General features: G+C 38.4%; 3 protein-coding genes across 4 annotated transcripts in view; 1 reads left to right on the plus strand and 2 right to left on the minus strand.

Moving 5' to 3' along the window:
• The first annotated feature begins 21,214 nt into the window (after nt 1-21,214).
• On the plus strand, nt 21,215-153,280 carry tet2 (tet methylcytosine dioxygenase 2). Of its 2 annotated transcripts, none has more exons than XM_039759189.1 (10): nt 21,215-21,787; nt 79,251-82,428; nt 112,213-112,303; nt 124,885-124,978; nt 127,260-127,468; nt 131,897-132,047; nt 132,465-132,554; nt 136,093-136,230; nt 140,685-141,036; nt 149,972-153,280. In XM_039759189.1, exons 2-10 carry the CDS (start codon nt 79,296-79,298, stop codon nt 151,393-151,395), a joined length of 5,682 nt encoding a protein of 1,893 aa, XP_039615123.1. In that variant the 5' UTR covers nt 21,215-21,787; nt 79,251-79,295; the 3' UTR covers nt 151,396-153,280. The 2 variants fall into 2 exon arrangements, with proteins under 2 accessions (XP_039615123.1, XP_039615124.1); XM_039759190.1 differs by having other exon boundaries at nt 140,685-141,030.
• A 16,389-nt stretch (nt 153,281-169,669) lies between these two features.
• Nucleotides 169,670-171,259, minus strand: LOC120532064 (general transcription factor II-I repeat domain-containing protein 2A-like). Its single transcript, XM_039757972.1, has one exon. It carries the CDS (start codon nt 171,257-171,259, stop codon nt 169,670-169,672), a length of 1,590 nt encoding a protein of 529 aa, XP_039613906.1.
• A 31,446-nt stretch (nt 171,260-202,705) lies between these two features.
• The window catches only part of ppa2 (inorganic pyrophosphatase 2), a 176,919-nt gene continuing 91,266 nt past the window's right edge, over nt 202,706-288,358 (minus strand). The window contains exons 3-11 of the mRNA XM_039759191.1: nt 248,976-249,029; nt 237,302-237,421; nt 229,949-230,035; nt 225,214-225,340; nt 224,963-225,090; nt 219,071-219,156; nt 213,052-213,121; nt 208,691-208,730; nt 202,706-202,980 (exon numbers count right to left, since the gene is read on the minus strand). Coding sequence (XP_039615125.1) covers nt 202,952-202,980; nt 208,691-208,730; nt 213,052-213,121; nt 219,071-219,156; nt 224,963-225,090; nt 225,214-225,340; nt 229,949-230,035; nt 237,302-237,421; nt 248,976-249,029 — 741 coding nt within the window. The 3' untranslated portion in view covers nt 202,706-202,951. The remainder of the gene's footprint in view (nt 202,981-208,690; nt 208,731-213,051; nt 213,122-219,070; nt 219,157-224,962; nt 225,091-225,213; nt 225,341-229,948; nt 230,036-237,301; nt 237,422-248,975; nt 249,030-288,358) is intronic.

Consider the following 288,358-nt stretch of genomic DNA (forward strand, 5'->3'; position numbering starts at 1 on the left):
AAACAATTAAGAATGGCCAGAACCAGTACAGTTATGACTCATTTCTAGCCTAATGCATGTTTTCTATTTCAGAACTCAAATTCCTTCTTTTATGAAAAGGATATAAATTGATGGCTGTCAAAATAAATAAGATAGAATGCAGCAACAGGAAAACCAATATTTTAAAAAACTGAGCCTTCTGCTTGAAAGCACTTTGAGCTACATTATTTGTATGAAAATGTGCTATATAAACAAATGTTGTTGTTGTTGTTGAAAGAGTTGGAGGAAGTTCAGGAAAAAGTTAGCTACAAGACAATGAAGCATGGAGCTCAACTCTTCTGTAAAATGTCAGCACTGATGAGTGCATGGAAAGTTTACAGTACTGGTCAAACTGCATGCGTAAAAATGAGTCATGTTCTGTGGTTTATTAAATATGGAATCAACAATAGCAGAAATGTATATCTGATTACAGTGTTAGTAGAGTTCAATAATGATTGTTCCTCACTAAATCATTGTCATCTCTGTGTCCCAAAGGGATTTAATGCATAACCTTAAAAAAATTAGTTGGGGTGACTGGACTAGAAATAACATACAGATTTTTTTTTGACGCTTTAATAATTGGTCGAAAGGTAAGGTTAATTTTTGCACTAAATTATCTTTATTACCCTTACAGAGTGCTCATTTAAGGGCTACAACAGGGCATTTAAGAGTGGACACTACAGAAATGGTGGATGGATTGTGTTTTCTGTTGGATATTAAATCCTCACTTGATGAATGCAACAAAATGTATTTTTTTGTGCTTTCTTTGAGGGACCTGTGAGACACACAACTACTGGGAAACAGCAACCCATACAAATATGAAATTTAGTGCAAAATACCTAAAATATGGGACATACAGTATCTTTCAATATAGCATATATGCAGTTCAAACATATTTAACTTTTAAAATATATTGTGATAGTTTTGACCGCACCTTATCGTGGTGGAGGGGTTTGCGTGTCCCAATGATCCTAGGAGCTATGTTGTCCGGGGCTTTATGCCCCTGGTAGGGCCACCCAAGGCAAACTGGTCCTAGGTGAGGGATGAGACAAAGAGCGTTCAACAAACCTCCAATGAAGAATAAAACTTGGACGACGCTTTCCCTTGCCCGACGCTGGTCACCGGGCCCCTCTGGAGCCAGGCCTGGAGGTGGGGCTCGATGGCGAGCCTGGTGGCCGGGCCTGCACCCATGGGCTCGCCGGGCACAGCCCAAGAGGTAACGTGGGTCCTCCTCCCCATGGGCTCACCACCTATGGGAGGGGCCAAGGAGGTTGGGTGCAGTGTGAGTTGGGTGGTGGCCGGCGGGACCTTGGCGGTCTGATCCTCGCTACAGAAACTGGCTCTTGGGACGGAATGTCACCTCTGAAGGGGAAGGAGCCTGAGCTAGTGCGCGAGGTCGAGAGGTTCCGCTAGATATAGTCGGACTCACCTCGACGCACAGCTTGGACTCTGGAACCAATCTCCTTGAGAGGGGCTGGACTCTCTACCACTCTGGAGTTGCCCCGTGAGAGGCCGAGCAGGTGTGGGCATACTTATTGCCCCCACTGAGCCTGTGCATTGGGGTTTACCCCGTGGACGAGAGGGTGGCCTCCTCCGCCTTCGGGTGGGGAAGGGTCCTGACTGTTGTTTGTGCGTATGCCCAACAGCAGTTTGGAGTATCCACCCTTTTGGAGTCTCTGAGGGGTTGCTAGAGGGCATACCTTCTGGGATTCCCTCGCTTTGCTGGGAGACTTCAATGCTCACGGGCAATGACAGTGAGACCTGGAAGGGCGTGATTGGGAGGAATGGCCCCGATCTGAACCCGAGCGTGTTTTGTTATTGACTTCTGTGCTCGCCATGGATTGTCCATAACAACACCATGTTCAAGCATAAGGGTGTTCATATGTGCACTTGGCACCAGGACACCCTAGGCCTCAGGTCGATGATCGACTTTGTGGTCGTGTCGCCGGACTTGCGCCATATGTCTTGGACACTCGGGTGAAGAGAGGGGCGGAGCTGTCAACTGATCACCACCTGGTGGTGAGTTGGCTTCATGGTGGGGAAGATGCCGGTCAGACCTGGTAGGCCCAAACGTGTTGTGAGGGTCTGCTGGGAACGGCTGGCAGAGTCCCCTGTCAGAAGTAGCTTCAACTCCCACCTCCGCAGAACTTCAACCACGCCCCGAGGGAGGTGGGGACATTGAGTCCAATGGGCCATGTTCCGCGCCTCTATTGTTGAGGCGGCTGACCGGAGCTGTGGCCGCAAGGTGGTCGGTGCCTGTCGTGGCGGCAATCCCCAACCCGCTGGTGGACACCGCGTGAGGGATGCCGCAAGCTGAAGAAGGAGTCCTATAGGACTTTTTGTCCTGTGGGTCTCTGGAGGCAGCTGATAGGTACCGCAGGCCAAGCGAACGCTGCTTCGTTGTTGCTGAGGCAAAACTCGGGCATGGGAGGAGTTTGGAGAGGCCATGGAGAACACTTCGGACGGCTTCGAGGAGATTCTGGTCCACCGTCCGCGCCTCAGGAGGGGAAGCAGTGCAGTGTCAACACCGTATATGGTGGGATGGTGCGCTGCTGACCTCACTGACGCTAGGGTCGGTGGGAGGAGTACTTCAAGACCTCCTCAATCCCACTAACATGCCTTCCACGAGGAAGCAGAGCCTGGGGACTCTGAGGTGGGCTCTCCCATCTCTGGGACTGAAGTCACCGAGGTGGTCAAAACTCCTTGGTGGCAGGGCCCCGGGTGGATGAGATACCGAGTTCCTTAAGGCTCTGGATGTTGTAGGACTGTCTTGGTTGACACGCCTCTGCAACATCGCATGGACATCGGGACAGTGCCTCTGGATTGGCAGACGGGTGGTGGTCCCCTCTTAAAAGGGGACCGGAGGGTGTGTTCCAACTATAGAGGGATCACACCTCAGCCTCCCTGGAAAAGTCTATTCGGGGTTCTGGAGAGGAGGGTCCGCCGGATAGTCAACCTCGGATTCAGGAGGAACAGTGTGGTTTTCGCCCTGGTCGCGAACAGTGGACCAGCTCTTCACCCTTAGCAGAGTCCTGAGGGTGCATGGGAGTTTGCCCGACCGGTCTACATGTGTTTTGTGGACTTGGAAAAGGCATTCGACCGTCCCTCGGGAATCCTGTGGGGTGCTCCGGGAGTATGGGGTACCGGACCCCTGATAAGAGCTGTTCGGTCTCTGTACAACCGTGTCAGAGCTTGGTCCGCATTGCCGCAGTAAGTCGAGCCCGCTTCCAGTGAGAGTTGGACTCGCCAGGGCTGCCCTTTGTCACCATTCTGTTCATAACTTTATGGACAGAATTTCTAGGCGCAGCCAGGGTGTTGAAGGGGTCCGTTTGGTGGACTCAGGATTGGGTCACTGCTTTTGCAGATGATGTTGTCCTGTTTGCTTCATCAGGCCGTGATCTTCAGCTCTCTGGATCGGTTCGCAGCTGAGTGTGAAGCGGCTGGGATGAGAATCAGCACCTCCAAATCCGAGAGCATGGTCCTCAGCCGAAAAGGGTGGAGTGCCCTCTCAGGGTTGGGGAGAGATCCTGCCCCAAGTGGAGGAGTTCAAGTATCTCGGGTCTTGTTCACGAAAGTGAGGGAAGAATGGAGCGTGAGATCGACAGGCGGATCGGTGCGGCATCCGCAGTGATGCGGCTCTGCATCGGTCTGTCGTGGTGAAAAGGAGCTGAGCCGTAAGGCAAAGCTCTCAATTTACCAGTCGATCTACGCTCCTACCCTCACCTATGGTCATGAGCTATGGGTAGTGACCAAAGAACGAGATCGCTAATACAAGCGCTGAAATGAGTTTCCTCCGCAGGGTGTCTGGGCTTTCCCTTAAAGATAGGGTGAGAAGCTCAGTCATCCGGGAGGGGCTCAGAGTAGAGCCGCTGCTCCTCCGCATCGAGAGGAGTCAGATGAGGTGGCTCGGCATCTGATCAGGATGCCTCCTGGACGCCTCCCTGGTGAGGTGTTCCGGCACGCCCAACCGGGAGGAGGCCCCGGGAAGACCCAGGACACGCTGGAGGGACTATGTCTCCGGCTGGCCTGGGAACGCCTTTGGGATTCTCCCGAAGAGCTGGAAGAAGTGGCCGGGAGAGGGAAGTCTGGGCCTCTGCTTGCTGCTGCCCCGCGACCACCTCGGATAAGCGGAAGAGGATGGATGGATGGATGGATGTAATTTTGAGGTTTAATATTTCCTTAAAGCTGCTTAATAAATTCAAACAATGACAGGCAATGGGGCTCTGTAGAGGCACTGATTAATGTAATATCTGTGTTTTCAGAAGGAGGGGAGACCAGAATACCCAGGGGGTAAGCCCAAGTGGACACAATGAAGAATTATAATCTCCACACAGGCAATAACAGTGGTTAATGTTACTGACTCCATAGTAACATTAACTACTATTAATGCCTGCAATGCCTCTGTGGAGATTACAGTGTTACTAGGGAGTCAGTAACGTTAACCACTGTGCCAACATGCTGCCATGACAATTTTTTTGGGATCAAATTTTTATTGAAAACACATAAAAATAGTAGATGGGAAAAGAAAACTGACACTAAAATATTACCACCTAGATATCTACAAATCGTAACCCAGACCTGTATATTTACTATCTACAAGGCACTGTCTTTACAGAATAATTTGTTATCTCTGATATGCGTACTGGACCAAGAACAGCAGTGTATTACTGTGTGATGTGATTCACAGTTGTGAATTCATCAAGTCATCCAAATATGACAGCCTTTTTTTAAAAGGTCAATTCTAGAAATTGACGCCTTAGGGAAATTTACAGTACATATTCTGGCACCATAAAAATTAACATGCTGGAAGAATGAAAAACATGTATATGAACACTTTGAATTAACGAATGAGTCAAAAAAAGCCAAATCTTGGCAACTGTAGCTGTGTTTATCCAAAATTACCCAAGTTCTACCACTTTTAGTTTGCTTCATATGATGATCCAGGCAATAGTGCGACGCATGTTCAAATAATTCCACAGACCGTATAGCTTTGTTTTAAAAGTTTTAGACAGATTTCAAAGCAAAACAGTTCACACAAAAATAGAGAAACAATTGATATTAAAGAAAAGAAAAGTTTCTGTTTAAGACTTATATATATATTGTTTAATTTCTTTAAGTTTGGTCATACAGTCATATTAGGCGCATTAAGCACGTTAGCCCGTTACACGCGGTCACGGTCCTATTTACAAACGTATCTAACAGTCCATACTAGCAGTAAGACAACTTCCTAACTGGCTTAATTAACACTCTGTTCTACAGATATACTGTAGCTAAGAAAGTTCTATCTCATGTTTACTTACAGAGGGTGAAAGGATAGACCATATTCTAGGTAGCTATAAGAAACTGATATTTTATAGAAATTAAGCAAACACTATATGAATTTAATATCAAACATTAACTTTCTAAGATTGGTTGTTACAGCAACGTTGAACAAAAGCCGCATTGGCACAGGCTGCTGCTTCTCTAGCTTCTGGGATGCCAGACTTGATTCTGTGACATTTGCTAACTGCAGACAACTTGAATTAGTCTGACCAAGGGTGCGTGGGTTTTATCCAAAGAAGGCTGGATTCCTGTGGCACCCAAAAGAGAAGCCCATTAGGTTAGTTGCGGACTAAACTGGCCCACAAATTAAATAAAGAATCATGGGGGGAGTAAGAGACTAAATTAGCCAACCCAGATGTTAGAAATTAAACCCAGATCTCTAAAGTTGTGATGCTGCAAAGCTAAGTACGTCTTATGCACAGCATCATCCCACACATTTTTGTTAATTATGCAAAGTTTTCAAAAGTGGTGAAGTCTTGGGCTGGGCTGAGGTTAGAAGATCAAGTTATCTTTCCCCATGTAGCTTCAAACATTTAGGTAGAGCCTTGTTGGCATTAACTCCAGAATTGCTTATTTGAAAGGCCTACAAGTCTTTTCCAATTTGAAAGATTTTTGAGTATCCCTTAAGTGACATACACTGCAATATCAAAAATGAAAAAAGGCAAATGCGGAAAATATCTGACTTAGCCTAATTCATTTTATAACTATTACTACTGGCACTGTCATATCACAAATTAAGTTGTTATATATCTGGGGCTTTTATGGAGTCATAATTTTACTACCATTCCTAAGAGTGTGCCAGAAAAATAGTCTGGAATTGATAAAACTATTATAACCTTCTGATTTTAATAATTGTGTGGATAGTGTATGCATTTTATTATTATTATTTACTTTTATTACTCTCTAACATGCACTGCCTGCAGGGTTTTCTTACATTTAAAAGGATGCCAACTTTTTAATTGCCACTGTAATATTTACTTTCTATTTGTTCTGTACTTCACAGACATAAAGAAACCTTTAAAAATTAATCAAACAGAGTTGCACCACAGGTTTTTCAGGTTAACCTAATCTGATCTAAAGTCTGTCAGTTTCCAAAACAATCAAACCTTGCAGGTTTTCAACCACAATACGAAATATATTTACTAAGCCACTTTACCACAAAACATAAAACACGAATGTGGAGATTGGCCTGCTTTCATGCATGCAGAAGGCTCCTACTCTTTGCAGTTGTGTGGTTACAAATGTATCCAAACCATATTTTGCAATAACAAACAGACACTAAGAACCCCTTGCAGTGGGCTAAGGGGGCTGGGCATAGATAGAATGTAAAGCTAAAAAATGCCACAAAATGGAGAAGGCATTTTTATGAGGAAGAAAATCTTGCTTAAAGCTGATTCCGTACCATAGGTCCTTTTTCATTTTTTTTATTGTAAACAGACCAATGCCACCTGTTGAACCAGAATAGACAAGATTTATGATAAGATGGAAAGTAAAAACGCCTTCAAGAAGAGAAAGGTTAAAAATTACAACTAGTGGAAAACTTGCATTGCAGTTAATTCTAATTTACTGTGTACAGAAAGGTCCCAAAAACATACCAGATAAAAAAAAATAATAATTACTTAATTCTCTCTAAAACTTTGTAAAGGTGAACTAGTCCATCACAGACCACTCACTCACATATCCACATTCACTTACATTAGCCTTTAGTTTTGAGGTGTGGGAGAAGATTGAAGTATCCAAAGAAAACCCACATGAAGCGGGGAAGATGTGCAAACTGTGTATAGCGAGTGCCTGGTCTGTGGAGCTTATAGCAACGCTACACTGCACTATGCTGAGCCTAATCATCATTTAGAGATGCCTTGAAAGATTTCTCGATATCTCAGATGCTTTCCAGGTAAGTTTAAATCTCATCAAAACATCCCTATACAGTATAATGTGGCTTGCTGTACTGTTGCTCTGACGTAATTAGTGCAACCTCATTAACTTTTAGCAATAGGGTATTGATACTGGCTTCTGTTTTCAAAACCAACCTTTTCCATTTTAGGCTCCACATGTAGAAGCCTCTCCTAGCAGCATTTTGTGCAAGCAGCCAGCCTTTGATTAGATGCAAGCAGAAAATGTATTAACCTAACATACACTTTGGAATATGGAATGACAGCTGAGTACAAAGAGAATTAGCACATGTTCCATTAGTTTATCTGCTTTCATTTCTCTCTCATACTATACCAGCACTGTTCTGCTTTTGCTTTATGCAAAATCAAATAAAGTATACAAGTGCTATAAATGCAAACAAGAACCTCACCACAATTAAATGTTTCCATGGAACACCATAATTCTATTTAACATCTACATTCTGAATAGACGGCTGCTGCCTTTGGTCTTATATTAAATAAATGGTATGATAGTCTTTAAAAATACAGGCACCACCCTGTAATCAACATCTATTTAGTTTGAAATTTCCAATGAAAAACAAGCAGTGACTTGTATCTTTGCCTACTGTCTAAATGTGAAAAAGTAACAATGTTGAATAGTTCTGTGATACAACCACTCATATACTGTATGTAAAAATAGCCATTTCTTTATAATCTTTTCATTAATAAGAAATTTTCAGTGCAGAATTGGATACACATACGCCACAGGACACACAAAAAGTTGTCGGTCACACCAGCCCTAATTTAAAGATGCTAACAGACCTCCCTGGAATACAAAAGATATTGTGGGCTTGGTAATAACACTAATAATTTCTTTGAAAGTTTATTCAATTAGGAAATTGCTTTAGGCCCAGAACTTGTGCATGCCACAGAAAGAGTTATCCTATATCAGCTTCTAATCACTTATCCTACCATTTAAGAATACTTCTGATGAGATTACAATAGGCAGTTCCAGAAAGTCAGAATACTGACTTACACTTATAGTGCATTTTTTGCTACCTTGAACTTTTATCTATCTACAATGCCCATTTGTACTCCTTCAAAAGGTTTATATGTAGAACCCCATAACACCGAACATACAATACAATACAATACAATTTATTTTTGTATAGCCCAAAATCACACAAGAAGTGCCGCAATGGGCTTTAACAGGTCCTGCCTCTTGACAGCCCCCCAGCCTTGACTCTCTAAGAAGACAAGGAAAAACTCCAAAAAAAAAAATGGAAGAAACCTTGGGAAAGGTAGTTCAAAGAGAGTCCCCTTTCCCCTTTCCAGGTAGGTAGGGCGTGCAGTGGGTGTCAAAAAGAAGGGGGTCAATACAATACAAAACAATACACAGAACAGATCAAATCATCAACACAGTATAAAAATAAAAATTTTAGTAAGTAGCAGAATTTAACAGTAGATGATATCACAAACGTCCCAGAACACGTACAAATTGGTTTCCAAACTTTTGCATCTGTTCACGACCACACACTCGGTATACAAACAAGCAAGTTTCCCTTTCGGTTTGTGCGTGCCGATGATTTCTGCACGTGTTCAGTCTCTCCCTGTGCATTCCCTATGCAGCTAGTGAGTGAGAGAGAGACACACAGGCGCACGCGAGAGAGAGACACACACACACTTGCGCGCAAGAGAGACACACACACACACACACACACAAAGGCGTGCGAGAGAGACACACACACATAGGCGCACGAGAGACACACACATACACACACAAAGGCGTGCGAGAGAGACACACACACATAGGCGTGCACGTTCATTGTTGCAATGTTACTTTTCTTGGTTGTTTATTAAATTACGGATTTTTTAAATGTTCATTTTATTCCCTGTGCATAAAACACTTTTTTAATGAGCGGATCATAGCGCTATAGTGTGAACTCTTGCAGTGTTAGTTTTCTCTGTTGTTCAAGGTTTTCTCAGTGTTATTCAATGTTTTTACATTTAGTTTACTATTACGCTGTGCATTCTATGGTATAATTAACTATATTTATGCTTAAAAACTTAAAAAAATATATATTTACATACAGTTCGTATGGTCTGGAATGGATTCATTGTATTTACATACAATCCTATGGGGGAAGTTACTTCGGTTCACGACCAAATCGGGTTACGACCAGAGTTTTGGAACGAATTATGGTTGTGAACTGAGGTTCCACTGTAATATGATTTGGATTTGTTTATAGTCCTGGAGACCTCATCCATCAAGCTGCCGCTCCCATTTGGCCATTCCACGGCTGGAATAATGCTGGGCCAGCCAATCCGATGAATTGACCCCTCTTTCCCACGATTCCTGCAATCCGCCATCAGGGATAACTTTACCTTAGGCAGGCAAAACAACTTGGTAGGTGGGCTGAGGCAACAAGTGCCACATTTGAGTACCGAGAAGAGAAACAGAATAGGTGAGGGTTAGTATCCAATTATAACTATCATGTTACTTATGTTTTAGTGGTAATGACTAACAACAGAGATGCAGTCTGTACAGTTAATCAGCAGCTCTAGTCAGGATATGCTAAACTGAAGTAGTGAGTCTTCAACCAGGATTTAAAAGCTGAGACCGAAGGGGCACCTCTTATAGTAGCAGGCAGACCATTCCACAGTTTAGGGGCAAGCTCTACCTCCCGCTGTTATTTTATTAATCCTTGGAATCATAAGCAGACCGGCATCTTGAGATCGTAATGTGCGCTATGGTTTGTAAGTCATGATAAGTTCAGACAAGTAAGCCAGACCTTGGCCATTTAATGCTTTATATGTTAAAAGGAGGATTTTGAAATCTGCCCTAAACTTAACCACTTAAGCCAGTGTAAGGATTTAAGAACTAGAGTTATGTGTTCATATTTTCTTGTTCTTATAATAATTCTTGCAGAAGCATTTTGGATTAACTGGAGGCTGTATATAGAACAGTTTGAACATCCAGTGAACACCGCATTGCAGTAGTCAATCCAACTAGAAATAAATGCATGAATTAATTTCTCACAATCCTGTTTATTTAGAAAGCGCCTTAATTTCCTAACATTATTAAGATGGAAGAAACATGGTTTGGACAACTTTGTAATATACGCTTTAAATGACATGCTAGAGTCAAAGATAACTCCTAGATTACGGGGTGATTCAGTGAAATTAATGGGGACTCCAACTGGGTTAAATGATGACAAAATATTGCTGTGATTAGAGTCATTCCCTCCAACAATTAACATCTCTGTTTTATCTGTGTTTAAAGACAAGTAGTTCACATTCATCCACTCCTTTAATTTACTAACACAAGTAATTAAAGACAACATTATAGAAACTTCATTTGATCTCAATGAAAGGTATAACTGAGTGTCATCGGCATACGAGCGAAAATGAACATTATGTTTCCTAATAAGAGATCCCAGTGGAAGCATGTAAAACGAAAACAGTAAAGGTCCTAATACTGAGCCCTGTGGGACACCATATCTCACTTCTGTGTATAATGATGGAGTACTGTCAGCACATTTCTGTACATATTGGAATCGATTTGATAAATAAGAACTAAACCAAGTGAGCACGGTGCCTGTAAACCCAACATCGTTTTCTAGCCTGTGCAGTAAAATAGAATGGTCAATGGTGTCAAATGCTGCACTTATACATATACAATGTTAAAAAAACATCAGGGAACACTTAAATCACACATCGGATCTCGTTGAAGAAAATATCCAAGAGAAACGGGGTGCCAATTCTAATGGTGTATTGTCTAGCAAATGCCAATTGAGCTGCACGGTGATGGGCTGTGAATACAGATCTCACTAGATCACATCAGGCCACCCTCATGGAGTCTGTTTCTGACAGGTTGATCAGATACATGCACACCAGTAGCTAGCTAGAGGTCATTTTGTAGAGCTCTGGTGGTTCTCCTCCTGTTCCTCCTTGAAAAAGGAGCAGATTCTGGTTCTGATTTCTGGTTTGATGCCCTTCTATGGCCCTGTTCAGCTCTCCTCGTATAACAGCCCATCTCCTAGTATCTCCTCCATGCTCTTAAAACAGTGCTGGAAGACACAGAAAAACTTCTTGCAATGGCACATATGGATTGTGTCATCCAAGAGGAGCTGGACTACCTGTACAACCTGAATCGGCTGCAGGTACTACCTCCGTAGTGATGAGAGAGGGGTTGGGAGCATGCACTGATACAGCACGTTGCCGCACCCACTACACAATGAACATTAAGATCCCAAATTAGGACCTGAACACAGTCATGCAATGGGAGACACCTCAGCACTACACTAGTTTGAATGTAATGGAACAGTGTGAGGGTTTTTTAAAGTGGCTGGAGTACCAATCCTGCCACCAACCCCCTAGATTTCCCTGCAAGTTGGATGCAGGTTAATGTCGTACCCAGACCGGAGCAATTGAAGGTTAAGGGTCTTGCTCAAGGGCCCAACAGAGTAGAATAACTACTGGCATTACGGGATTCAAACAGGCAACCTTCCAATTGCTGCCGCAGATCCCTAGCCTCACAGCCACCACTCCACCCTGCTAGTTGTGACAAGGACACTACCAAAACGCAAAACTAGAGAACAATCAGTCAGGAAGGATAAGGAGAGATTGTCTGTGGTCACCACCTGCAAAACCATTCCCTTTTCAGGGTTGTCTTGCTGTTGCCTCTCCAGTGCACCTGTTGTCACTTTCATTGGCACCAAAGCAGATGAAGTTGACTCACAATCACTTATGCTCCCTAAGTGAAGAGAATGATATCCCTGAAGCAAAACTGACTTTGTGTTAGATTGTGAGTATTAAGAGTTTCCTTAATTTTTTGACTTTTTTTTTAATTAAATGTTAAAAATGACTTCATAATTAAAAAAAAAAATGTTTTTGTGGCACAAGTATAAATCAAAAATAAATAAGTAAATAAGTTGTTAGCATTTAAATTTGAACAGTTGAATCAACACCTGCTTAGTACCTCACAATCACAAGAAAAGAGAAATAGTAAATGTACTTTTCACTTACGAAATATAAGCCATTTATTAGCTAGCTAACAAAACATAAAAGGAATAAACCTTACTGTTAACTTCCCATGCAGTGTCATAGTTTTTCAGAAACAAAATGCTACTTAATGGAAGCAATTTAACACTTTTGTTGGCAAACAAGTCATGAGTTATTCTCTCTACCTGGTTTACATACCTTCCACAGGTCTGGTTTTCTGTTAAGACGTAGGAGGGTGCACAAGTATTGGTTAACCTCCACTATTAAACAAAGTCTTAAGAAATCCTTTTATTTGAATTAAAATTAAAATTAATATTTTTGAAGACTATGGTTAGACATTTGAATAATGTTTTAAATGTATTTAAATATAAAGGAAAATGTATTATTGTTTTCTTGCCAGTGGCTTCTACCTTTCGAAAGTGGTAGACTCTTTAACTGTGGATCGAACAACCTGTTCAGCCAAGATACAGTGTAAAGCCTTGCATAGGCATCCCTTTGAAGAGAATATTTACCCGGGAGGAAGGATGTGTTAAACAAACAAATAAAAAATAAATATTTAATTTTGGTCATCTTTTATCAGTTTTGTTATATTTAATTTTTAAATAGCGAATCATTTTTCTTTAGTGGTTGACAAGTTTTTATTTCTGCACTATGATGTTGTTGTCGATGCTGCTGCAAGTCAATGTAATCAATGTAAAGTCAATTCTCTTTTGAACATTATATTATTTTTTTATTTTAGAATGGTTTACTTGTTTTGCTTCTTCACAGTATTTGCTTCTTTACTTATTTTGGTAATATTTTGGTTTTTTATCTAATGGTTTTAATGTTACTGCTTATTGTAATTTTGATTTACTTCCAAGATTGTTTTTTATAAGGGAAGACTGTATGCTTTTTCTGTACCTCAAACAATGAAAATGTATATCCATTAAAATTTAATGAAAGGTTTTGTTAGAGTCTTGATATTGTCCGTAATTATGGCCTGGTGCCTTGGGATCTTGAGAAACCTCTTAAAAAAATTACACATAAGAAAATCATCTCCATTTTTTATTGGTAAGATGGTCTATTTTCTGTAAATGAGATTTGTAAAGTGTGTGGTTTAAGATGCATTTGTGAAGGTGCTGACAGAAAGATTACATTTAATTCATCCATCCGTCCATTATCCAAACCGCTATATCCTAACTACAGGGTCACGGGGGTCTGCTGGAGCCAATCCTAGCCAACACAGGGTGCAAGGCAGGAAACAAACCCCGGACAGGGCGCCAGCCCAGCGCAGTATTGGTAATTTTGGAAACTTTATATGGTTGTAAGGATTAAACTACTCTATTCCAAATTTTCAGTCTTTATGAATATTATTTTTGATTACACTTTGAATTTTCTTTTCTTTTTCAGAAGGCTCGATCACCTAAGTAAGTTAGAATAGTACTTCTGCAACTAAGATATGACAGAATGAATTCCATGGGGATTTAATCAATTCCATGTAACAAAGAAGGTGTGTTTATGGACTTTGCCAAAACTGAATTGGTACCCAGTTAGCTAATTGATCTATTTATGTATACTAATTTTTCTAATTGTATCTCAAATTCAAAAATCAAATCACTTTTAATAGAATCAAAGAGTAAATACGTCTTGAAAATATTTGTGTGGTGCCTTAAGTGAGAATGTCACTGGATAGACAGGGGAACACACTTTTTTTTTCTTTTGATCATTAAAATCTTTCATATGTTTTAAATGCTAAGCAGGCCTGACTCTGGGCCTCTTTGTTCATTTTTGCAATATACCATAGACACATTTCTAAAAATATTAAATTTGATGCCATCTTTTCTCTCAGCTGTCTTTTATTTTGAGTGTAATATGTTTGTAAACGTATGTATTCCTAACATGGTAGAGCAATCACTCCCTTTCCTACCTATTTGTAAGATTCATGTAAAGCAAATTAAGCAAAGCTATCTTTACTAAATAGAATTCAACATTTGTTGTTAACTCTTCAGCCAGGCTGGGGGAATAAAAAAACATAGCATAGTATAATTTAAAGTTGTTTGTATTCAACTTTTGTTGTTTATGGTACAAATGTAAATAAATTAAAGTAAATCAACAAGTAAACATTCTTCTGAAAAAGTATACTGTATGTCTGTACAATTACTACTTAGAAGGGTCCATGATCCTAAATTATTAAATTAACAACATACTATATATATATATATCAGCCCCACCATCTTACAGACTTAACACTCAAATGTGAGTTAAAGCTTTAAAAGGTCCCTTTAGCCCCATCAATTTATGCACTCAGCAATTTATTCAAATCATATGTTTATCTTTTAAAAATAATTAAAATAAGAAGCTCTGTCTGCAAAATATACATGCAGTTATTAATTTTAAGGAAAAACTCCAAGAAAAGTAAATTGCAGGTGAAAGCAATGTTAAGCAAACTTGTCAAATTAATAAGACAGGCAGATTTTTTTTAAATTCTGAGGTAAAGGTCTAAATAAGGTTGGTTTACTGTGTATTGAGCCAGGCTGGCTGCAACCAATCCTGGCTGTGTTTATTTAGCTAACTAATTATTGTTTTAATTGAGTTGATTTAATGGAGAGTAGAAACTTTTTAACACATCCCTGCAGAGGTGGAGGTGTGCTCTAGATACGTGAGGAATGACGGTCAGTAGGACTAAGTCAGAATACATGTGTGTAAATGTGAGGGAGGTCAGAAAAATGACAAGAATACTGGGAGTGGAGTTGACAAATGTTGGGTGAGTTTAAATACTTGGGATCAACAGTACAGAGTAATGGAAACTGTTGAAGTGACTTGAAAAAGAGAGTGCAGGCAGGGTGGAATGGGCGGAGAAGAGTGTCAGGAGTGATTTGTGACAGACGGGTATCAGCAAGAGTGAAAGGGAAGGTCTACAAGATGGTAGTGAGACCAGCTATGTTATATGGGTTGGAGACGGTGGCACTGACCACAAAGCAGGAGACAGAGCTGGAGGTAACAGAGTTAAAGATGCTGAGATTTGCATTGGGTTTGGCGAGAATGAACAGGATTAGAAAAGAGAACATTAGAGGGTCAGCTCAAGTTAGACGGTTTGGGGATAAAATCAGAGAGGCAAGATTGTGTTAGTTTATACATGTGCAGAGCAGAGGAGAGATGCTGAATATGTTGGAAAAAGGATGCTAGGGATGGAGCTGCCAGGCAAGAGGAAAAAAGGGACGTCTGAGAGGAGATTTATGGATGTGGTAAGAATGGACATGCAGGTGGTGGGGATGACGGAGCAAGATGCAGAGGGCAGGAAGATATGGAAGAAGATGATCCGGTGTGGAAACCTCAAACAGAAGCAGCCGAAAGACGAAGAACAAGAAAAATGTTTTTTTTTAACACAGTGGCAGTTAGTGTTGGAGAACTTTGTTTATTAGATAATGAATAAGTATGCATTGTTTATTTATTCAGGTCCACTTTATCTAATATAAGATTTTAGTTGAAGACCTACAAACATTCAATGCCAAAAAGTGCCATAATATAGGAAATCCTTTGGAGGCTGCTAAAGTGGACTCTCTCATTTGACTGTGTTGCAAGTTCAAATCTAAGCCAGCCTTGGACATACAGTATGTGCTGATAAAATTGTATGAAGTGCATTCACAGTCTGATTAGATGTATGGCATAATTATTACTAAAAACTCTTTAAATAAAATGTTTTACAAGTACTATAATTCATATATATGTTTTATTATTTGTTATTATGCAATAATTGCTCAGGTTATTTGCCTCTTCATCTTTTTTATGTTTCTTTGCTAAAGCAGGTGTTTTTCCACTTTTTTGTATCCTATTTCTTCAGATCCATTTCTAAGTAATATGAATAGACCAAAAAAGCATTTACTGCAGTAAAATATTGTTTCCCAAACGTTAGGAGGATTAGTTCAGTATATAAAGTAGTTTACTGGTACAGTTAGGATACTGAGGAATGTATTTTGGGTTTCAGGTGGTGATCAACAAGATTCAAACTTGTTTGATGCCTTAATATTGGATACACATATTTGAGGTAAGGAAGATTGAAGTGTTTAGGTAAGTTTGGTATACTCACCAATCATGGTGTCTTATAGCGACGATGTGTTGCGTGTTGATTAACACTGTGTTGTGTGTTGAATTTTACTGTACACTGTAAAAGTGACAAAACTGACACCATAAAGTTATGAATTCAAAATTACATTTTACACCTGATGGACATCATATAATGTGATGTTTTATTGCAGCTTATCATATATGCTCAGTTTATTGTTTTTTTATCTTTTCATCTCTAATACTATTCTATAACTTTAAACCATTCTTTTCAAAGGAAGTTCATCAGCCGCATTAGTATTTTATCTTGCTATTGCATGGCGCTTGTCCTTATTGATTTTCACTCTTTCAGGGTTTCTGCAATTCATTTTCAACTTGACAGCAGGATTTATTAGTTTGTTAATCTTCACCATTACTATGCCTAACCCTATTGTCCATCCGGAAAATATTCTTTGGTGTGGTCCACATCCCCCACATATGGTGTAAACCAAGGGGATAATACAGGAATGTGTACTTTTGATAAAAAAGTTTACACAGTCTAACATCCAGTTTTTCAGTACTGGAAAACAGTAAGTGTAGAAAATAATAATTATAAACATTTGGCAAAGTGGTCATATTTATGGAGCTGGGGAAAGGGGAGAGGGGCAAATTCAAAAATACAAAAATATTTGAGAAACTGTAGAGTAGAGAAAGGAAACTAAGCTTAGTAATAATAATTTAAAACTCCCACCCACTAACAGTACTCCTCTATATTTCTGGAACCACCTTGTCTACTTCAAATTCACAAATTTCTGACAGTAATTTCTTTCCTTTGTTTTCTTTCTTTGTCTCATTTTTTTGTCATTGGTGCTGCTTGATGTAGAGCAATCCTATCCACAGTTAAAATGTAAGTTGTTATTACATGGTAAATATGTTGTGTACAAAAACATCCTGTTTAGTAGTGTTTGGAATCTACAAAGTGACATACATGAATATGATGAAATTTATGTTAATCCAGGATCAATTGTTTGCAAGTTTTTAGAAGTAGAAATATAAAAATATCAAGAGATGTTTGAAAAGTGAGGCACAGGAGAATTTCCTGCTTGTTTCAAGATATCTCAAACATCACTTCCCGTAAGCATCTTATCAAGGATATTCTGGCAATTTTGAAGTACAAGTACAACATTGTATTACGTTTTCACGTTATCTTTGTACCTTTTAAGGTTTTTATATAAAATAAGATTACACATTTTAACAGTACAATGTTTTTACAAGTGATTGGTTTTAAAAGTTGTAATTGTTACTAAGTATTTTTCATATATTTCTCAACTCTGCCTCCTGCATTATAATTTGGTGTCACTGCCATCTTTGCCAAGTTATATATCTGATGCCCTTGGAACAGGGATTTAAGATGCCTAAGTCATCACCAATGGCAAATCCTATGTTTGTTCAGTAAACATTACAGATTGCTCAGCAGATGCCATCTTTTTTGCCCTTCTTTTTCTAATGACCATGGCACTGATGTGTATTTATTAATATTAGTAATTCAAGTTTTCTAGGTGTTGTTAGAATGAAAGGAAAGACAGAGGAACAAACGCCTTGCTATCATGTTTGTATTTTTTTCTGAATTCATTCATTGTTTTAGTTTTCTAATGTTGCTTACTTCTATTCAGAATCTTAGTAAATTGAGGTCTATGCTGTAATATCAGGCATAAGGCTTGAACCATCTGTGAAAGGAATGCCAGCTCATACTAGATACTCTTATGGTAGGCCATTACACATTAATGAATTAACTTTTTCCTGATGTATTTGGAATGTAGGAAGAATCAAACGTGATAGACAAAACAAAAAAACGTGGACATTGGGAAGGCACAAATTCCATATTAAGAATGATGGTTTTGAGATTTGAAGCCCAGAACACCGTAGATGTGGTGCCATGATGAATGAAGATGAGTATGTTGCTTTTGATGAAATTTCTGATTTGTGAATAGAAAACAATGTGCATCTTAGGGAGATTAAATTTAAAGAAGATTTGTTAAAAGCACACATATATGATCAATATAGAGAATTCCAAAAATCATGACACCTAGTGACTGCCATAAATCAGAAAATCATAAAGGTTAAAGAAAAAAAGAATGTATAGGGAGCAACAGATAACAGCTGCTCTGCCTTTAAAAATGTCCTAAGTTGGTTCTATATCTTTACTAAATAGTAAACCTTTCGATTGCTGGAAAATTAACAGTCATTAGTGTTGACTGGAACACACAACAAAACACACAGAGAGGATGTTAAACAAGATTTTATTTCCATGGCTAACCAAACCAATAATTTAATGAAATTCTGCAACTTTCCAAAGTTTTATTGTAAAAATATTTGTAATTAAAGAAAGAAAAGTTAGGTAGTGCCATGCCACCGTCCATTTAAGCTCTCTTAAGAGTCCCGTTTTTGATATGAAGTCTTTTAAATTTAAGAAGAATAAATTTACATGTAACAGGTAAGTCATGATATTAATTCTCCTAGGTAAAATGTAATAAACAGAGGATCATCCATTTGCCTCTTGTTTAATATTTTCTTTCATGTAGTGAAATTATGATTCAATTACGTTTGCAAGCAATACTAGCAATTCCTAGGTAACTGTTCTGAAACAATCAGTGAAACTGATCCAGCTTTATCTGGCAGGAAAAGAATTCACTTGTAAAAGCAAACTGTTATTTAGCTTAATTTTAAATCCATAAATCATATTAAGATATTATTCAATATTAAATGGGATGACAGTGTGTTAGAATATCCCATACCACACTACTTGCACAAAGTTTGATGCTGCTGAACTGCAGGAATCCCAACATACCCTCTATAACTAAGTTGCAAAGTGATATTTTATACCATGTTAAATCGGAAAGAAAGTAGGTTTCCTGTTAGGTTGCTGTTTTACTCTACTTGAAGAATTTTTAGATGTGGATGTCTTGTTGTATAGCTATCTAAATCTGCACTGGGTTTAACCACTTAGTTCTGGATTGTCCGTGGGACATATTGCATTTGCTTTCTTTACTGGATTGTGTTTTCTTAATTTGTTTTGCTCTTTAAATAAAAATAAAATAATCGATGTAGGAGTTTCTTACTCTTAGGTACCACATGTATAAGTTGTCAGGAGGCTTGTGCATGGTTTTACATTTGTTTTTAATTGTCTGTTCCTAACACAAACTGGTGCCATCCTGCATCAAAGCATTTTGACCTCATTTTGTGCATAGTGTTCTCAATATCTGGAGTACTTAATGAGGCAAATGGCTGTTCACATAAATAAAAGAGTACAAGTCACATCCTACATGTAAATTTTGATGATAACTTTGCATATCTCATTTTTTTAACATTTCGTGCAGAATTAGAGCTGACTGATAAACAGAATGAAGGACCACCTTTTCTCGATATATTCTTGTTGTCTTATTTTTAACATTTTATCAGTTACTCCAATTCATTATAATTCAAACACTATTACTCTACTATACTAACTTGGATTGCTGAAAATATCTAAGTTTTATTTTCTTAAATGGCTTCATTAATTAAACTACTGCCTGGTGATTAAAAAGATGAACAGTCCTAATTTTCAGAACCGTCAAGTCATTGGGAAGGGCTTCCAGCATTTTTTCTTTAATGAACCAAGCATTCAAGGACACAAGGACAAATTAGATTTAGATGTAAATCAAATAGAAAAAAGCTAAAATTTCATAAAGTAGTGTTATAACTATCTGGGTGAAGTTAAATGATGTTTTTGAAAAAAACACCCTATGAACTTTAAGGCAAATCAGATGATTTTATTAATTACAGTAATCACTGGCAACTTAGGAAAGAAGGAATTGATCATATGACCTTGTTGAAGTGGAGCATGAGTAGATTAAGCGCTCATATCAGAATTTATGTTGATTTCTTATCAGCAACACCAGTCTGCACACAAACCTCTTCCTTCTACCCACTGTCCCTTCCCTGTACCCCACTTAATCCAATATAGGGATGTGCTGGACTGGAGCCTATCCTAGTAGAAGCAAGCAAGATAAGGCAGAAACCATCCCTAGAAGGAGTGCCAAAAAATTGTGTAGCAAAATCATTAATGTGTTTAAACTTACTGATTCTCAATTTTTAACTTACTATTCACATTTGTGGGATGAAAATCAGAGTGTATGTGGAAAATCCCCACACGAACATACAAACTCCACGCAGTAAATGAATAGGCCAAGAACTGAACACAGGTCTTTAGAGCTGGAAGTCAGCAGTGATGACAACTGCACCCTTGAGCCATTTTTCTATTAGAAACTATATTAGCCAGAAACAGGCATATGTAGTTATCTATTTATTAAATATCTTCTAACAAAATGAGTTTCATAAAGCAATTTATTGTGCTAATATGACCTTAATTTAGGATCATAAATTATTAAGTATTATCCTGTTGAAAGGAAATAGAAACGAACCGGCTTCTCTTGAGGTAGGAATTGACGGGGAGCAGTCAGTGTTTGACAGGTCTGTAGTTCGCTGTCTGCCATTGGCTTTGGCCACTGTTGTGGTGCCTTCTAGGCACACATCCTTACATAAAATAAAATACAAAAAAAGAGTACTTTCCATTGACATGTTACAGGAGGGGTGCTGCTTAAGTGAGCACGAAGTAGCATGGCAGAGAAAGGAAAGGGGAGCTAAAAATATAAAAGATTTAGTAGAAATAGCCTTCCATCTGTCTATGGATTCTGAGAAAGGCAGCATCGTTTAAATACCCTAAAGCCCACGTGGGCAATGTAAACAGTAGGAGGGCCTTGGCAAGTGGGGAAAGCAACTCTGAGAGAAACATGCTGACTCTTGGAAAGAGTTTCAAAGGTTAGAGGGAAATTTTACTCTACTGTTTGGAGTAAGCTGACAGCCAATGGCTGCAAAGAGAAGTGCCGGGTATGAAAATGAAGGGAGGGCACTGGCAGGCAGGCAGACAGGCGGCAAAGAAAGTACAGGAGTAAAGGAGGGAACTGAAAAGCAAATGAAAAGAGAACAAGGGAGGAGGAACAGGAGCAGAAGATTGCAAATCTTTGTTTCTTGCCCCCAGGGGGCTGGAATATAAGACAGTTAATGAGCACAGCTGAGCTGTTCAGTAAGAAGGGAAGCCATGCCTTGTATAGTCCACTCCAGTGCTTCAAGGCAGCCATCCTAGCAGTGTGCACTATTGTGTCAGGCAGAAAAAAAAATGAGAGGCCTTTTGTGTCAGAAGGCCTCAGTAGGGAAGTGATTTGCAACTTCCTGGGTCTGCCTGCACTGTGCAGTCAGACAGAGAACACACCACTCTGTATGTCATTGCCTATGTGTGTCACATCTGCATTTTCTGTGGCCAACAGCGACACCGGGCTTCTCTTCACTCGTGATGAAGACAGACGTCAGCCTGGCCAATGAGTACTGATATGGAGGCTTGTCTGCTTTCGTAGACGAACAGAAGGAAGCAAGATGGCTGCCCTTTAGGATTTGTTAAAGAGAGGATCCAGAGTGCTTTTTCTGGAATTCTGCAAGGTGGAGGGACGCAAAAAAAGGTCAGTTGACTTGTTTAATGCCATTTTGTGGTGTTTTCCTTTCCTTTATTTTTTTTTTAAGGCTGAATGGTAGCTTCTGTGCTGCTGTGTGTGTTTGTTTGTGTGTGCATATGAGTGTGCAGTATGTGTGTGTGTGTGTGTGTGTTTGCAGTGTGTGTGTGCCGGGGGATAGGGGGGATCTTTAGTAAGCCTGTGCTCGCCTTGCATGTAAATCTCCTATAAAAGAGCCCTGGGTAAAAAAAAAATATAAGAAAAGGATGGCAGACAGTTTCTCTCATTACTGTAAAATGAAAAGGGAAGCTCATCTATTTTAAAGGGTGATGTGAGTTGTGACCAGCATGAGCCCACATTTGTAAAATTCCATGTAGTACCAGGAGTTGTCCTCTGGAACAAATCATTTCACTATTAAGTACAAGTACTGTTCTTTTACATTATCCTGTTTTCAAGTGTGGGTTATTTCATGCTGAAAGAATATCCTGAGGATTACAATTATCACAAACACAGTAATGATAATCATATCTTTGAATTTTGCCTGCTTTTCTTAATTATGATTTAGTTTCAGATACTTTTGAATTATTTGCTATGTTGCTTTCCAAACATAGACAGAGTATAATTTCAAAGAGAACTCAGTGTCCTGCAGTGCACTTCAAGGCTCATAGAGCCATGTGAGCAGAGGACAGAGCTGGTTGTGAGCTTGTGATTTCCATGGAGTGGCTTTCATTTACTTTACCAGTGAGTGACAGGCAGACACAAAGAGCACTGCAGTTGAAGAAAAAAAAAAAAAAAAAGAAGTCAGGGGCTCTAAAGGAAATGTAATTCAATCCCAACGCACCATTAGCTGTGGAGAGGGAATCTGGAGCAGCTTAAAAAACACCGGACAGAGGCTTATGTCACTGGGGGCTCAGCTAAAGTAAGCATTTACTTCATTAAAATAGAAAAAAAAAATCAATAGCAGGAAAGACACACAGAGCTAAAAGAAAAGGAACACAGAATTTAATGTTGTACTACATTTCCTGTAAATAACAACCGTGATTTGTTCATAATTAACATGCTTCTGTTTGTTTAGCTGTAGCAATTCAGAAGGGTTTCAAAAGTGCTATAAAACAGCTTTAAAGAGACGACAATGCATGCTGATATGAACTGATAATAAACTTAGGTAAACACATTCAATTATACTTTTATAATTAACAAATTGTCTCAATATCATTTCAAGCCTGGAATCCGTGCACTTTTGTCTCCATTGTTTGCTACTGTTGATGCCACTTCCATTTACAGAAACATAAGAGAAATAGAGAACACAGGTTACTTTGTAAGGAAAAATAAAATCCATTGATCACTCAAAGTTCACTGTGTGGCTATTGGAAACGCATTATCATCCTAAAGTAGAGTTTGCAAAGACTGTGTCATAAAGAGTCATGAAAGAATTAACAGAACTTTGGAAATTATGGGAAGTATTTATTCAAAAGTATAAGCAGCCACTCCTAATCATCATGATCCAATACAGAAATTCTCTAGGTGTCCCATAAGCAAACTGCCCTTCATAGTATTGTCCACACTATAGGACACTGTAAATCAGCAAAAATTATTTTCTTTTTCCATTTACAATATCCAGGCCATTTCATGAGAGCTAAAAGTATTTTCTAATGGATTCATGCAAATTTCCTTCATTTAAATACCACAATATGTTTTAATTGAATCCACCATTTTGCACAATAAGGCTAATTCTTTTCTTCAGTGTAAATGAAGTAATATCCAATTAGTCTTCCACAAAGATCTTTGAAATCCAAGTTTCTTTTTTTATTATTATTCTTAAAAAACGTTTCAAAGTTTAAAATCCCTTCTCTGCAATCTGTCCCAAGGAAGGCAAATTGTTTTGCTGGCTTTTGTTACCACAAGAATTACAAAAGGTCTCTATGCATTTTTCACCCTGCTGAATTTTCCACCATAGGCATAAGGATTAGCATAATAATTGAAGCCAAGGAGACCACAGATAAAAAAAGCTTTGCTCCTGTGTGTATTGCATTTGTGTATTCGGCATCATTACTTTCACCAGTAAAGGTTTTGTGTGAAACACAAATAGATAAATACAGAGACAAGCTTCTGTAGGAACCCCATCAGGCTACAGTCATTAAAGGTGTCATGAATAAACACTTCAGAGAATGAAAGTAAATTAAGGAGTGATAACCTACTGCTGCTCAACACTTCTTCTAATATTCATCCGTAATAGAATTAAATGGTCAGTTTTTCTGTGCAAATATTTTTGTATAGATAGATAGATAGATAGATAGATAGATAGATAGATAGATAGATAGATAGATAGGCATGTATGCTGAAAATATAGGTAAATGTGGGATAACAAAATAAACTGTAATCCAATCTACACCATGCAAGTTACATAAAAGTTGATGCGATATGGGAAAAGTCCAAAACTATCATGCTACCAGTTTCACAATAATGATTCTTCAGGGTATTGTAAAACACAAGAAAATGATTTTATGGAAAGGATTCAATGTGTAATGACGATACATTGCACTTTCTACTGTAGCATTAGTTTTGACTAATTTCATGCCATATTTTTTTATTTCAGTTGATTGATTAATTTTTTTCGATTGAATTATGAAAGTGGAAAAAATGTCCCTCAGCTCCCCTCAATAACGGTGTACCAGCTGCGGAATGGAATTTATTGGTGGCCACTAGGGCTCGAGAGATTAGCTATGGCTGTGTTTACTCGCTGGCGTCTAGCCAATAAAAGGGTTTGTTTTGATACAGGGCACATGGTGACTGACTGTACGATGTCAACAGCATTTGGCAAACTGAAAAAAAAACTTGCCTGGTCAGGGAATGAGGTGACAGCGAATCTGATACTGCACAGCAAAACACGGCTTACTCTATTGCTAGAAAACTTTTTGAGACGCTTCTTGAATGGTGCTCTGGTTATCGCTCCGTTAATGTGATTGGTCTGTAGTACTCTGACTGACGTATTATAACATCAGTAAAGTTCTGAAGACGCTACTTTCTTAGCAGCTGCATTTGTGTTATTTGTTTTGTCAAATAACAGTAGTTTCAAACAGATTTATTCAGGAAGTTGAAGAATTAGGATAAGGTTTGGTGCTTATTGTGTTTTTGTGTATGACTGAGTGCTATTTTTGAATCAAAATGATCAAATTCAGATATAAAAAATTCCAACTCATCTAGAATGTTATTTCTGAAACTTCAGTATCTACAATAGAAGCTACAGCACATGTTGGCTAATTCTTTCTACAAAGGCAATCACATTTCACAATCTTTGACTTTGCAGTGACTTCACCATCCTTCCCACCTCTTTTCTGAAACTTGTGATGCAAACATTTCCCTGTTGGGCAATCTCTGATCACAACCATTTGTATTGCCATTTCAGCCAGTCAAGTATTGGAATCCATAAGTATATGGGGTTTCTGAAATTAGGCTGAGATATTTTTTTCCAAGAAGAATGAACAAGATTGACTTACATTATATTGGTCCTTATATCCCATGATCTACATTTGCATCAGAGGAATAATATCATTTAAGCATTTGTTAATAAAATTCCAATGAATTACTGTTTCTATTGCCATGATATGGAGTGGACAAAATAGGCCGTAATTTATGTCTGAAAGCTTACTAAACATATAGCAATAAGGATGAAAGCCATTACTAAAAAAAAGGCTTAGCATGGAGTCTGCCAGATGCACTTCTGTTTTTCTGTGCCTTTAATTACCACAGTCAGTAAACTGATAAATTAGCAACATGAAAATATGATCATTTTCTGAATCTCAAACTGTAAAGCACATAATAAAAAACTTCACAACAGAAGATGTCTAAAGCAAATACATCTTTTTTTCTAGAAGTAATCTTAATGACTTCGAACTTTTGAAATTAAAAAGAGAACACAACTCAGTTCAATTTACAGAATTGTTGTAACTCTGGATTTCAAAATATTTCCGTCATTTTGTTGAAACAAATTACAATGATTATTATAAAACAGATTGTTTTAGCTGTTTTAAGTCAAAAACTGACATGTGGAGTATCGACCTGCAAATCTTCACCTCAGCTAATCCCCAGCACATAATGTAAAGAGTCGCAAATGAATGTCATGTGACCATGTCACATGGTAAAAATGACAATATTAATTTCTTTTCTAATAAAGAGGCCTTGTAACATCTGAGACAATTGGCAATATTTTTGTCAGTATATGCATTCATAGTTTAGCTGTTTGTTGATTCATTTTCTCTTGTGATTTACGGCAATTAACAAGTAAATGAAAAGCTAATCTTGGGTGTCTATTTTTGAATACCCCCAGCCGAAAAATAAATAAATTATAAAAAAAAGACTAGTGAACATAGCCAAGGCACATGATGAAATTTAAAAGTACCATTTGTCTAAGGCATGCCTAAGCGGACATTTTAAATGTTCTTTTGCAATGACAGAAAGCATAAGGTTTCAGCCTAATTTATTATGTCTCTGACATGCCTTCATGCCCTGAAATTGCCAAAAGGCAGAAAAGAAGAAGCTTTGATATGTTATCACTTGTTGACAATGTGACTACAATGTGTTTGGAGGCCTGTTCTGGAGGTGTGGATAGTAAAGGTTATAAAACAGGCCAAACCACATTGCAAAACTACAACAAATCTATTTTTTATATCCCAATATAATTTAAAGCCCTCTTTCCCATATAAATATCAAGCAGATTACATATAAATTGTTAGTCTGTAATAACTTTCTCAATAAATCACAAAGTAAATGATGAGTAAATTTCTCCCACCCTTAAAATGCCGTATATGAAGCATTTGAAACTGCTGTTGGCCCATCTCAGGCTGATACTTCAACAAGAATACAGTCACTTGGCTGGCTTCATTCTTATCAATGCCAGGAGTTACCTCTGGGTAAAATTTCCAGGTCACTGCAAAAGAGGCCGCACGTGGCAAGGCTCACATGGCTACACTGTTTACAAACAGTAGTATCCCAGCATTCCAAAGCACTTTTGGTTACATAAGAAAGATTTCCTGGAGTTGCGTACCTGATCTAATTGGAATATTGCAGCTCAGGCCACATGCTGCAGTTTAAACGGACTTTGCATGACTGAAATACAAGACCGGAGAGGTGAAAATTAATGAAGATTTTTTAGTTCTTTCTTCTGTTATCTTTTAGTTGGTAGTGAAATGTGTAGACTACATCATTTACTGCAGCTGTATGCATATTAAGTAATATCTATCCTGAAGTTTTCACAAATAAAATAAAAATGGGGTAACATTCAAATTGTATCTCTTTATTTTTATGAAACACCTCCACCCCCTACAACAAACAAAATAATTCTCAGAAATCAGATTACTTTTAAGGGAAATGCTGTATCTGGAAAAGGAAATTAGCAAGCTTATGTTCCTGTATTTCAGACATACAAGAAATAAATCAGTAAATACATATGTTGTGTGTTTTAACATACTTACAAATATGCATATTTATGTACTTAATCCATCCATCCATCCATTATTCAACCCGCTATATCCTAACTACAGGGTCACGGAGTAAATAAATAAATAATGCATATTTGTATTGCTGTCACTACCAAATATTTCCAGTAGAATCTTCAGTATTCAGAGGATTCTTTCAATAGTCAAAGATACTTTTCCTAACTTATATTTTTGCTGCAGTAGTTATAATTTAACCGTTTTAAGAGCAGTGTGCATCACAAAGTATGGAAATCCTCGCAATTCTGTATGTGTAAGCTGAAACGTTTTCTTAAAGTTTGTGTCTACAATAACAGGACATGGACACACCATGCAAAAAGATGGTAGCTGGTGACAGAATGAACAACAATGCAGATAAATTCAAGAATAATGAATATCTTACACTATAAAAGCCAAAAAATGCAATACTTATGGAGTGTCAAAATATGAGTTTTTTTTTCAATTTTAAAAGCTTGGCACCAGGCCCCAAAAGTTCCACAAAAGAACTTCCCAAACAGCATAATACTTTTTCTCCTGTGTCTACTAGATCTCTGTTTCTGTAACTAATCCTGGACAGAGCACAAGCACATCACAGCATATTCTTGCTTGTTGCATATGTGTTGTATAATGTACTGTCTCTTGCATGTTACTATTCTTGCTTCTTAATGTTTGTTGTTACTGTATGGCTGCAATAGTTCCTAGGAAGTACTGTATGTTGCCTCACCAAATCAGTTCACACTCATGCAAACGCTAGGATACTTTAGTTTGTCCCGTTGCTATATCACACATGTGAAAAATGGCAACATGGCACAAGAGTGTTTGGATCTGGTATGACATTCCACGGGCCTGTGTGCAGTACATGGGTGGCTAGGTGGAGTTCTGCCTGTGTTTCCTTCAACTTTAAATTGACTATGCACACAAAAATGTTCAGTTAGAAAATGAATGAATGGTTGGTTTTAGAAAGGTTGGCACAGTGACTCAGTATGCCCTTCAGTGGATTGACACTTTGTCTCATGGATGGTTCCAGCTGTGAATTTGCTGTTGCCAGCAGAAGCACGTGCCCACCATGACCATGGATTGGGTTAAGTGGTTTTCACAATGATATATGTTAATGAAAATCCCATTAACTCAAAAAAACATTTGGACCAATGAGTCCATTCGTAAATTAAAAAAATAATGTTACAAACTTGTTTTCAACACCATTACTTTCTAATCTAAACATAAAAAAATTATTGCAACACAATGCAAATGAATCCAAAACTGTATGCATTTCCTGTGACTACTGCCCAATTTGCTTTTGTAGCAATAGGCCAAACTGGAATTTCCTTGGATTGAATTCCGGGTAATCATTGTACTACATGGTGTGAAGTACTCCACACATATTAAACATCAATTTAGCAATGCTAACAAACCTTCCAACTGGCATCCCATCCAGCGCTGCCTTCAGTCTTGTACTTGACACTGCTGGGATAAGTGGTGACTCCCTGATTTAGAATAAGTGGGCTTGAAAATGGGTAAATGAATTGAAGGATAATCACCATAATAGTGTGTTTTTGGAATAGGGCAGGAAGCATTCAATAAGGACATAAAATACAGTAGGTCAACTCATCCATGAATCAACACAACAATAACACCCAACCAAGCCACAAATGTATAAAATTTGCAAACTGATTATGTACACTTTTGTTTCAAAATCTGCTGTGAATGACAGGGGACATCAGAGAGCCCCAAACCCCCGAACACAACCAAACAGACACAAGTCATCAGTGAAAATGTAAGATTTATTATTCACAATTACCTTACAAAAGGCTTCTTTCTCCATTTTAACTACCACAATTATAAATTCTTCTTCATGTCTCTCTCTTGCTTCTCCTCCATTCTTCACAGGGGAGTGTTGCCTCTCTCTCCTCTCCCGACTCTGACTCGCCTGGATGTGGCAGAACAGCTCCTTTTACCTTGGACCTGTGAATACTTCTTGTGCCTGGGCATAGTGCGATGGAAGTACAGTACTTCAAATCGATCAGAATAGGGATTACCAATCCCATCAGCTCCCTCTGGCAGTCCCCACAGAACCCAACCAAGCTACCCATGACACTATAATTCCCATTATGCCTTAGGGGTATCCATGTGGGTGTCCTGATCGGGGAAGCCACTGCTCCGAATACAATGTCTCTCCCATTACATTAGCCTTTCAGCTGGGTAATGACCCAGGCCCCTTCACCGTTGGGACGCCAGCTCATGCCTGTCATCCCTTACACTGTCCATCCATCTATGAGTCCCATTTTAAACCAGCTATAGGTTCACAAGAAGCTAGTGGTATTATTTTGTATGTGAATTTTTTGTAAACATTTTTTCCTGGGATTTATTCATTCCATCCTTATAATTCTGAAAAGTGTAGAATTAAGAATAATTGTCACTTTTTACTTTTATTTTGATTTTAGATTGGTTATTTTATATATTCTTTATGTTTTGGAAAACCTGATATAGCATCTAATTTTTTTAGAGGGCACTGGCATTTTGAGTTTTGGCTGAAATGATACAGGAACCACTGCTCAGAGGTGTGTCCCAGAAGTCTCATCACTTGACATCATTGTCACGGTGTTATTTAAGCCAGCTTCGCTTGTCACTCCTTAACTTCTCTAAAGATATCTCTTGCATTCCAATTAGTTTTATATTGGCATAGTTATGAACTTGCTTTGCTTATTCAACAGTGATGTTTGGTTTACATATTGGACATTGCCATTTTCATTCCTTAAAAGAATTTACAGTTTTGATCTTGACTAGTCTTCAGGCAAACATTTTGCTCTTCTTCTCCTTAAACTGCACTTGCTTTCTACCAGTTTTATCCTATTGCAGAACAATGACAACCTAAATTGAACAGAACAGAGCCAATTAAAAACTTTTATGCACAATAAAATTCTCAACTAAATAGTAAGTTCTTGCTTCAGAACAACAATATTACTGCAATCAAACCTTGCTGTTTTTATTAAAATTCAAATAGGAACATATGAGCATATTTGAGAAGCAGCATATTGTCCTAAGATTACAATTCACTTACATAAGGTATGAAACCTTCCTATGAACTACACAAGATGATAAAATACAAATATAGCCCAAAATATTGTGTGCCTGAAACATCATTCATTAAATGAATTACATAACATATCATTCTAAGGTCCTAAATCCAATTCAGGGTCACAGGAGGTCCAAGCCTATCCAGACAGCAATGTGTGCAGGGCCAGTCCATTGCAGGACTCATTTATGCACAAACTCATACTCACATTCACACAGGACCAATTTAGAATCACTAAACTATGTAACATGAACATCTGTGGGATTTGGAGGATATGCCCATACAGACACAGGAAAAACAACCAACGTGCCTGCAGGTCTTGGCCAGATGGATGATACAAACTGGATCTGTGAGATGGCTAGGTAACCGACATACCACCATGCCACTAATGATGTTAAAATGAGTTTTCTTGTACCAATAACTTTCCCATGTTTTAAGTTTTTTTCTGTGTTATATATTACCTAGTGTTAATTTTTCTAAGGAAAACAAAGTGCTAATGAAGCCCAGTTTAGATATTTACTGCAATAGATGAGCCATTGTAAATCTTACATGGTAAATAAATTATAGCTGGAGACTCTCAACCTAAGCTCAATGCATTTTAAACTCTTGGAAGAGTATTACTTTAGCAAAATATTTGTTGAAGATTAAAAATAAACTAACTTTCATTGATTAGTAAACAAAGACAGCTGGAACTTGTACTCATTCCAGCATACTAAACGTTGGAAAAATACATAGTAATCCGTGGAGGACTTTGCTTCCAGTTCACTGGATGAAACAGGTAGAACACAAATCCACATCTCTGCACCCTACCAAACCTGCTGAATAGGTGAAGGCCTTGGTCATTCTACTATACATTTAGACAGTGTGCCTGTTTTGTTTGGAGCCAAACCTTGACTTCCTCTAACTTTCAGTCTCTTGTGTTCAACTGTTCCTTCTATCAGAAAGTTATTTTGCTAGTACCCACCTACAGTAAGAGATAACACTTGCAACAGGTAGGGGCTATCCTAGGATTTTGTCCAGACTCCCAGGGACTGTTCAAATGCCTATTGCCTTTGTGAGCCACAACTGCGCTAGGATAAAAGCCATGTTTTTAAGGATTGTTCTTGCATTATGATACCTCATTATTTGAGCAGCAGGATAATAAATTAACACTGCAATATTTGTTTACAGCACCTCACAAGTAAAACAGCACAGGGTTAGAACCTAAAAAGATGTGGAGACCTGCACAATAAGGCTAAGTAATCCTTTTGGGGTTCACCTAACAGACAATAATTATGAGGGTTCCCCAGTTATTCAGTTCAATTCTTTAATTCTTAGATCTCTGTTAACACTCTTCTAAAACACATTATGGGATTGTCCTCCCCTAACAGCATTCTGTTTTTACTTTAGACACCATATATTACACTTCCCTCACCTGCAGCACTTCATTGACACACACTGTTTCCTCTAGCACTACTTAGTGTCCCAAACCAAACATTTTGGATCATTTTCTTAACATCTTATTGATTTTATTAAAATCAAATAACATTCCATACAAGCAAGTCAAGGGGTGGCACGGTGGCGCAGTGGTAGCGATGCTGCCTCGCAGTTAGGAGACCCGGGTTCGCTTCCCGGGTCCTCCCTGCGTGGAGTTTGCATGTTCTCCCCGTGTCTGCGTGGGTTTCCTCCCACAATCCAAAGACATGCAGGTTAGGTGGATTGGCGATTCTAAATTGGCCCTAGTGTGTGCTTGGTGTGTTTGTGTGTGGGTTGGCACCCTGCCCAGGATTGGTTCCTGCCTTGTGCCCTGTGTTGGCTGGGATTGGCTCCAGCAGACCCCTGTGACCCTGTATTCAGATTCAGCAGGTTAGAAAATGGATGGATGGATACAAGCAAGTCAAGTTTAGCAAAAGGTTGAAACACATCAACCTTTTCCCATAAGAAAGAGAGCCAGACCAGCAGAGTAAAACTTTAATAATAGTAAAAATATGTAAGTAAATCAATGAATAAAAATAAACAATAAAAAAGAGGGGAGAGAATCCACTTCCTCGATTTAAATACTTATTCTAAAATGTTATTGATTAGATCCTGCCATGTTTTGAAAAAGTTTTGTATTGATCCTCTAAGTGAGCATTAGATTTTTTCCAATATCAAATAGTATATAACATCAGATACCCACTGACTTAAACGAGGAGGGGTTAGAATTCTTCCAGTTGAGCAAGAAAAGTCTACATGCCAATAGTGTAGTAAAGGCAATCACAGTTTGTTTGTCCTTCTCCAATTTGGATCATTTTCATCGATCTTCCTTTTTCTTTTGGTAGGATCTTTTATGAGATCAGAAATCAAATTCCAAATCCTTGTGTACTGTGAACTTGGCTTGTTTGGTAACTCTGAATTGACCCTGTGTGAGTGAGAGTGTGTGTCTGCGTGTGCACGAACAGTCACCTTGGTGGACCACTGGCAACCCAGGACTGGTTTATAGGGTCATTATCGACTTGGATGTCTTCTCTTGTATCCAATGCATTGGCCCTGTGAGTCTGACCTGGATTTTGTGGTTTGTAATAACTTCAGGAAATTAAGAGTTTCTTTGTATTTATGTAGATTAATACTATAATACCAAAATTATACAGTAGGTATATAATAAGAATTTGTACAGCCTATGTAGTTGTGGGGAAACACTGATGTCTTGAAGATGTTTTATTCTTCCATTTTGCTGAACTCTCTGCACATAAGAACGCAAAATTCTGACATTAGACCTTCGAAAGAACATTTAAGGTCATTTGCCCACCAGTTAATAATAAGGAAAGAAATAAAAAATCGAACAGATTAGGAGAAAGGCAAAGATTATGCTATAGGAAAAGAGACTAGCAATGTGTACGCCTTTCTAGGGACAAAAATGCATGACTTACTAAGTTTTGGGTTTTCACATCTTTTATGGCTTTCTAATTTTATGTTGTTAGAACTATACCCAGTAGGTGCTGTATGTTGGGGCGTGCCTGAATAATGATAAACCATTTCTTTTTCAACAAATTGTAGTTGCTACAAAGATTAAGTGGGAAACAATTTAGGTATTAAATAATATACACATGCATATCATAGTAATATTCATCTAAAAACACTTAAAATGGCACTATGTTGACTTGTTTTCCTTGATTCTTTAAAGAACATGACTGGACCTGTGATACTTTCTTTCTGTTTGTTTTAGCTGTGATTGCATTCCAGGGCCTTTGCTTAGTTAATATAAAACTTGAGACCTTTGACCAGTCACACACTGTAGCGGTAGTTGGGGGTCTGTCCAAGGTCTCTAACATAATTAAGTAGGGCTTTTTGCTTCTTGTTCTTTAATGTATTGCAAATATTCTCTTATTGGGGGTATTAATGGTAAACAAGATGAGAATAGACCTATCTAATTTCTTAAAGTGCTTCTTCCAATAGAGACTCAGTGGGTGGAAGGAAGCAGCTTCTCCAGAAAGGTCTGTAAACTCCAGTTTTCTCAGGTATACACTTTTATGCATTACAAGAGCTTCTTCTTATAAGTATACAGCAGTTAATAAAAATAAGAAAAACTACAATTAAAAAACTTTGAAGACAAAACTTTACAAAAGAGGCTATGACGTGGGTTTCTTATACTGGTCACTTGTTTCCGAAAGATATCCCATTATACTATAAAAAGGTAGTAAATTAACATGTTTGAGCTAGAAAATGAATGAATTTGTTCTTCTTTCCTCGTCCATTGTGGCATTACTCCAGAGTTGTGGCTTAGCCTCTGTCATCTGAGCCATTCAAATAAAATTATATTTGAGCATGTCATCTTACTATATTTAACAAAGAGCTTAGCCGCATGTGATCTGAATGTTTGCTTAGGCAGTTCACTTGTTTTCATACTGGGATAACTGCCAGGTTACAAACATTTGAACTTTCACAAAATAATGCATTTAAGGGAATGTTTCTTGACGTATGGTTTATCAATAAATGGTAAAGTATGACCTTATGTTGCATCTCCCATACAGTCTTCTAGAAATGCAAATTCTTGACCTCTGCAATACTCTGAAAAACATAACACCAAACATGGAGCGAATCCCAACTGCTGCTTCATTCTTCTCATTCTTCCTTGTTTTAACATCAAATGTTAAGCCATCATGAATTCTGGTTTTTGGCTGAACTGTGTATTTTTAAATGTGGTCACCCTCTGTTACAACCGAAAACAAAAAATAAACTGGTTCAATGCTTAAAAATAGAAAGAAGCATGTGGGTTGAACACGCTGCTGCCAAACCTGAAAAACCAGCTGAAATAAAGTTGTAAAATCCATGGAGTCTCACTGAAGTCGTACAATAGGGGATCTTTAAGAAGTTATATTCAGTTTACATGTTCATCGGATCTGAAATAAGTTAGATATTGATCTTAACTTAAAATTTCTTCCAGACACTTCAAATTATCTTTGTGTTGATCTGAATTATTTTCTCTTGATACTTTTAAAAGCTCCCCGGCAACCTACAGAACTTTTTTTTTTTTTTTTAATATAGTACACTTAAAATTTTTCAGTCTTTGAATAATTGCAAAAAAAAAATATACACGGACTATTCCTTGTTTAATTCTTTGATTATGCAACAGCAGTGGAAATACATTTATATTGTCTCACCTAATTTTAATTTGTCAAGTAGTTAAACAGACGGCAAGAAATTACTAAGCGTGGTATTTCTAGACAAAGTACAGTATTATCTGTTTCAAATTCCATGAAATAAATGGATATAAAATACAAAGAATTAACTGTTAGCTGCTGTAATTTAGTTTTTACTTTTTATTAGTATGAAAAGTAGATGCATGAGAGATGGATGAGCAAGTATATTTTATTGGGAAATTTGTTCTTCTAGTAGCAACTTTAATGTCATATTAATTACAACCCATAACCATAGGAAACTGGAAAATTTAACAGACAAATGGTTACTCAGCTGATATACATTTTACTACTGTAAGTTATGGCTGGAAAATGTTATAATCAGCTTATCATCCATCCATCCATCCATTATCCAACCCACTATATCCTATCTATAGGGTCACGGGGGTCTGCTGGAGCCAATCCCAGCCAACACAGCACGCAAGGCAGGAAACAAACCCCTGCAACAATAATGCAGATAATAAATAAACAAACTTAAGAATCCCTGACCAATAGAGTAGACTACTATATGCTGGCAAGTCAATACAGAAATTTGAGTGTGAATCAGTTCGGCCTCCAATACTGGCCCAGGTAAAAAGTTTGAGATTGCCTGTACAAGCAAATTATAATTAGAAATCCTTAAAAAAAAGCCCATGTTCCATTAAGTGCACCACCTCTTTTCTATTTTTTAATTGCATAGGGGCAAATAAATAAAAAAAAACCACAGACATAAAGCTGGAATTCACAGTGTCCACCTTGGTAGAGCTGTGCTATATACAATGCTTTTGCATTTCAGATAGCAGCAAGTGACCACATTAAGTGTTCTTTTAAAAATAAGTAATATTTAAAAAAGCATATGGACATTTACTTACTCTTGTACTTGGTTCTGTGGTACGCTAATTTACTTAAACTTTCTGATTGCAACATACTAAGCATAAAGAAGTGGTACCTGCTGTTGGGAAACATGCCGCTCTCGTTTGTGCCATATTGCTTATAGTTTCCTATCATATGGGAGTCAAGGTTGGTACTTTCTTATTGAGAGCCAAATAGAACTCTGATGGCCACTTGACTTGTGACGTTTTAACAATTGACAAAAAAATCAAAAGCTGCTAAGCTATCAATCATGAAAATAAAAATGATTTTCTGTTTCTTAAAAGGATACAAAGTGAATTAGAAAGGATTTCATATGTAATTCATAACAGATAAAAAATAATAAAAATTTCATGAACAAGTATGCCATGATCAGTGCAGAGTTCAAAGGAGCAAAATATTGATTATTACAATGTTTTGGATAAATGCAAATATGACATTGTAGAGACCTCCAGAGAGACACAATATTATTTTTTTTTTTTGTAAACTGTTCAATCTCTAGTGCATTAGTAAGAGTCTGGGTCAGGTTTTAATTCCCACTCGTGCTTCAGACAAGGAGATGAAAAGCCCTAGGGCAGTGTTCAATTGGCCATGCAGTGCCTAAAGAGGAAGGAGGGGGAAGACAGCTGCTATTCTTTTCATTGACTTTGCAAAAAAAAAACAACTGGGACTGGTATGACAATAGAAAAAAAACACACGAGGGTGCGCTAGCCAGGTTTAACACAATTGTCATAGAGGTTTTCTTTATATATGTTTCATTTTTACATGTTGTTATGATGACACACAACTTGGATTTATGTTAACATATTGTATGTATATATTATCCTGAAACCTTCAACTGAGGGAAGGATAAATATATAATATAAAGAGAATATAAAATTATCTATATGCATGGACTCATTGTTTCTGTACCTGGGTATGATAAATGGCAGTCTAGTCACCATTTTAACATGACTGCAAAAGAGTTTTATGGGAATTCTTAATCCTGTGATCAACACAAATAATAAAATATAACTGGTTTTAAAATTAAATGTTCTTAGATTCAAAAACATAAGTTTTCTGTTTCTAATTGTCAAATAAATGATTTATGCATGAGTACCCTGAATAAGTAAAATTTACTCCAGTGAAACTTTAATAAGAGCAAGGCTTAATATATGTTAATTATGACATTTTGAGTCAATATACCTAACTGCCATTTATCTTTTGTTACACTTCTATGATAGTCATCTGTGAGACTGCAGAATTATGGGGAAATGTACGTTTATACACTGAAACCATGAATAAATATTAGTTTTAAAAGTGATTTATTGAATTCTAAATAGGATCATTTATGTCATACATTCAACATTTCAAGTGACCTGTGAATGCATATATATTCATTACTATGCTGAATGCATAATTTTATTGCTTGTAACTTTTTAAATATTTGGATGTTCATTAGAAAATTCTTAGTTAGCAGTTGAATAAGAGAAGAGTCAAAAATTGGTATCTAGCTTTAAGCAAGGCTTTTCTTTTCATATTAGTAGTTCATGGTTTAAAATCCTATCACAAACAGAATGGTCTACAGTGATAGTGCTGCAGACCCACAGATCCAGGGACAGAGTTACTGTTGGCACAGTACCTTTTTTTCTACTTGCACCCCAGTTTCCCTCTGTAACCTGAAGAAATAAATGTTTTGGTACTTTGTGACTTAAATTAATTAAGAATAAATGAGTTGTATGGTGTTTACATACCCTGATATCCTATCCAGAACTGATTTCTGCCTTTGTCAGATGTTATTGGGACAATGTCTCGGAAAAACTGGGTCCAGGAGGTAGATAATGAAAAAAAAAATATATTATATAAAAAATATATATACAGTATATACTGTTTACTGTGGTGGGCTGGTGCCCTGCCCAGGGTTTGTGTCCTGCTGTGTGCCCTGTGTTGGCTGGGATTGGCTCCAGCAGACCCCTCCGTGACCCTGTAGTTAGGATATAGCAGGTTGGATAATGGATCATACACATCACACTGGACCTGGAAGTGCTAGAAGCTTCAAGTAGCTTTAGATGTCCATACTGAGTTGCTAGTTCTGTCAGCTAAGGAAAGTAAAATGGGGCAATGGTGTGCATATGATCACCAAAACTGAATGACTGAAGACTAGAAAAATAGAACCTTTTTGAACGCAATAACAGAAAAAAAAAATTTGTTAAGATTCCACCACTTCAAAAATATGCATAGTCTGTTTAGAATAGCATGAGGGTGTTCGAGTCTATTTCAGCAGCTTCAAACACAAGGTGGGGGCTAACCCTGGATGGGACAGTCCATAACTGGTCATATTCACAAAACTCAGTCACACTCTGCCCATTTAGAGACCCTAATTAACTTAATGTATCTATCTTGGGTGAATAAGACCCCAAACAGAGTGTCTGGGCTGTATCTGAATTCAGCTCTTTGAGTACGGAAGCAGCAGCACTAACTCTACTCAACCAAGCTGCCGGTGTTAATGGTGGTTTTCTTATACTGATATACTGTTACACATTTTTAGTGCTGTTTCCCTGTCCTCTTGATTTTGTATAGTTGGTTTACAAATTATGTATTATTAGATTAAATGAAAAAAAACAACATATTGAATGTACAGACAATATAATTGGTAAAGGTCTAGCAAACAGCAAAGCAGAGTTTTAGGTTGTTTTTCTCTTTAATGGTCACACCAAAGAACTTTTATCTTGGTTGTCACAGGAGAAAAGCAGAAAGTGGTTGTGATGGACCGGAATGATGGCTCAGTGATAAAAATACAGTGAGGCTGTGTGATGGGAAAAGGGCTGACAACAGCAGCGGAATCAGGCACCCTGGGGTGTTTGGTTGCAGAACTTTCTATAAGATTTTTAAGGCCTTTAACATGAAATGAAGGAATATCTCAGGCATTCTGTTTTGTTTTGTTTTCAGTGCCCTGTCAGTTTTTAACAATGAATTTCTTCCATTTATTGCATACTGAGAGATGTGGTGAAGCAGCCTTTTTAAACGCAGTGTACTATAGTAAAGTTAACCATGTGTTCCCTTTAAATTGTCTAATGCTTTTAACACAAGTGGAGTTCAGATAACGGAAAAGAATAACAGGATTAAACTGATTAATTATACATAAACAGTCATATTAAAAGGAAATGTAAAGATAAACTTACTTACTCTGAAGTAACTGAATCACTGAAAGGTATTGTTTTCACATCCTTGTTGCCTGTTTAACAGTAGGTTTTAGATTTAAAATTAATTCCAGCCTTCCTGCCACAAACTACAGATAAAAGCATAAAGTCATTAGATGTGTTTTTCTTCCTCTCTTTCAAATGAAATGCCAACATGTATTTAGAAACGAAGATGAAAAAGAAAGCTTAAGTGAAGCTAAAAATCTTAACTTGTATATTATTTTAAATCCTTGGGACTTCAACAGTTACAGTGGAATATACCATGGTATAAACAAGTACTCTGATTTATGTGAACTGATTCATAATGTGAGAGAAGGAGAGCAGTGGTGACTCATGGCTCAAAGGTCAAACATTTGTTTTTAGACCCCTTCATCTTAGAGTACAAAATATATGCACCATAAAGGTCAAATGTAGCTAATTTAAATTAAACTAGCTGTTTATGCACAGCAAACAAAGTGCTGGAAGTAAGTAGAAAGTTTACTTTGCTTTAAAGAAAAGTTCCAACTTTTCCTTTGACGTTTACAGCGTGTATAGCTAATTTAAATGGCACTGAGAACCCCACTGTATTAAAATATAGACTTTAAAAATAATGACTGGGTTTCATTTCTCATGCCCAGTTAGAATAATTTGAAATTGTTCTCTTATTCTTACAATAGTATAAGAATCTAATAGCATTCAGAATTAATCAATGATTAATTATATATTTCCAATTAATAAAATTTAACAAGGTAAAAACATATGTATATTGTGGAGGACAGAGAGGGTCCATGCCTGCATGCCCGAGAGGACCAGGGGAGCAACTATAGTCAGAACATTACCTCTCCCGGAACACTAGATGGCAGCCCCCCTGGGTTGCAGCGGTGCCTCGGACTCTTGCAGGGCTTCATGGGAGTGGCAGTTATCTACAGGCCTGTTGGGATCCGGGGGTGCCACCAGGGGGTGCTGCAACAGCTAATGATCCCCCTTGGGCTCCGAGGGCATTATAAAAGGATCCGGCAGTCACTACTCTAAGAGATAGAGTCGGGAGGAGGAGGACGAAGCTTGCTGAGGAGGAGTAGAGGCGAAAAGAAAAGGACTGAGAGATAAAGAGAAAGGAAAATAAAGAAAAGAAAGTGTGTGATTGAGCTATTGGGGACACTGTATTTAAATAATTCACGTGTGCTTTTGGACTTGTGCCTCTAGCATCTGTCTGTGTCGGGTTAGCGCGTTATAGCGCCATCTATCTTCCACAATATACAGATCTATTGATTAAAAAGTACATTTTCAGTGAGTTCAACTTTAATATTTTCTTTTTTACTTGCAAAGCTGGAAAGCAAAGTAAGATATATATGAAGTGGAAACAAAACAGTACTCCGGGTGGTGTTACAGATGGTAATGGTTAAAAGCAGCTGGCTCTGGTTGTCTCTGCTCTATATAAAATAAACAACAAAACTAACAAAATATGAAAGAGATGGCTGATGATATCCCACCAGATTTATTTCTCAGTTCAAACACATCATAGCACCAAGAGGGTTTAAAATTAAGTGTTCTTTCGTGACAAATTTCCGTAAGGTTACGGGATTCATATTCTCTTGAATTGTTTTTGAGCCAGAATGACCATATAATAAGTAACTCCTCCAAAAAGGTTTAACCTTTTAGTTGTGCTAACGTAGATATCACATGCTAAATGACTTAAAGTTAATCTTCTACAGTAGACAAAAAGAACTTCCATTTGGTAAAGGTTATGCCTGGGGTGAAATGACAGCACAGTGCTGTAGTGTTTCAGCATAGTGGGTCAGAATCCTGCACATGGTCATTATTTGTGAGGGTCTGCACGTTCCACCAGTGTTTGTATGAGTTTTTTTCCCTAAAGATTGTAAAAAGCCAACTGTTCAAAGTTGGTTCCTGACTTGTCTCCCAAAGTTGTTAGAATTCACTCAGGTCTCCTACAACCCTATGAAGACCATGTAATGTTATGTGGTTTTATGTTATATTATGTATAGTTGAGGCCAAAGTCCTAGGCTTCAAGATCTTGTTTCATCCCCCACCTTAGACAGGTGAATGGTTTTTTTTTTAATGTTAGCATGTTACTTTTTAATGAACTGAGTTTAATAAATTAAATTAATTCTAACAGTAAACAGATTATGGCTGTATCTTTATATGGATATATTTTACTGTTAAGACTTGAATTTATGTTATGTATATCTGACCACTGTTAATAAACTGTTGTAACACATCTGTCTAAAACACAACAGATGCAGCTCAACTCTTACAGATGTCCACACATGGATTTATTTAGACACAGTAGAACTTTTTTTTCCAACACTGCTGTGTCTGGTTTCATGGTTTACACATTTTATTGATATTATAAATATTTATTTTTGTGAGCCAGTTGTACTTCCCTTATGATCTATGGGGGCTCCACAAGGAGGGGCAGGATGGCCAAACCAATACTGCCTTCCGATACAACTAGAGACCAACTGGTAAACTGACTTTGATTAATGGAATGAAAATTATAATTTTCCATTGAAATATACACCCCATGCAAGACACTCAGTACATCTCTATACTGACCTTACTGCAAGGTTCACTGTATTTGTTATCTCCACATATACAGTATGCATTTCCATTTTCCATTCTTCATAGTTTTTCTTCTTGTAGTTCTCTGAGGTATATTCTCTCTTTTTCATTGCGTAGCAAATCATTACTTCAGTCACACAGTGCCATATTTATAAAAAATATTTAATGTTTTAGAAGTCAGTGTGGACCACCAGGGTGTTCACAACCGCTCGAGCCCGACACAAACAGGCAGGGGCCATGAGTTGCCACACAACACAAGTTTTATTTACAGTGTGGAGCCCTTCTACCTCACTCCATACAGCAATAAGCACCAGAAACAGTCCTTTCCTTTCTTCTTCTCTCCTTTCGTTGCCACTTCCACTCCTCTCCCAGCAAGCTTTCTCCACTTCCTCCCGACTTTAGTGCTCCAGATGCTGCCAAACTTTCTTCCGGCAGCACTTCCAGGTGTGGCAGAAGTGCTGCAGCCCAAAGCTCAGGACATGTCCAAGTGCCCCCTTGTGTTCTGGGGGAGGAATTGCCCTGAATATGTCTTCTACCCTGGTACTTCCATCACAGGGGAGTCCCTTTCCACCACACCTAATTAGCTATGAATCTATGAATTCATTTACTAAGTACCTGATGCAGTTGTCAAAATGAATGTTTCTTAAAAAATCATCTATACTTTAGTTCTTAATAGTACCAAAGATTTGGCCATACACTTTTACAACTGAAATATTATTAGAAATATTTCTCGCAACGGCAAACATATTTCTATTAAATGTTTTAACAAATAAAATAAAATATGCGTTATTTGGAGTATGAATATTCCAGGCAATAAGTGGAGTGAAAGAAATTCGTTTCTACCAAAAATGAAACAGAAAAAATGTAATGTTATATTGCCATCATAACAGATGTTACAGTTATTACTACTGTTATCCACATAATTATTATTGCAGTGGGATTACACCTTGTCCATCATTTCAGGACTGAAACCCATTCCCAAATGATTTCTATTCCTACATGAGCAGAATCAGTTGCACCTTAATATACGTATGAATTTTCATTGATTAAAGTATGTAATAAAATGTACTGTAGCTAACTTAATAGGTAGTTATTCTTGATAGGCGAGCCAGCAGCATTCTGCAGTTGATTGTGCCTTTTTAAATGCCAATAAAGACATGGAGAACACCATATTTTTTCTGCACAATCTATTAACAATGCTGTGCACTTAATATTGGGGAAATTATATTTTAATGTAAATTATTCATGGTCTATCACACTTCATCAGTCTTGGTCAAAATTGTTTGTATTCAGGATTTGCTCATGGCTTTAGCAGTTAAAGGAAATTGTCTAGGGTGTGTATCCATGTTGGAATATACTAATGCAAAACCAGGCACAACTTGCTACTTACAGTATGTGGTATGTGGTTACCAAACTTAGAAAAAAATTTGAAATGTTGACAAGGAAACATTTGGAGCCTTTAATTCTTTATCTGTACTCAGAAAAACACAACCAGAAATAGAAAAGCTGCTTTGCTTGAAAGCTCAGTTTTTTATGTGTTATTTGAATGCATTTTCTGAAGAAAAATTGTCTTGAATACTGTATATGTTGCTTAAATAAAACATCTGAAATAATAAACTAGTCTTTACATGTATAGCTGGCTCAGAATAGTATCACCTATTTGACATGGTAACCTATGATTTATATGTAGGCTCTCTGAGCTGTCACTAGCCTTCTTACATGCTTTTGTCGTTATGTACAAATACTATTTACAACCTTATTCTGATACTTCTGTCCTCTTACACTTGCACTAGGATTTTCTTACTTGGTCAAGATGATTTTTGCAAGTGTGACCTGTTAAAAACAAACTGTATTTTCTACAGGGAGTTTTAGTCATGTCCTATCTAAATTGTATGCTTTGTGCTATAATCTCCCTCAGCTTAGGCCTTCATGATCGTCAAGAGTCCAAATGAAGGTTTCATGAAAAGTCAGAGAATGCTTGCACATCAGGGCAGTCATGCCATGACATTCAGTCGGGTAGCTTAACATCACCAGAGACTTAGTGTGACCAGTCTGAAACCCGCCCTGACAAAATCAGACATGTTTGACTAGGTGTTCTGCATTTGGCAAACAAAAGAAACGCTTGTCTGTCTGATGTCTTGTGTTTTATGTATCACAACAGAGTAGATTAAAGAAAAAAAAGGTCAGAAATCTAGGCTGAACTTACCATACCTGTAAAGCATTTGTGAGGGTAAATGTTATTGGCTGTTAAAAAAAGAGTTGAGCTTGCAATACTATGGAAATATGATCTTTTACAGGAAAGTCATGCTGCAGTCATATAGGTTGTCATACCTTGTAATATATGATTGTGTAATCTGACATGTTCAGGCCACAAAATTACAAATGCAGTCATGAAGTGTGACATCCCCTTTGACTAAAGTTAGATCAAACTATCTTTTTTGACAGATTTTTGGCATTTTTAAAAATGAAAAGGTTTATTTTAGTTGCTTTATACTTGTAGTCATACCACAAATTCTTCACAAGGAAGTACTTGTTTGTCAAGGACTGGATGTTTTTCTTCTACCATTTTGTGTTGAGAAGCTAAATGTGATGATACAGTATAATGATCAAACAGGGCACAATAGCAATACAACTAAAATGGATTACTCAAGCATAACTACAACATATATAGCGTGTGTCAGATATAGTCTACTGTGTAACTCAGGACAGCATGATGGTGTTTCTGTCTCAAAGATCCAAGAAAGTGCAATTTAGTGTAACGGTGGCATGTCGATTCAGTGTATTCAGAAAGGGTTCGTCTGTGGGTACTTTCAGTTTTTACACAATATAATGGGTTAGGGCCCTTTAACTTTACCAAGTATGAATGAAAATGGATGAGTGTGCCTCGTGAACTGCCATCCTGTCCAAAGATAGTTTTTTCTTGAACTCAGTGCTGCTAGGTCAAGCTCAGTCTTTTAAAGAGAATTTAGAAGATGGCATGTATTTTCAGTAGGAGCCAACCTCCAGTGATCCAAGTGCTCATAATAGTTCCCAGTTTTTCACTTAAAGTTACAGCAAGGTAAACTTTCTGTCTGAAGAGCCCAACTTTTGAAAAAAGAAAGAGAGCAAGTAACTTCATATCTATCCTTTTTACCTAAACAATTGCTAATGCCAACATAGCAGGCTGAAATCAAGGTTAAAGCTATTGTATTAAATACTGTACTACCTTTATTTAAGATTACACATGTCCTCAAGTGTTTGGAAGCTCTGTCTGTCTGATTTTATTAGCTGGAATGTTAAAGGTCTCAATCACTATCTAAAGTAGAAAAAAGTATTTTCTCACCTAACAGGTCCAAATGCCAAAACAGTATTTTTACAGGAGACTCACTTAATAAGTAAGGACCCATTTTAATTGCAAACAGACTGGACTGTCCAAATCTTTCACCCCAGCTATACAAAGAAAACTAGAGGTATGGGAATCTTAATACATAAAGCAATCTCATTTGTAGCATCAAATATATTATCTGATCCTGAAGGTTGATATGTCATGGTGATGGGTAATTTATTCAAATCTAAGATAATTATGAGAAATATCTATACACTTAAGTTCTAGCTAGAAGGATTGCTTACTTCTGTAATATCACAAGACCAAACCAGATTTATTAAAGGCAGACACTTAGCTTTTAATCTTCAACATTTGTTTAATATAACATACTCACTTATAAAATCTAACACACCAGGGATCTTATTATGTTTGGATGCAGAAAAAGCCTTTGACAGTTGAGAGGGACTACCGAGTCACCAAGTTGCACAAATTTGAGTTTGGTCAAACTTATGTGCATGTATTAAACTACTTTACACCAGTCTGAAGCCTCTGTTTGCAGTTATTTACATTATTTCAAACTACTTCAAAATAGAACATGGTACTCAACAAGGATACCCTCATCACCATTGCTTTTTGCATTCTTCATCAAGCCATTGGCCGTTTACTTTCAAAAAGCGTCAGAGATAAAGGGGATTGCCAGAGAAAGATTTGAACAGAAATTTCCACTATATGCAGATGATATGGTACTATATATATTAGACCCACAAATGTATGTACTATCAGTCCTTAATGTACTTGCAGAATTCCAAAAGATATTGGGACTCAAAATTAATTTGAATAAAGGTGGACTTTCTAGCACACAATATAAGGCTGGACACCTTCTCATTTATTTTAGCAGATCAGTTTAGCAAATACCCAGGAGAAAATGTCACAAGAAAATCTTTTTCAACAAAAGTTTTCTATCCGCATGGAAAGAATTAAACAAGATGTGAACAGATGGTCTCCCCTCCATCTTACATTAGCAGGTAGAATCAACACTGTCAAGATGAACATCCTTTCTAAGCTTCTTTTTCTATTTCTATTTCAGAACATCCCTATATACATTAACAAGTCGTTCTTTAAGAAATTAGATTCAATTATAACCTCATTTATCTGGAATGTCAAACATCCACACATCCAAAGGATGACTCTACAATGACCTAAAGGAGCAGGGGGCATGGCACTACCTACTGCAACTTCCAATTTTGTTACTGGGTGGCAAATATACAAGCTATAAAGACCAGGACATTTACACAGATTTAGGAATATTAACAAGCCAGGTCTCCTCCTTGAACCGTCACCTTATCGTGGTGAAGGGGTTAGCGTGTCCCAATGATCCTAGGAGCTATGTTGTCCGGGGCTTTATGCCCCTGGTAAGGCCACCCAAGGCAAACTGGTCCTGGGTGAGGGATGAGACAAAGAGCGGTTCAATAAACCTCCAATGAAAATAAAACTTGGACAACGTTTTCCCTTGCCGGACGCTGGTCACCGGGCCCCCTCTGGAGCCAGGCCTGGAGGTGGGGCTCGATGGCGAGCGCCTGGTGGCCGGGCCTGCACCCATGGGGCTCGGCCGGGCACAGCCCGAAGAGGTAACGTGGGTCCTCCTCCCCATGGGCTCACCACCTATTGGAAGGGCCAAGGAGGTTGGGTGCAATGTGAGTTGGGTGGTGGCGAGGCGGGACCTTGGCGGTCTGATCCTCGGCTACAGAAACTGGCTCTTGGGGCGTGGAATGTCACCTCTCTGAAGGGAAGGAGCCTGAGCTAGTGCGCGAGGTCGAGAGGTTCGGCTAGATATAGTCGGACTCACCTCGGCGCACAGCTTGGACTCTGGAACCAATCTCCTTGAGAGGGGCTGGACTCTCTACCACTCTGGAGTTGCCCCCGGTGAGAGGTGCCGAGCAGGTGTGGGCATACTTATTGCCCCCACTGGAGCCTGTGCATTGGGGTTTACCCGGTGGGCGAGAGGGTGGCCTCCCTCCGCCGGGTGGGGAAGGGTCCTGACTGTTGTTTGTGCGTATGCGCGAACAGCAGTTTGGAGTATCCACCCTTTTGGAGTCTCTGGAGGGTTGCTAGAGGGCATACCTTCTGGGGATTCCCTCGTTTTGCTGGGAGACTTCAATGCTCACGTGGGCAATGACAGTGAGACCTGTAAGGTGTGATTGGGAGGAATGGCCCCCCCGATCTGAACCCGGCGGTGTTTTGTTATTGGACTTCTGTGCTCGTCACGGATTGTCCATAACGAACACCATGTTCAAGCATAAGGGTGTTCATATGTGCACTTGGCACCAGGACACCCTAGGCCTCAGGTCGATGATCGACTTTGTGGTCGTGTCGTGGACTTGCGGCCATATGTCTTGGACACTCGGGTGAAGAGAGGGGCGAGCTGTCAACTGATCACCACCTGGTGGTGAGTTGGCTTCGATGGTGGGGAAGATGCGGTCAGACCTGGTAGGCCCAAACGTGTTGTGAGGGTCTGCTGGGAACGGCTGGCAGAGTCCCCTGTCAGAAGTAGCTTCAACTCCCACCTCCGGCAGAACTTCAACCACGTCCCGAGGGAGGTGGGGACATTGAGTCGAATGGGCCATGTTCCGTGCCTCTATTGTTGAGGCGGCTGACCGGAGCTGTGGCCGCAAGGTGGTGGTGCCTGTCGTGGCGGCAATCCCGAACCCGTTGGTGGACACGGCGGTGAGGGATGCCGTCAAGCTGAAGAAGGAGTCCTATAGGACTTTTTGTCCTGTGGGTCTCTGGAGGCAGCTGATAGGTACCGCAGGCCAAGCGAAGCTGCTTCGGTTGTTGCTGAGGCAAAACTCGGGCATGGGAGGAGTTTGGAGAGCCATGGAGAACGACTTTGGACGGCTTCGAGGAGATTCTGGTCCACCGTCCGGCGTCTCAGGAGGGGAAGCAGTGCAGTGTCAACACCGTATATGTGGGGATGGTGCGCTGCTGACCTCACTTCGGGGCGTTAGGGTCGGTGGGAGGAGTACTTCAAGACCTCCTCAATCCCACTAACATGCCTTCCAATGAGGAAGCAGAGCCTGGGGACTCTGAGGTGGGCTCTCCCATCTCTGGGACTGAAGTCACCGAGGTGGTCAAAAACTCCTTGGTGGCAGGGCCCGGGGTGGATGAGATCGCCGAGTTCCTTAAGGCTCTGGATGTTGTAGGACTGTCTTGGTTGACACGTCTCTGCAACATCGCATGGACATCGGGACAGTGCCTCTGGATTGGCAGACCGGGTGGTGGTCCCCTCTTTAAAAGGGGACCGGAGGGTGTGTTCCAACTATAGAGGGATCACACTCCTCAGCCTCCCTGGAAAAGTCTATTCGGGGTTCTGGAGAGGAGGGTCCGTGGATAGTCGAACCTCGGATTCAGGAGGAACAGTGTGGTTTTCGTCCTGGTCGCGAACAGTGGACCAGCTCTTCACCCTTAGCAGAGTCCTGGAGGGTGCATGGGAGTTTGCCCGACCGGTCTACATGTGTTTTGTGGACTTGGAAAAGGCATTCGACCGTGTCCCTCGGGAATCCTGTGGGGGTGCTCGGGAGTATGGGGTACGGACCCCTGATAAGAGCTGTTCGGTCTCTGTACAACCGGTGTCAGAGCTTGGTCCGCATTGCCGCAGTAAGTCGAGCCCGTTTCCAGTGAGAGTTGGACTCCGCCAGGGCTGCCCTTTGTCACCGATTCTGTTCATAACTTTTATGGACAGAATTTCTAAGCGCAGCCAGGGTGTTGAAGGGGTCGGTTTGGTGGACTCAGGATTGGGTCACTGCTTTTGCAGATGATGTTGTCCTGTTTGCTTCATCAGGCCGTGATCTTCAGCTCTCTCTGGATCGGTTCGCAGCTGAGTGTGAAGCGGCTGGGATGAGAATCAGCACCTCCAAATCCGAGCATGGTCCTCAGCCGGAAAAGGGTGGAGTGCCCTCTCAGGGCTGGGGGAGAGATCCTGCCCCAAGTGGAGGAGTTCAAGTATCTCGGGGTCTTGTTCACGAGTGAGGGAAGAATGGAGCGTGAGATCGACAGGCGGATCGGTGCGGCATCCGCAGTGATGCGGGCTCTGCATCGGTCTGTCGTGGTGAAAAGGAGCTGAGCCGTAAGGCAAAGCTCTCAATTTACCAGTCGATCTACCTTCCTACCCTCACCTATGGTCATGAGCTATGGGTAGTGACCGAAAGAACGAGATCGCGAATACAAGCGGCTGAAATGAGTTTCCTCCGCAGGGTGTCTGGGCTTTCCCTTAAAGATAGGGTGAGAAGCTCAGTCATCCGGGAGGGGCTCAGAGTAGAGCCGCTGCTCCTCCGCATCGAGAGGAGTCAGATGAGGTGGCTCGGGCATCTGATCAGGATGCCTCCTGGGCGCCTCCCTGGTGAGGTGTTCCGGCACGCCCAACGGGAGGAGGCCCGGGGAAGACCCAGGACACGCTGGAGGGACTATGTCTCCCGGCTGGCCTGGGAACGCCTTTGGGATTCTCCCGGAAGAGCTGGAAGAAGTGGCGGGGAGAGGGAAGTCTGGGCCTCTCTGCTTAAGCTGCTGCCCCCGCGACCCGACCTCGGATAAGCGGAAGAGAATGGATGGATGGATGAACAAGCCAGGTTTACAGTAGAAATAACATCTTGCTGTACTGCTTTATATGTTCTGCTCTGTTCCCCAGTAAATAAAAATTGTTGCCAATATAATAATAATTCAATTGTCCATCAATCACTCAGAATATGGAACCAATGCAGGAAGCACTTTAAGGCAGAGCGTTTATCTGTTGCACCTCTGCATGACAATCACCTTTTTCTACCCTTTTAAACATACACAGCATTTAACCTTTGGAAAACGTTTGGGCTTAAAACAATGAGATTTGTATATAGAAAATTTGCATCTTATGAACAATTATGCTTCAAATGTAACTTCTCATCAACACAATTTTCCATGACTTTCAAATCAGAAACTTTCCTAAAAGGAACCTACCCAGTTTTTCTCATTTCCCACTTAATTCTATTCCAGAGATATATTTATCAGTCTTGAAGACTCAGAAAACGTCTCAATAATTTATAAAAATATTTTAAGGTAAGATCTCAGGGTACAGTGGGGAAAAGATCTTTCACTTAAAATCTCAAAAAAGGAATGGGAGGCAGCCATGCATAGAATACACTCTAGTTTCCTATGTGCAAAACATTCAATCATTCAACTTAAAATCTTTCATTAAGCACATTATCTCATTAGGCCAAGATTCTACCTGTGAATGCGTTGCAATCTAGCTTCAGCCTCACTGGCCCATGTTTTGGGCGTGTACCAAATTAGCATCATTCTGGAACAAAATCTATGAATGTCTGTCTGACAGCATTGGTTTCACATTCAATAGCTGTGATCGGTGTACTCCCAGATGGGCTTAACATGGAGGAGAAGAAATTGATTGTAGTTGCTTATACCATACTATTAGCACATAGACGTATCTAGCTCAACTGGAAGAATTCCAGTTAGTGGGTAACTAATGTTCTATACTATCAGAAATTGGAAAAGATTAAATTCTCACTCACAGGATCTGTTCAAAACTTCTAAAAAATATGGCAAGATCTAATGAATACAATTTTAGAATAAACTTTTATATCAGAGGGAAAGACTATTCTCCCTTCTTTGTTGTTTTTAAACATTTGCTCCTGCTGTTGGCTTGCCTCTTTCTATTCGGCGGGGTTTCAATTCAGGTTTGTTAAGTTTGACTCGATTGTATGTAATGTGATTTTCTTTGTTGTAAAAGTAAGTTTTGTTTGGTTTCTTCAAATAAAATTTTAAAAAGCAAGCCCTAAAGGCCAACCAGCCCTTTGTTAACTAGAATATTTGGTACTTGTGTTTTCTTTGATGCATATAATTCATCCAACACCAATAAGATAATGAAGCGTCCATTACATGACCTCATATTTGATCAACTGCATCACATGTCTCAATTAATTGCTCAATTACTGCTAATATTTAAGTGAATTAGGCCTGAGAACACTGTTAGCAATGTTTATATTCATTACGTCTGGTCGCATGTTGGACTCAGGTATGAATCTAAATATAAATGGGACAGTGAAATTAAAAAAAGCAAAACAAATTAAGAGGTTTAAAAGTACAGTACATGGCTGTCAAGTTTGTTTTTAATGACTTAAAATCCATCCTTGACATACTGAGCTGCAACGTTTAGTCTTGCCTGTCAAGTTTCCAGATAGATGCTTTGTGTAATATTCTTCACTGGTTGCACGCAGATTGAAATCTTTCTTTAAGGTTGCAACAACCTTGTCAAGTCAGGAAGTTAAGTTACCTAGATATTCTTGTCAACATCACTTCAGGTAAAGCATCCGATAGCACAACAATCACAGGCTATAAAGTTATTTAGCAGCCATTCATACTGACAACTGCATGAGTGTATATATATATATTGTGACGGATGGCCGCGGCTCAAGCCTGGCCGGGAGGCCCCTTCACCACATCTCCCAGGGGGACAAGGATGGGAAGCCCAGTATCTCTCCCTGGATGCTAGATTGCAGCCTCCCTGGGTTGCAGCGGCACCTCAGACTCCCCCAGGGCTTCATGGGAGTTGGAGTTTTTTGCGGGGTTTTGCAGGTGCCGCCAGGAAGCGCTGCAACAGGAGCGGCTGGCCCCATTTGGGCACTGGTTTCGCCTTACCTGGAAGTGCACCTGGATGTTGGCAATCAACCACCTGGAGCACTTCTGGGTGCCTGATAAAAGGGCACCAGTGACCACCACTCAGCGGCCAGAGTCGGGAGGTGGAGGACAAAGCTTGCTGAGGAGGAGTGGTGGAGGAAGAGAAAGTGCTTGGTGTACTTGGGACTGTGTTGTGGCTGGAGAGATTACGGGGAAGAAGTGCCCTCCAGCTGAAGAAAAAGAAATACTTGTTTTATTTTACCCGTGTCTCCAGTGTGAATCTGTGTTGGGTCGGGCTCTATATAGCGCCTTTCTTACAATATATATATTATAAATATTGTAATTGTAAAAATATTGTATTGTAAAATTGTATATATATACAGTATATATATATATATATATATAGATATACATGTACATACAAAAAACAATGTCACTTGGCATACCTTTTGGGAAACGTCATCTAGCAATCTGTGACTGTGTCCCTAACCACCATCTGCAAACAAAAAATGAAAGCAATTATTCATTCCTATGATACCAAAACATATTTCATAATGAAAATAATCAAATAATTAGAATCTTGATATCCCGAAACATATAAAACATTCTATAAAATTGCTAAGAAAAAGTCTTCATAAGTGGAAAAAAATACTGTTCTTACATTACTGTTGGAGAAAATGTGTATGAAATTTAAATTAATGGATCAAAGAGAATTAGGCCATTGTTTCACAATCCTGGCAGCATTTGTGGGTAATGTAGCACATTATTTGCTTTCAAATGTCTGATTTTTAGTTTTATATCAAAATCTCTCTTCCTGAGTAAAAATAATTGATTTGAAATTAGTACTTTCCACATGTAATGCCTGTGCACAAATCAGGCTTGATTGCCATTCCACACATTTAAATGCACTACCTGCTTCCTACTTTGAGAAGTAAAGCACATTATCCTGCTTCAGTTTGTTTTCAATGCAGAGGTATTTTGGCAAAACAGATGTCTTGATGAAGCATGTAAACTGGGTCAGCAAGTCATGCAAGAGAACCAACCCTTCAGCGTGCTTAGACTTGAGTCTTCTTTCAGGTGTTTTTACCAGAGCCTGTTGAACAAGCCGTTTCCTGAACGCGGTACATGCAATTCACTAGGCAACACACATCTTAACTAGCCACTACAAGGTGACAGAATGCCATAATAAGTGCTGACCATGTAAACGAAATACAAATGTTCTTAAAACACTTTAATTTCAATATTTTGAAATTGTGAAGCTTAATATCTGTAATGTTTATAGGTAAAGTCAAACAAAAAAATGAACACTTAAGTAATTTAAATGAAAACTTGGTTTAATAGGAATACGTTAACCAAGGAAAGCAAAGGCCTGTAAGAGTCTCAAGCTCAATTTCTGTACATTTTGCACACTTCTCTCAACACTATTCTTGCTATTAAAGAATAGAAACAAATGTCTTGCCTTTTCTGTAATAGTAAAGATCAGTAGTACTGTGGGTATTATTACGTTATCTATTACGTGGAGGGTGTTTATTTAATCTGTATATTGTTTTCATTTAGATCACTTGTTTTCTTAACTCAAGAAAAAATATTCATAAATAATAGGGTAGCTAACAGCAAATAAGTCAACTTTATGCCATTTGCAGCTATCAATATTCACCATAAACAGTCTATTATGTATTCAGATGTTTATTACCAAAAATAAAAATTTAGTGAATGTTTCATAGGGAACTCTGACCAAAAGAAGTGGTATGACTGTATAAATGAACCATGCACTGTCAACTTTAAATTACTCACGGATAAGTCGGGACTTGATTTTACCGTATAATTTCTGCTATTTTATAATGTCGGTCGTATAAGTTGAATGCAGAAAACTCACGCTATTGGTCCAAGAGATTATGATATGCTAACACCCACCTGAGAGAGTAACCATGGAGCACTGCCTTTTTTTCTATGTGGGTGCAAAAAATGCTAACCTCTCTCTCTATTGTGCCTATGTGACCACACGGTAATACCCGGCCTATTCTGAAGCAATGTTTGCACTGATTTGTGTTTTTTATATCTCACACCCTCATACACCTTTATGGTAAAAGCATCCCTTATCTACAATGGAGTGTTCGATCAGAAGAAAATATGAAGTTGGTTTTAAATTAAACGTCTTTAAAGTAGCGAAAGAAATTGGTAACTACACTGCTGCAACAAAATTCGATGCATCAGAGCAACTAATGCGAGATTGGAGGATTAATTAAGTGTCGCATTTTTGAATGGCCGTATAAGTCGGGGTCTGATTTTATGATCGATTTTTCGGGCTTCAAGACCCAACTTATACATGAGTATATATGGTAAGAACTGTACAAACTTCACTTTGCCTTTTTGTTATGTAAAAAGCAAACTCTGTGTTTTTATTTCATATAAATGGAAAAAAAAAAACTTTTTTGTGCTATGGTCCTTCCACCATATTCAGTCTGGAAAGCTCCTATTTTGGGTCTTTAGTAGTAGTTAGTTTTACTTTTTAAATAGAAAAAAACAGCATGCAATGAGCATTAGCCATGCAAAACCCTGTTTTCCTTAGAAACATTTGAAAAATTAAAGAAGCAACAAACCTTTGCTGACAGAACGTAAAACTTTTGTTGACCAACGTAGTCTGTTGTTTGATCTTCTTTAGTAGTTTTGAGTTTATTGTGATGTAACAATAGATGGAGACAGTTGATCTGCTGTGGTGACCCCTAAATAGTAACAGACGAAAGACGAAAAAGGTAGCTCTATGTTTTTTCAGCATGTGACTGTCCTGAATATTTTTAAAGACATTTTAGTAAAAGCGGTGTTTTTAAATTCGCCAGGTGCTTTCCATTTAATTGAGCTCCACAAACCCAATCGCTAACATCTCTTGCTCTTTTTACTGGTGGTATCATATGTGAAGAACTCCTGAACAGTACTTTTGTGTTTACAGCCAGTTTTTTGCAGTGTGAACTTATTTTTCAAAATCATCACTCTAGTTGGATGACAGCTGTTACCCCCATTAAGCTGCATACTCATTGTAATGTATAGTTAATTAGTCAAAAGGTGGGTCAGTCAACGGTGGGTAGTTTGTTTTGAAAAAAAAAGAAAAAATATTTTTCTTTCAGCTAATTTTTTAATTTTAGTTTAGTTTTAATTTTTTACACAACTTTTAAGTTTTTTTTGTTCAATTAACAACCTACATTTTTTGTTGTTTTACTTTATCTGTGAATGATACAAAATCTAGTTATCTATGTTGAGGAAGATGTACGTCCTGTATTACTTGAATCTATTTACTTATTTCAAAGGGGCATACTCTTGATCTTTCTAATGAGGGGTTCTACTAAATCAAATCAATGTTCCTTTATTTCTAACTCAAGCGTGACTGACCACATAGATTCACATGGAGATCAGAATACTTGTAATATTTTGGTTTCCCATTCAACGCCATTTTTGAGTTCTTTCACACTATACTGGATGATCAACAAGCTAATTAAGAAGTCAGGCTCAATAATGGGATGCACTCTTGCGCTAATAGAGGTACACTGCAAAAAATGAAATCTAAGCAAATGAAAAGTATTTATATCATAACATTAAATCTTGTTTACCTTATTATAAGAATTATTGACTTGTTAAAAGACTTGTATTTACAATTATTTAGCATGCTTTAAGTAATCTTGTCAAGTAATTTTTGCTTACCCCATTGGCAGATTTTTTTGCTAAACAAAAGGCAAACAACTCTCATTTAAAGTTTTTTTTGTCTAGTTTTCACACATGCATTTTTTGCAGTGTAGTAGTGGAGGAGCAACGGACGACAAAATTGACTGCCATTATGAATAATGCTGCACATTCTCTAACTGACACACCATCACTGAGTATTTTTAGCCAAGGAATTATTCAGCACAAGTGTGACCAGAAACACTACCGGGGCTCCTTCATGTGCTACTGTAGTGCCTTACTGTGACCGTGACTGCTCTTTTTATCTTTACCCAACTCAGAAGTTTACTTCCTTTCTAGTATTTCTGATTTTATTGGGGGACTGTTACTATTTTTTGTAATATTTATTTATTGAGCTTGTTTAAAAAATATATTTATGTGAATATAATTGAAATAGTCTATAGCATGCATAGATGAAAAATAAAACATGCTTTACTAAGAATAAGTTGAAAATTAATTTGAATTATGCATTGCATAATGCATTTTTAAAGATTTCCCAAAAATATTTTGTGGTGAACTCCCAAAATAGAAGAAGCAGTACTCCAATTTGAAGCAAAATCAGGTATACAAATAACGCATATTTGGTATTCTCATGGCCGCCACTGGAAGTCTGTACATTAGGCTAACTATTAAAAATCATCAATCAGATAAGGTTGGACTATAGTGATTTTTGAAATACTTGTACTTCATACACATTCCACCAAGGATGAAATGTTATTCTATTTCATAATTAAGTGAATTCGTTTAACAGGAGCAATTTCATTGCATCTTGGGGCCTGCTGGGTAACCTGAAACATCACATTACATCTTGGCAAGACCTGAAAAGTGAATTTTGAACCAAGTCTTGTAAAACTTGTTATTTGTTATTTAAATAAAAAAAAAGAAAAATAAAGAAAAATAACAAAAGGTGACGGTAGTAATGATGGTTGAATGTTCTTCAACTTATCTAAAAGTATCTGAGAGGCACAGGGGATCAGCAACATTTGAATATTTAATGCTTTTTAACATCTGCAAAGTTCTCACACCTTTCATGGATCTTTCAGTAATGCTTTGAACCATAGGCTGATGACTTACAAAGGTGGGACCCCATTTTTGTCATTCATTGTATTCTGGATGAAATTTACTGTACATGTTATTAGTTTTCTCATGTGAGTTTCTTCCTGCGACACCATTTCAAGGTCACAATGCGAAAGCATGCTGTTTGGTTTAACAGTAGTTGTACAGCATATTAAACCCAGTACACATGTTTGTAATTTAATGACAACATATCTCCATGCCTATACTTTCTGACAAACTGGTGTACCACTCAGGGTAAAGTTTTTCCTTTCATGAAACACTTCAAATCATGTATCCCAAAATAAAAGAACCGTTTTAAGAAATGGCGGTTGCCAATAATTTCTTGATAGATAGATAGATAGATAGATAGATAGATAGATAGATAGATAGATAGATAGATAGATAGATAGATAGATACTTTGTTGATGCCAAGGAGAAAATAAACTATAGACAAAAGGAAACTGCATTGTACTTACACTGTAAATGTCATGTAATGCCATTGCATTATCACGAAGAGTGAGATATTCAAACTAGCAATTGAATTTTCCATTTAGGAAGGTTGTATATATGAACTATGAACATTCATTTCTTTCTGATGTGGGAGAAACTAAAGTATGGAAAAAAGCTGAAGTGAACAAAAAAAAATTACAAACTCCACACAGCTGCACCTGCAGCTACTGTATGAAGTTATAGTATTCACCTCAACTTAGTCCCAAAACAACTAGTTTTAGCTGAATCTGTTTAATAGCAATTTTATCATTTAATTACATAAACACAAAAAAATTAAACATGAAATGAAATGAAATAATTAAAAATGCTGAATATTACATAGCGTTTTTGATATTTTTTTAATAAATAAAGCCTTTAAAGAGATTGCAAAATGAAGTTTAAAATCATCTCATAATAAATTTCCATTCATCTATTAATTCAGGAAATGAACTTATAGCAACAGATTTTCCATTCCATTTCCTTCGATTATCCAACCCGCTATATTCTAAATACAGGGTCTGCTGGAGCCAATCCCAGTCAACACACGGCACAAGGCAGAAAAGAAGCCCTGGGCAGGATGCCAGCTCACTGCAGGGTGCTCACACACACCCGGGACAATATGGGAGGAAACCGATGCAGACACGGGGAGAACATGCAAACTCCATGCATGGAAGGACCCGGGAAGCGAAACCAGCTCTCCTTTATGTGAGGCAGCAGCGCTACCCACTGCGCCACCATGCCACCCACAACAGATTTTGACAGTGTTATTTCAAAGAGAAACACAGTGGCCAATTTAATTGGTCAGGGAAAATGGTGATTCTAAATTTTCCTCTCTGTGGGTTTTTGTGTTAGTGGGTCGTACATTGGACTGATGCCTGCAATCCTGAAGTTTGAGAATGTTGCTTAACGTTTCTATAGCATCTTGTCTTCAACTTTATTTCTTTTTCATTTTATTTTTTATTTAGTTTAATATTTCCAATATAACTTTATTATATTAATATCATCACTCATATTACTTTTGGCATTTTGTCTCAGCATTTCTCTTTTTTTAGTCAACCTTGCTGTAGCCTTTCATTCCATTATTCACTTGTGTAAGATAATTTAATTCTGCAGTGGGCTGGTGCCCTGCCTGAGGTTTGTTTCCTGCCTTGCACCCTGTGTTGGCTGGGATTGGCTCCAGCAGACCCCCATGACCCTGTAGTTAGGAAATAGCGGGTTGGATAATGGATGGATGGAAGATAATTTAATTAATAGAATAGAAAGCCTTTAATTGTTATTGCAAAATAATTTACAACAAAGTTACGAACGCCACTCCAACTGGGTACAAAAGCAAAATGACACTACTTTTGGGAAAAACAAACCAATGCTACAATACATAATACAAACAAGAAGAACTAAAATAAAACAGTAATATTGTATGCAAAAATACATTTAAAAAGAATGTGATATGAAATAAAAATAAAGCCAGTACTAATACAATAAATAATACCATTCCACTGGGGAGTAGCTGCCAGAGAGCAACAGCAGTATGTGTAAGTCTGTTCCCCAGCACTGACTAAAAATTGTTTAACCCACCTTAATTTGCTAATTTTTGTCCAATGTGTTCATGGCCATTAGTCAGAAACTGTTTCAGGATCTATCAGTTTGTGCTTTCAAAGATCTATAATACTGACCAGAGGGCAACATTTCAAACAGGCGGAGACCAGGGTGTGAATGGTGCTTAACTGTATTTGTGGCTATGGTGAGATAGCGTGAGCAGGCAGTGTCTCCCATTGGGAAGGCAGACAGCAGCCTGTGATTTTTTTGTGCTGTGTTTATGACTCTCTGGAGAGCCTTCTTCTCTGTTTCCATGCATCCGGAGTACCATACTATAATACAATATGCCAGGATGCTCTTGATGGTTGAACAATAAAAGGCCACCAATAGTTTTTGCTCCATTTTATTTTTCCTGAGCACTCTCAGAAAGTGCAGTCTCTGTTGTGCTTTTTTGACCATTGCTGTGGTGTTCTCAGACCAGGAGAGGTTCTCTGAAATGTGGGTTCCCAACAATTTGAAGGTCTGTACCCTTTCTACATGGCCTCTTTTGATGTAGAGAGGAAGGGGTTCTGTGCTGCACTGTGTTTTCTGAAATCCAGAATGAGTCCCTTGGTTTTTGTGGTGTTCAGTGTCAAGTTATTCACTGAACACCATTTTGTCAGTCTCTGGACCTCGTCTCTGTAGGCCAACTCATCCCCTTCTAATATGAGCCCTATTATTACTATGGTGTCATCTGTAGTACTAGGGTGTTGTATCGCATTAGCCATTATGGATGTAATAAGAAGTCAAGCAAAATAAAACCTTCTATTGGCTATCTAAAAAGGTTATAATATGCAAGCTTTTAATGCGGCTCAGGCTCCTACTTCAGGCAAGATGTACTGCAAATACTTAATACTTTGTGATATCTCACATAGTTGTATTTCTTTCCTTTCCTTCTGTTTCTATTTTCTCTGTTAATTACAGAGAATGATAACATTTGAACATCCATGATAGATAGATAGATAGATAGATAGATAGATAGATAGATAGATAGATAGATAGATAGATAGATAGATAGATAGATAGATAGATATTGTACTTTGTTGGAATGTCCGTGGAACATTGTGCCATAATTAGAAAGATGCACTGCACTTCCATTGCAAATGTCAGTGGCTATGAAGCGGTGCCAGCAGTAATTACATTACCAGTCTTTCCTTCATCCAAATTGTCTGCCTGCCATGAAGAATGAAGTCCACAAACCAGCAAGAGAAGTTCATTCATGTAGCTTGTATCTGTGACCTCTGTGCCAGTGAGGACAAAGGTTAACTAGTAATTCAAAAGCTTTGTTTAGTGCCATACGCATAAAACTGCTGCCAGTTAAACAATTCATTTGTCAATCTTATTATTTCCTGCAAACAATCAAGACAACATAGTCCTTATACTCTCATACATGGAGTTGCTTTTTTTAATGTGCAAGAGGACAGCCCTGTTTTTTCAGTAGAAAACCATGACTTGGACATACCAGCTTGTTTTTTATCAGCAACATCATATCCATTTCAGTGCATTTTAGAGATCACAGTCTGGTGAAGTGAAGAAGAATCATTTGCAGCCATCAGACATTCAGGCAACCAGAATGGATCTCGTTGCCGGACCCTGTATGTTTAAACAACTGAAAATTGCTGGCTTTGTCACATTTAGCGATCACATGCTGATCTCCCAGCACAGTCACTGCTTTTTCTGGCTGCCAATACTGTGCTGCCTGATGGAGCTAGGGCAGTATGAAGAATTAATAGCTATGACAGCAACAATCTGGGTCCTTTTTTCCGTTCTGTTTTAGCAGACTTCAGAAAGACAAACCTCTGTTATGTTTGCAAGGTTCAAAACACGCATCTACCTTATTCTTTGTTGCCAAATTCTGTGCAAATTCTAGCGAGTTGCATACAAGTTTTTCTCAGTTGCTGGGCATGTCACATTGCAGAAGGTGACTGGCTTCATGGGAGTGTGTTACCAACTGCCCCCAATTTGTTAAAATTATGTAAGTGATTGCTATGATTGAAAATTGCTGCAAAAGTCATCGAATGTGACATAGCCTTAATTCAGAGCTTTCCAAACACTGCTATAACATCAGCTAACAAAATGGATTAAAGTCCTCCAGATATCTCTCATACTGTCCCCTCTGAGGTGTTCATGTCCACCACGTTAAGGAGCTCCTCACAGTTTTTTTTGCCTATGGCAATAGTATGTCCTTCCATTGTAAGTATTTCTCTTCTTTTTCTAAGAGCATCTTTAATGAAACGGTTTTTTTTTTACTCTCCATGTGTCATTAAATTGTTCACCAGGACTTTTTGAGACCACCTAAAACATAATTCTACATGGTACAGGGTTTTCATTTCATCCATTGCTGCCTAGCTAGTCTTCCACTACCTCTCATTCAGTGCAGGGAATATTCTTGTTAATCTTGTACAGAAGAACTCCTTCTATAAATGTTTATATTCAGCAAAGGGTCCAAAGGTTGTTGACCAGGTATGCACTAAAAATATTTTGGCTAGAGCTTCTAGCATCTGTCTCCACTATTGCTGCCTTCAAGTTCATCACTTCAGACTGTGTATCAATAATCTTCTTCAAGCTTGTCCATTTGTAACTTCTGAATAAGAAAATCAGCTAGATGTTCTCAAGACACTTCTACTAACTGGTTTGGCCAAATAGATATGTCCTGACAGCTTTTTATAGATCTTTACAGTATACATTTGGGACTTACCAAGCAATGTGTACTATAATGTCTGGTATGAATTGTGGAGAAAAATATATTCCAGCAAGCACTAATTATGTAACTAAGAAAGAAAGAAAGTTGTTTTTTTATTCTTCAATCCTCTGTTTTTTCCTGAATGTTCAGTTGATTCCATTATCACAAATCACTACAAATGTTATAGCTTAACATTACATTAGCAAATAATTGTGTGTATATTCGAAGGACGCAACAATAATATTTTTGATGGCTAGTGCTACTGCCTCACAGCTGTCTGTGTACATTTTCATTTTATCTTTATTATTAGTTCCCTATAACATTTCAAAAGCTTGAATGTTAGGATAAACAGTTGACTCTAAATTGTCAGACCCTAAGCAAATACTATGTGGATGTGGGTGTGAGAGTACACTGTGATGGGTTGGTGTCCCACCTGGAGTTGTTTCCTCATTTGTGCCAGATATTGCTTGATTAGATTTTAGCAGCAATCCATTTGTCAATCTTATTATTTTCTATCTGCTAACAAATGAATAAGACACCATAGTCATATACTCTTTTACCTGGAAATGGCTTTTCCTTTTACTTGTAGAGAGCAACCACTTATTTTCTAATAGAAAAGCATGACTTTATGGACATGTCAGCAACATCACAAACAATGTATTTCATATCAGACCTTACAGTCTGGTGAAATGAAGAAGAAGAAGAGCTTGATCTGCAATCATCAGACATTCTACACTTTGGCACCCAGAATGAATACAGTGATCCCTCGCTATATCGCACTTCAACTTTCGTGGCTTCACTCCATCGCGGATTTTAAATGTAAGCATATCTAAATATATATCACAGATTTTTCGCTGGTTCGCGGATTTCTGCGGGCAATGGGTCTTTTAATTTATGGTACATGCTTCTTCAGTTTGTTTGCCCAGTTGATTTCATACAAGGGACGCTATCCAATCAGAGCACGTATTACGTATTAAATAAAACTCCTCAATGATATACGATATGCTTCGCACACTTAAAAGCTCTAACACCCCGTATTGATTTTTTGATTGTTTGCTTTTCTCTGTCTCTCTCACTCTGACATTCTCTGCTCCTGACGGAGGGGGTGTGAGCAGAGGGGCTGTTTGCACAGTAGTTGTTTGCTTAGAAAATAAGGATGCTCCTCTAAAAAATGCTGAAAGACTACCTTCACATTTATCCCTTCATTGTGGCCGCTTTATCGCGGTGCTTGCATACTTAAAAGCCCAACAGCCCTATTGATTTTTGCTTGTTTACTTTTCTATCTCTCTCTGACATTCTAACATTGAAAATGGTATGGTATGATAACTACTGACCATTTTATGCCATGATCTCTAGTCCTTTTGGACACGATTCCTGGAATCTGGAATGTATGTCAGTTTATATGGCTTTCTAAAATGTATTTTTGCTTATTATGTGTGTTATTTTGTGTCATTTTAGTGATGAAGTCAACAGAAAACAGTTGTTAATGTGAAAAGTAGTGGTACTGTGGAAACTTCAATAAAAAGAAAAGAAAAAAAATATATGGCTTTTTTAAAAAATTACATTCCATAACCCGTCTTTCCTAACTTTAAAATCCGTGTCTCCCAAGTAAATAATTAATAAAACTAAAAGTGATTTGCTTAATGGTCATAGAGTTCTTTCAAACTCTTTGTGGATTTTCTTCCTACAGTCCAAAAACATATGTTGATGATAACTGATAGAGGTTTTAAACTAGCCTGGAATCACTGAGTACGAGTTTATGAAATACTATAACCAGTTAATGCCTGATACCACATCTTAATTTTGTTTTTATCTGGTGTCTGTTCTACCAGGATAGGTTGTTGCCTCCCAGTAACCTTCCATTTGAATGAAAGGATATATAACAGTGGTATAAAAAGTCAACCCTAAAGAGTTGAAGGAATGTCAGACTTGATGACTGCAGTTACTAAGTATGTCAAATGACATGATTACTGAGTATGTCAAATTAGAGGTCTGCATAATGGACTTTACATTACAGTTTCACATTTCCAAAGTTTTTCTGGCAGCCAGTAATGTACTACCTGGCAGAGTGCAAAAGTTTGTCAAGGATAGTGACTTCATCCTCATTCTTGCCCCTTTTTCTTCTTTCTTTCCAATCTGACATGGCTAATAAAAGACAAGTCTCTCTTCTGTTTATCAGGTCAATAACACTCATGTTCCTTATTCTTCACAGCTGCATCATATGCATTGTAATTTCAGAGCAGTGCTCATTGGCTGTCAGCTCTCAAGCACACAGAGTTCACCCCTATGACTTGTTTGATTTTTTGGGGCTAGTTGCAGACTGGTTGGACTGAGTCACTGGGTACGTCAGGAGCATATGGAGGGAGCATGCCACAAATTCCCTGGCTCACTAAATTTATGTAAATGATATTTGAGATGACATTTCCACAAATTATCTTTCGAAACTTTCCTTTGCATAATCTTAGAAGGTCAGAGGCAGCCAGTGGTGCACTTCCGTGAAGCCGTTTACGTAATATGACATACTGTACCTTGCGACTCATTCCAACTAGTCCAAGACTTGCACTTTAGTCGAAGGGGTGGGCTCTGCGTGCTTGGGAGATGACAACGAATGAATGATCATCTGGAAGTACAAGTCATGTAATGCAGTGACAAAGAATAAGGAATGTGAGTGTTTTGGATACCACAAACAGAAGAGAAGCTTGTCTGTCTGATGTCTCGTGTTTTATATACCATGACCGAATGTGCAAAAGGAAATAAATGGCCAAGACTGTAGATGAACTTGCTGGATCTGTTAACCCTTTAAACACCACCGGCACTGTCATGCAGGATGTTTGAGCGTCTTAAAAAGGGGCAAGCACAACTGTGCTGCAAGATTGGCAAATACAGTTGCTAAATGTGACATGCCCAGTGATTTTGAATCATGTAAACTGATATGGTTATTCAAGTAAATCAGCAAATGCAGTCCAGCAACTCTAACATAACCAACGACTAGAAGTTGCTTAATATGACATTATCCTACAGTACATTTACGCTATGGGAAGAGAGATAAAATAGTTGAAAGGATGAATATCTGTAAACACCAACAGCATAAAACATTACAGGAGCAGATAAGATAATTCACATTATCAAACTACTCAAACAGAAGGACAATTAAAGTACATCAGATTTCTCACAGTTTAGATGCCAAAACACACTTGCACACCAAGGTGAAGTTTACTGAAGATGCAAATCCAGAAAGGGCTAATTCACATATACCATTAAGCTGCGTAAGGAGCTGTACGATGTACTATATACATTTATGAAGTAACATTTAAATAACTAATGAGCTGAATGCCATTCTTTCATTTTTTTGTTTTGCTATACCTTGCAAAAAATAAAGGTGGTGTTATGGATTTACAAGGAGTGTGCTTTTGTGAAAGTGTGTGTGTGTGTGTGTGTGTGTGTGTTGATGTGTAGTTACAAAAATAATCAAGTGCAAAAAGAATAGCTATAACCTGAGGGCTTAGAAAAGATGATAAAGTAAAACAAATCTATAAAGAGTAGTTATCTTTCAAGGTCAGCCAGGAGCAATTCAGTCTCTTAATATCCTTTATGCTTGATCTTCCTCCAACATCTATCAACTCTATTAAAAGTTATGTTACATTCCAAATGACAACGTCAGGTTGGCAACACTACAGCTCACATTACTGTTCATAGCCACTGTAAATAATTAGTTTGCTTGAGATCAGGCACCATTTAAGAGATGGATTCGTAGTGATATTTACCTTTTCTAAATGTAAATGCCAATTACTAAAAACTGATTGTATCAAAAACAGTTTATACATTTTAACCCAGTTATCCCAAATAAGGGGGCTGAGGTATTGAAATTGGGATGTCATTGTACTGCAATGCAGCCTCACACCTTCTAGAGACTGAATTCAGACCTTGATGTGGTTACTGCCTAAGTGGAATTTGTATGTTGTTTTGGTATCCATGATGGATTTCTTTAGGGCAGTCTAGTGATCGTCTACTCACAAGTCTAAGTTTGGTTAATGTGTGACATGTGATGGACTTCCAAACTCCTGGACATTACTAACTGCATCTAGAAAATGCAGTTTAAATCAATGAATGGTTACTATAATACCCCTGGACTCCGAGTGTAAGAATCGGAACATTCCAAATGGCAATTTAACAAAATGGATTGAAAGGGGTAAATAAATAAATAAACCAAAGAACAACTTATTGGTAGGATGATTTGCCAACTTGTCAAGTAACAGCTGCTTGTGGTGATTAAGTAAAGCTAACATTTCTTTTCATTTGATTTTACATACCACGCACAGGTTAATAGATTTTGCTCTTTGTCAGTAAATATCTTTACAACCAAAAAACATTCTGTAGCTTTTATGGTCTTTCAGCTGTTTATTGGACTACATTGTTTTGAAAATGAATATACAAAGCTTTATACTAATTCACTAGGTTTTTATCATAGCACATCATCAACATAAAAAAACGGTCTTTCCCGTCTATTAAAAATGTACAAACTATAAGCAAATAATTTGTTTTATTTTTTGTCTTTGATCATATTTTTAATGCCCATTTTCTAGTTTTAACTTCTACTAGCCCTTTGTCTGCTTCTACTTCTATACTCGCTGTTGTCTGGTTGGAAAATAAAGTGTTTTTTTTTTTTTTTAACTGTTTGAGAAAGGTCGGCATGGTGGCGCAGTGGTAGCGCTGCTGCCTCACAGTTAGGAGACCTGGGTTTGCTTCCCGGGTCCTCCCTGCGTGGAGTTTGCATGTTCTCCCCGTGTCTGCATGGCTTTCCTCCCACAGTCCAAAGACATGCAGGTTAGGTGGATTGGCAATTCTAAATTGGCCCTAGTGTGTGTTTGTGTGTGTCCTGCGGTGGGTTGGCACCCTGCCCAGGATTGGTTCCTGCCTTGTGCCCTGTGTTGGCTGGGATTTGCTCCAGTAGACCCCTGTGACCCTGTGTTTGGATTCAGTGGGTTGGAAAATGGATGGATGGATGTTTAAGAAAAATATAATTTGAATAAACCACAACTTTAAAAATACAAATAAATTAAGAAACAATGAAGACTGCTTGTCTTGTGGTCTTGTATGTACTTTATCATTCGGTTGACGCTCGGAACCAGCCAACTCTACTTCATTTCAAAAGTAACAGGGGCGTGGTGGTGCTCAAACATAAAGAATGCTGGCAGTCACCTCCAGTTCGCCCTCTGGTGGTCGTTCTGAGTGTCAACTGGATGATAACATGCATACAAGACCGCAAGATCACCCCCCACCCTACCCAGAAGGGGTGGGTTAAGGTTGATTTCACCCTACAGTATTTAAGTCGACCAATGAGAAACATCTATACCAAGTTTCATGAAAATCGCTCCAGTCTTTCGGAAGCGATACACACACAAATATATTGACTTTAATATATAGGGTGGTCCAGATCTAATTATGCAATTTTCATTATGCTATAACTTATTAAGTTTATTACATAAAAAATCACCCGAAACATCCTGGACCGTCGAGAAGTGTGCAAACTGACGACATGAAGAATCGCCTTTGCGCCAAACTGGAATCGTCCCCGCATAAATCAAAGTCATTAAGATGATCTGGATCTGCATAATTAGATCTGGACCACCATGTATATATAACTAATGTGTTCAGTTAGAAGATGTCCCAGGGAATGATTTTGTTGTTGAACAGCAGAGATTTCAAAAGTCTAATTATGGGGAAAAGTCAAAGACAACAGCAGAACTGGGTACCTTCAGTTGTCTAATCTTTTCAGCATATTATATGGACTAAACCAATCTCAAAGTTCAAGTAACACTAAATACAATTCAATATATTTCTCAAAGTGATACTGTTTTTTCACTTGACTGCTTGAGCGTGAAGTCTCTTGACAAATTTTGTTTCTTGTTACTCAAACTTTGAATAGTTTGCCCTGCATGCCACCTTCTTTTAAATGGCAATCATTTGAATGTTCTGAACCACACAGATGCATGTTTTGATGGTAATGCACTGTTTTCACAAAATATTACACATAAAGTCAAAATCAAACACATGTGATCACACACTGATTAATTTAAAAATCAATTGTTGGAATCTGGCAGCATGAGATTACTAGTCCTGCCATAGAGTTTAGTTAATTCTGTCATTATATTTTGGAAATGTTGCTTTATGCAAATAACAAAGCACATGCAAACACTTCCTTTTTTCCACAGCATTTTGGACAGATCAAAATGAACATATATGGTATTATCAAACTTCATTTCTGTTCTTTTTTAGTGACTCAGAAATCAGCTTTTTGCAGATTGAGAATTTAAATTAAGAAAACACAAATGTTGATCAACCATTGAGAAGTGAGCCCTAGTGACACCATAGCAGATGATATTCTCAATTTGCAACACACATTTATAATCATATTCTTTCACAGAAGAACAAAAGCATCAAGTCTTTCAAGATTTCTAAGCAGGCCTTGAGAAATGTATAGAAAAGTGGAGTGACCACACAGAAAATGTACAAAATTAATGTAAAGTCATTTTTTTACAAATGTCAGTGAAAAAGAGTTCCATTTTCACAAGCATTATAGTTGCTTATCAACTGTATTTTAAGAGTGTTTAAGTTTTATTCCTTGTAAAGATTTTTCTGCACCTATTTACAATCTTATTTTCACTTCTGTAAGCACAACATTTAACACTTTTAGCAAGCCACAAAAATAAAGTTCAAATGTTTTTGCCTACCAACTAAATCGACAAAATTGTGCAGCAGTGCTGTTTGATGTCCAGTATTATCAGGTATTAAAGCCACTGCACATCAGAATGTTACTTTCTTTACCATAATAGCTTGGCTACCCATCTAAGATGGGTTGAAATCTAAGAAATCATCGTTGACCTCAGTATTAATGTTTGTGGAACACCATCTATTGGCAGTCATTTTGTGATGCATGTAGTAATAAAACACATTGCATCTGTCATTTCAATACATGGCGCATCACAGACATTTGTAGTTATAAAATACATTGCATTTGTCATTCTAACTTTTATGTTGCCACTTATAATTATAAGCATTAAAAGGATAGATTAGAGATAGCTTGCTCTCTTTCTCCCCCCACTCCAGTCCCCCCGTCCCCCCATTTTGCCTCCCCACATGAGGCTGAACCACACTTCATAAACTCCCAGTCCTCTGAAATACCTAGACACTGAGCATGTCCAAAACAAAAAAAGCCCCCCAGCAGTGGATATTAGCACTGCTTTTATGAATCCCATACCAAATGGCATATATCAAGTACAAAGGTATGTAACAGACACACAGATGTTTGTACTTTTATTATTGTGATGGGATAAGCTGATTTCTGTCGGTCCTGCAGTTACTCTCTGTTGGATTTATTCAGCATTAATGTTGTGTGTCGACCCTGTGACTCTGTTATATGCCATTTCATAAAAGCAATGCTAATGATTGTGATACACCATCTGTTGGAAAATTGAGACATAGTCACTAAACGGACACACAGACACATGGGCACTTGTCTATTTATTAATATAGTAACACTCTCACCACTAGTCTTGTGTATTATCTTGTAGAAAGATGATGTTTGCACCACCCATGAATGGTCATCTTTAGACATAAAAAGTCTTCTTAAAATACACCTTGTGGATTGTAAAATGGAGAGTGGAATAAATATGTTGTGTATAGAGGGAGAAGAAACAGGGAGAGAGAAAGCTTATCCTAGAATCAATGCAGGAACTACCCAGAGTACACTCTGTTAATTTTAAACTAATGAACCCAACATGCACATCCTTGGGAAAAGCTCTGCATCCATTCCAACATCAGAGAGACTGCATGGCTGCCAGGGTTGTCTTCATATAATGTACAGCAAGAAGGCCTTATGTTTGCAGCTACTTTGGAAGCTTAAATTCGATTCTAGCTGCTAAAAGACATTTTTTGTGTTTTTTTACAATACATCATTACCCTTCTACATGCTGCAAGGCAGAGTGTCACCAGAAATGTGTCCAGCTTAAACAAAAATGAGGGGTCCACACAGACAATTGATGCATGATTTTGACCTAAAGAACTTGTGAACCTGGAGGATGATTACACATGTTAGCTTTAACTTTAAAGTAGCCATGCAGCAACCCCTAGGCAGATTTTATATTGTAGCAGTGAGAAGCTGGTTTTAAGAACGTTTTGAGAAAAATCCTTGCCGTCTCATTAAAATTTCTTTGCATGTGCCCTTTATTTGAGACTTCTGTGATTTTACTAATAAACACCACCACAGTGCAGTCTCTCAAGTTTAAGTATAAAGGCGCAATTCTAGTTCAGTTAATATCTACATAGGTTCTTCTATGTCCACATACTTTGGTTTATTTCCATATCCCAAAAATTCATCTACTGGACACTAAATTAGCAGCCTGTGAGTGAGCCATGCAATGAACTAGAGCCCTGTTTGGGGTTTATTTCTGCCTTGTGCCTAATACTGCTGGGATGGGCTTTGCCTTATCTTGGCCCTTTATTGGCATTACAGTAACAATATACAATACCTAAAAAAAGTTTTCACATTTTAGCATCATATAATATTGGATCACAATGGATTTAATTTGGCTTTTTTGACACTGATCAACAGTTCCCTAGCTTGAAAACCATTAGTACAGACTATATACACTCACCTAAAGGATTATTAGGAACACCATACTAATACGGTGTTTGACCCCCTTTCACCTTCAGAACTGCCTTAATTCTACGTGGCATTGATTCAACAAGGTGCTGAAAGCATTCTTTAGAAATGTTGGCCCATATTGATAGGATAGTATCTTGCAGTTGATGGAGATTTGTGGGATGCACATCCAGGGCACGAAGCTCCTGTTCCACCACATCCCAAAGATGCTCTATTGGGTTGAGATCTGGTGACTGTGGGGGCCATTTTAGTACAGTGAACTCATTGTCATGTTCAAGAAACCAATTTGAAATGATTCGAGCTTTGTGACATGGTGCATTACCCTGCTGGAAGTAGCCATCAGAGGATGGGTACATGGTGGTCATGAAGGGATAGACATGGTCAGAAACAATGCTCAGGTAGCCCGTGGCATTTAAACGATGCCCAATTGGCACTAAGGGGCCTAAAGTGTGCCAAGAAAAGATCCCCCACACCATTACACCACCACCACCAGCCTGCACAGTGGTAACAAGGCATGATGGATCCATGTTCTCATTCTGTTTATGCCAAATTCTGACTCTACCATTTGAATGTCTCAACAGAAATCGAGACTCATCAGACCAGGCAACATTTTTCCAGTCTTCAACTGTCCAATTTTGGTGAGCTTGTGCAAATTGTAGCCTCATTTTCCTATTTGTAGTGGAGATGAGTGGTACCCGGTGGGGTCTTCTGCTGTTGTAGCCCATCCACCTCAAGGTTGTGCATGTTGTGGCTTCACAAATGCTTTGCTGCATACCTCGGTTGTAACGAGTGGTTATTTCAGTCAAAGTTGCTCTTCTATCAGCTTGAATCAGTCGGCCCATTCTCCTCTGACCTCTAGCATCAACAAGGCATTTTAAGCCACAGGACTGCCGCATACTGGATGTTTTTCCCTTTTCACACCATTCTTTGTAAACCCTAGAAATGGTTGTGCGTGAAAATCCCAGTAACTGAGCAGATTGTGAAATACTCCAACCGGCCCGTCTGGTACCAACAACCATGCCACGCTCAAAATTGTTTAAATCCCCTTTCTTTCTCATTCTGACATTCAGTTTGGAGTTCAGGAGATTGTCTTGACCAGGACCACACCCCTAAATGCATTGAAGCAACTGCCATGTGATTGGTTGATTAGATATTTGCATTAATGAAAAATTGAACAGGTGTTCCTAATAATCCTTTAGGTGAGTGTATATATCATGTATAAAAGGTTTGGCTTATCTAATATGAATGTTCTGTTTGAAGAGAATATGAGGGTGTATTTCCTACTGCATGCAAATACGAGCACAAAGAGCACAATGAGGTCTTTGCTTGTTAAGCTAATCATGAAAATATAAAACCAGATCCACTTTGCAAGCAAAATGTTTGTGAATGAAGCCAGAGCTGATTTCTGCACATGTGACATGTCATTGTGTTTTACTGGTATCTGCTATTTTTAAACCACTCTTCGGAGCATCTGCAAAGAGGCAGGTCATAATTATGATGGATTAGACTGCGGAGTTTGGCCTGTGCACAGTAATTGTTTCACAGATGCTGGAGATGTGACAAGCATTCATAATTATGGACACCAGGAAAAGTCAATGCTTTCTGTGCAAATGATGCTTTCTGTGTATTTGAGTTAACTGAAACTGTGGAAGATTTCCAGCTTTTGAAACACAGGGATCATTTTAGGTTTATTATAAGCATGTCGTAGCTCTTTCCTGTAAATCTACTTTTGAAAGTTTCTCCGTAATGATCTGCACAAATTGTCTTGCACAAATTTCCAGATACACCAGCACAAATGATGCCAAAATGCAAAACATACATCTAAACTAGATAACACAGATGTTTCTCCATTTCAAACACTTTATTATAAGCTTAAAAGCAACCATTCACTCATTTCCTAATTCTTCTTTATCAAGGTCTCCGTCTCAACTAGCCAGCAGCAAGACAAAAAACAAGCTTTAAGTGGATGCCATGCCATTATAGAAATCAGCCCTGGATGAAATGCCATTCCATGGTAAAGGCAGACTTACTAACATACCAGCTCCCAATATGTGGATCTGTGGGATGAGAGAGGAAATCAGGTTATTAAGAGAAAACACACAGATGGACAAGGAGAACATAAAGACACCACTCAGGCATTGATCAAGCTGGGAATTGATTGTGCATCCATTGAACAAAACACGAGCCACAGCACTAGCCTGCTTCAAGCATACTTAATACTGTAAACAGTAAATGTTAGCTCCTTTTGGTTATGCATGTAATTAGCTTGCAAATTATTGTACATTTCCTTTAATTAAAATTCACTTTTAAGCATTATTCAGTTCAGGCATTTTAAAATTAATTGTGCATAATTATTACATTTCTATTTTAGGGAAGCTCTCATTGAAACGTCAATAGTAAATGTCACAGGTCTGCAGAACCAAAGCTGTTTCTGTGTTCGTTAGACACAGCAGTCACACAGTCAAATCAGGTCACACCATTAAATAGCAGTGATTGGCATTTATGTGTCCCTGCTGATAGAAGACACCAGTTCTCAAGGGCATTTCTAGAGACAGCCATTTTCTCTGTGGATTAGCTTGATGGAAAGGCATCCTGGTAATGCTGAGAGTAAATAATGAAGAAGCAGGCAAGAGGGAGGCGTGGACCTGATAGAGAAGCCTCTTATGCATTTTGTAACACAGGAAGGGAAAAACCTATTTGTTTCAAAAAAATGTTAAGTGAAATATGGCAAAAAGTGATAGCACAGGAAGAGCATTCAATAAAAGAAGTGGTATGGAAAAATACACTTAAAGAAGGTGGCATTTTTTTTTGCTTTCAAGGTGAAATATATTTAACTGATTTCATTTTTACATTAAAAAATAAGTGATTTATTTCTATTTTTAGTGTTCTTATTTTTCCACTATTTATAATTAATAAAAGGAAATTAAAATGTTAAAATTTCAAATCACAGTATCTGCTTACTGTGTATATCTGTGTATATTTTTTAAAAAATTATATACTTTTGACATTTGAATTACAATGCCAAAAAAGTAGATTTCAATCAAAACTACATTCATCTGTTTATGTTGTACATCAAGTTGCATCGTATTGAATCAATATCAACACACATTCTCTACCTAAATTTGAAAAAGCCCAATATGCAGCAGTCCTTCCTACACGCAGAGAAAGAGGGAGGCTGGGAACATCCAGCACATAACAAACCATCTCAGGACCCCAAATTAGGACCCAAGTGCAGCTGTGCAACAGGTCACACCTCAGCACCACAATAGTTTAAATGGAATGGAACAGTGTGAGTTTCTTTTTAAATGTCTGGAGTGCCAATCCTGCCACCGACGCCCAAGTTTTCCCTGTAAGTTGGAGAATCTGCTTGCAGGACTGGATGCCGGTTAACGTCATACTCAGGACAGAGCAATTGTAGGTTAAGGGCTTTGCTCAATCAGGGGCCCAAAGGAGTGGAATCACTTCTGGCATTTACAGGATTCTAACTGGCAGCCTTCTGATTGCTGGTACAGATCCCTAGCCTCACAGCCACTACTCCACCTCGTCCGCTATAAAGTGCACAGTTACTCCAAAAGAAAATGTGATCTTCCCTAATTGTAACTAAAATTAATTATGGAACAGGCACAATCTTATAAATAAAGGTGCCAGAGTTGTTCTACAGGGTGATGTCATAGCAGAACCATTTCCGGTTCCCAAAAGACTCATCCACATCAAGATTCTAGAAAGAAACTTTATTTATTTGATCCACAACAGCCTCCATATACTAAATATCCATTGATAGATGGTAACAGATTTGCGAAATACCAGTGGATCGGGATTTTAAAAGAACTCCTACTGCACACAATCACACAGGCTAAATCCAGATTTTCTTAATCTGCCAGGTAGCCTACCAAAAATTAAAGATTTCAAATTTTCTCCATATTAGAAAGTTTTTTTTTTCAAAGCACAAAGAGCCAACATCCTATGTAAAGAACACTTTTCAGAATGAAATGATGCCTTGTCAAGCACTACTTCTGTGAAGAACCACACAACCCAGTAAAGAACTATAAAGTGCCATTATAGAACCCTTATTATTTTAAGAGTGTAATGTGAAAATACTATAACGTAGAGTGAAATATTCCAAGTTTTTAGTGGCAGGATGTGGTCCCAGCTGGTGTTTCTGTCAGACAAATCAAAGTCATTTTACATCTAAAACTATCAAAACATTTACTTTACAATATGTTTTCCAACATGATTTTCATTTAGGGCATTACCAAAGCATATAATCTATGCAATTACGTTCATTCATTTATTGTATTTTCCACTGCTTATTCAAGACTAGGTTGTGGGGGCAACAGTCTTGGCAGTGAGGCCAAAACGTCCCTTTCCCCTGCCATACTAGCCAACTCCTACTCTGAGTTCCCAAAGTGTTCCCAAGCCATCTAGGAAATATAATCCTCCCAGTGAGGCCTGGGTCTTCCCTAGGGTCTCTCCCCTCTTGGTTGTGCCTGCAAAACCTCCACAGGGAGGCATCCGGGAGTCATTTGTATTAGATTCCTGAACCACCTCAGACGGCTCCTCTTGTTGCGGAGGGACAGAGGCTCTGCTCCTAGCCTCTCCTGGATGCTTCTCACTCTATATCAAGGAGATAGCCCAGAAACCCTGCAGAGAAAGCTTATTTTGGCCATCTGTATACATGATCTCATTCTTTCAGTCATTACCCAAACCTCATGGCCATAGGTGAGGATAGGGACATAGATCAACTGGCAAATCAAGAGCTTCACCTTCTGACTCAGTTCCTTCTTCACCACTATTTACGTTATAGTGACTGCATTAAGGTATCCGTCTGTTGATCTCACCACCCCTTTTCCACTCACTCATTAACAAGATCCTGAGGTACTTAAATTCTTCCACTTGAGGCAGCAACTCACCTACCATTGGGCAAGGACAGTTCAACTTTTTCCTACTGAATACCATGGCCTCAGATTTGGAAGTGCTGATCCTCATCAATACAACTTTACAATCTGTTGCAAACTATCCCAATGCGCACTGGAGTTTATAGCTCGATGAAGACAACAGGAACATACCATCTGCAAAAAGCTGTGACACAGTTTTAACAGTTCTGAACTCGACACCCATCCCCTCTCCATCTGTACCTTGATGAAAACCACAAACAGGACAGGAGACAAAGCACAGTCCTAACAGAGTCACATACCAAATGGGAATGGTGCTGATGTTTTTCCAAATATGCGGACACAGCTCTCCCTGTGATTACACAGAGACTGGATGGCCCTTATTGAGGGCCCAAAACCTTAAACTCTTACAAAACATCCATAGCAGAATCCCTCTTAATATATGGTCATATGCTTTCACTTGGTCCACAAAACACATGTAGACCAATTGGGCGTACTCCCATGCCCCCTCCAAGATCCTCACGAGGATAAAGAGCTGGTCCACTGTTTCACGGCCATGATGGAATTCACATTGCACTTCCTGGATCTGAGATTACATGACTGGGTATAGTCTCCTTTTTTCTACCCTGGCATAAGCTTTTCCATGGGAGGCTGAGAAGAGTGATCACCCGATAGTTGGTTAAAAATGTGGAGTACCACACCAGTCTTCCACTTTAGGGGCACAGCTCCTGATGATCACACAATAGTAGTTAAGCAACTCTGCAGTGGCCGGATGCGATCCACCCAGAAACCCTTGGCAATTACAATAACATTAATTTATATAGCACATTATAAAATGAAAAGTGTAGCTCTAAGTGCTTTGCAAATCATAAAATAACTATAACAATTACAAAAACAAACAGATGGTGAAATCTGATAATCCCCAACGATGGTTAACTTAAATTAAATTATGATTGAATTCTTAAAAGGTTATAATGACAAAAGTCGATGTCTGATTTGAAAACATATGCCATGATTACAGATCCAGGGAGGAGAGGATAAGAAAAACTCAAACTGGAGAAAATTAACATCTGGAGTTTCCAATGCAAAAGATCATCCAGACCACTTGGACACTGTAGAGTTCTTAAACATGATGCAGTTATTAATTACAGTCTGCATATAATGAAAAGTCCAGGAAGAGCTGAAGCTCTAGGGATTATTAAAGTGGCAGAATCCTTTATCCTTTTCAAAAACAAAAGCAGCTGCTGAGTACTTTAGCCAGGTGGTAGTAGATAGGGGGATGTTATCAGACGCTTGATAGCATCATTCGCAAACTGGATCTTGTCTTGAATGTAATCTGGATAATCTTAATTGAGATTGATACATGCGATGAACACTTTTTAAATGAATCACACCATGCTTTGTGCAAATTGATGAAGAGTGTTTCAAAGCTGATTTCCATTTATTATGTGAGATTCTAATTAAAATATTCCATTCCTGTTCGTAACTTAGATCATTTGGGGTGCACTCTTGGAAATGAGTTGATTTGTAAATGCTGCCTCAATGTTCATCATCACTGGATTGTTTCAGCTACAGATACTGAATGTAGCTTGGGAACTGCTGCATCAAATTATTATTGTGCACCTGAGCAATTGATAATACCATGTTCATTATGTTTGCATCATCTATTATTATGGGGTGATTGGTGAATTGGCATTCATTAGCAAGTACAAGAGCACAGCACAATGCACAGAGTGAAACATCTGGACAGGATTTCCTTTCCACAGCTATTCCACACTTTCTGCTTCTTTCTTTTGTCCTAAAGTACATATATTTACAACCAAATTATAAAATGAAAAATAATTTGTACTATGCTCTTTCTACTTTAGTATTTGCCCCTTTTATACACGTTTTTTCTAAATGAACCAAGTAACAATTGTATATATTTTTTAATATGATTTGCTAATATACAGTATAGGGATACTCTGATAAAGACACAGGAACTTTGGAAGGATATTCACTTTGACAGTGTTACTTCCAGCAGCAAATATGAGTCAGTCTGATTATTAAATTATAATTAAAACACTGTGGTATGCTTTCGATGAGACTGGGAAAAGGTCATTTGTTTAAATAATTGCCTTTTGTAACTATAACTTCCAAATATATGAACTGTTTGACATAAGGAGCAGGTAAAGTGATTTAGTTGAATCTTACTATTCACTGGAGACAGAGATCCTATAAAAAACCCTACAATAGTCTGATGGTTATTATTTAAATGGATCTCCTGAACAAAATGCTATTATCTAACCTCAAAGAGCTGAGATGTAACATCACTTTTTTCCAGCTGAGTTCATGACTGAGACGTTTAATGTTCCAGTTTTCAAAATTTAACCATTAACATTTTAACTGTAATTAAAAATTCAAAATTTTGTTTGCCTTCTTGGAATTTCTGCAAAGTTTTAGCTAGTGAGCTTAGCAACTAGTCATGTCTTAGAATGAGAGAATGGGCGTAAAATAAGATGAATGTTGCTTGCTCCAAACCTTGTCCAATGCTGTCTTCTCTCCTTCCCCACAAATTGTCAAACACTTGTTCTCCTCCATGGAACCTGACATAGTGAAACACACAAATGCTCTATGACAACATTTGGTGAAATCTCAAAAATTTTTTATTACTATAAATGTTAAGAGGTGTTTAAAATAAAAACCTGGATTAGTACTTAGCAGATAATAGTAAAAAACTCAAAAGTGAAGCACTGGTGAGAAACAGCTTGGGATAGCACACCAGTCCATTGTAGGACCCCCTCACACAAACATCCACAGAGGGGCAAAATTGTATTTACCAGTTAACCTAACCTGCATATCTTTGAACATCTTTAGTTTGTTCAGGGGATGAATGGATGGATAGTCATGTCATGTCATGTTCTTGGCTTGATGACAGAGTAAAAATTTCTTGGACTGATGCTTTAGCCTTGCCAGTTTCACATTGTGGGTGAATAAGAATTGTTATAAAAATAGAAATTGTGTTTGATAGTATAAAAATCCATTAAAAACAAGTAATATGCAATTCCAGTAACATAGAGAACAATACAAATGTAAAGCAGCAGGAAGTTGAGACCCTTTCAGAGAATGACAAAGTAATTCTGGGTATCACTCTTGTTCTCATCTGGGTCTGACAGAGATAAAGAGCCGTCACCAATGATGACTGCTTAAGTTACTGTGTTTGTTTTTTTTTCCACTCCACAAGCCAAAGGTATTAAGAGGCAAGCCTGAAGAGCTGCAATTGATGTATTGATTATCAAAAATGGATTAAGCATTTTATTTTTTTGTCTGTAACTTTAACATTTTCATTAGTAAATAATTAAGATAATAGGAGCCTTTTTGGTGCCTCACATCTGTTTATTTAGGTAAACAGTTGAATATGGGTTTTTCACACTGTAGCATAGTTGTTTTAAGGGATCTGATGTACCAAAAACTTGCTCCTTTTTTCTGTTTTCTTCCAGCATATTTCTTTTCATATTTACGTATATACAATTCTGTGTCTTTGACATTGCTTTCTTGCAAAGGTTCTACTTTTAATTTTCTAAATGAAGATTTGATCACAAAGAACATATTTCTAAGTAATTGTATGTGCAGAAAACTCTGAAACCACAGCTTTTAGTTCAAATACTACATTCACACAAGCTACATAAAAGTGGTACATTAACCCACAATTGTAAAAGAGACGCTAGTAGAGCCATATATGAAAGGAGCTGTGAAAAATTCAGATTTCTAATCTTTGAGTATTAAACATTATTGAAGCTGACATTTTTTTAAAGGACAGCATTAAACAGCACTTGTTTCCTTTTCCTGTTTCACACAGGCCAAAAAAATATTTTCCATTATCAATCAAAATCAAATTCTATCTTACTCTACTGTATTAAGGTGATCAACAAATCAGTAGGATAAAAATGTACATCATAGTCTACATAGAATATAGAACATTTGATAACTAGTAGTTTCATGTTGTAATTGTGCTTGATTTATATAGTTCTTTTTGTTATTAACCCCCGAAAAATCTTCCATACTCCCCCTTGTGGGTGACAATGCTACATTGTTTCCAATATGCCATTTTAGGTGCATTTACATATAAATAGAAAAGCACCTATTGCAGTAGCCATGTCCGTCTGTCCACATGAAACAACTCTGACCCCCACAAACCGAACAGATTGCATTCTACAAAGTTTTGAAATGTCAAGATCTTTCATTGAAAAACATTGGAGAATCAGCAAACTCGTCTTCAACTTACGCATTAGTTTATTGTTTCAATTTTGTTTTGATAGTGGTTACATCACTTTGCATATTTTCTTCTTTTTCTCGTCTGCCAGAAATGAGGTATTGAATTGGGGATCCATTGATATTTACTGACTATCAACTATATTGAATATTTATTTAATAGTAAATTAAACAAAACTGTACTGTAATGGCAGCGAACACAGCATTCCAGTGAAAACCACTCCTCTTTAAATTAGTTCCCTTAAGAGCATCAGAATTGTCAACCTCTTGAAAATATGATAAAACACTCTTAATATAGTAACTTAAAAATGGAAAATATTGTGCCTAATTAATGAAAAAATAATCAAATTTACATTTATGGAACAATATTCTCAGTTATAACTTATCCCCCTTTGTCTTTTAGGTACGGTCAGAGGGCAGCCTTGTGGATGTGTCCAGGACAAGACAGATGGAACAGGAACAGGCCAATCATGTGGCAGACAATAGACTGAGTCCGCTATTGGTAGGGAATCCCAGTAAAGTACACCAAACCGAAAAATTCACCCCCAAATTGCAAAATGGAAATCAGTCACCTGACCCCCACCAACAACTCCATCGAATCAATGGAGAGTACACATGGCTCCAATATAAAAGTAACCAAGACACGGGTCAAATGAAGAGACATCAGGAAAGCTGTTTGAGTCCTATGGAAATGCAGAATCAATTGGAAAATCCCCAATGTTTAGAAAATGGTGGGAATAAGCGCTTTTCTAGTGACTCTTCCTTACTGGGATATCATCAGTCTAAAAAGTTAAAAGTGGACTTTGATCTTAAGATTGAAGAAAACAAAATGACAGAGACGTGGAATGAGACGAAAGTTGCAGAGATGGAACCTAAGCAAAACACTTTACCAGATCTCACAAAATTTTTGGATTGTCACTGTGATGGTCTGGAGTGCCCTGACCACCTTCAGAATCATCAGAATGATCACACACTGGAAAAACAATTTCACTGTTACAACGGTAATGTTTTCTCCAGAAACAACCAGGTGCCAGAAACCAACGGTGCTACAGTTTTTTCTTCTTCTTTTTCTTCTTCTTCTACAACTACTTCTTACACTTATTCTTCTTCCATCAAGGATGTACATGATGATTTGCTGGAAAAAACACTGTCTCAGTATTTTCCACAACATGTTTCCCCTGAATTGCAAAAATGTATATCTCAAGAACATTTGGGCAAAAGTCCAGCGGATTTGCAATGCGAGGCCAAGCATTCACCTTGTACATCACAGATGGACATTTTACCTCAAACCTCAGTTTCTACGCAGCCACAAGTGCCAGAAACGGTATCTTCAGATGTCCAATCCCCCCGTGTATGTAATACACCAATTGGTAACAGTAGCATGAATGCTTTCCAAGTAGTGTCTCAGCTGTCACATGGACACAAGTCATATACTGCCCAATCCACACCACTTCATAAGCAGAATGTGGACAATACTGAGGCACAGATCCCTCAAAATATCTTATCACCAGAATCAGAGGGTAATGTGAAAATTCAAACTGAATGTTTGAATAATGATCATTTGACGAAGCCAAATATGCTTCTCGATAAGGGGACTTTTCCAGGTTTAAACTCTAGCAACCCATGTACTCAAGATGAGACAACTTTCACGGTTTGTGAAGACGGAACTGAGAAACCCATAGAGGAGAGCATGCAAATGGATGAATCCACAGCTGCTTCGTCTTCTTCAGATCTACAGGACAGATTACCAGAGCATAAAACAAGGGAAGACCAAAATACACCTAAACGCAGAGCTGAGTTAGAGTCATCTGTGCCTCCACCATTGCAGAACCATCTACCTCTTTCACAGTTATCCATAAAAGAACCAGAATCCTTGGAATTTGGTCAGCATGAGCATGGAGATAAAGCACTTCAGGGCCTAATGACCTCCCAAAAGCAAGGAAGGGAATTAGGAAATGAAATTGTATGCAAAGAAGAAACAGATGGAATACTACAACAGCCACACTCCTATTCTCAGATAGAATGGATCACACTCAACTCATCTCAGCCTCAGTCTCATGAGAGTCTTCACCAAGTCTGGGAAAATGTAAACTCTCAGTTACATCATCCAAAACAAGCACACAGTCAGGATCAAAGTCATTTGCAAAATCCAAAAGTTGAAGAGGCATGTCACATGCAGGCATTTAGTCCTGTAGGCATTCAGCAGCAAGACAAGGCAATCCAGCAAGCTTCACTGACTGATGCGGCTAAATGGCACAAAGAGAATGTAAACCACTCACTGTCAACTTTATTAGAATCACAGACTCAGCTAAGTACATGCCAGCAGTATTTTCATCCTCAGCCGCAAAAACAGAATTCGTTCCAACCTCAACAGGAGCACTTAAGTGAAGAAGTACAAGGCATACAACATCTGTTACCTTCACAGTTTTTGCATGAGCAGCCACATAATCAAAATATTCAACAGACACAGCAATATTTCTCTCAGGATGCAAAAGACAAGAAAGCTTCCCAGGTACAACATCTTGCTCATCAGCAATATGACTACCAACTACTAGAAGCATACAACAAATTGAAATTCTCCAAGGAACCACATCATAACCTATTAGCTAATGCACCTGATACAAATTTACCTGCAAATCAATATCAGCAATCAGGAATGCCTATGGGCAAACAGGCCTGCCAAAAGAACTTGGTGCAATCATATGGAAATATCAATGGTGCTATAAAAGAGGAGCATTACCAGTTCAATAAAATGCAGGATGGACAGCAATCCAGGTATTCTCCACACCCTGGAACCTCAAAGCAATATGCAGAGTCACAACAAATTCAGAGGTGTAACATTCAGCCTGGAAAAATGGCCAGCCATTCCTCTCCTTCACAGGAAGCACTCAAGCCTACACCAGGACAGAGTGCACTAAGCTATCATTCTTCAAAAGAGCATGGAATTTTGGAAGTCTATCCCAAGTCAGAATTGCGTGAGTCTTGTGCAAAATTTCCACAAGGACAGCTGCAAAGTTCGGCTCGGCATGCTGCACTGCGTTGGCACTTGTTGCAAAGGCAAGAGCAGGCTTTCCAGCAGAATTCAGGAGACTTTCAACGCATTCTTCAGTCTATTAAGGTTGAACAAAGCCCCCAGTGTGAACGTTCAGTGACATCACAAGATAGAGTTCTAGGAAATTCATCCATGAAAAATAAGATTAAGCAAGAGTTTCCACAATCTCATTGTGCTCAGCAGATACAACAGAAGAGTATTATTGCCACAATGGAACAACAACTTAAACAATATCACGTTTCTCCATTATTTGATAAAAAGCCAATGACCACAAAGTCACCAAAACAGGTAAAAATAGAAAACTGTGGCCCTATAACTATTCTGTCAACTAACACTAACTTGGCAACTGAAGATGTTAGAGCCTCAACCCAGAAACGAGCCAGTTCTGAGATTACTCCAACAAAGAAAAGTGGTCATAACCTTAATGTTTTTTTAGAGTCTCCCCTAAAGCTGCTGGATACTCCAATAAAGAACTTATTGGATACACCAATCAAAACTCAATATGAATTCCCATCCTGCCATTGTGTTGGTAAGTAAATTATATTTATTACTGAAGATTTGGTCTCTAATTATATATAATGAAATGAAATTTTCTGTAGAGAAAAACTACACATTGTAGGGTCTAAATATGTTCTCCTAAGGTTTTCCCAGCAAAATATGTAAAATTGTACATATGAATACTTAATCAGGTAACAATGAAACACCAACTGCCAACATGCATTTCAAGATGATAATTTAAATGGGTACATCCTGTAGTTTGCAGCATTAGCCTATAACAGTATAACAGGCTAGTCAAACAAAATGATACTTTCAGTTCTTCAAGCTCATTTGGTGAGCAAACAGCTAAATCCCATTACCTCTTCCAAATACTTTTTAAAGTTTTCAGTGCTTCTGCTTCAACTGTATAACTTGGTAGTTTACTCCAGATTCCCATGGCCCTTTGTGCCAGAAAATGGTCTTAATTGCTCTTCCTCTTGGTTTTTACAGATGCCTTTGAGTACATCAATAATGTCAAAAAAGTTAATAGTGCTATTAAGCAAATGGCTCATTTAAAGTCTCTTCATGTGGCAGACTTTGTCATTCCTGCATATGCTGTCACAATCAAATTCTTCCATGCTGAAGATCACTAAGCTACTTGCATACACCTGTTTCTGTTGACGAGAAATACAATGCAGGTCTACACTTTGACAGAATTTAACTCTGCCATACATACTCTTATCTATCATTTTCCTCTACACAACACACATGTACTCATTCATTCATTCCTTCATTCATTTATTTACTTTCCACAGTCACTTACTCTGTTATATAGTGCTGGATCTGACTTTGACAGTATCAGGCACAAAGCAGGAATAGCCAACAGTCTCCTATAAGACTATTTTAGAGTTATGAGATAATGTAACCCCTACAGCTTTGGAATAAGTAGAAGACCTGGAGTTCCTGGAGACAAACAGCCCAAAAAAACAAGGAGATGTGCGAATTTCCACACAGATAGTGAAAGGACCAGGATGTTAACATATGACACTACACCTCTGATGAAGTGGTCCAAAATCTGGTGAAATATATACTGGATCAATTTAGCATTTCTGAGTGAAAATACTATTTCATCAAATAAAGTCATATTTTTATGTTTTTTTATGTTTTCTCCAACTCTTAGCTGCACTCATCTATTTCAATTGGTGGGTAAAGGCAACTGTACAGTAAAACAACAGCATGAGACAATATCCAGAAAAAAACTAACCATAACCATTCACACACCTACCATTGTAAAATTGTCTGTTAACACTATATTTCAGTTTCACAGAGTCCATAGGGGAGTGTCACTGGTAACTTTTTTAATGAGTACATTTCATCCCCTACATTTTCAAAACAAATTGTTAAATAAACCATATCATGGCCTGGCGCTAAAATCATAGTCGCTTTCACTCTCTAACATAAAAATAAGAGGAACATCCACAGTCAATTTGTTGGCAACATTGAATCTTGAAATGGGGGTGTTCATTGGGACTGGGGTCCCAAGGAAAGCACGAGGTGTCACATAAAAGGACTTTTCCCCTGTCATTCAGGTAGGAATGAGCAGTCAGAATTGAGATCTTGGGCCAAATGCAGGATGACCAATTGTCTATAATTATCATTAAACCTCTTATTGCTTTGAATATGAACCAAAAGCTATACATTATAAAAAATACCGAGTTTACATATTAAAAATTCATTTGTAATGCCATTATTTTTATGTTATTTATGACTGCCAATTGTTCAAAACATATTGATAAAATGCAGCTATGCAACGGGTAATCTAAATCGGTCAATATAGCACAGTAAAAAAACATGGAAATAAGAAAAATATGGAGCAGGATTTCACATATGTTAGATTCAGATGGAAAGGAGCTGAACCGTTTCAGTTGTGACAAATTTCAAAAGGTTTTAAGGTCCAAGGGACACCTAAGATACCTCTAGTTTGTTCTGACATGTTTCTTTAACATTACCGGCCAAACTAAATCGAATTTCAGAGAGAAAACTAGATGTCCATCCATATTAACATTAAGCAAGAAACAACCGCACTGTACTTTTTTATGTAGATATTCATTCACTGGTAAAGACTTTTGGCAGTTTTCTCAATACTTCATTGACACACCTGTGAAATGTGGCAGATTTTTTTATTAAAACAAAAATCATCTGTTAACTGGTTTTAAGTTATTTTTTAATATTTTTATATTTTATATTCAACCAGTGTTATTAGAGAGAAGAATACACGTGAGGATGTGGAAATCTGTGGTACTGAATGGCCGTGGGTGCAGTCTGCATGTTCTGCCATGGGTTTTACTGCAACAATTAAAAGCCACGAAGGATAGGTTAATTAATAACTCTAAACTGGCTTCGTATGAAAGAGAGTGTAGCCTGTAGAGGACCAGTGTCCTGTCCAGATTTGCTTCTTGCATCGCACCCAGTGCTGCTGGCTGAGATAGCCATCAGCTTCACATTACTCTGGACTGGATAACCTGGTTTGTAAATTGATATGTGGAAAGTATTAATGACCAATTTGCATGTATGTACATATATTCACAATTCTGCCTCAAAACAAAAGTTGCCATTCTGCAATATAACTCTGACTGTACTGGCTCAAAAGAGACAGTAAATATCACTTAGTGAGAGGACCAGGAGATGTGATGTAGTCAAAGTACAAGCCAATTTTGTTAGCCAGAAATCTAACCGATCTTTCATCAATCCAAAGCACTAACCAAAAACTGAAATCTGAATGACATCAGAAGAAGTCTTTTACACCAGAAAACACACCAAAGATTTGTTCACTATTTAGTTACTCTGTTCTCAGATGACACAGAAGTGCATGTGGTAACCTGTATATATATTCAGGATGATGGCATCACATTTTCCACAACCCTGAGTAGCAAATGCCCAAAAATGTCAGTGCCCATAATAAAGATAAACTGCTGTTTTGGTATAATGCAACTATTTCAGGAAGCTTTATACTAAAATATCAAATAGTAAAACTGAATTCCATGGGTGACAAAAAAAAAAAAACCTAGAAAAACACACGTAAAGGCAAACTCTGTATATTGTAGCACAAAAAACAACAAAGACGAATTAACATTTGCATGTAAAACATCTTTACAGATGCAAGTCTACTGGTTATGAAGTTGGTGAGGCAGAAGGGGTAGGTCCAGGAATTATGTCATGTTCATGCGAAGTGTTGCCTTCTGGATCTGGAGAGGGGAAGGAAAGGAGAAGAGTTACAAAGTAGCGCCTACCCTTGGCTCTAAAGTAATCGTGCAGGCACATGTGTGTGATATATTGTTAAAGGTAGCAGAGAGAAAAATTTTTGGGATAGCCACCCCGTATACTTGAAACAAAAACGCAAAAATCAGCAATTAAATGGTCTTTACTGACTGAGTTCAAGATAGAACTGAATTAATAGTAAAAAGAAAACATTTTTTGGCTAGGTTGGAGGAAGTGACATCACTGGAGCTTGAACTGGAAGTGATATTGAGAGGCTCAGGCAGGAAATTTCCTCATTGGTTGGCAGGGGAAAGAGAGAAAGAGTTAGTGAACACTGCCTCCCCCTGGACTGGCATGTAATTACTGTAATTACACACACAGGTTAAATACCGAAGTAACAAAATTTTCACAATAATAAATACTTTTTGCAAGCCCAGACAAACGTTCATGTTAAATGAATCTTGTTTTAACAAAATGTAAATCTTAGTATAACAAGCATGAGAGAGACTGTTGCAAATTTCTGATCTCGGGCAGGCTCGGCGAGCGTGTAGGTGTGACATCATAAAGGTATAGCTGAATTCTGAGTCAGTGCTCCACTGAGCATCAGCATGGGTAGTTGTGTTGTGTGCGAACACTGTACTGTTCGAGTTTCATAGCGCTTCTCAAAGTTTGCTTTGAGATGAAAAAAAAAGTGAAAAACGGTGTAAATTTACACCGACAGAAAAATTAACAATCCTGGAAAAAGTTGATTCCGGAATGAAGAAAAATTATGTGGTGAAAGCATTTTGGAATCACACCATCATCTTCATGTAAAGACTTCATTCTCTATTTTCATACCTATATTTCTTTAAAAAATACATCTAATGTCTTGTTTTCATTTTGTATAAATACCTGTATTTCTATTTATAAAAATGAAATGTAACATCTGTTTCCTTCTTTATTCATAACTGTATTTCTATTTTTAAAAATATACAGCTAACATCTCCTTTTCATTCTGTTTTCATACCCGTATTTCTGTTTAAAAACTTACATCTAACGTCTTGTTTTCAATCTGTATTTATACCAGTATTTCTAATAAAAAAAGTTACATCCAACATCTTGTTCTCATTCTGTATTTTCATCTCTATAAAAAAAAGTTACATCTAACGTCTCATTTTCAAATAAACATTTTTTTGCAGTTTAAGAAGCGCTGTTTTTTTAAACAGGTATTGTCAAGCTTGGGTCACAGAGTTGCATGAGAGACAGGAAGATGAGTCCAGGTTTTCAAGGAAAATACAGTACTTTATTAATGTATAGACAAGGCAGGTAAAGTCTTAAGACTTCATTCGGAATAGGAGCCATTAGGAGCCACAGCATGGACGATAACCCTCCTTTAGGTCCCATCTTCATATTAGAAGAACACCAGCGGCTCACAATCACTGCTGTCTGGAGAAGTCAGATCAGAATAGTGTGAGGAAGAGCAGATCAAAGCCTAGTGTTAAATGTTAAACATTGTACGACTAGCACGGTATGCAGCAACCCTGATCCTGCAGAGGACAACCAATTGCTTTGCCCTTGGGTTGCTGTTTACCAGACACAGCAGAGCAGCTACAGAACTGTCGTTGTGCTGCTGCTGTTAGACATGGTGAATCACCAGCGGTCCCGGTCAAAATACAATACTGATTTTCCCCATATTCGTTATAACAACATTTCTGTTATAACGAAATATTTTTATGGTCCTGTGTGTTTTGTTATAACGGGATTCCACCTGTATGTATATATAGTTGACCTTGTGTAAGATTTTTTGAGAATATTTATCTTTTCAAAATATAGAAATCTTCACAACAACTTTCACATAATAATAATCTGTACATTAGTCAGATGAGACTAAGTTGTGTCAAGAAAGATGTGACTGAACAGTATAATAATCACTTCACTTTGACAAAAGTAATGGAAATCTTCAAAGGCGCAATGATTAATTGCTTTCAGAATGTTGTCCGTGTGAGAATAAAATTCGTCATCAAAGTTCATCAGTGGTTTACAGTATGTGTGCCAAAACCGGGATGAAAGTGAACTTACCCAAAACAAAACCACTAAAAAAAAGCATCACAGTTGGGCGTAAACAGTCATTCTAAACATTATTTTTAATTCAACAGACAAACAGACAGATTTTTTTGTTTTATTATTTATATGAGCAGTCACCAATTTAAACAATAATGAACAAATAATATACTTATAAGTCATTTATATTACAACATGAATTCCTCTTACTCATCATTTAAGAGTCAAGCTATTAAACATACTTTATTATTAAAATCAGTTGCCAACAGAAGGTTCTACATCCTATTGTGACTCTGTAGAGCAGAGTGATAATCTAATAGGGCTTAAGATCTCCATATCTTTACAGCATCTGTCACACCCCAAAATGAAGTTTACACATCTTAAATACTTCTGCTATCTTTTTCTAGCTGATGGTACTCATTTACTCATTGCCTAGAAGTCATTTAGCTGTTTCTGACATTCAGCCTCTGAGTCTACAGCTCTCATTTTAGTTTCTCCAGTCTTCTTTTTCTCCTGCCTATGTATGTGACTTTGGTTTCTGGACACACAAATTATCTTCAGTTAGCGCCTTAGATCATGGGTTTCACTTCACCAGCTGTTCTGCCCATGTTTATTTAATTTTTCAAGGGATCAAATTTTATATATCAGCTGTCATTTATTTTCTAATATTTCCACAGAACACACCCAGCTTAAAACAGCTTAAAAAAGGAAAAACATTTCAGCAACAGGGGAAAAAAGTAATTAGTGTGTTTGATAAGATGTCCATAGTGAACTGCGATTTAAAACAAATAATCAGATCCCTGAGCTGGTGTGGGTGTGTACATGCAGGTGCTTGCTCCAGGGTTGACTGGGCTGCTTGACTGATTGCACATTCACATGCAAATGCTAGCAGATCAGTCAGGTACCTCATTCACACTTTGGATTAGGCAGAGGACTACACCTCCATCCAATTGGGCTGTATAAAGAGAGCCTGCACAGCACAGATTTAGGAAAAAAGACAGGAAAAGATACAAAAAGATCAGATCAACGAAAATGAACAGCAGTTATGGAGAAGTTGGAAAAGAGGCAGGACAGTGAGGAACCTGTGTTGTCCGGAAAGGAGGCAGGTAGTCAGGAGTTTGCCCCAATGGAGCGAGTGGCAGGCCTGCACTCAAGTCCAGGACTGGTGTATGGGTGATCCTTAGAGGATCTGCAGGAAGGAGTAGGAGTGACCCCATTATGCAACATCTCCTCAGTGATGCCAACAGACTGGCTAAGGGAGATGTCCATGGGATTCGGAGAAGTGTCCTACTGGCACTGATGGACTGGCTAGTAGGACCCTCAACACAAGATAAAGCAAAAACTGCAGTTGTCAGCAGGCGTCTCCTCATACTGCAAAGTCTTCCTGGGATAAGCTGACGAGATGGCAGATTTCAGAGAGAGGCATTGGGGCTCGTGTTTAAAAGAGTAACCTGCCCTGATTTTAACCTTGGTTTTATTGGAATTATTCATTACTTTTAACTTCCACTGAACACTTAGGTTTTTTGAATTATTTATTTATTGAAGAAGATCATTTTAAGCACTGCACGTGTTTTTGAACAGTTTCCTATGGTTTTAATAAAAGCACTGAACACCTTTGCACCAACCCCTTGCTTAATGTGTTTATCCTCATTTGCATGGCTCAACTCGGTTCATGACTGTGAACAGTTACGGGTTCAGGAGGCTCTCAGAAACAACCAGGGAGCATGGAGTTAATCTGGACTGTCACAGTGTGACAGTTCATGGTAATTTAACTTTTGAAAATTAAATGTTGTTAAATGCAGGTGTGGTATAGCGGGTCGGCGGCTTCCGAAAAAAGATTGTGTTTATAAATCCGTACAGTAATCCCTCCTCAATCGTGGGGGTTGCGTTCCAGGACCCCCGCGATAAATGAAAATCCGCGAAATAGAAACCATATGTTTGTATGGTTATTTTTATATATTTTAAGCCCTTATAAACTCTCCCACACTGTTAACATTATTAGAGCCCTCTAGATATGAAATAACACTCTTTAGTCAAAAGTTTAAACCGTGCTCCATGACAAGACAGAGATGTCAGTTCTTTCTCACAATTAAAAGAATGCAAACATTTCTTCCTCTTCAAAGAATGCGTGTCAGGAGCAAAAAATGTCAGAGAGAAAGAGTGAGAGAAAAGCAAACAATCAAAAAATCAATACGTGCTTTTGGGCTTTTAAGTATGCCGAAGCATCGCAATAAAGCAGTATTTTTAGAGGAGCGTCCGTATCCTCTAGGCAAACAGCCTCTGTGCAAACAGCCCCTCTGCTCACACCCCCTCTGTCAGGCAGAGAGAGTGAGAGAGACGGAGAAAAGCAAACAATCAAGCACTGCACGGGAAGCATATCGTATATCATTGAGGAGTTTTATTTAATACGTAATACATGCTCTGAAAACTGAGGAAGCATGTACCATAAATTAAAAGACTCATTGTCCGCAGAAATCCGCGAACCAGTGAAAAATCCTTGATATATATTTAGATATGCTTACATTTAAAATCCGCGATAGAGTGAAGCCGCGAAAGTCGAAACGCGATATAGCCAGGGATCACTGTATAGCTGTGTCGTTCTCCGTGGGCACGATTGCTCGACCGCGGGGAGCTAATGAGGTGATTGGAGCGAGTCGCACCTGCATGTGTGGGTGCGGTTGTTCTTGTTTACCTCATTGGCTTCCTGCGGTGTGTAATTAAGACGCTGCTCCCACGGAGGCAGCCGTGTGTGTGTGTTTGTATATATATATAGATAGATGGATGGAGACGAGGGGAGAATAAATCGTGGAGGATGAGAGTGGAAGAGAAAGTTTGATTGAAAGTGGATGTGGTAAAAGTACGGGAAACAGCAGTTTAGAGGTTACAATCTGGCCAAAGGTGGAGATACCATGAGCTGGGGCCCCGCGAAGGAGCGTTATGCTGAGGCGCACTGGGGGCTAGTTTGCCCACTGAAAACCAGTGAGTTGGGTGAGCAGAGAGGTGTCCTCCCATGGGATGTGAGTCAGCAAAACATCAGAGTTCCTAGTCCAATGGTGAAAATAGAATTATGGCAAGTATTCTTGTGTTAGATGCTGCAATTGTATGTTACTTTATCATCATTGCAGCCATATTGTTTACTGTTGTTTTACCAATTGCTAGTCATGTGACACACAAGTCATGTGACATATGTTGTCATCACAGCCCACCTATATAAGATATAATCGGCACTAGGCAGAGTTTTCCTATCTCTAGGATACGTGAAACAACTAAAAATTCTACTGGTTGGTGTTGACTTTTTCACTGCAAATTTTTCACAATTTTCCACATTGGGGACAGATAGTTCTGAAACTTCACTCCACCTCCCTCTTGGTGCACCTCTTCAACCAGTCATCCTCTCCCATTTATTCCACGTGACCAAACCACCTTCATCTGTTTCTTCAACTGAAATTATTTTCTTGACAGTATTCAAACACTACTCCTCAGACAGCTTTCAAAAACCTTAGAGAGAGAGATTGAGATGCCAGAGAGATTTTTATCACAATATTACTTGGTTGTTAAGATAAGAACTTTTAGTTGAGGCAGGAACAAAATTAAGAGGAAGAATATACCAACATCAGTGACAACATTTATTTATATAACACATTTTCCTACAAAGAATGTACAGTAATCCCTTGCTATATCGCGCTTTGACTTTCGCGGTTTCACTCTATCGCGGATTTTAAATGTAAGCATATCTAAATATATATCATGGATTTTTCGCTGGTTCACGCTTTCTGGACAATGGGTCTTTTAATTTAGGTTACATGCTTCCTCAGTTTGATTGCCCAGTTGATTTCATACAAGGGATGCTATTGGCAGTTGGCTTAAAAGCTACCCAATCAGAGCATGTATTACATATTAACTAAAACTCCTCAATGCTCTCTATCTTTCTCACTCTCTCTGCCTGACGGAGGGGGTGTGAGCAGAGGGGCTGTTTGCACAGAGGACACGGAAGCTCTTCTACAAAATGCTGCTTTATCGCGGTGCTTCTGTATACTTAAAAGCATGTATTGATTTTTTGATTGTTTGCTTTTCTTTGCGCTCTCTGACATTCTCTGCTCCTGACGGCGCTCTTTTGAAGATAAGATATGTTTGCATTCTTTTAATTGTGAGAAAGAACTGTCATCTCTGTCTTGTAATGGAGCACAGTTTAAACGTTTGACTAAAGGGTGTTATTTCATATCTAGAGGGCTCTAATAATGTTAACAGTGTGGGAGAGTTTCTAAGGGCTTAAAATATATAAAAATAACCATACAAACATATGGTTTCTACTTCGCGGATTTTCACCTATCGCGGGGGGGTCTGGAACGCAACCCCCGCGATCGAGGAGGGATTACTGTAGTTCAAAGTGCTTTACAAGATGTAAAAGAGAAAGTTGCAAGAAAAGAAAAAACAAATAAGATTAGGTTAAGAATATTAATGAATAAGTAACAAAGAAAAAATCATATGATCTTATGAAATATAGATATCTAATTATTAGAAGGGCAGTCTTTACATACAACACCATAATTTAAGTCTCTAAAGATGAGTCCGGTGATAAGATCAGATGGCCGGAAGGACAGAAAAAAAACACAGGTTAGCTGGATAAAAAACAAAATCTGCAGGGGTTCCAAGACCAAAAGACTGACCAGTCCCCAATGGGCATTCTACCTAACACAAATGTTCTTAAGTCATTCCTTGTTGTTTCCAGGCTTCATCTGAGAGTATTTGATGAAGTGGGACTCGTGGACAGCTGGGGCAACCGCCTTCATTGTAGCATCACAGTTGGCTTCAAGGTGTGTTGGTGATGGCACACCAGAAAAGAAAGCAGAGGAAAGTAGAAATTAGTAAAGATTGCAAATCCTTCAACAGTATGATAATTTTATGCCACTATAGTCGATTTAGGAGTACAACTAAGATATAACTACAAAAAAGCCAAATTAAAAAATTGTTTTTTAGCAGTTTTTAAAATTTTACAGAATTAGCATGTTGAATCTCTATTGGTAATTGTATTTGCCTTACCACTTCTTTTAAGCTTGGCTCTTGGAATTACCAATTGAAATTCACCAGGTTAATTGTGTAGAACATTTTAAAAACTGGTAAAAATGCATTGTTTTAATTTGGCTTTTATATAGCTACATTTTAGTTGTGCTCCAAATAGATTATATGGGCATAGAATTATCATATTCTTCAGGGATTTTTCTCTACTGTCTTTTCTGGTTCTTCTGTGGTGGTGTATTGCAGCACCACCACCTGATCAAGACATTGTGCAGCCATCTGTTATGCTGGAATGAAGGTGGGTGCCCCAGCTGTCCACAAGTCTGACTTCATCGAATCCTCCCATGTGAAGCCTGGAAACAAAGAGAAATGACTCAAGAATATTTGTATTAGGTAGACCGCTTGATGGGAGCTGGATGGCCTTGGAACCCCTGACCTTATCATTGGAGTCATCTTTAGAGACTTGCATCATGATACAGTATATAGGGACGCTACTCTTCTAGTTTGTATAGATTTATTGTTTTTGTTGTTACTTTTTCTTTAACACTAGAATTACCAAAGCCTACGAAAAAACTCGTAATTCCATCCCACCTTAAATCGCTTCTTAAATCCCTTCACACCTCTCCGCCAGCATCCTTTGTCTTCTAAATATGCTGATAAAGAGAAGCTAGGAGCAGCCGGCTATTCCATCCCCCCACCAATTTAGAACGTGCACGAACTTCTCTCAGCTCATGCCTTGATTTAGTATCTGGGAGTGAAGTGGAGTTTTAGAGTGGAAATAATAGATCGTTGTTTGGAACACACGCATTTCATGTCTGTTCCGTTTCTACAGTAATCTGTGTCAACACATTGTTAAAACAGAAACGTTTTTTATATTCTAGTAGTAGATGACAAAATGTAGGCATAAACTATATAATGTATGAAGCCTGAAGTCCAAATAGCAAAGAAACATTTTCACAAGAATAACACAATTGCGCTTTTATTCAAAAATATAACTGCAGAAACAAAAAGCTGCCTTAACATGCGACATTGACAGCAGTTTATTGTAACTGCTTCTGTGGTTCAATAGACTCAGCCCCCGCTTGGGATTCAAGAGGTCTTGAGTTTGATCCTGCGCCCTCCAATTTGAGAAGTAAACTGCTCTTAGTTTTACTGTTTTAGAATAAAAGCATACATTTGATTTCAGTCTGTAACAGCCGGTGCAATTTATGATCCTTGTAAAGGTTAGCTTTTTTTTAATTCACTTTTCATTCTCTCAGTCGCGTTCAGAATCAATCCATACAACCCCATCTGACATGGCTGTTTTCACTAAAGACGCGCTATAGCTCTGCAGTGTACCACGATGAATACTAACGCCAAATATCCCCGGGTTTTTTTATTCAAGTGCACTTTTTCCATCGCCTTTTCCTGTAAGAAGCAATGTACACACTTCTCTCTATGCTGTGGTTTCTATTACACACCTGAAAGAGACAGACAATATATGTGAAAATATAATCGCACTAATGCAATATTATTTGAAAACGAACAGTGTCAGATCGGGTGTGAATTTATGCAGGAACTGGAAATTCTCTGATGCGGGACCTTCCCCCAGGGAAGAAAGTACAGTGTCAGGTGCTCATTCAGTGTAATAGAAACCATAGCACAGAGAGGTGTGTACACGGCAACAAGTACACGTGTCGTAAATGTAGGAAGGATGGTCCTTGGGTGTGTGGGAACTGTTAATATTTGAATGTGATTATTTTATATAGCACGGAATGAAAATCAGCACTTCTTAGCATTGCACCATGCAAGCTGTCGTATCAATTGCCTACTGTATCTTGATTTCTTTTTCTTGGTTATACAGGTAGTTTTGAATAAAAGTGCACTTGTTTTGTTTGCGAAATGAAGTGTCTGCGTGCACTTTTCGTGGCATTACGTGTATTTTTGAGCATGCCCGTTTGAGCAGTATAAAAGTATTGAAAAGTATAACAAAACAACGGGCAGATGGGGAGTGTCTGATGATTGCATATAGCGCCGAACTTACTGCTCTTTACTATTCTCTCCTCTGCATGCCCTGAAGTACAAAAGAAACAGAATACAGACGCGCTATAGCTCTGCGTTGTACCACGATGCATACTAACGCCCCACCCGGTTCTGACACACAGGCGCTGGCGAAGCTGCCTTCTTCGTATCTCACCGTCACTTGATTTTCTTTTTATTCAGTTTTATTGAGTGTTCCTGCCAGTCCCCGCATGTTGCTGTATGCTGAATATTTTCACATGTATTGTCTCTTTCTTTCAGGTGTGTAATAGAAACCACAGCATAGAGACATTGCTTCTTACAGGAAAAGGCGATGGAAAAAGTGCACTTGAATAAAAGTGCACTTTTGTTATACTTTTACACCAATATATGTTCCTGTGTTTGAGCGACACGGGCAGATGGGGAGTGTCTGATGATTGCATATAGCGCCGAAGTTACTGGTCTTTACCATTCTTTCCTCTGCATGTCCTGGAGTACAAAAGAAACAGCATACAGCAACATGCGGGGACTGGCAGGAACACTCAATGAAACTGAATAAAAAGAAAAGCAAGTGACGGTGAGATACGAAGAAGGCAGCTTCGCCAGCGTTTGTGTGTCAGAACCCGGGGATTTTGGCGTTAGTATGCATCGTGGTACACTGCAGAGCTATAGCGCGTCTTTAGTGAAAACAGCCGTGTCAGATGGGGTTGTATGGATTGATTCTGAACGCGACTGAGAGAATGAAAAGTGAATTAAAAAAAAAGCTAACCTTTACAAGGATCATAAATTGCACCGGCTGTTACAGACTGAAATCAAATGTATGCTTTTATTCTAAAACAGTAAGACTAAGAGCAGTTTACTTCTCAAAATGGAGGGGCGCAGGATCGAACTCGAGACCTCTTGAATCCCAAGCTGGGGCTGAGTCTATTGAACCACAGAGGCAGTTACAATAAACTGCTGTCAATGTCGCATGTTAAGGCGGCTTTTTGTTTCTGCAGTTATATTTTTGAATAAAAGCGCAATTGTGTTATTCTTGTGAAAATGTTTCTTTGCTATTTGGACTTCAGGCTTCATACACTATATAGTTTATGCTTACATTTTGTCATCTACTACTAGAATATAAAAAACGTTTCTGTTTTAACAATGTGTTGACACAGATTACTGTAGAAACGGAACAGACATGAAATGCGTGTGTTCCAAACAACGATCTATTATTTCCACTCTAAAACTCCACTTCACTCCCAGATACTCAATCAAGGCATGAGCTGAGAGAAGTTTGTGCACGTTCTAAATTGGTGGGGGGATGGAATAGCCGGCTGCTCCAAGCTTCTCTTTATCAGCACATTTAGAAGACAAAGGACGCTGGCGGAGAGGTGTGAAGGGATTTAAGAAGCAGTTTAAGGTGGGACGGACTTACGAGTTTTTTCGTAGGCTCTGGTAATTCTAATGTTAATGTTCCTTCCTAATCTTGTTTTTCTTTTCTTGCAACTTTCTTGGCTCTTGGAATTATAAGCAGACCACCATGGCTGAAGAGTTCAGGAGCTGAAGGAGTAAACAGTAAAAAAAGTAAATTTGTTGAAACAACAATGTTTCAAACTTATCAGTTGTGAAAACACAAAGAAATATGTAAAACAGTGCAAAAATAACATCAAGTGTGATTTGAAAGGATGTCACAAACATATGAATGGGGTGTGAGGTCTCCAAAAGACCCGTAAAGCAGGCCAAGACCTTCACTAGTGACTCTTAGACAGCCTGACCCCAAATCCACTAGCAGGCTTTAGCCTGCTCTGACCCAAGAAGGGAAAATAGAAACTAGAAAAAAATATATAATACATGCATTAAGGATCACTTAAAAAACTCACAATGAACATTTATCTGGAACTTGTCCTTCACGTGAATATAAAGGCTAAGGGCAGTCCTTGCAGCAGTAACATCAGGAATGTAACAAAATAACTTAGATGCGTTAAATAATATTTAAACATAACATTAACATACATTTTTAAAAACAAAAAAACATGTAAAAAATTAACAATTCAATACAAAATAGATGAATACAGCTAGATTTGAATAAAGTTTACTTAGTGAGTGTCATGAGCCGACTGCCATATAACTGCATATGCTAACCACCTTAGGGTGGCTCATATAATCACACATAATTAAAAAAAAAAAAGATGTTTAGTTGGTTGAAATAAAATGACATATTAATGTATTATATTTTGAATTGAAAGGAATATGTAGAGTTAATGAAGGTATCAAAGATTAAAATATGTGAGAGTGGAAATGTAGATGTTGAAGACAGAAGCTGTAGAGAACTGAGATGAAGTGGAGGAGTATATTTCCCAAGAAGAGGAAGTTCAGTATGTATTTGAGTGATATATTTATTGGTGGGAAGATTCAGGCTGAGGTGCATTAGAGCAGATTTAACGGAAAGCAGAAGTGAACTGAGTAAAAAGATACTCTCTCTCTGAGGTGGAATTTGTGAGACCTAAGAGGCAACCAAAGATACAAGAAGAACATTTTCCACCCACAGAGAATCTGCTGGAGGATGTGGGCACACTGCAATTTGATTTATCATGTCAGCTGTTGTCTCAAGTATCTTTTTCAGATGTCATACATGAACATAATAATTCAGTGACTTAGCTTTCATTCACTTAATTCTCATTTTATCTAACCTTTTTTCTCTTTCTATTAAGCTTGTTTTTCTCTCTTTGCTTCCTGTATTTTCTTTTTCACTCAGTTCTTCTGCCCAGCTCCTTTTAGTTGTGCATCAATAGATCATGTTAATCTTTATCTCACAAGAGATAAGCCTGATATACTCCCCACAGGTACAAGTGTCCTCATTAGGATGATTTCATAGTCTTGTTTTTCCTTGCACAAATACATTAAAACACCATTTTGAAAAGATTACTGTCAGAATGGGACATGACGTCTAGATGTGACCCCTATTTTCATGTGCTACCTACTTTTGGCCCCTTTGCTGTGTATCTATTGCTTACCAACACCAGTTATGTATAGAAGCTATTATATGATGGCTTGTGCAAAGAGTATAACAATGGAACAGTGTTGTAGTTCATTTCTTCTTGTGCCTTTGTAAAAACTACATAATATAGTTGAGTTCAGTTTTTTAGCAAACTTTTCAGCATTGTCATATGAAAAAGTGACTTTTAACCTGATGTAAATTCTCCTCAGATCTCTCCCTGTCTAGATCTGAACCTGCAATTTATTCCACACTGCCTACAGAACATGATAAGTCATTGAACATTCTTCTAGCTTGTCTTCTAGCTTGAAGTGAGGGGAAAAATGGTAGCAAACCCCTTAATACAAGACAGGCTTCACACATACTTTTTCAGAATCGTATCAATGATGCAAAATTTATCAAATACACCAAAATTAATTGCAAATCATTTATAAATCTAATTCACTTGATTGTAAACATTCTGTAACAATATAATTGTGCACGGAATGACCAAACTATTACAAATACCATAGCTGCTTTAGCATTGTTAGAAGACATTGCTAATGGAAGAATTAGAAGACAACGTGTATTTACAGATGATGCTGACAGCCTTCTAAGTCTATTTCGATTTCCAAGAGCTATCCTCTTGGAGCTGTCGCAAGTTCTGTCCTCTCTCAGGTTTTTAGCCACAGGAGCTTTCAACGTGAACTTGCCAACCAATTGGGTATTTCACAAACATCACTAAGTTGCTCCATGCGAGCTGTATAGGAAAGATATTATCTGCTTGTTACCCAAATATATAAGATTTTCTTACACTGTGGCTGAACTGGAAAACATAAAGTGCAATTTGCAGCAACGTCCGGTTAACTGCACGCACATTGCTATTGCAACTGCGCTGGACAAGTTTCATCAGCCAGGAATAATTCACCATAGCAAGAAAGCCAATGAGAATGGCAACTTCACACTGTTGCAGGTGCTTTTCCCAACTAGTGTGGCAAAAGGCAAGCAGTCTTTTTAAGGATATCAAGTCACCTCAAAGAGCCACGTAAAGAGAATCTATCCATTGTGGCACTCAGTGCCAACGGTACACTGTAAAGGCACCTTCAGAGAATTAACTTGCTTATGTAAAGCAAAAGCATTTCCACTCTATTAATGTGCTGCTCTACAAGTATAGTCCACAGAAATTGTGTTGCATTGTGCAAGCATGTAGCCTGCTGCAAAATGTGGTACTCCATCGTGGCTTGGCCATGTCTATGGAGATGTGGTATGATGAACCTGACCCAAATCAGCCAAATCAGACAGCACTCTCAGCAGACTTAGAACTTCATTTGAATGTAATTATTAGAATGTAAAAATAATTAATCAGATGCAGCATTTATTTTTTAAGCAATTAACTTAATTTGTGGTCAATATCACATAGTACTGCCCTTATTTTCCTTAGTTCATTGGCCACATCTCTTACAGCACCAACTATTGCATTTTGTGACTCCAGAACAGCATCCTTTAGCACATATCCAAGATGAATGCCCAGCGGTTTCCGGTGTAGAGGTGTGTGTGCAGCCAGCAGATGATGGGATGTGACTCACCTTTTCATGTCAACTTTGATATCTGACCACTTCTTTTTTATTTCAGGCACAATGCGGCTTTCTGAACTTGAACTTTCAAGTGTCTCCACCATGTTGTAGAACTCCATCAATTTCATTTTGTTGCTTATACCACTGCTTAAGCCAACAAATAGTACGTTTTTCCTTGCCTCCACTTCGCATTCACTGAAATTCTTCTTTTTTCCAAGTGGTTTTGCCATTGTCTTTTAATTAAACACTGAATGGAAGGGGATATTTATATTGATTTCCATATTAAAATATGCAAAATCCTGGGAGGAATCAGGGTGGGGCAGTAGGCATGTGCACATGCATTAAATTTCACTTTCATTGGGAATTCTAATGGGGAAGTGTTTGGAACTTGGTGTACACACAGCTTTATGCATCTCTATTTTTTTTGTGCACATGCACATTTCCAATTTTAGTCCATGTTTTACTGTGAATTCAGTGTTATACAGTGAGGCCCCAGGGCTTGATGGTACAAATGGAGCAGGCTAGGACCCTGATAGAAGAATGAACTAGTATCACTGTTCCTAGAATGAACAAAGAACTGATCAACCAGAAACATGAAAGCCAAACTCATATTCAGAAATAATGTAAAAGTAAAAAGTAATGTAAAAGGTTGTATCCACTACTAGTCCTAAATACAATAAATTAAGAGGGAAATCGTGCAATCTGTGGATTAATCCAAGACTTGGATATTAAATACTGCGCAACATCTTCCTCTATATACCGAACAATTACAAAATTCATTATGTGATGTGCATGTCACATATGCAGCGACAAGCATAGTGACTCTAAACAATATATCTGATACACAGAAAACTGATAGTGACAAACACAACACAAATAGTGTCACCAAAGTAATGATAAAAATTAATAATGACCACAAAAAAAGTAAAAATTACATCAAATAAACACATTAATTTGCCCTGTCTCTTATTATAAACAAAAAGTATTTTTTCAACTTGACACAATTTGGGGGTCACTCTGTGTCTGAATGGGGTTTCTTCCCACCTCCTAGAAATGTGTATATTAGATTAATGTGTAACTCTAAATTGGGCCACAGAGTGTGTGAGCTCGGTTATGTGTGTGTGAGTGTGTCCTATGATGGATTCGAATTCTATTTATTGCTTGTTCTTTTTGTTCAATGCTGTCAGCAAGGGCTGCAGTTTCCTCAGGAATCTCTAATTCAAAAAAGCAAGCTCAGAAAATAAATTAATGTAGCATTATGCTTTGTTTTATGATTAAAAAGTAGGCCACAAACATATTTATGTAATGCCCCGCCTTCTCCCTTAGGACTGTTACTTAGTTTGATTATGAAATATGAAAGCTATTTTTGAGTCTAAATATAGTAGATTCACTTATTAACTCATAGAAATATGAGTAAGACAAGTGGCAAAAATGCCTTCTGCTAAGTATACATTTCTAAAGTTCTTTTGATGATGCATTCTTAACATGCATATATTTCAGTAAAGACAAAAGCATACTTGGTAATAAAGATATTCAGTGCTTGTAGAAAGCCGATGTTTTATTTGTTTTCTTCTTTTTCTCCCCAATTTCTATTATCTCCATTTTCACTGCAAGTATGCAAAATAAATTCAGATTAAATTAATCAAACATTCACCTTGCTTTTGTCCTCTCTGACTGAAATCAAAGATGATTCCCACCTCAATATGCATCTTCATATAAATTCACCATATTTATTCATTGTTTCCTTTTTATTTTAGTCTGTTGTATTCTTCCCTTGATGTAGTCATCTAAATGTAATAAAGTTTTTAGTCTTTGCTGGTACAGCTCTTATAGTACCTGACCATGTTAGTGCTTACCCTCTTTGCTAGTGTGTGTTCATGACATCACGTCTGTCCTAATCCTTCTTGTTCTCTAAAAATGTCTTTCAGGCTGATCATTAAAAATTTGTGAAATTCCACTAGCAGGAGAACAATTCTTCAAAAGAAAGATAAATGTATAACTTCTGTTGATTGCTTTCTAAAAATACAGCTGTAAAATGCTGATGAATGGAAAGCGACACAATAATAAAATATAGTATTTATATTCATTATCATGTTTGCTTCTGTTTCATGTTATGTTGGTTGCACTTCTTCTGTGCCACTGTAGACATGCCTTCATATATATGTCTATAACAACACAAAATATCAAAAAGTGTGAACACAGGCCAGACAAGGAGTTCACTAATTCTGCTTCCTAAAGTGACCTGACACCAGGCAGCCTGGCCCCAAACTCAAATTGCATGCTTCAAGGTGTCACCTTTTAACAGTTCAACAAATGATCTATATGCACAAAATACTCTTCAAGGGAGTGAATGATCTTAAACCTCTGGATGGAGATGATAAAAGTAAAACAAACTGTTATTAAACAGACTAATAAAGCACACAATAGGGCAAGATAAAGGTAAGTCCAATTTGCTATTTAGAAATCAGAAAACAAAAGACAGAACCAGAAATCCAATAAACCAATAAATTATGGTATGGAGGACCTTCCTCTTGGGGTTACCAACCCATAAAACAAATAGAACATATTCAAAAAAACAGAAATACATATTACATAAATGATAAATAGTATATAAAAAAAAACCCAAAAAACACATGGAAAATAATCACTCAGAATAAGCGAGGGAACAATCCCTGGCTATAACATAACACTACAGTTGAGATATCATGGAGGCTATGTAAGCCTACAGTTTTCAAGCAAATATGGTTGAACTTAATCAGGTTGCAAACGTTTAATGAAAAAAACGTATATTCTGTTGAAATCTTTGTCAAGGTTTTATATACCACAAGATCAAGGATCCATATTTTTGTAAATCTTGGCTTAATTTACTATTGCACATTTGAAGGAATAGAATTCTAAAGTCACTTTTCCACTAACACCAGGATCAGATCAAGGCCATTGGCCAGGTTCCACTACAGGAAGCAAAAACTGTACATTAATTTTAGACAAACATTACCCATGAATATTGTCACGGATACTAACCTACAAGTTAATAAAATGTTCCATTAGCAGATATCTTATTGATGCTTTTAAAATCCTTATTCATGAGTGCTTTCGTGTAAAATGTCCATACACTGATCTGGCCCAATTTTATTGAAGCTTGGTATTCTTATTGTTGAAGAAACTTGGTCAAGAAGCTTTAAATTTCTTTGAGATGTTGTGAATAGTGTGCACTGTAGAAATTTCGAAACTTCAAAATCTCCCTTTTAAAACATTTTCAGAACTATCTTTCTTAAAGCAAATTAATTATGATTTTTTTTGCACTTTTAAATTTACCTTGATAAAGGATATTTCAACTTGGATATATTTGACTTTTCCAGGAGGGTATTTTCCGTACGTCACTTAAATCATCTGAGATCAGATGCCTCATCTTGGATGAGTTAATGCCGGTGAAACTCATCTGGGATAAGTCGGTTTTTCAAACTCAGCGGTGTAGTAGATTAGTCTAGCTGGGTCTAATCATCCGAGATGAATGTGCGCGTCCGCGCTAATTGAAAAGCCCATTTATATTGAGTCTAGAAAACATGATCAGCAAGTCTTTGATAGGCTGTAACAAAATGACGAACGAACAGGCACATTTTTTTTCCCACACAAGCGGAGCAGGACCTTTTATTCGAAGGATCTGAAGAATTTCAAGATTTAATATGCACAAGGGGTAACACTACAATAGCAGCCCAAACCAGAAAAGACAGCTGGCAAAAAGTGGCCAACAAATTAAACGCTAAGTACTGTGCATTGTACTTACTGAATGCAGCATTTAATTTCCTATGTGTCAGATTAATTATTATTTAATATGTCATAATTCCAGATCAAACATGAGCACAAGGAGAACATGGGAACAGGTTAAAGTGAAGTACAAGAATATACTTCAAATTGATAAATATTGGTATATAACTATTTAAAGACTTGTTGACATAAAGAATCATATATAATATTAAAAATACATTAATTTTAAAGCTAATAAGAAGGCAGACAAGCAAAAAACAGGTGGAGGTCCATGCGGTCCAGACCTAACCCCTGCAGAAGAGTTGGCTCTCCAGCAAAATGCCCATTGCCCTGTTTCTGAGGGCATTCCAGGGGGAAGCTTCTCCTTAGATCCAGTGGCAGGATGCAGTGGTCACTTCATTTCATGTAAAGGATGGTCATTGCATATATTTGTTCTCATTGTGTGCCATAGGTATGTTCCATATAGCCCTCTTTGTTTTTGTTGGGTCAGTTGCAGGGAATGTCATATCCCTAAGAAACTGTGTCTGACCAACGAGAAACTGACGAAGGTCAGATATTTGATGAAGACACTGTGTCTGATTATTCATCAGAAGGAGAGGTAAATTTTCCAAATAATGTTTGATCAAACTCCACTCTGATCAGTCCCATGTGCCCCAATCACATTTGGAAATCCTGGGTAAGGAGAATGTTAGGTTGATTGTGAGATTCTTTATGGAACTGTGGGTGTTTTTGCCGGTGTATTACCTACCTGCAATGGCATGAAACGCCTCTTTTATTGTCTGCACACACAGGTGTGACTTTACGAATTGCCTGGCAAACTGCACTTTTAGATGAATTTTCCACATTGCCTACAGTATATAAAAAAGTGCCACTTGCAAAAAACCTCAAAGCAATGAATACTGTCTGTGTGGTTGTGATAGCCCAACTTCGCCTAGTTTGACTTCGAATATAAGGTGCTAATAAATCTTTGAGGTACAATATTCCCACTTGGCTAAAGCGGTATCTTTCAAAAAGAATTTCCTCCGGGAACAATAAAGGATCTTGCCAATCGCGCAAAACCCTCTCTATATGAAATTTTCTTCTTATAATTTACGCTCCGATATCAATTGGTTGCTCATACATGAATGGTGAAACCATGACTGAATGAATTCCATGCACGGAAACTGATTAAGTGTGTGAGCTAACCCTTGTTTACATAGAACAAACCTGTTCCGAGCAGGTTTGAGGATTTGGATGTGCTGCTATGACAACACATCCAGCAAGAGTTTCGAAAAACCGACAGATCCAGGATCATTCCAAATCATCAACAATTACATCTGGCTAAATGAGTAATCCACGTACAAAAAATACCCCCCAGATCCGATAGCCACTTTCGATGGCCAAACAAATCCTTAATGCACACAAGTCGCAAAAAATAATAACTAAAACATTTAAATTCATTGACCCTTCGTATTAAACTTAAGCTTTCTTAGGTTCCCTTAACCCAGGGATTCTTATTTTATTCTGATTTCTTTATAAAGTTATATAATTGATTAAAAAAGTATTAGTTGCTGTTTTACCTTAATGCTACTTTGAACTTTCGTCATGAAGATGCAATCACAGGTTGCTAGGGGGCATTTACTAGAAGTCTCACTGGTCTGACTGTGTCGGTCCGTGACAGTATTTAACCACCTATCCAGTATATCTGGAAGATCATCCAAATTTCCAAAAACACAAACCTTTTTATATTTTGTTACACACTTGAATTTTTCGAGTTAACAACTCCTTTGACCTTATGAGTCTCTGTTCTTGTTTTGGCTTTGCTGTTTCTCTCAGATGTGTGTTTCAGCTTACTGACTAGTGCCCATTTTCGTGACCACAAAACTTCTCCCGGTCCTTTCCCTTTCTGACACTGACAGCCATGTTGGCAGGACGATACAGTTTACCTCTCCAAAAGGTACTCCTTTCAGAATTTTTAGTCTTAAAAAAATACAGTTTAATAGTTTTGTGACAATAGTTTTAGCCACATTATTGGAACTACAGAGAAAGCAAAAAATCAGAAGAGTATCTGCTATTAGTATTTCAACTTAGTGGTCTTTCTTACTATCACTGTGGCAACCATATCGCACAATATTAACAAACATTGTGCAAATTTCTGGAAAAGATTCTGTGGTTCCTTTAGCTATGAAAATGATAAAAATTTTGATACAGGGTCTGTATAACAGAAATGTTCTTCTGCTAAATAGAAATGGAAGCATGAAATATTGCAAATGGACGTTTCGTTATTTTGTTGTAAAAAAGGCAAACCAAGATACATGAAAAGAGTTTGGGTCCCAAACGAGGAAATCCTATTTAATGTAGGAAAAACACCGAGTTTGAAGCAGGTTATAGAGATAAGAAGATTCATTGTCTACTGGGTATATAGAGATATATACTTTATACCAGCCGCTGGCCGAATGATGACGACTTCCTGTGTCTGTCTTCTTTGATAAAGACTGGGGTGGAAGAGACATCATGATCAAGCAGAATTGATGTCAGTTATGTTATGCTGGGACTTCATGCGGCCTGGAAACAGGAACAGAAACTGTTACTATATACTATGTAACCCTTGCTCTCAAATCCCCCCCAAGTGTTCAATTATTCGGTCCACATGAGACACACTATGCCCTCATATTTGACAATGTTTACAGATATTGCAGTTTTAGAATCTTTTCCAGGCCTTCAATTTCTGCTCTGGACACACCTTGGTGGATATTTCTGGCATAAGTCGCCTTAGCAATGCCAAATACATATTTATTTAGAAGGTGAATTGCTTTTGCAATATACTCAAAGACAGATCTCTTCAATTATTTGAAGTATTTTTCTATTTGACAAATTATATATTAGATCTTCATCTGTTAATGCCAACATCTATGTGAAGCACACAGTAACTAACTTGCCAATGTTAATTGGAAATAAATTTGTGTGAGCTCTTCTTTTCGTTGATTTTCATGGAAAATTCCTCCAAAGAGGTTCTGTATGCACTTATAGAACAAAGTCTGAAGGGGTCGGCAGCTATCCCATGTGCAAGGCAAGGACTGTACTTACAGTCGCATACAAGACGCACCCTCTTATACACAGGAACCTACAGTGGGAAACTTTTTCAGATTAATCAGTTATACCTAATGTCACATGGTGTTTGTTTTTGGGAGGAAGTCAGAAAAAGAGATAATTTTGATTAAGCGTATCTAAAACCATTAGACTGTAGCTGCACATACTGAGTGATTCAGAAAGAAATATACACTTTCATAAATGTAATACTCAGTAGCTAAATGTCATATGAACATGTAGTGTGCACCAAATTGCAGTGTTACTGTTAATTATTTTCATGTTTTTACCCCAATACTGTATAATGTAAAGGATCAGTTATGCATTAGACTATGAAATTGACGTGTGCCTTGTGACACATGGGTGCATATTGAACATTTCAAGATTGAAAAAAAAAAACTTGCTCCTTTACAGATTGGTTTAGAGTGCATTTGTGTATGTTACTTGGTTACTGAGTATTCATCTCTTTTTCAACCTATGCTGTTTCAGTAACACCAGAATAGATAAGAAGGATTAGCAGGCCTCAAAATGAAAAAAACAGAACATGATTCTGCTGGTTCTGAGGCTCAAGAGCAGACTTCACCCCAGGCAGCCTAACCCCTAATTCAGTGCCAAAATAGGTCTTAGGTTTTTAAAGTTCAAGACACTCAAAAATATTCTTTACATGCCTGGATAACTCTAATCCTCTGGATTAAAGGACAAAAGTAAAGAAGTTGCTTTATATATGAAAAAGTACAAAAGTTGTAGCAGGAAAAAAGGACAGAAAACAAGGCATAAATGGTTTGCCTAAAAAAAGAACCCTAAAGCAAACACAGCCTGTCCGAAATTCAATGACAAAATCCAGAAATGGACAAAAAAAAAAAATCACAAAAGAAACATAAAATCCCAATAATTCTCTCAATAATACTTGATACCATGATTCTGCTAGTTCTGGGCTTTAGGAGTAGACCTCACCCTATGGCAGTCTAACCCCAAACCGAAATGGTAAGCTTATGCAGTGTAGTAAGATTTAAATCTTTGCAAAGGATGGCAGTTAAATAATCACAATGTCCTAATTACTCACAATGTTTCTAAACCTACTAGTCTGAGTTAGAGTACTTTCTGTGTGAGAACATTTGGCCCTAGGAGTGGCTGAAGTCTTTTAAAATGGTACTGACTTTACTCCAGATGCAGTAAAAATAGATTTTTTGATGTAATCTCATCTCTGTAACCCAGTAACTCTGATGTTTGTGACAGGTTCTGCTGCTTTTCCATGGATGATGACTGACCAGGGTGTTGTTCCCTTCTGTTTCACCTTAAGTCACTAAAGAGTTATTTTGCCTTGGTGATGTTTAGGGACATTTTACAGTTGTCTGTTTTGTGGAGCTTCTATGTGATTCTTACATTCAGTATTATCACTGTGGCCTTATTTCTTTATTGCTATATTCAGCTATATAATTGTGGGTGTGAGGTGGACACCATCTGCAGCTGAGGCAGAAGCCCACAAGAGCTCTGATGTTAAACATCTGCACTGATGATTTTTTTTTTTTTTTTGTCTACCTTTATTACTACTCAAAAGAAATCCTGCATCCAGCTGCATACAATAACCACAATAAAAAAATAATTGTGGATTTACAGAATAGGGAAAACTGAGCTGACAATATGAGCCATAAAAAAGCTTTCTAAGTATTTCATAGCTAAATAAATGTGTCACTCAGGCACTTTACCTTGGGTGTCAGTGTCCTTTTGGTATTTTAATGTACAAGTATGACACACAGAGGCATTGAACAAAAGTTACCTGATCTTTGATATTTTTAATGATGTCAGTAAACAACTTTTGGGCCAACAGCTTTTTTTGTTTATTTTTAAGGATTTCACACATCATGTGCACTGTATAACATCTATTATAATCCTATATGCTTTGAACTTTAAAATTGGTGTAAATTTAGTTTTGCTCATCAGGATATAAAATTTTGCATGTTGGTAATTTCACTGGAATTCATCTTAACACTAGAGACATCCCTGTGTTGTATGCTGTTATTTTAAAACTCAAAATTGTGCTTCTACTCATAGTACAAAAGAATCTGCAATTCACTATAACACAATTTACTGCTTTACTTTTTTGGCAGATCTTGATTTCAGTGGTGCACAAAGTATTTCATTTTAATTACAATGTCCTACTACATTGTACAAAATCAATGTAACAAAAGTAGCATTCGAAAATGAAATTCATTATCAAACTGCCAATGCAATGGACACTAGCATCAAGCAGTGGTGAAGTGAGGACATTGTAGAAATCATCTCTAGTGAAGAAATTACTTTTGACAAAAAATACTGACAGCTTCTATCTAGAGGTCTACTGTCCAAATCATGTCCTGATAATACGGTAGTTGGGGATCTAAGGCCTGTACGGGCTTCTTTAGGGAAAAAATATATAAAGATTTAGAACATTAGAACATTAGAACAATCTAGACGAGAACAGGCCATTCAGCCCAACAAAGCTCGCCAGTCCTATCCACTTGTTTCCTCCAAGAAAACATCAAGTCGAGTTTTGAAAGTCCCTAACGTCTTACTGTCTACCACACTACTTGGTAGCTTATTCCAAGTGTCTATCGTTCTTTGTGTAAAGAAAAACTTCCTAATGTTTGTGCGAAATTTACCCTTAACAAGTTTCCAACTGTGTCCCCGTGTTCTTGATGAACTCATTTTAAAATACAAGTCTCGATCCACTATACTAATTCCCTTCATAATTTTAAACACTTCAATCATGTCACCTCTTAATCTTCTTTTGCTTAAACTGTAAAGGCTCAGCTCTTTTAATCTTTCCTCATAATTCAACCCCTGTAGACCTGGAGTCAGCCTAGTCGCTCTTCTCTGGACCTTTTCTAGTGCTGCTATGTCCTTTTTGTAGCCTGGAGACCAAAACTGCACACAGTACTCAAGATGAGGCCTCACCAGTGCATTATAAAGGTTGAGCATAACCTCCTTGGACTTGTACGCCACAGATCGTGCTATATAACCCAACATTCTGTTAGCCTTCTTAATGGCTTCTGAACACTGTTGGGAAGTTGATAGCTTGGAGTCCACTATGACTCCTAAATCCTTCTCATAAGGTGTACTCTCGATTTTCCGACTGCCCATTGTGTATTCAAACCTAATATGACTTGTTTATTATCTTCTATCCATCAGTCTTCAAACCACCATACCCATTGCTTATGGGTACTGATGAGCAAAAGAGAATTTTGTTTTGCATACAATTTTTCAAAATCTTCTCTAACATTTGATTTGCATGCGATTTTATAGTTGCAAAATGAGATTCTGTGAGTTTTTAAAGCATTTTGAGGTGGAAGATAAAGAATATTGCTTCCTAAAGCTTACACTGCAGCCAGAACAACTCTGTCTTTTCTCAGGCACCCTCTGTGGCCATTCCGAAATTCCATGCTCCCTTCCATGTGGCTCCACACAATACCACTGTACTGCCCGGCTACACATTCATGCAGCTGGTTCTGCCTAACATCAATCATTTAGTGGGAGAAGGTAACACCAAAAGTAACATCTGCACTCAGTTTCCCCCACTTTGTAATTTGATTGTTGACACATACTTAGAGCAATGGCTTTTAGTAGCAGCAAAGTACTTGGAAGTATTTGTTTTACAGCCATACACCATGCTCTGTAACAAAACAAACTGTGCTCTCCTTTTGTACATGGAGTAAACGGTTGCAGACAAGATGAAGATATACAATGGTATATAATTTGCGTGCAGAGAAATTTTGCTGCACAAATCTTTTTGTGAGAAACTCTTTAAGTGTTCAGTTTCATACAAATCATTTTTCTTGTCACTACTCATGGGAATCTGAAATGGTAAAAACCAGCCATCACAGGGCACTCTCATTCAGATATCCATACAGCACAAACTTACAGTCACCAATTAGTCTACACAAATCTTTTAGATGGAGAAAGAAAACCAGCATACACAAATGAAAGGACATCCAAACACTGAGAGGCAGTGTACTGACTAGAAACCCAAGATTGTGAAATTGCAAACCACTGAGCCACTCCATCAATAGGTACTAATTGCAGTTGATGAATAATTGGTCCCTTTTATTATGTTCATTTGAATGGAAATGTTGCTTGGTGGCAAAACTACAGTGGTTCTTATCCAGTGCTAACTCAGCTAGCTAAGAGTGTGTTTTGTGTTCATAATGGCTAACACGGTACAACACATCAGTACTATTTGGTAACAATAAAAAGTTAACAGCTACTGGGAAGTGAAGAGCAATTGGCCAGAATTGGACAGCACTGAAAACAGAAGTCTATTCAAGTGTTTCACTATAAAACAAATTTTATTTATGTAAACAGTAGTGAGGAGTCAAATAATTGTTTTAACAGGCAAATTGGACTTGTTGACATTATCTACAGACATTATATCTTTCTGGCAGACAGTAAACGCCTTACCTACACACCTTAAGGTTTGGTAATGATCTTTCCACAGAAGGAAACCTTGTTATGACTTTTTCTTCCTCTAAAATCAAGTTTAATAATATTCTAGGTGCTTCATCAGAGGCTGTGAGTGACTGCAGTAAAGCTGATCCGAGGAACTGAATAAACCGTAGTGATGGGCAGTGTGTACAAAGGGCTGGGACTTAATCAGTCCAGGCATATGACCCACACATACTGGGAATTCCTCATTTGTGTGGAACAATTGCGAGCTCCATCCCCATTTCGAATAGGTTGAACAGCTTACCCATACCTCTTGGTGCCGCTTAGACACACAATCTGTGTAGCACGTGCAGCCCCAGACATATTAGGACATCACAGATTTATTATTGCTTAATCCCAACACTTGACTTCTGCACAGTAGGCCTTTTGGAATTTTATTTCTGCTGTCCATTGCCATGTATAGGCATGAGTAAACTTTGGGTGTCGTGAAATGGGTTACACTTTTCATAATGGACTCTGCGGATAACGAGGAATTACTGTATATGGACTTAAAGAAGTGGTGTCAATGTGTGTCTTTCACGGCTTTAATGTATGTAATTAATAGTTTACATTTAGTAAAATAATGCTAAACATTTAGAAACATTTTCGATTTGATGTAGGAGTTTTTCTGCATTCAGTTTGAAATATTGCACCCTTGTTAGCATTTGTTCTTAATTTTATAGGAATTAGCATCAAATAGCAGAATGAAGACAATATAAAATAGCACTACTGCTTCTTCAAAGGACTACTTCAGCTCAGAATTTAGCTCAGATTAAAACCAGGACAAAGAAAGTAAACCTTCAGAATATATAAAATACCCCTTCAAGACCAAAATTGTGTTTTTGTGCTGCTGTATGACCATGCCATAATTATTAAAAAATCAAAATGGGCCCAAAAAAGAATTCTGTAGCAAACAGGCCTGATAATATTTAAAAGCTGGTTGATTTAAAATTAAAAGAAACAACATAGCAGCACGATAAGTGAAACTATTATTTGTTTAAAACACTGTTGTGCCGACTCCAGCTGCAGGTCCCTCTGAACCTGCCTTAGACTAAAAAGCTTGAGAATGATTAGTTGGGTTTGAATCAGTTAACATCCCTGATTTGCCTATCCATTGTGGGGCCAACTCGGGCACACACACTCAAACAGTTTACAATCACCAATTAAAATAATGTTGCAGGTTTTTAGAGATTTTGGATGAAAGCTGGAAAACCCCATGCAGATACTCTACATTCAAAACATGCTAACTCCAAAAAGACAATGATCATTCATAGCAGTAGAACCAAAGGTGATGGATCCACAGAGGAGTAGCACCAGCCACTGCACCACTTTCATCTGATGATTACAGCTAAAAAGAAACTAATAATGTTGTTGTGGTAGTAAATTGTTTTATAACTGTTCTTTTAATGAATGGTGCTGTATGAAAGAAAGGTATATAGATTTGTTGCATGTTTCCTGAATGAGTCCGCATTGTATGATTGCACTAACATTAATACTAATTCTTCAAGTTTCCTTCTGGGTTATAATTAGAAAATTAGAACACATTTAAAAGGAACAGCCGATTCAACCCAACAAACTTGCAAATGTTTTTCACTTAATTTATCCACAATAACACTGAGTCAAGATGATATTTATTCTTAAATACTATTACGTAATGTATATATTAAATCATAATTAACATTTATCTGTTTTTTTATTTCAACAGAACAAATCAGTGAGAAGGATGAGGGCCCCTATTATACTCACCTTGGGGCAGGGCCAAATGTTGCAGCTATCCGAAAAATAATAGAAAACAGGTAAAGTATAAAATATAATTGTAATGATATGGATGTGAAGAATGGGCAAAGGCACTAAATCCAGCTTTCCAAAGTAAAGTGTGGCTTCCAGTTGAATGTGATGTAATTTTCATTCCCATTATGTTATGTACACAATGCAGGAAACTAGTCATGTGACTAGGCACATTTATTACGTTACCAGGAATTAGCATTTGGTTCCATTTTGGTTATGAACTCTTTCTGGCTTTGACTTTGACTTTTGCTTTGCCCCCTGTACTTTGTTTGCTCACTTTACTTTGACCTTGCCTCTACTTGACAACGATTTTACCTCACATTTCTTATCTCCCAGTTTTTTAGTTCTCTTGCATTAATTCCAGGACATACTGTTTAATAACACCTTAAAAGACCCATTTAATTTTAAAAGCTGACGGTCTGATCTGACAGAACACTGCACAAAGAAGGGGAAATACAGTAAAAAAGGCCTGGCAACTTGGGAGTAATATGGTGCTACAGATTCAGGAAAAGGCAGGATCTCTGTCTCTATGGGTTTACAGTACACCGCTTGTGTGGAGACTGATCTTTTTCCTATGTCTGCATGTACTTTTTTCCTGGTACTCTCATTTTTTCCACATCCTAAAGATATGTATGTGAACTAAATGCTGGAAGTAAATTTGCCTTGTGTGTATGTGTCCATGGATGTGAGCGCACACTGCGTTGGATTGGTGCCCCATCTAAGATGGGTTCTTGATGCTACTATGATGTGCTCCAGCTTCCCATGAGCCTGAACTGGATAAGTGGTTAGATAATAGATGGATGAAACATAAAACTAAAGCCTGTATTAATTCCAAAGATGGGACTAATAGATTATCTGTTATGTCTCAGTATAAGTGATACATGGTGTATGAACCTCAACTGACTGTAAGCCTCTTCAAGAATGGTTCTATCCTTCTGTCTGATGCTGCTAAAAATAACATGTAATGTCAGGTCTGTATAGTATGTACAGTTCAGACAATGATTGTATTTTGATAATAATAAGCAACTTTTGCTGTTGTAACACATAGAATTCATGGCTTGAGTATCCCAGGAATTTAATGGGAATCACTCATTCAAACTGTAAGAAAAGACACAAAACTATGCAAAAGAGTTGGGGATCCAGCCCGTATACTTGAAAATGTAGGAGTGAAAGATATGTCTTTACTGACAGGAGTCCAAAACAGAACTGAGAAGATTACAAAATGGCTGTCAAATATAATTATTAAACAGGGAGTGATTTAATGGTAGAGTGGCATCTTGACCCTGGAAATGACATCAGGAGTAGGGGGGTTCTTGGGACTGGAACGGGAAGTACTGTTAGGTTGTTGTCTGGGGATCAGAAGTACTGTTAGGTTGATGGTTCCTCAGTTGTTCTGCAGGAAAGGAGGATAAAGAGTTAGAGGAAAGCGCCAACCCCTGGTCAGGCAGGAACATACACTTATTTGAGCTCATAAACTGTCTCCAAATCCCACATGTGTGACAACACATCAACAGCTGACCCTAGGAGGATAGCATTCACACATGAGAATGTCATCCCAACTAAGGAACAGGCATTCTCAAACTACTGTAGACCATGACCATTGATTGTTTTTCACTGTCTAGTATTATTGTGTTCTCTTTATTCTACAGTATTTATGTGTTTTTTTAGTAAATTATAAAATAAATATTCCAATCACAAAGACAATTTTGATACATAACATCTGTAAGTCTCACTTTTGTGGTGCCCATAAAAATGAAATATAGTTACTTAACCTTCAGTCCCCTGCCTTTTCTTATAAGCTAATTTAAGCATTAGGATCTGAAGTTAGATATGTGTACTTGAGTTCGGATTAAGTGAGTTTGAGAATGTTAAGTGATCTTTGAACTAATTTATCTGTCTATAAAGGTTCAGCCCAAGAAACCTATTTTGGTCAAAATTATTGAATTTTCAACTTCCTTAATCCTGTTCAGATTAACTGAAGTAAAACCCATACAATTGATAAAGTGCAAATGTAAAGATTTTTACTCTTACTCTTACTCTATCATTCATATTAGCAAATGTGTTAAAAACACTTTAATACTACTGCTTTTCCTATAACAAACACACAGAGGAATTTAGAAAGCTTACAAGAAACCAAACAAACTCATCTTCCAGTGTGGAGGTACATAAAATGTATGAATTGGGGTGAAAGTAAAGTTTAATGTTATTTTTCAAAAGACACATAAAAAATACAAAAATAATTTACACTGTAAGACATGGTGTTACCATGAGATGAACCCAAAGGCCAAAAACAGTGAACATGCCCTTTAACTCTGCACAACACCACACAATGAATACACATTTATTAACTTAAAATGTCACATGTACATATTCATGATCATCAGACAGGAAGTAAGGGGGCAGCTAGTGCTTCTGTTTCGCATCACTCAAAACTCTGGCTCAGCATACACTAAATTTCTTGTGTTTATTTAGAAGTTTGAGATCATAAGGTGACATTGCTGTAGGCAGAGATGACTATCTGATTGCACCATGTCTTGCTACTGATTTTTGAGATGGGGATTTATGGCACAAATGACTGACCATTTTCTGCATGTGAGAAGTTATGAAGTTTCTGCAGGCACAAATTTGCCAACTAATGAAAAAGCTCAAAAGCTTGGTGGAATGAGAACGGAACAAGAACACCATGTGCAGTTCTTCCTGCCTTTCAAACAAGATGGGGTGCATGCTAATGCTTTGAGTAAGAATGAGATCCACACGATTGTGCTTTCTGAGGCACCTGTGCTTAAATATTTGCCTGCACAAACATCTGAAGTTGCACGTGGTCACCATAACACACTTAATATGAATAGGGTTAAACTGTTTTCAACAAAGCAAAGTGGATTTCCCATAACATTTGGTGGAGGCTATCAGAAGAGCAGCCCCGAGACTAAAGGAATGTAAAATGTTCGGTAAGTTTGTTTTTTTGTCTAAAATGGAGCATTTCTATTTTTTCCATGAATACAGAAGTACCTATCCTGTCAAGTTGCTAACACCATGGAAAGCAGTGCTTTGTCCAGTATAATTTATTTATAAATATGCACCCTCTCCCAAATTTCGTATCTAAAGAGCAAATAATGTGCTTATCTCTGCACTTTTAAAGATCAAATGAGCAAGTTCCTTATTGTGGGAAATCTAAAAAGAAGACCACCCCCTAATGTTTCCGTGCTTGTAAGATAAAATGCCATGAAGGTATAACCTTTTTCTGACCAAAATCTCCATGACACTCCTCCATTTCTAAGAGGGACTGGCAAAGAGTTTCAACCTCAAATCCATCCCAACAAACACATAGAGTTGGGTTCTTTCAAGCTTTAAATAAGTAAATGTTCATCTTCTTCGTAAGCAGACCTGCTGCTTTTTACACATCTCTGGTTTATTCAGCTTACCTTTAACGCACTTTCCTTGCTTGTCCAAGCTTCTTGGCATCTCCTGCATTTGGAAGCACCTCCAAATGTGAGGTTCATTTCACTGCAAATAAACAAATATCAGACTGGTTTAGATTTAAACCAAAACTTTCTATATATACGTTACAGCTAAAGCTAGAAATTGGATAAACCAAGCGTAACACAGGTAAAGTTCACATTATCCAAAAGACCTCAATAAACCTAGCATTACCTAAGTAAAATGTGCATCATCCAAAAAGATTACCTGGGAAAGTTAGAAACTCATATGTTATTGTAGCTTTACCCAGGTCTGCTGGATATTGCAAGCTTTATCCAGATAATGCTAGGTTTATCCAGTTTTCTGGCTTTACCCGTAACATATATAAAAGTAGTAGTAGCAGTATTATCACATGTACAGAGGCAGTGAAATTGTGTAAGAGACATATTGATACAAATAATTGTGTTACTGTACATGATTCAGCTCAGTTTTTTGTGATCTCTTAATTGATTGCTTTCTCCTTGGACAGAGTAAATGTCTTAGTAGGGGCAGGAGAAAAAAAGGGAGAGAGGTGGAGAAAGAAGTATTATACCCTCCGTGCACGAGAAAAGAAAAGGAAAGGCTGAAAAGGAACCAGTGTCTTTACTCATCTTTTGCAAACCTTATACTTGCCTGTTACTCTCCAGTGCTATGTATGACAAATGATAATGTATGGAAATAGTAAACTTCACTTGTTTAAATGCACCATTGACACATAATACCATCTGTTTCCTGAAGAGGCATTAGCTCTCTTAGAAATGTGTTCTTTTGAAATTGTGGCATATTAAATAATTAAATAATTTCGTAATATACCAGAAAAGGCGATATCCCTCGCATCGTGATTACGGCGGTACAAGAATCACATGAGAAAAAATATCTTTTAGCTTACATTTACTGACGGTTAACACGGTTACAGACGGGAGGCAAATGTACAGACTTTTTATCCAGGTGGGAACCTGGATCAACACGGCCTGCCATTTTTCGTCCCCACGCTGGGAGGTTTTTCAAACTTTGTCGACACAGCCTCGAAGGGTCTGGCTGCTGTCCAAGCCTTTATACTGTTCTTCTTCAACTTGCTGGTCTTCTCTGTCTCCAAACAAGGGCTGAATTCCTCCTCCACAAAATACAGAAATATCATAGTGCTTATGTGCCGGTTCTCATTCTCCCAATAAGGAAAGAAGATTTTGTGCTGACAGAGGACAGAAATACCCTATTCTGTGTTTAAGCTGACTATACAAGCCTCCAGTTGTCTTTGGCTATCTAATCCAATGCTTGGCTAGCAATTCTAACTGCTGAGCCCCTGTGTGCCAAATTTAACATGCACATGTGAATAAAACTCATAACAGTATTGTCCAGATATACTGACATAAAGAAAACCTCCCAGCATGGGGACGAAAAATGGCAGGCTGTGTTGATCCAGATTCCCACCTGGATAAAAAGTCTGTACATTTGCCTCCCATCTGTAACCGCGTTAACTGTCAGTAAATGTAAGCTAAAAGATATTTTTCTCTCATGTGATTCTTGTACCGCCGTAATCACGATGGGAGGGATATCGCCTTTTCTGGTATATTACGATAGTATTTAGTTATTTAATATGCCACAATTTCAAAGGAACACATTTCTAAGAGAGCTAATGCCTCTTCAGGGAACACCATCTCCACCTATTTTCTTAATTTACTTTAAAAAAATTAACATCAAATGGTCAATCAAGAAGCAATAAAAGTTAAGTTGATGGAGAAAACGAAAAAAATAACTGAAAAGGCAACATATTCTGCACTGTTAGGGGTCAATTTTGCTCCAAAACTGTCAACGGTCTGCTAATAATGAAGAGTTGGCATTGCTCAGTGAAAGCCTTTCACACAGCTAACCAATGCCAGCAACTTTCTAACCACATGCCAGCAGGCTCAGTTCCACAGCAGCCAAGTGAATACTGGTAGCTAGAGGATGTTATGTCTTAACAGATGTTGTCAGGTTGTGTTTATCCAGTCACACCATTTGCTCCACATTTTTTAGCCGCCAGTTGATCTGCAAACAAACAAAATAAAATGAATAGCAGTACATATTGATTTGTTCAGTATACACAATTGGCACAAGATACAGCTAAAACAACCTAGAAGAAATAACATGCTCAGACCAGTTAAGGGTCACAGCGGCCAGAACCCATCTTGACTATACCTAACACAAAAAGCCTCACACAAGCATGCACCATACCAACTTGGATTGGCCAATAAATGCAACTTTTAGGTCTTTGGGAGGAAAAGCAGAGTACTATGCAACAAAAAAAACAAAAAACGGCTAGGCATGAAAGTTAAACCAAACTCACTGGACCCATCAGGAAAAAGCACTTACCCAGTAAGTAATTGAGGTTCAATTAATAAAAATAAATATGGTAAAGCACAAGACAAGCATAATAAGGTTTGCACCATCCATGGCTGCCCAATTTGTAGGTATGTTAATTTTTGCAGCAGTGTTCTTTTTGTGTAGCTCCAAGTGCAGACAAGTTACCTGCTATTCGAATGAGTTTCTCATCACAGTCATCTTTCTGGTTGCTAATAACAGTAGGTAGGTTGGCTGCACGGCCAGCAGCATTTGCTTTGTTAGCGTTTCCGAGTAAACAAGATGATTCATGGGTTCATTTTTGATTTCAAATAGATTTACTTGAACAGTCATCAGACGGTGTTGTCTGGTATATCATCAAAATATAATGCTGGCTACACAATTTTCCCCAACATTCTTCCTGTGTGGAGGGTGGGAAACCTATCTAGTAGTGTAATGAATCAAGATAGGCAGCGTTTTAAATGAATATCTTAACTGTCTCAAATAACAGCAAGCAGCAGCAGACTGCAGTGCAGATAATGCTGGTTTTTCCCCTTTTAGCTTTGAGGTTGGCAACACACTCATCCATGTGGTGTTCTTTTAGATGACTAATTCAGTTTTTTTATTATAATCTTTACCTTATTTCCCCTGTGCAAGATGTTTACAAAGCAAGAGTTGCATACTGCTCTTTTGGTATTGCTTGCAATCACCTAGTTTTGTGTTATCAGAAAATATGTCAATTTGTTACTTACATTTTTACTATATCAATCAATCCATCCATCCAATTTTAACCCACTTATCCAGTTCACTTTGCTGGTGTTTATCCTGCCAAAATTGAGCCCTGGCAGCAATCAATGCTCTTGCATTAGTTTAGAGATTCCAATTGAATTAAGATGTGTGTCTTGTGGGTGTGCTTTGACAACCAGAATATAGTTAAGTGATAAACTCCATACAGACACAGAGTAGACATGAAAATCACATATAGAGAGTGCCCAGGTAAGAAACTGGAAGGAGGACTCTATAGTTGTAAGGCAGAAATCCAAACCATTATGAAGCCATTCTGCCTTTTCTTTAAATCATTCAAATACATTAAAAGAAAAGCAAGCTGGACACTAATACGTACAATACCCCATTGTTCCTTTTTCCCTCATGGGCACTGCATCCTGAAGGCCTGATAGCTGCATTTTGAAAATGTGCCTGTCTTGTGGGTTCATCATCTGAATGTTTATGAAGTCAAAGAAGTATTGTATATTATACTGGAGTCAGTACTCTTCTGACTTCCTCATAAAGCTTTAGAATATTAGTGAAACGTGTAAGTAGAAACACATGACGTTTTGGGGCACCCATAGGCAAACTGTGTATAATTGAAACAAAAATACAAATGGCTTTGAGCAAACAATATCTTTTCAGACACAAGACTAATTCTTGACTGACCAAGATAGCTGGTCCTTCAGATTTAAGTACTTCCAACAATATTTGAAATATTTTATATTATATGTGATAATATCTTTCATGTTTAAGCATTTTTTCATTTGTACAATACAATACAATTTATTTTTGTATAGCCCAAAATCACACAAGGAGTGCCACAATGGGCTTTAACAGGCCCTGCCTTTTGACAGCCCCCCCCAGCCTTGACTCACTGAGAAGACAAGGAAAAACTCCCAAAAAACCCTTTTAGGGAAAAAAAATGTAGTATTTGATTTATTTGAACAGGTGGTTGATTAGGAAGAACACTTACAATATTGGATTAATCTTGGCTTTTAAACTCCATCCTTTTAGATTAAGGGTAGCCTTTTCTGCTAATGCTTATCTGTGGTGACCTCAACGCTCCTAGAATTTCCGAGGGCCGTTACAAACACGTATTGCATAATTGACCCAAATATGACACATTACCAGGTCGTATTTTGTTACACTGCAAACCAAATGAAACAAAACCTCCTTTCAACATCATGTGAAACAAATATAATAAATAAAAGGTTCTATCTTTCCACAGTAATTTTTTAAAGAATCCACCCCTAAACTGTCAGATTTGTAAAGTCATTAATGACATCCACATAATTTATTTGACAAATATACTCACATTCAATGGGCAAAATTGCAAGACTGTTGAGTCTTTTTTGCTGCACTGCATGTCATTTCTCATGGATTTTAGACCGCTATCTTTAAAAGGACTGCATGGTCAGCCATTATAGAATAACTGAAATCTGACTGAGGTGGGAGGCCGCTTTTATCCTCTGACATGAAGGGGGGAAGCAGGGAGCTGATTTGTATAATGGCCCACTTTCTGTTGTCCCACCCAATTTTTGCTGCAGCTCTTGCTGATATTGTTACTGATGCTACTGTTACAAAAACAATTTCTTCACTGACTGTACTGTGCTCCCCCCCACAAACCCAGGGCCCACAAAAAGTGTTTCTGTTTCCCTGCCTTCTTGGAACCCCCTGACTGTCAGTTATCACTGCTCTTGGCCTCTCTTTACAAAAAAACCTACAGAAAGATATGACTTTTGCATTTCCTAATCATACAAATTGTTCCTTTTCTTTCATAATATTGTAAGAAATATAATTTTTTTGCATTTATTCTTACATTTGTTTATCTTTTTGCTCTCATGCATTTATGAGGTGTACACTTAATGATGTTGTTTTGATTATAACCATTTTAAACCAAATTGTCTCTAATGGCATATGTAAGGCTTCCTGTCATTTTTTGTGTGACACTGAATGTGTTTACATGCACAGACAAAACTGGAATAAGGTGAAGAACCAGGGCCTGTATTTATCAAGCATTGCAGAATTACTCCTAGGAATTGCACTAAAAGCCACGCTAAGATAAGAATTTGTTCTACCTCAGAGTAGAACATAAAAAGTATTTACAAAGCATCCTACAGCTACTAGCTAGGAATGAAAATGATGTTACTACTTCATGACACCCCAAGCCACAAACTAAAAATCATTATGATGTTTTCTAGTTTTCTGATAATAACACTAAGGCTTTATATCAAAGATAATTATAATAATAACATACAAAGTAGTGATAGAAATGTAACTGTTGCCATTCTGCAAAAAACACTGAGATCGAAAGACTTATACACACATACTAAATGAGAGTAAAGCCCAAAATCGCACACGTTTATTTAACAATGAATGCTCCAGGGATTGTTTCTTCCTTGTGCCCTAGGCTTTCTGGGGTAGGCTTCAGCTTCCCCATGACCCTGCTCAGATTAAAGTGGATTTTAAAAATGGATAGATGGATGATAAATGGATAAATCAGATGAAACGTTCCCACTGTTATAGCAATGGAAAACACCTCATAAAGTGACAGTTACTGGAACTAGTCACTGCTATTCTTGCACTGTTTCTGAAGTCACTCTCACATTTCCAGTGTCCTCATCATCTTTGATTGTACCGTGTTGTGTCTTTTTCCTTTTTCTCCCATTATCTTCTGCAAAGCTCTATTTACATAACACTCCAAGAGTCTCCCCCTGTTTTCATAAACCTTCTCAGGCTTGTAAAAAGTAACAGGAACATTCAAGGGTTTTTGGAATGCAGAGCTTAGTGTACCTGTGTGACATTTCTCTGTCTATCACCCATCCAGGCCTGCTTATGATCAGGGTAATATGCTGGCTACTAAAATACAGTTTGCATCCATGAGCTGTGTACTAATACTGCGAAACTGCTTGCGATTCACATGTGTACACTCATCCACACTTGGTGCAATGATCTTCATTTGTGTGATTGCTTTAACATTACCTCACATGGAGTTAAGAAAATGTACAAATATGCACATTATTTCACGCACTGTAAGGATATTTAAAGTTTGGTACAAAATTTGAGAAATGGGTGGTTGTGACATACTGAAATCATTGCTATTGCAAAGCAGCATTTTACACATAATGCTATCAAACACTAACATTTTGGCAGACAGCACAAGGCTTTTCCGTGTAGATGAATCAATCACTTAACGTACAAGATTTGTTATGAATATTATTCCACCTCTGTCAAATCATTTTCTTTTTACAAGTTCATTGTTGTTGAGCATTTTCAAACATTCTGTTTTTCACAGAATGTGCACGCTGATTTCTTCCTGATGCCATCTTCTGGCAGCTCCTAGTGAGTTATGCCATTTCACAAGCACTCTTGAATCCATCACAAGTGTCCCAACTTCTGTTGATTACTTAAAAACCCTGTCTGTCTTAAAACAGAGTTGGAACAGACTGTGTTACTACACCCTCTGAAGTTGTACTTGGACAATATTACACTGTAGAAAGTTGTAAATACTAGTGATAATGGCAAGAAAATGGCAGTTCACAAATGAATGAGACAGAATATTATCACTCTTTCATTTAGAGAAACTCAAAAAAATTAAAGTGTCAGTAAGTGTGGTGCCCTACACAATCCAAAGGCAAATGGAAACTGGAAGAAAAATCTGGAAGAAATCTGCCAGACCCAACATCAGAACCCAATTAGAAGATAAGTTTCTGAGGGTCACCAGCTTGTGTGATAGGCACCTCACAGCACAACAGCTTCAAGCAAAGCTTAACAAAGGTAAAAAAAAAACAAGTCTCAGTTTCTACTGTGAGACTTTGTGATGCAGGTTTAACAGGGTGAGTGGCAGTAAGTGGCAGTGGCAGTAAGAAAGCCACCATCGAGAGAGAAGTGGAGAGAGCAAACCAATTGAACAACTTCTTTAACATGTTTGACCAGCCTAACCCACTCTCACCTCGGAGTACTGCATCCAAACCTTCCTTCTGCTGATACCAGCATAGGTGAGACATCCTCACACACAATTACAGCAGCACAGGTGAGCAGAGAGCTGAGGAGACTTCGTGCCAGCAAAGCAGCGGGTCCAGATGGTGTATCACCACGATTGCTGAAGGCCTATGCGTTGGAACTGGGGAGTCCTCTACAGTGTATCTTCAACCTGAGCCTGAAACAAGGGAGAGTCCCGAGGCTTTGGAAAACATCTTGTATCACCCCAGTCCCAAAGGTATCACGTCCTAGTGAGCTGAATGACTTCCGGCCTGCTGCTCTGACGTCACATGTGATGAAGACCATGGAGCGGCTGCTGCTTCACCCTCTGAGGCCACAGGTCCACCACGCCCTCAACCCTCTGCAGTTCATATACCAGGAGAAGGTGGGAGCGGAGGATGCCATTGTCTATATGCTACACTGATCCCTCTCCCACCTGGACAGAGGCAGTGGTGCTGTTAGAATTATGTTTTTGGATTTCTCTAGCGCCTTCAACACCATCCAACCTCTGCTCCTTAGGGACAAGCTGACTGAGATGGGAGTAGACTCACACCTGGTGGCATGGATCATGGACTATCTTACAGACAGATCTCAGCATGTGCGTCTTGGGAACTGCAGGTCTGACATTGTGGTCAGCAACACAAGAGCGCCGCAGGGGACTGTACTTTCTCCAGTCCTGTTCAGCCTATATACATCAGACTTCCAATACGATTCAGAGTCCTGCCACGTGCAAAAGTTCGCTGATGACACTACTATTGTGGGCTGCATCAGGAGTGGGCAGGAGGAGGAGTACAGGAAGCTAATCAAAGACTTTGTTAAATGATGTGACTCAAACCACTTACACCTGAACACCAGCAAGACCAAGGAACTGGAGGCCCAGGCCCCTCATGGACCCCGTGATCACCAGAGGAGACTGTGTGCAGAGGGTACATACCTATAAATACCTGGGAGTGCAGCTGGATGACAAATTGGACTAGACTGCCAATACTGATGCTCTGTGTAAGAAAGGTTAGAGCCGACTATACTTTCTTAGAAGGTTGGCGTCCTTCAACATCTGCAATAAGATGCTGCAGATGTTCTACCAGACGGTTGTGGTGAATGCCCTCTTCTATGCAGTATTGTAATGCGGAGGCAGCATAAACAAGAAGGACGTCTCACGCCTGGACAAACTTGTTAAGAAAGCAGGCTCTATTGTAGGAATAGAGCTGGACAGTTTACCATCTGTAGCAGAACGACGGGCAAAGGCAAACTCCTGTCAACTATGAAGAATTCACTACATCCACTGAACAGTGTCATCTCCAGGCAGATGAGCAGCTTCAGTGACAGACTTTTGTCACTGTCCTGCTACACTGACAGACTGAGGAGATCGTTCCTCCCCTACACTATGCGACTCTTCAATTCCACCCGGGGGAGTAAATGCTAACATTATTCAAAGTTATTGTCTGTTTTTACATGCATTTTTTTTGTTTGTTTTTTGTTTTTTGTGTCAGTATGATGCTGCTGGATTATATGAATTTCCCCTTGGGATTAATAAAGTATCTATCTATCTATCTATCTATCTATCTATCTATCTATCTATCTATCTATTCCTTAAAGGATAAAATACCGGCTGTGGACTACTGCAGACTGGAAGAATGTCTTATAGATCAATGAATGAAAATTTGAAATCTTCAGTTCATCACACAGGGTGTTTGTACGTCGTCTACTTGTTGAAAGCTAACTCTTAAACATGGAGGAGGACGTGTGTTAGTCTGGGGATCTTTTGCTGGAGGCAGTATTGGTGACTAGCACAGAGTGACAGATATTATGAATCAAAAGGGTTAGCACAGTTTGGCTGTTACATCAGCAAAAGGTGGCTATTTTGATGAATCAAAAATTGAATAAACTTTTGTATGATTCCTTGGCTTATTTTTTTATTTACCATTGTTTATTTGTTATATGACTTGACTTCATTAAACATTAAGACATTAAACTGTGCACATTTCCAGGTGTTCTTAAACATTTGACGGGTAGTGTATATGTGTATATATACATGTATACTTATAGGTTTTTATTCTTTCCTTAAAAGGTCTGGTGAATCAGGAAAAGCTATTAGAATTGAAAAAGCTGTCTATACTGGGAAAGAAGGGAAGAGCGCACAAGGATGTCCAATTGCTAAGTGGGTAAGTCTGGGACACTGTTAGTGTAAAATATATTGATAAGCCTTTAATTTTAAGGGTAGCTCATTTTAACTATAACTCAGCTTATTCAAAAATAAAATAATTTATAAAAATAATATGGTTAAAACAAAATAGAAGCAAAGTTTAAGGCGTATTTGGTCAAATTTTCATTCTTTCCTGTTTTCAGTTTATATTGGCCGTTTCATCAAAGAGTATCAGAAACAAAAAGATTTTATATTATATTATACAGTACATTTATATATATTATATACATTTATTACATTTATATATAAATAAATGTTTCATGGAGAATCCACTGCATCCACTAAACAGTATCATCTCCAGACAGAGGAGCAGCTTCAGCAACAGACTGCTGTCACTGTCCTGCTCCACTGACAGACTGAGGAGATTGTTCCTCCCCCACACTATGCGACTCATCAGGTCCACCCTTAAACGTTAACATTATACTAAGTTATTATCTGTTATTATCTGCATTTTTATCACTCTTTAATTTAATATTGTTTTTTTTTTTTTGGTTTTTTTTATCAGTATGCTGCTGCTGGAGTATGTGAATTTCCCCTATCTAAGTATCTATCTATCTCACTTTGCGAGTCCACACCCTCACCCCACCCCAGGGCGTGCCACACACCAGCCACTTCGCGTCTCTGCCACTCGCATTGTGAAGGGGGGTCTGAACGCAAGCTAAGGGGATGTGGATGGATCAGCTGCTGTCTTTCTGCTGCTGAGCTGCATGTTCTGCTTGTAGCGCTGTGCATCAATCATTTAAAACCTTGAACAGCAGCTGTCCTTTCGGCTCACTGCTTTGTCTTGCAGGATGTTAAAGTGTCTCTCATTGGACATCAAAATGTCTCTCTCGGGATGTCTGGGCTGATTATAACTTTACTTATTTTCTGAATTTGCACATAGATTATTATTGTTCTCTTGTGCATCCTTTTTTGCCTTCTTTACCCTCCAACACTTTTGTGTCTCTTTTCAATGCGCTGCTCTTTCTTCGTTGCTTAGTTGTTCACATGCCATCTAGAACGTATACCATTTTTTAAGAGCTGGAAGCACATGAAGTGTGTTTACTAAAAGCATTCCAACAACTGCGAGGTTAGATGTCCGTGAATCTGTTTAAAATTGTTTGTAAATGAAAAGTCACCGTCTCATGGGTCTTGCTTCCTAAGTTTGTAATGTCTAGTTTCACGTGAAGTCAGAGTGTCTCTCCGAGATGATCACGTCTCAACCCAAGATTTTTTTTATAATATATATAAAGTGAGGCCTGTGATATAAAAGCTTTAATCTTTCTTTCCCTCCTGTTTCACCTCTAGTTGCACACATAGTTGCAGTCAATGTTACTGAAAAACACATTCATTTTAAAAATTTTGTGTCTCTTAAATAATTCACTTAAGGATTCCATGTGTTTAACTTGTTTGTTATACTCCTTAAATGTATTTTACTTAAACTGGGACCATCAGTACAGACAGGAAAGAAGTAATCCCTTGAATGACAGTATTTTTCCAGTTTTATTTTTGTGTTGGAACAATATTGTGTGTGTTATGTGCAAGAAGGGGTGGGTGTTAAATGCAACTCTCTTACGTTCTATTAAATAAGACTATAATTCATACAAAATATAGGACACATTTCATCCTATTGCCAGACCTCTCAAGGTCTACGTCAAACCAATATCGAGGGCAGTGAACCTAAACAAAGATACTGACACTTTTTTCAATACTTGCCTCCCCATACAATGTGCAAATCACTCACTGCATGCCATAAAATGTTATTGCCATTTGAACTGAAATAAAGTAAGTGCTTCATTAATAATACAAGGAATTTTGGCACAATCAAACTTTAAACAATGCAATTCTAAAAGAAAAACTATCAAATGAAATAATACACCGAACTTTCCCCAGGTCCTCAACAAATCAAGATTTCTAGTACTACATGAACACCACTTTTTACAAGACATTTAACTCAACTAATTTACATGAATAAAATATTGTTACAAGGCTGATAATTTAATTATGTACATGTGCACAGTTTTGTTTTAATAATTAAAAGGGAATCCGTATTATTTATTTATTTGCAATGGTGTCTTTTTGCTTCTGGTAATAACAAGATAAGTTCTCCAACTAAACTTGCATACATGACTGGGTAGTAAAGGTACATGGCAAAGCTGGCTTGAATTTTATCCTAGACAGTAATTATATTAAATTATTAATGTTTCACCAAATATCTTTCACCCATTGTAGCTAAACCATTCATTAATTCCTTTACACAGGTAATCCGCAGGACAAATAAGGAAGAAAAAATCCTGATCCTGGTGCGGGAGCGAGCAGGTCACAGTTGTGAAACTGCAGTTTTAGTGATCCTTATTCTTATATGGGAAGGAATATCCAGTACTCTTGCGGACAGCCTGTATGTCGAGTTGAGCGACACTCTAAGGAAACATGGTGCTCTTACAAACCGAAGATGTGCACTCAATGAAGAGTAAGAATGTTTAATGACATGCATGTGCTGATTTACTAGACATAGATCCTTTTCTGCAGCAACATCGAAATCATTAATTCAGGACAAACACTATAACTAATCAAACAGCTATAAGCTTACTGACCAATAAAAATAATGTCTGACATGAAATTAATTTTAATGTCAATAATGTTTTTTTTTATTAGTATTATTTTAAGGAATTCATTTAAATAAAACAAACTGAATGATTTATTTGTTTACAATATACAGTGGATTCAGGAAGTATTTAAACCCTCCCACTTTCTGCACACTTTATTGTATTGTACTGTAGATTAAATTTTAAATGGATTAATATTCAATTCCTATCCATCAATCTCCACTCAATATCCCATAATGACAAAGTTAAAACATGTGTGTACATGTGTGTACAGGTGTGAACATGTATTAAAAATCTAAAACTGAAATCAGATTCATGTAAGTATTCTGATCAGTATTCTATTCAGGACTTTGTAGAAGCACCATTGGCAGCAAATACAGACTCTGGTGTTCCTAGGTAAGCTTCTACAAAGTTTGCACACCTAGATTTGAACAGGTGTTCCCATGCTTCTTGACAGATCATCTCAAGCTCCATTATTTTGAACAGTAGCTGACTGTAAAATACCATCTTCAGGTCTCCCCACAGATATTCTATGGAGTTTAAGTGTAGATTTTGGCTGGGCCACTAAACAACAGGCCCAAAGTCACACTAGTATTGTCTGGACTATATGCTTCTGATTATTGTTGCACTGAATGTTGCCCCAGTCTGAGGTCACATGCACTCAAGAACAAGTACTTGGCTGCATTCATCCTTACCATGACATCTGACCAGTCTCCATAGTACCATAGAGATCATATTAAGCATAGGGCTTGGAGTTCTGCTCAAAGAAATCAATATATGTCTCATCAGACTAGAGAATCTTTTTCCGCATGGTCTAAGTCCTTCTATGCCATTTGGCAAACTCCAAGCAGAGTTATCCATTCTACTATAAACACTTAAACTGATAGAGTGCTGCTGAGATGGTCATCCTACCAACAAGTTCTTCCATCTCACCAGAGGATTTCTAATGGTCTGCTAGCCAAGACCCTTCTTACCTGGTTACTCAGTTTGACCAAAAGACCAACTCAAGGAAGCATCCTGGTGGTTAAATTTCTTACATTTCACAATTATCAAGGCCACTGCACTTTTGGGAACACTCAAAACTTTACAGATGGCTTTATATCCTTGCTCTGATCTATGCCTCACTACAATTTGATTCACAGGTCTACAGAGAGTTTCTTAAATTTCATAACTTGGTTTTTGCCTTGACATGCAGTGTGAATTGTGGGACCTTATATACACAGGGGTGTGTCTTTCTAAATGATGTACAATTAATTCAGTTTGCCACAGGTGGGCTCCAGTCAAATTCTAGACGTATCTCAAGGATAATTAAAGCAAACAGGAGGTACCTGACCATAATCTGGGGTGCCAAAGCAAAGGGACATAAAATATAAATGAAGGAGAGATTTCAGTTTTAATTTTTTAATCAATTTGCAAACCTTTCTACCTTTGAGTATAGACTGATGGGCAAGAGTGACAAATGTATGTATTTAAATTTAAATCTATCTATCTATCTAGTGGAAGGGTCTGAATACTTTCTGCATCCACTGTAGATACATCTTTGGCAGGAATGTTGACATTAATAAGATCAATTGACAACATTCAATGCTAGCCAAATTGAATTGAGAATATTTAACTCTTTAGTACTGCATATATGTCTAATTTCAACGTGTATGGTATATATAAAGAATTCTGTAAAATCTTCAGTTAAAAAACATACGCACACACATATGTATATACATATACTGTATGTATATATATATATATATATATATATATATATATATATATATATATATATATATACAGTGGAACCTCATGTCATGACTATAATTCGTTCCAAAACTCTGGTCGTAACCCAATTTGATCGTGACCCGAATTAATTTCCCCCATAGGATTGTACGTAAATACAATTAATCCATTCCAGACCATACGAACTGTATGTAAATATATTTTCTTTAAAGATTTTTAAGTACAAAAATAGTTAATTATACCATAGAATGCACAGTGTAATAGTAAACTAAATGTAAAAACATTGAATAACACTGAGGCAAACACCCAGGCTCCCTGCTCAGCTGCACACTAGCCTGCGCTCGCTCTCGCTCTCTCTCTCGCTCTCTCTCTACTGCATCGGCTTTCTCCTTCTGCTTCTTGCCTTCTCTTGCATCCTCCCATTATTTCCACTTTTTTTTCCCTTTAGCTGACTCGCGCTTCTATTTATGTAGAGGCATGGTAGTCGTGGCAATCAGCAGCTCCTGGGAACAATTACGGATGCGGACTGCTTCTTACCTGTGCACTTAGGTGAGAAACAGCCACATCACAAACTCCTCAGGAACCGCTTCGGCCGCACACCACCACGCCCCCTCGCTAAGCCGTGAGTGCAGTGATTATTTATTAAAACTGGCCTTTTTGACTGGTGCTGTTGACCCGCTATACCACAGGAGGAAGCTGGGTTGAGAGTAGGTTACAGTTTTGAGGAGAGTCCATCTGCGTGATGCACCGAGAACAATGTACAGTACAGGGAGAGACTGAACACGTGCAGAAATCACCGGTACATACGAATTGGAAGGGAAACGAAATAGAGTACAAAGAGTTCACAGCGAATGCACAGGGAGAGACTGAACACTTGCGGAAATCATCGGCGCGTATGAACCGGAAGGGGAAACTGGCTTGTTTGTCAACCGAGTGTGTGGTCGTGAACAGATGCAAAAGTTTGGCTAACTTTTTGGTCGTAACCCGATTTGTACATGTTCAAAGACGTTTGTGAACCAAGGTTCCACTATATATATATATATATATACACACATATCATAATCAGTGAAGCTACCTAACTTTAAAGAATTTCTAAATATTGTGACATGGCCAGTAAAGGGAGCATAGGAGAAAGATGTGGCACGAATAAAAATGTTGTGATGGATGTGTGGAGTTACTAAAAAGAACAGAATAAGTAATGAGGCAATCAGAGATACAACAAAAGTGGAATCTAAGAAAGTGCAGGAAAGTAGGACTAAAGGGTATGCACAGGTGATGAGATGAGACAATGAATATTTGGGCAAAAGTGTGATGAAAATGGAAGTACAGGGGTAGAGAAAGTAAGGGAGGCCAAAGTGGAGGTCAATGGATAAAGTAAAACAAAATCGGAAGGAGAAGGGCTTGACTGGCGAGGAGGTGCAGGACTGAGCTGAATAGATAAGATTTACCAAGCATATTGATTCCAAATAGAAGTGGGGAAAAGATAAAGAGAAAGAAGAAGAAGAAGAAGAAGACTGGTATTAAGATATCCTACAGCTATTACTTGGGTCCTACAGCTGAACACAAAATCACAAAGGTCCTTCTGCACTTCAGCTCCCTTTCAAGTAGCACCAACTAAGAGACAAGTCTAACTGCCCCTCATTTTAATTTTAGGCTTTGCCATAGGAGTGGCATACAGTGATTCCATGCTTTCAGTTTGGCTTTCTCAGGAAATTGTGAAGTGGCACAATTAAAATATGAAGTCTGGCAGGTCTATCATTATGGTATATTCATAATGAGATTCATAAATCAAAGCCAGGATGGTGCAACTTTTATAATGACACATAATCCACTACTAGTAATTCTATTAAAGTATTATGTAAATGTAAAACATAAGTTTACCCTTACAGAACACACACCATAGACTAACAAACTGGGGTGGATTTTTAGATAGGATCCTAGAGTGTCAGCAGCCTGGAAATGTCCCCTCTTACAAGGAATAGACTATTTCTCTGTTCACCAGAACCTTTCTGCTACCTGAATTTTAAACACTGACGTCATACTCAAACAAATACAGAAAGTTTATAAATTCTAACAATAATGGTGCATGATTCAGACATGGGAAAAGACTCAATTATTAAACTGCTACACCCCAGGACAACAACATTTTAACCCTCTATCCACTGAAAGAAACCAACCAACATTAAATTAAAAGGTGACTCACTGTTGACTGGTCACACTGGCATGCTGGAGGCGGTTACTTGTAATTATTTGGCTAGTGTGGTGTTATGATTGTGGTGTAGTGGGGTTGATTTAAGAATATGACAAACTCAAAGACACACGTAAAGATGCACTTGGCTAGTTGCATAATCTTAGAAAGACTAAAGGTGTCAAGAGAACATTACAGGAGTTTGGATTTTACTTTATGACAGCCCTGCTTAAAATTCTTTAGTCCACTTTATTGTAATCTGAAGGAAACCTTATGGTTGGGCATAAAGAAATGAAAGTCTTTTATTGCATATTACAAATGATTATTGAATTTTTTAAATAGAGTTATTATTGTTTTATTTTTTCCATGCTAGACGAACATGTGCTTGTCAAGGTCTGGACCCAGAGACCTGTGGTGCTTCATTTTCTTTTGGCTGTTCCTGGAGCATGTACTATAATGGATGCAAATTTGCCAGAAGCAAATTGCCTAGAAAGTTCAGGCTTCTGGGTGATGATCCTAAGGAGGTCAGTATCCATGTCTATTTAAATGAACCTTATACTTTGCCTTAGAAATTGTCCTTTTAGTGTCTGCACCTCCCCTCTCTTCTTTTCCAATCCCATCCATTCTATATTAAAATCAAAAACAAGCTTTTAAAACACAGCATAGGGATTTCAATTTCAAAGTACATGAAAAAGGAATACATTTTCTTTCTTTATTTTCAAATTCACCTTTCTGCCACCGTGTATGATATCATACAATTTTTCATTGTTACCTTGTCTGTTTTACCCTCTTGCACCTGTACAGCTGTTAAACAGTGTGTAACAGAAATACAATGCATACATTTCAAATGTATTTCACTGTATCACAGATATTCAAAACTATATGCTGAAAATATTGTGCATTTGTAAATCTATTGATTGAATTTTTTCCTTTGAAATCAGGAGGAAAAACTTGAGTCAAATCTGCAGAATTTGGCAACTATAATGGCCCCCATTTATGGAAAGATGGCCCCTGATGCTTACAGTAACCAGGTATTTTATACATTATCATGCTTCTTTTAAGCTATGTTAGTGTTTTTATATAATAATTAAAAGCAATTTCATTATTGGTCAGTTGATGACAAACTTTCAGAAATAGACAAAAGATCGGTACAATTGATCAACTGGATAATTATTTTTTTTTAAGAAAACACAAAATATTTATGAGTTTTTTTTATTAAAGAAGTGTAAGAAGTACAATGAAATTTGTGTGACATTATTTTGACAAGCTTGTGTTTCAGATTTGGTTGAAAAAAACAAATATTTCAGTGAGAACTATAGAAAATCAAGGGTGCAGAGAGACAGTTCCTAATTTTAATTTCTAAACTAAACATGACAAATATCTTCAACATTAAACACCAGAAAATGACATTATTTACACCAAAAAAACAAAGTGCAATGGTTTGAGAAGAAAGGGTTATAACATACTGTATCAAAACATGTCCATTGAAAGAAATCAAAGAAATGGAAGCACCTTAGCGTCCTGCCCAGGGGGTGTTCCTGCTTTGAGCCCATTGATTTCTGGGATAGGCTCCAGATGTCCCACAATCTGGTGCAGCACGAGCCCAGGACACAGACGGACGGACAACATTTGGTCACCCAACACACACATATTTATTTACACTATTTACAGTTTCAGTTCATGCACAACCCAGTGCCTCTCGACCAATCCCCAAATGTCCAGGCCTCTCTCTCCAGTGCCTTTCTTCAGGCCACCCCCACTTCTCTCTCGCAAGACTCCCATCCACTTCCACCCAACTCCGGTCCTCGAATGAAGGGAGGTGGCCCCTTTAATACAAGTCCGGATGGGCTCCAGGTGCTTCCCGACAGTCCTCTGCGGACACTCCTCTGTGTAGTGGAAGTGCTGGCTGCGCACCCGGAAGCCCTCTGGGTGTCCCCAGTCTTCTTCCCCCCAGCACTTCCTGGTGTGGCAGAAGTGCTGAGGTCCAGGGCTGTACAGGCACCGGGGCACCCCCTGGCGGTTACCACAGGCTCCTACAGGGTTGAGCTTCCATGATCTGCACCCTTGGTCCCCACTGCAACCAGGCGGTCGCCCCCTCGTGGTCTAGAGAAGGCGCAAGCCCTCCTCCGGTCCTCCTGGGCGTCCTGACTGGGTTCCACCCTGGATGAGCTTCTTAAGAAGATGGGTGGATGGATGGATGGACAGACCTACCTTAGGTAGCAATACTTTAATGAAAAGAAAAAGATGTCTCAGATAGTTGAGTTCCCCATTCTGTAAGTCACACATCAAGTATCAGCTATCAAAATAATCTCTTTATTTCTAAACACACATTCAAGTTTTTATGTTTTTTTTTCATGTTTAATTGATTATTTAGTTACAAACACAAAATAACAGTTTATCATTTAAAGGCAACAATTAATTAAATACATATACACATATACTATGTATATATGTCCAAAGTTGATGACTAATGATTTAACATAAGAGTCCTAAATTTCATGAAACTCCATATTATCTTGTACATGAAATTGCTTTGGGTGACAATTAAGTTGCATTTACAAATGGACAAATTATAGGACTTTTCACATTGGAGATATATGCATTTTCATTGTTATGCCGCTATACAGCTTGAAAATCCAACAAATATCACAGTTCTCATTAAGTACTACTTCACTGTGCCTATTGAAGACTTGGTGTAAGAAGCATGATTATGTGAATGCTGCTCATAGTGCCAGGATTGGAATATTTCATTAATCAGTTAAATGAGTTGTGTAGTTCACAGTTCCCTATTATCCACATATAATTATTCTTTGTAATGTAGCCATATTTAACAAGTTCCAGGACAAAGCAGACTTATAAAAAATAAATTATGGATGTTTCCTAAATTATAGGTATATTGCACATATAACCAAAAACAGGTATTTTTCATTAATTTACAAAATGACCTTTATGAAATTCCAATCTATGTAACAAAAAAGGCATATTAAACTATAAGAAGGACTACTCTTTAAATGTGAGGGATTTTCACAGGAAAATGAGAGTAGTAATATTTATAATAATAATAATACGGTTTCCTCCCACAGTCCAAAGACATGCAGATTATGTGTATTGGCGATTCTAAAATTGTCCCTAGTGTATGCTTGGTGTGTGTGTGTTTGTGCACTCCTTGCAGTGGGCCTTGAGCCCTGTGTTGGCTGGGACTGGCTCCAGCAGACCCCCGTGACCCTGTAGTTAGGATATAGAGGGTTGGATAATGGATGGATGGATGAATAATAATAATAATAATAATATATCTGTTCATCTTTTATGGAATTTACTTAATCCAGTAGTATAGAAAGTAGTATGAGGCAAAAGTCAGAAATGAGCAATGGACAGGAACATCGGTCACTCACACTTGACTAGGTTAGAGTTGCCCAGATATGCACGTCACTTGAACGTGGCAGAAACAACAGAGGACCTGAAAAAAACATATCAAACATACAATAAACATATCAAATCAAATTAAAAAAAATGTAAATAAAAAAAAAAAATCTATGCCAACTCAGAAGAACTCTGTGCACATTTATACAAACAGTGTTTGAAATGCGATCAAGGTCTAGCTCCCTGGCAGTTTGAGACAACAACACTATACACAGTATTAAAGTCCATCTAGATTTAAAGTGCTATATAAATGTAAAGAAGTATTATTATTATTATTATTATTATTATTATTACTACTACTATTATTATTATTATTATTATTATTCCTATTAATATATAAATATTGATATTCTTTGTTAACAAATATTTTTTAATTTGACACCAAATGCTTAGTGTATGCATTCCTAAGGATAACCTAAATGGCACAATAGGCATTAGAATTAGAATTTCAGTTCAATGGATGTATAATTATAAAATATAATACAAACTTACAAAAAAAATGTCTGGGTTCTCACAGCTTGCTTGAATGTCAACACTTGTTTAATGGTGTTTATTAATTATAAATTATTCTGCCATTGGAAGGAAAATGTGGTCATTACATATTAAAGGGCAGCATGGTTAAAAAAATAAAGCTAACATGGTACAGAGTTTGTATCCTGTGTTTGGTTATTGTGGATATGTGTATAGGTTGAATATTCTCTGTATGTCTGTGTTTTTCCTTCTACAACCTCAAACACATGCATGTTAGTACATAACGCTGTACGTGTAGGCAATGCCTTGAACTGACACCCATTGTGCCCAGTACTGTTCAGCTAGGTTCTTTGCCCTCATGATCCCAAACTGGATTAAACATTTTTGAGCATCATATGTAATATATTATTTCTAATTTAATAGACATTATCTTCTAAAATTTTACATTTTTTCACATATAATTTGAACAAAACAGCTGCTTTGGTTAAATTAATTAATCTAATTAATCAAAAGGTTAATTAATTAATCAAAAGTTAATCAATACATGAAACTTCGAAACAATAAACTACAGCACCCATTGCCTGCTGTGTGAATGTGGTCTCGCTGCTCTTTACTGTACATTACTAAATAACTAATCATTTAATTAAAAAAGAAATCTAAACGTGAACTTTGCTTTAGGTGGAACATGAGCATAGGGCAGCAGACTGCAGGCTGGGACTGAAAGAAGGCCGTCCATTCTCAGGAGTGACAGCGTGCTTAGACTTCTGTGCCCATGCACACAGAGATCTACACAACATGCAGAGTGGCAGTACACTGGTGAGTCTATAATAAAATGTTTATAATAAGTAAGAAACAAGTTGGACATTTGTTCTGGATGGGCCTGGGGAAGCAAAAAAAGTACCATCATTTAGATTAATTCATCCTGAAGAACTACAGTTTTGCATGGTGTTTAGTTCTATCATATTCTATCATACAGGGCATACTGTATAATGCAAGCCAGAAAGACACAAAACAGACAGAGTCAGGGGTTAAACTTCTTAATGCTGCAAACCTTTTTGAACATGTACAAGCCTTTTGGCAATTATTAGGTTTCTACTGTATATTCAAATGTTTACTCACCTTAACTCCTTAGAGTTAGAACTTAGAAAATTTCACAAATGCCTGCTGAAAGTTTCAAAGTGATGTGAGACCATTTTCAGGATTTACTATACAAAATTCAATAAAAGAAGGAAACTGGGCCAGCCATCTTAAAAGCTCACTGAATATTAAACAGTAACAACTTTAAGCACTTTATTGACCTATCTCTTGGCCTATCCACTAGATAGGTCAGCAGTTCGTTTAATCCTTTGCTCTACTTATGTTTTATTGTGGAAAGGCTTTGAGGTACACCTCTAATCACAACTATATATCTTCTCCTAACTGCGCAAAATCTTTGTAATGTGAACCCACAATGTAATGACTAATTCTCTTTTACTCCAACATTTAATGGTAATTTATTCCATATCATGCTAGTTTATCAATTCTGGACAGTCTACACTCTGTTTTATACCATGCTACCGTATTCATTCTATTGGAGCATCCGCCTCACCCACTGACCCAAGTAATGCAATCGGTCTCTGCCAGTAGAGTAACTAGAAGTGCAAGCTTGAGAAGCAGGCAGTTAATCTTAGTTTAATATTGTAAAATTCAAAACATTATTAACAATCTATAATCTTACATGACAAAGTGAATGCAAATCAAGTCATGGCTATTCACGCCATACAACCTGCTAGTGCTAGACGTTCAGTCTTCTAGGCAGCCCTGCTCTTGCATTGCTCTTTGGCATCTTAATCTCTTCTACACTGCCTCAGTCATGATGGTGGTAGAGACACCTGAACAGCTCATTGTCTGATCATTTAAAGCTAGTCTAACATGTGTTGTGGTCATGTCCCCAAGGTGCTCAAAAATCTTGCCTATTTCCAAGGTGGCTATTGCCTTTCATTTAGGGTCTCATAAAACTAAATTTTTGTCTCCATACCCAGCTTTGCCTTTCAGAGCTCATGAAACTAATGTATATCTCTGACATTAGAATCCTTTCTGTTGCAGCAGTGAAGTTACACAAGCACAATCATACTTGTGTAACTCCACACTTAAACCAATAATTTTGCTCATCTCTTATAAGTAGCCAAGTAACATTCCACACAGCATTCCTAAAACTAACATAACTCTGGTCTTCTACTGCCACAGAGTCTTTGATACTTTCTACTAAATCTATTCACTAAAATATTTAGGCAGTTCTTATCTAAATAGAAAAGATTTAACAGACAAAACACCTTTTCATTATAATATAATTATTAACTATTTTATCATAGAAATTAATGAATTGTCTTTTGTAAGGTCATTATTCAGTATTATTTTTAGGCATTGTATGAAATATTCTTCTCCTTCCAAAAACGTTCTTCTGTTTCCCCATATACTGTTCTATCCCATTTATAAAGCATTTCCACATTTCTTTCTGCTCAAGGCCTCAAAATTGACCGAAAAGCTTTCATCACAATTCTCCTAGCATGAAACAGGATCATTTCTTCAGAGGGCAGCCATTTTTAAATCTAAGAGGTTCAATTGTGACTTATTTATTAATATAAAGTTCTGATTTGCACAAAGTACAAGCTGAGCTCAGTGTAAATAGTTAACTTTGTTCTTGCAAGGACAGTAAATGAAGCCCAGCAGATGTTGTCAGCTTGAATGTCCCAGTGACTTTATGCATAGGTAGCCACATTCCTGGATGGGGATGCCAGAAGATTATCAATACCTGCACACCTGCAAGTGCTGGGTCAATTTGGAGTCACCTAATATGCTCATCTTTGGATATGGGCAAGATACCTACTGTAAGTATGGGATTAAAAACCCACATGCAGCATATAACCTTAACACAAAAAGAGAATGGGCCAGGACTTCGAGTTGGAGTCAGAGCAGTACCAACCACTCTGCTACCAAGCTGTACCCAATTAAACATGTATTAAAGATCACCCAGTGTTGTACTTTATATAGACTGCTCAAAAAATTAAAGGAACACTTTAGAAAGGACACTCAGATCTGAATGAGAGAAAAATCATGCTGAATATCTATACTGATATGGACTGGGTAATGTATTAGGAATGAAAGGATCCCACATCGTTTGATGGAAATTCAAATTATCAACCTACACAGGGCTGGATTCAAAGACACCCCGAAAATCAAAGTAAAAAAATGATACGGCAGGCTAGTCCATTTTGCTGTAATTTCATTGCAGCAACTCCAAATTGTTTGTATGGCCCCCACATGCTCGTATGCATGCCTGAAAACTTAGGGGCATGCTCCTAATGAGATAATGGATGGTGTCCTGGGGGATCTCTTCCCAGATCTGGACCAGGGTATTACTGATCTCCTGGACAGTATGACATGCAAACTGGCATCATCGGATGGACCGAAACATAATATCCCAGAGGTGTTCTATTGGATTTGTCAGGCGAGTGTGGGGGCCAGTCAATGGTATCAGTTCCTTCATCCTCCAGGAACTGCCGGCATGCTCTCTTCACATGAAGCTGGGCATTGTTGTGCTCCAGGAAGAGCCCAGGACCCACTGTACCAGCATAGTTTGACAAAGGGTCCAAGGATTTCATCCCAAAACCTAATGGCAGTCAAGGTGCCGTTGTCTAGCCTGTAAAGCTCTGTGCATTCCTCCATGGATATGCCTCCCCAGACCATCACTGACCCCCCCACCAAACCGGTCATGCTGAACGATGTTACAGGGAGCATAACGTTTTCCACGGCTTCTCCAGTCCCTTTCATGTCTGTCACATGTGCTCAGGTATGAACCTGCTCTCATCTGTGAAAAGCACAGGGCACCACTGGTGGACCTGCCAATTATGGTACTCTATGGCAAATGCCAATCGAGCTCCATGGTGCCAGGCAGTGAGCACAGGGCCCACTAGAGGGTGTCAGGCCCTCAGGTCACCCTCATGAAGTTTGTTTGGTCAGAGACATTCACACCAGTGGCCTGCTGGAGGTCATTTTGTAGGCGTCTGGCAGTACTCATCCTGCTCTTCCTTGCCCAAAGGAGCAGATACCAGTCCTGCTGAAGGGTTAAGGACTTTCTATGGCCCTGTCCAGCTCTCCTAGAGTAACTGCCTGTTTCCTGGAATCTTATCCAGGCCTTTGAGACTGTAATGGGAGACACAGCAAACTTTCTAGCAATGGTACACATTGATATGCCATCCTGGAGAAGCTGGACTACCTGTGCAACCTCTGTAGGGTCCAGGTATCGCCTCATGCTACCAGTACTGACACCGACTGTAGCCAAATGCAAAACTAGTGAAAAAATAGTCAGAAAAGATGAGGAGGGAAAATTGTCAGTGGCCTTTACCTGTTTAACCATTACTGTTTCGGAGGTCATCTCATTGTTGACCCCCTAGTGCACCTGTTGTTAATTAACACCAAAGCAACTGAAACTGATTAATAAACCCCTCTGCTACTTAACTGACCAGATCAATATCCCAGATGTTTCATTGACTTGATGCTATACTCTGATTAAAAGTGTTCCTTTAATTTTTTTCAGCAGTATATATAAAATCCAGTGCTGCCAGGACAGGCTCTGGCAATCTGATCCACAGGCATGATAGTAGATGAAAAGCTTTCAAAGATCCTAATAGTAATAACATTTGAATGGTACACACAATATCTTTCACTCTTTAAAATATTTCCATAGGTGGTTAATTAGTATATTGACTGAAACAGAATACCAATTAAACAAAAGTCACATACAGTATTCAAGCTTTTACTGCATTATGAGATAAAGGAATAAGAAAATGAATGAATTAACAGATTAAGTCATGTGCAATGCCACTAATCAGACAAGAATTGAGTAAAGACAATTATATGTGAAATGGGGTCGAACAAGCAGTGCCAGCTCTACCTTTTCTCCCATCTAGGATCGAAGAGGTATGGAGTCCATTTGGAGATCCATCAGTTGTTGCATTTAAGATCAATGGGGGTATAGGATTGCATTTTGGAAAAATTAGAGGCATACTCAGAATATCACTCAAAGCCACCTCCTCCTGACTCTGATGGTACCATCTAATATAGTTGACAAAATACCTGCCCCCCAAAAACTAGAACCAACTAGTTCACCAATACGTTTACGTTAATGGCAGCCCCAGGAACAAGCTATAAATAAAAACACAGCAATATTAATTATAATTAACCAGTTAAATGAAAAGCAGTAATGATATCCATTCTTGTATTATTTACAGGTGTGCACGCTAACCAAGGAGGATAATCGAGATATTGGTAAAATAGCAGAGGATGAACAACTCCATGTTTTGCCTTTATATAAAATCTCTGCAACAGACGAATTTGGCAATGCGGAAGCGCAACAAGAAAAAATTAAGTCCGGTGCTATTCAGGTGCTTACCTCGTTCCGTAGGCCAGTCCGAATGTTAGCTGAGCCTGCAAAGACATGTCGCCAAAGGAAGCAGGATGCCAGGAGGGCAGCGGCAGCAGCAAAAGTTTCACACTCTGACACACCAAACAGCAAGTCAGAAAAGAATACCAATGCAAAAGTGAAAGAAGGCACTTATGACAATGTCCAGAGTACAGGTACAGGTAAATCTAAATGTAATTTGCATCATTATACATTGTTGTCATAATTTTTCTTTGTAAACTGTGTAGTTTTAATATCTTTTTTTCTTGAGTTTGCAGCTGCCAGGCTACAATAATGTTAAAATCAAAGTCAGTATTCCTGATTAATTTATACGTGTAAAGGCCCATCCTTAATTGGAATTACTTATATTAATGTGCTCAATTGGACAAGGTGTTCTTTGTAAGGATGCTGCTGTTAAATGGCTAAAAGTTGACTATTCTGCCCTGTTCAGTTTTATATTGTGGTAAAGAAGAAAGTAACACCTGGTTTTACTATGTCTAAGCTTGGAAGACTTCAGGCATACTATGAGAGGGAACATTGTCTTATTTGTGAACTAAGCCCAGTGACAGTATTCCTTGTGAAGAAAATATGATGTCCTATCGTTATGGGGAAGATGAATTTTTGCAAATATGAATAAATAGAAGTAGGAGGGAAAGGAAGAGCAAAAAAGTGTTACCGTAAGTCGTCCTAATTTTGGGGAGCTCATAAGAAACGTAATGATTTACTTCATGAAGTAAAAGTATATAATAAACAAAAATAGTTGAATAATTAAATACTTGAAATATTAAAATGTGTGTTTCAGTTTCAATGTTTAAAGCCTAAATGTTCTTGATTGTAATAGAAATGTGTCACTTTTCACCTTCTGATAGAGGTCCATAGAGGGCTAGATCCCTAGTAAAGGATGAAAAATCAACTTTATTAATTTCCTGTAGAAACTATTATCCCATCATGGCCTCAAAAAGAGGGTTTTTTTCAGATCTACTGGACATAAATTAGGAGAGAGGGAATCCAAAAAGCTTGACATTTTGAATAACTACACATCAAGAGGAGCGGAGTGATATATGAGATGTGGGGATTGTCTTGTACAAGTGAGTCAGGAGGCACTGGACAACAAAACACTGAAGTGATTTAGATTATATTAGATATTTTATTAATCCCACAGAGGAATTCAGATGCAAGCAGCAGCAGAAACATAAAAACACAATGATATGGACCCACGGGACAGATAATACAGCCAATTAATCAAATTTCAATTTGTTTGTAAATAACTCTTATGAACACAAAAAAGCTGAGGAGGTGAAAGTGGTATACCTATTATTAAATGAGGACCCCAATCTCCGAGGGCTTCCATTCTTCCTTTTAACAGGTAATGACAACAAATGCATATATAAATATTACAGAGGAAAGAACTGCCTCAAAAGTGAAGACATCTAAGCTGAGCCTGGGAAGCAAAACTTGAATTTTTTAATTACAAGAACTGTAGTTGGCCTCAGTGTGAGCAAATGTGGATGTGCATCTTGGATGGACTAATGCCTCTATATTGTTTCCTTCAAAAACAACAACACAAAAATGTTCACAATTTTCCTTAACAAATCAAGGAGTTCAAGAAGTTCAGGTCTATCAGTTATCAGCCCTACAAATGAGCGTGTCCTTGTGAGGGAAACCTTTTAAGAAACTCAGATAAAGGCAATCAAAGAGGAAGGTATACCAATTCTTAAAAAGGAATTTATTAAACACAGTATAAGTTTTTTTCTCACTAAATTATAAACAATATAAACACAAATGCGGGCAGCACAGTGGCACAGTGGTAGCGCTGCTGCCTCGCAATTAGGAGACCTAGGTTTGCTTCCCGGGTCCTCCCTGCGTGGAGTTTGCATGTTCTCCCCTCCGGTTTCCTCTGTGTGCTCCGGTTTCTTTCCACAGTCCAAAGACATGCCGGTTAGGTGGATTGGCGATTCTAAATTGGCCCTAGTGTGTGCTTGGAGTATTTGTGTGTGTCCTGCGGTGGGTCGGCACCCTGCCCAGGATTGGTTCCTGCCTTGTGCCCTGTGTTGGCTGGAACTGGCCCCAGCAGACCCCTGTGTTCGGATTCAGCGGGTTGGAAAATGGATGGATGGATAAACACAAATGCTTACAGTAGATTAACTATTCAGCTTTCTGCGTTGTCCCTCCCCCATATTTGCATAACAGATCAAGTACTTCTCACTGCCACAATCAGAATAGGGTGTGGCTAAATGTTTGCCCAGTTAAACATCTAACTCCGCCCATTCTTCCAAATATGATTAATGAACAGTCAATAGCTGAATGAGTAGTGAAGACATATGCAGTCTGTACTCTGGCCCTGCCGTCAGGAGGAACAACTTTTTATAAGCTTGCTGTTTGATTCCAGCACTACATTTATAAGTGACCAAGACAAGACTTGTTTTGCTAGTCAAGGGAAAAATTGCTGGAACATTTAAATGTTATTGCGAACTTGAGAATTTCTAAGGCACAAAGTATTAAAAACTTCCAGAAATGTTCACTAGAGGAGAAAATCCATTAAACGCAGCTAATGACAAGGACAAACACAGAATCTTTATAAATATAAAGATTTATTCTTTACAAAAATGCTCGGTAACAACAAGAAGCACCGTGGAGCACAAAAGGCAAAAAGTGATTGCCTGAAAAAGCAAAGGCAATGCAAGGAGAACAAGTCCAAATCATAAATCCAAATAGTCACAAATATAGAGCAAAGGGGTCAAAAATCCAGTAATGCACAAAGTGCAAAAAATAAACCCAAATCCAAGAACTCTCCACTCCCAAACACCCAGAATGAACTGCAAGGAACCGTGGTGATGGGCATGTAGCTCTACCTCTTGAGGGACCACATTCAAAATACAAAGAATATAACAAAGGCATGAACATGTGTACATAAAAAGCAAAGAATAATGCAAAATATGCATAAACACAGGAGCCACAATTAAACAAGAGAGGCATAAAAATAGCATTTGAGCCCCTGCTGGTGGAGAACCATGTGTAAAATGCAACACATGTAACATGTAAACTAAGGTGGGTGCCTCCATTCCTCCAAGGAGTTAACTCATATGTGTGACTCATAGGTGTGGTATGAGGCCAGCTGTGGAAAGTACATTTAAAGCTCCATGTGTGCATGAGGACCATATTTGATTAAACTGAAAATAAGTTGTTGAATCACTAATTTTACAGTCTAATGGTGTGTAGCACTACAGGCCATATAAATGTTTCCTAATAATAATAACTGTGGCTTATAAAAGGTAGCTGCTGAATCTAGAAGGTATTGTTAAGGCGAACAGAAGTCTCCTGCCAGCCAGGGCTGAACAGTATTAGAAATAAGAAAACAAATCACCTCACCAACAAATGGTGGTCAAAAATTAAGGAGTATAAAAGGAAAACACACAAAATAAAGAGCACACTTTATAACTGAGGCATTCTGAAGGGAAAATCCAGGTCAGCAACCAGCACAGGAACACAATTTGATTTATTTTAGTGGGTCTCTGCGACAACACTGCCAAATAAACAACCTTTTTTAAAAAAAAAACCCTCTGGTTATCTCTGTAGTCCTATGGGTTAACACTGTTGGAAGGTGATGTCGCCTCACAAATCCAGGCATTACAGCAGAACAATCCTGTAATCACAGGTTGTTTAAAAATCATTGCAGCTTTGCAGTGGGATTGAAACAAGACCGGTACAGCTGGCTGGTGGGATAGCGAAACTGCAACATTGATCTGTGTCAAGCTGATGGGCTGAACTCTTGTCCTTTTTTAAATGCTTATTATTCAAAGAGTCTAGCTATGTTTTTCAATAAGGAAAAGACAACATAAACAGTCTGAGTATTCTCATGATGATCCACCTTTTAGAAGGAATAAGGGAATACAGATACAGTATGTGATCTTGTTTTTAAAAAAGCCAAAAAGATTTTTCAAGTAAAAAATGCCTGGCTACCCTGCTTAGATCTTTCTGCACAGAACTTTCCATGGCCCCACTATTAACCCAAACTACACACAAGCTAATATACGTGTGTGTGTGTGTGTATGTGTATGTGCTAATTTATTCAAAGCATCAGAAATAAAAATTGTTTTTGGTCAGCAGGCAACACAAAATTGGTCCAGTGTGTGTGGTGGACTGTGACCCTGTGATATCCTGTGATGAACTGACATGCCACTCAGTGTTGGTTCTTGTTTTGCACCCAAATATACAATGATAGGCTCCAGCTCCCTGTTTGTGAAGAAAGATTTGTTCCCTCTTGGAATAAAATAAGCAGAGTTTCTGGAAAGACAATCAGAATTTAGACTTCATTGCATAGATGCACAAAAGCCGTCACAGTTTAATGAAGTGAGATCATAAGTCTGGTAATACCTCGTTTTAATACAATTTCTTATCATCAGATTACCTCAGTCTGTATATTGTTATCATCATTATCTGACTCCAACATTCCTGTGCTTTTGCTTACTCACCCATATTTCCTAATGCCTAATAAAAATAAGAGTCAAGGGTTTCTAAATGGATGTAATTGCCCCATTATCACTGCCATTACCTTGACCCAAAGGGCATATTGGCCACCTGGCTGAAGGAGTGACCCACATCTTCTGTTTACCTGTCCCTCTGACTTGTAAATTTTACCAATGTATTCTGGGTACAAATAATCTCCTGAAGGACATGATTACCTTTCCCCCACAATCTTATGGCCTAAGAAATATAATGCTGCCTTCTGGCCAAAGGAGTGTCCATCTCTTATTTACTTGGCTCATTCCAAAACCTTGCCTTTGTAACTAGTGGTGGCCTTTCAGAGAACTTTAGAGAAAAGCTATGGGCTTTAGCCTTTAATATTTAACTCTTACACTGCTTGAGGTTATCAGTTACTCTCACTACATGCTGAAGCTACCTATTGCAATATATGATTTAACTTTTTAATTGAACTAAGACTTTAAATACTTATAGTTTTAATTTCTATACCTGCAACCCCAAACTATGAGTAAGTAGGCATACCAAATGAATACATGAATGCAAGGACACATTGTAAATGCTACAGCAAGTTTAAAACTCAAGGTAATGGCTACAGTCTTTTTGGAGACTGCCTTGTAGTTGACTGTTTGAAGAGGTGTATTTTTAATCCACTGGGGATTGAATTATCCATTCTAAAAAAATTTGGGCAAGCACTTTATTTAAAGAATTATGCAGATGGTACTTTGCTTCTTTGCTTCTGACCAGTAGTGACCAAATGCCATTAAATCCAGGCTACTTTTTATTCTTTTTCTTTGTATTGGTCATGGCAGCTCACACCTGTCTATAAGGTGCTTGACCACCACCTAATGTAGTGGAGTATGAAGCAGCTAACAATTCAATTAAATTTAATTCATTTTAAGCCAGTCACTCCCTTATTGCCTCTTCCTTTTCTTCCAAAACATTATCTATTCAAACCATTCTTCTACCATTACTATTCACCTAAACAATCTCCATTATGACACAATCCACTGTTTCTGGTGCTTTCTTGTAATTGTTAAAGGATACTATTATATACAATATACTGTATGGGATGCATATTTGCATGTACTCGATTATATAAATATTAGTAATGCTCTACTCAATCAGCTGGCAATCTAAATTGGCCGATTATCACTAAAAAGACTCGATCTGTGATCAGTACATTGGCCAATCACAAAAGCCGATTGTTTCACCCCTTGCTTTTCTAAGCTTTACAGTATTTTATTTGTAGTGCTCATTTATGAAAGGCATAGAAAGTGTGAGGCAATTGGAATATTAGCCTTTACATTAAAGAAAGTAGAATAATAAACTGAACTGAGAAAAAGAAATCAGAGAAGTCATCCTATGCAGATTGACAAACGAAAAGAAAAGCTACTTTAAATTATTCAGTCCTTTTTAGTTTCAGTTTAATTAAGCTTGGCTTCAGATCAGTATATTACAGAAAAACTTAAACAATACAACAGCTTGTAATTAATGAGAAACATTTTATTTTCTTTTATGTCATTTGGCATAAAAACATGTATTATGGATACATATTTTTGTACAAATTTTATTAATTAAAGAATATATTTTAAGAAAGGTTTATTTATTTTACTATTTTTATGGTCACTGAGCAATAAGCATGCAGAATTTTATTTTGTTAATAAATAATGAACAGTTAACACCTGTGATCTATAGTTTTAATTATAAAAATAAGTGTTAATATAGGATATAAGCCTTCTATAAATCTGGTTATGCAGTAATTTAGTGTAAAAAGTTTTCAAAGGGACAAAGGAAAAAAAAAGCAGCGATATCGGAATTGGCCAATCAAGTAACATAAAATCAGTGATTAGTGCCTGATTGGAGCATCCCTAATAAATATGAAGGTAGGGTGTAGATACCTATGCCGCTAGGTGTCACATGGCTGCAGTGTTGTTAATCAGTGCTGAGTTGATCTAGTGTGTACTTCTGACATTTATTCTACAATTGCTTGTGTGACTTTGCCAAGTTTTTTTCTACAAGCTGAAAAAAGCATGACAGGTCATGTCAAGTACCAAGACAATGATGATTGTGTTTTTGACATTAACAGACTTGCTAATAAAGAGCTTGTTCCCAGTAAACAGACTGTTAATCAGCAAGGTTACACTGAACTGGTGAGGTGTCTGTGGCAAAGCACCTGGAAAAAAACATTCAGAGTAGTGGTGCATGGAAAACTGCATTTTGCACCATGGTAGCGCACTTGCACACATTGCATTGCCAGTCAAAGAGTTTTGACTAAAAACAATGTGGTTGTTGTTTCACACCTCCTGCATCTGCCAGATCTCACTTACAATTTTTTGTCCCAAAAATATTATTGAGACTGGGGGAAGACTTAAGAGAAGTTGAAAGGGAAGATAATTTGCTACAGTGCTAGTAATCCTGGAAAAAAAAAATCACAGGAGGTTCTAGGTACGGTAACAAAAGATTAATACAGGAAATGTTAACAGTGCTTTAACAAGGAGAGGATTTTGATGGTGACTAAAAGGGAATTGCTGTAAGTTGTATAATGAAGTTTTTTTTTTAACAGTTTTGGGAATTTTGGGTTTCCCTCATATTTATGGACACATAATGTTTTTATGTTACAACATGTATTATTATGATTGGCTGTTCAGTAAACTTACAGCTTCTGCACTGAAACTTTCTCCGAGTCTACTGGTGTGTGAAACAATGTTGCTATAACGTTTGCCAGAAGGAAGGAGCGAGAAAAACGACTGTACAAGACAGCCGATATCTTTAATTATACAGTTTCTGTTTCAAATACAGCGAGTGTTGCACATGTCAGGGATGTAAGGCAACTGGTTGCCTGTAATATTCTGCCATCACCCCCATACTCCATGAAATACCTGTGTTGAGGGTCAGCATGGTGAATGTACTGCTGCCAGTATGCACATGCTGAGGCCTATTGGTTAAAGAGTCCAAAGTTCAGTTGTAGAGGGTGGCGGTAAAGTCCTAAATTGAAGAATTTTGTTTTAGCATTGCCATTCTAACAGGGGCTAAATGCTGATCCATAATCTTTAAACTGGTCTCTGGAATGGCAATTTTTATCATCAGGATGGTATGTAGTATAAGAGATATGGCATGCTCTCTGGACCGATTATGACTATATGCAAATAGGAGTTGATCATGACTGTTCATTCCCTTTAATGTATCCCAGTAGTTCATCACAGCAGTAGTACTGTAGCATCCAAACCAATTCAGCCTGGTTCTGCTATAGCTTCTGCCCCTTGGTTGTCCAGATTCTGAAATCTGTGCTGCCCTTCTGCTCTCAGATCTGCTCCTATTGCCTTATTTATATGCAGTACATTTGTTATACTTGTTACTACTGTTGTTTTTATATTATTAGATATTGTTATTATGTATTTATTTACTACTCTCTATTTCAAATTATTACCATCTATACACTTACCTATTATTTATTTATATGTCTGACTATTTATAGTATTTTATAGTATAGTTCTAACCGTTTCCTGTGTTTAAGCATATGTTGCACCACGGTCCTGGGGAATTTTATTTCGTGCCACTGTATGCTGTAACACTGTATATGGATGGTATGACAGCAAATCCCCTGACATGACATACTTCAGTACCACCAGTGTGTGGTCATTCAGACAGTCCACAGTTGTTTTCTTGACCAAAGGGAAACTGTTGTCCTTTAGCAAAAGAAGGGGACCACAAATTCCCTTAGCGAGATATTAAAGTTGTCACTGAAACTATCAAGCAATTGGTTGTTACAAGTTTTCAAAATGCAGCCTGACATTCTATCTGGACCTGATGCCTTATGGACTTTAATGTATTTAAAAGTCATTAAATCTAGTCATGTAAAGAAACCAAGACATATAAAAACATACAACTCATGCAGAAGGCATTAAGTTCATCAGGGATTGAAAATGTAGATGAGACAGGATTAGGCTATACTTTGTAGTCTGTAAGAATCCCTAATCACTACCAAAATCTGCATGAATTATTACAGCTGCAAAACTCCATTTCTAGTTTATTAATATTTAGTGAGTTTGTGAAGACAGCAGGAATGCTGACAGGTGACTGGACTGTCAGAGTAGCTGGCTTATATTATGGTGTAGCAGTGATCCTGAATATTATCACCCCAGTCGGGCAGGTGATATGCTGGTAATAAAGTAAACATTCTCATAGGATTATTTTTTTTGGTGCTTATTTTTTCAGTTTCTCCATTATGTTAACTTTTCTCTGTGTTGGCTCAGTTTGAGTGCAAGAGAGAGTATGTACAGTATGTGTAAGCATAAACATTAGATGTTTAAGTGTTCCATGCAGAACTGGGTCCAGTCTATTGCCTGATGCTATTAGAAGAGACACCAAGTCCCAACTGTCCTATTAAGGAAATGGATTGACGGATGATTTATTGTAACTGCTGAATCTTCTTTCATTTAAACAGAAAGGAGGAGAAGTGTATTGTAGTTTTGTAAGTAAACTAAAACACACGAACATAAGTAAAAAATGGCTAAAAATGGCTTTGGAAAAAAAAATCCCTTTTGAAAACTATCGTCTATCTTTTTTGGTTACTTGGATCTAAGGGTGAATTTTCTTTGCATAATCTAATTTCTTTATTTTTTTGTATTCTTACAGGCCCTCACGCAGCTCAACTTTCTGCTGGAAACATGCGGGCCAATTTCCAAAGCCCTGGATTATCTAATCAACAGTCGAAGAACCTGATTCCAGGCTCTCCACACCTCTCAAATTATCCAAGATTTCCATCCACATCCAGTCCATACACAAATATGTCTGAATCTTTAGCTTCTTATCCATGTTCTTCAACTCCAGGAAGTTTAACAGCAAATTCTTTGTCAGTGCACAATTCTTTTCTAAATGGATCCACTCCCACCAAGCATAGTTCCAATTCAGTGAATCCCACCAGCCATTATCCTGGCTATCAATGTAATGGAAGTATTTCTGTAGACAATTATCTGTCAGCTGTTAGCTCATTCAATTCAAATTCTCAAAAAATCGACACATTTCAGCATCAAAATTCAGAAACTCTTAGCAAGCTAGGAATGCCACAAGTTCCAGCCTTTTATCCTCAGCATCAATATGGAAGCCATCAAACCTACCGAGTTGGTTACCATCATCCATATGGAGAACATGATATGCAGGTCAATGGTTATAGCAACTATAGCATGAAGAATAGTGTCCACCAGATGGGGCATTACTCATCTTTTGCTCCGAATTCACAAGTCAATGCACACTTTTTGGAATGTATTCCTCGCTCGTCATCTGTCCATCCAAGCCTTGACTACACAGCTGGTAGCAAAGCTGGCCAGTATGCCAATTATCCCAATCCATATCTAGTCCATGAACAAAACCCTGCAGTCTTTGATAGGAATCCTGATTCTTTTCATACACAAAGCAGAAATGAACTTCTTTTTAAAGGATCAAATGGATTTTCTAAAATGCTTCCATCTCTTGCACCTGAACCTGGCACTCCCTCCAATTCAAGTTACAGACAGGTAAATGGAGATGTACAAAATGGCACAGTCCCCTCAGCTGGTGTGGAAAATCACAAAGAAGTGGATGAGGATGCTTGGTCAGACAGTGAGCACAACTTCCTGGATCCTGAAATTGGGGGAGTCGCAGTTGCTCCAAGCCATGGCTCAATCTTGATTGAATGTGCCAAAAGGGAACTTCACGCAACCACCCCAATCAAAAAGCCTGACAGAAACCACCCTACCAGAATCTCTCTAGTCTTCTACCAGCATAAAAGCATGAACGAGGCAAAACATGGACTGGCTCTGTGGGAAGCAAAGATGGCTGAAAAAGCCAGAGAGAAAGAAGAAGAGTTAGAAAAGCATGGTTCTGACAATGTCCCTAACAAACACAATGGCAGAAAGGTGAAACGGGAGCATTCGGATCTCCATGAGCACTCCGAGCCACCATATAAACGTTTTGTTCAAATGCTAGCACAACAGTCGATGTCCCTGACCACTGACTCCATTACTACTACAGCTCCATATGCCTTCACCAGAGTCACAGGGCCTTATAACCGATACATTTAGCATCATATTCAGGTCTTTCTTTCATATTTTCACAGTCTAGGGCTACAGTTACCGGCACTAAAACATATAAAACCTCATTACAAAAAACCTCCTACTTAACTCTACATAAAGTTTGTTCTAAGCTAGTAACTGGGATAAACTCAAAGTGATCCTATGCAAAGATCTGGGTTCTATACAAGAGAATTACTGTTCCTATACAATTGTACATAGCCGTGATCATCACTGCTAGAGCTTTACAAACTGTGGTGTGGAGCATTACAGTATTTTTTTTTTCCTCAAAATTCACTCTGGTGCTGAACGTCCAATATCATCAGGACTGCTACTGGAAATAAATTTAATTTAACTGCTTTTTTTTGTAATTTCTAAATTTATTTATCATTATCTTTTTATATAACTATTTTATGTACACAGCTAGGGAAAAATGAAAAAGCTTGATTTTGGGTTACTTAATGTCTTGGTGCTATAAAGGAAAAAATAATCACTTGCTCTAAAATTTCCGCTATATTATGAGGATTCTGATTTTATGTTAAGGGTTCAGGCTAAGGAGCCATTTAACTCACCCTGAGACGAATTAGTTCCAAAAGAGAATGTCTACATTTGAAATGTAGACGGGATGAAGACATCTGGATGGCATTTTAGTTTTAATGATGAACTGTAGGGGATGTTTTAATACTGGTCTTTTTGAAGCACTTTGCTTATTTAAATGGAAAATGATTTGAAGGAGCAAAAGCACCTTCACATTTTAGGAATTTACTGTAACTTGTGTGATGCAAGGAAGACATCACAATACATCATATCTATGGTTCAGCCATAACTGTGCTGGTGTGCTCTGTTTTAAATTAAAATTAATTAGGTACAGTTCAGTGGGATCTTACTGGATAATCTTGTTTTTTGTCAATTCTGGTGCTTTTAAAACTGCTAAGTTAAAGGTGCAGAAATTAATAACCAGCATTTTTAAATGTGTTTCACATGCTGTGAAATTTTAAGGAAAATAAAATCAGTGGATCATGAGATAAACAATATTAAAATGGATAAATACAGATGACTGTTGTCAGTCTAAACATATTCTGTTACAAAAAAAAGCCAGAAAGCGCTTTTACTAAATCATGGAGGATGCAACTAGGATGAGGTGTATGTTAACTGTTGGATTAACAAGATAAAGGGCAGCTGTGGAGGTTTTAAATCATTGTAATGTAATTGTATAAAATAGTAAATAAAGAGTTGTACAGTAAATTAAATTGGATTTTTATACCTGAAGCTTTAGAAGTAATTACTGTATAAAATCTAATACTTGTTTTTGGTTTGAGCTGATTTTATTTCAAAATGGTGCTATATGATCTCTTGTTATATATGTCTAATGTGAGTTTTTATGTGCGGCAAGAAGGGTTTTAAGAAATGTTCCTTGTTGTCATATACCTCAGCACTGTCTTGGCAATAGGATTGAGACATAACAGTATAATTTGTATTACTTTTTTTTTTTTTTTTTTTTTTACAGTTTTATATGTCATCATGGTAACATTAAGAAAAAAAAAATCCTTGAAGCAACAGTGAACTTAAATGGTAATTTGCATACTTGATGTATCAACAAGTATAACTTGAAAGATGAAATTTGATTTTAATTTAACGTGTTTCAAAATCAGGGAAAATGCAACTCATATTTTCCACAAACCAGCATTGCCTGTCTTCATGTGTCAGCTTTTTACTTTTTATTTTCTGGTTTATTTTTTACATATTGTATTGTTTTCTTTGGGATTTGTTATTAAATACTAGCTTAACTTTAACATTTATAATATTAACTAAGTTTTTAAGTAATATGTTTTGAAATATTTGTGTGTTTGTGTGTATGTATATACATACATATATGTATATTTACCTGTATATTTATCTGTCTGTGTACACACAAACACACACATATACATATACACACACACACACACACGCACACACACATTGTGTGTATATATATATAAACATTTGTAGATTTATATATGCCATATATATTATCCTGTACTCAGACATTGTCCACGTGGAGTTTACATGCCCCATCCCATGTCAGCCTGAGTTTTCACCCCCAGGCACTCACACCCCCAAATTCATGCAAGTTAAAATGACTGGTAATTTCAAATTTACCCAGTCTAAATGTAGGTATTTGTATAACTTGGCACTGCGACAGACTGGTGCCCTGTCCAAGGCCGTTTCCTTCCTTGTACCCAGTGCTGCCAGGATAGCCTGTGGACCAACATTACATTGAATTGGTTTACATTGGATTACGACATTTTTAAAATATTATCTAATGTATTTATATACACAGTATATATATATATATATATATATATATATATATATATATATATATATATATATATATATATATGTGTGTGTATGTACACACATACACAAACAAAAGCTCATATAGAAATGAAGATATGTATATTGTGTTGAGTTACTTCCTTAAAATGCAATTCAATAAATGAACAATCAAGTGTTTATCAGATTTATTTTGTTATGGTGATGCAGTAGTTGGCTCATCCGACTTCAGCAGGCCTAGTTTAAATCCCAGCTTGGTTGCTCTCTGTGTGGACTTTGCACATTCTCCTAGTGTCTGTGGGACACTTTCACCGGGTACTCCAGTTTTCCTTTTATGTTCCAAATTTATGCACCTTCAGTTAACCAAGGAATTGAAACTGGCCTGGAATGAGTAATTATGGGTACACCAATGCGCCCTGCCTTATGCCAGATGCTGCCATAATAAACTCTAGCTCCCTGCGACCATGAATTTAGATTAAACAGATTTCATGATGGAAAGAAGCTGTGTTAAACAGCCTAACCTGTTGACAAAATTGTTCATCTATTGAAATACGTATAATGTTAGAAGTATATAAATTTACATATACTGTAAAAACTGAACTATAGTTGGCAGCAGCTCCTGTTTAAATCTTAAATGAAAGTAAAATTATGCACTGAGCAGAGTAAAGGGATAAATTGTTGATATGATAAACAGCAATACCATACTTGCCCTCATCTTAAAGAAATTCATCTAAACAATTAAAATGTGTCAATTAATCAATTTTTTCCAGCTATGAGAAACTGGTTTATTTAGCTGTGACCAATTAACAATTGAGGTTAATGGGTTTGATCGGGGGACACTAATTCTTTCTTTAAAGTACTGCCCCTGTTGTGTAAAGCACTTCATTACTTTTTAAATATAATTTAAAAATTAGACCAGAATAGACTAGAAACTCTTACTTTACTTTAGAGGACAAAAGAGAAAAAAAAATTTAAAGAAAAGCTGACAAATCTTGCAAAATGTATTTTAGGTAACCATGAAATAGCCCACTTTTGTAAATTAACTAAAATTTTCTAAGTGATGAATTTATATCCTGTTACCAAAATCTTTAAGTCCCAACAGCAGATTCGTTATTTGCATTTCTTACTTTTCAAAGAAAGTAATTTCCAGTCATTTTTCCTGATATTAATAATGTTTGGCAAATTTTTCTACTGTATAAACAAAATATTTTGGTATGGCATTCCCCAAGGAAATCAGGTTTAAGACTGAGTAATGATCTGCTCTATTCAAAAGAACACAATAAATACTGTGTACAGAGGTCACGAGACAGAATAGACGGGGATGGTGTAGAGTAGGCTACCAGCCACAGCGTCAGGAGCAGGTGGGGAGTCTGTCTGGCACGATATATCGGGTAAATTACAGCCATACTTGAAGATGCTTCTGACTGGTGTCTGCATTACTTGAATGAATTTTATTTACGCTCAATTGATGTACATTTGTGTACAGCTAACTTGTAAAGCTAACAGCCTGTGTATACTTACATATGGGTTTTAACAATTTGACACTAAATAAATCTAGCTGTTTAATCTCACTGCTTTTATTATTTTTTAAGGAAACAAAAAATACTTCGCTTCTGTAATTTCCACAATGTCTGGTTTGTTAAAACAACTGAGGGTGGATATAAATACTGTAAGTATTGTAATGTACTGAATGCAGTTTATTTGAAAGCTGTTAATTATATCATTCCTGATATTGCTGAGATGTGGGTGTTTTTAATAAAATTTCTATTTATTTAAAGCACTACAGACCTGTTTCTTTTGGTTATTTTACCCTCAAAATGTTTATCATTCAGAACAAGCTACAATGAGATGATTGCAAATACATTTACTAGTAAAAATGTTTTTATTCATTTAAATATTAGAGTATATGATGTTTTCAAAATAGTGAAAATTTCACCTCTATTTATCCAGTAAAGGCATTTGAAAATAAGAATTTTCCACACAAATACAACTTGCTACTCATGTGAATATTTACAGTGTTGATAAACTAGATCTTAATTGTCATGCAAATCTATTTCTTTTCTATTCACGCTGACCATGAATTGGAATATGAAGACTTCAAAATGCATAGATGCAGATTAATGCATTATTCTAGAGCAGGGGTCTGCAAAGTCAGACCTGGAGGGCTGCAGTGGCTGCAGCTTTTTGTTCCAACCCGACTGCTGAATTAGAACCCAAACTTTGTCAGTAACAGAGCTTGTTTAATTATATGGTTTCTTAGTGTTTTCATTTTGCCATGTCAGGATAGATAGATAGATAGATAGATAGATAGATAGATAGATAGATAGATAGATAGATAGATAGATAGATAGATAGATAGATTTTAAAATAAAAAATATAACTATTGAAAACATCAGTCAATTACACAAAAATGTACACAGCTTATTATATATTTTCATGCTAAATATTTTAGTAAACATAAATTAACCCACAAACTCTCCTAAAACAAACTGTAGTTCTTCATTAATACAATCATATAATATACAATTCACATACCGTACATTTTTAAACTTTTCAAAATTCTTTTTGAATTTGTGAAAATTAAAATCTATGAATATTCGACTAATGCACAGTATTTTAAAAAATACAATTGGATCCTGCAGGCCACCCCCTTCAATTTTACACTTTCTAGTTTTCCATATGGATAATTTACTTTGTGTTACAATAAAATTTGCCCAATTTACATCGTTTTCTTTTTATCATTTTATACCTAAACAGAAAGCCCACCCTTTTGTACACAATTGTCAATCCCCCAATAAGCCGCTCTATTAAACAAAAGCTCCAATCTTCTACAAAACATAAAACATCAATATACTGTCTCTCTTTCTCCACAAAAACAACTGTCAGACACCCCCAGAGCAATAATTGAGAAGCAGGAGTTCACAGCTAAGACACCAAGTAAAACTCTCAATCACCTAAGTAATCACCAAGTAAATCACCCAACTCAACTTAACTTACACTGCACCCAACCTCCTTGGCCCCTCCCATAGGTGGTGAGCCCATGGGAAGGAGGACCCACGTTACCTCTTTGGGCTGTGCCCGGCCAAGCCCAATGGGTGCAGGCCCGGCCACCAGGCGCTCGCCATCGACCCGACCCCAGATAAGCGGAAGAGGATGGATGGATGGATGGATGGATAGTAAATCACCCACCCTACTGATCAATGGTGGCTTGTACAATGACCGCCAGGCTGGCACTGAGAATTCTGTGCATTCGATCTTATCCCTCTATGGAGTGTCTGGTAGCGTCTGCAGGGAATCTCGGTGTCTTAGTTTTACGCACATCCAGTACATTTGTTTCCCTGTAGCTGCTGGTAAAGGCAGTTCCACCAGCCTCTACTCTGACTGTAATTTGTTTTGTTCAGCCATTGTCTATTCTCCCAGAGGAGAATCCAGAAGTTCAGAAAACTCAGGAGCTGAAGGTGGAGGAGTCTCTCAGGAGTGTCAAGTTCTGAGCTGACAACGAAACATTTACTTGCATCAGAAAATTCTCCACCACTCACACTGACTGCACTCCAATCTGTTTTTCGATTGTTTCTGCATCCTTTCAACAGAAGTTTTCACAGTGAACAATATGTTCAAGATTAGTACACCCACCACTTTTAACATGATTAATAAATCTTTGAGACAATCCCACTGAACTACTGATCTTCATATAATTGACAATGGGCTCTTCCAGCAGCTCCGTGTATTGACTTTATCTTTCTACCTTTTTCTCTATTTCACTGATCACTCCTACCACTTTCTTTTAACTGGACTCATTCCCTGGACACATTTTACTACTTTTTACTACTTGGACATGGATTTTTACATGCCGAGACTCATTTATTCAAGTAGTCAACTTCAAGCGCTGAGAACAAATCCCCGCACTGGTGTGGTTCCCTATCTACCTGACGAGGTAAGAAGGCGGTATCGTGGCAGCAGAGCCGAAGCTAAGTTAAAGGCAAAGCGGCTTGTGAGAAAGTGGCGTTACAAGCCTTCGGTGCCTTCTGTGATCCTGGGAAATGTGAACTCACTACCAAATAAGATCAACGAACTGGCGGCGCTGGTGAAAATGTCAGGACCTACAGAGAATGCAGTTTGTTATGTTTTTATGAAACGTGGCTAACAACTGCCATGCCAGATACTAACGTGGAGCTACCTGGGTTTAGCACAGTTAGAGCAGACAGAGGCGTAAATACCTGCGGGAAGCAGAAAGGAGGACAACTCACACTCTATGTCAATACAAGATGGTGCAACTCTGGACATGTAAACGTCAAAATCTCCACTTGCTGCAAGGACATCGAACTGTTGGCCATGATTCTGTGTCCCTATTACTTGCCCAGACAGTTTGGGTATGCCATTATTGTTATTGTTTACATCCCTCCTTGCGCGGATATGTAGCGGGTGACATCATCCATTCTGCTGTTGCTAAATTACAAGCACAGCACTAAAGCACAGCTAATCGCTGCAGATTTTACCACGTGACACTGGACAAAACATTACCTGCCTTCTCCCAGTATGTGGAATGTAACATCCGGGGAAATAGGACTATTGACCTACTGTATGCAAACGTTAAAGACGCATACAGAGCCACCCCGCTGCCTGCGCTTGGGAAAGCAGATCATAACATGGTTCTACTTCAGCCTCACTATAAACCAAGTGTGAGGGAGCTACTTACAACCACACACTCATTCAGGAAGTGGTCCCCTGAGGCAGAGCAGGCTCTGAGAGATTGCTTTGGAACTACAGACTGGGATATCCTGCAAGGATCACATAGTGAGAACATTGAGGAGATTATTGACTGCACTACTGATTACATCAACTTCTGTATGGAAATTGTAGTTCCAGTAAGAACAGTACGCTGCTATGCTAACAACAAGCCATGGATTACAAGTGACATCAAGGGCCCTTTGAACCAGAAGAAAAGGGCTTTTAAAGGCGGTGGTCAGCATGAGCTCAAGCGCGTGCAGAAGGAACTCCGAGTCCAGCTCAGGGCGGTGAAGGAGCAGTACAGGAGAAACCTGGAGCAGAAGTTCCAAATTAACAGCATGAAGAAAGTGTGGGATGGGATGAAGATCATCACTGGCTGCAGCTCAAAGCGGGGTGCCACCATCAAGAGAGACGTGGAGACAGTAAACCAAATGAGCAACTTCTTTAACAGGTTTGTCCACCCTAATCCACTCTCACCTTGGAATACTGCACCCTCCACTCATCCTTCTGCTGATACCAGCATAGGAGAGACATTTCCACCCACAATTACAGCAGCCTAGGTAAGCAGAGAGCTGAGAAGTCTTCGTCCCAGCAAAGCAGTGGGTCCAGATGGAGTATTGCCATGACTGCTGAAGGCCTGTGCGCTGGAGCTGGGGAGTCCTCTACAGCGCATCTTCAACCTGAGCCTGGAACAGGGGAGAGTCCCGAGGCTTTGGAAAGCATCTTGCATCACCCTAGTCCCAAAGGTATCACGTCCTAGTGAGCTGAATGGCTTCTGGCCTGTCACTCTGACGTCACATATGATGAAGCAGCTGCTGCTTCACCACCTGAGGCCACAGGTCCGCCACGTCCTCGACACTCTGCAGTTCACATACCAGGAGAAGGTGGGAGCGGAGGATGCCATCATCTATATGTTACACGATCCCTCTCCAACTTGGACAGAGGCAGTGGTGCTGTAAGAAATATGTTTCTGGACTTTTCTAGTGCCTTCAACACCATTCAACCTCTGCTCCTTAGAGACAAGCTGACAGAGATGGGAGTAGATTCATACCTGGTGGCATGGATCGTGGACTATCTTACAGACAGACCTCAGTATGTGTGTCTTGGGAACTGCAGGTCTGACATTGTGGTCAGCAACACAGGAGCACTGCAGGGGACTGTACTTTCTCTGGTCCTGTTCAGCCTATGTACATTGGACTTCCAATACAACTTGGAGTCCTGCCACGAGCAAAAGTTCACTGACGACACTGCTATTGTGGGCTGCATCAGGAGTGGGCAGGAGCAGGAGTATAGGAACCTAATCAAGGACTTTGTTAAATGGTGCAATTCAAACCACTTACACCTGAACACCAGCAAAACCAAGGAGCTGGTGGTGGATTTTAGGAGACCCAGGCCCTTCCTGGACCCCGTATTTATCAGAGGTGACTGTGTGCAGAGGGGGCAGACCTATAAATACCAGGGAGTGCAGCTGGATGATAAATTGGACTGGACTGCCAATACTGATGCTCTGTGCAAGAGGGGACAGAGCCGACTATACTTCCTTAGAAGGCTGGCGTCCTTCAACATCTGCAATAAGATGCTGCAGATGTTCTATCAGACGGTTGTGGCGAGTGCCCTTTTGTACGCAGTGGTGTGCTGGGGAAGCAGCATAAAGAAGAAGGACGCCTCACGTCTGGACAAACTGGTGAGGAAGGCAGGCTCTATTGTAGGCACAGAGCTGGACAGTTTGATATCCGTGGCAGAGCAATGGGCACTGAGCAGGCTCCTGTCAATCATGGAGAATCCACTACATCCACTAAACAGTATCATCTCCAGACAGAGGAGCAGCTTCAGCAACAGACTGCTGTCACTGTCCTGCTCCACTGACAGACTGAGGAGATCGTTCCTCCCCCACACTATGCGACTCTTCAATTCCACCTGGCGGGGTAAACATTGACATTATACAAAGTTATTGTCTGTTTTACCTGCATTTTTATCACTCTTTAAGTTAATATTGTTTTTTATCAGTATACTGCTGCTGGAGTATGTGAATTTCCCCTTGGGATTAATAAAGTATCTATTTATCTATCTATCTGTTGTGAAGGACAGCCAGGTCCCATGCCCGGCAGGGACACCCCTTCGGCTTATATTCAGGGGGAGCCACCATGGGCAGCTCAGTACCTCCCCCGGGACGCTTGGCGGCAGCCTCCCTGGCCGACGGCGATTCCCCAACCACCCACAGGGCTCCATGGGAGATGGAGTCCTCCACAGCCTGGTTGGGGGCTCGGATGGCTGCTAGGAGGAGCTGCATGGACTCAGCAGCCTGGCTGGACGATCCTTCAGCCCCACCCAGAGTTGCAATCAGGACCAAGCGGTCAAGCACCTGGAACACTTCCAGGTGGGTTATAAAAAGGGCCAGCCACCACCACTCAAGGAGCCAGAATCGGAAAGGAAGAGGACGAGGTTGCCTGGGAGAAGTGGTGGTGCCAGAGGAAGGATTGCTGTATTGGTTTGCCTATTCAAATGCTTTTGGGACTGTATTGCGCCTGTGGGACACTGGGAAGACATGCCCGACAGTTGAAGAGAAAATAAAAGCCTGTGTTGTTGTTACACGTTCCTCTGCGTTGTCTGTGCCGGGTCAGGCGCTATATAGCGCCTTTCACACTGTCTGTCTGTCTGTCTTCCAAAACCCAGAGCAATGAGAGACAATCCTCATCCCTTTTAATTGTTACGATCTGCCTGGTCCTAAACAGGCTTATATAATTCTATTATATCTGATATATCAAATTTACCCACCTGACACAACAGCAAACTCAACAGCAAATCTCAGATTTTCAATGTGATCAAAAAACATTGGGCAGAATCCATCCAAGGCTGGTGTTCAGAAGAAAACAACAATTTTTGTATACTCTGTAGCCGGAATGCAACAACTCCCCTTGACTACATCTACCATTCCTTGCCCACATTCATCTGGCTGTTGAAACAGAGCACTTCTCCAGAGCTAATGCAGGCATCCCAAAAAAGTGGATTAAAACTTCCAGTGTACTCTGAAGGACCTGTGAAGGGGGTTCTAAACAAGTGAACGTATGCCATAAAACTGAGGCTATGAGGTTGTTAATGATGATCAAGATAACCGAGGTAGAATCCACCTCCACCCTAAAAGCTGATCTTTCAACTTCTTCAGTGTTCCTTCCCATTTCTTTTGTATGAAGTTGTAGCACCCCTCATCTTTACTAAGGGAGTTGACCTGAGTTCACTTTTCTTTTATTTCCCCCAAATAATAAATCTAAATATGACCTTCTTGTTCTACTATCATTCTCAGCACTGTGGTAATAATCTAATGAACTAATAAATAATCAAAAGCTTAATAATCTAATGAACTAATACTCTATGACAAAAAATAAACTGATATTTTAGCCAGCTAATAAATTAATTTACATAATTTTACCATGAATTGCATCCCCCTTTTCTAAACCGCATTTAATAATACTTTAGCATTGTGCTAAAGTGTTGTCTCCTTTTTTCATTTAATGGCTAGGCCAGTTATCTAAAATACACAAGTGCTTAATTATTTAGTTTAAATATATGAACTATTATTTACATATATAAATTCCATATCCCATACAGAAATTATAAAGTCAGTAGATTTAAGTCCAGGAAAATACTTCTGATGTTTATATAACAGTCCTTTCTCTGAAAGCATAAAGAAATAAAAAAAACTCCCCTTATTAAACCAAAAGGTTGACAAAAACTTAATAAACAAAAAAAAAAAAAAATCAAATAAATAGTACTACATATAAAGGTGGCAGGCCTGCAACTTGCTTGCAATTGCGGCATTACTCTGCAACTGGTTCCTTCGCTCTAGTAGAACAAACAGAAATCACTCAGATATTTGTAATCACAGCAGAAGTAAGCTGACACTCGTGTCTATCATGGCAAGTGTTAAGTCGGCCAACTGCAACAACATCCAACAGTGATGACGAACTCCAGTGCCACCCGACGTCTCCTTTGTTCAGCTCTTCACAGATGGCACTCAACACCTCACCGGTGTGGCATTCTTGACACAGTCTGTCTAACCACCAGCACGTCCATGTATGCTCTCCCTACAGTAGCTCCATGCTGGAATTAGCTCTTTGTTAAATAAAAGTCTACTTGAAGTTTACCATCGAAAATAGCCAAATTTCTCACTGCAACAGCTCAAATATAATTATCTTGTTGACAGCCGTTTCAAAACGTCTACCATTACTCTCTGCTTAACCCCCTCTCTTCTTTCTGACCTCTGACCCACGTCCTCATTGTCTACCATCCGAACAAATAATTTTACATAAATACAAACTTTTAAAGTTTAAACATTCTAAATATAATTATATAACAATATGCATAATAAAATAAACTGTTTTAATCCAATTTCAATTATATCTTGAACATTGGCATTACCACCTTGTAACTCAGGTTTTAAAGGGCTATAATGCATTCAGGCCGAAGAAACACTCCTAAATATAACAATCATCCAGTGGTCTACTGTAGGCCACCAGCCAGGTGTGGTGGTTTTAAACCAGTCCAGTTCCCAATAAGACAGCACTGCTTTTTCCCTGGTTTATTTTAGCTAAAGATCGACTTTCAAAATATCTCTGGCATTGAAGCAAGTCGTCAATGTCCTCCTGATTTTCAGTTACTATAATGATGTCATCAGTGAATGCTGAAACCTTAATAGGCTCCACAGTGCAATTTGGAATTGATAAATCAGTCAACACTCCTCTCAGTTTAACTAAGAAAACATTCCAAGACCAACACGTAAAGCATTCCAGGCAAGGAGTACCCTTGCTTGATTCCTCTCCTGACATCAAAAGGTTTGAACAAACCAGCATTGACCTTAACTACACCAGAAATGTCACTATATAAAAGTTGAATGTATTTAATAAACTGGTCCACAAACCCAAAAGCTTTCATCACATCATATAAATAAGCCTGCCTGACAGTATCAAATGCCTTCTCTTGGTCTATAGAAACAAGACAAGTCTGAAAGTTAAAAAGTTTGGATGCGGCCAAAATGTCTCAAATTAAAAAGATATTGTTGAAGACAGTCCCTTTAGGGACACAATAGCTCTGATCAGAATGCACCACCTGAACTAAAACAGTCTGTATTCTGTTGGCCAGCACCTTTGACAAGATTTTATAATCAGTGCAGAGAAGGGATACAGGATGTATGTTTTGGTTATTGTGTAAGTGACATTTTTGGCAGTAGTGTTATGACTGCTCTGCAGCAACTCTGAGGTAACACACCCATTTTAATACTGTGGATGAACACCTCTAATATATCCGGAGCATAAATTCCATTGAAATGCGGTCAAAACAACCTGGCGCTGAACAAGCTTAAAACTGTGGAGATGATAGTGGACTTCAGGAGGAGCCCCCCAGTGCTGGCCCCTCTCATACTACTCAACAGTACTGTGTCTGTCGTGGAAAACTTTAGGTTTCTGGGATCCATAATCTCCCAGGACCTGAACTGGGCACCAAATATAGACATAATTGTCAAAAAGGCCCAGCAGAGGTTGTACTTCCTGCATCAGCTCAGGAAGTTCAACCTGCCTCAGGCTCTTCTCATACAATTTTACTCTGCAATAATCCAGTCTGTTCTCTGCTCGTCCATCATAGTCTGGATTGGTTCAGCCACAAAACAGGACAGAAACAGACTACAACGGACAGTCAGGACTGCAGAAAAAAATCATTGGTGCTGATCTGCCCTCCATTCAGGTCCTATACAGATCTCAAGTCAGGAAATGGGCAGAAAACATCATTGCAGATCCATCACACCCTGGTCATAATCTTTTTCAATTACTTTCCTCTGGTATGCGCTACAGAGCACTGTAAGCCAAAACTACCAGACACATGAACAGTTTCTTTCCACAGGCTATCACTTTCATGAATACTCAAGTTAATCTCATAGCATCAGAGATAATACTTGTGCAATAAACCAGTCAATAACTATCATCCATTGTACTGAACTGGTCCCCATGTGTATATAATCTATACACGCATACATATGCACAGAGAGCAAGGTAAAACCAGAGTCCAATTCCTTGTATGTGTATATATACTTGGCCAATAAAGCTGATTCTGATTAATGCCTGGAACTTTTCCATTGTTAAGCTCTTCCAGTGGAGCAATGAGTTCTCCTAAGCACAAATCCTTATCCAGCTCTTTGAAGTTTATGTCAAAAAGGTAAGGCAAATTGTTCAAAAAAGACTGCTGTTCTTCATCCTCGCCTTCCTCTGCAGCAAAGGGAATCTCACAGATCCCCTGGATCGCCCATCTTATCTCACCAGGGTCCTGTGTCTCCTTACCATTTTCCTTCCTTATGCAATGTAAGATTTTACAACAAGAGCTCTTTTTTTCCAAGTTCAAAAAAGGTTTGAGTTAGTGCATCCATGTTAGTTATCTGTTGGAACTGAGCTCTCACTATGGCCCTACGAGCCTTTGTTTCTACTAAGTGGGCAAGGCCCATCTTTTCAACTTCAAGAGTTTCTAACAGTTGAACTTATGTACCCTGCTCTAAAAGCTGCTGAATGTGAATTATTTCAGATTCTAACATTGCCAGTTCAGATTGAAATAACTGTGACATTTCTGGTGTACTCTTGACATAATAAACAAATGTGGGTCTTCCCAACCTCCAACTGATGTTATAAACTGGTGAACTCCTTCATGTGTCTTCAACCTTCCCAAAAATAACTAAATAAGTCTAAAACTTTGCACATTAAAATGCCAGTAGGCACAACAATGCTTATAATGATTTAAAATCACATTACAAGATACTAAACTGTGATCTAAAAACCCTGCAGGTATAATGTGACATTCCTTAAATGTGCCTATATGATGCTTCAAACAGTGAAAGCGATCAAGCCTTGCCATTGAAATAACCCCCCAATTCATCTTTCCAAATCTACAGTATATTGCTTAGTTTTCCCATTTTTAATTCGGTGATATCTTTCAGTCCTAACCTGGTCTCTGCTTTCTTCAGTTCCTGTGCTGAGGGTGTGTGTGACTCTGGCCTGTTATTTCTACCATTTTGAGAAACAAACATAACATTAAAACCCTCCACCTAGATCTAGGACTTAATTTATGCAATACTACGTTAATACACCTGCCAACTTTTACAAAAAAGTAACTTTCTCATTTCCATCATTTGGAGCATATAAATTAATACAAGTAAATGAACTGTCTTGAATTTTGACACCCACTTTGAGCACCTTTCAGGAAATTCTTACTGCAGCACTAATATTTGAACCATCACTGAAAAAAGCCCCACTTCAAATCCCTACTCCTGGTCAGGTCTGGTCAGGTTGAGCAGCATGAACTAATACAGCGCGTTTTCGCATCCACCACATGACGAAACAGCTCAGGATCCTGGTTGGCAACCCCCTAAGCAGACATGCAGTCCGTTCCAACCCTCCAGAAATGACCCTCTATCTGCTGCAGCCAGGTGTTATGTGGGTATCCCCTTGGCCTGGTCCAGCCACTCGGGTCCTCAAGAATGAGGATCCTGTGAGCCGGATCACACTTGTGGCCATAATGCCATAACTGACACTTCCTCAGAACGCAGGTAATGTGCTTCACTTGGGACTGTGAGCAAACGCTCAGTCAAACCAACGGTACTCAAGGATTCTCTGAAGAGACGTAGTACCGAAGGAGTCCAGTCTTGGTCTCAGGTCACTAGACAGTGTCTATTTCTCGCAACCATATAGCAAGACTGGAAACACTAGGACTTTAAAGACTTGGACCTTCATCCTTTTGCATAGATACCGGGAGCGCCACACCCCCCCTTTCCAGCAACCTCATTAACCCCAATGCTCTCCCAATCAGATTTCTCCCGTCTAAAGATTTCATAGGAAGAGTCACCAGAGACATGAATGTCACTGCTGAGGCAAGTAAACCTCTCAACAAGGTCGATACTCTCTCCATAGACAGACACACCTCTGATGTCTGTGCCTAAGAGGTCATTAAAGGCCTGGATATTGTTTTTTTATCCAGGGCACTCAAATGCCCAGGCACTCAGACTCCTCGTTCAGTCTCCAATCACAGCCTCCATTGACTCAATTGAAGATCACAGCTTCATCAGCAAAGTCAAGACCAGTGAATCTTTCTTCACCAGTAGATGTCCCATGACCTTGCCCAGCACCCAGTCCATGCAAGCATTGAACAGAGTAGGAGCAAAAACACATCCCTGACAAACCCCAGAATCAACAGGGAAAAACGCAGAAGTTCTGCCTCCACTCTGCATAACACTCATGGTACCAGTGTACAGGTTGGCCATGATATCCAGCAACCTTGAGGGGATGCTGCAAAGTCTCACAATGTCCCACAAGGCAACTGAATCAAGCTCTTTATGAAAATTGACAAAGGCTGCAAAGAAACTCTGCCGATATTTGCATTTGCGCTCCATGAGAACCCCCATTGCCAGGATGTGGTCGATGGTAGACTTGTTAGGAGTAAAACCAGACTGCTCCGGTCACTAGTAGATGAGCAAGTGATCATGGATCCTATTGATGATGACCCTAGCAAAGACCTTACCCGGCACAGAGAAAAGTGTTATCCCCCTGTAGTTACCGCAATCCAGGTGATCGCCTTTCCCTTTCCAGATAGGAATGACAAGCCCCGTTTTCCAGTAAGTTGGGATGATGCCAGCCTCCCAAATGGAAGCACAGATTGCTTGCAATGCCAGGAAAACAGCCATACCAGCATCCTGGAGAAGTTCACCCTGGATACCATAGATCCCTGTAGAATCCCTACTCCACTCCCATTGATTTACACTCTCTATATGTTTTCCTGCAAAAAAATAACTTTTACATTTCTTTTTTTGCTATTTTTTTCTTGCTATATTAAAGCATATAACAGAAAGAATAAAATATTCAAGAAGAATCACAGATCCCAGTATATAAATGATCTTGCAGATTTTCTAGTTGTCCTGTCCATTATTGCTTATTTTGTCTCATATGATTCTTCAGTTAGTTTGTCAGATCTTTAATTTGATAAGCTCCTTATCATTACACATAACAAAAGTGAACTTTTCTTTTCTTAGGCTATCGATGAGATAAAAGTTCTAAATCAGGAAAGAACTCATCCACATCTATTCCCCTTTTCCTATCAGTTTCCATCAAAATATATACCTTCCTCTACCTTTAGTTTTGTGCAGGTCAGATATAGTTGAACAATCAGGCAGGTTTCCTCCTGCTCTTATTCCTCACTTACCCCAGCCTATTTTCATAACCTGCCTCACCGTGGGCTGCGTACCTACCTAGCATAACAGGTGGAGATTGGCGGGAGCCTCATTTTCCTCAACAGTGCAATCTGTAACATTACTTCATCCTTCCTGCCTTGTCTTTTTCAAGCAAGACATTTAAACCTGTCATGTTTCTCAGGGACATTATTGTCCCAATCCTCCATTTCAATCTCTTCTCACTCACTTTCCTGTAGCGTAACAGAATCTTGTATTGCACATTTACTCCTACGGACACTCAACGATAGTGTTCTGTTCATTTCTCCAAGCAGCATTTCATTCTCCTTATTTAATGTTTCTGAAATATTCTCATTCTCCTTAATCCTCACCTCCTCCGGTGTCTGTTTTTTTATCAACATGAAGTACTAAAGGACGATCTTGTAATTCACCATTCGTTTCATGCTGTTCTTCATGCTCAGCTGCTCTGTTTTCTTTTAACTTTATTTTTAACCAAATGTACCTCACTTCCATACCCAAAACATTTCACTCAAAAAAAAAATCGCATAATAGAATCCATCTACTTTAAACATCACTGCAACACTTAAACTTTCATCCATTCTGTTAAGGACCATATATACTGTACTTGCTTCCTAAAAAACTTTACATATTTCAGCACTGGACACTTACCAATATCATGTATTTTTGACATTAATCAACTGTGATGTTCTAATTCTTTTTCCATCGCTTCATTTCTCAAAAATGGGGGAACGTTCAATAACGTTACTTTACGTGCCTGCGCTGCCAATGGAGACACCTGCATGAAAGAACCATTGACAATTACACCCTTCTCTACAACTGTCAGTACTAAATCTACAGAACTTAAAAACAACACAATCATTCCATTCATTTATGAGGCAGATGTCATATTCTCACATCCGGTGACAGTACCTATCACCAACACGTCAATAAAGAAATGGAAGACTTGCAAACTATTCAAACACAAATGAAGCAAAAAGGAAGAAAAATAAAGGGAAAAAAAGCAGTTAAACAAAACACTTCACTTACCGGACTCAGAACCCACCACCACCATTTCCGCCACAGCAAACACCCAACATGCACTGTGACAGCCAAACGGGAAGGAAGTAGATAGATAGATAGATAGATAGATAGATAGATAGATAGATAGATAGATAGATAGATAGATAGATAGATAGATAGAAGGTGGGCAGTATATTACTATAGATTGGCTCGACACAGAAGCTCTTTAAATAAATAAATACATAAATAGATGAATAAATACACACACACACACACATTTTGGTCTGAACACACAGCAGAATGATTAAAAAGGAAGAAAAATAATGAAAACATCTGATTTAGCTGTCACAGTCAGTGAGGCATTATACAGGTTTACTGAAGTTGGTATAAAGAAGCTCCAGTAGTGTTTCTTGACACACTTTTGCTGAATTATTCATCGGCTAAAAGTCCTCAGTGTTAGTATGTCAGAGAGGGTGTGGCAGCGTTGTTCATAATGGTACCCAGTTTTGTTTTAATTCACACCTTTGCTGCTACCTTCAGGGGGTCCAGAGTGCATCCCATAAATGAGCTTGATCTTTTAATTAGCTTTGGGGGGGTCCTTTCTTGAAGTGATGTTACCAGCCTAGCACACCACAGCGTAGAAAAATCACACTTATACAGTAGATATCTCCTTCTAAAGCTGGGGTGGCCAACCAGTCAGAGACCAAGAGCCACATTTTTTACTGTGTTACCGCAGAAAGCCACATCATACACATGGGCACACATGAACATCACCCATCTCTTCCTCACACACACACACACCTCTGCTCAGCCAGATTTATTGTAAATGTCACATACCAAAATGATAATGATAGAAATTGACTCCTACAGTACTAAAACCACAGGCCAGTCATTTTTAACAATGAACATTGTGTGCACTCTCACACACACAAACACTCAGTTCAACCAAGTCCACAAACAAAAATATAATAATTTACAATAGCGTTTTTCTTTTACTATTCATGTTGCTTAGTGGGACTTCTGGCATTCCTTGCCTTGAACAATCCTCTTCAAATCTGGCTTGTATTCCGTTGTTGCCACTCGAAGCAATTCTTTCACATGGGTGTCAGTCAGAACAGATCGATGCTTTGATTTCACGTGTTTCAGGGTAGAAAACACAGACTCGCAAACGTATGTTGATCCAAACATTGACAGTATCTTAAGCGCAGCCCGTTTGACATTGGGGTATTTTTCCATTGGCACACTTTTCCAGAACTCAATGGTCCCTTCCCTTAAAGCAGGTTTCAGTTGGTCCTCCTCACAAAGATCGATCATCTCCAACTCAGCCGCAGCCTCATCTGTGACTAGCGGGGCTTTCAAACAGTCAGTCTCTGCATTAAATGGGTCAACGAGGAACGTAATCTGTGGCCTTTTCAGTTGTAGATCACGGAACCTGGTCACAAAGCTTTCGTGCAGGTTTTCAACCAGTGTTGCATATCTGGCTCTTTGCTTATTCAGGGCGGCGCTGGTGGCTTGCCCGCTAGCTTTTAGAAGAGTGGGAAAATGCGTTAAATCTCCCTTTTGAATATGCGCCTTGAACAGCTTCAGTTTGTTGACAAACGCAAACACGCTTTGCACCAGGTCAGGCAGCATTTTTAACTTACCCTGCAGGGTCAAGTTCAGTCTGTCCAAGTGACACAGCATGTCGACCAAAAAGGCCAGATCCATAATCCACTTGAGGTCAGATTGCTCGCCATAGTCCTTGTCCTTCTCTTCCATTAACAGTTTCACGGCATCCAAAAGCTCAAAGAAGTGAGAGAGTACTTGGTCTTTTGACAGCCACCTCATAGTGCAGTGCAGTGGCTGGTCACCTGGAAGCCCTTGGTCCAGCTCAGCGATGAGATTCTTGAAATGCCTGTGGTTAAGCGCATGTGTGCGGATGTAGTTGACGATTTCCATCACAGGCTTCATGACGTTGTCTAAATTCAATGATTTGGACACGAGTTGCTTTCTGTGGATGATGCAGTGGAAATTCCAAAACTCGGGAAATGTTTGGTCAGCTTTGCACAGCCCCACAAGCCCGTTCACTGATCCGATCATGGCTGGCGCTCCATCCGTAGCTATTGCAGTTAGTTTCGGTATGGGCAGATTTGCTTTCTCAAATACAGCCATCATTGTTTCTTTCACATCTATGCCATGGGTTCTGTCTTTTAATGGCACAATATCAAGGAGTTCTTCTTTGATCACACAATCGTTTGACACAGACTGTGCAAATATTGCCAACTGAGGCTTGTCTTGTATGTCACAACTCTCATCCAATGTGACACTAAAATACTCACATGCTTGAAGGTCAGAGTGCAACTGTGATTCAATTGCCGTGTTAATGTCTGATATTCTGTGTTCAACAGTGTGGCGGGACAGTTGGACATCTGATACCATGCGTTTTAGTTTGTCGTTTTCAGGAGACAAGATTTCAACAATGTCACTGACGCATTTTTTAACGAACTCCCCTTCATTGTATGGCTTTTTAGCCCGTGCAGTGTTCCAAGCCAGTTTATACGATGCGAGCGTTACGGTCTCTGAGCGCTTCGTAAATTTTTGGAAAAACTGTGTCTGCATTTCTGCCTGAGTTTTCTTAGTTTAACTTAAACAATGACCTTAAAACTGAAGTTTAAACAAGTGAGTACAACCTGAATTTGAATGCCTTCCTAAGAGGAAAGTTGAAAAGAAGGGAATAAAAGAAAAAGGCCAATGTATTAATTCTCATATTGGTATGGCACATGAGACACAAACGTGTCAAAGTAAAAATTAATCAATCCAAACAACTGTTGACTTTGCTGAAGGCTGAATTAATTGTCTCATCCCTTAGGACAATTTACATGTAAAGATTTAATGCTTTATTGTTTGGTAGTATCGTGGTGTGCTTTGGGAATTTTTGGATTACAAAAAGTGTGCCACCACAGAAGAACAGTTGGAAAACACTGCTCTACCTACACCTTTACTCCTGGCATGCTAAAAAATATCTTCATAGCTGCTATCTCGCTTAAAAACTGACACAGGGCATTATGTGGATGGTTTTGTTATATTTTTTGCATAAATTAGCAAGAATACTGCAAAATTTAATAATGAGTAGGGATAATTATTACACTTCTATTTCATAGAATTTTGTCATTATACTGTATTAGGGCAGTTAGCACTCTAATCTACCTTGCAGACCGGCGAGTTAAATACAGAAGTACTAGAGCCTCATTTTGGTTTTAGGTCCACTCAAAGATAACTTATTTTTCACTTATGTGATATGACATTGATTTGATCTTCTTACAAAAACATGAAATTAAAAAAAAGAGAGAGAGCATAATTTTTACCATTGCAACTTTTCTCTGTTGCACCAGGACTGCCTTAAATCACCCTCCCCACCTGCTGCAAGAGAATAAATGATGCAATGTTCGACTTTCCTCCTGCCTGGTTTCTGAGGCAACTTTTACCAACTTGTCCTATTAGAGGATACGTTTCTTTCTTTAAGATTTTGATTTTTACCATAGCTCTTTTAAAAATCATGACTTTTGCATGGAAAGTTGTATACTCACATTTCGGTCTTCTATTTTCACGGACACCCCTGGTATGAGTGAGTATAAGTGTGCCCTGTGAAACACCCTTCTTCTGCCTTACAGAATCTGTGTCTGCCTTGGGCTTATTTTTTCTGAAATGGGCTTTATACAATCCAGTAATTGTATAAGCATGTCCTGAAAGCATGGGTGGATGCCATAATATGTAATATTGAAGACAAATAAAACATTGTGAATTGTTTGGAAGCTGTTTAATTTATACAGCATTGCAAGATAAATCAGAAGTAATAATTACTATTAAAGCAAGAAATGAATAAAATTAGATGGCCTCCTTCTACAAGGAATCATAACATGCTGTAATATTTTCTCCCGACTGAAAGCAAATTAAGGAGATATGCTTGTAACAGCAGTAGCAGTAGTGACCCTCTGACACAGGCATTGCCATATAAATGGTATTTTAAGACAGTTTTTAAGACTAATTTTTTGAAGACTAAGTTTTTAAAACTGATTGACCATAGGTAGAATTATAATTCATACACTTTTATCACCAACTCCGAAATTAATTCTGAGCAATTCTGGTGATAAAACTGCTCACAAATAAAGCAACAAGTAACAGAATGTGTGCCTAAATTTAAAATAAGCTAAAGATTATTTCTATACTGAAAAATGTAAAGAAAAGTACATGATGCAATTTTTGGCTGTATAGCCCTCATTAAATGACTGTGTTGGAATTCTGGGTACACATGACATTCAGTATCTCAAGGCTGGAATGATAAAGTATCGTTCACTGGCAGAGACTTAGCATTGATATTCTGAACATTTCCTGCTAATTTTTTTTTTGTGTGACAGTCATTTATTTCAGTCATTTATATAATTTTCTTCATTTTAATTTCTAATAATACTACAAATTCATTAACCTTGCATTTACCGTGTAATATTTCAGTCTCTGACTATATGAACAGAATTTTGTGATCTAATGAAATACAGATTCTGAATACAGATCGAGGAAAAGTAAAAAAAAATAAATAAATCTGGGAGATTATCTAGCATGTGGTTTACTGATTCAGGAAAAGACAGAAAAAATAAATGAAAATGACAAGGAGCTGAACATCGAGAAGACAAACCAAAGTCAAAACTGAAAGTCAAACTGATCTGTCAGAAAAGAAAAAAATATTCTAACCCAAACTTGAAGACCACCAACCACAGTCAGATTTCTTAAACCAGAAAGACAATATAAAAACAGATGGTTTGTGTGCAACAATGGGAACTCTCTGCAATCTCAGATACCCTGGAAATGCATGTGCTGACCTTTAAACAGTCACTCTGGTGATGTCAAGTGTACTGGGGAATTCTGAGTAGAACTGCCATGAAACACCTGCAGCAATTGCTCTGAAATGGCAGCACCCAATGAAAAACAAAGATGTTGTTGCAGCATAATGCTAAAAATATTTAATAATTTAATTTCATCAATAAATCAAAAGCTAAAGTTAAAATCAGAATCTTTGAATTCCAAAACTCCTAAATAGATGTATACGTTGTAAATATTCACAAAAAAATGAATAAAAACATAGAGCTTATCATAACAAGCAGCTCATCCATGTATTATCAGACTTGCCTATCTAGGTATCATCATGTTCAAGGCAAAAGCCAACCCTGGATGAGATATTAGCTCATCACAAGAGACACACACCCTGGGCTAAAGTAGTGTTACCAATAAAACTAACACATGTCATTGAGACTGAAGATTTTGCTGCAGTACTTCAGTGAAAGTCACATTACAGTAGAAAGTGACTTACTACTGGTTTTGTGAGCAATGCACTAAAAGCAAGAAACCTTACAATCCATAAAGCACAGGTACTCACTGACATTGCTTAGGGTATGGGGACATTTCCTCATAGGTTGATGTGATTATCACAACTGATGGACTGTCGTCATGAGCATGTTACAGCACGTGAAATTTTGCATCAATTCTGGTGGGACCACTTTTAGCATAGCCTTAACATGGACAATAGCACTTTTTAATAGCATTCTCAAATAATAATTAAAATAACAGCTGTTGTTACTAATAAAATGTTTAATGCATTTGATGCTAAGACTGGGCTGCTTTTTTATGCTCCACCCTATAGTTAAGGTGTACACATAACTTGTCCATCCATCTATCCATTTTCCAACCCACTGAATCCGAACACAGGGTCATGGGGGTCTGCTGGAGCCAATCCCAGCCAACACAGGGCACAAGGCAGGAACCAATCCTGGGCAGGGTGCCAACCCACCGCAGACACATAACTTGTGTTTCTAAATATAACTTTTCATCCATTAACTTTCATAACCTATCCACTCTAATCCAAGATCCCACCAACACTGAGAACTAAACAAATTCACCACCACCTACTCAAAGCATCATGGTACTCCAACAATGATGGATGGATTAAAAGCCAGAAGTCTACATGACCATCATCATCAAGTCCTTCCGTGAGAACCCTAAATCCAAAGAGGACTGTTTCATGTTAGGTAGAATGCCCAAAGGGGACTGGGCGGTCTAATGGTCTGGAATCCCTACAGATTTTATATTTTTCTCCAGCCGTCTGGAGTTTTTTTTTTGTTTTTTCTGTCCACCCTGGCCATTGGACCTTACTCTTATTCTATGTTAATTAATGTTGACTTATTTTATTTTCTTACTGTGTCTTTTATTTTTCTATTCTTCATTATGTAAAGCACTTTGAGCTACTTTTTGTATGAAAATGTGCTATATAAATAAATGTTGTTGTTGTAAACAGGAACTGCTGGAGGGCACACTTACTGTCATGAGGCCAACTTTATAGTTATCTATCAACCTATACCATATAGGTAATAATACAGTGAAATTCAGCAAGATGTTGTCTAACTATAGACTGGTGTTTACTCTAAAAAGATCAACTCGGGGACTGTTTAATTTCTTTCCAACTGATTTCTCATTTTACCTCATTAATCTTTTGATTTAAGTTGACCATTCTACATTGGACAGTTCCTTTTTCTCTATAATTAATAGATTTAAAATGTATTTTCTCCAAATATAACAGATCTATAAAATATTCTGAAGCTTTTATCCAGCTGATTAAACCGGGTTAGTAATTGAAATGTGGGATAAAAAGAGAAACAGAAGATAATATGTCCCATAAGGAATACAGCACTGCACTCACTCAGCAATCTCCAAAATGGCTCAGAAGTTGAATCTGGCAGTGAAATGAAAAAGCAATGGAGTGTGAAAGAAGCTGGCATCTCTCATATTAACATATATTATTAAAATGTATGAAGTGCTTTTTATCTAGAAATGTCTAGTGGCAAAACCTCTGAACGTTCTGCAATGCTCTGTCACCCCTAGCAACATTCAACATCCTTGAGGGCCTTTGTGTCTGAAGGCATTTGCTCACATTTTAAACTCCTAATTAAGCTGATTGATCAAATTATCATTTCATATAAACATTTTGAAATGTGTCTATTGAATGAATGGAAGAGACATATGATGTTTATGTGATTAATAAATATTTTGAATTGATAAATAGGAGTTCAGAGTGAGGAAGACGGGACAACAGCAGAAACATAGGGTCGCTTAACTGGAACTTTGTGACTGATTACTATATGAAGATTCTGAAAATAAATAGAAAGAAATTTTGAAATTCTGTTTAGAAGGAATATAAGCAGTCGCCTGAGCAGACACTTCCATTCTGGAAAGTGCCCAGAGACACCAATGAGTCCAATGGTGGAGATGTCTGGAAGAAAGGTTTGAGAATCACCCAGGCAGTTGGGTTTCCATAGAATATAAAGATGAAGAAAACAGACACTGTAAGTGGGCAAAGTTAGATTTTAGGCAGGGTGTTATTGTTTCATAGAAACTATGGTCAAAGTAAGGAATGTTTATTTAATAAAATAATAATAATAATAATAATATTAAGAAAACCCTTCTTGATAATGCCAGCCCACAAGCGTACCAGAACTGGCTCAGAAAGTAGATGGAAATTATTTCTTCTTTGCTTTAACAAAATAAGAGCAGAAGTAGATTCTGTACATCCTTGTTTTAATAGTTGCATTTTATTTTTATATGAACATCCTGACTTGTCCTTGAATCATTAAATATTCTTCCATCTTCCATCTAATTGCAGTTGGGTATAAGAGTGCAAGCTAATAACATCATTAGCAGATACAGCTCCTCTAAATTTAGGAATCTATCATTCATGTCCACGAATGCAGTGAATGCAGCAACCAAGTTAAACAAAACAGGCCACTCTGCAAGTCTTACTGGGGATTACCCAGGATCCCTTAGGCTGACCAAGTGATTTAATCAACCCAGCATGTCTTAGTACTTTGGAAGTTGCTGGCAGAACATTCCCACTACATTCCCAATCACCTCAACCTGCTACTTTTGATCAGAAGAGACAACTGAAGATTCATAAAGAGTAAACCCTTGGCTATGAGAAGAAATCTCATTTCTGTTAACATGGCACTAAATTGATTGGTTTGAGTGGTTGTCACCTCTGCCATCACTTCTGAACAAGGTCTGTATAAATGTGAACACCTCCTCATATGGCAACTGCTCCAACTTAACCTACAGAGAACCAAACTCTCATCGCCATCACAACTCCAAGCTAGTATACCACTGACACTTTTAGTTCTGGGTACATCCCATATCATCACTTCTATCACATCCACCACTTTATGAGTTCCCTTCTTCAAACACTGTTTAATCTTAAATGCTAAAACACCCAAAATATCTGGTGTTAGCCTGGTGTCATGATCCTTTGTGGTTCCAAGTTGCTAGTTCAGATGATCAGTTTAATCTCAGATCAGGTCAAGCATGACAGGTGCTTGTCTCACTTCACAAAACAGTCAGAGTCATTAACAGAAGCTTGAAGGATGGCCTACTATGTACATGTGCCTAGAAAATATTTTCTTGTTTGTAATATTTTTCTAGAATTATGATATGCCTTCAAAGGTATAAATTACCTTTCAGTGATTGAAAGTGACTTCCAATAGTGGTCTCTGGCTGTCATGCTGCAACCACTGGTGTACAACATTTAAACAGAAAAAGAATGCAGTAAAGGAAAGTAGGGAATTGAGAGATTTGAATTTGATAAGAGATCTGTGTATTTACATCTGAACCAAAAACAGATGAAGAACTTTGTTCACAATCCCAAATGAGCTGGTGGCTAAGCCTGACTCATCAAACTCATGATTTAATAAACTCTGAATCCCCCAGTTATCACTAGGCTGCACTGTCTGCCTACAAAATACGTGGGAAGGTGACATGCAGAACATTTGCCAACTGGGACTAGGAACTTCTTCAAATAACTGTAGGCTTGCTGCCTGTCATTAACAATCTGCCACTAGTATAATGATTACTCCACCCTGCAGCATTGGAATGGACATACTGTAAAGAATTTGAGTAAATGGTCCTTTTTGATACCGCTTTCTCTATTACTGACCCTGGCATCAACAGGTGAAGGTACCAACACTGGAGGACACACATTACTCTGAGAAAATTTGGAAATACTAATAAACCTAATTTGCATATCTTTTGGGGTGCAGGAAATAAATGTTTACATTAAAACAATGAGAACAATGTGTAGCCATTCTTTTAATACGTTATCTTTCATTTTCCAAACCCACTTATCCTAATATATGGGCCCGATTTCTAAAGCTTGTGTATCCACAAAAAGTGGCTCAAAATGTGTGTGTGCAACTTCCCACACAAATTTTGGGATTTATAAAAGAATACTTGACATGGGGAGCACATGTATATTTATGGTAACTCTGACCGATGCGTATGCAACATTTGTGAGAAACTGGGAAAGGAAAACACCCTAGATCAAGTTGAAAAATGCAGCCAAATCAGCTACAGTTGTGCTTGAAAGTTTGTGAGCCCTTTAGAATTGTCTATATTTCTGCATAAATATGGCCTAAAACATCATCAGATTTTTACTCAAGTCCTAAAAGTAGATAAAGAGAAACCAGTTAAACAAATGAGACAAAAATATTATAATTGGTCATTTATTTATTAAGGAAAATGATCGAATCTATACTAATAAAAGGCAAAGCCCTCACTCACTCACTCACTCACTCACTCACTCACTCACTCACTCACTCATCACTAATTCTCCAACTTCCCGTGTAGGTAGAAGGCTGAAATTTGGCAGGCTCATTCCTTACAGCTTACTTACAAAAGTTGGGCAGGTTTCATTTCGAAATTCTACGCCTAATGGTCATAACTGGAAGGTATTTTTCTCCATTAACTGTAATGGAGTTGAGCTGGAATGACGTGGGGGAGTTTGTGTGACATCATCACGCCTCCCACGTAATCACGTGAACTGACTGTCAACGCAGTGCGTAGAAAACCAGGAAGACCTCCAAAAAGCGCTTAAGAAAACATGCATTTTATAATTGAGAAGGCAGCGAAACAATAAGAAGTGAGCGAGTGACATATACTACCATATTCATGAGTGTTGCCAGCTCGGAAAGAAAGCAAGGTGTAAACCTAAACTTTAAATTAAGTTCATAGACAGGCTACCGCTGGCGTTTCACATACCCACAGGTAATGGGGATACAAGTTTAATGAGAGGACGAGGATATAAACGAGTTTTGATCACTTTGTAACTAAGTTAAAATTGTAGGTGAAGGGGTGTGCTTATGCAAATTCCGAGACTGTGTTTGTGGGGATTGACAGTTAAGGCGGGTGGGGAGTCACGCCATCATCTCCCTCCCCCCTCATTTTGCTCTGAGCTGAGCTCCGCGGCTAACGCTGTCTTCCGAAGCAACTTCGTCAGACTGCCACCAAATACTCACAGAAAAATCCACAAGTTAATACACACACTGTCTCTAGAGTTTCTCCACACTGAATCCTCCAGGCACTACTTACAAAAGGTCACATTGACAATCGTGTTACGTTATTTTTAAAATCTTTCCTTTTCTTAGCACAAGCACAGCTGAGAAGCTTCATGCATGTGCTCCATAACGCTAAAAATAATGCATTTAATCACACTTTGCATTACAAGCAAAGGGAGCTTTTGTCAATGCATGATTTCCTGGTACACGATTACATTGATCAGCGCATCCCGATTCATTTTACCCTCGCACCACCTTAGTTTGAGAAGAAGTATGAAAAATATGAGGTTAACACAGAAAAACAGATCACCAATTCAAGCTTTATGAATAATCGATTCGCCATCAATAATTGTTTTGGTAAAGCCATCCTCCTTCCATTTTATAATTTTTCCGCCACTAGCCATGATTAAATGAATGGTAAAAAAGTAAGAGCAAAGCGAGGGTGACTTATTTAGGCAGGCATATATATGACAGCAACACTCATGACAATGTCAATCATGTTACGCTATTATTAAAATGTTTCCTTTTCTTTTCATTACTTCTTTAACACACTACTTCTCCTGCAGGCGGGTATTTTGCTATATATATAATATATGAATGACCTCCAAAGAGCTGAGACTTTTGATATCATGAACGTGTCTGCAAAACTGGGGTCTCCTGCCCAGCAAAAGTCGAGCAGCCAGCGCGTGCATAGCTGTGCCGCCTTTGAGACGCTGACTGCGCTTCTGCCTTAAGTCAAAGTGAGCACTTTTAATTTTTTCATCCTCCCCTGCGCTATAGCCCAGACAAGTGCAAACACGGGACCCCTTTTCTACACCACGGCAAAATAATATTAAGGCGATTCACACTTTCTTTTGCACGATACGATTATCAGGTCCTCACCTCGAATTATGAAGACACGCACACGAGTGCAGGACTGACAGTGCCATCACAGCCGATTAATGGCGGGACGCCTCACCAGTCTACACAAGACCCACCGCGACTGTCCCCAAAAGGCGATCATAACGCCAGCGAACACATCCTCATATACTATATAAAAGATAAAGACAACTTTCGTTTCTTTACACCTTTTTTCCTTTTATCCCAAAGCCTTTCTCTCTTAACACTGCAGAGGACACAAAACTAATTTTCTTTAAATGCCGGTAAGGCACATTACCAGAGGCACAAATTTGAACGTTCACATAGAAAATGTAATTTCAATGTACCTGTACTTCTTAAAACGTTAATGTTTTACTGTTTAATAACTTATAGACTATAATTTATTATTTTTCCCTTGCACTCAGTGACCAAACCTATACACACACATATAGACACATACAAACATACACACAAATATATGTATGTGTATATATATATACACACACATACATACATACATACATACATATACATACACACATATATATAATTTGTGTGTGTGTATGTATGTATGTGTGTGTATATATGATGTAGATAGGTATGTATGTATATATATATACTGTATATATGTGTATATGTAGATATGTTTATAGATATGTATGTATGTATGTATGTATGTGTGTATATGACAGCAGCAATCCAAGCTGTGAGAAAACAGTAAAAAGGAGGCGTGTCAGACGTCGTGGTACATTTTCTGATGCAGCTGCCGAAAACAACTTCGTGACGCTGCCGCCAAATACACAAAACAATTACTTTGACAATCATGTTACATTATTTTTAAAATGTTTCCTTTTCTTTTTCATAACTTCTTTAACACATGACATCGCTGTGAAGCGCGGGTATTTTGCTATATATATATATATCACAGCGACACTCATAACAGTGACAAAACAATTACATTGACAATCATGTTACGTTATTTTCAAAATGTTTCCTTTTCTTTCTCTTTTCTTCTTTAACACACTACTTCTCCGCTGCCAAGCACGGGTATATATATATATAGATAGATAGAGATATACAGTGGTGTGAAAAACTATTTGCCCCTTCCTGATTTCTTATTCTTTTGCATGTTTGTCACACAAAATGTTTCTGATCATCAAACACATTTAACCATTAGTCAAATATAACACAAGTAAACACAAAATGCAGTTATTAAATGATGGTTTTTATTATTTAGGGAGAAAAAAAATCCAAACCTACATGGCCCTGTGTGAAAAAGTAATTGCCCCCTGAACCTAATAACTGGTTGGGCCACCCTTAGCAGCAATAACTGCAATCAAGCGCTTATGATAACTTGCAATGAGTCTTTACAGCTCTGGAGGAATTTTGGCCCACTCATCTTTGCAGAATTGTTGTAATTCAGCTTTATTTGAGGGTTTTCTAGCATGAACCGCCTTTTTAAGGTCATGCCATAGCATCTCAATTGGATTCAGGTCAGGACTTTGACTAGGCCACTCCAAAGTCTTCATTTTGTTTTTCTTCAGCCATTCAGAGGTGGATTTGCTGGTGTGTTTTGGGTAATTGTCCTGTTGCAGCACCCAAGATCGCTTCAGCTTGAGTTGACGAACAGATGGCCGGACATTCTCCTTCAGGATTTTTTGGTAGACAGTAGAATTCATGGTTTCATCTATCACAGCAAGCCTTCCAGGTCCTGAAGCAGCAAAACAACCCCAGACCATCACACTACCACCACCATATTTTACTGTTGGTATGATGTTCTTTTCTGAAATGCTGTGTTCCTTTTACACCAGATGTAACGGACATTTGCCTTCCAAAAGTTCAACTTTTGTCTCATCAGTCCACAAGGTATTTTCCCAAAAGTCTTGGCAATCATTGAGATGTTTTTTAGCAAAATTGAGACGAGCCCTAATGTTCTTTTTGTTTAACAGTGGTTTGCGTCTTGGAAATCTGCCATGCAGGCCGTTTTTGACCAGTCTCTTTCTTATGGTGGAGTCGTGAACACTGACCTTAATTGAGGCAAGTGAGGCCTGCAGTTCTTTAGACGTTGTCCTGGTGTCTTTTGTGACCTCTCGGATGAGTCGCCTCTGCGCCTTTGGGGTAATTTTGGTCGGCCGCCACTCCTGGGAAGGTTCACCACTGTTCCATGTTTTGCCATTTGTGGATAATGGCTCTCACTGTGGTTCGCTGGAGTCCCAAAGCTTTAGAAATGGCTTTATAACCTTTACCAGACTGATAGATCTCAATTACTTCTGTTCTCATTTGTTCCTGAATTTCTTTGGATCTTGGCATGATGTCTAGCTTTTGAGGTGCTTTTGGTCTACTTCTCTGTGTCAGGCAGCTCCTATTTAAGTGATTTCTTGATTGAAACAGGTGTGGCAGTAATCAGGCCTGGGGTGGCTACGAAGTTGAACTCAGGTGTGATACACCACAGTTAGGTTATTTTTAACAAGGGGCAATAAGTTTTTCACACAGGGCCATGTAGGGTTTGGATTTTTTTTCTCCCTAAATAATAAAAGCCATCATTTAAAACTGCATTTTGTGTTTACTTGTGTTATATTTGACTAATGGTTAAATGTGTTTGATGATCAGAAACATTTTGTGTGACAAACATGCAAAAGAATAAGAAATCAGGAAGGGGCAAATAGTTTTTCACACCACTGTATATATATAGATAGATATGAGAACAACATATATATATATATATATATATATATATATATAGATACATAGATATATATATATATATATAGATAGATATGAGAACAACAGTCATATCAATGACAAAACAATTACATTAACAACCATGTTACGTTATTTTTAAAAATTTTCCTTTTCTTTTTCGTACCTTCTTTAACACACTACTTCTCCGCTGCGAAGCGCGGGTATTCTGCTAGTATTACATATTTGTGAGTGGCAAAAGTATGTGAATCTTAGCTTTCAGTATCTGGCAACTAAACATTTCCAGTAACTTTTGATCATTCCCGCACACCAGCATGGAGGAATTTTAGCCCATTCCTCCGTACAGAACAGCTTCAACTCTGGGATGTTGGTGGGTTTCCTCACATTGACTGCTCGCTTCAGGTCCTTCCACAACATTTCGAATGGATTAAGGTCAGGACTTTGATTTGGCCATTCCAAAAAATTAACTTTATTCTTCTTTAACCATTCTTTGGTAGAACGACTTGTGTGCTTAGTGTCGTTGTCTTGCTGCATGAGCCACCTTCTCTTGAGACAGATGTCATGACATTTTCCTTTAGAATTCTCTGATATAATTCAGAATTCATTGTTCCATCAATGAAGGCAAGCCGTCCTGGCCCAAATGCAGCAAAACAGGCCCAAACCATGATACTACCACCACCATGTTTCACAGATGGGATAAGGTTCTTATGCTGGAATGCAGTGTTTTCCTTTCTCCAAACATAAAGCTTTTCATTTAAACCAAAAAGTTCTATTTTGGTCTCATCCGTCCACAAAACATTCTTCCAGTAGCCTTCTGGTTTGTTCACGTGATCTTTAGCAAACTGCAAACGAGCAGCAATTTTTTTTTTGGAGAGCAGTGGCTTTCTCCTTGCAACCCTGCCATGCACACCATTGTTGTTCAGTTTTCTCCTGATGGTGGACTCATGAACATGAACATTAGCAATTGTGAGAGAGGCCTTCAGTTGCTTAGGTTACCCTGGGGTCCTTTGTGACCTCACTGACTATTACATGCCTTGCTCTTGGAGTGATCTTTGTTGGTCGACTACTCCTGGGGCGGGTAACAATGGTCTTGAATTCCCTCCATTTGTACACAATCTGTCTGACTGTGGATTGGTGGAGTCCAAACTCTTTAGAGATGATTTTGTAACCTTTTCCAGATGAGCATCAACAACTCTTTTTCTAAGGTCCTTAGAAATCTCCTTTGTTCATGCCATGGTACACTTCCACAAATGTGTTGTGAAGAGCAGACTTTGATAGATCCCTGTTCTTTAAATAACACAGGGTGCCCACTCATACTTGATTGTCATCCCATTGATTGAAAACACCTGACTCTAATTTCACCTTCAAACTAACTGCTAATCCTAGGGGTTCACATACTTTTGCCACTCACAAATATGTAATATTCATTTATTTTCCTCAATAAACAAATGACCAAGTATAATATTTTTGTCTAATTTTTTAACTGGTTTCTCTTTATCTACTTTTAGGACTTGAGTGAAAATCTGATGATGTTTTAGGTCATATTTATGCAGAAATATAGAAAATTCTAAAGGGTTCACAAACTTTCAAGCACAACTGTAAATAAGAACTCGGATGCATAATAATACATGCAACCAAGATGTTATTATAACGTTGTAGGATAAGAATGGGCCTCCTGGCCAGGGAAGAGTATGGTTTATTACCTAGACGAGAGATCTGAGAGGAAGAACGGATGTATTGGCTACTTTGTCTATGGCCCAGAAGTGGTTCCATTATTCCTGGGTTTTGCTAAAAAAGGAGCCCCCTCCCTAACATGCAGTCAACGGTAGAGAGAAGGAGGAAGGATAGGTGATTTATTGTATAATTGTGGCTAATAGTTGGATAGGGGTACATGGGAAGGTGCTTTGTGGAATAAAAATCCTTTATTTTTTCATATATTACAGATTGTATTGCTCACTTGCCCCCTTCTGGTTACAACGTGCATTGACATGACAAACATATTACACCTCAAAAGTGATAAATATGATGTGCAAAATCTATAGCAGTTCCCTTTTAAGAAGACCAAGGGTGCTTATTTACACTGAAGAACTATTCTGGGTATTTGTCAGTTTATACAGTATCTCCTACATGTTGTCACTTCTCAGGGAATTGGCTGACAGCTCAGGAATATCTCAGCCAAGTTACAATATGCTATGCCCGCTGAGCCAAAAGCCGGTAACTGAGTGGTGTGTATGGTGTGGGTGTACATACATAAAACACAACTCGTTTTTGCAAACATAAAAATGCAATTTGCAGCAGTGTCTGATTCTCCAAATATAATTTTGTTGCACTCATATTGCAATAATGGCACCTAGTGAGACTGAAGCTGCTTTTGTTAACTGTTACCAGTGACATTCCATTAACACACAAGTCATCTGTGATGCCCAGATGAAACTGACAAATGTGTGGCAATGCCCTGGGTCACTCTATGATTAATTTATTTTGAGGTAAAGTAGCTTTGACAGATGTGATGGTGCTGAACGTGGTGACGTGGTTATTGGTATGGTAACTCGCTGAACCCCCAGTCTTTCACATGACCTGGACAACTCATTGTAAACAACAATCATATCATTGCACGTGCCAGGTAATAGCAGCTACCCTCAGGTGTTAGCTTCATTACACATTTCCCTGACCCCAGAATGCACACTATAGTGTCGCACGTGATTTTGGGCACTCAATTGTGGAGCACAGCCAGATACTCTTGAATGCAGGTGGTGGTAATCTCAACGCGTCAGGTGGGAGGCTGCTCTACCAGCCAATGAAATCCTGCAGAATCGTCAGAATGCTCCATATATATGGATGCTTCAGGCTAGTGTTTGAGGCGTGTTCAGATAACGCATGTTTGCAAGTTGATTGTGATTTATAAAAGACAAATTGCATAAAAATGTGCATCCACCAGGTTTTATAAACCTGATTTGTTTTTCTTGCTGTATGCATTTTTTTTTGGTGTGTGCATATTTTCATGCTAAAATACACATAATGTTTTACAAATGAGTCTCCAAGATTTGGAAACTGAATAAACAGAAAAATGAGCATAAGATTGGGGTGAACTCATGACCCACTCACACTGATCTGACTGAGAGACACCCACACAGACACAGGGAAAATATAAACTCTCCACACTGACAATCACAAGAACAGAATTTGTACATGCCACTCTAACGCTATGAGGCACAGTCATCCCACTGTGCTACATAATCTGGGCCACACTTTACTTCCTTGCACCAGTGTCCAAGGTTCAATTCCCTTGTCACTGCCTGTATGGTCATCTATGTACCAGTGGGCTTTCTTCTGGTACTCCAATTTCCTAATCTATACTAATAAAAGGCAAAGCCCTCACTCACTCACTCACTCACTCACTCACTCACTCACTCACTCACTCACTCATCACTAATTCTCCAACTTCCCGTGTGGGTGGAAGGCTGAAATTTGGCAGGTTCATTCCTTACAGCTTCCTTACAAAAGTTGGGCAGGTTTTATATCGAAATTCTACGCGTAATGGTCATAACTGGAAGCAGTTTTCTCCATTTACTGTAATGGAGATGAGCTTCAATGCCGTGGGGGCGGAGTTTCGTGTGACATCATCACGCCTCCCACGTAATCACGCAGTACATAGAAAACCAGGAAGACCTCAAAAAAGCGCTTAAGAAAACATGCATTATATAATTGAGAAGGCAGCGAAACAATAAGAAGCGAGCGAGTGACATATACAACCATATTCATGAGTTCTGCTACTTCGGAAACAAAGCACGATGTAAACCTACACTTTAAATTAAGTTCATAGACAGGCTGCCGCTGGCGTTTGTAATTTAGTGCCCACCCATATAAGGCCGTCCGTCAGCGGCAATCCAATAGCAAACTGCCACGGGTAAATATTCACGGGTGAAGGACTGTGCTTATGGAGAGGAAGATGAGATGGTCAGGGTGGTGTTTGACACAAACTCAGCGAAACTGCGAGAGAAAGTTTTAAGTGCCAGGACTAAGGTAACATTAAATACAGCCATGGACATAGCACGAGATGGCACCAGCACAGCTGGGAACCGTCGATGCATGTACACCGAGTGGCTCACGTGAACTGACGCAGTGCACAGATAAAAGCAACAGTTCCAAAGAGCTGAACAAAACCGAATTACACAATTGAAAAGGCAGCAAAAATATGAAGCGCCTGATAAGCATATTCATAAATCCAGCTACTGCGGAAACAAAGCACACGGTGGAAAAAGTCAATGTCCCGCTAAAGGAAGACAGTGTAAAAACCCGTGCATGCAGTGTGTCAGGTCTCAGATAAAGAAGAAGACGAGCTGTTTATTGATGCAGTAAGAAACGAATCGATGAATGAAACCTGTCATCTTTACAACGATTGACAAACACGGAATGTAACTTGAACACAACACATCCTATAAATACGAACCTGATTGAAAGAAATAATGATAATCAAATCCTTGATGACAGCAACACTCAGTAACACTCACAAAACAAATACTGTATATTGACTGTCATGTTACGTTATTTTTAAAATGTTCCCTTTTCTTTTCTACCTTTTTAACACACTACTTCTCGCTGCGATACGCTGTATATATATATATATATGTATATATATATATCCGCTCTACATACTCGAATAATGGATACTTTATTCGCCATCAATGATTGTTTTGGTAAAGCCATACTCGGTGTATTCATTAGATGAACGGTAAAAAAGTAAGAGAGAGGGAGGATGACTCATTGAGGCATGCAGGCTGTAGTCTTGCGTCAACTCTATCTGAATTGCGCGATCACATTTGAAACAATATATCTTTTCAAGTTCTATTTAGTCCATATGTGTCAAACTCAAGGGCCGGGCCACATCCGCCCGCTGTAATTATATCCGCCCATGAGATCATTTTATATACTGTATTATTGTTATTAATGGCCGGGTATATGAAGCGCTGGTAACACAATAAACTACAGATCCCATAATGCAGCGCTTCAGCTGCCTTGCCAACACTTACCGCGTTAATCAAGTCTACCTTATGATGCTGCAAGTTATTGCAAAGCTAGAGTTATTGCGCACTGAGTTTGCACGGCGCTTTGGTGACTTTGAAGAACAAAAAAAGTCCGTCTACATGCGGCTCGAACTTTGTGCATGTTTGGTAGCACATATCTGTGTGAGAAGCTCTTCTCAGTGATAAAGACTAACAAAACAGCACACAGGAGTCGCCTCACTGATGAGCACCTGCAATCCATCCTGAGAATCTCCACAACACAGAACCTCACACCAAACAGAAACGAACTTGTGGCCAAAAAAAGATGCCAGGCGTCCAGCTCTAAAATGACATATGAGCAAAGACAACTGAATGATTTGATTTGTTATTGCACCTAAGAGCGGAGTCAACCGTTTTAACAAACAGCGTATTGCACTGATACGAAATAGCTGTGTGTGTATATATGTAGATATGTATGTATATGTATATATATGTTTATATATGTGTGTGTGTATGTATGTATATATATATATATATATATGTATTTGTGTGTATATATGTGTGTGTATATATGTAGATATATATATGTATGTATAGATATGTATATATATATATGTTTATGTCTGTGTGTGTAAATATATACATATATATATATATATATGACAACAACACTCATCACTCACAACAGTGACAAAACAATTGACAATCAGGTTACGTTATTTTCAAAATGTTTCCTTTTCTTTTCATTGCTTCTTTAACACACTACTTCTCCGCTGCGAAGCGCGGGTATTTTGCTTAGATTATATAGATAGATATATAGATATATGTGTATGTGTATATATATATATAGATATATATATATATCTATATATATAGATATATAGATATATATATAGATATCTATATATATCTATATATATATATGTGTATGTATATGTGTGTGTGTAGATATGTATGTATGTGTGTGTGTGTATATATATGTACTGTATATATGTGTATATATATATATATATATATATATATATATATATATATATATATATATATATATATATATATATATACTAATAAAAGGCAAAGCCCTCACTGACTCACTCACTCACTGACTCATCACTAATTCTCCAACTTCCCATGTAAGTAGAAAGCTGAAATTTGGCAGGCTTATTCCTTACAGCTTACTTACAAAAGTTAAGCAGGTTTCATTTCGAAATTCTACGCATAACCCGCCATAACGGTCAACAACGTCCGCCATATTGAACTTTCTTATTCATGGCCCCATCTTCATGAAATTTGGTAGGCGGCTTCCCTGCGCTAACCGAAACCGATGTACTTACTTATTTCGATGGTATGACGCCACTGTTGGCCGCCATATTGAACTTTCCAACGTCACCAATTTTCCAACTTCCCGTGTAGGTAGAAGGCTGAAATTTGGTACTTATTTCGGCGGTATGATGCCACTGTCGGCCGCCATATTGAACTTTTCAACAGTCTTTGTTACTTATGGGTCCATCTTCAAGAAATTTGGTACACGGGTTCCTAACGCTAGCTGAATCCTACTTGCGTACATATATACGTCCATAGCCTGCAGCTCGGCCACCGTGTGAGGTGGCGTTGGTCCCCATCCCAACGCCTCCCACGTTGTTGGCTGCCTGCCTATATAAGACCGTCCGTCGCTCCTGTCTCTACATTCCCTTCCTTGCTTCGCCACGGGATTCACGTCTCCCTACTGATAACCACAGCCTTTTTATTTAATCCACGGCTTCTCCGCTGTTTTATTGTTTGTTTATTACAATTATAGTCAATGTATAGGTATTTTAGACTTACTTTACATTTCTCAGGTACCCATTTCCTTTATCATTCCAACCGTACCCCCATTAACATGTCTATCGAGTTGATTACCATCGATCAAAGAACTGTCACTTACTGAGTGGTTTCCATGCCCGGAGATGGCACCTACCTTTTCCATTCTCTTTGTTACATATTGCACGGCCATATCAGGCTCACTCTTGATATACAATACAGTTTATTTTTGTATAGCCCAAAATCACACAGGAAGTGCCGCAGTGGACTTTAACAGGCCCTGCCTTTGACAGCCCCCAGCCTTGACTCTCTGAGAAGACAAGGAAAACTCCCAATAAAACCTTGTAGGGAAAATGGAAGAAACCTCGGAAAGGCAGTTCAAAGAGAGACCCCTTTCCAGGTAGGTTGGGCGTGCAGTGGGTGTCAAAAGTAGGGGGTCAATACAATACAATACACAGAACAATTCCTTAATACAGCATAATAATAAAAATTTTAAAAGTACGGTTTAACAGTAGATGATATGACATAATTAGGTTTTGGATATTTTTAGAGTCCTGGAGACCTCATCCATCTAGCTGCCTTCCCATTTGGCCATGCCATGGCTGAAACGTTGCTCCGATGAAAGGACCCCTCCGGAGGATATCCGGAGGAACATTGTGTCTTATGTATTGAATGACTGGGACAAGTTCAAGGTGTGGTCTGATGACGGTACGAGAGATAATTATACTACACAGGAGCACTAGAAGAGTGAAATGCTTAAGCCCTTCACCTATGGTTCTGCATGTGAGTTGATGGCTGCCGCTGAATTGTTCGGTTGTCGCTTTCAAGTGTACGAAATGGCCAAATATTTTACACCTTTCGACAACCGCCAATGCCTCTTAAACATCTTAGATTCACAGGTGACGATTTCAGTAGTGGACACTTTGATGTTTATGAATGTTTAAACTCTCAAAAGCTGGATGTGATTTTATCGATGAAACCGGTTGTGTGCTTACAACACTTGACAGATGCCGAATGTCACTTCAACACAACAAATCCTGCAAATACTGTCGTAATTGAAACAAACCATGAAACTGAAACCGATTAAAGAGTAAGCTCAGCACACAGCTTAGTCATGTTACAACCGGAGGGCCGAACTGATAACATGGTATACAAAGAAATCCTTAACAAATAATTATTGGCATATTTTCCCTCAGTTTAAAAAGGTTTAATTTTCTTCTTAATAAAAATTTTAATGCAGTACTTCGCCTCTGTGAAGCGCGGGTATTTTGCTAGTACATAATAAAGGACATATAAGAAATGCTATTGTTATTAACATGGTGGGAGTATGTCTAGCACTTTATACAGGAATGGCATCCACTTTGTATGTGACACCATTGGGACAGTACATTGAAGGGTAAGCAGTTTATTAAGTCAGAAGGGGAATTTAAAATTCAGTTTTAAACTGGTGTATGTGAATAAGCAATATGATCTTGGCTCTGGTTATGACTCTTGCCACAAGGAACGTACTTTGAACCAGACTGTAAAATGCTACTATTTCCACCATCTGCCACCCATAACATTTTCAGACAATTGTCAATATTGGTTCCCATGGTAACTCTGAAAGGACCTGTGAAAAGGAATTTGCTGCACTGTTAAGCTGCATTTAAGAGTGCTTCAGCAGAAGAAAAAATAAAATAAAAAGAACTCAAAGAAGACCTGCAAACAAAGCAGACATCTGCTGTAACAGCTCGGGGATCCACTTGCACACTTAAAGCCTACCTACTTTGGGAGATGACTTTCACTTGTTTGTGCCTACATGGCTTTTCTAATTTTTGGTTAAAAACAGGTTTAAACCAAAATTAATTTAGAAATGATCACATAAACTGTAATATATATATATATATATATATATATATATATATATATATATATATATATATATATATACACACACATATATATACATACATATATAGGGTAACAAAATGAGAAAACAAAGATAAAGGTTTCAGGCTCAGCATAGTGACCCCATATGTTGTAAAGATTGTTTTTGAAAAAAAAAAAAGAGCAATAGGCTATGCATCAGCTTTATCCGATTGATAACCTGTTCTTAGACACAAGTCCACTGACTGCTGGTTTCTTGGTCAGTCTCAGTGAGAAAGAGGTGATATTATGGGGTTAAGCAGAAGTGAGATCACAGCTCTACATGCCATCAATCTTCTTCCCTGAGAATGGGAAAGGAAAAAGCATAAGAATGACTAGCGCCACCTCCTGGTTTGGAATGGAATTACCGTTGTTATATGAGCCCTGAAACTATGCTCTAATCATATGAGTGTGACAATATACATAATATGACACTTTTAATATGCATAAAATAAATCCAATTGTCATCTACACTTAAATAATCTATCTATATATATTGTCATGCATGGACGTCTGCGGATCACCTTCCAGAAGTTTAGAGAAGTTGTTGAGTCTTAAATGTCAGATTTTCAGTTGTGCCGCCTTGCACTCATTTTTGTTCAATTTTCTGGACATTGGAAGTAAACGTGGTGAGGCGGTTTGCACCCCAACTTTTCTTAGGTTCTCTGCTTCCTTATTTGCTTTTCACAATATATATAAATAACGTAAAGTTGACTGACTAATCAACAAAAGCACAATCTCCTCATGACCTAAAAAGCTGAAATTTGGCAGGATGGTATATCTCAGGTGCTAACTATCTGCTAAGAAAGGACAATTCGATATATCAGTATTTACGGGTTACCCCCACCCCCCCCACAATAGTAAACTTAACACAAAAAAATCTGTCACAAAAAAGGCCTTGATGGATTTCATTTAAATTTGGTGATGTTATAGAAAAATGAAAATAAGCTGACCTAGATTTTTTATTTGATGCTAACTTTTTTCTTTGTCAATATTTATTAATATTATGCTAACGTACATAAACTGAGCCAACGGAGGGCTTTACGCAAATGAAGGATGCAGCAGAGAGCAGCACTAGCCAATTTGGTGGATAGATGACTGAAGACAAGGGGCCTCATGTATAGACGGTGTGTGCACACAAAAATCTTGCATATGCGCATTTCCACGCTCACTTCGAGATGTATAAAAACTAAACTTTGCATAAAGCTTTGCACATTCACACGGCAGCCTCACACCGTGCTACGCACTTTTCTGCTCAGTTTTGCAAAACCCCGTGTCAAAGCAGTGTTAATGTTTCTGTGCAGATTCATTTTCTGTTTCATATTTGCATTAATGATTTGGGATTTATCAAATACCCGAAAATTAATTGCATTTTGTTTACAAATTTAATTCACTTGATTGTAATCATTCTGTAACAATATAATGGTGTATGGAATGGCCAAACTACCATAGCTTCTTTAACACTGTTAGAAGACATCACAAATGGAAGAATTAGAAGAGAGTATGTATTTATAGATGATGATTACAACGGGCTTCTAACTTGATTTCGATTTCCAGGAGCTGTCCTCTTGGAGCTGTGTGCTGAACTGGAGCCGGCTTTACAAAGGCAGACTTTGAGGAATTGTGCTCTACCTGCATCTTTGCAGGTTCTGTCCACTCTTGGGTTTTTAGCCACAGGAGCTTTTCAACATGAACTGACTGACCAATCGGGTATTTCACAAAATCACAGAGTTGCACCATGCCAGCTGTATCTGCTTGTAATCCAGATAGATAAGATTTCCATACACTGTGGTTGAACTGGCAAACATAAAAAAGCAATTCACAGCAACATCTGGTTTTCCAAATGTATCAGAGCGGTCAGGTGCATGCACATTGCTATTGCACTGGCGCTGGACAATTAACATGAGTCTGGGATGAATCACCAAAAGAATGAGCTGGCATTACATCACTTATAACAGTCTATAAAAATGGCAGATCCACACAGTCACAGGTGCTTTTTCTAACTAGTGCAGCAAAAGGCAAGCAGTCCTTTTAATGATAGCAAGTCACATGAAAGAGCCACATTAACAGCACAGAATCTATCCGATGTGGTGCTTGGTGCCGATGCTACATTATTATTACATGTCTTCAGAGAACTAATTTGTTTATGAACATAGAAAGCAATTCCACTCTATTAAATTGTTGCTCTATAGTCCACATAAAGTGTACTGCATTGTGCAAGCATGTAGTATGCAGCATAATATGGCACAAAATTGTAGCTTGCTTATACCTAAAGAGATGCAGTATAAAGAACCTGACCCACCTAATAATCAGCCCAAATTGGACAGTCTTACAACTCTTTTTGAATGTAATTAGCAAAATTTAAAAACAGGTAATCAGATGCAGCATTTATTTATTTACCAATTCATTTAATTTGTGGTCAATATGACATAGTAGTACCCTTTATATTCCTTAGATATTTGGCCACATCTCTTACAGCATCCACCACGCTGCATCACTCCATAACTTCCTTTTGTTACTTATACCACAGCTTAAGCCAACAAATAGTTTTTCTTTGTCTCCACTTTGCATTTGCTGAAATTCTTGTTTTTTCCATGTGATTTTGGCATTGCCTTTTAACAAAGTACAGAAAGGAAGAGGCTATTTATATTGATTTGCATATTCAAATATGCAGAATTCTTGGGTGGGGCTGTAGGCATGTGTATGTGCGTTAAATTTCACATTGAATGGGATTCATAAAGAGGAAGTGCAATTTGAGGTAATGCTCAGTTTTCCAAATGTAACAGTTGACTGCACGCACATTGCTATCATAGGGATACTGGACAAGTTACATCAGCCAGGGATGAATCACCAAAAGAATGAGCTGGCATTACATCATATATACCGTATATAGGAAAGCCTATGAAAATGGCAATTCCACAGAGTCGCGGTGCTTTTTCCAACTAGTGAGGCAAAAGGCAAGCAGTCCTTTTAAGGATAGTGAGTCACCTTAAAGAGCCATGTAAAGACCAGAGGAACTATCTGTTAGGGCACTCGGCTCTGACATTACACCATAAAGACACTTGTGTAAATAGAAAACATTTCCACTCTATTCATGTGCTATGCTATAGTCCACAGAAAGAGTGTTGCATTGTGCAAGCATGTAGCATGTTGTATAATGTAGCACACAATCATGACTTGGCTGTACCTGTAGAGATGCGGTATGATGAACCTGTCCAACCAAATAAATAGCCAAACTGAACGTTAGGGTCTACTTATATTGATTTTCATATTGAAATATGCAAAATGAGTTGGGGTGGGGCTGTGGGCCTGTAGGCAAGTGTGTTAAAGTTCATATTCATTGGGATTTATAAAGGGGAAGTGTGTGGGACTTGGTGTACGCAGTTTTATGCATCTGAATTTTTTTGTATATGCACACATTTCCAGTTTTGTCTGTACGCCATGTTTTAGTGTGAATTCTATGCATACATGAGACCCAGAGTGACGTCTTAGACATGAAAAAGATGTGATCACGTTGTAAAATAGAAAGAGAAATCTTGACAAAACATAAGGAAGATGCAAAGATGGTTAACAAATATTGCTTTTTGCTGTTAACTACTGGCTCTCATCTTAGTTATCCATTCTGTTCTTTCAACCTGCAACATCAAGTCACAGCACTGGAAACTGACCCTCTCTCCTACCTTAGTTTATTGATCATGGTATTTAAAACATTAAGGGGGGCAAGGATCAAAAGAGGAAACATTTATAACAGGCAGTGTCAGTGCTGCTGTTTGAAAATGGTCTGGTTTTCCCCCAGGATGACAGTCCAATAACTATTCTAACAGTTAATACACATCACACCAGAACACAGTATAAATCCTCATCCATCCATTTAACACCTTACTGAAACATTACAAACAGGAACAAAAACAACAGCTGTCGTAGTTTTCCTGGTGTTTATTGTTCAATGTTTGTGTACCAGGTATGGAGTAAACTGCATACTGGCCTTCTTTTTTTCATTTTGAGTTTGTATTTTTGCATAACTGGTGAAATGAGCTTCCTAATTATAATAATGGATATTCAGCATAAAGCATGTTTATCTTGAATTAACATTTACAAATACTGTAATGACCTGGGAGTACGGTAGGAGGAGGAATGGATTTTGTACACTGTAGAGAGCTGGGAGGGAGTTAGACCAAAAAGTTTATTAAGCAGTTAAAGCCGCTACTACAATCCTTGGCTGCTGCTCCTCACACCCCTGACTGCTTCGTCCCAATGCCAGTGCACATATGCCCCAGCCTAACTTCACTCTGTTCACTCGGGCTCTTTGAGCACATCTGAGGCTCGCTGGTGACCACACTCCCAAGATAGATACTAGCAGCGGTGACATGGATTACATCAAAGTACTCTTCAAGTGTTGTGTCTCTGTACCACTCTAAGCAGCTCTAGCAAGTATAGCCAGCTTTTCCCCATAACTTCACCACCTTTGACAGCCCATGCCCACCTGAAAAGCACATCCCTCCAAGGTTTATGTTATCTTGCTGAAATCTGAATCTGAAATTTGAAGATCATTAGAGGAAGTCAAATGTACACCCGATCATACTACTTTATGAACAGAGGTCAGTCACAGGATAATAAAATACCAATTAATGAAATATAAATCTGCGATTTTATAATGGCAGATTTTATAAGGGTGATTTTACCTTAGTGTTTATTCAGACTGAAAGTAAGAATAAAGCTTCAATAGGTAATTGAAACAGTTCTGTGTCCAATGAAATATCACTGCCCACCTTAGAAGTTCAGCCACCCCTTACAGTTTCTTACCTGGAGTCAGCCATGAAAACTACCCGTCTATACCACCAAAAAATAAATATTAACAAAGCTGTTAACAACACACGATGCAAAATATGAGTTGCATCACCGCCAAAGAAGGACTTACTGTGCTGGTAAAAGTAATAAAATAGATACCTACTGTATCAGACAAGAAAAAGCACGGATATGCAACCACCTTATATACTCACATATAAGTCAGGTCTTGAAACCTGAAAAATCCATCATAAAATCAGACCCTAACCTATACACCTGTTCAAAAATGCGAAACTTGCATTTTTTTTTTTTTTTACATCTTCTTGCCTCCTCCAATCTCGCATCAGTTTCTCAGACACATCCAATTTTGTTGCAGCAGCACAGTTACCAATTTCTTTTGCTACTTCAAAGATGTTTAATTGAAAACCTGTTTCATATTTTCTTCTGATCGAACGTTCCATTGTAGATAAGGGATGCTCTTACGATAAAGGTCTATGAGGGTGTGAGATACAAAAACACAAAAAAGTGCAAATGTCCCTTCGGAATAGTTTGGGTATTACAGTGTGGTCACATAGGCACAACAGACAGAGACAGAAAGAGAGGTTATGAGCATGTGTTGATACAGCGCATTGCAGCACCCACATAAAAAAAAAAGCAGTGTGCTTCGTGGTTACTCTCTCAGGTGGGTGTTAGCATATCATAATCACTTGGACCGATAGCGTAAGTTTTCTGCATTCGACTTATACGACTGACATTATAAAATAATAGAAATTATATGTTAAAATCAACTCCCAACTTATCCGTGGGAGAACTTATCTGTGAATATATACAGTACATAATTTAGAACCATTACAAATGATGTTAAATCATAAACAGTACATGTATGATGTGCACATGCACACTATAATAATCAGTGATTAGCACAGTAATAAACCAAGAGCTTTCTCTTAACTTATGTAAAACAGCCAGAGAGAAAGAGAAAGTTTGCTGACCAGCAGACACCTTTGCAATACATACAATGGAAACACAAATATAACTAGAGGAAATATAAAACAAAAATGGCTGAAAAAAACATGTTGAGCTGTTTCTTTAAAGTACAGCTATACATGAAATTATAATTTTAAAAGAAATAAAACAATTTCCTTTGCTAATATTTCATATTGTTTTGAGAAAATATAGTAGGTTTTGGACTTTGTATAGAAAATACAAGTCTACTGTATATGGTGCTGATCTTCAGTATGTAAGGTGTTTTAAGACCATTGTCACAAGAGGCTGGGGGACAGACCCAGCCAGGATGCCTGGAAGGACTAGGAGATGGCGTATATGTCCCCTGGGCCATGACAGGCAACCATCCTGGATCTTGAGGGGACCACGGGAAAGGAGCAAGGAGACTCAAGCCCACCAGGGGGTACCCCGAGCCTCATGGAGCCCGGGAAACATTCACTCCCGCCACACCCGGGAAGACAGAGGAAGATCCTTCCAGGAAAGCCTGGAGTGCTTCCGGGTGCAAGGGCAGCACTTCTGCCACACCAGGAAGTGCTGCTGGAAGAGTGTCATCAGGCACCTGGAGCACACCCGGTTGGGAATAAAAGGGGCCGTCTCCCTACAATCAGGGAGCTAGAGTCGGGAGTGGGAGCAGGACGAAGCTCCCGTGGAGAGAGGAAAAGGTGGCCCATGGACAGTGAGAGAAAGACCCATATTTGGGGTGATTGGTGCTGGGGCACTGTGTGCTCTGCGGGACTGTGTGCATTGAAAATAAACGTGTGTGCTTTTATAAAGACATGGTCTCTCTCTGGTGATGTTCAGGCGTATCTCACAACATATTGAGAAACATCAAATATTGAATTTTGGGTCAAAATAATCACATTATCGACTTAAGTCCATATCACGCAAAATAGCTACTTTATAGAATAACAATCAATACTGGACAAATGCAGAGTGTAACAAGTTAGAAAACTTACGCCTGGTGTAATACTCAGGTGTGTGTGAGGACTGTGCAGGCACTGTAGCCCTCAATGGACTGAGTTCAGTAGGTGAGTCCTAGAACTTCCTCAGTCAATTTGAGGGTTGCAGGGGACTAAGGTTCTCTCACCAGGATTAGTCAAAAGGCTATAAACAAGCCTAGACAGGACTCTAGTCCTTCACAAACACACTCACACTTACATACATAAACACACACACCATATTTACCCAGTGACAATTTGCTAATGGTAATTAATATAATCTAAATAAAAAATAAACTTGTAATGAATTTCTTCTTCGCTTGCCTGGCTGTTGTAATTTAATGAAATGGTACTTGCAAAACTATTTATTTCTGACAAATGATAGGAAATATCATAAGCGAAAGGCAGACATATTACAGCGATTGACCAATATATCTATCTTAAAAAAAAAAATAAATAAAAAAATAAAAATGTGAATTTCCCCTTGGAATTAATAAAGTATCTATCTATCTATCTATATGGATGTCAGGTGAATGTGGCACTCCAAAGGATAATTATAGGGTGATCTGATTTTCAAAGTTCCAAACTGGGTAATTTGAGTAGTGTGTATTTTATGCTTATGCAGAAATCCCATCACCTGTGTTATCTCCATTAAAAAAAAAAAAAAAACACTTTTACAAACACATATGATTCTACACAGCTTTTAAAGCATAAACAAATAAATGCTGGTGCTCTGCTTTTGTCTGCTTCTTGATTGTCCTTGTAATGTTATTGAAATTAAACAAGTTCTTAATCAAGCATTCTCTGTTGAAGTTTTGACCACACCATTATATGTATATTACATTATGGGCTCCGCGTCAGAGTTTTATGAGAATATTTGTTTTGGCAGAGCAATATTTTATTAGATGGGCAGCCTATCAAAACATGTTGATGTTCTTCAGTTATTTATTAGGATGCACATCCTGAAATTGGTAGTGTCCCTGTTACTGGGAGTTCTGGAAAATTTTTACTGGCCGAGAGAATTCCTTCAAAAAAATAATTTACCAGTTAGTTCATTGATATTCTCAGAAGGACAATTTGTCATGATATGAATAATAACAATAATACTAATAATAATAAGTTTTATTTATGTAGCGCCTTTCATACACTCAAGGACACTTTACAATTCAATACTGTACAAGACAGTAGAAATGACATACATGAAGAAGAATAATACTAATTGAAGAGATGTGTTTTTAACAGATGTTTGAAATTAATAATAGATTTTTCCATTCGATGGCTGAGAGGGAGAGAATTCCAAATTTTAGGGGCTATCACTCTGAAAGCTCTCCCACCCATAGTTATTAACCTGTATTTAGGTACATTGAGTAACTTAGCATCCAATGATCGTATTGCATGGGTAGGAGTGTAAGGAAGCAGCAGCTCAGACAGATAATGAGGGGCTAAACCATGAAGGGCTTTAAAAGTGAGAAGGATAATTTTATATTTGATTCTTGAAGAAACTGCTAACCAATGTAACTCATAGAGGTCAGAGTGATGTGGGCAAATTTTTTAGTGTGTGTAAGTAAACGAGCAGCAGAATTCTGAACATATTGTAATCTGCTGATATATTTAGTCGGGAGGCCATAAAACAAAACATTGCAATAGTCCAGATGGGTAGTGATGAAAGCGTGAATGAGTGACTCAGTATCTTTCAAACTGAGGAAAGAATGCAGATGAGCAATGTTGCAAAGATGAAAAAAGGCTGTCTGTACTATTGAGTTGATGTGTGATTGAAAAGTAAGAAGCTGATCAAAGATGACACCCAAATTATGGACTGATGCTGAAGGTTGAACCAGAATCCCATCAATGTCAATTTTTAGCCCACAAAGGATAGAAAGGACAGATCTGGTGCCAACCAATAAGATTTCTGTTTTATCAGGATTGAGCTGTAAAAAATTATTTGTCATTCAATGATTTCCTGAATGCAATCAGTCAGTGCAACAGGTGAAGATGTCGCAGTTCCATCCATGCTTACATAAAGTTGTGTGTCATCGGCATAGCAGTGGAAGCTCAGACCATACAGATGAATAATCCCCCCCAATGGGAGCATATAGATGTTGTAGAAGATTGGACTGAGAACTGACCCTTGAGGGATACCTTGTGTGAATGAAGTAGTGGCAAATTTGGATTCCCTAATGAAGACGTAATACTGGCGATCACTGAGGTATAATGTGAACCAAGAAAGAGCGGCACCAAACATACCAATAGCTGAAAGTCGGTACAGTAAAATGTCATGTTTAACTGTATTAAACACTCTGTTCAAGTCAAGAAGAACTAGAATAGATAGATAGATAGATAGATAGATAGATAGATAGATAGATAGATAGATAGATAGATAGATAGATAGATAGATAGATACTTTATTAATCCCAAGGGGATAGCGGCCATCCCAGAATCTGTGGTTATAAGTAAGTCATTGGCTACCTTAAGTAAAGCAGTTTCAGTGCTATGTAGGGCTCTGAATTCAGATTGAAAAGGCTCAAGCAGGTTATGTAAATTTAAATAATCATTGAATTGAGCAGTAACAACCTTTTCTAAGATCTTTGTCATAAATGGAAGATTAGAAATTTGGCGGTAAAATTTTTGCTGTAAGGGATCTGAGCCAGGTTTTTTAAAACAGGGGTTACAGCAGCAGTTTTTAAATCACTTGGAACAACACAGGTGCGGAAACCACAGTTGATAAAGTGAGAAATGAGGGCTGAAAGTTTGTCAGTGCAAGCCTTAATCAGTAACGTAGGTGCAGCATCTAGGCGGCAGGTAGATTGATTTAATTAAATATTACTTCAGCAATATAAGTTGGTGTAGTGGGGTTAAATTTAGATAAATAAACTGTAGATTTAGAAGTGTTATCAGTCAACAGAGATGAGGAATGATTAGTAGGAAACTTTGATATATGGTCATAATTTTTGACTGAAAATAGTCAAAAAATAGGTTACAGTGCTCAACAGAGAAATATGGATTTTTACCAGCAGGTTGACAAAGTCTGTTAACTGTATTAAAAAAATATCTAGGGTGACAAGTACCAAAGTCAATAAGAGTGGAATAGTACTTTGAACATGCAGCAGATAAGGCACATCTGTATTCCTTCAGGGCATGAGCAGCCAGACCAGTCTTCTTCCAGAGCCTTTCCAAGTGGCGACCAGATTGTTTCATGGTACGCAATTCCGCGGTAAACCATGGAGATGACCGGGTAGTAGGAATATTCAGGGATTTAATAGGTGCACAATGATCCAAAATTTGTGACAATGTGGAATTATATAGAGATAAAATCTGTATAGGGCAAGACAACCCAGAAACATCATGGAGACAGGAAGCACCAACAGACTAAGAGAAGGATAACTGATCAATGTTCTTGATATTACGATAGGTTATTTTTGATTTTAGATTTATTTTAGGGAGAGGATGAGTGAAGCTAAATTCAATCAGCTTGTGATCGGAGATACCAAAAACAGTACCGGATGTACAGACTTTCTGCAGACCAGTGGAACATGCAAGATCCAGAATATGGCTCTTAGCATGGGTTGAAAAACCAACATGCTGCACAAAAGTGAGACAATCCAGTACTGAGCATAGCACAGTTAGAATCTACATGAATATTAAGGTCACCAAGTAAAATATAACCAGCAGACATGCCACAGACAAGAGTGAGTATTTCATAAAGTTCAGAGAAAAAATCCAGCTGAAGCTTAGGAGGTCTGCAAATTAATATAATGTGCAGCAAAGCCTTTCCAGTGATTTTAACAACCAGGTATTCAAAAGACGTAATGTTGTGAAAATCAACAGTGGTTGCTTTAAGACAATCACAATGAACCACCGCCAATGCACCAACTCGGCCCGTCAGACGGAGTTTAGACAGGTAACTGTAACCAGCGGGTGTAAGCTGATTTAGTTGTAAGTAATCACCTGGATTTTGCTACGTTGCTACAAGGAACATGTCCAGTTTTTTAGAAGTTGATAAGTTGAATATGTAATTAAACTGAACAATTTCACCTTTTGCTTGCTGTAGTGACATACCATTCAACTGTAGATTAAACTTACAAAGAAAATATACATATGGCAACAGACCCTTAAACTTCTTTGGCTGCGAGGGAGTGGCGAGTCTACTGTATTACTAATGACTACAGCTGAAATTTCACTTAGGCATTAAATCATTTATAAAATGAAACTATGAAAGTTTAGAACTACCAGCACTTGCTTTAAAATCATATTCAGAGTATTTCACATTAAAATAATATGAAATACTGGATTTTTTGCTTTGCAAATCTTCCAGTGTCAATATACAGTATGCATGAAGAAACAATGAAAAAATACTTCCATTTATTATAATTTTCTGCTGTCAAGTATATGAATTTTCTAAATGCAAAAAAAGAAATCATTTAGACTGATATCATTTTAAAAGGCACAGTTGCATTTGTATAGTGTTGAAATCACAGCAGTAGATAGAAATAAATGCAATTGTTTTTAAAGAAAAACATTAAGTATATATGGAGCATATTTTTGTTTAGAATATTCATTCTCAAATATGAAACAATGTCTTTTTCTGTTTTCTTATTGATACTCAGTTTTAAAAGCACTTGAAAATTGTATAAACCTGACACATCCACTATATAAATTAAAGCTTGTGAAATCAGATTTTCTTTTATTTTGCCAAGATACAAAATATCTAAATGTGATATTTCTGAAAGATATAAATTAAACAGCATAAATTATAAAAACATTGAGTCTTTTTACATAGGTCTTTTGTTGCTAAAGTCTGAACCACAACTAAACTTGCAGGTTTATGTGAAGTGCCTTACACTCTCCGATTCCTTTGGATAGATAAATTGATTCCATTCAGAATGCATATATAATCAATCACTTTGGAAGAAAGAACCATTTGTTCACTGTAAAAGAAAGAAGACACGTGTTATTAACATTATTGTTGGAAAATTACTAACAAATACCTAGGTAGTTAGATGGTGACATATTTAGAAGAGAACACAGAAAATTAATGGTTTGTTATGGACTCCCAGTTTGTTGGAACTTTCTTCAATAGCTCCACTGCTGCAAAGTACCACCTCAGGAATGTGTTTGTGTTTTTAGAATTAAAAAAAACTAGCCGAAGCCTGCCGTAGCATACAGTAGTGTAAGAACAGGAACAAAAAACGGTGAGAAAGAAATTCAGAAATCAAGAAGAAATAAATACTTCTTGAAAGTTGTGAATAGGTGTTTTGGTAGTGACGACAGATAATGAGTCGAAAGATCTAACCCTAGAAAAAGCCACGTACAACTGACTGTGGCTGAAGACTGGTTGTTAGAATTATTGTGAAGAGTAAACAGCATGTGGGTATGAGGAAGGCCGCGCTTCTGAAATTCGATTACGTAAATATAATCAATAACCTCAAAAAGATGTTGTTGTAGAATGTCTCTAAGTAATTCCTGCAGCTTAATCCAAAAGACTCATACTACAATATCAGATCTGTGCTCCGGTCTTTGGGTATCTGACAGTGCATGTAGAATTTCTGGCCAAGCAGGATTACATGTGAAAGTGATAAATAAATGAGGCTGTCCGAATTTACGTACTATGGCCATGGCATCCTGATAGTTTTGTTGCATGTATCTTGGATTTCCTGGAAATGTGGACGGAAAATATGATCATTTTGTCTACACGTACATTGTTTTTTTCAGTGTTTGCTTGCAGTGCGTCTGACAGTCCTTTGTATTGTTCCACACGCAAATCTTGTTGATCTAATCTGAGACAGTTGAGACACGCGCCCTCTGTTTTAACATACGCATCTACCTGCAGGACCATCTAAGAAGAAGCATGTTTGTCGCGGATGGCAATCGCTGTATGCAGCATGTAAACATGTGTTTGGTGAGGTGTTGGGGGCGGGCACATGAGCAGGCAGTGCGCATGCCTCGAGAGCGAGGGTGGACGTGGGAGGAGGGTTAGAGTTGGTGGGCGGGGCTCTGTCGTGTGTACCCCATGACGTGGGAGGAGGGTTAGAGTTGGCGGGCAGGGCTCTGTTGTGTGTACCCGATGGTCGGGTGACTTGGTCGATTATATATATAGAAAAGCAGCCGGAACCGAAAAGAACAATTAAAAGTCAACGTGGCTCAGAGGTGCATGTGGACTGTAGCAGAGACGAAAGCGACTGAGGCTGTATTTGGTGAGGTGTTGCATGCGGGCACATGAACAGGCAGTGCGCATGCCTTAAGAGCGAGGGTGGACGCGGGAGGAGGGTTAGAGTTGGCGGGCAGGGCTCTGTCGTGCGTATCCCATGACGCAGGAGGAGGGTTAGAGTTGGCAGGCGGGGCTCTGTCATGCGTATTTCATGGTCGGGCGACTTAGTCAATTTATACTAATAAAAGGCAAAGCCCTCACTGACTGACTGACTCATCACTAATTCTCCAACTTCCCATGTAGGTAGAAGGCTCAAATTTGGCAGGCTTATTCCTTACAGCTTACTTACAAAAGTTAAGCAGGTTTCATTTCGAAATTCTACACGTAATGGTCATAACGGTCGATAACGGTCGACAACGTCCGCCATGTTGAACTTTCTTATTTATGGCCCCATCTTCACGAAATTTGGTAGGCGGCTTCCCTGCGCTAACCTAAACCGATGTACGTACTTATTTCGATGGTATGCAGCCACTGTCGGCCGCCATATTGAACTTTCCAACGTCACTAATTTTCCAATTTCCCGTGTAGGTAGAAGGCTGAGCCCATCTTCACGAAGTTTGGTCGGTGGCTTCCCTGCGCTAACCAAAACCGACTTATTTCACGGGTATGATGTCACTGTCGGCTGCCATATTGAAGTTTCCAATGTCACTAATTCTCCAACTTCCCGTGTAGGTAGAAGGCTGAAATTTGGCAGGCTCATTCGTTACAGCTTACTTACAAAAATTAAGCAGGTTTCATTTCGAAATTCTACGCATAACAGTCATAACGGTCAACAACGTTCTCCATGTTGAACTTTATTATTTATGGCCCCATCTTCACGAAATTTGGTAGGCGGCTTCCCTGCGCTAACCAAAACCAATGTACGTACTTATTTCGGTGGTATGATGTCACTTTTAGCCACCATATTGAACTTTCCAACGTCACTAATTCTCAAACTTTCCGTGTAGGTAGAAGGCTGAAATTTGGTACTTACTTTGGTGGTACGATGCCACTATCGGCCGCCATATTGAACTTTTCAAAAGTCTTTGTTACTTATGGGCCCATCTTCAAGAAATTTGATACGCAGGTTCCCAACGCTAACTGAATCGTACTTACGTACATATATACGTCCATAGCCTGCAGCTCGGTCACCGTGTGAGGCGGCGTTGGGTCCCCCATCCAAACGCCTCCCACGTTGTTCGCTGCCTGACTATATAAGGCCATCCGTCGCTCCAGTCTCTACATTCCCTTCCTTACTTCGCCACGGGATTCACGTCTCCCTGCTGATAACTACAGCCTTTTTATTTAATCCACGGCTTCTCCGCTGTTTTATTGTTCATTTATTACGATTATAGTTATTGTGTAGGTATTTTAGACTTACTTTACATTGTTCAGGTACCTATTTCCTTTATCATTCCAACCGTACCCGCATTAACATGTCTATCGAGGTAATCACCATCGATCAAAGAACTGTCACTTACCGAGTGGTTTCCATGCCCGGAGATGGCACCTACCTTTTCCATTCTCTTTGTTACATATTGCTCGGCCATATCAGGCTCACTCTTGATATCTGGAGGAACATTGTGTCTTATGTATTGAATGACTGGGGCAGGTTCAAGGTGTGGACTAATGACGGTACAGGAGATAATTATACTACACAGGAGCACTATAAGAATGAAATGCTTAAGCCCTTCACCTATGCATCTGCATGTGAGTTGATGGCTGCCGCTGAATTGTTCGGTTGTCGCTTTCAAGTGTACCGAAATGGCCAAATATTTTATCAACATCTTAGATTCACAGGTGACAATTTCAGTAGTGAACACTTTGATGTTTATGAATGTTTAAACTCTCAAAAGCTGGATGTGAAGTTATCGATGAAACTGGTTGTACACTTGCAGCGCTTGACAGATGCCGAATGTCTCTTCAACACAAGTCCTACAAATACTGTCGTAATTGAAACAAACCATGAAACTCAAACCGATTATGACAGCAGCAATCCAGGCTGTGAGATTTGAAACAAGATTACTGTTCACATGGCCAACTGTACGTTGCATGCTTAAGAGTAAGCTCAGCACACAGCTTGGTCATATTACAACCGGAGGGCGGAACTCACAATGTGGTATACAAAGAGATCCTTAACAAATAATTATTGGTATATTTTCAATCAGTTTAAAAAGATTTAAATTTCTTCTTAATAAAACTTTTAAGGCAGTACTTTGCCGCTGCGAAGCGTGGGTATTTTGCTATTATATATAAAGATATTATTGCAAACTATTTTGAAGTGAATGTATATTTGTCTCCATTTACTTTCTAAACTGCTCAAACTCAGGTAGTGTAATTTAACACAGAATAATATAAATACCATATGATATGATATGATATATGATATGACATGATATTACTACACAAACTCAAACAATTTATTTTGTTTGCATACCATGAGTGGAAAGTAGAAGAATAAAACAAATAACTGAATATTCTTTAGTTTTTCAGGACTAAATAAAACATAGCATGATTTTGAATGGATATATTTGGGGGAAAAAGCTTTAGTTTTTTATAAAAATAAAAATTACAGGTGCAAGTGCAAAATGTGGGAGGTTCCTGGGGAATCAGAGATCTCCTGATTAGTCCTTTGGACCCCATGAAAGGCTCAAAATAAAAAATTGTGGGTGGTTCCCCAAGAATGCATTTAAAAAACTTGCTATGGTGTCATAAACCTCCAATTGCACAATACTGGGCTAGCCTTAAATGTGCATTTATTTATAAGAAGGTCCATGTTAGGGAGTTTCCTTTCATTTTAGTTTGCTCTACCCTTAAAATGTGGTGTTTCTGCCTTCTGTGTTCTTAAATCATGAAAGCAGCAGTGATGCTCTGTGGTAGGTTGGTGTTAACAATGCTTCATTTAGCCTACCTCTGCTCCAAAGAAATAAAAGAAAAAACAAGAAAGAAAAGAATGTTCTCTAATCATATATTCTGATTTACCTAAAAAAAAATCAAATAAAACAATGAAAATGTTGCAAACAAATTTCAGACAAATGTTTCAAAGCTGTTGAGACAAGCATCACCACCACCACAGCAACTCAGTTGGCACACTCTGTTGTCTTGCACTCTGTGTTGGATGTTCTGCATGATTCTGGTAAGAAGCTCAAGATGGCATGGCTTCTATTTGCAGATTGCGCATTTGTGTATGCTATGATTAGTCTAGTTAAGACATTCCTATCATAAATGACAACTTTTTACATAGCAAACTGAATATTCCACATCATCAGATTAAGATGTACAGTATGTGTATGTGACCTTCTGATTACCACTGGGTGTTTTGCACACTGTCAAAAGCTGATGAGAAACTAGGATTGATGAGAACAGAGCAAAGGGAAACAACTTGAGAAGCAGCAAGACAATGTTAGTTAAAGTAATTTTAGCAGAATGATCTCTATAAAAATCTCACTACTTAAAAAAATCAGGTGTTAGTGGTAAAATGTGCATTTTAGGGTTTTTAACAGAAATTGCATAAAGGAAGCCTTTCTGAGTATGAGACATCTGTTGGAGAGGTTTCAGAATGGAGTCCAGTAAAGTGGAGAGCATCGTGTTATGTAAAATATCAATCTGAACTGAGTCATATATTGGAGATAAAGACGAAAGAAAAATGTTCTGAATTGTTCTTAAAACTTAGCACCCTTGTACAGAGACAAACGTAGCAAAGACATGAATGAGGTAGGATGAGTAGCAGGGTTTACTAGAGCTACATGAAGAAAAGAGTAATGAAAATTATTTGCGAGAGGAAAGACAATAAGAGAGAGGATGGTAAACAGGATAGATTAAATAAAATGGACATTTAAAAAATACTGCCCATGAACACACCAAGTCTCTGCACATCTTAAAAAAAATGAACAAATTCTAATAAAATCACCACAACCAATTTTTTTCCAGTTTCACAGATAGTATATGTTTTTAATAACATGTACTATTTTACAGGGCGGCACGGTGGCGCAGTGGGTAGCGCTGCTGCATCATAGTTGGGAGACCCGGGTTTGCTTCCTGGGTCCTCCCTGCATGGAGTTTGCATGTTCTCCTCGTGTCTGCATGGGTTACCTCCATGTACTCTGGTTTCCTCCCACAGTCTAAAGACATGAAAGTTAGGTGCATTGGTGATTCTAAATTGTGTGTGTGTGTGTGTGCGCCCTGCGGTGGGCTGGCACCCTGTCCAGGGTTTGTCTCCTGCCTTGTGCCCTGTGTTGGTTTGATTGACTCCAGCAGACCCCCCGTGACCCTGTAGTTAGGATATAGCGGGTTGGAAAATGGATGGATGGATGGATACTACAATATTTTATAGCAAAAAGTAAAAAAAAGTTCAATAAACTTAAAACTGCTGGAGTTTGAAGACAGTTTGTTATTTTTTGACTCCCCCAGCCCATAAGATTTTCATGGTGCACACAGGTGTTATAACCTACCTTCTTCAGAAATAGAATCTGCTTCCTCATGCTCTTTGCTCTAGGAAAAAGGCAAAAATAACATATTTACACATGAACAAAATCTAACAATTTTTGTTATGATACTTGGTTATTTGTATTTAATCAGAGAAAAAAAGCAGTAATGTGGAGAATGTAAAAACTCCTCACAGACAAGCTAGGGCTGGGGATAAAACTTAGAAGTTCTAAGATGGCAACTGTAATTATTGTGCCATCCTAGAAAGGAAAATGATATAACATTCTGGTGGGGCTGGAGCGTCTCCTGGCAGTAAATTTCAGTGGCCACTCATACACATACCACCACTCACATGTGGTCAATTAATTATTACCAATTAACCTGTCATGCATGTTTTAAGACCATGGATTGTGGGCCTCTCAAGCAGAAGAGAGGCTTGTCTATCTGACATCTTCAGTTTTATGCACCTTGACAAAATGGAAAAAACAAAAAAGAACTTAGATATCTGCTACACTCACTGCAGCTCTCAATCCTTTTTATAGCACCAGCCTCGTCAGGCAGCAAGCTATTAGTTGTCAGAAAAAGGAGTGAGCATGACTGCTCTGGTAGGTTGCTGCATGGTTGAAAATGTGACATGGGCTACAATGTTCTATTGTGAGACAAGATCAGCAACTGCGGTCAGCAAATCTGACATGCTGAACAACAAAAAGTTGCATAATGTGACATCAGCTTTAGGGATGCAGGAGAAAACTGTAGTTCTGAAAGAAAAGATAAAATTTTGTAATGTCAACTACAAAGTTTTATACAGTACTTTCTACAAACAGGGCAGATATGAGGTTAAATGAATGCTCATTTATATAAAACCAAAATTAATCTAATATTGGGAATTGAGCAGGTAATCTAAAACAGGAGTATGAACTATAACACAATTAAAGACCAAAACTAAATTTGGACAAATGGCTCATTACAGAGGGGTAAGCTTAGGTACTAAGGAGGGAAGAATAAAAGCAATACTTGTCTTGGATTTACATATGTCCTGCTATAAGAAATTGTTGGCTCATTGCCTATGTTATAATGAGAAGAAACCTTCCAAGCCAGCATATCTTCAAATTTTTCATCCATCGATTTTTTTTTCTTTTTTTCCAGGATACTGTTGACATTTAAAGCTCTAAAAGTCCGAAAGGTACTGCTGTCAAGTAGAGTGTATAGTAATGTGTGCCTCAAATCTATAATTCTTTGTGTGGAAAACAACATTATTAGGGTATGCCTCATTATACAGAGAAAAAAATGTTAAAAAAGGTAAAATACTATGACGCAGCAAATAATGACATCTTTATGGGTGAGTAGTGCCTGTCCAGAGCTGGGCCCTTTTTTCTGTTCAGTGCTGCCTTGATAGACCTTAACCTCTAGCCACCTTAAATTAAATTAAGTAGTTTGAAAATATTGTTCTATTAAAATTCTCAACTTTGGGTTAGACAATTTTTATTGTCTTATAAGGCAAATTTTAATACAAAAATACAAACATGCAACAGTAAATGTTTAAATATGTTTTTAAAAGTAAATATTTTTCCTAGGATCTTTATATACCTGTAAATGTTTTTTCCTGCCTTCCACAAATGCATGTGGTGGAACCCGGCCGGGACGCCCCTTTGTCACTGGATCTGGGGGAACACCCATGGGCTACACCCTACGTTCTCCAGAACACATGGTGGCAACCCTCTTGGGTTGCATCAGGGCCACAATGTTGGAACATTGGAGTTCATCCCTGTTGGGCTCCACGGCCACCACCAGGGGGAGCTGCATGGCTTAACAAGCCCATGTGAAATGGACTGCAGCCACAACCGGAAGTTCAGTCTGAAGTAGGTCAATGAGCATCTGAAGCACTTCCGGGGGTGCTATAAAAGGAGCCTGCAGCCACTACTCTAGGCGCCAGAGTCGGGAGAAGAAGGACGAAGCTGCCTGGGAGAAGTAGTGGAGGAGGAAGAAGTGTGTGTTGTGGTGACTTTCTTTTGGGGGGTTTGTTTTGGGACTGTGTTGTACCTGTGCAACAAAGGGTAGACGTGTCCCAGAAGTGAAGAAAAATAAAAGTCTTTTTTGTTTATTTTAATGTGCCTCCGGTGTGGGCCTGTGTTGGGTCAGGCACCTATATAGCCCCTTTGCCACAAGGAAAAAAGAGTTTAAATAGCAAGAAAATATCAGTTTCAAGGAAAGTTTTAATTTTACGTAAGATGTTTTCTTACAGACAAATGCTAACTCAATGAATAATGAGCTTTCATTGGTTCACATTTTACCCATATATTTCACACAAATTATATGGAAACAATGAGATCTATATGCAAATTTAGTTTAAAAACATGCACATTACACAGTAAATCAGGTCAGAAACATTAAAGCTGAATGTGCCTACCTGCTTACCTTATACAAATTAATGACAAAAGTATAAGGTAACAAATGTAAATACCCATTTCTAATTTGAATTTATTTATGATATAAAAGTAACTGATTCATGTGTACACTTGTACATGTGCCTTTCATTATCTCCAGTCTGAAGCACTTCATGTCTGTTTACCTGCCTTTTGCTAAGATCCAAAAATCTGGTTGTCTCTCCTTCATATCAAACAATCAATCCACTGTGATTGCTTGGTGACATTTAGAAACCAGAAAAACTATTCCTGGCAGAGGCTATACCTGCCCATGAAGTTACATCACTTAAAACACTGTTCTCAAATAATTGGCTTTTTTGTTATGTTTTCTGACATGTATTGTGTCTAATCTAGATTTTGTAATATGTAGAATTCAATTCTTATAATGGTTTTGCATAAAACTATATAAAATGTATATAGTTATATTTTTGCATCTTTTTCCAACACAGTTGCAGTTGCTGCCATGGAGTGGTCATTACAACGCTGCTAAAGAAAGTCACTGGAAGTGTCTGTGATGTCAACACTGTGATGGTATAAAGGTTGGCACTGTGCACTTCTAGATTATCTGAGTTTACAACTAAAACAAATTTAGGGTGTTTTTCTACTTCGATTTTGGGGTTTATTATTTGGTTTGATGAATGATCAGTTTAATTTCCTGGCACTGAAACATTGTTTCGTATTCTAGACAATGTCTTGATTGCTAGTTCTTTCATTTAAAAACTACTGCTGTTTTTCACTTGGTGAATGCCAGTGCAATATTATTTATTCTCGCTTCCGAATGTCTCCTGCTAGGACTTGAAAACGTTTGAGGTGTTTTTGAGTCTTGTAGTTCTTTAGAGCCTTATGTTTCAAATCAGGCCATGCTCTGCAAACTGACCTAAGGGGAAAGAGACAGATGTGGTTCTTTCTGAAATTAATCAAACTACTCTAAGAACAGGGATACATGGACCCATTCTGGAAGCCAAACTTAGTAGTGGCTTTCTCTGGAGACTACCTGGTAGCCAAGTGGCTCTGATACTGTACTATGTAAATATTTTTTTTAAATCTGAGGGTTCTAAAAAAACTGATAATATTTACACAATGCCTGATGAGGAACTAAAGTTTTTGTGAAGACTTTGACAGTTACCTTTGTTCATCTTGCTTTCTGGTTTCTCATCTATGTTTTCTCTTTCTCACTGTGTAATTCATACACAGGCAGTAACTGCATTTACAGTAGTTTACGGTGGTATTATGTCCTATATATCTCAGTTAAAAATGCAAGACTGAGAAGAATCAATGCCCTTAAAATGAGTATAATCGTGTCTATAGGACAAGGCTTTATAAATCAAGTATTATCAAGCAAAAATAATTTAAAAAGAAAAACATTTTGCAGAAGACAGGATAAAGATAATTTCCTATTTAATGAAACCTACAGAAGAATGTAAATACAAACATTCTGAACAGAAATGTTTTTAACAAATTAAGTCTGCTGCTGTACAATTGTTATGTTTTTCATTAAATAACTTTAGAAAATGAATAAAAAGATTCTCACCACAAACGACAGATTTATGTTTTTAATTTTTATTTTTGACATGTTTCCAACCTCAATGTTGTCCTCAAATGTTATTCAAATACTTGAAATTTATTTACTGTAATTGTTACTTGCTTTATGAGAAACAATGTGTTTAGAAAATATTAAAGAATCAAGTTTCAAAACTTTAAAGTATTGACTAACTGATTTAAAAGTGTCAAAAAAATTGATATGTTACAGTCTGTAAGGTGTTTTTTGTAGTACTGAATACATTTAATTAATCTGTGACAGAGGCTCATTTGTAGTGTGTATGGGGAAAAAAGTAACCTTGAAACAAATAATCTAGCCAAATGCTTGAAATTGTGACTTTGAGGTGGAGGAATGCTAATAAATGAAAGAAATCTCAAATCTACAAAACTAATAAAGAAAGGGGTTTGGTATGACATAAACTTACCGTGTGTACAATTAAAGAAGCTTCCTCCTCACTGCATTGAAATGGACTTTTGAATACAGATACATTTTTACTGTAAAACAAGAAAAAAACACCTTGTTTAAAGGAAATTATTAGCATATGAGATGTTACTCAAAAGTTGGAAATTTGGCGGCAGCTGATTACTCAAAATGTGAAACTGACAAGCACACATATCCACTTATGTCTCATACCAGGAAATGTAATTCTCAGGAGTGATTTTAATTCATTCCATTACAACTATTTTTATTATTACACTACATACAAGCATACAGATATAGAAAGACTAATAGGTTTGAGCCCAGAGGAAAAGAGTTATATTTTTTGTGAATTATAATTATGTTGCTTTTTTTCTATTTCCAAACACATTTTCAGCATATTGATTTTATAAAAATGTTTTATATAAAATCTAGTCACAGTTTTAGACAAAATACAGATGTCACTGTCTAGCACATCTGGGGGGGTTGGGTGGGGGGTTGTGGTTTGGTAAAAATTTTTTCTAGGACCAAAAGAAATTACACAATATAATCTAAAACAAATCAAAGTCAAGAGTTGCAAAATAAATTCTTCTGTCCTTCATCTTCTTGGGAGTATACTGCTTTGATAATGTACAAGAGAAACAGGAAAATTGATTATGGAAGAGATGTTTGGGACTGTCGTGCTATTCTGTTTATGCTGCATTCAAAACAGGGCTGTTTTTTTTTTTTTGCAAAGGTTCACAACAAATCACTCTGTGCTGGTGAAGTGTGTGGAAAGGTTTGAACATTTTCTTCACCAAAATTGTAAGGTTTGGGAGCAGAGAGATGGGCAGTAAACCTTTACAGTGTCCTGCTACATGTACTGTAAATAATCATGGTATGTGAGTTGGTCGTGTGTGAGTGTGAAGACATATTTTATTTATGATTTTAATTTTTTGAACAATTGAAGGAACTTGCAATTTGTGATTTAGGGTTGCATTATATAAGATTTTTATAAGTTAATTTCTGCTTTTGGGATACAGGCAGGAAGTAAACTTTATCACGGAAATCAGACCACATTTTGTTTCTCCACTTCAAAACTAATTTTTTTTATTATTTGGAACTTCAATCTGCAATCTGCAACTAGGACAGCACTGGTCAAGGTGTACATAGAGGCGGACATCTCTCCACCCATAGGTTTAATGGTACTGAAACTTCATTTTTAATTTAAGCAATTCTTAAACCCTCCTTTCGTGTATGAGGCATTAGAACCTTCCCCACAAAGAAAGGAGCACTAAAATCCTTATTAATTTCTTGTACAGTTCTGTAGCTTTACTTCATAAATGTGAAGGTGTTTAATTATATTAAAAAACTAAACAGTAGCATAACTAACAATTCAGTCTTGATTTACCAATTAAAAACATCTGCTATGGTTTTATCCTTACAACTGATTTTGTTGTGTTTTAGTTTATTACAGTGGTTTTAAGATTTTTTTTAGTTTTTATTTAGGTTTTCATTCTGTTTTCCATTTTTATTTACTTTTATTTTTTTAGCAATTAAACTTTAGTTTTTGTCACATTTTGTTAGTTTCATTTTACTTACCACATTGTCCAAACAGGCACAGTTTAACAAGTCTAAAAACACAGCCTGAATTCCAAATATCAAATACTGTAAACACTTTCACAAAAGGTGCAAATATAACAGAACAACTGTGCCTCTATTCATGATAACTGCAGAAAAAGAACCTGCGTAAGGGTGCGACATTGACACGCATTTGCTATGACCGCTTTGGTGGCACAACGGTATCAACTGTTGACTGGTAATCAAGACTTCAGGGGTTTGACCCCAGATGAGTCCGTTTTGAGAAGTGAGCTGCTCTTATTCTTACTATTTTAGAATAAAAACATACATTTGATTTCAGCCTGTAACAGCCAGTGTAAATGTATTATACTTATAATGGTTAGGTTTGTTTTTTTTTTTTACTCAGTTTTATTCTCTCAGTCACGTTCATGGTCCCACATCTGACACTGCTGTTTTCACATAAAGATGTGCTATAACAGAGGTGAACTGAGATGATAACGATGGCTCTACATCGGAGAAAGAATGCATGTCGCACTTTTACCGTCACTGTACTTTGTATATGTACACGGGAAGCTCTGTAGTCTACTTGTGACTTTACGCTGAAGGAAGTAAGTAAATAAATAAAGGTAAATAAGTAAATAATATTCGATCTGGCTCTTGTATGCAAAGTACAGCGACTGCAGCTTCCACCTGCAGCTATAGACTCTCAATACACAATAAGATGTCTGAAAATCAAAAGTACACCTTAAGAGAAGGACTTAGGAGTCGTAATGGACTCAACACTATCAACTGCCAGACAGTGTTCAGAAGCCATTAAGAAGGCTAACAGAATGTTAGGTTATATAGCACAGTGTGTAGAGTACAAGTCTAAGGAGTTTATGTTCACTCTTAATAACGAACTGATGAAGCCTCAACTAGAATACTGTGTACAGTTTTGGTCACCAGGCTACAAAAAGGACAGTGCAGTGCAGTAGATCAGGACTTTTATTTTAAAATGCGTTTATCAAGAACATGGGGACACAGTTCGAAACTTGTTAAAGGTAAATTTTGCACAAACATTAGGAAGCTTTTCTTTACACAAAGAACCACAGACACATGGAATAAGCTACCAAGTTGTGTGGTAGACTTTAGGAATTTATGGACTTTTAAAATTAAACATAATGGTTTTTTAGAATAATTAAGTGGATAGAACTGGCAAGCTTTGTTGGGCTGAATGGCCTGATCTCGTCCAAATTGTTCTAATATACTAATGTCTGCAAGTGGGAAATGGGAGGACGATCTATGCGTCATCAGCATAAAGGTGGCAGGAGAAGCCATGAAAAGAAATTACATTGTCTAAGGAATGGATCTCCAGAGAAAAGAGAAGTGGGGAAGAGTAGGAGACACAAAAGGATTAGTCTGAAAGGTAGGACTTGAACCAGTCCATACCAGAACCACCAATTCAAATTTTATTAAGGGAAGAGATAAGCAGAGCATGGTTAACCATACTGAAGGCTGATGAAAGGTCAAGAAGGAAAACAACAGAGGAGAGACAATTAGCTCAAGCAGATCTAAGTCCATTAGTGACTAAAAGCAGTGCAGTCTCAGTACAGTGTGCCTTGCACAATCCAGATAGAAGTGGATCTAGCAGATTGTTGTCAGAGAGAAATGAAAAAAGTTGTTTATAGACTATACATTCTAGTGTCTTGGACAAGAATGGCAGAAGGAAGATGGGATGATATTTTTCAAAGGCAGATGTCATTTACAGAGTCATCTATGGTAAAGAAGAAGGAAACAGGAGTGTTAGAGGATATTTTCGGGGTCTTGAACTGTTTTTGATAATTGTGACTTTGGATGAGAATTAAAAAGCTAAATCGCTAGGAGAGAAAGATAAAGGTTTTGGAACAGCAGGAGTTAAGAGAGATCTGAATGCAGAGAACAGGTGATGAGCAAGTCTTTCAGAGAATGAGATTAAGTACTGAAAGAAGAATTTCTCTGCCAATAGCAGAGATGCAGAAAAGAAAGAGAGCATTAATCAATACTTATCCAGGAAGGGGGTAGTTTCTTCTTACACCAAGCACCATATCACAACAATGTGCCATCACATAAAGGAAGACTAAAAGAAGAAAAGGCTAGTACCACAGACATAAAATTTTTCAGCCAGACATACAGCTGATGGTCTTTCAAAGTAGTTAACTGCTGCTGTACAGGCAAGATGGTTACATTCTTGGTCTAGAAGATATTGGTTGCACTGTAGACATGTAGACTCACTCATCAAGCAGCTGTGTGAATTCTTGATAACAGTGAAAGTTGCAGACAATGACAAATTTAATATGTATCTTCACTGTGGCAAGAGCCTAACATGTGAAATCAGAGAAGGTGCTGTCTTTACAGTTACCAAGCTGCTTTAAAATTACAGGGATAAGTGTAATATATACTTTAAAATTTAGCTATTCTAACAATAATGTAAACAAAAAAAAATTTAACCAATCAAAATGCATACTGAAAGGTGCCTTAGTGTTAAAATATTACCATTTAAGAAAGGGATTAGAGAAAAAAGTAAACCAAATTTACATTTACACACCAATGTTTAATTATAGATTTTCTAGTTAGTAATAAGTGGAGATTTATAAATTTCTCTGATATTAGATAAAATGTGAGATAAGTTAACTGGGATTTAATCACTAAGCATTTGTAAAATCTGAATTTTACTATTTTTACAGAGTACCACATTTCTGATTTCCCTTTTATTACTATAACAGCATTAAAGTAAAAATTTTAAACACTGCTTTGAATGGAAGCAATGTTCACCTAACTACCTCAGCCAACATAGAGTTAACATGCTATCTGTGGTTTCGATGCCTGCTTGCTTGAAAAATAATAATAATTAATTACATTTATATAACGCTTTTCTCAGTACTCAAAGGACTATCCACACAGGGAGGAACTGGGAAGCAAACCCACAATCTTCCACAGTCTCCTTACTGCAAAGCAGCAGCACTACCACTGCGCCACCTATGAGGACAAAAAGAACACCCAAAGCAATAAGGTGTAATGAAAATTAAATAAATAAATAAATAAATACTACTACTACTACTAATAATAATAATGTGACCTGTATTACATTTTTGTTATCATTTAAATAGGAGGGCGCTGGGAGAAAAACTGAGTTTAGTTCAGTTTTGCATGTTATTCATTGATTGTCGGCATCTCCTGCAGCCCTCAGCGAGTGTCTCATGCCGAGAAGTATCAAGTCAGGTGCCACACACATGATCTGTTGTCCACTGAGTGTATTTTTTACTTTTTTGTTATTGATATCAATATGTTTTACTAATCAAATGTGATTTTTGTCTGGGAATTTTATATTTAAACCGAGCTTTCTCTTTGATCTTGCTACTTTGTGTTTTGAGGTTTCATATTGTTTTGAAACCTGCAGTTTTTACATGCTTTAATTTAAGCAACTGTGCACAAGTCAAAAGCACTTCATTTTTTACAATGCACACAAAATGAAAAAATATTACTAACTATAATAAAATATATAAAGATACTTTCAGTAGAAAATATATGCAGAAGCCGGAATATTTAAGCTACATTCATTCAAATATAAATTAATTTTAAATATCAGTATTTAAATTTGAATTGTTGTTCTATTTTAAGAGGTGAAATTTAAATTGAAATTGAAAATTTTAAACAAATAAGAGCAATAGGTTAATGACATCTGTTGAGTCATATTGTGACACAGCAAAGTGTTATGACAGCAAATTTTGAACTGCAAAAATAAAAAACTATAATATATAGAGTTCATATTAGTTAATTTCTTTATTCATTGACCATTATATAAAACAAGTATTAATATGGTAATCAAAAGCCAAAGATTAAAAATACAAAATATCACTTTATACAATGGCAGTATAATTAAGAGAAAACCACTACATTACTCAATTAAAATGGTAAAATTCCAAATCCAGATTTATTATAAAATATAAATTCTATAATTCTATTATAAATTGAAACATAGCATAATTCTATTATAAATGAATCCAAACAAAATGTCATAAAATCTTTTACAATAAACTTCAGAAAAAAAATTAAGTACAGACAAAAATTGAGCTGAATACTTTAAAATCTTGAATCTTTAAAAGGAAGAGTATTTAAATATGAAGTTAAAACACATCTCCACTTCAATTACTTTACTCCTTTCATAGGAAGCCCAGGAGACAGATGCTTTAATAGATAATTGTTCTCACTTGCTACTAATTATCAAAGTCAAGACAGAAATGAAAATGTATTCATCTTAACCCAGAATTTTCAGCTTCATGAAAATCTCTATAGTGACAAAACATAATTTGATGTGTTTCTTTTCCTTCAAAGATTTTTATTTTCAATGCAAGGAAACATTTTCAATTGCAAGTACTTTTCTGAAAGTGTCCAAATAGACACATATAATTAGACTGCTATGAAAAAAGTCTAAAAAATTGTTAATTTACCAGTTTATCGAACCACTATTTGCCTTCTTCAGGACTAGTGCTTTCCAGTATGCATGTGTAGATTTAATTATGTCAACTGCATATTCCTGAATGAAACAAAAATAAACATAAATCATGCAAGACTTTTTTCACATTTCTACAAAACTTAAAAGTTACAAAGTTGCTAATGATTTACACATTATTCCTAATCTACATTATCCATTCATTCATTCATTCATTTTCAAACCTACTTGAGCAGGGCTGTGGGGAAAATGAAGCATATCCCAGCAAACATCATGCGCAAGACAGGAACAACCCCTGGAGAGGGCACTAGTCCATCGCAGGGTGTATTAAACATTGGAAATTTTGCAAAAGTAATGGTAAAATATATGTTAGTCACATACATAAGGTTGAGTAGGTACTGTGCTTGATTAACTTATATTTGTTGAATCAAAACAGAGGAAAATAACTTTAGATGACACAAGACTTAGAAAAGCAAACTCAAGATGATGAAAAAGCTGCTCCAGTGAGGTACAGGACAGTTTCTAGAGCAAGGGAGTAATGGAAAAAGGATTGATGTACATAGTATATGGTATTAAACAAATTAATAAAAAAGAGAATTCACAGCAAAACCAAAGCAATAAATCAGGGGACAATAGTTTCCTTATATTTTCTCTCTTTCCAAATTACTCTACTGTGCATTCCTGCCGGCAGCGGAAAAAAATATTCAGCCCTCAAAGAATTAAACCATGCTACTGTTCTTACAAAAAAATATTAAATAAAACAGTATTTGATGTGCATAAGAAAAACTAAAATACATACAGAATCACACAAAAAAGTCTGTAATTAATTGTTAAAGTTCCCAAATGCAATATTAGGCGCATGGCTGGGAGTTTGAAATCTCACTTCTGGGTCACCCTCTGGTTTCCTCCTAGGTTTGTAGTTAGACTGTGAGGGGATTCTGCCACTAACTGTTTTATCTTCCTTTTTCTCCACAGTATGGAGAAACCGGCAAGTGAAATCAACTAACTAAGCCCCTTCCGGTCACTGGGCCATAAAAACATGACCGCCCAGAATGAGGCGTGACTTTATGACCAAGCAACTAGAGAAATGGAACTCCTCTACAGCTAGAAGATACAAAGAAAATTAATCAGTCCCATGTTAACAGGAGGATGTTATTTTGTTCTGTTTTTGATGTCATCAAGTGTTTGTTTTCGTTTTATCTTTGAAGTAAAACAATGACAACTTGGTTGGAGCCCCAACATTTACCTTGTCGAGACTGTCTTTCTCTCAGAAGACCTCACCAGTAAGAATGTAAATGGAATGTCAAGAAAAAAGGCTAAAAACCCCTGGCCTATAAATATCATACGACATTTAATCACATATGTAGCAATAGTCTGTTGTAGTTAAGCTCTGATTTCATTAACAACTCTATAATTACTGAAAATGTGTGAATACTGTTAGCAGTAACCAAGATATAAGATTATACTCATCTTCATCCCAGTTGGTTGTATAGCAGTCACGTTCAAAGGGAGCCACTGGGCATTCTTGAACTACCTTGATGTGATTAATTGCAATTTTAAATTTTAATAATTTCAGAGCCTTAATATATACACAATCTTCTTCTTCTGTTATAAATAAAACATAACTCTATTAGATAATGTAATCGGAAATATTCCTCAACTTAGGACTTCAGCTATTCTTTTAATTGTATTAATAGTGTGTTTATACCTTTTTATAATTTACCTTGGAATTTGACCTTAACACTAGAATTATCAGAGCCTACAAAAAAACTCGTAATTCCGTCCCACCTTCAATTGCTTCTTAAATCCCTTCACACCTCTCCGCCAGCGTCCTTTGTCTTCTAAATGTGCTGATAAAGAGAAGCTTGGAGCAGCCGGCTATTCCATCCCCCCACCAATTTAGAACGTGCACGAACTTCAGCTTGATTGAGTAGAGTGGAGTTTTAGAGTGGAAATAATAGATTGTTATTTGGAACACACGCATTTCATGTCAGTTCCGTTTCTACAGTAATCTGTGTCAACACCTTGGTAAAACAGAAACGTTTTTTATATTCTAGTAGTAGATTACAAAATGTAGGCATAAACTATATAGTGTATGAAGCCTGAAGTCCAAATAGCAAAGAAACATTTTCACAAAAATAACACAATTGCGCTTTTATTTAAAAATATAACTGCAGAAACAAAAAGCCGCCTTAACATGCGACATTGACAGCACTTTATTGTAACTGCCTCCGTGGTTCAATAGACTCAGCCCCCGCTTGGGAATCAAGAGGTCACGAGTTTGATCCTGCGCCCCTCCGTTTTGAGAAGTAAACTGCTCTTAGTCTTACTGTTTTAGAATAAAAGCATACATTTGATTTCAGTCTGTAACAGCCGGCAATTTATGATCCTTGTAAAGGTTAGCTTTTTTTTTAAATTCACTTTTCATTCTCTCAGTCGCGTTCAGAATCAATCCATACAACCCCATCTGACACAGCTGTTTTCACTAAAGACGCACTATAGCTCTGCAGTGTACCACGATGCATACTAACGCCAAACCCCGCCAATCCCGGGTTCTGACACACAAACACTGGCGAAGCTGCCTTCTTCGTATCTCACCGTCACTTGCTTTTCTTTTTATTCAGTTTTATTGAGTGTTCCTGCCAGTCCCGCATGTTGCTGTATGCTGTTTCTTTTGTACTCCAGGACATGCAGAGGAAAGAATGGTAAAGACCAGTAACTTCGGCTATATGCAATCATCAGACACTCCCCATCTGCCCGTGTCGTTCAAACACAGGAACATATATTGGTGTAAAAGTATAACAAAAGTGCACTTTTATTCAAGTGCACTTTTTCCATCGCCTTTTCCTGTAAGAAGCAATGTACACACTTCTCTCTATGCTGTGGTTTCTATTACACACCTGAAAGAAAGAGACAATACATGTGAAAATATCCAGCATACAGCAACATGCGGGGACTGGCAGGAACACTCAATAAAACTGAATAAAAAGAAAATCAAGTGACGGTGAGATACGAAGAAGGCAGCTTCGCCAGCGTCTGTGTGTCAGAACCCTTTGGGGGGGGTGCGTTAGTATGCATCGTGGTACAACGCAGAGCTATAGCGCGTCTGTATTCTGTTTCTTTTGTACTCCAGGGCATGCAGAGGAGAGAATAGTAAAGAGCAGTAAGTTCAGCGCTATATGCAATCATCAGACACTCCCCATCTGCCCGTTGTTTTGTTATACTTTTCAATACTTTTTATACTGCTCAACGGGCATGCTCAAAAAATACACGTGTAATGCCACGAAAAGTGCACGCACACACTTCATTTCGCAAACAAAACAAGTGCACTTTTATTCAAAACTACCTGTATAACCGAAGAAAAAGAAAGCAAGTTACAGTAGGCGATTGATACGACAGCTTGCATGGTGCAATGCTAAGAAGTGCAGATTTTCATTCCGTGCTATATAAAATCATCACATTCAAATATTAACAGTTCCCACACCCAAGGACCGTCCTTCCTACATTTACGACACGTGTACTTGTTGCTGTGCACACACCTCTCTGTGCTATGGTTTCTATTACACTGAATGAGCACCTGACACTGTACTTTCTTCCCTGGGGGAAGGTCCCACATCAGAGAATTTCCAGTTCCTGCATAAATTCACACCCGATCTGACGCTGTTTGTTTCCAAATAATATTGCATTAGTGCGATTATATTTTCACATATATTGTCTCTTTCTTTCAGGTGTGTAATAAAAACCACAGCATAGAGAGAAGTGTGTACATTGCTTCTTACAGGAAAAGGCGATGGAAAAAGTGCACTTGAATAAAAGTGCACTTTTGTTATACTTTTACACCAATATATGTTCCTGTGTTTGAACGACACGGGCAGATGGGGAGTGTCTGATGATTGCATATAGCGCCAAAGTTACTGGTCTTTACCATTCTTTCCTCTGCATGTCCTGGAGTACAAAAGAAACAGCATACAGCAACATGCGGGGACTGGCAGGAACACTTAATAAAACTGAATAAAAAGAAAAGCAAGTGATGGTGAGATACGAAGGCAGCAGCTTCGCCAGCGTTTGTGTGTTAGAACCCAGGGATTTGGGGGGGATGGGGCGGGGGGGTATTGCGTTAGTATGCATCGTGGTACACTGCAGAGCTATAGTGCGTCTTTAGTGAAAACAGCCGTGTCAGATGGGGTTGTATGGATTGATTCTGAACGCGACTGAGAGAATGAAAAGTGAATTTAAAAAAAAGCTAACCTTTACAAGGATCATAAATTGCACCGGCTGTTACAGACTGAAATCAAATGTATGCTTTTATTCTAAAACAGTAAGACTAAGAGCAGTTTACTTCTCAAAACGGAGGGGCGCAGGATCGAACTCGTGACCTCTTGATTCCCAAGCGGGGGCTGAGTCTATTGAACCACAGAGGCAGTTACGTAAGCTGCAGTCAATGTCGCATGTTAAGGCGGCTTTTTGTTTCTGCAGTTATATTTTTAAATAAAAGCGCAACTGTGTTATTCTTGTGAAAATGTTTCTTTGCTATTTGGACTTCAGGCTTCATACATTATATAGTTTATGCCTACATTTTGTCATCTACTACTAGAATATAAAAAAACGTTTCTGTTATAACAATGTGTTGACACAAATTACTGTAGAAACGGAACAGACATGAAATGCGTGTGTTCCAAACAACGATCTATTATTTCCACTCTAAAACTCCACTTCACTCCCAGATACTCAATCAAGGCATGAGCTGAGAGAAGTTCGTGCATGTTCTAAATTGGTGGGGGGATGGAATAGCCGGCTGCTCCAAGCTTCTCTTTATCAGCACATTTAGAAGACAAAGGGCGCTGGCGGAGAGGTGTGAAGGGATTTAAGAAGCAATTTAAGGTGGGACGGAATTACGAGTTTTTTCGTAGGCTCTGGTAATTCTAGTGTTAAGGAGTTTGCCATTCTGATTTCTGTTGTTAGATGCTTATACTGTGCTCGGGGGATTGCCCCCTGCTCGCTTTGCTTGCCAACCCCCCGGCCTGTTCTACGCACTAGCCACTTTGCGTCTCAGCCGCTCGCGTTGTTAAGAGAGGGGCTGAACGCACCCCAAGGAGACGCGGCCACTCCTCCAAATCTCCCTCTTAAACGGTAATACAATGGGAAACGAAAGCAGCTTTTTTTGCCTTCTCTTTGCTCGTTTGAACATTTAAAAGTCTGTACAGCAGCAGTCCTACTCTTTGTCTTTTATTTCCAGCCCCAGGCATGGTTAAATCTCTTGGTACAAAGTCTGGTCTCGCAGGACATGAGTTCTTGATATTTTTAGTTTATAATTTAAAAACGGAATAAGAATCTGAAAATCTAACAAAAACATTAAAGTTCGATAAATTCCGAAAAGAACGATACTAAACATATATATGTAGGTTTTAAAATAAGCCCGATTTAAAGTGTGACATAAAAATGTCACATAAAATCATTGCATAAAATTGTTGCACTTTTAGGCTTAGGATTTTATATATGGAGAGTAGATATGAACATTTACTCAGCTGTATGAATGCAATGTTACCATTGACTTGATGTAACATATAATGCTCCAAATTGCAGATTGTTAAACAAAAAATGAATAAATCTCTCCGAGGTGTGCATGTGAGTTAACTGAAACAGATGCTACCATTCAAATTTGAATTATGGTATTATAAATATTTATTATTTAAATATTTTACTAATAGTGACACTTTCCTGTAATGATACATGTTCCTTCACTGAATGAGGTGGGTTCATTGCCCAGAACTATTGCTGAAGAAACAGTGTTGTACACTCACTCCTAGTTTTTTATTTCACTATATTTTTGTTCTTAACGCAAGCAATATCAAATTACTTTGTAAGCATTTACCAATTATAAAATATATACCTTGCCTTTGAATTCTTCGTTATGTGCAAACTGATTTTGTGGCTTTCCATCTGGTACTTTGTAATTTTTAAACCAGCTCAATGTAGCCTCAAGGTAACCAGGTTTAAGTCTCCTGATATCTTCAATGGCTATTGAATAAGTGAAAAGGAAACAAATTAAAAAAACAAAAAAAAACTCAAGCAATTACATTTACATTTTATTCTGGAAAAATAACTTATTTTTTGCTTGAATGAAACATAACTTAAACCTACAGTTAATATTTTCAGCATCTTGATCTTCAGTGTTAATAGCAATGATCTTCCAGTCTGTCTCTCCTTCATCAATTAAAGGAAAAATTCCAAGCACCTTAACCTGAATCACCTCTCCTGGCAAACAGACCTAACGGTAACCAGAAATGTATCATGTATTATTATTTTTGCACTGTGACTTTTAGTCATTTAATCATTAAATATATTACACAGCATTTTTCAAAGCAAATACCTCTAAGAGGTTTTTAAGGTAAGTAACATATAAATGTTAAATGTGTTCATAAAAAGCCAGAGTTTGAGTTTACCTCTGCTATAGCACATCTATGTGAAAACAGCACTGTCAAATGCGAGTGGGGGGTTTGGTTTGTGAACGTGGCTGAGAGAATAAACAAAGAAAAAAACAAAGCTAACCTTTACAAGTATCATAAATTACACTGGCTGTAATCACTGGACTGGACTGGACTCAAATGTATGTTTTTATTCTAAAATAGTAAGAATATGTGCAGCTCACTTCTCAAAATGGACTAGTCTGGGATTGAACTTGTGAAGTTTAGATTACCAGTCAACAGCTGATACCGTTGCACCACCGAAGCGCTCGTAGCAAAAGCGTGTCAATGTCGCACACTTGTTCTGTTATATTTGTACCTTTTTTGAAAGTGTTTCTTTGATATTTGGACTTCAGGCTTCACATATTATAAACTTCATGTCTACATTTTGTCAATTATTACTAAAACATGAAAAACATTTCTTTTTTAACGATGTGTTTAAACAGATTGTTGTAGACACGGAACACACATGAAATGCATGCGTTCCAAATAACGATATATTTTTTATTAAAGGTGTGATTTTGCTTGACTTCTCACTCTATACAACTCCAAGCAACTGACACACAGGTAAACAGACTTGAGCTTAGAAAACTGTGTGCCGATGGGGGATGTGATACCAGACTGCTTGCTGTTTGCTGCTTATCAACATATTTAAAGGACAAAAGATGCTGACAGAGAGGTGAGAAGCGATTTAAGGTGGGACGGATCTACGAGTTTTTCGTAGGCTCTGGTAATTCTAGTGTTAAATGAATGAGTGCTACCCTTGAGCCACAAATCTTGGGACAGATATAGGAAAAGAGGTTCCATTTGAGGAAATCTATAAATATTGGTGTCCCTGCCACGGCCATCACTCTCAATGTGAAGTGTCAACCAATGACTGAGGTGTCACCAAAAAGGAGGATTTGGAGCTAGTATCTCTCAGGAAGTGATGTTCATTTGGCCTTTGTTAGGTAGGCCTTGAATGTCTTTTAACTTCATCTTCTGCCTACCCTGGGTTCTCACATACACACAAAGTTGGTTATTGATTTAGATTACACCCGCAACCATAAGGACTTATCAACTTAAAGCAACATTTGTATATTTAGACAGAGTAAATCCTTATTAAGAATAATATTAAATATATTGAGAAGAGAAAGGCAAATGATTACGGACACAATATTAACATCTGGTTAGACACGAATAATCTCACAAATTAGAAGAATCCGTTAATAGGTAGGGTGTTGTAAATTCAAAACACAGGCACTTGCGTCATATTCACTGGCTTACTTTTGAAATTTTTTATTATTATGTAATTATTTGGAAGACACCTTTATACAAGATGAATTACAATGTTTCAGATATAAATTGGTTACAGTGCATCCGGAAAGTATTCACAGCGCATCACTTTTTCCACATTTTGTTATGTTACAGCCTCATTCCAAAATGGATTAAATAAATTTTTTTCTTCAGAACTCTACACACAACACCCCAAAATGACAATGTGAAAAAAGTTTACTTGAGGTTTTTGCAAATTTATTAAAAATAAAAAAACTGAGAAATCACATGTACATAAGTATTCACAGCCTTTGCTGAGTATCTGAGGACGCCACAGACTGTTGATGCTTTTAAATCTGGTCTTACAACTTATCTTTTTATCAGAGCTTTCGGGTTGAATTAATTTTGTAGCACTTTGAGATTTGTTTCAAATATAAAGTGAATTATAAATAAAATGTATTATTATTATTATTATTCTTTGTCGATGCACCTTTGGAAGCAATTACAGCCTCAAGTCTTTTTGAATAGGATGCCACAAGCTTGGCACACCTATCCTTGGCCAGTTTCGCCCATTCCTCTTTGCAGCACCTCTCAAGCTCCATCAGGTTGGATGGGAAGCATCGCTGCACTGCCATTTTAAGATCTCTCCAGAGATGTTCAATCAGATTCAAGTCTGGGCTCTGGCTGGGCCACTCAAGGACATTCACAGAGTTGTCCTGAAGCCACTCCTTTGATATCTTGGCTGTGTGCTTAGGGTCGTTGTCCTGCTGAAAGAAGAACCGTTGTCCCAGTTTGAGGTGAAGAGCGCTCTGGAGCAGGTTTTCATCCAGGATGACTCTGTACATTGCTGCAGTCATCTTTCTCTTTATCCTGACTAGTCTCCCAGTTCCTGCCCCTGAAAAACATCCCCACAGCATGATGCTGCCACCACCACGCTTCACTGTAGGGATGGTATTGGCATGGTGATGAGCGGTGCCTGGTTTCCTCCAAACGTGACGCCTGGTATTCACACCAAAGAGTTCAATCTTTGTCTCATCAGACGAGAGAATTTTGTTTCTCATGGTCTGAGAGTCCTTCAGGTGCCTTTTGGCAAACTCCAGGCGGGCTGCCATGTGCCTTTTACTAAGGAGTGGCTTTCGTCTGGCCACTCTACCATACAGGCCTGATTGGTGGATTGATGCAGAGATGGTTGTCCTTCTGGAAGGTTCTCCTCTCTCCACAGAGGACCTCTGGAGCTCTGACAGAGTTACCATCGGGTTCTTGGTCACCTCCCTGACTAAGGCCCTTTTCCCCCGATCACTCAGTTTAGATGGCCAGCCAGATCTAGGAATAGTACTAGTGGTTTCGAACTTCTTCCACTTAGATGATGGAGGCCACTGTCCTCATTGGGACCTTCAAATCGGCAGAAATTTTTTTGTAACCTTCCCCAGATTTGTGCCTCGACAATCCTGTCTCGGAGGTCTACAGACAATTCCTTTGACTTCATGCTTGGTTTGTGCTCTGACATGAACTGTCAACTGTGGGACCTTATATAGACAGGTCTTTTCAAATCATGTCCAATCACCTGAATTTACCACAGGTGGACTCCAATTAAGCTGCAGAAACATCTCAAAGATGATCAGGGGAAACAGGATGCCTGTGCCTCAAGACAATCCCGTCTCGGAGGTCTACAGACAATTCCTTTGACTTCATGCTTGGTTTGTGCTCTGACATGAACTGTCAACTGTGGGACCTTATATAGATAGGTCTGTGCCTTTCCAAATCATGTCCAATCACCTGAATTTACCACAGGTGGACTCCAATTAAGCTGCAGAAACATCTCAAAGATGATCAGGGGAAACAGGATGCCTGTGCCTCGAGACAATCCCGTCTCGGAGGTCTACAGACAATTCCTTTGACTTCATGCTTGGTTTGTGCTCTGACATGAAATGTCAACTGTGGGGCCTTATATAGACAGGTCTGTGCCTTTCCAAATCATGTCCAATCACCTGAATTTACCACAGCTGGACTCCAATAAAGCTGCAGAAACATCTCAAAGATGATCAGGGGAAACAGGATGCACCTGAGCTCAATTTTGAGCTTCATGGGAAAGGCAGTGAATACTTATGTACATGTGATTTCCCAGTTTTTTTATTTTTAATAAATTTGCAAAAACCTCAAGTTAAATTTTTTCACTTTGTCATTATGGGGTGTTGTGTGTAGAATTCTGAGGAAAAAAAATGAATTTAATCCATTTTGGAATAAGGCTGTAACATAACAAAATGTAGAAAAAGTGATGCGCTGTGAATACTTTCCGGATGCATTGTACATTTCTTTTGTTTTTTCCAAATGGAGCACATGCAAGTGACATGCTTACAGTCACACAATGTCAGCAGGGGTTTTGAATCCACAACTTTAGAGTAGAAGTTCAAAGTCCAAAGCCTTAATGACTATGCCACCCTGCTTGACTAAGGACTTTTTTCAATATAGTAAAGTTATAGATTGTACTGCAGAACATTATTACTTATTATTTGGTTAACACCTTTATCTAAATTGACTTACAACATTACAGATACAATTGGTTACATTTTTTTGTTTTTCCATTTGGAGTATGGTTGGGTGGAGTGACCTGCTCATGGTCACACAGGATTTGAATCCACAACCTCAGAGTTTGAAGTCCAAAACCTTACCCACCATGCCACACTGCCTGCCTAAAACCACAGGTCAAATACGGTTCACTTTAAAAAAGTATGTTTTTTCCACATCAGTCATTTTATAAACACATCCTGGTTTAAAGGATAGATAGACAGATAAACCTTTCTATGTAGAAAGAGGGACACCATTATTTCACTGTCAAACTGTAACTAAATTTTAATGAACACAATATTCAAAGTCAGATTTTCATTAAATCTTTTTAATTAATGTATCTCTATGTTACTATAGCCTGAAATGTTAAATAATTAGTAAAGGTATGGACAAAAACACAGATACTGCAAATACATTCTGATAAGAAAACTAAAACATGACTAATGAAAGTAACATTTAAATGTAAACCATATGCAGATATTCACGTTCAGGTTCAGTGGGACACACATTTACAATGACCATCAATTTCCAAGAAACATGTTATGTTAAAGCAAATTTCAAACACAAAATTTATACTGTTTTAAAATTCAAACCTTTGAGCCAATGTCGCAGACATCAATTGGGTCATTGTCACCACAGCAGTCTGTATCACTGTCCTTATGGTTGGGATCCTCCCATGTCTGTAAATAAGAAGTAGCACAGTCTTTATACACTGTTGTCTGAGAAGTCACCTATATGAATATTTTCATTGTAAGGATTATTTATACTTGTCTTCTTGTTATACATATAAAATTGTGATTTAACATACATCATAATATACTGCTCATTTTTCATACTTATTTTGTAGCATGTTTTATAAAGCCAGAAATACTGTACAGTATATATTCCTAGAACAGTGCAAGTGTTTAGATTTAAAGGTGGTGTCAAGTTCAGTAGTCATTCCACATCACTAAGGGTCTTATGCTTATGTAATATGATACTTCCTGTCTTTAATTTAATCAGTATAACAGTTTTCAGTTACACTGGTCTTATAACAACATAAAATAACAGAATGTTCTGTGACACAATTTTTTATTTATTGTTTGTGCATATTATTTATAAAATGACATATCCGTTTCAGCCAGGGTGTGTTCCATGGCTTATGTTTATTTTCTTCTTACTGTATGCGTTTTCTTTGCTTATTTAACAGCATTATTTTTTATGTGTTTATTACATTATGTACTTTTGTAACCATTGATCCATTTAACTATTAGTATCTATGTACTTCTTGTTCTCCTGTGACCCTTGTGTCTTGCGGGTGGACCCCTAACAGGCAGGGACACCCAGACATCACAGCTGAAGAACCAGCCTCAGCATATTTATAGCGAGTAATGTTTTTCTAGTCTTCTGATTTATTTGCTTCTGTCTGTAGTTTTTGGCTCTTGATTTTGTATTAGTTTTATTTGTTCTGGGTTGCCTTTTTCTGTATTTTTTTTTTTGTTTTTGTCTTATTTTGCCATTTTTATTCTTTTGAAATAAATTTTGTCCTTTATAGAGATTTCAAATTAGCCAGAGGTTGTACAGTTCTTTTACCTTGTGGGGAATTTTGATACATTTTGGACTTATAAGGTAGTTTTGAACTTTAAAAGGCTTTTCCTCATTTTAGGGCCTGGACTGGTCAAATCCTGCCAGTATAATGGAGTCAGAGTGCCTGGTCTACTTCCGGGCAGGCTGGAGATGGCTCTGGCCTGGTTTATGGGTCTTTCTCAAGGACTCAGGCCCTTTTGCTGTTTTCTGTGCACTCATTCATAACAATCAGGAGTTTATTAGAGCAGTTATTTAAAGAATTTCTTATTGGACAATTGATTCTCAATTTCCAAAAGTTTCATGATAAAAGAACTGTAAGATGATGGTCTTTAACAAGCATTTTTGAATATTTTCTCCAATTAATCAAGCCTAGAAAACTATTTTAGGAGATTATTTTTATGAAGCAGTACAAATTGGTTATATACAAAATCAATATAAATTGGGCACAATCCATATTGTACATTTGTGTTTATCACAAAATTAGTAGATATTTAATTGTTATAGGGGTGCATGGTGGCACAGTAGTAGCACTGATGAATCACAACAAGGAGGCTAGGGTTCATGCTCTGAGTCCACCTTGCATGGAGTTTGCATATTCTCTCTATGCCTGCAAGAGTTTTCTTCAGGTGCTCAGACTTCTTCCCACAGTCCTAAAAAATACAGGTTAGGTAGATTGGCGATCCTATATTGGCCACAGTGTATGTGTTTGTGTGTTTACCCTGTAATAAACTAGTGCCCTGTCCAGGAATTGTTGTTGCCTTGTACCCTATGCTTGCTAGGATAGGCTCCAGCTTGCCCACAAACCTGCTCAGGATGATGTTGTTTAAGACAATGGATGGATGGATGGATGGATGGATGGATTTATCCAGTTTACTTCAAATAATAAAATATTTTTCATATCAACACCCAATAAATGTACACTACTTGTCTTATTAAAATTAATGAATAAATTACATTTTCCACATTACAGCTATCAAGATTATACTTTAAGTAACAGTTCTGAGATATTTTCTTGTATTACTAAACATTTTTCTCCATTCATTTATCCAATTCACTTCCATACTCCTGGAACATTAGAGCCCAGCAACAGGACATTACAGGACACACTCTAATACACCCCTGTACTCACTTATGATCAGGTTTGAGATGCCAATGAATGTAATGTGTAAATCTAGTAGATGAATAGAGATACCATTAAGGAACGTGAATGGGACTGGATTTTAAACTCATACTCCCTGGAACTGATATTCAATAGCAACAATCACTGTGCCACAGTGCCACCCACTGAAATATTCTTTGAATTATATAGACAAAACCAAATGTAAAACAAACAAAAACATTAATACGTAAATCTTCAAAACAGATTAAGAGAGGAATATTTTGAGAAACCTTTCTGATAATAATAATTCCGATTTAAAAGTGCGATGTATTGTGCAGAAAAAATTTATGTAAGCAATTATGCATTTCACTGACATTTTTACTCACCAGCAATTGGCAGCATTTGATCAGTTAAACAATGCAATTAGCACTCAAATTTTTAACACACAGTGACAAATAAAATGGAAAACAGGAATAGACAGTATGGAAAACATTTTGATAATGTGAACAATTTTAACAATAGCATTTTAAGTGCACTAATAAAATTATTTATTTCTCAAAATAAACTATACACATTGTTTTCACCTTATAACTTAAAGTTGTTATGATTTAAGGTAGTTTGAGGCTTTGACATCACAGGATCGTGGTTATAAAGGTCATGAAGAGAACTTCCTATTTATCTGAGTTTGTGAAAATATAGCAGAAATATTGTGTATAAAGTTTATCAGTTAGTCCTCCTGTTCTATGTATTTTTGACTATGATTTAGGGGTTTCGATTTTAGCTTGGTGATAGTGTTTTATTGACTTCCTGATTTTAAATCTTTCCTTGTTCTTTTAGATCACTTTTCTTGTTCTGGTCCTTTATTTAAAAATTCTCTTCAGTATCAGAACATAAATTCAGGTTCTCAAAAACAAGCAAACCAAAGACATATTTACAGTGACATTCTCAATTTGCTGAGCGAGCACTGAATCCACATAAACATGAAGTTAACTAAAACTTTTATGATAATATGCTTGATGTCAATGTGTCTTTAGCTAAAGAGACGAAAGCACTTCAGGCATTTAGTAAAAATAAAAAAATTTAATTATGGAGGGAAAAATTCTTCTGGAGAGCATCAAGAAGAAATACTATTTTCTGTTTGTTTTACGTAATTTATGTACAAGATCATTAAAATTTAAAACAAACGTTCAGTCAGCTTATGAGAAGCTGACAGGCTTTAGTCTCCTTAAACATATTACTTAACTATATACTTAGCTATAAACGTACAAATAGGATTTTGCATCAAGAATCAATCACCTTCTTTGTTATCCAATTTTCATTTTCCCAGATTCTAAAACACAAGCCACTAGATGACTGGAAATCAAAAGTCATAGTTCAGTGGAGCTTTTTGTAGTAAACATTGCTTAAATAATAGGTTTCCTGTTTTAACATGTAATGCCTTGTCAGTCATATCCACAGAATACACCGATTTTCAAACTGTTTTCACTAAATTTCTAGCACTACCACCACACTGTAAATAAGATTGCATTATTGAAATTCTACCATATGCACCATTACCTAAAGGAATAATTTATGTATCATTCAAACCCAAGCATGCAGCCAAGGAGAAAATTTTACAACGTAGTTTTATTTAGCCTAGAAGTCCAATAAAGTGCTGTTTTTTTCTTTGTAGAGAAAAAAAGCAATGGATCACATCTTTGCTTTAGCATTTGACTACAAAGAGTTAAACCAAATTACAACAAAGAATAATTGCTGATTCCCACTCATCTCTTTGCTACTGAATCAAGTAATAGGTGATGACCATGGTGTTCTAAATTAGACCTGCACAGTGCATACAATTTGATTTGCATTAGAGAAGGAGATGAGCGGGAAACTGCTTTTAATATAGCTAACGGGAGTTACGAGTATATGGTAAAGTCAGATTGCAAATGTGTTGGCTGTCGTTCAGTCATTCATGAATGACACCTTTTGAGACCTATTAGGAAATTATCTTCTAGTGTATATAGATGAAATTCTTATTTTCTCTAAAGATATGGAACGTTACATGCTACTAGTGAGAGAAGTCGTTCAATAGTTATGTGATAATAACCTATTTGTGAAATTGGAAAAATGTGAGTTTCATCAAGATAAATTCTTGTTTTTGGGTTCCAAATTTTCCTAATAATAATAATACATTTTATTTATATAGCGCCTTTCCTATGCTCAAGGCTCTTCACACAGTCTTAGAAAAAAAAAAAACAGCAGGGTATATGTAACATTGTATACAAATGTTTTCCTGAATAGAAACAAGCATTAAATAGAATAAAGGAAAACAAACCAGAGTAAAATACTAAATTCAACACTAAAAGAAAAACCTAACAAATAACCTAATTTGTGATATAACAGACACACAAATTATCCTGAGCACCTGGGCAGAGACGTAAACTGAAAGAAAGGGCAGAATGTTGTCAAGTTAAAAGCCTTCATAAATAGATGAGTTTTAAAGTTTTTTTCAAAACTAATTAATTTAGAGGTGTCATTCCAAAGTCTGGGTGCTATGGAGCTGAAGGCCCTGACACCCATAGAGGGCAAGTTAGTGTGAGGCACTACAAAATTACCAGAATCAGAGGACCTTAGTAGGCCAACAGGAGGATAGTGATTTAGAAGGTCACTGATGTAGTCCGGTGCAAGGCTATTTAAAGCTTTGTAGGTTATTAATAGAATTTTATATGCAATCCTGTAAGACACAGGGAGCCAGTGAAGGCAAAACAGGATGAGTGTGATGTGCTCACTGTTGCTGGTTCATGTCAGGACTTTTGCAACAGAGTTTTGAATCAACTGGAGCTGTGATATAAGATTAGAGGGGGCACCTGCCAGCAGCGAGTTAAAATAATCAATGTGGGATGTGATAAAAGCATGGACAAGTTTCTCAGCATTAGAAAAGGAGAGGAATGAGCGAACATGGGATAAGGGTCTGGCCATGGATCAGTCTAAGATTTAGGCTATCCTTAGCTAATCTTATCCAGAGAGTGTCAAACAAGTGCAAAAATTCATTGGATTTGCTAACTATTACCATAGGGCTCGTTAAAAAATTGTTATTCATTTGTCTCTCACTTCTTTCACAAAGAAGCATGACAAAAGATTGTGGGGACTCATGAGTCTTAGAAAGCTTTTGAAGAGCTGAAATCCTTATTCACCTCAACCACTGTATTATGACATCCTGATCCCATGATACAATTTCTTGTGGGACTGGACACGTCCAATTCCAGAGTGTGGGAACATTTCTGTCTCAAAGATTATCAAGTACAGGACTTACACATCCTTGAGCCTTCTTTTCTAAAAAAAAATTAAATGCTGGTGAAGAAAATTATGAACTTTCAGCTATAAAATTAACAGTAGAAGAATGGAGACATTGGTTAGAGGGAGCAACTTTTTTACTTATATAAATCTTGTGTGTTTAGAGACTGTTAAATGTCAAAATGCCTGTCATATCCAGTGGCCTTTATTGTTTAATTGTTTTGACTTTACCACCTCTTCCTGTCCAGGAAATAAGAATAGGAAAGCTGATGCTGTCTGTTGACTCTTCAATTCTGATAAAGTGACCTCTACTCCTACAGTAAACCAGTATATCCACCAGAAAAAAACTATAGCTACTGCTATGAGTATATGCATTTATGACCTTTTTGACATAACCAAATGTGCACTGAATGCTGCCTGAACTCTGGCTGAATTTGCCAGAAATGCTTTATATCATTTAGCTTTAAGAATGTCACCTCTGGAGTGTCAATATGGGTTCCAATCTAATCTACTGAACATCTTCTATTAAGACTTTTGTACCTAGTCTGGCTGAGTACTTTGCTAGGATCTGATCCAAGTAGCAGCTGTTTGGGGGAACTTGACAGGGTGGGCCTCTCTGCCAAACTATTTGCTGATTGCAGAAGATGATTAGCTCCTGTTTTACAAGGGGTGCAAAGAGTGTGGCTCACAGTAAGAGACATCCGCCTCGGGTTCCATCCTATAAACTGGTATTCCATTACAGTATATTGATCTATATGTGGTTAAAAGGCAGGTTGGTTCTGTTTCTTACAATTTGTCCTGCCATCTCATTTTAAGGTGCATTTGACTTCCATGTATCCTAACTTAAACTGGTTCATTCCAGTTCTTATTTTGTTCTTCCTTTTCTACCTCCCCCATTCATTCTACTTTGGATTCATAAGGAATAATAATAATACCTAATCCACTGGAAGGATTAGTGTCCTGAGGATCTTTCACAGGTTCATTGCTTTGAGGTTCATGTACCTAATATGTTATTGTATTTTCATATACAGTACATTATCCATGTGAGCAGGGTGGTCATGTCCAGAACCTAGAGGTGCTCAGTTATTATTTCTATTTTTCTTATTTTATTTTATAACCTTTCTTAAGTTTTTCATAAAACATTTACATATAGTTAAGGGTTTATAAACCCAAGGATTCTAGATCTGATATTTATTTGCTTCTATAAAGTGCTATTGTAAATTTAAATATTTTTACCATATTTCCCACAATACCATTTTGTTTAATGCGGACATAACCATATTGTGGAGTGGTTGTTACCACCTTGGTAAGGAAATTAGCCAGCAGTTAGTATCTATGCCATCACTGAATTGTGGTTATAATGATCACAAAGCACACTTCCTATCTATCTGAGTTTGAAAAAAAGTAACATAAGCATTCTGTGTGTTTATTTGGTTGTTGCTCCTGGTAAACTAATTCTGTTCTATGCATTTTAAACTGTGATTTAGGATTTTTAATTTTGGCGAGATAATAGTGTCTTATTGACTTCCTGGTTTAGAATTATTGTTTATTTCCTTGGCTCGCATCTCTTCCTCTGGTCCTTTCTTGAAAAAATACCTGTCACTTTCTTGTTGTCAAAACAATATTCAAGCAATGTTGGCAACCTTTATTTTAAACCAAAATACCAAAAAACTCTTGAGTGTGTGCAGATGACCAAAAAAATATACCAAAAAAAACAATCTTCACACTAGGCAGCCACTTGCTGCAGTTGTTACAGATGGGAATCATTATGACATTTTTATAAATAAAATAATATATACAGTGTATATTAAAACAAGACCTGCCAAGAACAGCAGTATTAGGGCTTAATCAGCAAAAGACACACATACTTTTAAACTCATGTAGAAATTCTACATACAGAATTATAGAATCTTAATGAATTCTGATCAAAGATATACAAAAACTGTGACTTTCATTAATACAATATAATGCATTAAAGTAAAACAAGAAATGTAATAGTATTTACCTGTGGAAGGGCTCCATAGTTCCAAATATAACCTTTATAAGGAAAAACATTTGAAATATAACGGAGTCTGCCTTTTTTTACATCCTGTTTAATAGGATTAAGTGGTTCTTTAGTGGAAATCTGCAAAAGAAGATTGTCAAGTATATTTGTGAATGTCTACATCATGTTTTTCTTTTTTTTTTTACAAAAAATAGCAGAACTAAGATACAACAACATAATAACTGGAACTACTGTATCTAATTGCTGTGTCATATATGACAATTTTTAAAATTTGTCTTGCGTAAGTGAATAAAATAAGTATCTGTAACCTGAACTTTAAAAGACTGAACAAAAGTAGTAATAGTGAGGTAAAATATGCATGCATAGACAGATAGATATATTCACATTGCTCTTCTGAACAATTGTTTCACAGAGCAGCCTTTGCAACCAATGCAGTGTGAACAAATCTGTCCTCATGAAGCAAAAAGTGGGACTGTCAAAAGTTTTCCTAACAGCTTTTCCCCATCTGACTGCTGCAGATACAAAAGCAAATCAGAGTATGTGAGCCTTTAGAGGCATATTAACAATTGTTAACAATTACAACTTCAGTTTAATAAAAAGTGTGCATGATCTTGCAGGCACTGGCTTAGAACTGAACTTTACTTGGTGTTGAAATCACTGTGATTCCACTGTAGTTTAGACTCTAGGTAACAGCAATGAATCGTTTTTTTCACATCTAGTTAAAAATCCAAAAGCTTGAGATTCTCCTTACAGCATTGGAGGCAGTGATGCTTCATTTCATGAGTGAACATTCTGGTTGACTAATGTTCACAGAACTTTTTTTCATGTTAACTGTTCGTGAAGAGGGGATTTAGCTAACACATAACTGATCCCTATAGTGCATGATTTTTGAAAAATCTTCACTCAAAGATTTTTTTCATTATAACTTGGTTTATGGTTGACAACATTTTCTCCTTCCACTAATGTTGAAGACTGAATAGATCTTAGGTTAGATTTGAATAAAGCCTTGTTACAAGACAATTCTGCAGCCGATCACTTGATTTAAGACATGTAAGTTTCTGGAAGATTTTCCCATTTCCACACAGGCTCTCTGGAGCTCAGCCAGAACAGTCACCAGGGGCTTCATGTATAATGCCATGCGTAGAACTCACACTATAACATGGTGTAAGCACAAAAGCGGGAATGTGCGTAGGCACAGAAAAAATCCAGATGCATAAATCTGTGCGCACGCAAACTTCCAGTTTCTTCCGCTACATAAATCCCGGTCAGCGTGAAAAGTAACGCACGTGCACGCACCTGCTTTCCCGCCCCAACTTCTCCCAGAATTATGCCTCTTTGAATATGCAATTTAATATAAATAGCCCTTAAGCTCAGCCTTCTGTGAAAAGTCAATGGGAAAAGCACGTGGGAAAATATAACAATTTCAGCGAATACCAAGTGGAGGAAAGGAAAAACTTAATATTTGTTGGTTTAAACAGAGGTATAATCAACAAAAGGAAGTTGATCGAGTGACAGAGTATCAGAGAAACTCGAAAGCTCAAGTTCACAAAGTCGCACAGTGCCCGAAATAAAAAAGAAGTCACATATCAAAGTCGCCATGAAAAGGCGAGTCGCAGCCCACCGTCTGAGTGTCATATGAAAGCTTATTAGGGTACAGACAAAAAAAACATAGGCACACAGTGGGAAAAAAGCACAAAATGTCAACTTTAATCTCTAAATTTCCACTTTAATCATGTAGTTTATTTTGTCATTAAAGCAGAACATCATAAACTTCATTTTAAAGTTGTTTAATTTACTAGTTTCTCAAATCCCATCATATCTAAAGCAGGTCGTTAAATGCTTTGTTTTGTATTTGATCATCTATGTGCTCTATGTGTGTGAATCACTACGTGCTTCCGGGCGTCTCTTTCTCCGACAGGACACAGAATCCATTACATTTGTGATATTACAGCTCTCTGAATAATTAAAATACTGAGATGTATATGTGATATAATTTTCATGATGATAGGAGTTAAATCATGTTATTAAACATGGGAACATGGTGGCGCAGTGATTGTTGTCTCATGCAAGATGCTTGCTGCGCCATGCTCGACCTTCGATGAAATACTTTATTGTAGCAGTACTGTCTCTTTCAAATGTACTAACCCCCAATTCCTGTCCTTACTTTTCTTTCTCCAAATACCCAATCACCACACAATCATCTCTGTAATAGACGTTAAGCCATCTGTAAGCTTAGAACGCTGATTCTTCAAAACTTTTAAGGAACATTGAAATATCTTCATAGTACGTGTTTAATTATACTATCCATCTATCCTACCAGTGTTGCGCCAGCACAAGCAAGAATACAGCGCGAGGCAGGAACAATCCGTGAACAGAGCGCTAGCTCCTAGCTAGTGCTGTGGCACGGTGTCCTGGCATATTTAATTATTAACAATATAGATTACTGTGGTGGGCTGGCGCCTTGCCCGGGGTTTGTTTCCTACCTTGCACCCTGTGTTGGCTGGGATTGGCTCCAATATATATATATATATATATATATATATATATATATATATATATATATATATATATATATATATATATATATATATATATATATATATATATATATATATATATATAATTCACTAAGGGCACGCAAGACAGAGAGCGCAAGACAGAGAGCCACGCCTGCCAACTCACAGAGCCCTGCTTACCAACTCTAAGACCATGGGATATGCACAACAGAGCTCCGCCCACCAACTCTAACTCTCCTGCTGTGTCCACCCTCGCTCTCGAGGCATACATACTGCTTGCTTATGTGCCCGCACGCAACACCTCACCAAACAGCCTCAGTCACTTTTGTCTCTGCTACACTCCATGTAAACCTCAGAGCCACATTGACTTTTCATTGTTCTTTTCGATTCCGGCTGCATTTCTATATATATAATCAAGCAAGTCATCCGACCATGGGGTACGCACGACAGAGCCCCGCCCACTCTAACCCTCCTCCCACGTCATGAGGAACGCACGACAGAGCCCCGCCCGCCATCTCTAATCCTCCTTCCATATCCACCGTCGCTCTCGAGGCTAAAGAGAAGGCTAAATCAAACAGCAATAATTAGCAAACAAACAAAGATAACTGGCAGTAACACTGCAAAATTCACAATTGGTATGTCAGTTTGAAAAGATAAGTTTTGAGGGTAGTTTTAAAATGTGTTATTGAATCGAGCTGATGTATATGAGAAAGAAGAGAATTCACGAGTTGAGGAGCACTAAGAGAGGTGCTCGAGCTCCCATAGCACAGAGATTGATGTGTGGTACAGAAAGTACAGCTGCAGATGAGAATCAGAGTGAGTGAGACTAGTGTCAGTCTGTAGGAAATCAGTGAGGTTATGGAGAGCTTTAAATGTTAAGAGCAGTATTTAGTATTGTATTCTGTAGTTAACAGGGAGCAAGTGAAGTTGAGAGAGAATTGGTGTAGTATGTTCAGTGGATTTAGAACAGCAGGTTATTACACTGGCAGCAGAATTTTGAATAAATTGTAAGCGATGGATACGTTTTTGTGGGATGACAGATAGAATAGCATTACAGTAATCTATACGTGAGGTGGCTCGGGCATTAACCAATACTTTAGTACTGTGTTGCATAAGAACAGGACGATGTCTAGAAATGTTTCGGTGATGGAAGAAGGCAGTTCGAGAAAGGTTACTTATACAGGAGGAATTATTTAATAATAATAATAATAATAATAAAAGTAATTATTATTATTATTATTTAATAATTGCCATTATTAGTGTATAAATAGATATAAATAATTGCATGTAAATGATTTGCCAAAATCTGTTGTATATAAATGATACTGTTTAAAACGTTATTGTTTTTTCATCAGAAAACCCGGTTTCCATGTCTACCTGTATTAGTTTAAATGGCACTTTCACCACTCGCAATAGTGCAGACGCGCTGACTTATCATGTCGACTGGGCAACACAGTGAATGCGTCGTCTATCTATATATGTCTATGTTTTCCGTAGCCTGCTACAGGAAGGTACTCTCTCGACCACTGGCATTGGTTTCGCTCCTTGCTATTTTCGTTATACTGCGACGGTGGTTTCTTAAGCCTTTGCTATACTGAATTCCTTTCTCACCGTTTTCTGTTCCTATTCTTACACCGCCGTATGCTACGGCAGGCTTCGGCTAGTATAGATTATTTAAATGAAGTTAAAGTTTTATCTGTGTAACATAATAAACATATTTTGCTGCATTTCATCTTAAAAATGACATTGTCATCATATGTAAATAAGCGCTTTATAAAGTGGCTCAGGTTGTGTAATATTATAACTGTAGTCTAAGTTTACAGTGAGGTAATTCTACTTATAAGTACAAACAGTTCTACAAGGAGCACTTGATTGAGTGCGTTTATAGTTCTTGGGATGAAACTGTTTCTGAACCGCGAGGTCCGTACAGGAAAGGCTTTGAAATGTTTGCCATGTGAAAGGCAGTTCAATAGACAGCATGGCTGAGGCAGTGTGTGCTTGATGCTGTATACCGATAATTCTCTTTCTCAGATTCTGTAGATCTTTGATTCCCCACTCAGATACAGTGATATAAATACTCTACAGTAAGTGGTGCAGTGAGAGTAATATGGAAAAAGATGATCCGCTGAGGCAACCCCTAATGAGAGCAGCTGAAAGAAAAAGAAGAAGAACATGCAGTGATAGTAACAACAAGCAGCTATTGTATTTAGAATAGTTTGACCATTCCGTGGACCATTATATTGTTACTGGTTAATTACAATTAGATGCATTCAGCTAATAAACAATATGCGGTTAATTTCAGTGTATTTATAAAGCCGTGTCAGGGATGTGGATCTGAAAAATAAAGGATAACCACACAGGAACAGTAGCACTAGCACTACTTTGACGCTAGGTGCCGCCAGTCTGCAAAACTGAGTGGAGAACTTGCGTATGCCAGGGTATGAGGTACCATGGAAATTTGCGTGGGTTTACGTCAAGTTTAGGTTTTATACATCGTGATTTGAACGCAGAAACCTTCTTATGCCACATTTTTGTGTGTACGCACTATTTATACATGAGGCCACAGGCCCTTTGTCACCTCTTTTACCAAGGCTCTTTTGCCAAAATTGCTCAGTTTGGCTCGGTGTCCAGCTCTACAAAGAGTTGCTTTGTTACAAACATCCTCTTTTCAGGAATTATGAAGGCAGCTGTTCTCTTGGGAACCTTCAGTGCTGCTTTCTATATCTAAGCTGTGAAGGGAATTCCTTCGACCCTGTGGCTTGGATTTTGGTTTTTGCTCTGATACATGCTATCAATTTATATACGCAGGTATGTGCCTTTCCTAATCAGTTCCAATCAATTGAACTGACCACAGGTGAACTCCAAGGAAGTTGTAGGAGCATCTCAATGATGATCAATAAATTGGGGAGCATTTGACCAAATTTCAATTGCCATAGTAAATAGTCTGAATATTCATGTCAATATAATATTTTATATTTTGTATTTTTTAATACACTAGGGAGCCCCACTCCCTGCTCACTTCGCTTGCCAACCCCCAGGTTTGGTTAACCCTGCTCACTTCGCTTGCCAACCCCCAGGTTTGGTTAACCAGATTTAATTTATTTTTTTTAATTTAAAGAGATATTATTTTCATGGGAATTGTTACATATGCATTATTTTCACTTTTACTTTAAAACTTCAGTTAAAACAATATTTGGAATTAAATTTTCTTCAAGATCGCATTGAATATTGATTCCATGTTTGGATTTACATTCTCTCTACTAAATAAACTGACTTTTTTGAATATTTGTCCCTGTGATTTATTAATTGTCATAGCAAAAGCTATTCTCACGGGAAACTGTAAACGTTTTAATATGAATGGCATATCAAAATCTCCTTTTGCGTCTAATGTTATTTGTGGAATATGTACTACATTATCTTTCTTGTCGTCTGTTAAAATTTTACGTTAGAATTGTTTGACCAATCTGTACTAATAAAAGGCAAAGCCCTCACTGACTGACTGACTGACTGACTAACTCATTACTAATTCTCCAACTTCCTGTGTAGATAGAAGGCTGAAATTTGGCAGGCTCATTCCTTACAGCTTACTTACAAAAGTTAGGCAGGTTTCATTTCGAAATTCTACACATAATGGTCATAACTGGAACCTACTTACGTACATATATACGGCCATAGCCTGCAGCTCGGTCGCCGTGTGAGGCGGAGTTTCATCCCTCATCGTCACTTCTCCCACGTAATTGAGTACCTGCCTATATAAGGCCAGCCGTCAGCGGCACTCCAATAGAAGCACTCTGCCTCTAAATATTCGCGGGTGAAGGACTGTGCTTATGCAGACGAAGATGAGATGGTCAGGGTGGTGTTTGGCACAAACCCAGTGAAATTGTGATAGAAACTTTTAAGTGCCAGGTCTTAGCTAACATTAAAAAAAGTCGTGGACATCGCGCGAGATAGCACAAGCACAGCTGAGAACCTTCGATGCATGTACTCCGAGCGGTTCACGTGAACTGATTGTGAACGCAGTACGCAGAGAACAAGGAAGAGCTCCAAAGTGCGCTATACAAAAAATGCATTACACAATTGAGAAGGCAGCAAAAGAATATGAAGTGATTGACACATACAAGCATATTCATAAGTGCAGCTACTGCGGAAACAAAGCACGGTGTAAACATTAAGTTTAAATTAAGTTCATAGACAGGCTGCCGCTGGCGTTTGTCATGCCTACGACGAATACGATATTCGCGAGATATGAGTTTAATGAGAAGACGCAGGGTATAAACGAGACAGGGTATAAACGGATCACTTTGTAGCGTTGTTAAAATTGGTGTAATGGAGTTTAAATTGCTGGTGAAGGACTGTGCTTATGCAAACGAATAGGAAAGCAAGGTGTGAAGCTTAACTTTAAATTAGGTTCATACACACTCTGCCGCTGGAGTTTGTCATGCCTAAGACGAATGCGATATTCGCGAGATACAAGTTTAATGAGAGGATGCAGGGTATAAATAAGACTTTTCATCACTTTGTAACAGAGTTAAAATTGCTGGTGAAGGACTGTGCTTATGCAAACCAAGATGAGATGGTCAGGTATAGAATAGTGTTTGGCACAAACTCAGCAAAAGTGCGAGAGAAACTTTTAAGTGCCGGGTCTGAGCTAACATTAAATAAAGCCGCACACATCGCAAGATCACACGAGATAGCACAAGCACAGCTGAGAAGCTTCAATGCATGTACTCCGAGCGGCTCACGTGAACTGACTTTGCAGGACTGGGAAAGGTAAACCCGTGCACGCAGTGAGAGATGTCTCAGATAAAGAGGAAGACGAGATGTTTATTGATGCAGTAAGAAAGGAACAACCCTCTGAATCTGAACAAGCCTTTATAGACATATCAATAGGAAAGCAAGGTGTAAAGCTTAAATTTAAATTAAGTTCATAGACACGCTGCCGCTAAATATTCGCAGGCAAATCCACAACTTAATACCGGGAATGCCTGTTAAACATCTAACACTTCGATGAATGAAACCTGTTATCTTTACAACGGCTGACAAACACAGAATATAACTTCAACACAACACATCCTCCAAATACGAACCTGATTGAAAGAAATAATCATAATCAAATCCTTGATGACAGCAACACGCATAACAATGACAAAACAATTACATTGACAATCATGTTACGTTATTTTTAAAATGTTTCCTTTTCTTTATCATAACTTCTTTAACACACTATTTCTCCGCTGCGAAGAGCGGGTATTTTGCTAGTTTTTAATACAACTAATCTTGTTCCATTGCATAGTCCATCACTCATACATAAATTATGCAATAACATTATGATACATCCTTCTTTCAACAGTAATTTGGCCAGTGGAAGACCGGATGGTGCTAACGCTTATAGATATTCTATAGGATATTGTAAATTGATATTTTGATATGTCCGCACGATCACCACCAACTGCTTCAGCATAGTCTATTGGTACGCATTGAATCAGTTTGCTGTGTAACTGATAGACAATTTTCACGTTAATTCGTTTGACTTCATTGTTTCTCGCTGCCATATTTAAATGAATGGGTGATTCTAAATTGGATCTTCATAAGTGTGTGTGTCCCTAAGTAAGCCTTTTAATAGACTGGTGTCTGTCCAGGTTAAGTGCAGGAATGCACCTGATGACCATGGTCTTGTTTGAAAATAGTTGTGTAACTAGGGCGTGACTTGAAAGAATCTCATGGTAAAAGTCTCCGTCTCATGGGGCTTCCTTCAAAAAAGTCTCTTCAAAAAGTCAAGTCTTGTCGCAGGATTAGTCTTGTCTCGTCCCAAGAATTTTTTATTAGAGAGATTTGCACAAATTTCCATAATCCTATTTTTACTTTGTCATTCTGCTGTATTGAATGTTGCTTGATGAAGGGAAAAAATTTATTTATATGATTTTAGCACAAGGTGGCTACATAACAAAATGTGAAAAAAACTGAAGTAGTCTGAATACTTTCTGAATTCACTATATATACATAGACACAAGTATAATTAGGATCTAATGAGTTTTACAATCATGAAAATAAAAAGGTAATACTTTAAAAACATTGTTTACATGGACCTGGAGTCTACCTCAGCAGCACTAGGCACAAGGCACCAACTAAATACCAACAGAACTTTAATACACTGCAGAATACATTTGCACACACACAGCCATACTCAAACCCACATAATTTGCTGATCAAGTTATGTTAATTAATTTAAAGGGCATATTTTTTATGTTGGAAAAAGCTCATTCATACAGTGCATCCGGAAAGTATTCACAGCGCATCACTTTTTCCACATTTTGTTAGGTTACAGCCTTATTCCAAAATGGATTAAATTCATTTTTTTCTTCAAAATTCTACACACAACACCCCATTAATGGCAACGTGAAAAAAGTTTACTTGAGGTTTTTGCAAATTTATTTAAAATAAAAAAACTGAGAAAGCACATGTACATAAGTATTCACAGTCTTTGCCATGAAGCTCAAAATTGAGCTCAGGTGCATCCTGTTTCCCCTGATTATCCTTGAGATGTTTCTGCAGCTTAATTGGAGTCCAGCTGTGGTAAATTCAGTTGATTGGATGGGATTTGAAAAGGCACACACCTGTCTATATAAGGTCCCACAATTGACAGTTCATGTCAGAGCACAAGCCAAGCATGAAGTCAAAGGAATTGTCTGTAGACCTCCGAGACAGGATTGTCTCGAGGCACAAATCTGGGGAAGGTTACAGAAAAATTTCTGCTGCTTTGAAGGTCCTAATGAGCACAGTGGCCTCCATCATCCATAAGTGGAAGAAGTTCAAAACCACCAGGACTCTTCCTAGAGCTGGCCGTCCATCTAAACTGAGCGATCGGGGTAGAAGGGCCTTAGTCAGGGAGGTGACCAAGAACCCGATGGTCACTCTGTCAGAGCTCCAGAGGTCCTCTGTGGAGAGAAGAGAACCTTCCAGGACAACCATCTCTGCATTAATCCACCAATCAGGCCTGTATGGTAGAGTGGCCAGACGGAAGCCACTCCTTAGTAAAAGGCACGTGGCAGCCTGCCTGGAGTTTGCTAAAAGGCACCTGAAAGACTCTCAGACCATGAGAAACAAAATTCTCTGGTCTGATGAGACAAAGATTGAACTCTTTGGTGTGAATGCCAGGCGTCACGTTTGGAGGAAACCAGGCACCACTTATCACCAGGCCAATACCATCCCTACAGTGAAGCATGGTGGTGGCAGCATCATGCTGTGGGGATGTTTTTCAGCGGCAGGAACTGGGAGACTAGTCAGGATACAGGGAAAGATAACTGCAGCAATGTACAGAGACATCCTGGATGAAAACCTGCTCCAGAGCACTCTTCACCTCAGACTGAGACGACAGTTCATCTTTCAGCAGGACAACAACCCTAAGCACACAGCCAAGATATCAAAGGAGTGGCTTCAGAACAACTCTGTGAATGTCCTTGAGTGGCCCAGCCAGAGCCCAGAGTTGAATCTGATTGAATATCTCTGGAGAGATCTTAAAATGGCTGTGCACCGACGCTTCCCATTCAACCTGATGGAGCTTGAGAGGTGCTGCAAAGAGGAATGGGCAAAACTGGCCAAGGATAGGTGTGCCAAGCATGTGGCATCATATTCAAAAAGACTTGAGGCTGTAATTGCTGCCAAAGGTGCATTGACAAAGTATTGAGCAAAGGCTGTGAATACTTATGTACATATGATTTCTCAGTTTTTTTATTTTTAATAAATTTGCAAAAACCTCAAGCAAACTTTTTTCATGTTTTCATTATGGGGTGTTGTGTGTAGAATTCTGAAGAAAAAAATGAATTTAATCCATTTTGGAATGAGGCTGTAACATAACAAAATGTGGAAAAAGTGATGCACTGTAAATATTTTCTGGATGCACTGTACATAGGGATAATGTGCAAAATTTAGACAGGCAGTGATAGGGAAATGAATCAAAGTATCTGCAATTATGAGGCAGCAGTGTTACCCACTGTGTCTAAATAAAATCATAATTAGTAAATGACTCACAGATAAGGACACTACTTTGCTTAGGTGAAATAACAGGAAAATGCTCTTTCTGATTTCCACCCTGTTCTATCTGAATGATATTCCAAACCTGACTTAGTTATTCAAAGATTGTTTGTAGAATCTACAACATACTACTTTTCTGATATCTTCTACTTTTCCAAAACCTATACCCTGTCATTCATACAGCAAGTGTACACAACATTAAATTATAAAACATGACTTAAAACCAGAAAAAGGTTTGCATGAAAACAAATTTATAAACTATGCATGAGGAAGTTTCCCCTCATCAAGACTGAAAAGAAAAGAGATAAACTGATTGTGTGCAAGGTGAATTTAACCACAGCTCACTTAAGTCTGAAATCTGAAGTTCCTTACAAGTTAAAGCCTTTTATTCTTATTTGTGAAACAGTCTTTTGCTTATCTCGAGTACAAGTTGAAGATCTTTGGTAAAGTTCAGTCAAATGTTCCACTGTAACCGTTTATCTTTATTTAGATATCTATTAAGTAACTTAACAGAAACATAGCTACGAGGAAGTGTCCATAGAGACCAACAAAAAATAACATTAGATAAGGTTAGTTAACCTACCCTAAAGAGCATAAAAAATAAAAATAAAAAACTCAACAAACCAGACAAGTAAGAATAAATCCAAACACTAAAATAAATGGAGATCATACCACACAGAAAACAAGTGTGTCAGGAACAAAGCTTATATGCATATAACTGAGCCTCAGTTTTGAAGGTCTGTTGTGGAGATTTCCTACTTCTACTTATTGTACCACCATGGGGCCACAGATTCCCATTGTAACAATGTTTTATCAAGGTCAACAAAATACTAAAGACATTTTAACTACAATAAAATTGTGATTTCTTCTCTCCTAAATATTCTGTCAAGAAAAGGCAATAATTGCAAACTATTACAATTTGGGTAAACTGCTCTATTAAGCAGTGGCCCTAATAAAAATCCTATAAATAAAACAATTTAAAATATATTATAAACTAGTAGACTACTTTATATACACTGTGTACTTTACAAATTGTATGTAATTAGTTCATTTAAAAAAATGTTAAGTCTTATCATGCAGTCAAAATGCATACATTTGCGTCTTAATGTTGGTTTACACAAACATACCTCCATTTTGGCGTTTGTCCATCTAGGTACTTCAACCACCATATTGAAAACAGTCTGAAAAAATACATGATGCAAATGTCTTATTATTTAAGCAAACTTCATGACAAAAAGTACATTTTTTAATTGTTGAATTTATTCTAACCCATGTTTCCATTGATTTGTTCTTCTTAACACAGCTGAACTTTCACAAAAAAAAGGGAACACAATAAAATTTTAAATATGTACAGTATTAAAAAATTAAGTACACCCAAATACATTTTTAAAATTATTTTTCAATATACTGTATATGGACAGATCAAGATTTGATCTTAATTTAAAAAGTATCTTTAAATAAGGGTGATGCAAATGGAAAAAACAATTAAAATTTGATTTCGCAATTTTTACTCATTGAAAAATTGAGATCAGATATACCAACATGTGCATGTGAAAAAGGTAAGTACAACCTTGGCTCTAACAGCTGGTATTGACCCTGTTGGCAGAAGCAACCTCAAGTAGCTATGTCTTCTAACTATCTACCAGTCACTGACATCAAGTTTCCTACTCCTTAAACCAGCATTGTTTCAGCTGTGCAATGTTTGAGGGGTGTCTTGCATGTACTTCCTGTTTCAAATCACCCCACAGCATCTCAATTAGATTCACATCTAGGCCTTGACTTGGCCACTCTAGAACCATCAATTTCTTTATTTCAGCCATTCCTTGGTGTGTTTGCTGATATATGAATGGTCATTATCATGTTGAAAGGTCCACTCTCTGTTGAGTTTCAGTGTTCTGACATTCTCAAGCACCCTCTGGTACAAGGAAGAATTTATAGTGATTTTATGATTGTGAGCTGCCCAGACCCTGATGCAATAAAGTAGCCTCAAATAATAACATTTCTACCATCATGCTTTACAGTTGGTATCAAGTTATTCTGATTAAAAGCAGTCTTTAGTTTTTGCAAAACATGTCTTCTGCTACTGTTGCCAAATAACTAATTCTATTTTGCCAAGTCTGTCTAGAGCACATTGTTCTGGAGGTCCTGGTCTGAGCATAGTTGTTAGTGGGCAAAATTTTGTCTTTCTCTGATGTTTCTGGACAGCAAAGGTTTCTTCCTGGCAGATCTTCCATTTAAATTATTTTAACAGTAGACTCATGCACTTTGACATCAACAGTGGCAAAAGCTGCCTGAAAGTCCTGCAATGAAATTCTGGGTTTACTTCTTTCAGCATCTTGCATTCTGCTGTCAGGTTAAACCTGCTTGACATCTTCTACAGTTGTAGATGATCAGTGGAAATCTCTGATTTTAAATTGTTTGGAGATCTTTTTAAATCCCTTCCCAATGTCACAGACAACACAGGTTGGCTGACATCCCAGCCAGGTTGGTTGCTGGTACCTTTCCCGGCCAAGTACCCCTAAAAGAAAGGCAAAGGGAGACTATTGTTCAGGGTATTCCCCATGTACACAGGGTGGTAGCATCCTGTTGATGGAGCACCCATATGTACATCTTTAGGGCAGGTTGGGAGTTGTAGTTCCTGATGGGGTACTTGGGGGCTGCTGGGGGGGTTACAGGTGTATATGTCAATGTAAATGACAATACTCTGGCACCGGAAGTACTCCTGTGTCTGACATAAAATAAAACGCCTCACTTGCCTTGTGGAGTTAGTGTCGGGAAGCAGAGGATGAAACTCTCCAAGAGGAGTAGAAGGATAGGAAAGAAATTCGGAATTACCCCTTACTTGTGAAATATTTTCTGTGGTTTTCTGTTTGTTAAGGTACAGTGTATAATAAGTGAATTGTATTTGAACCCGTGACTGTGTTGGGTGTGATTGTTACTGGTTACATTGGCATGTTCTTCAGAATTCCTGGGTGTCTACTACATAAAAAAATATTTTTATGATCAAACCCAAAACAACAACCCATACACTTCCAGTACTGACATTCTCAGCAGAAATGGAAAAGAAAATCACAAAGAAAATCAGTGTTGGGAGGCAAAGGATGAAGTTCACTGGGAGGAGTGGAAGGAGAGGAAAGAAATTGGAACAATCTTTTACTTGCAATATTTTTGCTATGGTTTTCTGTTCATTAAGGTACTGTGTGTAATTTGCTCAATCATCTGCTGGCTTGCTGCTGCTGCCGTGCCGCGTGATCTGCATCTCGCACGGCGCTTCAAACATTTAAAAGCCTGTACAGCAGCTGTCCTTTTATGTCACTGCCTTGTCTCTCTTCTCCCCCCCCACATCCTCTGCTCCTGTTTGTGATTCTGCTCCTGAGGAACGCCCCTATGAAGAAGAAGATTTTCTATTCTTTTAATTGAGAGACAGAACTGTCCCCTCCGACTACACACAGAGTTTGATTCACTCCTGAAAGAGACTGATGTGTGTCTGAAGTGTTTAAATAACATTTGTCTCTAAAATCTTCTGTATATCTGTGCAACTCTGTGACTCAAGCATGAGAGCGTATGTGGATTTCGCTTTCACCAAAAAACAAATCTTTAAATTCTTGAGGATATGCCTCTTCATTGGGAAGAAACACTACTTTTCCGTGATGGCAACACAAATGAGATGATCTACAAGTCTCCGACTTAAAGTTTAAATCTGAACAATATAATCAATCTGTTTTCGCTGTTCCGTTATTTCCCTGAGTAATAATTTCCATTTGTTTGCACTAATGCGATCTTTACTATCATTTTTTTCAGACTTTCAAATTTTCACACTTCCATTATCTCTAACCTGCTCTGCATGTGTATCTCGCCAATGTTTTTGAATTCTTTATGGCATTCTACTTTGTCATCTACTCTTTGTCTTTTATTTTCGGGCCCAGGCGTGGTTAAATCTCTTGGCACAAAAAAATTGTCTCTCTGAGAAAGTCATGTCTCATCTCATCCCAAGATTTTTTTTATATAATAGAGAGATATTTGTAGTTAATAATGCTCTAGGGAAACCCACACACCACATCCCCTTTATGCCACAGTGTTGACAGCGAATGCACAGAGAAATGGGGTGTGCCAGTTTATGTAAGTCAAGGCCGTCTACAGAAACAGAAGCAAAATGAAAGGAAGAATCTCAAAAAAGTAAGGCTCAAAGAAATTGCATTTACGCATTTATTAACTGCTATAAAGCTGGATGGCACAGTGGCACAATGGTAGTGTTGCTGTCTCGCAGTAAGGAGACCAGGGTTCGTGTCCCAGTTCCTCCATGCATAGAGTTTGCATGCTCTCCCCGTGTCTGTGTGGGTTTCCTCCGACAGTCTAAAGACTGACGACACTAAATTGGCGTGTGTGTGTGTTTGCCTTGCGATCTACAGATGCCCTGTCCAGAGTTTGTTCCTGCCTTATGCCCAATTTTGGCTGGGATAGGCTTCATCACCCCCTGTGACCCTGCTCAGGAATAAGTGGGTGACTGACTATAAAGCTGAAGTGCTTCCCATGTGCTGTGGTTGTGAGTGTAATGAATTTTCTGCAGCTCATCCAGTAAGATTTCATCTGGAACCTTGTGGCAAATGCTGATGTGGAGAATACAGTTCTCATCAGCCAGTACACTACTCCAGATGATTTCATTAGTTCTTACAAAGTTTAAATAAGAGCATAAACAGATATGGCATGTAATCAAAGGAAGTAACTGCTATGTTTTTTTTATGAAATAAAAATGTCATTGTCTTGATTGATTTTTGTCTCAATCTTGGACTGTGTTTAGACAAGCTGCATTTACAAAAGGCACTTATTAAAATCTAGACCCTTTACTAAGAAATGTATTGCCAAAATCAGAGTATGCAGTGTTGCCAAACTCGTAAGGAGCAATCCTCTTCTTTCTAAACATCCCCTCCCAAACAAAAACTAACAAACAGGAAAAAAAAGAAAAACACACACGCTGCAAATTCACTGATGGAGTCAAACCATGACGGAACAGAATGAAGCATGATTTTTTCCTATAGCATGGGTTGCCAACCGTGGCTGCAGGTTTTCATTCTAACCCTTTTCTTAATGAGTGATCTGTTTTTGCCAGTAATGAACTTCTTTGGAACTAATTTTAATTGACTTGCTTTTGAAAACTCAGACACCCTTAAATGTTTGTTCTTCCTTAATTAGCAGCCAAACAATAATGAGATACAAAATGAGCCAAAGCAACGGGTGCCTATCATACAATATCTTAAAATAAAGAAAGATGAAGGTCTCAGGAATGTTGATCTGCTCAGGACCCCAAAACATTTTAACAGTGCTCTTAGAAAATAGAAAATCAACAATTTTATCAATGTATGCTAATGCACCACATGATCAGCAACAAATCACGGAATTAAAGAACGAGTTTAATTAACAACAAGAATCGGTGCCTCATTAAACAGCTGGTTGGCTCGTTCACTTCACGTTTATTTTCTGTCTAGGTGCCATTTAAGGAAAGAAATGAAGCAATTCAGAGGAATGAGGAAGAAATTCAGGGGAACAAATCTTAAAAAATCAATTCAATTAAAATGAATTCACAAGCAGTTAATAGCAGCACAAACAGGGCACTAATTAAAAAAAAGGGTTAGAATAAAAACCTACAGCCATGGTGGTCCCCCAGGACTGGAAGTTGGCGACCCCTCTCCTATAGCATAGTTAATGGAGGTGCTGTTTTTCACAATATGATTATAAAAGAACATGATGGTGGCTTTGAGTATAGTAATTAGTAACTTCTGTTTTTTTTTTTGTTTTTTTTGGTAGACATTTATTCAAACCCATTATATAATGGAGCAGTATTAATTTTACACTTTGATGCTAATGGGGAGTCAAGATATTTAGCCATTTTTAGGCTTTCAATTAATCAATTTTAAATCACTTTTGTAGCAGTACTGAATACCACTATTGGTGAAAAATGTTTCACTAATTGACAATTACATATAACACATTCAACAGCTGCTCGAGTGAATTAATATTAGCTCCTGGTTAACAAAAAATTTTTTTTTTACAGAAAACTAATTACTTAGTTACAAAGTACTTCTTCTGATACAACTGATTAACTAAAAGCACTATAACTTAAACCCACTTTCTTAGAAAATGTACCTGGCAAAGCCAAGTAAAACTGCTAGGTTAACAAATTTTTTAGTTCACCAGACAAATTAGATAAACTTTATTAATCCAAAGGGGAAATGAAAAAATGAGAGATTTTATATTACAATTGATATATATTTCCCTAAGTTGTCTTAACTGACAAATCTTGCACATAGTATATTAAGATAGGGGTCTATACGTACAAAGCATTTTCCAAACCTGGATATCTATGCAAAAAACAATGTACGGTTTGCATTAAATTAGTTGAAATTTTTATTACAGTATTCATTTCAAAATTTACAAGAAATTTGGCAAATTACAGGCTAAAAGGAATCTTGGGATGTTCAAGAAGAGCAGCATATAAATTAGAAAGAACATCAAAGAGGTGAAGAAAAACTACCACACCAAACATAGTTATGTCCTTCACAGTTCAGAATATGGTGCCATTGGGAGTTGCAAAATAAATAAAGGTGGACTACAGAAGTCATCACCAAACAAAAATGAATGAAAAACTAACACAGACCAATTAAAATTTGACACACAGTTAACATAGAATAATGAGATGAAACCCACTCAATCCAATTTAGACCTGCAGGAATCCTGAGCCTACCCCAGTGGTATTTTCTGCAAAAGTAGGAATTATCCATGGACAGCACACCAGATCATCATAATGTTTCACACAATTAAAAAAGGGCACATTAAATATAGAGAATGGAATGATGAATTTATTATACTATATAACTGTGGATTTTTTTGTCTAAATAAATAATGAGCAGATATGCTAGGCCACTTTAAGAAGATTCTGGACCTCAAGTTTAACCTAAGAAGTGAGACTCATAGGCCCCTTTCCCTAGCCACACCTGCCTACTCATACTGTGTGAATCCAAGGTGTTCCCAGGCCATCTGGGAGAAATAATCCTCTCGGCAGACCATGGGACCTCCCCAAAGCCTCTTTCCTGCTGTTCACAATACCTGTGCAAGGAGGCAACCGTATCAGATGCCTGAACCACCTTAATAGACTCTTGTCGATGTCAAGGGTCAGTGACTCAACTCCGAGCCTCTCCAACATGGCATTGACCATGCAGAAGTTAAATAAAGAGCCCACTCCCATCTATCGGCTTTTCCATGGTTAAACTCCACAGTAAAGGAGAGTCCGGCCTCTTTTGAGCAGTTTGGTTCCACAATCAAGTGAGTGGGTGGACATGAGCCACCAACTCCAGCTCCTTGTCCCATGTCACACAAGTCAGTTTTTGTGTCTAGATTCCAGTCCACCAAGACCTCTGCCTTTGACTGCTACCCTATTCCAAGAGGTTTTTTTGTCTCCTTTACAGATGCAGCAAAATTGTAATAAGGGTGGCCTGACTATGTTTTATTTCACCTTATTGAATAGGCATTATGTGTCAAGCCAACAGCACATAATTTGTTTGTTGAGGTAAGTAAATACGTATTAATGACACTGAAAAAAGAAAAAAAAGTAGAAAAAAGTAGGGATTTTAACGCATTATAGTAATAAAAGGAAGATCTGAATAATGACAGTTACTTTCCTTTTGCATTAATAAGAACATCTTAGCATGAAACAATTAAGATCAAATGTAGAACTTTTAGGATACTGGAGAAGTATTTAGAAAAAATGCTCTGAGTACACTTATAGATCAAAAAGCAGGGCAGTAAAATAGGGAAAAAACAGTCTCAAACTTTGTTGTGAAGGAGTGCGGCTGTATTACTAATAAAGATAGTAAATTATCTTTTCAAAATTATGAAACAGTTGATTAATGAAGTGATGTGCAAAAACAGACCTACAAAATACTTTTGGTTGTTGGATCAAACTATTCTTTAAACCAGTTTGTTTGCACCACATATGCAGAATAGACTAACATTAGAAAACTTACCTTTCTTTTAGAGAAAATGTATAACTAACTGTCACCCTCTTTTCTCTTGTTCAAGCTTTTTTGCTTTCTTGTCTGGGATTTGGAATTTGACTTTGACATTTCAATTTAAGCGCACTGAAAATGCACCTAAAGTTGGCTAGTAAGTATGTGGAATATGGCTCTATGATAAAAGTTTGTGAGGACTGGCCTGAACCATTCTGGCTAAAAGAGAGGGAGGAAATACAAAGTAGAGACTGGTCTGTTACTTTTGGCAAAAAACATTAGTTTGTAAACCATAAGTAAATTATTCTTGTAAATGTAATTGCAATAACTGGTGAACAAAAACTCATTAAATTATGTTGCAGCATTTTAGGGCCCTGTCAATCAAAAGTCCTTGGAATTATACCAACTCCCTAATGACACCACTGTCTCTGAGTGTTCATTAGTGCTCAGGAGGTGCACAGAGAGATAAAGGACTGTTACATTTTTTTTCTCTGGGAGACCCAGAGGCACAGAGGTTAGCACTGCTGCCCAACAGCTTAAGTCACCTTTTTGGCCAATATAATTGGCCCAGAATAGTTGCCAGACACTTCTCTTACCCTTTTGGACACTTAATAGATCACTGCAGCATTATAATCCACTCAAAACTAGCTCAGTTTCTCCTTCCCTATTCACTTCAATGCATTTCAGTGAGTTTGCTGAACAAAACAGAATCAAAAACTAAAACCAAGGCTTTGAAAAGAAACTGCCCAACAAATTAGTTTTCTCATAGTTAAAAATGTATAGAGGAATGAATGTTTTGGGAAAAAAGATAAATACATGTATTTTTAAATGTGACAATAAATAAAAACAAAATATCACTCGGATATAAATAATTAAATGTTTCATGAAATATACAGAATGTGTTGCTGCTTATTTATTTATGTGTTTAGTTATTTCTTCATTTAGTTATTTCAGTGACACTGCATGCAACATGAATTACGCTTGGAATTAATTAATTTTTTTTCAATTGGTGAATCATTGATAGAGTGCACAAAAATGATTAAAATGGACACAGGCCTCAGAAACAAGCAAACTAGACCTGCACTGCAATATAGGCCTGGACCAAAGTGTTGGCCTCTGTTGTAATAGAGGTTCACGGTGCTGGTGCATTTGTAAATAAATAACAATTGATACTTGTGTCTTCAGGTGGTATGAGGTAGTGCGTCAAGTGCAGGTCCAGTGCAGGATGTGGGAGCGGATGGCCCTGTGCTTTGTGCACAGTGCTAGAGCTGTGATTGCCAAAGCTGTGCCTCACCCTCGTTTTAAAAAGAAAAGCACGAGGGTTGGAGGGGGAAAAAGACAGGCAGACAGAACGGAAACAGGCTGTGGAGAGAGCAGCATAGGGTGGAGAGATAAGACTGGCCAGCCAGCCAGGTAGTGGGAAAGAGGCAGTGCGAACATGGGCCTTAATGAATGAGCGATGGAGTGGCGTTTCATGGGATGGTTCGCCTCACAGATTATTTGTGTGGAGTGGGTGAAAGCATGGTGAAGTCCTCCCCAGGGATCCAAGGCACGACTGCGGGAGCGTAAAGGATGATGGGATAATGACTGACCCTGGATGGTCTGGCTAGAGTCGTGTGAAGCAGCTATGACAGTGGCCGGGTGGGGAAGATCATGGCTGTTAGTGTCTCCGCCAGCTGTATGATCAATGGGTAAGCTGGGTAGACGGTGATACAGTTGTGCTGAGCTCTTCAGACTGTATACTAAGGACTCAATGGCTGTGGTGTTGTTTTTTTCTTTCTCGTTTTAAAGCTGGAGATTAACCTGTGAATTTCACTTTTTTATGTATTATTTATTGAAGATCTTTGAGCACTGTACTTGTGGACACAGTTTTGATATTTTTAATAAAAGCACTGTGGCACCTTTCCACCTACCCCATGCTATGTACATTATGGATGGTTGCAGGATCAAGAGGCTCCCACGTGCAGCAGGAAGTGTGGAGTCAACCCACACTTTTACAGCCTCACCCTCTCAAACAGCCAAGCCCCAAAGTCTACAGGCAGACTTTCATCTTGCATATGCCCAAAAATAGTGCAAATGCTTTAGATATCGAAATGTGTTCATAGGAAATATTGTAAAAAAAAAATTTCCAAAAAAAAAACCAGAAACCTATAAAATGTAGATATTTCTTGCATAAGAATGTAGGAAACAGAGGCAGGAGCAACAAAATCAATATGAGATCGTGTCGGTGGGGTTCAGGGGCTGGCATGCAAGCCAGGTTGTACTTTATTTCAGTACTAGGCTGACCCACCTGTTAAGGCGACCGACTTTTAAGTTGACCACTTCTGAAGGCAATTCAATATGTAGATCAATTTGATATTTTATACAAACTCATTAATTTGGTTATATTGCATTTGAGCGGTATTACTTTAATACTCGTAGTTTCTGTTATTTTTGTGATGAAATTTAAACTTTTTTTCTATATTGAGTTCGCCCTTTTGAACCCCCCGATATTTACTACGCGGTGAGGCATTTGTACTCCATCAACATTAATTATTTCCAGAGACATAATTTTGTCTTTTTCCAGCGCATCGCGCACAAAAGCAAGGGAACAATGGGAGCACCAGAACTATGCTCACATCATGTTGCTTCGTACCGCAAGCTGCAAGTAGTAAGTCTATGATAAGCGGAATACCGATATGCTTTCCACTCACGGGATGGAAGGACAATCCCGATTGCTTTTATATAGTAAGAAAGAAGAAGAAGATATCGCACAGTCTAGAGTAGAAAATCATCTTTTACCGGGAAAAACAAAGCTACAAATCCCATCGTGCATTGCAAAATGGGCGTGTGTGAAACTCTGTGCCTGCGTAGCACTCACGGGACGGAAGGACAATCCCGACCGCTTTTATATAGAAGGATGATAAGGATGATTCTATTTCAGTACTGCTGTCTTTGTGTTGGTGCATTTGGGCTGAAATTATCGTGGCAAAATATTGTAGTTTTCAATTCTCCTCTATTTGTAGTCACTCTATTCAAAAATAATTGCTATATTTCTATCACTATGCACATTGAAACCTACTATTCTGAATCTGTATCCGAAAAAATGTAAATAACATGTCTGCGCATCAGCAAAAAACTTAAAGTACCACCCACCCAGTAAAGCTGAACAGCATGCCACAGGCAGACATGTCTTAGGGTTGTGTGTTTCTGTTTAAGAAGTCTTGTGCTTTTGAATTTTCAGTATTATTTTTGCCCAATTATTAAATAAAAAAACATTCACAAAGAAAGTTGATGAGAAAAACCAAACTACCCCTACATCATTCAGTAAACAATTCTTCATTCATTCTTTTAACATTTTAATTTTGCTAATTAAACATTATGTCCATACATTATATGTATTAAATGTATGTATGCTAAGGCTCCGTTGCAAGCAGGGGGTAACAAGGTGTGCATCAAAGTCACCATGAGGCTAGATCCTGCCATGCATTTTATTGTCTTTTCTTTTCAGCCTTGCAAGCTTAGACTTCACCTGTTTGTTGAAATATAATATTACTAACTGAAATGCTAATTGTGAAAAATGCCTTTTAAACCAAGTAGTTAGAAATCATTTGATGTTATTTTCTAATATTGCTCTCTAATATCCACCAAATATACTGTTTACCTTTGTTCTTTATTGGTTCTAATGGTCTCTATGAATATTCCCTAATTTTGTGGTTCATAGAAAATTTTGCTCTGAATCGCACCCCCTGCAGACAGCCAAGAATGAGATCCTGGCTGAATTATAACATTCTGAGATTCAGTTCAATTCAGTTATTATATACAGTGGTGTGAAAAACTATTTGCCCCCTTCCTGATTTCTTATTCTTTTGCATGTTTGTCACACAAAATGTTTCTGATCATCAAACACATTTAACCATTAGTCAAATATAACACAAGTAAACACAAAATGCAGTTTTTAAATGATGGTTTTATTATTTAGGGAGAAAAAAAATCCAAACCTACATGGCCCTGTGTGAAAAGTAATTGCCCCCTGAACCTAATAACTGGTTGGGCCACCCTTAGCAGCAATAACTGCAATCAAGCGTTTGCGATAACTTGCAATGAGTCTTTTACAGCTCTGGAGGAATTTTGGCCCACTCATCTTTGCAGAATTGTTCTAATTCAGCTTTATTTGAGGGTTTTCTAGCATGAACCGCCTTTTTAAGGTCATGCCATAGCATCTCAATTGGATTCAGGTCAGGACTTTGACTAGGCCACTCCAAAGTCTTCATTTTGTTTTTCTTCAGCCATTCAGAGGTGGATTTGCTGGTGTGTTTTGGGTCATTGTCCTGTTGCAGCACCCAAGATCGCTTCAGCTTGAGTTGACGAACAGATGGCCGGACATTCTCCTTCAGGATTTTTGGTAGACAGTAGAATTCATGGTTCCATCTATCACAGCAAGCCTTCCAGGTCCTGAAGCAGCAAAACAACCCCAGATCATCACACTACCACCACCATATTTTACTGTTGGTATGATGTTCTTTTTCTGAAATGCTGTGTTCCTTTTACGCCAGATGTAACGGGACATTTGCCTTCCAAAAAGTTCAACTTTAGTCTCATCAGTCCACAAGGTATTTTCCCAAAAGTCTTGGCAATCATTGAGATGTTTCTTAGCAAAATTGAGACAAACCCTAATGTTCTTTTGCTTAACAGTGGTTTGCGTCTTGGAAATCTGCCATGCAGGCGTTTTTGCCCAGTCTCTTTCTTATGGTGGAGTCGTGAACACTGACCTTAATTGAGGCAAGTGAGGCCTGCAGTTCTTTAGATGTTGTCCTGGGGTCTTTTGTGACCTCTCGGATGAGTCGTCTCTGCGCTCTTGGGGTAATTTTGGTCGGCCGGCCACTCCTGGGAAGATTTCCCACTGTTCCATGTTTTTGCCATTTGTGGATAATGGCTCTCACTGTGGTTTGCTGGAGTCCCAAAGCTTTAGAAATGGCTTTTAAAGGCTATAACCTTTACCAGACTGATAGATCTCAATTACTTCTGTTCTCATTTGTTCCTGAATTTCTTTGGATCTTGGCATGATGTCTAGCTTTTGAGGTGCTTTTGGTCTACTTCTCTGTGTCAGGCAGCTCCTATTTAAGTGATTTCTTGATTGAAACAGGTGTGGCAGTAATCAGGCCTGGGGGTGGCTACGGAAATTGAACTCAGGTGTGATACACCACAGTTAGGTTATTTTTTAATAAGGGGGCAATTACTTTTTCACACAGGGCCATGTAGGTTTGGATTTTTTCTCCCTAAATAATAAAAACCATCATTTAAAAACTGCATTTTGTGTTTACTTGTGTTATATTTGACTAATGGTTAAATGTGTTTGATGATCAGAAACATTTTGTGTGACAAACATGCAAAAGAATAAGAAATCAGGAAGGGGGCAAATAGTTTTTCACACCACTGTAGCTCTCTTTACTGAGTACAGGTAGAAAAATCTTACATATTATATACATTTGTAAGTATAATGTGGCAACAGTAAAATAATAAACCTTACATCTATATATATAAACATAAATTACATAAAGTGAGGTAAAACAGAATAAATCTGCAATTCTTAGTGAATCTCAAGCAAAAGTACTAACCGCTCCATTAAAATGCAACCCTAATTCTAAATATACTTGTTTTACTCTATTTAAATTTTACTTGATTTTCAATTCTCGAAAATAATGCACAGCAATCTTTCATTTCCTTTTTATTAAAATATAAAGGAGCAGATGGAAATGATCTGTTTCCATGAAAAGTGCAATATAATTTAAATGAACAGTCTTTTTAGTTTCCAGTGTGCTGTCAGCTGAAATGGTTTAGCAGCACTGTACTAGAAAATCATAAGGAAAGAATTTAGGAGAAGCTTGGTTAAGCATATTTAATTTAATACAAGAGGCATTATTAAGGATTTCCTGAAAAAACACCAGCATGAAATACAGAATATGTAAAAAATCTTGCACAGAAAATATGCAAGTCCTTTACGTACTGAGCAACTATCTTGACAAGTGCAGAATAGCACCATCACAACAAAGTATGAAAGGCAAGCATCACTGATGAAGTTCTATTTTTGGAATAAAAAAAATCAACTAGAGCAAATTCATTGCCGCAGGGAGACATCAAACAATCAATGAGGCAGATAATTACCGCTGTCAATCACTGAGCAAGGATCCTGGAGCTGCTGCAAACAAAATTAGAACACACAAGGGACCATCTTTCTAAACAAACTGTCATTGCCTGCCTACTTCGCTGAATCTGGATTAATATATCATGCTCTTTTTTGCATGTAATAAGATTGTGATGTGCACAGTAGAATAGAGATAAACCATCTTTGTCAAAGTGCAGCTTGATATCATAATCTGAGATCTTAGTCTATATGTTTTAATACAAATGGCAGATTTAATCATGGAAACATTATTTATAGTAGACCAAATGACTGGGATAACTGAGGCACAGAAAAATAAAGCTGAATAGAAAGCCTTCTCTTTAAGATGAGGAATAATGTCCAAATAAATTCACTTTCAAGTACTCCCCAAAATGATTTGAAGAATACACTAAAGGCTATATACTTTTTTTTCTAAACCAGTCTTAGTTGCCTTTAGGTAAGCTCCCTTTGTAATTAGACAGTTTGTTTTTGTACTCATTCAGGAATGAGTGCTATTAAAATAACTAGCTTTATTTATCTGCTTTTAGAAAATGTTCTAGATAAATCTTTCACAAGAGATAGGAGCGTATCTCCTGAAGCACTTTATCAAGGTTTAGACAGTTATTTGTTTTTTTTTTTAAATGGACTCTTTCTTTCATAGGATGCATTTTTAATTTCATCTGTGTACTGTATGTTTATTGTTTAATTCAATTCCACTATGAAGCAATTATCAGGTAAAACAATAATGTAAAATTAAGAAAAAGCTAATAAGATAATGTATTAGTTTCTTTTGACTAATGAACTTAAAATACTTTTGCCTACATTTCTTACAGAAGCACAACATACATTGCCAAGCACTCCTAAATTGAAACACTGCACATTACTGTGAACTGAAAAGAAAAATGATTAAAAAGTAAATCAGCCACAAATGACACTTAAAGATAAGAGTTGAAAATCCCCTGGTTTAGGGGATATTACAGGGAAACTTCTACCTTTAAAGTTAGTTACCAGATATGGATTCTTTGAGCCACCTTTCCGTGATAATAACAATAGCTGATGTCAACTTAAGATAAACTGTGATTTCATCTAAAAATACAGTACTAACCAGAGGCAGCTGGTGAAATAAATTTGGCTGGGGTGTAGCTTTTTTTGAAACAAACTGAAGCAGCACTTATCTATTACTAGCAAAATAAAAAAGTAGTGTGTTAAAGAAAGAATGAAAAAGAAAAGGAAACATTTATATATACACACAAACACATAAAAATATATATACATATATACATTGTGAGATGTGGCCGGCTTGTCATCCTGGCCAATACCCTCAGGCCGCCAGATGGAGCCCTCCCTTCAGTATGGAGGTTCCCCGAAGACCAGCAGGGAGTCATAGACAATGTAGTTTTTATCCTCAGCCCTGCTGGATACCACAGGGGCCGCAAGAGGGAGCTGCAGGGAGGACCAAAGACTTATTTGTGCCCTATGACCTGGAAGTTCGTCAAGGGAAGAGCGACAGGCTTCCGGGGTGAAGAAAAGGACTTTTACCTGACCCAGAAGTGATACAGGATCACATGGACTGGGGATTGGGAACACTTCCAGGTCAGGGAATATAAAAGGACTGTGAGAGCTCCCAGATGGCGAGCTGAGCTGGGTGGAAGGGTGGCAACGCGTCTGGGAGCTGGAGGATTGGTTTATTATTGTGATTAGTGTTTGTATTTATGAGTATAGTGGTGGAGAGTGTGCTTTGTGTACTGTGGAAGATTAATAAAGTCAACTGTTGGATTTTTACCTGGTGTTTGGAGTCGTGGACAGGGGTTCAAGGGAGCGAGAGCGCCCCCTATCTCTCTCTATATATATATATATATATACACACACACATACATCCACATATATACATATACAGTAATCCCTCCTTGATCGCGGGGGTTGCGTTTCAGACCCCCACCCCACCGCGATAGGTGAAAATCCGCGAAGTAGAAACCATATGTTTGCATGGTTATTTTTATATATTTTAAGCCCTTATAAACTCTCCCACACTGGTAATATTATTAGAGCCCTCTAGACATGAAATAACACCCTTTAGTCAAAAGTTTAAACTGTGCTCCATGACAAGACTGAGATGGTAGTTCTTTTTCACAATTAAAAGAATGCAAACATATCTTCCCTTCAAAGGAGCGCCTTCAGGAGCAGAGAATGTCAGAGAGAGCGCTCGCTAATAAAAGCAAACAATCAAAAAATCAATACGTGCTTTTAAGTATGCAGAAGCACCGCGATAAAGCTGCATTTTGTAGAGGAGCGTTCGTATCTTCTAGACAAACAGCCTTTGTGCAAACAGCCCCTCTGCTCACACCCTCTCCGTCAGACAGAGAGAGTGAGAGAGATAGAGAGAAGCAAACAATCAAGCACCGCGCGGGAAGCATATCTTATATCATTGAGGAATTTTAGTTAATATGTAATACATACTCAGATTGGGTAGCTTCTAAGCCATCCGCCAATAGCGTCCCTTGTATGAAATCAAATGGGCAAACAAACTGAGGAAGCATGTATCATAAATTAAAAGACCCATTGTCCACAGAAAGCCGCGAACCAGCGAAAAATCTGTGATATATATTTAGATGTGCTTACATTTAAAATCCGCGATAGAGTGAAGCGCGATATAGCGAGGGATTACTGTATACATATATATACATATCTACATATTGTCAGGGATGCCAGGGGCAACGACCTGGCCGGGACGCCGTGAGGGACCGGAAGAGGGTCAAAGCCCACCCTGGATCACGTGGGGGCCACGGGTTGAGGGCATGGAAGCCCTACCCTGTAGGGGCCCGTGGTCACCACCAGGAGGCACCCCAATGCCTTGGGGACCTGTTTCCCCAGCACTTCCGCCATACCAGGAAGTGCTGGGGGGAAGATTTAGGATGACACCTGGAGAGCTGCCGGGAGGACAGCCGGCACTTACGCCACGCTGGGGCGTGGCCAAGGGAGGAATGCCGGGAACACCTGGTGCTCATCCGGGAACTGTATAAAAGGGGCCGTCTCCACTCATTCAGGGCTGAAGTCGGGAGGAGGCAGGACGAAGCACAGGAGAGGTGTGGAGGCGGCCCGAAGAGAGGCATTGTGAGGCCAGGACTGAGTATTTGGGGGTTGTGCACTGTTTGGGTCTTAGTGACCATTGCTGGGGTCTGTGTGACCCATTTATGTACTGTAAATAGTGTAAAAAAAAAAAACATGTGGTGATTGAAAAACAACATGTGCGCCTGTCTGTGTCCGGGTCGTTTCCACAATATATACACACATATACATACACATACATACTAATATATATATATATATATATATATATATATATATATATATATATACTAGCAGAATACCCGCGCTTCGCAGCGGAGAAGTAGTGTGTTACAGAAGATATGAAAAAGAAAAGGAAAAATTTTAAAAATAACGTAACATGGTTGTTAATGTAATTGTTATGTCATCATTGATATGAGTGTTGTTCACATATCTATCTATATATTTATATCGATCTATCTGTCTATATATATATATATGTTGTTCTCATATCTATCTATATATATATATCTCTAACTATCTATATATATATATATATATATATATACCCGCGCTTGGCAGCGGAGAAGTAGTGTGTTAAAGAAGGAAAGAGAAAGAAAAGGAAACATTTTGAAAATAACGTAACATGATTGTCAATGTAATTGTTTTGTCACTGTTATGAGTGTCGCTGTGATATATATATATATAGCAAAATACCAGCAGCTTAGCGATGTCATGTGTTAAAGAAGTTATGAAAAAGAAAAGGAAACATTTTAAAAATAATGTAACATGATTGTCAAAGTAATTGTTTTGTGTATTTGGTGGCAGCGTCACAAAGTTATTTTTGTCTATCTGCATCAGAAAATGTACCACGACGTCTGACACGCCTCCTTTTTACTGTTTTCTCACAGCTTGGATTGCTGCTGTCATATATATACACACACACACACACACACACACACACACACACATACATACATACATATATATATTGTAATAAATCAAGAGTCTTTTCAAACTAGAAAAAGGTTTGGGGTATGTCCCCATATATTGTCGTCCAGACAGAGAATGAAAAAGTTGATTCAAAATGACTTTTCAGTACAAAGTGAATACATGACTGTAACAAGATGGCGTTTTTATAACAGATGGGATGATGGGAGAGGAAATGGTTGTCAGGAAGTGACGATTGGAGGCGGGACCATGGAACCAACGTCACCAAGAGTAGACCAGAGCAATCGAGTGTGGAACCGGAAGTGACGTCATCAGACTGGAACCGGAAGTGACGTCATCGCGGCCATTTTGGATTTAAATTGGAAAGTGTTTTATTTTTCTTCCGGTTTTCTGTAGATAGAAAGAGATTCAGGTAAGTACCACGTGATAAACCCTTGTCTCGCGAGATTTCACTCACCTTTAGGCTCTTTGACTGCCTCCTACTCGCACGTGTGTGACATGACCCCCCCCTCAGCCCAGACCCATCCGGTCGGGCGATCTGCACCGAGAGGTCGTGGACCCGGGAGAGAGCATCTGCGTTGGCCTGTAAGGAACCCCTACGATAAGTAACGCTAAAACGGTATGGTTGAAGATCCAAAAACCACCTAGTGACACGAGGATTTGACTCCCGATGAAGGGACATCCACTGTAAAGCGGCATGATCCGTTATCAGAGTGAACTCGCCCCAATAGGTAGTACCTTAATGATGTAATAGCCCACTTAATCGCCAGAGCCTCACGCTCCACCGCAGCATACTTCATCTCCCGGTCCAGCAGTTTCCGGCTCAGATACATAATGGGGTGTTCAGCACCGTCGATACATTGGCTCAACACGGCACCCAATCCTGTGGCCGATGCATCGGTCTGGAGAACAAAAGGAAGAGAAAAATCAGGAGATTTTAATACAGGTGCTGACGTAAGGGCCAATTTTAAGTCACCAAATGCTTTATCTACTTTATCATCCCATACCACTTTAACAGGTGCTCGCTTCTTTGTCAAATTGGATAAGGGCGTAGCAATTTCTGAGAAATGAGGTACAAAGCGACGATAGTACCCAGCTAATCCCAAAAATGCTTGTACTTGCCGCTTATTTATCGGACGGGCCAATTAATGATGGCATCAATTTTAAGACATTGTGGCTTCACGACACCTCCCCCCACTAGGTAGCCCAAATATTTGGCTTCTTTCAATCCAAAGAAACATTTCCTTGGATTAATACGCAGCCCTGCTGCTGCCAGTGTGGAAAGCACCGTTTTCACCTGCTGTACATGATCCTTCCATGTGCTGGAATAGATGACAACGCGTCATCTAGGTAGGCGCACAAAAGGAATTGTGGGGCCGTAGCAGTGTGTCTACCAGACGCTGGAAAGTAGCTGGCCCGTGCAAACCAAATGGAAGGACCCTATACTGCCAATGTCCACTGGGAGTGCTAAGCGCGTTTTTCTTTGCAGAATCCGTTAAGGAATTTGCCAATACCCTTTTGTCATGTCAAGGGTAGTTAGGAATTGAGCGTTTCCTAACCGATCGAGCAGGTCATCTACTCGCGGCATCGGATAATGCATCAAATTTAGAGACCTGATTGAGTCGCCGGAAGTCATTACAGAACCTCCAAGACCCATCGGGTTTAGAAACTAGAACAATTGGACTAGACCAAGGGCTATAGCTTTCTTCGATAACCCCTAAATCCAGCATTCGCCTAATTTCCAACTCCACTTCCGCTTTGCCTCCGAGTCTGTAAGGTCTCTCCCTGACAATCACTCCAGGGTCCGTAATAATATCATGTGCAATCAACGCAGTACGCCCAGGTAATTCGTCCACCACCTCAGGTACAGACAAGATAGCTTTTCGAGATCTTGTCTCTGTTCGGTGTCAAATCGGGACCAAAATTAAGTTTGGCACAGGACATAAAAGTGAACTAGGCTGTCCGGAGGAGGGATCAGGCTCCCTTTCCTTCCACGGTTTCAGCAAGTTAATATGATACACTCTTTCACTCGGTCGACGATTAGGTTGTTTAACTAAATAGTCGACGAGACCTTTTCTTTCTTTAATTTCATAAGGTCCTTGCCAATGAGCTAATAATTTATAATGGGAGGTTGGGACTAATACCATAACACGATCACCGGGACAAATTCGAATGGTGGTGTTTCTATTATAATAACGTGACTGTGCTGCTTGCGCTTTTCTAAATTATCTTTTAGGATAGGTCGGATTTTCTCTAGCCTATCGCGTAACTGCGCGATATATTCAAGAATATTTGAGGTAGGGAGTACCTCCTCCTCCCAACCTTCTTTTAACATGTCCAAAATCCCCCTGGGTTGTCTTCCATATAATAATTCAAAAGGAGAAAACCCTGTTGAGGTTTGAGGGACTTCCCTGTAGGCAAACAAAACGAGGGGAAGCAACTGATCCCAGTTTCTCCCGTCCTCGCTAACTACCTTGCGTAACATCTGTTTTAACGTCTGATTAAAACGTTCAACCAGTCCATCAGTTTGAGGATGATAAACTGATGTTTTTAGATGTTTTATCCTGAGTAATTTGGCCACTTCCTGAACGTTTCTGAAGTGAAAGGAGTCCCTTGATCTGTTAAGACCTCTTTGGGGATCCCAACACGCCAATATCCCTACTAATTCCCGTGCGATATTTTTTGAATTCGCTGAGCGCAAAGGAACAGCCTCTGGAAAGCGAGTGGCATAATCTACTAGAACTAAAATATATTTAAAACCTTTTAACGAGGGTTCTAATGGACCAACGAGATCTATACCTACTCGTTCAAACGGGATGTCAACAAGGGGAAGGGGAATAAGAGGAGCTTTAGACCGTCTGGGTATCTGGCGAAGTTGACACTCGGACATGAAGCGCAAAATCGCCTGACCTCCTCATTAACTCCCGCCAAAAAATCTGAGTTTTATTCTCTCCAAAGTTTTTCGAGCCTAGATGGGCTCCTAGAAGGTGGGCATGTGCTAATTCACATACGTTTCGCCGAAACGTACGTGGAATTAACAGCAAAGCCCGCACTTCACCCTCGTGTTCTGCCACTCTATATAATAATTCATTTTTAATTACAAAGAACGCATCGGTGGCATGGGATCTAGGTTTGTATAACCATCGGTAGATACTATTGCATTTCTAGCATTTTTTAATGAATCATCATTCCATTGTTCTCTTTTGAATGATGATGGGGTTAACCGAAATTGAGTTGCTAAGTTTTGAATAGGGTCTCTTTCGAGTTCAATGGGAGGGGCTATCGCCTCTACGTCTTCGGCGTCGACTGTATCAGTTCCCGCAGAGGACGATGGGACATCAAAATTTTCGCACTGGGTACCCGTATGGATCCGTGCTACTGAGGGACACGCGTGGAGGCAGTCGGAGCATTATTCTCCATTACTAAGCCTAAATTCTTTTAGATGCAGTTACGTTCTTACCGCTGTTGATGTTATTCCAATCTCTTCCTAAAATGACTGGAAAAGGGGGATCGGGTAATACTGCCATAGCCATACTGGTTATTTTATGTTCTAGCGATATTACACACCTGGCAGTTCTGTAATATTTAATATCCCCATGAATACATTTTAGACTAGTTTTCCCCTTAGTCCACTGTCGCGGTAATACGTAACGGGCAGCAACAATGGAAATGTTACTCCCGAATCAAACATTGCCCTTACCTTTCTACCATTTATTATAACTGCACCTGTATATGGAAGAGACAGAGGGTTATTCACTGCGGCACAGTACCTTTCTCCCTCACTATCGAGCAATCCATAGGCTCGTAGGCACAGCTCGGGGACAGATGTCCAATCTCCCCGCACTTGAAACAGCGAGGGGGACCGGCTAGTCTGTCCCTTCTACGGACGGCAGGTTCGGAGTTTGTCGGGGGCTCAAGGACTGCTCCACGTATCTGTTGGGTTCGGAGAAGACCGTTCCGATCGCCCCGATTTATAGGCTGCCCAATGACGCTCTGCTATTTGTATTAAGGTGTCCATATCCTCGAACGTATGCTTTCTTATTTGTTGGGCGATGTGGTCAGGGAGGGCATGCACGAAGGTTTCGCATGCCAGGAGCTCAGCCATTTTGTGGGAGGAATTTATATCGGGCCGTAGCCAGCGACACACCTTACCCCAAGCTTCAAAGCCCTGAGTTCTTAGCGGCCTTTCTGGATCGAATTGCCACTCCCTCCACTCTCTCGCCTGTTGTTCTGGAGAAACGCCGTAGCGCTTGAACACCTCCGTTTTCAGAGCTTCATAATTGGCCGCCTGCTCCTCGGTTAAATCGTAATAAGCCCTCTGCGCCGTTCCCTTCAAATAGGGAGCCAGTAGGTATGCCCACTCCGACTTCACCCCGCGTTCGCTTAGCGTGCGCTCAAAAATCAAAAAGTAAGACTCGATGTCATCTTCTTCAGTCAAAGGAGTTAACTGGATTGGCTGTGGCCGAACCACCTCCGGCCGTGCGCCAGCACGAGAACGAGCCTCGGTCTCTGCAAGTTGAGTCCTGGTTTCTCCCATCTGTATCTTCAATGTTTGGAGATCTCCCATGATGGTGTGAAGTACCGTATTGAGGTCCTGTTCTTCGCTCATGATGAACAATGTATCCTTGCCGACTACGCCAATTGTAATAAATCAAGAGTCTTTTCAAACTAGAAAAAGGTTTGGGGTATGTCCCCATATATTGTCGTCCAGACAGAGAATGAAAAAGTTGATTCAAAATGACTTTTCAGTACAAAGTGAATACATGACTGCAACAAGATGGCGTTTTTATAACAGATGGGATGATGGGAGAGGAAATGGTTGTCAGGAAGTGACGATTGGAGGCGGGACCATGGAACCAACGTCACCAAGAGTAGACCAGAGCAATCGAGTGTGGAACCGGAAGTGACGTCATCAGACTGGAACCGGAAGTGACGTCATCGCGGCCATTTTGGATTTAAATTGGAAAGTGTTTTATTTTTCTTCCGGTTTTCTGTAGATAGAAAGAGATTCAGGTAAGTACCACGTGATAAACCCTTGTCTCGCGAGATTTCACTCACCTTTAGGCTCTTTGACTGCCTCCTACTCGCACGTGTGTGACAATATATATATACATATATACACATACATATCTTCATATCTACATATCTATATACATATCTACATATACACATATATATATATATATACACACATACCTATCTACATCATATATACACACACATACATACATACACACACACAAATTATATGTATGTATGTATGTATGTGTGTGTATATATATATATATATATATATATATATATATATATATATATATATATATATATATATACACACATACATATACTTGTGTGTATGTTTGTATGTGTCTATATGTGTGTGTATAGGTTTGGTCACTGAGTGCAAGGGAAAAATAATAAATTATAGTCTATAAGTTATTAAACAGTAAAACATTAATGTTTTAAGAGGTACAGGTACATTGAAATTACATTTTTTATGTGAACGTTCAAATTTGTGCCTCTGGTAATGTACCTTACCGGCATTTAAAGAAAATTAGTTTTGTGTCCTCTGCAGTGTTAAGAGAGAAAGGCTTTGGTTTGGGATAAAAGGAAAAAGGTGTAAAAAAAGGAAAGTTGCCTTTTTCTTTTATATAGTATAGAGAGATGTGTTCGCTGACGTTATGATCGCCTTTTGGGGATAGTCGCGGTGGGTCATGTGTAGACTGGTAAGACGTCCCGCCATTAATCGGCTGTGATGGCACTGTCAGTCCTCCACTCTTGTGCGTGTCTTCATAATCCGAGCTGAGGACCTCATAATCGTATACGTGCAAAAGAAAGTGTGAATCGCCTTAATATTATTTTGCCGTGGTGTGGAACAGGGGTCCCGTATTTGCACTTGTCTGGGCTATAGCGCAGGGGGAGGATGAAAAAAATTAAAAGTGTTCACTTTGACTTAAGGCAGAAGCGCAGTCAGGGTCTCAAAGGCCGGCACAGCTATGCACGCGCGCTGGCTGCTTGACTTTTGCTGGGCAGGAGACCCCAGTTTTTGTACACACGTTCATGATATCAAAAGTCTCAGCGCTCTTTGGAGGTCATTCATATATATATATATATATATATATATATATATATATATATATATATATAGCAAAATACCCGCTACCAGCGGAGAAGTAGTGTGTTAAAGAAGTAATGAAAAAGAAAAGGAAACATTTTAATAATAACGTAACATGATTGACATTGTCATGAGTGTTGCTGTCATATATATGCCTGCCTAAATAAGTCACCCTCGCTTTGCTTTTACTTTTTTACCGTTCATTTAATCATGGCTAGTGGCGGAAAAATTATAAAATGGAAGGAGGATGGCTTTACCAAAACAATTATTGATGGCGAATCGATTATTCATAAAGCTTGAATTGGTGATCTGTTTTTCTGTGTTAACCTCATATTTTTTCATACTTCTTCTCAAACTAAGGTGGTGCGAGGGTAAAATGAATAGGGATGCGCTGATCAATGTAATCGGTGCACCAGGAAATCATGCATTGACAAAGCTCCCCTTTGCTTGTAATGCAAAGTGTGATTAAATGCATTATTTTTAAGCGTTATGGAGCACATACATCGAAGCTTCTCAACTGTGCTTGTGCTAAGAAAAGGAAAGATTTTAAAAATAACGTAACACGATTGTCAATGTGACCTTTTGTAAGTAGTGCCTGGAGGATTCAGTGTGTAGAAACTCTAGAGACAGCGTGTGTATTAACTTGTGGATTTTTCTGTGAGTATTTGGTGGCAGTCTGACGAAGTTGCCTCGGAAGACTGCGTTAGCCGCGGAGCTCAGCTCAGAGTGAAATACGATGAATGGGAGGGGAGATGATGACGTGACTCCCCCACCCGCCTTAACTGTCAATCCCCCACAAACACAGTCTCTCGGAATTTGCATAAGCACACCCTTCACCTACAATTTTAACTTAGTTACAAAGTGATCAAAACTCTCGTTTATATCCTGCGTCCTCTCATTAAACTTGTATCCCGCATTACCTGTGGGCATGTGAAACGCCAGCGGTAGCCTGTCTATGAACTTAATTTAAAGTTTAGGTTTACACCTTGCTTTCTTTCCGAGGTAGCAGCACTCATGAATATGGTAGTATATGTCACTCTTCAATTATATATTTCAATTATATAATGCATGTTTTCTTAAGCGCTTTTTGGAGGTCTTCCTGGTTTTCTACGCACTGCGTTGACAGTCAGTTCACGTGATTACGTGGGAGGCGTGATGATGTCACACGAAACTCCGCCCCAGTCTTTCCAGCTCAACTCTATTACAGTTAATGGAGAAAAATACCTTCCAGTTATGACCATTAGGCGTAGAATTTCGAAATGAAACCTGCCCAACTTTTGTAAGTAAGCTGTAAGGAATAAGCCTGCCAAATTTCAGCCTTCTACCTACACGGGAAGTTGGAGAATTAGTGATGAGTGAGTGAGTGAGTGAGTGAGTGAGTGAGTGAGTGAGTGAGGGCTTTGCCTTTTATTAGTATAGATATATAGCAAAATACCAGCGCTTGGCAGTGGAGAAGTAAAAAGAAAAGGAAACATTTTAATAATAACGTAACATGATTAACAATGTAATTGTTTTGTCATTGTCATGAGTGTTGCTGGCATATATATATATACACAGACACACACATATATACACATATATATACACAGTTATATATATATATACATATATACACATACATATACACATACATATATATATATATATATATATACACATATATATATATACATAAATATATACATATACATATACATACATATATATACATATACATATATACATATACATATATACATATACATATACATATACATATATACATATACATATATACATATACATATATATACATATATATACATATATATACATATACATATATATACATATACATATATATACATATACATATATATATATATATATATACATATATATACATATACATATATATATACATATACATATACAGTGGAACCTCGGTTCACGACCATAATTAGTTCAGAACTTTGGTAAGTAAACCGAGTTGGTCATGAACGAAGCAGTTTCCCCATAGGATTGTATGTAAATACAATTAATCCGTTCCAGACCGTACAAACTGTATGTAAATATGTAAAAATATGTAAAGATTAAGCACAAATATAGTTAATTACACCATAGAATCCACAGTGTAATAGTAAACTAATGTAAAAACATTGAATAACACTGACACAAAACACCCAGGCTCCCTGATCAGCTACAGGAGCTGGCTCGCTCACCCGCTCTCTCTCTGTGTAGCGCGAGCGCACAAACACACACACACACACCTATCCGTCCCCCCAATCCCTTCCCTGTCAGCTGCCCGGCTCTCTAATCTCTCTGTAGCACCTAAACCTAAAGCCTGATCGCTGTAAACAATGTTTTTAAAATGACTTTTAAGCACAGCAGAAAAAACATCGCACAAATCCGAACTTCATTTAAAACCAACTGCAAGCAACCAAAAAGTAACATTGCAACAAATCACACGATGAAGTCCTCCATGTAAACAATTTTTAATGAGTTTTAAGCACAAGGAAAAAAGCGAACATTTGAAAAGAGAAATGTAACATCGCACCTAATCGCTATGAAAAACTTCATCTGTAAACCTTTCATGAGTTTTAAGCACAAGGAAAAAAGCGAACATTTGAAAAAGAGAAAAATAACATTGCAACAAATCGCATTATGAACTAAAAAAATTACTTTTGAAAAATCCGTAATACAAAAACCTTGCATGAAACGAGTTCTGGCATGAAGTGTTTTCCTTCAGGTGTTTTCTCTCTTGTGATTTCTTGGGTTTCTGGTGCTTTTAGCTGTTTAGCTGGTGGAAGTGAAAGCCTCATGCAGCCATTCCAAAAAGAACGTTCTTGTGACCCTCCACATTACTGGCAGTCTGGCTTTGTTTACATTGTTTACAAGTGTGGTCAGGTATTGAGCCTGTCCAAGCCTCTCGAGGAGGTCGTCCACGCGTGGCATTGGATAGGCATCAAATTGGGAGACTTGGTTAAGCCGACGGAAGTCATTGCAGAACCTCCAACTCCGTCAGGCTTACCGACGAGCACAATGGGGCTGGACCAGGGACTATAACTCTCCTCAATTACACCTAGTTCCAGCATGCGCTTGATCTCAAGCTCCACTTCAGCCTTTTTTGCCTCGGGAAGACGGTACGGGCGTTCTCGGACAACAACCCCGGGCTCTGTCACAATGTTGTGCTCAATCAGAGAGGTCCTTCCGGGGTGTTCACTGACTACCTCTCGAACGGTCCGGATAACTGTTTCCAGCTCCTGCCGTTGCCTGGGTCTCAAGTCTGCGCCAAAGTTAAGGTCGTGTGTGTGAGCGAAGAGTGAGCGGGGCTGGCCGGAGGAGGGATCGGGGTCCCTGTCCTTCCACGGTTTCAGCAGGTTCACATGATATACCGCTCCTTTGGCCGGCGATTGGGTTGACTCACCAAATAGTCGACCAGTCCCTTCCTCTCCTTAACCGTAGGGGCCCTGCCAGTGGGCAAGCAACTTAGAGTGGGAGGTAGGCACTAGGACCATGACCCGATCTCCCGGGTGGAACTCCCGAAGAGACGTGCCGCGGTTGTAGTAGCGAACCTGTGCTGCTTGAGCCTCCTCCATGTGACTTTTAAGGACAGGCGAATCTTTCCAAATCTATCGCGTAACTGCGATATACTCCAGTATGTTAGTGGTGGGAAGAGCCTCTTCTTCCCAGCCTTCTTTCAAAATATCCAATATGCCCGAGGTTGTCGCCCATACAGTAGTTCAAAGGGGAGAACCCGTGGAGGCTTGTGGGACTTCCGATAGGCAAAAGGACGAGGGGAGGAGCTGATCCCAGTTCCTTCCATCCTGCTGACCACCTTACGTAGCATTTGCTTGAGAGTTTGATTAAACCTCTCTACTAATCCGTCGGTTTGAGGATGATACACGAGGTTTTAAATGCTTTATTTTCAGTAATCTGGCAGTCTCCTTGAACGTCTCCGAGGTGAAGGGGTCCCCTGGTCTGTCAAGACTTCTTTGGGGATCCCCACGCCAATACCCTAGTAATTCCGTGCGATGGCTTTAGAGGTAGCTGAGCGCAACGGAACAGCTTCGGGGTATCGTGTAGCATAATCCACGAGGACTAAAATGTACTTGTGTCCTCGGGCTGAGGGCTCTAGAGGTCCCACCAGGTCGACCCCGATTCTGTGGAAGGGAACGTCAATCAAGGGAATAGGAACAAGAGGAGCACGGTCCCTCCTAGGAATCTGTCGCAGTTGACACTCCGGGCAGGAAGCGCCAAAGCGGCGAACCTCCTCATTAATTCCTGGCCAGTAAAACGGAGCTTGATCCGCTCCAGAGTTTTTGCCCAGGTGGCCACCTAGGAGGTGGGCGTGTGCTAGCTCGCAGACCTGCCGGAAGGTACGCGGCACTAGCAGCAGCCTCGTCTCCTGCCCGTCATGCATTGCTACACGGTAAAGGAGGTCATTATCTAACACAAAGTAGGGGCCCTGTGGCATCGACTGACTAGTGCGCTGGCCATTGACAAGGACCACTGCATTTTTTACAAACTTCAGGGAGTCGTCATTCCATTGCTCCCTTTTGAAAGAAGCCGGCGTCTTTTTAAATTGAAACCGCAACACGGAGAGAGGGTCAGCGCCGACCTCAATGGGCGTGGTTTCCTCCCGCTCCGCCGCGGCGTTGGTGGATGGCGTGTCAGCCTGCGACGGCCCGGGAGTTGCCACGTCAGCCAGGACGGCTGCTTCACCTCTCTCTGCCGGCTGATTACACGGCGTGGAGGCAGCTTGAGACGGTTCATCTCCGTCCATAACGAGGCCCAACTTAACCCGGGAGTGGTATGTGTCTCACCGCTTTTAATGTCAGACCAGTCCCGCCCTAGTATCACCGGGTGTGGAGGATCAGGAAGGATTGCCACGGTTACTTTCTGGACTGATCCTCCGTAGCTAATGACACAAGCGGCGGTGCTGTACCAGCGGGTTTCCCCGTGGACACAGGTTATACTGGTCTTGAATTTTAGCCATTGTCGCGGTAGCACAAAGCGGCGGGCAACAATGGAAATGTTGCTGCGGAATCGAGCAGAGCGAAGTTTTAAACCGTTAACGATCACCACGCCTGTATGCGGGACCGCCAACGGGTTTGTCAGAGCACACCAAGCCCTCCTCCCCTCCACCTGCATTCCTCCTCGCCTCCAAGCGGTTTTGCGTGCCAGCGCGCGCGACGCCGATGCAAGCTCCGGGTTATACAGGGAGGGGCTAGGTCTTGGGACATACCCCGGCTGAGTTTGGCAGAAGGACGGTTCTGCTCTCCCAGAGTGTGAGGCCGCCCTCTGTGTTTCCAGAAGCTCTATGAGCCCTGACATGTTCGTAAACTGCACGCCCCAGACCGGCTGGGTGAAGCCCTGGGGAAGTGCTTTCAGGAGCAGATAGCACGCTACCTGCTCAATGACCTGGTAGGGCTTGTTTTCCAAGGGCCGTAGCCACTGCCATACTTTTGCCCATAAGGACCAGGCTTGTTTACTGGTCGGCCTCTCAGGGTCCAACCTCCACTTCGTTATTTTACTCACCTGCCAGTCTGGGGCACCCCAAGGTGGTAAAAGGGGCTGTGGTTTCACTGGGGGGCAGGCACTCTCCCCCAAGAGAGCATACTGAGTCCCTCTTGTCTCCCCCCTCCAGGGCAGCCCAATTCGGTGAGCCCCACCCGCACACTCCCTGGCCTCTCTAGATGGCCTAGTTCTGCGTGCTGGGAGCGGAGCCCGCACCGGGTCTCGCCAACCACGGGCACCCTCCCGCCTGAATACTCGGCCCGTACGCTCCCACCTGGGTGTTTTGCAGGTCCTGTCCCCTTCTCTTCTGGGACTTCTCCATCCTGCCGACTACGCCACTGTCACAAAACGAGACAAAGACAGAAAAAGGTTTGGGGCAGCCACCCATGTAATTCGGTATCCTGGCTGCAACTTCGTTTTCTTTTAAATACCAGCACTGAAGTGCTTACAACAGAGTCCAAAACAAGACTGACACAGAAGGGAAAAGGGAAGGCTTTTAAAGGGGGAGACAGGAAGTGAGGTCATAAGGGTGGGCATGTGTTCATCGTTCATTGGTTTAGTCCCGGATGTGACATCAGGGGCGGAGCTGGCAAGGTCTGTCTCCATTGGCTCGGTCCCAGAAGTGACGTCCAGAGAGACAGGTGGAACCTCCCGGGTTAGGTCTACAGGGAAGTGAGAAAGAGAGTTAGTGCGCTCTGCCACATCCCGGCATGGCTCAGAACTGCCTTCACTCGAGCCCTTTAGCTGCCTCCCATGCGCGCGTGTGTGACAATATATATATATATATATATATATATATAGCTATAATATATATATATATATATAGCTAAATACCCGCGCTTCGCAGCGCAGTAGTAGTGTGTTAAAGAATCAATGAAAAAGAAAAGGAAACATTTTGAAAATAATGTAACATGATTGTCAATGTAATTGTTTTGTCAATGTTGTGAGTGATGAGTGTTGCTGTCATATATATATATATATATATATATATATATATATATATATATATATATATATATATATATATATATATATATATACTGCTCAAAAATTAAAGGAACACTTTTAATCAGAGTATAGCATCAAGTCAATGAAACTTCTGGGATATTGATTTGGTCAGTTAAGTAGCACAGGGGGTTGTTAATCAGTTTCAGCTGCTTTGCTGTTAATGAAATTAACAACAGGTGCACTAGAGGGCAACAATGAGATGACCCCAAAAAAGGAATGGTTTAACAGGTGGAAGCCACTGACATTTTCCCTCCTCATCTTTTCTGACTGTTTTTTTCAAAAGTTTAGCATTTCGCTATGGTCAGTGTAACTACTGGTAGCATGAGGCGTAAACCTGGACCCTACAGAGGTTGCACAGGAAATCCAGCTTCTCCAGGATGGCACATCAATGTGTGTCATTGCCAGAAGGTTTGCAGTGTCTCCCAGCACTGTCTCAAGGGCATGGAGGAGATTCCAGGAGACAGGCAGTTAGTCTAGGAGAGCTGGACAGGACCATAGAAGGTCCTTAACCCATCAGCAGGACTGATATCTGCTCCTTTGGACAAGGACAAACAGGATGAGCATTTCCAGAGCTCTACAAAATGACCTACAGCAGGCCACTGGTGTGAATGTCTCTGACCAAACAATCAGAAACAGACTTCTTGAGGGTGGTCTGAGGGCCCAACGTCCTCTAGTGGGCCCGTGCTCACAACCCAGCGCAGTGGAGCTCGATCGGCATTTACCATAGAATACCAGAATTGTCAGGTCCACCAATGGCACCCTGTGTTTTTCACAGATGAGAGCAAGTTTACCCTGAGCACATGTGACAGGCGTTGAAGGGTCTGCAGAAGCCATGGAGAATGTTATGCTGTCTGTAACATCATTCGGCATGACCAGTTTGGTGGTGCGTCAGTGATGGTCTGGGGAGGCATATCCATGGAGGGACGCACAGACTTCTACAAGCTAGACAAAGACACCTTGACTGCCATTAGGTATCAGGATGAAATCCTTGGACCCATTGTCAGACCCTACGCTGGTGCAGTAGGTCCTGGTTTCCTCCTAATGCACGACAATGCCCGGCCTCATGTGGCAAGAGTATGCAGGCAGTACCTGGAGGATGAAGGAATTGAAACAATGGAATGGCCTTCACGATCCCCTGACTTAAACCCAATAGAACATCTGTGGGACATTATGTTTCGGTCCATTAGGCGCCAGGTTGCTCCTCAGACTGTACAACAGCTCAGGGATGCCCTCATACAGATCTGGGAGGAAATGCCACAAGACACCATCCGTTGTCTCATTAGGAGCATGCCCGGCGTTGTCAAGCATGCATACAAGCTCGTGGGGCCACACAAGATACTGAAAAGCATTTTGAGTAGCAGAAATTAAGTTTTTGAAAAATGGACTAGCCTGCCACATCTTCATTTCATCTTTAGGGTGTCTACACAATTGAGCCCTCTGTAGGCAGAAAACTTTTATTTCCATTAAAGACTTGGCATCCTTTTGTCCCTAAGACATTGCCCTGTCGTTATTTGTATAGATATCCAACTTTATATTGAGATCTGATGTATCTAATGTGTTTCTTTAAAGTGTTCCTTTAATTTTTGTGAGCAGTGTATATATATACATAGACACATATACACACACACACACATATATACATACATATATACACATACATCCACATATATATACATATATATATACACACACACACACACACATATATACACACAAATACATATATATATATACATACACACACATATATATAAACATATATATACATACATATCTACATATACACATACACACACACACACACACACACACACACACAACTATCGTATATGTTCAGGTTCTATTTAAATTTTAAATAGAAGGAATTTTTATTTAGTTGAAAGAATATTATTCCGGAATAAATCAACTCAAACCTTAAATAACTATATAACTATAACATTTTGCTCTCCATAAAAATATATCCTGTCTAAATTATACAAGTTAGAAATAAAGTAAACGTTAAAAGAACAAACATTCAAATTTCTTTACTCTTATGTAATTTTATATAAAAAATAAACTTAAATTTTAAATATCCCAAAAGATTTTGCTCTCCATAAAATATATCCTGTCAAAATTATACAAATTCAAATATGAACATGCTGCATAACAAAACCTGGAAATATAAATAAAATTTGTTCTTTTCAGCAATAACAAATCAAATCATTCAGTTGTCTTTGCTCATATGTCATTTTATAAGAGCTGGACGTGGGCATCTTTTTTGGCAACAAATTTGTTTATGTTTGGTGTGAGGTTCTGTGTTGTGGAGATTCTCAGGATGGACTGCAGGTGCTCATCAGTGAGGCGACTCCTGTGTGCTGTTTTGTTAGTCTTCATGACTGAGAAGAGCTTCTCACACAGATATGTGGTACCAAACATGCACAAGGTTCGAGCCGAATGTAGACGGAGCTGGAGCATTTGTGCAGGAATGGAGTGAATAAACTGTGCGGGCGTGCAGTATCGTACTTTGCCTTCAGTGTGCCATTACACTGCAGCTCAATCACCTCCATCTGAATCTGCACAGGTGCAGTTTCCACATCGACGGCAAAAGTGTTGCGAAACAACTCAAAATTCTTTTTTTGTTCTTTAAAGTCACCAAAGCGCCATGCAAACTCAGTGCGCAGTACACTCAGTTTATCAGCAAAGTGCGTATTTGGGAACACCGTTGTGCCAACTTGGTTCGACATTACTTGGCAACAGGGAAAGTGGGGCAAGTTGCACTGGTGCATTTGTGTCTCCCATAAAAGTAGCTTCACTTGAAATCACTTGGTGATTTTGCACGGGTAAAAACGTCTGCTGAAGTGTCAGATTCTTCTTTAACTCTTCTGCTTTCTGTATCTTGTGCATTGCATTCAGGTCTTTCAGGTTATCTTGATGTTTTGTCTCATAGTCCCGTCTTAGATTAAATTCTGTAATTACAGCCACATTAGCTCCACAAATGAGACACACGGGTTTACCGGCAATGTCAGTAAACATATACTCAGCCTCCCATCGGTTTTTAAAGGCTCTATGTTCAGAATCACCTTTTCTCTTCGGCATCGTGTGGGCTAGCTTCGCAATAACTTGCAGCATCATAAGCTAGACTTGATTAACGCGGTAAGTGTTCGGCAAGGCAGCTGAAGCGCTGCATTATGGGATCTGTAGTTTATTGTGTTACCAGCGCTTCATCTGCCCGGGCCATTAATAACAGTAATATATAAGATGATCTCGCGGGCCGGATATAATTACACGGCAGGCCGGATGTGGCCCGCGGGCCTTGAGTTTGACACATATGGACTAAATAGAACTTGAAAAGATATATTTTTTCAAATGTGATCGCGCAATTCAGATCGAGTTGACGCGCACTACAGTACATCGAGCCCGCGTGCTATTGTGGTTTTGCCTGCGTGCCTCAATGAGTCATCCTCCCCTCGCTCTTACTTTTTTACCTTTCATCTAATGAATACACTGAGTATGGCTTTACCAAAACAATCATTGATCGCGAATAAAGTATCCATTATTCATAAAGCTTAAATTGGTGATCTGTCTTTCTGCGTTAACCGCATATTTTTTCATACGTCTCAAACCAAGTGGATGCGAGGCTAAAATGTATCGGGAAGCGCGCATACATACTCAGTGCATCCCCTCTCGGAATCGAACCTCGGAAGCCGGCGCTAGAGGCGAGCCTCTACTATTAGCCACGGCGTGTGGTTTGTCTATTTGAGCGTAGCAGTATAATTCAGTTTTTGTTCAGCACTCTTTGGAACTGTTGCTTTTTGTCTGCGCACTGTGTCAGTTCACGTGAGCCGCTGAATATGGTTTTATCTGTCACTCGTTCGCTTCTAATTGTTTCGCTGCCTTCTTAATTATATGATGTATGTTTTCTTCAGCGGTTTGTTTAGCTCTTCCTGGTTTTCTACGTAATGCGTGATTACGTGAGAGGCGTGATGATGTCACACGAAACTCCGCCCCCCACGACTTTTGAGCTCAACTCCATTACAGTTAATGGAGAAAAATAGCTTCTAGTTATGACCATTACACATAGAATTTCGAAATGAAACCTGCCCAACTTTTGTAAGTAAGCTGTAAGGAATGAGCCTGCCAAATTTCAGCCTTCTACCTATACGGGAAGTTGGAGAATTAGTGATGAGTCAGTGAGTGAGTGAGTGAGTGAGTGAGTGAGTCAGTCAGTCAGTCAGTCAGTCAGTCAGTGAGGGCTTTGCCTTTTATTAGTATAGATACACACACATTCACATATATATACATATCTAAATACATACATATACACACATACATACATACACACACATATATAAACGTATATATATACATACACACATATACATATCTACATATATACATATACACATCTACATATATACAGATTGGGAGAAATGTGTGTGTATAAAGAAGTTATTTAATAATATAAAGGGAACATTTTAAAAATATATATAACATGATTGTCAATGTAATTGTTTTGTGACTGTTATGAGTGTTGCTGTCATCAGGCGTATTTGATTATCATTATTTCTTTCAATAATGTTCATATTTGGAGGATGTGTTGTGTTCAAGTTACATTCCGTGTTTGTCAACTGTTGTAAAATAACAGGTTTCATTAATCGATTCATCTTCAATGTAAGCAGTTTTGTGACTCTTTATTTGAGACATCACACACTGCATGCACTGTTTCTTTCACGCTGTTCATTTAGCTGGACATTGACTTTGTTCCACCATGTGCTTTGTTTTGTAGTAGCTTTCACTTATGAATATGCTTGTTTAAGCATCACTCGCTTTCTATTATTTGCTGACATCACAAATGTACATGCACTTTTTTTTTCTGTCTTCATTTAGCTGGACATTGACTCTTCCTTGATCTCTGTTCAAAGACAGCTGCACTTATGAATATGCTTGGAGTACATGCATTGAAGATTCTCAGCTGTTTGCTGTGCTATCTCGCATGCGTATGTCCACGACTTTATTTAATGTTAGCTAAGACCCGCATTTAAAACTTTCTCTCATGCAGTTTTGCTGAGTTTGTGCCAAACACCACCCTGACCCTCTTATCTTCGCCTGCATAAGCACAGTCCTTCACCCGCGAGTATTTAGCGTTTTGCAGAGTGTTTCTATTGGATTGCCGCTGATGGACAGCCTTATATGGGCAGGTACTCAATTACGTGGGAGGTGGGGCGATGAGGGACGGAACTCCGCCTCACACGGCAACCGAGCTGCAGGCTATGGCTGGGATATAAGTACATAAGTAGGTTCCAGTTATGACCGTTACGCATAGAATTTCGAAATGAAACCTGCCTAACTTTTGTAAGTAAGCTGTAAGGAATGAGCCTGCTAAATTTCAGCCTTCTACCTATACGAGAAGTTGGAGAATTAGTGATGAGTCAGTCAGTCAGTGAGGGCTTTGCCTTTTATTAGTATAGACACAGTGTATACAGTGCCTTTCACATCTATCTATCAATCTATTATATAATGCCTTCCATATTTATCTTTTCAATCTATCTCGTCATTCTGCATGCTGTCGTGGTCCGCATCATAGTGTCAATGCACACCTTGGCCTATCCAGTACCAGACCCATAGGACAAATCCAGACTAAAATGTATTATACCCTTTCCACCATGCTGCCCAATCTGATGCCAGCTTTCCCATTTCTATTGTGTTCCAAAACTTACACTCAGAGGTGTTCCACCTGTCTCTAAATTGCTAAATCCTCTGCCAACTTGCCCAGTTCCCCATTCTTCCAAAACCTACACCATAATATCAGCACCCAAACCTCCATAATCATCCAATAACTTCTGTCTGTCCTATAACACATCCATAGTATAAGTCCAATCAAAATCTTATTCTGCCTCTGCTGTACTCCGTAAGTCCACATCATACAATCACTAGTACTTTGATTTTTCTGAAATCTTGAATTTCAGTTTATCATTTACCACAACTCCAGAGTCATTCACAACCTAATTTTATTCTGCACTTGCTACCAGTCTGCCCAGTCCTAGGCAAGTTTGCCTGGGCACAAATTCACATTGTAGGATCCACAAACAACCCCCATCTTAAAAGCATAACTAACCCCCCACCTGGCTTGTGCTAAATAAACACAACACAAATCCAACCTAAATCTTAATCTGCCTTCATGATCAGGATACCTATATTTCCTTGAACATAAATTTTGTCCTCCTTTCCTCCAAGCCTAAAAATCTCTCAATTACTTTCTGCTTAGAATGAGTCATTTCACTAAGCCTGCCAAAAAACTGGCCACATAATATTGTCTAGTGTTTCTCAACCTTTTTTCTGTGGTGGCACATTTTTTGCAACCAAAATCATCACAAGGCATACCAGGATTCTACTACTCACAAACGCATATATATCTCATCTATTATTCTGGACAAGATGTGTCGATTTTTGATCACTTCTTTCTTGTGCCTTCTAATGCCAATCCTGTAGCCTTCATCTAGCTGTTCAGCAATACTAAGCCTGCCAAAAAATGTAGCCTCATGCTATTGTCTAGATGACTGTGGCTACTCTTAAGCTGTTTGCATTTTTCAGAAAGATATTTTAGATCTCATATTCCCATCGTTACCCACAACTCTTCGGTACCAGCACTTTAAAATAGTAAACGGTGAAAGCAAAAAAAGACATTGCTTACACAATACCCAGTTAGCCAACTTCTTTTCTCATAACAAGAGCTAGAAAAAGTCTGTGTGTAAGCTCATCCTTGAATTCTTAAGTAATGTCAATCCAGTCCAAGTACTTTATCTTCTTTTTTTCTTCAAGTGAACAATTTATGAAGGGGTGTTTTGTTAAAAAAATAATCTATTTTTTTTTTAATTTCTGAAGTTCCACCTGAAGTTGCCATCAAAGTTGCATTTGTTCATCTGTAGTTACATAACGTTAAAGGCAGGTGTGAACTGAAACATTGATGTCAACATCAATGTATCAACTACTGTCCAATCACATTCGCTACTAATAAATGTGGGAGTGTCTAGCCCTGGAAAAGTCTGAAAGCAACCAATTAAAGGGCAGCCTCGGGTCACCTGTTTGCTAAAAACTCAAAGACTTACATAGACTCTCATTTGACCAGCATCTTTTACTCTGGAAATGCAGGTATTTACACAGATTTTTTATTCACATAGAAATTAAACAAATACAAGTGGGAACTAATTTTTAATAGATGCTGACATATGCTGACACCATGCACTTTGTACAAATAAACAAATTTATTTATTTCACATTACCTAATTAAGTACAGTTTTTAAAATATTTGGGGGTCAGTGTCCCCGCATCTCACATTACAAACCACTGAACCCAACATCCATGCAATGGATGGTAGATGAAACAGAGGGAAATATATGTTTTGTTAATTGTTGTCAATTTACGTATGACAAAACTTTATTGACCCCTAAAGGCAAATTCAGTTGTTCCGCCCGCAACATAGTACATACAACATAGCACAAAACAGTAAAAAGTGAAGTGCAAACTGTTCAGATTAAGTGAATGGCCCAGAACCATACATACAATAATAATAATAATAATTACTGTTAGATAATATTATATAAATGAATGCTGTCCTTCTGCCATTGTGTTTTTTTAATTCTATAACTGGCCAAGGTAAAAAAAAAAGGGCAGATGGGGCAACAGTTGGTCTGACACCTAGTTATAATTCAATTTTCTGATATTGAAAAATGCACCCCAGTAGCATCTCTCAGCACATCATACATATGCTACACATCACAGGTAGTCATGATTGCCTCTATTTTTGTCATTATATTCTTTCATCCACTGGAACTGAGTTCATGGTCATTTCCTTTAATTCAGCAAATACCATGATCAGTGCGTTTAGGTGTTTGGTACATGATGGAATGTTGTATTCTTTGGCAAACACCAACAAACAACGGAACAGTGGTCATACTTTACTGGCTGAACATTCCCTGCAGCATGTCATATGTACTCCTCAGAAACAAAAGTCTGCTCTGGCCCTTTTCGTATAGCAATTGTGTATTAAGTACCCAGCCCACATTAAAATTCAAATGAACCACAAAAATTGTTAAGTCTACAACATCTCCCAATCCTTGGCCATTAAGGTGATTGATTTCAGGAGCCAGTCATTCAGTAGACAGTCATTCAGTGCAGAACTGGAAATGGTTTACATTTTTCTATTTGCTCTTTCCACATTTTTTTTAATTCCTCCACTCTTGTTATCACTAAATAATAAAATATTTTCAGCTGGCTCTTGTACTGCACTTTGAGATACTTGGAAACGCTCTGGCACACAGCAACCCTAAAAAGGATTAATTGTGTTTCATAATAGGTGAATAGATGAATATATTGTATGTTACCCAATTATGTCTATTCTTTAACTTAAAAGAAAAAGTCAGCCACTTTTGAGAAACAAACTTTTCTAAGTACATTAGAAAACATATGCATGGATAACAAGCAGGTGCCTTCAGGAACATTATTTCATTTGGTTTGAAAGCTGGGGCATTTTTCGTTGTTTTATTTACTTGAAAAATCAGTTAATTTTTGTATATTATTTTTTGTTTATTCAAAAATAGCAGGGAGTAGACTACAATTGATGTACTATTATTAGTTGTTAGTTGTGAAGAGTCTATTACTAACTGTAGTACACAGTTCTTAAACATAATATTTTTGAAAGATTTAAAATATGCTTAAGTTGAAGTTAAAATTGTTGGCTGCTTTAGTCTATGATCAAGAGGATGTCTGGAGCATTCCTGATAAATGCTAGTGTCAGAATCTTTATAATGTGCATGTAGCCATGAGCTTGTTCTTAGTGTAAAGTCCTGTAGAGACATACTACACACACGTTTGTTCACTTTGTGCTTATCATTTCTAAATACAGTTAGTGACTTTTTTTTTTACTTTTACAGTTAACATACCTCAAGCAGCAGGAGAAGCTCTGATACTCCAGATGTGCAGCTTGCATGTGTGTGTATGCATGCCTCTCCCAGTGTTTGACTAAATTGTACTGGGGATCCATTTTGCCAGAAAGAGTGGCTGTTTGATGAATAAATCAGGAAAATTTACAAAACAGACCTCTCTCAAAGAACATTTCAAACAGTAATGTAATTTGTAAGTTGCACACAACATTTTTTTCAAGTTTGAAAATACAGTAATGCTTTCAATGGAAGATTTTGAAATTTCAAAAATGAACACAGACAAATTTCCTTAAAGAGTACATTTACAAATTTCATCACAATCAGTCAACTAGGAGCTGAGTTATTTCTTATGGACATACAAAAAAACACAGCAATTCCAGCTGATGCTTCTAACTACTCAAACTAGTAAATTCCATTTGACAGATGATACCTTTTCTGAATACCTCCAACACATTTTCATTATGTACTGCATGTGCATTTGAATCATCAGCTTGTAAATTTTAGTTTTGAATAAATAAAGCAGATGGTTTGAAATTTGTTAAAATTTTTTACTTGCCAGAACTGTCAATACATGACATTCACATGAATGAATGAATGGAATGACTGTTTTCTTATTTGTTTATATAGTACTTTTACAAAGTAATAAACAGTTACTGCAGAGATCACTAGTATTACAAATAATTGGCTTAGGTGAACTAGAATAGTTGAATAGTACTGCATACATTTTATTATTAGCCAGCAATTGGTCTCACTAGAATTTCTAATTCCATGTCTTTTTTTGGTTTTTACCATGAGATCTTAAAATGGTTAAAACTCCAGATTGACTGGTTAT

This window comes from Polypterus senegalus, chromosome 7 (assembly GCF_016835505.1).
Source record: "Polypterus senegalus isolate Bchr_013 chromosome 7, ASM1683550v1, whole genome shotgun sequence".
In the NCBI taxonomy this organism is placed as follows: domain Eukaryota; kingdom Metazoa; phylum Chordata; class Cladistia; order Polypteriformes; family Polypteridae; genus Polypterus; species Polypterus senegalus.

Excerpts from the sequence above, each read along its gene's own strand:
- LOC120532064 (XM_039757972.1), bottom strand. The coding sequence starts at position 171,259 with ATGCAGACACAGTTTTTCCAAAAATTTACGAAGCGCTCAGAGACCGTA.
- tet2 (XM_039759189.1), top strand. The coding sequence starts at position 79,296 with ATGGAACAGGAACAGGCCAATCATGTGGCAGACAATAGACTGAGTCCG. Across the intron at positions 112,304-124,884 it reads CGAAAAATAATAGAAAACAG|GTCTGGTGAATCAGGAAAAG; the intron begins GTAAAGTATAAA and ends TTTCCTTAAAAG. Across the intron at positions 127,469-131,896 it reads AGATGTGCACTCAATGAAGA|ACGAACATGTGCTTGTCAAG; the intron begins GTAAGAATGTTT and ends TTTCCATGCTAG.